A 232,012-nucleotide genomic window follows, 5' to 3' on the forward strand; every position below is an offset into this window, starting at 1 on the left:
TCAGTTCACCACAACTCTGACTTTCTCATGATGATCACTATAAAATCCCAAAAAATTTTTCTACAGCTACAATATTAAACGACCAAACAGAGTGCAGTTGCGCAAGAAACTCATTCATTGGGCAGTCATAAGTTTGGGCAGATTAATGAACTCCTTTGGATGCAAATCTAGAAAAACTTGCCACAGTTTTTCTCTGGACGTGCTGTTTGTCTCTTCCTGTGATCCCAGGCTGACAGATTATCTTTTTTAACAACTCTGCTCCATATCATCTGCTGCAGGAGCTGCAGGACTTAATGAGGTTCACTAGATGTTTACAGTAATGCTGCAGAATGGCTTTGATCTGATGTCTCCCTGGTGACAATTATAGGTTAAAGAAACATCGGCAAAAGCAACATGTTTCAGACCCTAGAGATGTGCTGCAGGAATGTTTAGTTTGATGAAAAATAGCTTCCTGTAATGTTGTACAGTATGTAAACCTGTTTTCATTAACCCCAAAGTCAAATTCTGAACTTGTAAATGTGCATGATGTGGGCTCTTTAGGTATCATATTTCAAATGTTTGAACTGAATTTGCTAATACTGCTTGTCTCTTTCATAGGATTGATTCTGTGACCCTGTTTGCACACCAGTCATCAAAGGCTGCAGCAGCTTTTCTTGAAACTCCCACCTTATTCCTGTTGTCACAGTGCTGCCAGTTGCTTGCTTTATATGGTATTGCTCTAGTAGTCTGCATAGTTGGCATCTACTGGATTGAACTCTTTGTAGGTTTTTGGACTGCAGGAAAAATGAAGTGCATTATTTATTTCTTAGAAGTTTTTGAGCATAACCAAATATACTGAATATTTTAAGAATTGGAAAAAGTACACCCTCCTTCAGTTCAAAGGTTTTATGTATGACATCAAAAAGAGGAAATCATCTTGTCTCTATGAGGCTTTAGAATCAGGCAAAAACAAAGTTAGATGTAATTACAGTAATGACAATCAATATATTTTTGATATACACAGATAATAATAATATAATATAATATAATATAATATAATATAATATAATATAATATAATATAATATAATATAATATAATATAATATAATATAATAATAATAATATCTTGATACTCCATATCGTACAGTGAGTTTTAACAAAGGTTTAAAAATTCAAGATAGTTCCCAATGTTCCCACAGATGTCTCAAAAGTCAGACTATGCAATGTTTAGGGAAAGTGCTAAGAGTCCATGAAACAACATGTCAGACTTTGTCTTTTATACAGTTGAGACCAAAGAGGAGATGTTCTGTCACAACACCGAATACTATATTTGGCAAAAAAAAAATATAGCACATCAGTAAAAAAAATCTCATTCTAGCAGTCAAGCATAGTGGCGGAGGGCTGATGATGTGGATTTGCTTTGCAGCTACAGCACCTGGGCACCTTGCAGTCATTAAGTTTACCATGAACTCCTCTGTTTTCAAAAACTTGGCTAAAGATGGGTCATCCAAGATGACAGTGATGCCAAGAGACCATTAAATCTATTACAGAATGGATGGGGGGAAAGTATCAAGGTGTTGTGATAGTCAAGTCAAAGTTCAGATCTCAACACAATTAAAAAAGAGCTTTAAATAATCTGATCCACACGAATTTCAGTTATTAAGAAATGTTGTAAATAACAGTGTGCTAATAGTCCACCACACTAATACTACTTCTACTGAATCATAAGGGTTTTTTTCACACACATTTTTCATTTTTTCACACACTGTTGGCTTACATTTTTGTTAAATTTATGAAGATGATGTGTTGTTGTTTATCTGAGGTGGTACTCAGCAAATTTAATGCATTGGAAAGGGCTGGATGATTTTGGTCATATAAGCAACACTTTATCATATAGATTCATTATCTATACCGCTTTGTCCATTACGGGTCGTGGGGAAGCTGGAGCCTAACCCAGCATTTAGCAGGTGAGAGGCTGGGTACACCCTGGACAGGTCACCAGTCCACTGCAGGGCCAACACAGACCAAGACAAACAACCATTCACACACAGAATTTAGAGTGACCAATTGACCTAACATGCATGTCTTTGGACAAAGTAACCAGAGAGAATACACGCATGCAAACTTCGTACAGAAAGACCACCCCCTCCAGGTTCGAACTATATATATATATATATATATATATATATATATATATATATATATATATGTATATGTACATGTATATAGATAGATAGATAGATAGATAGATAGATAGATAGATAGATAGATAGATAGATAGATAGATAGATAGATAGATAGATAGATAGATAGATGAACACCAGAAAAGAAGACAAGAATTGGAAATGTTGGCGACAACACTCTGAGGCCTGTCTTCACCCTCAGCATCAACTCATCACCTCCTCCTTGGTGTCAACGAAGGGAGGAAGAGGACTGAGGGGTGAAGTGGGAAGGAGGGAGAAAGGGGGGTGGCTGGCAGGAGATGGATGGGGGGTTGGTGAAGGGATCACCTTGCCAAATCCACTGTGATGGTCTTTTCTCAGTGCACTTAGCGTAGCAGCCGGAGCCAACACGTAGCAGGGTGTAGGTCTGCCTGGGGCGACACTCTGGCCCCGGCCTCCCTGCCATTGTCATCTGTCTGTCTCTCAGCCTGTTCATCCACCAATCTGCCTGGAGGAAACTTACTTCCTCCTTCCACATTCTTCCTCCCTCCATTACCCCCAGGAGGAGCTGGGGAAGTTGTGTTGAAGGGGACTCCCACGAAAAGGTCAAGCGAGTATCAGTGTCACCACTAAATGGATCATCTATCAAGAGTTATAAAACTTGAAGAAAAATCTTGCAAATATCATGCAATGACGCTCACGCTGGAAAGCGGATGTGTCTGTTTTCAGCTGCTGGAATCATGACAGTGATAAGAGAGTGATAAGTTTGCAACACACCTCACTGAGTGGAATGGCACATATGTCATCATCCTGAGACGGGGTCTAGTTGAGCCGTTTCAGTGAGTGCACCTATGTCAGGGTGATGTATGGAGGCAGTAACACAACCTGTGAGAAGGCATGGAAGGGTGGGGGGGAACTGAATTGCCAAACCACCCTTCACATTTTAAGTAGAAGAATAGGGGCCACATGTAAACATTTGAGACCTGTCACTCACTTCTCTGATGGTGATTTATAACTAGGTTGGACATTCTGCCTGCCAGCAGCATGTGAGGAAACACCAGAGATCCACATTCATCTAAACTTTAAGATACAACTTTAATAATAGGTAGATAGGTATCAAAGGTCAGCCACTCTGCTTTTAACATCATGGATTACACCTTCAGAGGTTTGTCTCACAAAACCCTGCCCTTTGGCTGGTTATGCATTTTGTGAAGCTTGCAGAAAGTCTGTCCCCATACACTTAATGGAAATGGTTAGGGAACTCATTTGTGAAGAAAAGCAAGAAAAACACTAAGTCTTGGAGGAATTTCTTCCCCATGGGGATCCCTAAGTGATCTTCATCTCCTCTCAGTCACTCAGAACTGAAACTGGAGAGCATGACTGACACTTTGAGATCTCAAACTCAAGATCTTTTAAGCAATCTATTTCTCAGAGGCAGCGTTTAAATATTCGGTTTACTCAAATTACAACAAAAAGAAAGAAGAAAAGAAACACTTTTTTTGATAATCTGATGAAGAATTGAGCAATCTATTGCTAGATAATCAATATAAAAATAGATGGTATTTACACTACTAACCCCATGGAAGCAAATGCAGTTTAATCTTTATACTGAACGCATAGAAAAAAAAATACATCACATCAAACTTCTGTATGTAATTGTAGTTTTTTGTGTAAAAATCTCTTGCTCCATCACATGCGTTTTTTAAACAGTATTAATGATAAATGAATCAGTGCTACAACCTGCCCAGCAGATGTCCTCATTCATTGGGCTCCTTCTCAACCAGAAACCAAAAACCTCACCATGCACACCAAAACAGTTTGAAGACAGAGGATCCTAAGACACAATAAAATTGGAGATGTATGGGAACTGTTGAGGTAGAAATGTCTGCAGTGATTTATTCATGCATGAATTTCCAGTTCAAACTCAGGCATGCCTGCCTGTGAAGGTTAGATGTGAGATACAGGTGAGGGGATTTAACTGACCATGGCAGCAGTTTTAAAATATGGCAACATAAATGTACATGCTGTCAAATATCATATGGGTAAGCTACTCTGTACCCAGCAGTGAACCCTTACCAGCTTCTGGAAAAATGCCCAAGCTTTCATTCTTGGACTTTTTTTTGCTCACTTTATTCTCACAAATTTCCTAATTTTATCTCTTAAACAAATGTTTGTTTCATTGCCTGGATAACTGATCAGCAAAGCATTTCAGTTTTTCAAAAGCTTTCTAATCCTTTAAGTGTGACACAAACGCTTAACAAAAGCATGATTCTTTGCTGTGCTTAAGCGCAACCTGCTGAGAAGAGGCTTGTACTTGCCATCAGATGTCAAAATAATCAGCTCAAAATGTTGAAGAGCTGGCAATGCCTCAAAGAGCTCACCATCATGTATGACAAAGAGTGTGCAAGCAGGACACAAGGGAAAACAAGGCCAAGACTATTAGTGTAGTGGACCACCACCACCAACAACAACAACAACAAAACACACACACAGGGAATACACTGATACTAACATACTGGGTATTTGTTACTGCATACTGACAGTAAGGCAAATATGAGAAATTAATTGCTTTAAACAAAACACTATCAGACAATCCTGAGCTATTAAACATTACAGTTAGCGCTGAATTTTATGGTCATTACTGGTTCTTCAGTTAATGGAAAAATAAACTGAGACATAATTAGGCAAAAATTTATTTGTATAGCACATTTCATGTACAAGACAATTGAAGGAGCTTTACAAAATATTAAAAGTATAATAACACAATAGAATATAATACAATTAGACATGATGCATCTGAAAATGCTGTTTTTGAATCAATATATTATTATTATTATTTTATGATAAATAACTAATTTTTCTCAATTTTGGAGTTCTCCTTTCATCCCACAAATCAAAACATTTTAACTCCCAAAAAAAATTATATTTTTAAGAATTTTTATTGATACATTTTAGAATTTCCCATGTTTGTGTCCATTTTTTATGTATACATCAAAGAGGGAATCATATAAAAACAAATCAAAATTAAACTTCCAGAATATATCTGGAAATACAACGAAAGATTTGAAGCCCCAATTGCAGGACTCATGAGGTAGGTAGGTAGGCAGGTAGGCAGGTAGACTGGTGCAGGAAGTTTTAATGAAATAACCAAGAAACTCGGGGACCACACAACACGGAAATACCACAATGATCTAACAAACACTGACTTAAACCAAGGGGTATATAACAGGAACACAGCTAACAAAATGCAAATGGAGTGAATTAACAATGAGAGCCATGTGAGCTAATGAACAGGAAAACAAAACAGAATGCAACAAACCAGAGAAGGACCTACCAAAATAAAACAGGAAACCACACAAGACAATGAACACAGGACCATATAAAAATAAACAAAACATACAGTTCATGACAGAATACGCCAATAATTTACAAAAAGAAAAAGGTCTTTCAAGATATGTTGATAGAAAGGGCACAGGAAATGTAACTAACAAGTAGGAAACCTGCCAAGTTGTGTACTTCCAATAATAAAATCATTCTTTTACATTAAAACGTTTTAAACGTTTAATATATAAATATACAGATGAATGAAGATGAAATTTGAACTGATATGTAAAGATTAAAAAAATGCAGTAAACTGAAAGCTTAAATGTGAATTTTGATGTTTTCAAGACCTCCTGGTGGGCGTGGCTCAGCAAGGTAGAGCAGTCATCTTGTAGCCTGAGGGTTGCTGCTTCGATCCTCGGTCAAGTCAAGTTCATGACAAGGTGTCCCTGAGCAAGGCATCGAACCCCTAATTGCTCCTGATGGGTCGTGGTTGTGCCATCAGTGTGTGAATGTGATGTATACTGTAAAGCGCTTTGAGTATCATTCCAGGTACGGTAAAGTGCTATATATAAATATAGACCATTTCCCTTTTTTACTAATCTAATATGAATTATAATCACAAACTACCCTAGACTATTTCAGCTTCTAAATTTTGAGGAAGTTCATCTTTTCTTTGTCTGATATGGAAGCAAAGAACAGTCTGTACAGAATGAAGTGTGACAAGTAAAAACATTAAATAAGCAACTTATTGCTTAAGCGTTAGTCCTATCTTTTTCTCAACGATTTGTGGTCCTCCCTCAGTTTAAAGCTATTTTTTTTTATTTTGTTGTTTTTTGTTTTTGTTTTTGTATTTAAAAAAAAAAAAAAAACATTAAAGGTCCCATATTATACACTTTATTCCCAATCTGAGACCATTCATTAATATCTAAATGAAATATTTCCGCCATGGTATGGACAAATCGACCCTCAGTTTGAGTGCAGCGGCTTCTCTTCACCTCCCTCTTTTTAGCAGCTTCAGAAATGTGCCGTTTATGGTGGGCGGAACCCTGGTGGAGCAGCTCAGCTGTTGGCTCCGCCCATCGCATCGCCCGTCATGAGGTGATTGACAGGTTAATATATTTTCAAGCTATCAGACTAATAAGGCCGAAACGATAAAATAACTGCCAGCTCTTACCTCTCCAGCTGTGTCACGGACAGTTGGTATTGAACCTGGCTTCAGCTTCAAACGGTTGGCGAAGCCTGCTTTCCATGCCCCCATGTTGTGGAAACAGTCCTCTTTGAAATGCTGGCCACAGACATGCAAAACCTTTGGAAGTTTTCCGGGTACATTTCCTCCAAAAATAAAATTAATCCACTCAGTCCTCGTGGGTTCAGTGGATGGAAGTAAAAAAACGTTTTCGTGTTCATTTATGCAGCCACAAACAGAACAGTGCTTCTGTCGCTTAGCCATGTCCGCTAACGAGGGTTGCCGAAGAGGGAAAAACACTGGGCGCTAGGTGATTTTTAGAGGGCGGGCTTTGAGAGCCGGTAGACGGGTCCATCGCTCTGTGGGGAGTGGTTATTGTCCCTTATGACGTCATAACGTACACGCTTTCAAACAAGCTCATTTCAGCGCTTACTTCCCTAGAGGTGGAGCAGGGGGGAGAGAGAGCGCCTGAAAGAGTTTCACACTTACGGGTCTCCTACACATGCGGGGTGACCAGTATGACTGTTCCAAAACCATTAAAAAGTGAATTTTGCATAATATGGGACCTTTAAGTTGCATGACAGTGAGTTGAGAAGTCAGGAAGTAAAGTCCCACAAGCCAAACTCAGAGCGTGCATCGGACAGGAAGGTGATGAGTTTGTAAAACTCTTGATCCAACCCACATGTCGATCTTGGGTGCAGTTTACTGTAAATAACAGTCCAACCTGACATGCAGGTGCTCTTCCCTCAAACCCTGTCAGAGGGTAAGTGACAGAACAACCAAGCTGCAGCCAAAGAAAATTTGATTTTAGGTGAGTGCAAATCAGTTAATGTGAAAAACTATTTTGATCAAATGCCAACTCCACAACCTAAGAACTCTGTGTCCTATTCATATCAGACATATATCTCCTCATTAAAATCAACTTATTAAACGGCCTTTCACTGGAGAATCAATGAGCAGGCTGGGCTCTGCTGCTAAATCTCTGGTTATTTGATATGAGCTTTGGTAACGCCATCTAATGAAGGAGGCACTGTTTTTGAGAGTGGGCTTTATTCTTTCTTGAAGAAATGTTGACAGCTTCCATAGATCTGGCATGAACTTGCCTTTTAAGAAAAACCAATGTACACCTGATCTTTTCACAGCAGAGCCAAGACAGCTTATTTTCTGTTATATGGCAGCATTATACATTAAATCTGGACCTATTCTTCCTGTAATATGTAATATAATATCTCAGGTTGTCTTAGATTGACTTTTTACTAACTTTTTTTTACATGAATAGACTGAGTTTACAGTGAAAAATAAACCAGTGGCACACATACAGCTTGCATCTGCAATCAAAACACATTTATTGCCAATCAGTTGCATGATTCATCTGCACATTTTTTAAATGGGTGCTTGTCTCTGAGGTCTGTCCATGGACTTTTGCAGGTGGCTCTTTTCATTAAATCTAAACGCCTGATGACTGTGCTCATCATTAAAGGCTGTGCAATAATATGGGCCTTAGATGATTGCCCCTGCAGTGGTTAAATACAGTGATTGGACAAGGCCTGCGCCGCTGTGTAATGAAAAAAGTCAACAGTCAGGGGTATTATGTTGTCAGCGTTCATAACATTGCACACCATCAAAAACAGCACAACTCTCTGATTCATCCCCATTATATTTATTAGATAGATGGCCTGGTCTAATTGTAGAAGCAGTCGAACCCTGAATAGTTCAACTGTTTTGCCTCTCAGTAGGAAATCCCCCTTCATTAAATAACTGATACTGAAGAATTAATCAGTGCAACATATTTAAATTAGAATAATGACATGCATTTATGATATATTTACATCTTTGAATCTGACAGTCGGTACAGCATGTCCTTAATGTAACTAGAGCCTCAAGCTGTAAATGTAGTCATTTGCGTGTGACCGATACAAGCTCCCAGTGTTGACATGTACGCAGAAAGCAGTGTGTCTGGCTTATTTACCAGAATGAAAATTAACCACTCGTCACTCCCCCTTAATTATTACGCTCTTTCTACAGTGCAACGGGTCCACTTTTGACACTTCCAAATGGTGACTGCACAGCCTACTGCTTTTAAGCACAGGTATGAGACGAAGAAGGGGGTGGAGGGTTTGGGGGGGAAGGGGGGTGGGGGTTCAGCAATCCAGCTGAAACATCAGAGGAACCCTGACATGCAAAACATCTTCTGTCTGCTCATTTGTGAAGGCTATTTATGTCTAATCATATTCAAATGCCTCTTGAGGAGGTATCTTGAGTAGTTCAGCAGTATGCAGATGGAGGTCAGGGAACTCGCCCTCCAGGACATGTCTTGCGTCGGTTCTCCCCTCCTGGTCTCATTCCCTTGTAGGCCTGTAGACAAGTCACGGCCCATCACCCTGCAGACACTCAGGTACCTGACTGGGATCGTTCACTAGACTGGCAGACTACCTTGATAGTTACTTTTCAGTCCCACTCCTCCCACCGCCATTGTGATTTAACTGCTGGTCACAAGCTCCATTTGCATAATGATAAGAGGTAGTGACACCTCTCTTTGAATCTATCTGGTAGCCTGAAAGCTAAGTGTAATGAAAGGGATAATTACACAATTCATACAGGGAGGGGCACTGACAGTTGCACAAAGCTATCTGACCGTGGGCTGACCCTCCTAATTAAGATGGCATGCCATCAATCTTGATGTCCCTGTCACAAGTCAGTTCTTGGTAGTTAAAAGTAAATAAAAAAGTGTGTCTCCCAACACCTTTTAAAACAGTCCATTAGTTTTTATAGAAGTAAATAGAGCTTTAAAGAAAATTTAATTAGTTTAACCCTAAGAAAAACTGGCCCATGCCACTACAGACATTTATCAAGGAACTGTTCACTACTTGTAGTTACAAGGGTTTAAGAAGTTGCTTTGTGCTGAGAACAGTGGGAGTTAGAAACACAGAGCTCTTTAAATCGCTGCCTAGTTTGCAGTAGAGAGCAGCTGAAAGGGGCATGGTGAGATTTAATTAAAATTACCAGACCTATTGTGCAGTTTCCTTAAGAAAGACCAAGTTTTCTCTCCATGTTAAGTCTTTTACTAGCAGGATGCATCGTGATCCTCATCCCCAGAAATTTCTCAAGGGTGTAAAATGTTTAGGTCTTTAAGAGAAGTTTGGACGTATATAGTCAATATTCTTCTTCTATATTTATATATTTGTTTCACCTTACAGTCATGTTTAAAATAAAAGAAAGAATTTTGTCTTTCAGTTCAAAGATCTTTACATACGGTTCTGCGGATCAAATCCACATGATTAACTGACCATCCACAAGTTGCACGACCTCCACAAGCAGAAGTTTGGGGAGTTTGTTAAGGAGCAATTGTAGCTGCCATGTTTAAACAATAAAGTCCATCATTCTAACATGAGAAAGATTATTTAAGACAGTTGCCAATCGTCTGTGGAGTGAGAGTTCCAGCAAGTTCACCTCAAGGTCAGACCAGGCGATGCTCAGCGAACCTGCAAAATACCCAGAAGCAAGATCTTAGATTCTACAGGCCTCAGTTAGAATGTTAAATGTTAAAGTCTGTGACGGTGCAATTAGAAAAAGAATAAAACAAGCACAATTTGTTTGCAAGGGTTGTCAAGAGGAAGTCTTTTCTCTAAAAAGAGCATGGCAGCACAGCTTACAGCTTAGATGCATAAATGTGAGCCCAACTGTCTGAAAGCTAAAGATTGGCCAATGACAGTTTTTTTAACAGAATAATGACCCTAAGCAAGCCAGCTCATCTACTACAGAATGGCCAATAGAAGTCCAGACCTTAATTTCATGGTGGAACCTCAGATGAGCTGTACATAAATGAAAGCCAACAAACCTAAATATACTGAAGCAATTTGGTTGTGCAAAATGCATCAAAAGTACTTTTTTTTCACATGACCTATCAGTGAAAAAAAAAAACAGAATTAGAAAAATCAGCATACCGGTCTCCAGACACAGTACTATTCTTGATTGAGCTTTTGTGCCTCGGATTATCTCAGACTTGTAAAAACCTATTTTTGCCCATACTGAATCAAAAAGGCCTCTTTGTCAAGTGGGGGCATGTCACTTCTGTAGATGAAGTCGGCCTCTCAGCTGTGCTGTCAGCATCAGTGTTGAGTGGATGCACACGCACGCACACAGACACATGCATGGGCGCACATTCACATCCTAGGTTATGTCATAGTGCAGGAATGTCAATGCAAAACAAAGGAAAACAGATTGGTAGATGAGTTACTTGAGCAACAAAAAAACATTTTTTTTGTTTCAATCACAAAACACAGCATGAGCAACAGTGGCACTGAGAACACAACTCAGTGTTAGCTTAAGATCTGCAGTTAGCTCTGAAACTCGGTCTCCCCAGACAGAATGCATGTCATGTGTTTATAGTTGACACACAAGCTGTTTGGGGTTGATAGACTCCAATACCAGAGTCAACACATGGCACTTGTTCTGTGCTAATGTTTGTCTGAGTTCTTGTCAGGCAAATAAGCATCTCCTTTCTGTTTCTTGGATTGCTACAGACAAGTTCTAAAAATCATCCTCGTGAACCCCAAAAAGATAAAGCTAACACACACAATAAAATAAAAAGCAATAAATGGCTGATATTAAGAGCAACATTAATTAATCATTCATTGTGGTATAACATTCCTAAGGGAGCAATAATCTTGTCACAGTTAAACATCATGTTGATTAAAGCAGTTTAAAAGACCTGCCCCCACCTCCCTTTTTAAGATGGTAGGAGAAGCCTCAGAAGTGAGCCAAGGCCTTGAAGTGCAGCTTGGGATTAGTGGCAAAGACAAAAGGAGCATTTGAAGGAAGGCATGCCTCTCCCTTTTGAAAGGCTATCATTTAGAGTCTTCAGCCATAGATCATCTGCAGCTTACATGGTGAAAACTTGGTTAAATGTTGATCAAGCCCATTATTTGACTCTCGGTTAGGGGCGCGTTTGATGGTTCAGACCAGGGAGGGCTCCAGAGGTCTCTGAGGCTCAGTCTGTCTCCCCGCTCCTGTCTCTCTATTGGTATGTATCACTCATAATAGAGGCAGGAGGCAGGGGGTCTCATTAGGGGCCGGCAGAGGGGGGTTGCTGTTTTGGGAGGGAATAGTCGATGAATTCCTCGGGGCAGATGCACTATCATCACAGAGAATCAAGGCCGAATAAAGCAACATGGGAGCAGGTGATGCTCCTGTTTGCTCATGCAGCAAAATATAACTCCACAAGAAGATGTAAAAGCGCTTCAGGTGGGCTGCGTCTTTTAACAACAGGAGCTTCATCTGATGTGACACAACTTCCTTTGGAGCTGCCTGCATTGACTGACGCATGTTGCACAGATAGCTGTTTTGGGGATCCCCTGAGTACAAAATAGTCTTCCCACTTCCGTCTTACCACCAAAACGTCCATGCTGGAGCTGGTAAGATGGATCCCCTCTGGGGTAGCTACTTCGTCTGTCACCTGTCACCACTTCCTGTCTGTGATGAGCAGGTAATGACAGCATGCAGGTGTTGCAAGCCGGGTGGTATCACTACAAAGCATCAGCACAAAAAACATGCTTTTGTTTTTTCCTTCTTCTTCTAAAACGATCATTAAATAATTTCTCCACTGATCCAGCAGGAATCATGATAGTCTGCGAGAAGTCAAATGCACCGTTATCATGTGCAATACTTAAAGTGGTTCAAGCTAAACTGATTACACTTTGGCCGTTACTCAGATATTTGTTCCACTGCACTGCACCTAGAAATTGATGTTCCATGAACCCTGGATATTGTTCTCATAAGGTCATGCTTTGGAATTTCATGAAGGTGATGAATGGTTGCAGATACACTGAGGAGCTTATGAGTAAGCCCTTCACTGTACAGAGATTATCTGACAGTGTAGTTATGGGGGAAACAACCCCAAAAGTTTTTGTGTGTGTGTGTGTGTAAATATTTTATTTTTTCCTCACATGAGGGCGGCATCAACTAAGTCAAAAAAGTCCCATAAGTTGTTAGAAACATCAGCCTGGTTGAACTTTCTTTCCTGGCTTCTCAGCAGTGTGTAAAACCATGGATTGTTATGACAAAGGTCACGGATAAAGGATGATCTGCCCACAGTTTCCTAATGTGAGAACAAAGACTTTGTCAAAATATATTCCTGCAATAGAGTGAGAGGGGGATAGGTTACACTGTTTTGAGGATAGGTTTTCCAGACAGAGTGATGTGAAGACAGGCCTTGGCTGTGGATTTAGTGGGACTCGTTCTAGTCCGTTAATCCTTGTATCTCTTTGACTCTTTCAGCGGGTTCCTCAGCTGGCTACCTTAGAGCTCTAATGCTGCTTCCCTTCCTCTGTTCACCGCTAATAAACTGCCTCTTTCCACTGCTGCAATGTAGGTAAATCCTAGCTGAAATTTATGAATGAACGAAAATGGTGAAAAATGTGATGATTTCTGAAAATCAAACAGTTATTTGGTAAAAAAAAAAAAAAAAAAAAAAAAAAAAAAAACGGGGGGGGGGGGGGGGGGGATCAGGCAAGTAGTGCAGCAGTATATCCCACATTTTTTATGTGATTAGAACAGCTGAGCAGTTTGCGCCGACACGACTTTTGTTCTGTATAAAATCAACCATATGGCTGCTTGTCCAGAGCAGGGATCCCATGCTGCTATCAGCCCATACGTTAGGCTTTTTATGACTCTGATGGTGGATGATGAAACCGAATCAGGTCATGCCAATTGATAGACATTCTCCTCAGCTATCATTTGCAAATCCTTTTTAAGTGGGGTGTAGAGAGCTGCCCTCCCTAGCCTTACATCCTTACAGGCGTAAAGTTGCTTCCCCAGAAGCTGTCATCATATTGTTCTCTTAATATTTAACTTCCTCAAGAGATTAAGCTGTAATATAAGAAATTATCCCTATAATGCCCACTGACTGCTACAAACAGATGTGAAATTTCAAGGTATACCCAGACTGTACTCAGCCCCCCCTTAGGGTCAAGCTATCAAGTTCTCCACTGAGGTCAGGCACAGTCTCCGTTTTCCGTATCTGCTCCAGATTTGTCAGTAAGCTGGTGTTATATGGACTGTGAAGAATTATCACACATCTTTTTACCTGTAATCCAGAATGTTTTACAAACCAACAAGCTGACATTAAAGCATATTTTAAAGTAAATCTAAACCCATGAGCCATCAGGATGCAACAATGCAAAATCTGTGCAGTACATATTTAAAATCAGGTTTTGGAGTGAAAGATGATTTTTGTAAGTCTTGTGCTGGCTGCCTATTTATCAGTTTTGATCTTGCTTAACAGCTTATGACGGCTTATTTTCTCACTTTGTAACTTATGTAGTGATAATATCACTCCTGCTCACATCCCTCACTGTCTAAACTCTAAATAAGTCTTGAAGAACTAAGATGCAGACCTGATGTACTTCCAGCTCTTTGGAAACAGAGAAAGAGCTTTAGTTTTAGTTTATTACTTGATTTGGACAAGTTAGTTTATTCCTGTCTGCCGTATCAAAGGAAACATCATCCCAGCTCGCTAAATTGGCATTGAATAGCTCTCTGGTGTATGTAGTCCCATGAAGAAAAAGAGGATTTAAAAAAATTTTGAGACCCTGGCTTCTACAATTATGAGCAACCCTCACCTTGAGCAAGATGACCCTTTGAGGATGAAACCCATCATTATGGGTTTAGCCCACTAGGCATGTGTATGTGAGCACTGGGGCCACCCTGATGCTGAGGTATTCTACTGGGCTTCGGTCTTTAGCCCCTGGAGCCAGGGGCCCTTAAGCAGGTAGCACGGAGACATGGTGGCCTGACTGATATTCATGTGGGACAAGTAAATATGCCCTTCAGGCACAACCAGGGCACTGGAGCATTACGTTTCTGAGAAATGGGTGAAATGCATCAAGATTGGGAGATAGTTTGCTGCATGCAGGCCTGTGGTTTTAACTTGATTTCAGCTCTGCATGTTCACAGTAACAGTTCTTCAGAAATACAATGTCAGTATTTATAATGCAGAATTGCATTTTTATCTACAATATTTTATTATATGTTTACTGTGTAACAGTGTGGGGGTCATTCTACAAACTGGAGTGCAGCTTAATCTGTAAAATACAGTATATATTGATAAATTGAGTATATTTTGTATTAGGAATCAATCTGTTGTTGAAAAGCACATTCGCTTCCATAATGTAAATAGAAATAAATGGGATAAAGCATTTTCAGCCATCTTCAGGAAGTGAACACAGGTAAAAAAAAATGTTTTTAAAATGCTGAATAATCTATTCTTACAACTCTTCAGCTACAGAAAAATCGTGAATTGACAGTAATACGAGCTAAAAGGCCACTATTCACTGCATGATGGGGATTTCAATAGGAAAACTTGTTGCTGTGAGAACCTGGTCCTGTATGACAAAAATCCTCTTTGTCTGATCCGTGGCCTTGCTCCACAGATAATGGAGCAAAATGTGGCCCTGAGAGAGATAATTTGTTCCCAGATCTTCGGATCGCAATATTTTCATTTGAGCCCAGGAGGGGATCCGTTGAATTGCCAGTTTCCATTGTGTTTCCAACAAGGGGCAAGAAAGTCTTGTCAATTAATTTTTCTTTTATTCCAGACCAAATAGCGCTTGAGTGAATTCAATTATCAACCAATTAAGAGGTGTTTTCTTTTATTTACAACCTTTGATTCCGTGTGTATCCATATTGTTTGAAAATACGACAGAAATCAGGGTGTTAAATCACTTGAACATTGCAGTCTGAGTGGGTTGTTTCGGAGTTTTTGTCCTCCAACAGCAGGCTCACTGTTGTGTCCCAACAACAAGCTCATTACGCGCAGCTGAACTCTCCTCGTCCAAACTGTTCAGCGGATGCGCTACAACAGTAGTTTCACGCAGACATGCACACGAGCACGTGACCATTTTTGCGTGACAAAACTTTGGGAAAAGGTTGGAAGATAAACTGAATATTGAACAAACAGGTTGGAATTAAGCAGGAACAGTCTGAGTCAAGTCCAACCCAGAACAAAACGCTGAACTTGTGAACCTCGTGGGAGAAAGTAAAAAAAAAAAAAGTCTGATTGCTTGTTAATGGGAACTATTGGAAGTGACAAGCGGAAAATATCTCTGTCTTATACACTTTACTGCTTACAGCCACTTGACTTCAGATTTTCTGACAGGCTGGAACGTTTATTCTGGTTTATTTACATATTTATTTATTTAATATTTTATATATAAATAATTAAATATTGATTTATTTAAAAATGTTTGAGAACAAAATCTTGATTTTTTTTTTTTTTTTTTTTTTTTTTTCTCTTTTGGGGCTCAATAAAGCAGGGTGTCCAAAATTTTAAATATACCAAAAAGAGGGGTCAGAACCATGTGTGTCGTGCACTGAAAACTAAATATATATATATATATATATATATATATATATATATATATATATATAATTATGTATTCAGTCCTCATAAAACACCGATTAAGTCCCATAAATCTACTAACAGCTTACTTTTGCAGTCCATAGAAATGCAAGCGTTTGTTTTTTATTCCAATTCACAAATTACAACCACATTTATATCACAAAGCGCGTATAGCTTTATAGGCTTATATATAGGCTTCTATGAATATATCTTATTTCTCTTCTGATGTTGACCAGGAAAAGACTGAAATGACACAAGCTTCAAGTACGGAGTTAAAATAAATGATTTTTATTCAAACATCCACGTGAGTTTAAATAAAACACAATTCAGTCTGACAAACACGCCACGTCTTTTCTTCTTATGAAAATAATTTCTGTACATAAGATGTCTCCATTTTCAAAGACAAACTCGCTCCAAACTGAGCAACTACAAAATATCAAATAAGTAAAATAACGCACTCGTCAGGTTTGTGAAGATGTGACTCAGTTCCCTACACACATTAAAAATGGAGTTCCTTTCTGATTCATTTACATTTTCTTATCAGGTCGAAATGCATGTTGTGGTAAACAGTTCAGTTCCAGTGGTTACTTGAGATCACCCAAACCAGACCAGGCAGTACTAACATCAGAAATGTGGAGGCCAGTCTACACCTCTGTCCCCTCCCGGGTGTATATGAGGTTATTCACACTAAAATGGTTGGAGAGGCTCTGTACTGATGTGTAATAGTTCATTCTGTTGTTATCGGAGTTCAGAGGAGAGATTAAAGTGGGCGAGTAGGAGCCCAGTCCAGACATGCCCTCTCTGGTCTGTGATAACCCCGAGACGTGTCCGGATCCGTAGTCCCGCTCCGCGCCGCCCCGAGAGCTGTCGGTGGCCCCGCTGCCCGCCAGCAGCGAGTTCACGCTGGACACAAAGCTGCTGAAGCAGGGGCTGTGCTCCCCGGAGGGAGACGGTGACGACTTGGGCTCCGTGGAGGCCGGGGATCCGTGCAGACTGGGCGGAGAGGAGCTCAGCAGGCTGGCGGTGTCAGAGAGCTTGTGCGGGCCGTCCTCAGACTTGACGGGGACAGCGCTGCCGTCGGCTCCGTTTAGGTCTGCTCTCCTCTTTCTCTTCCGCCTGAAGTTCCCGTTGTCGAACATCTTCTCACAGTTGGGGTCCAACGTCCAGTAGTTACCCTTACCTGTAAGGATAACGACACAATTTAGTTAGAGCCTATTTTCAAGTTTTCACATTAATAAATCTATTCAGAAGTTACAATGAATTGAAGGTTGAACTGTTCATTTCCAAACACAGGATCAATAACACAACATATTTAAAGTCTCACAAATACTGTTTACGCACCGGGATCGTCCTCGTCACGTGCCACTTTTTTAAAACAGTCGTTCAGTGACAAGTTGTGGCGAATCGAATTCTGCCACCCAGCTTTGCTCTTCTTGTAAAAAGGAAAGTTATCAGCTACATATTGATAGATCTGACTGAGAGTCAACTTTTTGTCCTGAGCGTTCTGGATGGCCATTGCTATGAGTGCAGAATAGGAATAAGGTGGTCTGACCATCTTGAAGAGCTCCTGCTGGCTAGATATGGACAGCCAGCCCAGGTCTGCTCCACCAAACCCAGTAGGAGGTGGCAAGAACTGTCTCTGGTTCGACCCGTATCCAGACTGAATATAGGACGTGCCGTTGTTCCCGGGAAGATACGGAGAGGAGTTGATTCCCGGCCCGTTTAGCCATAGGTACGGGTTCGTGGACGGGGAGGTGTATTCTCCGAGGCTGTAGCTGGAGGGGTGAGTCGGCGGCCTCTGGGGGTGATGGTGGTGGAGATTCTGTTGGTAAACACCGTAGTTGTCGCAGTACACTGCCATGTCCAGGAGCTCCTGTGCGCTGTGGTGCTGAATAGGACTGGTCTGCTGGTTAGATGGTTGGTGTCCAAAAGCGTTCATAATCCACCAAAGCCAGATTTCCCAAAACCGAACTCGTCTCTGTGTCTCTCCCTCAGGACTGATCTCCCTCTCAGGAGAGGGAGTATTTATGCGCAGCGCCCGCCGCCTCTACAGGTGGCCCATTGATGAAAACCTTTGAGACGGTCACACCCCTCCCTTCTGACTTATTTAGGCTACTCAACCTCTCTATCAATGAGCACCGATACTGACTACAGCACTCAGCTGCGTGTTGTGTGTGTGTTTTTCAAAAACATTCACATAAGAGATATCTGTGATTTCTACAGAATCCTTGTGTAATTGCTCACTGAAGCTCGCGACAGTGAACGCAACCCAAATACATTTCACAGAGATTCTATGAGAAGTGCAAATAAAACAAACCTGATCAGTCATGTATTTTTTTTTATTGATTTATTTCTTATGGAGTTTAATTTTCTTTGATTACCATCAAGTTCGAAACTAAGGTCGCGCGTAAGAGTAGCAAATATTTTTATTTTTTCTTCTAAATCTTCGTGAATGTATCAGATTGACGGTGGCAAATCCAAACAACGCGCGCGTGTGTTTATAAAAACACCTCCTTTCTTAAAAGAAACTCGCTTGGAATAAACACTCCACAAGAACTGCAAGTTTAGTGTCAATACGTTGGCAGGCCCTCGAGGAAAACAGTTTGTATCTGTCCTGTGAATAAAAACTGATGTTATGACGCCATGTTCTTTGACGTTACACACGTGGTTACTACTTAAAATGATGAGGAAAGTAATGTCTATTACATTTAAAATATGTTTATTTAAAACACATAATTAAAATATAGAACATGAACTTTTATCCGGTTATGTTGGAAAAGATTAGCCTAAATAATTTTGGGAGAAAACTGCTCAATCTTAAAAGCACTTGGACTAAATTGAGTACAGATCATGGAACAAAAGTGTTTTATTGGACTTTGATGTTAAGAAATAAGCTTCTCCTGGAATAACACCTTTTTTTTTTAAATTTGTCCAGAGGGACAAAGATCCTGGTCAGAGAGGTCTCGAAAGGTTTGAGTCAGTTTCGATTGAGGAAAAATGCACTCTGTGAGGCTTTCAGGGCCCACTGTAGAATTAAAATACCTCCACATTTGGAATATAAAATATGGCTAGATCTAATAGGTTACCCTACAATTCCAGTTATTTTAAGCTAATTGAATAACAGGTTAAAAAAAAGTGGCCTTGTGTTTTTGGACTCAAGCAAGTAGCTACCACCTGAATTTGATTATTTGGTGTGTTGTCATCCCAGTGGAAATTGGGCTCTGCAGGTTGCTGCCGGACTCCCGCACTAATCGGCAGAACATTCCTTCTCTCCATGACCTTGATGTAATTGTTTGGCTCCGAGGTGTAGTCCCGACCACAGGCTGTCTAGCGGCTGCGGGTAGCGGGCTCCACGGGGGGGAAGAGGTGGCATTTAACCCACAGATGAAAACAGCACAACCTGTTAGGTGTCTTAACACCCAGTACAGCTAATTACTGCTGACTGGACACCTGACTCTATAACAGCTCAAAATAAGACGACATTCAGGTTGAAGTTTCTTTTCTTTTTCTTCTTCTTTATTTTTTTCTTTATTTTATTTTTTTTAGATCATTGGAGTTATTTTCTTTTAGAGATAAGTCAATCATGGAGAGGTCAAAGAGATGAGGCAGACCCACCGAGGGATCATAGCTGAACACCCACAGGTGTCTACAAAGACCCTGGGTGCTGCAGGGGGGAGCCCGTTTTCTACAAATAGCCATGACTTCATTAATGTGGCTTTATGACTTCAGCATCTGCTCTCTGTTTGTTGCATTGGAATAATTATGAGACTAATAGAAGCACTTAAGGCTAATAAAAAAAATCAAAAGAGGCGGAGATAAAGTAATTAGTTTTCACTGTGTAAACAAAATGATCCCATCGTGTAGCCAGAGGCTCGTCCTTCTCAACGTCTCCCCCCAGTGGAGGAATAAAGTAAAGACAGAACGTTCTTTTTAGGGTTAATTAATGTATAGCCTGGGTGCATAAAACAACAGAGGAAATAAAAATATATTTTTTTCAGAAAGCCTGTTCGTCTGCTGCTTTGGCTCTGCAGTAGAAAAGATTAAAGACACTTGGAAGAACTGCGATCTGAAACTTGGCAGTGTGAGCAACAGTCAGGGTGCAGAGCATCCTTCATTTCAACACTCAGTGGTCTTTATTCTTCAAGATAGCAAAGATAAATCCAGTGCAAGAAACATTAGGTTCTCCAGCTGAGCTTTCCATTCTGTCTCAAGCTTTTTAAAGGAATACAAAAGGCTATTCTTTTCCTTTTTAAAGAAGAGCCCTTACAGTCGCTTTAATTAAAAAAATGGATTCAAAAAGAGAATTCAACGTTAAAGCAATATTTAGCTTTTGCAAAGAGCAGGTCTCTGTTGGAATAACATTAAAAGTCAATTAATCAAATTAGCTTCATGGGCTTGTTAGTGCAAAAACATCTTAAGTTGTCTAGCTGTGCAGCCCAACTTCCGAATCGGTTTCTTAATAATTAGAGGCTCCTCTCTGCGTATCTTCCTGACCAATTACTGTTTGGCTCTGACAGCCTGCCTGCAGGAGTTAAGTGGGCCGTCCAGCTGACAGTGGTCTAACCAAGAGAGAAATATAAGCAGGTGGGCCTTCTGCTTCGCTGCTGTTGGTTGCATTAGCTTAATTCTCTCCTCCACTGAACAGACTTACACCTCTACTCCTGACTGCATCCTTGGAGAGATCAGATTTTATGGTCTGTTTAAGCCAAAATCTTATCTGTGCTGGGCTGACAGCTCCAGAGAGATTTGAATAAGTTTAAGTTAAAATAAGTTTTAACTTATAAAATCTTAGGAAAAAAGAATCATGACAAGGGGCTTTTTAAGGAAATTTCCAGCCTAAGATTGAATCATCTTTTAAATTCTTCACGCCTTAGCTGATGCTCAAATTTCAAACAATGATTTGTTAATGGAGACAACTCTAAAAGAGCTGAATTAAGGCAGTTTCATGTCATTTTAGTGAGAGGCGGGATGCAGTGATCGTATCCTCCAGCTGAGGGCAGCATCGTCTTGGGTGTGAACCATATATGAAGAAAAATCCTAACAGTTCTGCCATGCAGCTTTCTGGGAGGCAAAATCTATCAAAAGCCAGAATCTGATCTTTGTATTGATTTTAATCACACAGACAAGTAATACATCAGAGTTTAAAGTAAAAGTGATGGAGAGCATTTTGGCCAAAAAGTTAACTTTCTTAATAAATTTCTTCCCTTAAGCTCCAAATCATTTACTGTTTACTTTTACTGCTTCTAGCTTACTTTATGTATAACATTTCCTGCAAAGACAAATATATTTAGCAATGAAAGTTAAAGATCTTATGGTATGGAAACCATAATATTGGCGGAATATGGATAAATATCCATCTATTGACAATAGGAGTTGTTAGTAGGTGGATATTTATATCAATCTATTAACTCAGCATAGAAGTTCATAAGATCAAAAAGCACAAATTACAAAGATGTAATTAAATGGTTCAAATCAATATTTCTTTTCTGGACCGACATGCCGGTGGCATTTATTAGTTATTTCAATGAGCGGCTCAAACTAGCTGGGAACTCTGCCTTCTCATCAAACCACTTCTCCACCCCCGATCTCTAGGTATGTTTCCTAGCAACACGTCCCTCTCACTGCCTGGGAAAACCCAGTGCTTCATAATAGCCTCAGCTAATATAGATCAACACCACTTGGCTCTCTCTCTCTCTCCTCCCCTATCCGAGATAATAAACCTGTGCACAGAATGTACATTTTGTGCTGAATGCAGCACAAAATAACATCTGCACTAACAGGCTCAGATTTAAAATGCCATCAGCTTCTCTTGTGCTTTATTGTCAGGTGGTGACGGGCCCCTGTGCATTTAAGAGCTTCTTGTCTCATCCGATCTTGGAAAGAGTGATGAAGTGTCCGTCTGGAGTTTGTAAAGTTAAAGGCAGTAGCAAAAAGAGCATTAAAGGATTCAATCAAAGGCCTGTCTCACAGCTGCCAGCAGAGGTGATTTAAGTACGCCCGTACCAGAAAGATACTCAAAGAATGGTTTTCTATCAGAAATAGATACTTTAAAATGGCTTGTTTTTTCAAAGTAACCTTGAGATGTTGAGTTTAGCATCATAGATGACCTCTTGGTGGTATTATTTTTAGTGTTTGGACTTCAATGATTTTAGTCATAAAATATTTTGTCACAAAGAACATCAATTATCTGAAACTGTGAGATGAGGAAGAGCTGCATGTTCTTAAGTGTTTGGCATTTATACTAACAAAAAAGACAAAAAAAAAAATCATGGTATGGTATCAACTACCTTTTGCAGCACTGATTTATAGTCTCAGAAGTGAGACATAAATTCAGCTATTGCTAAACTAATTTTGCCACTACTTCAAGATCATATTTTCATTTCAGTGAAATAAAGCTGCAGCACAGCAAGCTGTTAAAATGGACTCCATGACGATGTTTGAACTATTTCCGCAGATGCTCCCAAAGCAAAATGAAACAAGGGAGGACTTGCTTCCTTCACACAAGTCATGTTTGCTCCGTCACTGAAAACAATTCAACTCAGTTTATTGAAGCACTCAGTGACAACTCTGTTGTAATAGAAACAATCTTGTGGTTCCTACATGACACAATCTGTGACAGCTCACACAGCACTGCAGCATCATATTGACATCTACTGGTGCAGCGCCATGTCAGCAGGCAGCTTTAAATCCAGATGGTTAAAGGCCACATGAATGCAGATGTTTTCCTATTCAGCCTGACATTTAAAATGACAATTAAAGTAAGATTTATTTTGTCATATTTTAGTTTAAATAACACTGTTCATAATATTAGAGAGAGCAGATGGATGTGATAATTACTTTTGTAATTTGGAGGTCTGTACTGTATGGTCATTAAAAAAAAAACAAGAAAAATAAAAATAAAACAGATAAATAATATAATTTATCTGGCACGATATTTTTCTGCTTTGCAGGTGACACCACATTTGTCAAAAGTAAAATATTTCAACTTAATCTTAAAAATAATCATTTAATTCCTCAAAATGGATATATTCTGAATATCTGCCATATTAGACGTTTAGCAGGAACCACCAGCCAAGTACATTACTGACAACTTGTCACTAGACTCCATTTGAAGGGGGGAAAAAAGCAATGAAAACACCACAGACAGTTGCGGTGATTTATGGAAATATTGTCCTCTTTTATTATGCGGAGACATTTAAAGAGAAGCATGCACATTTGCTGCCTTCCAGCAAATGAAACTGTGTCAAGAGGGAAGGCAAAATATATACACATTATTCCTGGCTGAAATGACGAATGAGATGGGTATAGAGTGTGCAGTAAATACATTTTTCCTGGAGAGAGGGAGCTAGCTCATAGCTCTTTCCCAACAAAGCCTCTGGAAATCCTCTCAATTAAGCCATGCTTTTCCCTGCGCTTTGAGGAGGCGGAGAGGGTGAAGCATAATGGCTGAGCACAAATCACAGAGTCTATTGAAATAGCTGCCAGTTAACTATGTAATATTACCACTGTCGAAATGCTTCACCCTTTATCCCTTTTCAATTGCAAGGCCAGATATTGAGAGTGCGCTGGGAATTCCTGATAAGTGAATTTTAATATTGATGAAACTTTTTATTCCCTCCCCACAGGCCGGAGTGAACGGACCCATCACTGCGATCCAATATGCAGATTAGTGACTATTAATAAACACACAAAAGAGTATGGAACTTTTGTTGGACTTAAACTTATTGTTTTGCACATTTTCTCATTCTACTGAAAGAGACTGCACATTTAAAATTGTATTATTTCTCCAAATACTCTGCAGCTCATTAGCATTTTTACAAAGTTATTTAGCTCTGGGTTTAAATTGCTATCTTGGTGCAAAATAAATCTTCTTATGCATGTATCAACACACTTTTTTTCTAAGAGTTCTCTGCTTTTTAAAACTGTCTTCAGTATTATAAAGCTTTTCATTTCACTTTACCAATGTTTTCTCCAGCTGTGAATTCACTTAAGTCCTGGACCTTCCAGATTTAGGTGATACCATTTAGCCATTCTTTGACAGCACAGTTAATCTCCTTTAAAGTGATTATAAAACAAATGACAATGGAACAATTGCACGAGTAAGTTGAGCATAAATACGTTTGACACGCCACACATAAAAACAATGCCAACCTAACTAAAATACAACATGTCATTTCAGTTTCAGCTCACTGTAACATAATAATGACTTACCTGAATGTCACTGCACACAAACAACAGTATAATTAGCCCCTACTATCATGTTTATTAATAGTTCAGTGGTTATCACTACTTACTTTGTCTTATAACTGATAGTCTGTTATAAAGGGTGTGGTTTAGGTCTCTCTTTACACTCCTTCAGCCATACACAAAATAATATGAAGCTATAAATTTCGATAAATTGACATTCAGGTTACCAAGGAGAGAGTTAAACTCTCATTACTTCCAGGAAGAGGCTTTAATGAACACCAACATGTTTGTGTTGTGAGATATGGCAGCAGTGGTAAGGGTCCTTCATTTTGTTGTACATTCTTGTACAATAAAGCCTCTTATGTTTTGTTTTGTTTTTTTTAATATATCTTCATTTCTTTCTGTGTCTCAGTAAGTTTCTGGACCAATTATGGTCTTTTTATACACACATACACACAAAAACTATTTTTCAAAATATTTAATCCATCCATGAAATTAGCTGTATTAAGGATTGTATAAACAAATCTATTACTTTGTGTTACTTACCCATTACGAAAGCACAAAAGATCCTACATTTCAATCAAAGTAACTCATCAACATATTAATGAGATTTTATGGTCTGACAAAATATGCTAACACAGCCTATGAGCTACAGCTGGTCCCCTATGGCTGCTTTTTCTCCAGAAAACACACAAGGGGGAAAAGATGTCACTCTGTGTTCCTAATTAGGACAAGACTGTTTCATATAGCCAAATCTTCTCAAGACAAAAACATCTTCAAACAACAGATGCTAAGGTTTTCATTTCTCCTCAGGCAGACACCCACTCACCAAGTGTCAGCAGAAAAGGAGAGCAGCGGAGTATGAGTCACCTGGGGGGAAACGCTTAAAAAAATGCCCCATGAGCTGGTTTCATGGCAAAGATATCAAGGACTGTGTGCACACTTACCAAACATGCAAAGGTAGTTCAGACAATGAAGGTAAAACAGGATATTTTTTAGCAGCTTTGAGCCATGGGAGCACAAATACTAGTTGTAAATGGGAAAGAAAAAAGTCTAAATTGTGTGTTCTTATTAGGTTCTGACAAAATTTAACAAAACCTATCCCTATCACGATTAAAGATTATTGTATATGCTTGTTAATGAAAAAGTGATTCCATCAGAAAACCACGAAAACTCAACAATACACATATTATTAAGCTAAATATAAACCACAAAAAAGGCTTTTGTTAATTGGTAGAATTTTTAATTTTTAAGAAGATTTCAAGTTTATATAATGTTTTCTTCCCTTATGGACAAATATATTCCAAGGCTATTGTGAGAGTGGTTCAGGGTTGAAAGATATCTTTTCTACACAGGGATTGGTCACCACACAGTCCAGACTTTTTTCCTCTAGGAATCTTTGAGATGTGCTGGAGAGGATTTTACGCAGTGGTCTGATTTTCTCGTTATCAATATAAGATTTTGGAGGAAATGAGTGTAAGTCTGGACGGAAATCAATATTGTGACACTGCATAAGCTTATCAAACTAATGACTGTGAATGTGTACTGCAATCACAGCCAAAGGTGGTCCAACAACATATTAGTTTCTTTTGAAAAAAGATTCTGATGTCGTTCCTATGAGCTGTTGGAACCACTCTCGTACTCTGGGAAGGGGCTGCATGGTTATCACTAGCACCAATGTTGCTTTCATTTCCCATATTTTTTCAACTTCCTCTATCAGCCCTTATATATTTTTTTAAGCATGTGGTATTTCTTCTTAATGATTGCTATAGCTATATCCATCACTCACACTTTCTTCTGTATTTTTTTGACCAGCAACAGTGTCCAGTTGGTAAACCATGATCAGTCTAGATCAGGAAGACCCAAATGATCTTGGCTCTATTATTTTCCACCACCTTCGGAAGCATCTCTCACTTTAATTGTAGGACTTCCACCTCAAACTTGTTACTTATTCAGATGTTATTGCACACTATTTTGGCCTTGTGCTTATGATATTTCATGCCATACGTACCTGTCTCAGAGTCCTCTCTGCATAGTCTGTATCTGAGGTCCTGCTGGTGTGATAAACCACAGCCTCGACTGCTCTTAAGCTCAGTGGCTTCCATCTCCTCATTTGGTACCCAGAAGGATATCTAATAACTGGGGTTGATGGCTCATATTTTGCCTTGCTCATTAAGCTCAGTCATCAGGACTTGCCTTGTTCTTTTTAGGTACTTGGTTATAGCTGACTTCCTTGTGGCCTCTTTATGGTGGCCATTTGCCTGTAGAAGCCAGAGGTATTTGTAGCTTTGCTGAATATTTGCTATGTCACCATCTGGTATGTACACCTCCTCAGCCAAGATCATTTTCCCTCTCTGTGACACCATTCAGCTACACATACCCAGTCCAAATGACATTCCAGCATCACTGCTATAAATCCCACTCAGTCCTGGCATACAAATAAAAAAGGTTGTTGATGATTGCTGATAAAAAAAAAAATGTTACTGATAATTGCCCTACTTTGGAATTGGTATCCAGTATCCCAGCATTCCAGTATTCAAGTGTTTGGTCCATGAGTTATTTGCTTTCCTGTAGCCGGTCTGGGCCACATGTTTGCATGTCTGATCTTAGTGTCTTGGGTGATGGTTTTATCAGTCAGTAACTGATGTTGGCTCCTCATTTCATTTCTGGGCTCCGGTTTTGTAACAAGACATGTGCCCACTGGGGATCCTTTCTAATCTGGGTGGGTACAAACCATTAGCATCAGGTTCATTTGTGCTCTCGGGCATTCATAGCATGCAGTTAGCTTCTTTAGCTATTAGATGTCTCATGAAAACTTTTTGTACTTGAGACTCTGGCTTAGATAAATAATACTCAGTTGGTACTGAGGGCCCCAATGTGTGCCAAGAAAATATCCTCCACACCATTACACCACCACCAGCAGCCTGAACTATTGATAGACAGAAATAATAGTGTTGTTTACACTGAATTCTGACCCTACCATCTGAATGTGGCAACTAAAATAGAGACTCATCAGACCAGTAAACATTTTTCCAATCTGCTATTGTCCAATTTTGGTGAACCTGTAGGAATTGTGTGGGGTGGCAGCCAGTGTGGTCTTCTGCTGCAGCCCATCTGCTTCAGGTTTAGACATGTTTTAGAGATGGTATTCTGCACCCTTGGTGCAACCTTGGTTGCAATAAGAAATGATCTAAGTTACTGTTTCCTTTCCATCGTTTCAAAACAGTCTACCCATTTTTCTCTGACCTTTGACATCAACAAGGAAATTTTGTCCTGAAAGCTACAGTTCACTGGATATATTCTCTCTCTCTCTCTTTTTTTTTAATCAACTCTCTGTAAACCCCAGAGATGGTTGGGCATGAAAATCCCAGTTCCTGGAATACTCAGACCAGTCCATCTGGCATCAACAACCGTGCAACATTCAAAGTCACTTAAATCCCCTTTATTCCCTCATTCTGATGCTCGGTATAAACTTCAGCAAGTTGTCTTAATCACGTCTACATGTTTAAATGCATTAAGCGGCGGCTGGATAGCTGGTAGAGCATCCGTCTCCCATGAGGAAGACCAGATTTCAATTCCCCCAGGGGACGAATATTAACACTTTCCAGTTGGGTCCTTTGGCAAGACCCTTAACGCTACCGCCTAACCACTGTAAGTCGCCTAGGATAAAAGCGTCTGCTAAATGACTGTGATGTAATTAAATAGCTACAATGTGATTGGCTGATAAGCTATTCATATTAACAAGTAATGTAACAAAGCCACAAAAAAGTGGTCAGTGAGTGTATCTTATTTTCCACCTCTTTTTTTCTTTTTAGTTAGTTTAAAGTCTCCTATTGTTTCTTTTGCACCGTGCTGCAATGCTTTTAATGTTTTATGTAAAGCACTTTGAGCTGTCTTGTAGGTGAAATGCGCTACATAAATAAACCTGCCCACCCTTGCCTCTATGTATTTTCTTTTAATCTCAATAACACAACACTCCTACACATCGACAGTAAAGAGGCAGCAGTGATGGATGCCATTCAAGTCAAAAGCTTTGAGAAAACAAGTACAGTTTGTTTTTTGGGAAAAGCCGAAAACCTCACAGTCTAGGCAAAGACAATAAAAATGATCTTTTTTTTTTCTAAAAACACATACATTTTAAGTTTATTCAGAAGTCATGTCAGTAGTGGACTTGGAATTGCAAGTATTACTGAAATCTGAAGTTACAGCAATTGAGGACAAGGTTCAACAATGATAATGCAATAGGAGTTAGTTGTACTGTATGTGCACTCCAAAAGTTTTACTAATGAAAAACATGATAGGTTCTCGATAACAGCTCTGTAAATTCCCTGTCACTTCAAACCTACAAGCCCTTTTTTTGTTTCATATAAATGCCACTTAATCTAATGGTACGTTAATACAAAAAAGTAATGTTCAAATCACATACAAAAAAAAACTGGAATAAAATAAAATCATATATACAAACCTCTGTACATAGTGGAAATATGAATATAACAGACAAGAATAATAATGCTTTAATGAGCTGTTTGCTCTCATATACTTGAGAGTGAGTCAGTACTGGGAAGCTGTTGGTCCAAGCTCATCTGTCATAACACAATCTCATGTCATGAGAAAATCTGGAAGTGGCATGTGTGTCGGTCATTGGCAAATTCAGAGACTATTCATCTGTGCAACATGTTTTGTTGCAGACTGCTTCATCATCAAACAGAAGCCAAAAAGAAGAGAGGCGAGAATTAAAGATGATAAGAGGGGGTGGGCTGCGGTGAGGTATTCATCTTGTCAAGCTGGGACAGGGAGTGAGGGGTGTGTGGGTGAAAACAACCGTTTTTCTAAGGGGGCGCTTACTGTTGATGCTGTTTTTTTGTTGTGTAGTCAGTGTGTCGTTTGGTCCAACTGTCAGTATCTTTTGTTTACTGTACAATTCCTGAATCGATGGAGGCCTGTTTCCTGGTGGTCTTGGGAGGAGGTGGAGGGGGGGTCTTGCTGGGCAGAGGAGGTGGAACGTGCTGGGAAGAAACAAAAAGAAAGGCCTGAAATCTCTTTTTCACATTTCAAGGAAACGATAAAAACCTGCAATCAAAATAAGAGTGGGGTCTGTGTAAGCAGGAAGAAATGGCAGGATAAGAGTAAACAACATTTATAACAGTTGGTTATTGGTTTTAATGAGAAGAAGTGACATTTAACCAGTTCATGCAATCTGAATAAATGTGCAAAAATCCGTCAGCCTGACTTCGACTGATATCAGTTGTGTCTGGAAAGGTTGGGACTTGCAAATCTCTTCAATTCCATATCTAATGGATAAACTAAAAACAGTCAATGTGAAAAATAAATGCTTATTTAGAGTTTGATTCAAGCAACATGTTTCAAACTACCCAAGAATGGTTTTCAGTGTTGTCCTAACTGAGATTTCTCAAAAAAATGAACTGTAAATGATGAAATCCTAAAGTATTTTGCATTTTTACATTTTGAAATCAACTTTCAAATCTTACTGAAGCCTTTCTATCTTTACTTCCAAAAGACTCCAACTTTCTGGGATGCTCTTTTTACACCAAATCTGTTATTGAACTGCACTTAATTTAATCAAATATAATGTATAGATATAAATTTTATTTTCAAAACATTACAGAACATTTTCTTTCTCTTTCTTGTTTGTTTGTCCACCATTCTTAATTAGTTTCTGGCATAAAATCAATTTTCATAAAATATTTTTGTGACTCAACATTTTGATTGCTTTTGTCACATTTTGATGGCACACTGACTTTAACTGTGTGCATCCTGGAGTTGTCACTGCCCTGCAGTGTCCTGTGGCTGAGAAACTGCACTTCACGACTTTTTTTTGTTCCCAGACCGGAGCATCACATGGCTGCTGCATTTTGCTTTACAGCACTGCGTCACACAGCAGTAATTGGATATCTACACAGTGATGGTTTTGAATGTGCATCATGGTCGATTCAGCAAAGAAATGCAAGGGGACTTTTTTGGAGGAAGATGAAGGGTAATTTAGTTCAATAAGAAAACTTCTAATCTTTAAGTTTTTCTCTCCACTTGCATGTCTTTCCTGAAATGCAACAAGACAACAAACAAGAAGTGATGCTCATAAATGACGTCACTTCAGACTCCACAAAAGACTACAAATGAAGAATGGCTGTCACTCAGACTCAGAACATGTGCTCTCACTACATTACTGTCAATCTGTCGCTGCACTGTGCACCCGTGCTGTTTTACTACCTGTCCATGGGCCGTGACAGTGGATAAATAAGATTAGTTAGCGGAGTGGCAAGGCGAGAGGACAGCTTGAGTAGAAGTCAGCGAATGTGGAAAGACGAGCCGTTGATTAACAGCTGGAGAGCTTCTGATGGATGTGAGAGGTAAAGTAATCATCCAATCAATCACGTCTGAGCACCAGGCCGGCTGGCGGGATGAGTATAAATAACAGCAGGGTGAACAGGCAGGTATAGGCCTTGGACTGACTGATGCCTACACTCTTCTGTGACATACATTACAAAACGTGATGGACAAATGCAGAACAAGTCCAAATGAGGATGTGAAACTTGCCTTCACACAGACACAAATAATCGTTAGCACAGGATGTGCGAGAGTGGGGGATTGTGGAGGAGGTTGACCCAAATGTCAAGTGCGTGTAGCGGACGCTTGTTTCATTACAAGTGCCATGCATCATTAAAGAGGTGCTCTCAGCCATAATTAAAACACCTACTCTTTGATGTGGTGGGGGTGGTGGAGGCGTCGAGGGACTCGTCAAGTCTTGATTATCTAGCAGGTTGCCGTAATCAGCTGTGCTGCCTTTCAACGGCAGCGGAGGAGGGGTTTCACCTTTGTCAGAGCAGCCCATCCCGTTGAGCTCCAGACCTGTGCAAGAGGGCGCTCATCAGCTCTCATTCATCATCAAAATGCATCAGTGTTACTGTAACAGCAGGAATCTGAGCCAGAGGATATCACAGGACCAATTTCTGATGACTTCCCTGTAACTGAAACTAACTGCATCCTTAAAGAAAAAGAAAAGAAAAGAATGAAGAGTGTAGGTGCACTCACAGGAGAACAACGTCTTATAGCTGCTCTAGAGGAGTAGCTGACTAACAAAGGATAATAAATGAAAATACAAGAGGATTCTCTTATACTAATGAACCTATGAAGAATTAAAAGGTAAATCTGCAGCCCAAACTGTCTTTATGAAGCTTTACAGTGAGTGTCAAAACAGTTCTATGAAGTAAAAACTTAAGTTCCAACTTCCATAATCTTTTCAGACTGGAAAGAAGAAAAAGAAATCTAAAGAAACTGCTGTTTATAACATTTCCAAAAACTTGCACATGAAAAAAATAAACAGAAAACAGCAGGTTTACACATCCAGAATTGTGCAGATGTGAGCAAAACTGGTCTTTTAAATGCATTTACGTGTTAGTCCGACTCCTGCATTCAAATGCTGAATTAGACTAAAATGGGCCGAGGTTAGCTGCAACAAGCTCCAAACCTGCATATTTTTGTAAAAGCAGTTAATACATCCAAATTCCCAACAAAGCTGCTTTCATTTACATATTTTTCTGCTGCTTTTGTCAGATGTCTGAATGTGCTAGAAATTCTCATTGAAAAGAAGCCAATTAAGACAATGCGTCAACTCATTACCATGCAAAGCATGTCCAACCCGTCGCTCTACTCTAATAAAACCCTGTATTATAACTGCAGTATCATCTGATAAAATCACCACTCAAGTAACTCAAAGACAACTTCTGTGCAGTAAATTAGGCAAAACTTACATGTACAATAATCTCCCACACAGAAAGTTAGAAGCTGCAGAATATTTTGAATGTTTAATCACAAAGTCCACAGAGTGAAAGGAAAGTGGTCCAATTAAATAGCCATGCTGAACTCTAATCATAGCTCGATTTAGCTGTGCATGCAACTGTGCTGACTGGTTCATTTAGCAGTTTAAGAACAAGATATTTCCCTCAGGAGTCTGCAAAGACCACAGCAAAGCCCCTAAGGAGAACTACAGGAGTGTGAATCTGTTTACAATGTGCGCCACTTCTGGCCGTATAAATACAAAACTGATTCTTCACAAGTTTGCTTTAATTTAAAAGGTGTTGAGCCAGTCCACCAAAAAGTGTTTGTTGAACTGAGGTGTGTGAGCTAAGATTTATCTTACTGGAAACAGTGTGCAAGCTAAAGGAGAGTTTGTTCCTTGGTGTAATGGGCGGCGGTGCAAGCGAGGAGGAGGAGGAGTTGATGGAAGAAGTAGAAGGTGCAGGAGAGACGGAGAGACGACGGTCTCCACCCATCTGGTTGAGAACCTGGCTCTTTGGTCTTTGAGGCCGCAGAGGGCTGATCTGTGTCAAAAGAAAAGATTGAGTCATTACAGAGCCTTCAAAGTGAACAACTGAAATTATTCAAGTCAATAAAACGGTACTGAGAGCAAAATTTCCTGTGTGGCCAATGAGTCGAGACTGAAAATTAGTTCCACATCTCCTTTGGGATATTGCTCTGTGCGTATCCACACACATTAAAACAGCTATTTGTATTCCTAAAAGAGAAACCCATTTGGATAAATGTGTGCACTATGTTATTTGTGGTTACGAATAATTGTTTGCATGCAAGACTGTGTTTTCTCCACTTTATTAAGGTTGGAATTTGAATATGAAAAGATGTGTCCTCAGGACTCTGCCACACAATAGGCAACATTGACAAACAACTTTGTAATTGGCAAAACTGAAACAGACAGTCACAAGGGAGACACTGAAAATAACAGTACACTTAAGTCAGGGTAGCAATTCTAATTCATATCAGGGTAAAAAAGAATAATGTCTTGATATTTTACTTTAAGATGAGACTTAGAAAACAAAGCAACTGCTGCATTCAGCCGAGATTCCCTGGTGCTCTATCCTTGACCCTTGAGGACATGGGCATGAGAAGCCCCACCCCTTATGAGCTAGACGGCTCCACCATTGCCAGGGGCCTCCCTTGGATCTGATTTCTGTCCTTATCTTCATGATGTTAACCAGGGAGCCGTCCCACTGGGCACAATTGTACCCCTCTGGTACAATGGACACAGCATTCATGGGGTGGGAGATAAAGACAATAAAAAGAAAGCTGGAGACGCAGATGATATGTAAAAAAGAAGGTAGAAGATCAGAAAGGAAAGAAATTTAAAAAATCTAAATAGTTAAAGAGAGAACAGATATATTACTGTACAAACTGCTGATTTTGGTTTCAAATTTACTTCTTGACAGGAGAGACATTGGTTCTGTCTGTTCTGTGTTAAAAGTAAAATTTGATACTAAGGTTTAATAAAAAGATCACAGAATTACCTGCCAGAATTCTTCATGAATAGTTTCCCATTAACATCTTTCCTATTTTCCATTTACATAAGAATAAGTGTAGCAAATGTCATTACAATTTTGTCTGAATGAGGACATAATAAGGTAAAACGAGAATGAGAATCATTCAAAAGATCAATGACAAATAAGTATAAAAAGGCACTACCGTCTCTGAGAGTATGACAGCTTCAGCTGGCTGCAGAGAGATCTCTGTTGTCTTCATCTCTTTGTCAAAGATCTCCTGGTGCTTACTGTTCCTCTTCTCCTTCTTCTTCTCCTTGCGCTCCCTTTCAGGTTCATCACGGTCCAGTTTGTCCTGAGACTTGGTGTGTAGCTTCTTTGGTAGCAGAGGCTCCAGAGCAAAACTACAGAAAAGATAATATAAAATTATTTTTATACAGCAACATGCAGTATAACTTTATTAATTCTGAACCTCAACTTAAGAATTTATTGACTCATTTATGAGCTATGAAAGGCACAGTTTTCCTAAACAAAATCTACTGACTTTCCACTTTGGTTTTAAATCTGTTATCTCTGATAAGACGACAGAAAAATGCTTTTGTCTTCTCAAATGGCTAAAGCCATATATTTAATGGCATTTTATGTCTCGAAAAACTGAAACGTGTGTTTACCCATCTGAGCCAGGCCTAGAGGGGGACGTGTCTGAGGAGATGGAGGTGACTGAAGCTACTGACAGTGGCCTCTGGGAGGAGGGCATGGTGAAGGAGCGCACCATGGAAGGTGGACGAGACCCCCGCCGTTCATCTGCTGCAGGCTGACACCACAGAGAGGAAGGAGAATGAAACAAACGGGGGGGAAAAAGCAGCATTAAAGTTACTGTTGTGAAGTTATTAGCTTGAAGTTAACAGTAATGAGATAAACCTTCCAACTAGCAATATGTGGTTATAGTTTTTACACTGAGGCAGTAGGTTGAACGGTCCACAATATGTTAGCTGTAAAAAAAAGATAAGATTAAAAAAAAGGAAAAAAAAAAGCTAATTTTGGGGTACTTTAATTTCTACTAGAAAAAAAATCCAACAACTGTAGGTCTAAAATCAAACAAATCATTACATTTTTTCAAGTAAAGCAAGGGTTCCACATCAGATACAGACACCACATCCTAGAAAATGATGTCTTCTCTCATGAAAGAAAGGTTGAGACCCTCTTTCCTTAAATGAGCAAACGATTCTTTACCTCAGGCAAGACTGAGGCAAGTGCTTGGCCAAGCAACAATTAAATTTGTAAAGGAGGAGAGAGATGGGAGGCAGTCCCCAGCAGCACCCCACTGTAGATGAGCTGACTTCAGCTAAAAGAAAAACATAGTGTGATACTAAGTGGAAAGGAAGTTCAAAATCCTGCACTTCTCCACTTATTAAGAATTTAATTTTACCAGCCAGTCTTGGAAATATTACTGTAGTTATCGTAATGATGCTAGCTACACAAGGCTGTAATTCCAAATGCTGTGCAGAGAGCAAATCTAATTGTGGCATTTGGTTTATATTTACACAGATATAAAGTCTTTAAAACTTCCCATAAGATTCAGAATTATTTTCTCTGGCTTATTATTTCCAACAGAACTAACCATGTAAAGTACAAAAGCCAGAACATGTGCAGAGAATAGTTCATAACAAACATTAAGTTTCTCTGTGTGGTAATTGAAATGCAAGGACAAGAAATTCCTTTAGAATAAATAAAATTATCAAAAGATGAAATAATAAAGGAACAGGAACCACAGTATCTTATTATTTCCCAATAACATAAAGCCATTAGTAAAAAAAAAAAAAAGAATTAAAAAAAATGATGGGACAGGAGCCATGCTGCTTTTTAACAACCCCTTATGTTTAGAAACATAGAAGGCCAGCTGATTGAGATTGGAAAGACAATATTTTTCCAAATTTTCATCTCAACAGTTCAGGGCCTCCTTTGTTGTATTTTTGTTTTTATAATGCACCAAAGTTGTCAGTGGGTGACGGTTCTTTTATTAAGAATTCATGTTGTTGTAACACGTGCTGTATGAGGTTTGGGATTGTGTTGCTAAAAAAAGGGAGGCTTCTCTTTAAAATTCCATCATCTGGATGGCAGCAGGAACTATGCTGCTACAGAACAGGTAAATATTGTTCAGTATTTATGATGCCTCCACAGATGTGCAAGTGACCCATACAGCACAGATCAGTCCCTTAACTGTTAAAGCAAATTCAGCCAATCCTTGTGAATTCTGCATATCCTTGCAGTTTTGTCCAATCACTGCAACTTTGATGAATTGTAGCGCTCCTCAGTGTCACCAGATATAGATACAATATCAAATGGTAGATGGCAGCAATATGCCATTCATGCATCTAAACTGCTCAACCCAAAGAAGAAGTGACATCACTGACGAGGACAATGCTGGACACTTTCTCAGTGTTTTGTATAAAAGAGGAGTTAAACTGTTTTATGCTACATGCAATATCGTGGTGGAAGACAAAGGTCACAGATTTACAAACTTTTTTTTTTCTGCAAAACAGTGCAAGAGAATGTCTGAAATTTGAAGAAAAATCTGACATTTTAGGTTACAACAATCACAAAAAAATCCTGCAAAATCCTGGAGAGACTGATGGATAGAAGCATCCGTAACAGATGCTGGCTTTAGAACTGTGGGCAGCTAACTAGCTAGTTGACCTCTTCACAATGCAAATGCTTTTTAAAAGAATTAAAAAGGTTAATTTGTAAGACGACCGGAAAGATTTCAATTTTCCCTCAGATCATCTTAAATAAGCTCAGGCCAAAAGAAGGGAACTTTATCTGAGAAACGTGTTTATTTTAATTTGCATTTAGGGTAAATAGACTGCAAATTGACAACATTTATTTAAGAGTTGTTTCTATACAGAATTTTGTCTAGAATGTAAAAACCTCTAAGGCACTTTTTAAAATGATTTTATATTTATGGCATACTCATATTGAGCTTTGACGTTTTGGCTTAGCAGCCTTCATCAGTGAACTGAACTAATTAATGGTACTTTTCCAGTGAAATTGCATCAATGGGATTCCTCCACCTACGTTGGAATTTTGCAGCAGTGGTTTTCTTCACATCCAATTTGTAAAAAAATTGGCCAACAACAGTCATCAAAAGAACACCAACTAAATACCATTTAAGTACGTCCTACACAAACCATCTTTCTGAGCAGAACTGTGACTCTTTCCAACACTGTGCCCTGCAAAAAAAAGGCTATTGTATATTTTACAGTAGACGACAAAATCCCCACATTCTTTATAATTCTGTACTGAAAAAAGTTCTTTATAAATTGTTAGTCTTTAATAAGATCCACTTTTAAAAGGACAGATTTGGTCAGAGAAAAGAAAAATTCATCCCTTAGAAAGCAATAGACTGTAGAGCCATGAGTGCCTGTCAAAATTAGAACGCTGAGCAACAAGACAGTTTTCACTTTAAAAGAGAGAGAAAGAGAGAGAGAAAATGTTCAAGGACAGGAAAAAGCTCTTACCAGAGTTTTTACCCCATATTGTTTCTCCACCTTCTCCCGCAGTTGTTTGAAGCAAGCCTCCAACCGGTCATGGAATGGCCTCAGCGCCTCTGTGACCTTCTCACCATGGATACGGACACCTTCAGCGAGATGTGGGATCTGTTGGAACAAAATGGCAGCATTAGAAACCGTCAAACAAGCAGCAGAGAGATCAGAGGCTGGCTTCTTCCTCATTCATTAGATAAATGTATCACAGTTCTGCCACAGATATTTAATTTAATGCTCATGACCTTTGGGCCCTTGCACAAGCAGTGAATGTATATCAGTTTGAGTTTATGTACCAAGAGAATGAAGAAGAACATGTGAAAAAGAGCTGTTGCCATGCCACCAAGATCACATCCTCACTACACGAATAATAAACCAAGCTATGAGAAAGTTTTTTCTGGCTACTTCTATAGGCATGAACTAGATGTGATGGATGTTTTCTTCTCCAGCACTGACGCAAATAATGACGCAATGCACCCTTTGAAGTTCACTGCTGCTCGCACAGTAAGATGCTGGTGAGTAACAAAATCTTAACACACAACAGCAGCATCACAGGTAAAAAGAGACCAAGGGGGAGACTGAAAGTGCTGAAAAGGAGTAATTAGGAAACCCCAGCACCACACTCGGTGTTAGCAAGCTTTGTTGACTAAATCTGTAGAGCAAAGGAAGCATTGTCCCTAAAGGATCAAGCAGCATAAGAGTGAAATTCTTTTTCTCTACTGGGCAAAATTGCAGGTTATTTTTTAATTTTTTTGTTTTTTTTAAAGGGGTTGTTTTTATGCTACATGCCATCTTTGACTGTGATAATACAGTGAATGCTAGAGACAAGCAAAGATGTTAGACTAAAGCTCGCCTTTCCCATAAATATTCTCAAATTGTAAGTGAGAAACATAGCTCTAGGTGGAAGGAAAGCTGTCGCTTTGATGAGTAACAATAACTAATTTACATTACTTCAAACTTATATGAACCAGAACATCTCTTAAAGTAGCTTTTATGGCTAACAGATTCAGCTTGGCAAACAGAACAAAGAGTCTGCTCGGACTACAAAGAAGAGTGTGAAGTATCTGGCAGGTGGGCCAGCAAAGGAAAAAAAAAATTGTATGTGTTAACCTGAGATCCCCGGAGGCAGCTCACCTTTCTTCCTTTTCTCTAAGGGCAGACTGCCCCTTCGCAGCAAAGTATAGCAGAAACTGACTTCCCTCAGCTTGAAGATCAATTCGCTTTTGTGATGCAACCTTTTGAAATAATCTCAAACTGTGCATGTTTTATTTACACATGCTTCTACACAAACTGGGCTTATAAACAGAGAGGTCAAACTCAAAACCAAAAATACATCAGATGCTCATCCATGTAATACACTGCACTAATAGCATGCTGCGGTGGTAGAGGCATCAAGATGAGCAGATCTGCTTGAGAAAACATAACTAAACAGGTATCGCTGAAGCTGAAATCCAATGAGCTGTGCTATGCTGCACAAAAAAAAGCTCTGGTGCAAGAAGATAAATGAGATAAGCTAGTTACACACATCCTGCGCGGATTTCCCCTGATATTGAGCACGTTCATCATCATCGCTGCTGGGACCACTCGGAGAGGAAGAAAAGGTGAAGGACAGGAAAGAGAAACAGAGGACAGGGGTTAGGAGTATGAGGAAGGAGGGGAGAGGAGGCAGATGGACAGAGGGTTGTGAAACGAAAAAGCAATAAGAAAAAAAAAAAAAACATTGAGAGTGAAAGCTGAGGCAAGATTCACGTCTCCCAGGATACCCACATCTTTTTATAGACCTTAAGATGATTGAGTGCGACTGAGTGGCGGCATGGCAACAGAATTCTGCTTGGTGGCTGCACACTGATAAGCTCATTGGGTAAGACACATAGGCTCAAGGGTAAAACACACACACACACACACACACACACGTTCATTTGTTTAATTACATGTAACAACTTGTTAAAGAAGCTTAACTCCAACCCAGCAGTCTAAGAGAAGCATCAGTTTAATGATTAGAGATAACAATAAAAGATTATCTGTTGGAAGGCTGAGGTGAAAGTCACATAATTGGACACTGGAGACCTGGTGCTGCATTTGCAAACACTATATATTAGCTAAAAAATTAGTTTTCACTTCAGTTTGACAGATGGCATATGTTATGTCAGAAGTATACAGGTTTAGTTGGTCGTCTAAGCAGGTATCAAGATCTCGTGCCAGTACAATACGAACACCGTGGTTGCAGCGCCTGCGATGGCGACTCATTGTAGAACTAAAGAGCAACTCCAAAATAGCAAGAAGGGACATTCAGTACTTTAAGTGGTAAAACCAGCGGCTCAGTGCCACAACTCTTAACAAATCATGATTTGTGAAAAAAATAAAACTGAGGCCAGCAGTCAACAAGGTCATGCAAGCTGAGACCATCGAAAGCTACCACTCGTACACAATGCAGCTATATGTCAAATAAAAAAAGCAGTTATTCAAAAAAGAAGTCATATATAAAGTTCTTTTTAACCTGAAAATGGTGGACCATAAAAGAGAAAAATATGATTCAAGTCTTGACTTGAACTGGTCAGAAACAAGATTCCAACAGGACATATTTATCCGTTTTCGTTGCTTTTGTGAGTAGGGCAAGTGTTATTGGTCATGATAACCTGGCCTGCCACAGAGCTGTTTACCGGCCTGCATACAATGATTCAATAAACCAATCTTGTGATGTCCCTTCAGTAACATAGAGCTATTGCAACGTGCACAAGTTACGTCTAGATAATAATTTCACATAGATATTGAATTGTGACCAACTGGTGTCAGGGTCCATTCAGGTTAGCCATGAACAAATGATAAACTAATATCTATAAGCTATGTTGCTGTGTTTTGCTATTTAATTATTTCTGTGGCTCCTGGTGGTTTAAAATATTACTCTGGCCTTTAAAGTTTCCATGACATTGCTAGTCAGGTACTGTTTGCTTCTGTATGCTTATTGTTTCCAGTTAAAAAAAAATAAAAAAAAAAATAAAAAAAAGTGTTTCACCGTATACTGAATTCAAATCAGTTTCTATTTAGATTAAGGAATATGCTGTTGTGGAAATAAGAAATACAAAATTCTTTTAAATACCCAATTCTTTTTGAAAAGGTAATTTGATGCATTTTTTTCTTCTTTCATGTATTAGAAACTATGCTACAATATTTTAAGTTGCAGGTCAGAGTTTCACAAATAATCTTGAATAGTCAGGTTAACTAAAATCGATTTGGTGTATGCGCTTTTACTGCACAGTGGGTAAACAGAAAGAGGGTCACAGAGAGACGGGTGACGTGCAGCAAATGGCCCCAGGCTGGGATTTGAAACTGGCTCGGCTGCGAGGCAGCTGGCCTACAAAGTGAGCTAGGCAGAAACAGTGCTGTAAATAATAGTTTTGCTGTCTGTCTGTCTGTCTCAAATACAAAGTTATAAAAAAACGTATGAGTACACATGTGGGTCTAGTATAGTACACTATAATACTTGTAGGATAAATATATTTACTTTTATTTCATCTGAGAACCTGAAGGTGTTTTAATAGAAATATGATCAAGCCAAAGACATAGAGCCAGCACCCAGTAGGAAATCAAGACGTTTAAAAGAGGACGTCTACAGATCTCTATATTTGGTTGAATAATTAAAGTCCACTACATATATGTTAGGGCTGGGCACGTTAACGTGTTATTAATACGTCAATGCATTAATTAACACTGTTAATTTTTTTATCACACATTAATGCAGCTTTTTGTTTATTTATTTATTTATTTTTCCCCCAAGTTGTTGCTCACTGGTTCTGAGCACAGAAAAACCACATGCAGAGCCTTGCAGTCCACGTCTCTTCCTCCATGTCTCGTCCTGCTGCAGCGGTGCGTCTGATGTAATCAAGAGAGAGCTGGTTTATTAAAATGAAATGACGTTTTCTGTCTGGCACTTAAGAAGGAAAAGAACCAGCAATTCTCTTTGTCTGTCAAGACCCACACAAATGGGCAGAATATTGTGATTTTTGGATGGAAAACTGCTCCCAAAGAGAAATGTGGCTTTTTTAAAAATTTATTTATTTATTTATTAAATGCGGTTTTATCCTGGTGGATTTAGGTTTTGAGGTAAGACAGCAAAGGTAAGACATTTTATGACTGTTTTACAAACTTTTTGCCCCTGGTTTGGTAAATCTTGGCCATAGTGAGATGACACTTACAGGTTTGGAATCTGTGAGATGTGTACTTTCAGTAGAGGTGTCGTTAGTCCGTGTTCATGCTGTCAGGTGGACATAATTTTCCATAATATGTGTTTACATATGTTTTTTGGCTTTGTGTACTTGGTCTTTCAAGTCTAGAGGATTTATAGGCAATAAATCTGGATAATGAACCACTAAAGGTGCATGGATGGAAGTTATTGTGTATATTGTGAATATTTATCTCTCCTCACAATCTATAAGCTGTGAGATTCTAATCCTAGCTAAATAAAACTGGTTTAGAGCCGCAAATGTTATGAGACCTTTTGGAAAAAGACAACATATAATTTTTTTATAAATATCTACTAAAGGAAATTTGTCATCATTTTTTTAAGAACCACATTTTATTTCTGTTTTTAGGTAAATAATAATAATGACAAAAACAAAACGTTTGCAAAAATAGGATAGACAGACTTTCTCCTACGGGATGTAGATATTTGTGGAAAATGGTGTACAAAAAAGTCAATAGTTTCCAACCTAATGACAAGAAAAATAGATAAAAAAGTATTACTGGAACTTAAAGTGTCACTATGTTGTGGAAATTCAGTGCAATTATTCTGTGTTTGTTATTACATCTATATTTAAAATATCAGTTAGTTCTTTGGCATTTTTAGCCATGTAATAAGAGCCATTGTGGACGGTCCAGAGAGTCCCTTGTGGCTCTGAGGCCGCAGGTTGCAGACCCCTGATTTAGTGTTTGTAAACCAAAATTTTCTGCATTTTCTTTATATAGCAGTAGGCCTTACTTTAAGGAAAAGAACATTGTGCAATTAACAATGCGATTAATCGCAACATTTCATCTGCTTAATGATTAAAAAATGTAACCGTTGCCCAGCATTAATATTTATAGAAAGATACAGTAATCATATTTTTTTCCTGAATGTGCTGGAAATGTAAAATGCAGTGTCATATTCTCCCTTCAGATTATTCTATGAAGTTGCTGTAGGTGCATGATTTAAGGCTGAGATTGAGTTTGTTTTATAGTAAATGAAAAACTAAAAATCCATTTGAACTAAATAAATAAACTAAAATAGATTTTCCTGAACACACTTATTTATTTCACATTTTCCCCATGACAATATCTGACACCCATTTAATTTTAGAAAATGTTCATCAGCCTTTCCATTCTGTTTTAAAAGAATAATTTAACTTTATTTAAGTGGGGTTGTATGTGGTGTTAATGAGGAGTTAGTGTGGTACCTGCAGTAAATGGTATTCCAGGCACATTAATCGGATTTTGACCAAAAGTCAATAACTGTGTCTAACGTAGATTAACTTTGGTCTAAATCTGTCGGACATCTAAACATGGCCCAAATGTCAATGTTGTTTTTTGGTTTAAAGAAAGGCTTTATTTGAAGGACTGACCTTATTTAGCCATAAAAACAAAGTCCACGGACCTCTGGTGTTTGGTGGGTAGTACTTTAGTACTTGTTGCTTCAGATGTTTGTGCTACCTTCTGTCTTCCAGATCTAGTATTGGTTTGAACATGTGTGAAATGTGGATGGACTGGCACTTCCACACTGGCAAAGGTTTTAAAATTAGTCAGGAATGGAAGTGGGATTTAAAGAGACATGACAGGAAACTGCTTGGATCGGACAGATGATGAACTGAATGGCTACTTAAGAGGCCAATATGAGAGACAAATAAGGACTTTTTACAACTGTGAATAACGGAAAGCTTCTTCTGTGAAACCATGGAGTACAAATATAGAGCTGGAAATTAGCCCAGTTAATTAAAAGTGGCATTAATTATGACAATATCATATGCCCATAAAAGTGTATTTGAAACAAAAAGAAAGTAGCCAGATGGACAGAAAAATCCACTTGCATTGTCTTTTGCAGTATCATGACTGCTTCACCATCAAAGTATCTAGTTTTAAGCTTCATGACTTCATAAACGCATGACTGCAAGGCTGATGTGTTTCCTTCTGTTTATGCAAATTCTCCCATCACAATCTAAAGTGAATGTCCATCCTTCTTGCAGTATTTAGGTGGACACCAGTGAATACAAATGAAGCCCCAGATGCATTTAAAAACACAAGCAACTGACAAGAAAGAAATGTCACTGCCATTTAACATCAGCAGTGTCTGTTCCTAACAGTCTTGTCACTCTGTTCCTGCCTGACTCGTTATGACCTGATCCACAACTTGGTTCTGCGGGGACAGCCACGCTGGATTTAAGCAGGTTTGTGATGACATATTATGACCTTTCATGATAGTCAAATGGTTTTGCAGACGCACACAGACATTGATGACTTGGGTGTACTAAGCACACATACTACTATATACGAGAAGGGGCCAGCAACAGTGAAAGTGAATAAGCAGCTGATGCCTGGATGAATGCATCCCTTTAGGTCAGTGAATTAAATTATTGACCACTAAGAACTTTAAAACTTTTTTTTAGTGAATCATGCACAAGACAAATGTTTAAGGGAGTAATTTGGGCATCTATCCAGAGAATTTAGTTCTTGTAAACACCAGTGAAAGTACAAACTTTCTATTTGCCAGGGTGCTTTTATAATAATATCATGTAAATTATAATATTAACTTCCTGATGTCCTGTCACTCATTTTCTCTGTAATTACTAAATGAGCACAATGGTTTTGTTCTGAACAACAGTGCATATTGGCTCAACGCTCCACATTTAGCTTGCTCACTGGAGTTGGCTTTCCTTCATTTGTCTCATTTAGACAAATTCAAGATGCAAGATAAACAAGCATGCGGGTGCTGGATGGGAAACAGCTGATACTATTTCAAATCTGCTTTCATTTTCTCCTCAAAAGTTTGTTGTGTATGTGTTTGGCGTGGGCTCAGTAAACAGATTTTTCTGCCATCTCTGTAACACACCTGCAAACAACTTAACCAAGTTTTGTCATGTTTGAAAGTGGAAGAGACAAAGCTTGCTGCTATCATTTAAAATCAAGGAAAAGTTCAAGCCAGTTGCCAGGACAAAGCAACTCATTTATCTCATACAGGTATTATGGAGGCAGCGAATTGTTTGTGGAATATAACTTCAAAATGCAATCTCAAGCTGATGCATAGATTTGGCTTTTACATCGGAGCACTTAACAGGAACAAATTAATGAAACAATTAAAACTAACTTCATTTTTACCCAAAGATCAGCAGAAATACCAGTGACTTATCTACTAAGATAAAACTCTAGCTTCAACTTGTCACATATAATGTATTTCTAATGTTTAACTTTTCTTGACTAGCAAAAAATAAAATCCCTACTTTCAAATTGCCTGTAGCTGCCTTGAAAACTTCCATTTCAGTCCCTCATTTTCAGTATTTCCCCACATTCAAATAAATTGAATACAGAACAACAAATATGTCTTATATCTAGTGAGCTGCATCAAAAAATACACAAAGCTAGAAGACTTCAGTGTCAAAAGTGGGTGGGGGATATAAGACTCGGATGCCTCCGTGTGAATCATGGTTCCTTATATAAAAACAAAAGAGAGCACAACTTCTTAGATTATGAGTTCTGACAGATATGTGAAATACAATGCTGACCTATTTTAAAGCAACAGAGACAATAACAGCTATTTAAATCTCTATTAACCTTCCTTGCAGCTAAACCTCTTGAATATGCTCTCCATTCCTTGAAGAGCCAAAAGCCGGGAAACTAGTTTCCTCAGCTTAACAGTAACCAACAGTTTAGAGACTTCAGAGTAATAAAAGAAGAAAAAACTAAGCTTAAAGTAGAGCACTCTAAAATCCCAAAGGGAGGTAGTTTTGTTACAAGACAAGCAGGAATTTATTAATCAAAGATGAACCAAAAATGAGTTTCATAGAAAGCCACTTAACGGCATGTGTGTGTGTATGTGTGCACTGCTTGTCTGCTGCGTGGGCATTTCTTCCAGGCGTCGTGATGGTGCGACGCTTGCAAAACCATCACTGTTGACGTCTTGCCATCTCTCTGCTGCAGAGCATCCCTGCTACTTCAGGTTAACTTCAGCACTCATCCTCGCCATTATCTCCTCCGCACTCTTTAACACACTTTCCCCAGCTCACTTCAGTTACTGTCATTGAATACTCTTGGCGGTGCACTTACAAGTTCTTTAAATGATATTACATTTTCAACTGTAACCTTTCAGGAGTGCTTCCTTTTGTAGTGGATGTACTTTGGTGAATGTTTTAATACAAAGGGGGAAAAAAGAAGCAGCTTTATGCTTTTCTATATAAGAGAGACTCTTGTGAAAAAGGCAGTCTATTATCTTGCATGGCTCTCTTAGTTTGTGGTGCGGAGCTGCCATATTTTTGGTGCTGTTTATGAAGAAAGAAAGAAAGAAAAAAGTCACAAGAGTTTAAGCAATGAGAGCACCAAAGCATTTAACCCGATTAAATGTAAAATGTGTTAAAAGGGTAAGTGGCTTCAGTATTTCATGATCCCCTGCACAATCTCATCCAGGCTCAGCATTTTGCCTTCCTGTAGGTCATGTGCTTTTCTTCTCGATTCACGAGCCATAAAAGAAATCAAGATAAAACTGACAGATTTCTTTTTTTTCTTTTTCTTTTCATAATAAACAATTTGTGACAACCAGGCCATGCCAGGTTATCTTGCATCCTGACATATCTGACGAGACAAAACACGCAAAAAAAAAACGCCCAAGAGATGGGATCTCACCTGCCAGGCGATAAGGTCTTTCAGCTTCTCTATCTTCTCGAGGTCCTCTCGGTGCTCCTGTATGTACTTCTCATTAAAAAAGGCCTGGGGAAGAAGGAAAAGAAATGCTGAGGTAAGCATGCTTGTATAAAAGGAGGAAAAAAAAAAAAAAAAGTATGCTCAAAGGAAAGCTGAAATGTCAAGAAGTTTATGATATAAAGAAAGATGTGATGTGAAGAGAATCGACTAGACAATGGGGGATGTTTTTGAAAGGTTCTTAAACATGAAAAAAAAATCTTAATTTAGACAACTGTCTGTCCACCACCACCTGCATTATTTTACAGAATTGAAAGTGTGACCAGAGGGCAAAAAATCCTGTGGCTGATTTTTCTCATACACCTCTCACAATATAAATCTATTTCAGGTATGAATGAAAGCTGGGAAGCCATATGTGTTTTATTTTCTATGTCATCAAAAATAAGGCAAAAAGAGTTTCCTTTCCCACATGAATCACTATGATGGTGTTTGGATGACATGAGAAATATGATGAAAAACAGGTAAGAAAAAAAAAAAAGAAAAGGCTGGGTTTTTCCAACAGGAAAAAAAAATTTGAATCATCTAAAAAAAAAAAAATAGGATTTAGCATGATCTATGATTCTGAGAAGAAAACAATAAGTGTGTGAATAGTCTCAAAAGAAGTGATACTAAATACTGATCAATATCAAAGCTTTAAGGATTTACAACATAGATAAGATAATGAACAGATAATAAAGTCAAAGCTGGGAGTAAATTTGGTTGGTTTGAACTCTTATCAAGCTCAGAACTTATAACTTCCTGAATTAGCCATAAATCGTAAAAGAAACAAGCAAACAGAGACCACAAGAAAAACACAAAGGTATCTTGTTGCTTTTCCTGATATAAAGAATGTGTCAGACGACTTGATGCTTACAAAAACCTTTTAGACATGAAATAGAAGGTGATTCATTTCCGTTTCCATGGTAGAGATAGACTTTTGATTCCGTTCTGAGGTCTGCTTGTGAGCTATGGAGCTGAAACAGTGGATGGATAACATAGTGTGGCAAAAAGAATGGGGATGGTCTAAATGTAACAGTACCTGCATATTAACACCTTATTAATTTGTTGAAACTTTAAAGGGAGCACAGATTGCACATCTAAGACAGATATGACTACATTTGGTTTTAAACCCTGGAGTGCAGCATTTAATTGTCCACATCCTTGTTTTTAGCATCCAGAGGTTTTCAATCACAAGGGCCTTTTGAAAATAATACACATTTTTATGCTTTAATATAATTCAGAAGGAAGAGTTATTAAATAATAAACACTTTTGGAAAGCTTAGTTTAGGGCTGTAGCAACTGTGTGAATATGGATTATTTAGCAGTATTCTTTTTTTATCCAGCTTATAAAAAAAAAGGATATCAAAAAATAAAAAGCTTATTCTGTAATAATCTTCTGTAAAAGTAAAGAAGTTGTTATAAAGATATGAAGCTGTAGAGAATGAAGAAAAGAAGAGTTTTTTTTTCATGTTGACTACCTTTTCATAATTGGCAAATCCTCCCATGACGGCTGGATCCACGATCCCATTCAGCAGCATAGAGAGGGGATTGATATGAAGGTTGGGGTCACTGAGATGCCTTTGCACCATACTGCTGATCTTCTCATTGGTTAGTTGCATCGTTTCCACAGCATTTTCCAGTGGACTGATCTCCTCCTATGCAGCAAAAAAAAGTGAAGGAGGAATCAGAGATTCTTAATATAAATTTACCTGTTTTGTACATCAATGCCATCTCTGGGATCCATACAATGAAGTGATAACATTTTAGTGGTGATGACAGTGGTAGCAATAGGGAAATATTAATAGGAGATGGGCTCAGGAACCCTACACTGCAAATTAAGAAGCAATGAATCTCTTTTACTGTGCCCCTACATCAGCCTGCAACTGTCGAATGGAAATGGATTGCTAGATGCAGCGTGGGAACATCTATTCCCATGTCAACAAAATATGATTAGCAATTCTAAGAAGAGGTGATTGCAATATTTGGCAATGTTGTTGTTAATTCCACTACTGTGCGAAACAAATTCCAACTCAAATCCCTGTAATTCCACATGGGGACAATCTCATCACTTGGATGGATGAGAATGGGAAAATAAATAAACAAACAAAATCACCTCCTTGTGGTAAGGTTTTAGAAGAAACATGAGTGGCTTGTTGAGCAAATGTCAGATTTATACCCCAACCAAGGAAAGTAAAGATGTGCCAGGGAGACAAATCTCCAATCTGAGCCGTGATGTCTCAGGCCAGCTTGATGAAAAGAATTGTCAGATGGAGGGATTAGGCGAAGGGATTGGTGACTCTCAGCCGAGTCATTAAGCTTTAAATAGAGTTTGACCTTGGGGACCTGACCTCCTCTTGGCTCATCTGGAGGGCAAACTGCTTCTTACAGTATGTTGCAGCCCAACATGAAGGAAGACATGTCGGCTCTGACTCTTTACATAGGTGGATTCCAACTCTGTTAAATGGACTCAAAAATTTGGGGAGATTTGTTTTATACATGACTTCAATGTTAAAGCAAGCCATATGTTGAACTAAATGCTCAAGCAGCCAGTATGTGTGTGATGTGGTGCTATTTGACAACTATGAATCCACAGACAGCAGACTAGTAAAACTTCTTGGGGTGAGAGGTGGCCCTTCCTGAGCCTTTAAGCAGCACAGACATAAAGGTGATTAATCAAAGCAACAAAGAGTAATTGATAGTGGAATACTTATATCTAAACTAATGATTAAGTGAATAATCTTTTCTGAAAGTAAACTAAAGTGTGGATTATAAAGATGCAGTGGGTGTCTTAACACTTCCTAACTTATGTCACTGTACTTATTTCTCCACACTTCAGCCATCTGAACATAAAATTGGGACACAGCATTTTAAATTTAAGTTTAAAGCGGAGTTAAATGAATGAAATTTTAATGCGGCTCTAGTTGGATGTGGGCGAAATAAACCAATTCGAAGTTCTAGAGTAAACACTTGAGTCACAGGCTGCAGCCAGATCTTATCACCAAAGGGTGTTCAATGCAACAATCCAAGTAACTCAACAGAAAATCAACAATGACTGAAGGCCTGAACGGTCCTCTAGTTGTATTTGCACTGTGTAGCTATTTTCAGTGGAAACAGCACTGTTTGGTAAATCAATACAAGCCATCTGGTAAAGAGAGAACAGGCCCCATCGTTCGTTTACAGGAGAGGCACGCCTCCGTCTATGCGACTGTCTATACTGCTTAAGTGGACTAATCATATCGATTGCCTTTGAGTCAGCCTGCAGATCCTTGTCCAGTTGGGAGACCTAGATGGCACAAAGGCCCTTCATACTCACTGTGGAGACTGACTTGACTTCAAACCAGCGCAGGATGCCGGGAAGCTTGTACGCTGTTGTGTATGTGGTCCTTTCAATCCACATGTTCTGTAGACAAATTGACAGACACAAAATTACAGCTAGAAACAGAAGAACATGTCAGGAACAATTTAAGATTAACAGGCAGTTTAAAGCAAGCAACATGAAGCACTGTTTTGCACCCAATTCACCCTTAAGACTGTTGTTGCTTGGATGAGATTAAGGTGATGCAATAGCTGTTCACTGAAAGATAACTAAGGATGAGTGGGAGTATCCTTACCGGATGGATTCTCCTTTAATACATAAGGATGACCTCAAAAAGAACTGGTGCAGATGATAAAGAGATGTTTAACATTTCTTCCTTTCATTACTTTGTATTATTACTATGACTTTAAATCTGCTGTTTAGCTAGGTTTAATTTAAGAAATGATCACAATGACTACAACAAAAACATTCATTAAAGAGTTTGGGGGAAAAAAACACACACGCACCCACACACACACAAACAAAAAAAAAAAAAAAAAAAAAAGAAGGGAAGAATAATTACCGCAAACTCATTGTCAGGGTCCTTCTCTCCCTTCCTCACTGGCCTGGAATACTGGAATTTATGGACTTCATTTACTGTGTAGAAGCTGGGGAGGGAGAATATTCTTGCCTGAGTAAATTAAAACTGTTACTAGCAATCTACAGCTTGATTGATACAGGTTGATTGCTTTGCTTCAGGTCAAACACAGGACAAACCCCCCTCTGGGCTAGCTCTGCTTGGAACTATGGCATTTAAGCATGTTGGTATCCATCTGAGGAAATGAATTAATTTTTGGGGCACACACATCACTGGCAGCCCCTGAATCAGCCAGACATGTCAGACATGCAGATAAGCTGCAGCATATGCAGCAGAAGTACGTGACAGGCAAGGATGAACTTTGCCAATCAGGTTAATGGACTTTTCACAGAAGGAAAAGGAGAGTGTTTCATAGCTATGGTGGGGAATTGCTGTCTGGGTGCAAAAAAAAGGGACATATTTACACTCTAATATATTCTAAAACTATACTATGTGATTAAAGAACATGATGTGACTTTATTAGATATGAATAAAAATGATAAAATATAAGCACAATCAGAGCAATTCTAATGTCTTCTTACATTAAAACCACTAGCAACAAGACTGAAGATTTTGTTGTCTAATTAACAGACCACAGAATAGCTGGGCTCTGGTCGTACTGCCACTGCAGCCTTTTGTGTTACACTGACACTCAGATGTTTCTGTCTGTGCTTACTCACAAAAGGGCAAGGCACTATTTAAACACACAGAGACACTCAAATTAGCTGTAAAAGTGTGGCATCAAACTGAAGAGCCTCTGAGCTTCTGATCTAATAAATAAGATTAATACAGCAGCTTTAAATCAGCTGTGCTATGCCAATTAAGCCTTTTACATGTCCGAGCTGGCAGGCTACAGATGATTGGAGTAGTATAGTTTGGCAGAGAAAGGTCAGACCGGGCTGTGCTCTGCCGTCTGCTATGACCCTTTGGCTCAAATGGCTCAGTCTCATTGCTATGCACCGCTGATCTCTTCACTGAATAAGAGAGTAAAGGAGAAAAACAGAGAGAAGGGGACTGAGAGACAACTGGGAAACCACGGTGAGAGCTAGATAGAGGCAGAACTGGCAGGGAAAGAACTAGGCAGTTGGTGTGGAACAGTTCTCGGTCAGCCTCTAAACATGTCCGTCTAATCTGGGACATTAACAAAGTCGCATATTCCAATCAAACACAGTTCACAAACAAGCCAACAGGCTGTGGGATGGATGAGTGCTGGAGGAGGGTGGATGTGACCAGAGCTGCAGGCTCGTGATAAGATCAGAGCCCAGGTGTATTTGCCTAAAGGTTTTTCCAAGTAAATGCCTTCTTTTAATTATGTCCATTGATGCGTTGGGTGGCATATCAAAGTGAATTTGCACAGCTGAGTGCTGCAGCATCCGGCTGGCCTACAGACAAGTTGGAGTGGAGGGGCCCGCTATTTGCTGTGACCCTGATGCTCTACACAAAGCTAATAATGATGGCAGAGAAACAATGTTGTACTTGGCACACTGACTAATAGCAGATGGCTGGTGAAAGTTAATAACCACTAGAACAACAAGAAGGTCAACCAGGATTTGTTCTACACAGACCCACATTTAAATCAAGATTAAATTCACCACAGTGGTCCTCTGCACACCACACACAAAAATGCTAATGCTTAGCTAATGCCCTTAGCATGTCATCACAAGCTCTATCGACTGTTTGACCGACCGGAAAGTAAATTAGATGTTGGAAGACTGAAAAACAAGCTCTGTGGCTTTGAGCAGCACAAGGAAACTGTGAATAAGTGAATGTGTTTGAAGCACCTTCTTACCTGACTATTTGTTCAGAGACGGGCTTGTTTTTAAACTTAGCAGGGAGGTCTAGGATAGGTTTCACTGTAAAACACTGGATATCTTAAGCACAAAGGTCAAAGAAAATATATGAAATGGCTGTACTCACATCTATGAAATAAAATAATAACTTAACCTCAATTTTCTATAATATCAAATAAAAAGTATGATGTAATTGTTACTGCAATGTACGCAAAATCAACAATTTGGAGTAAAAACTGTTTTAAATATCAACATAACTATTAATAAAGCATTTATATGATGTCTTTTAGAGTGTTGAATGGCAGTTAACTGCACAGCAGTGTGCAAACGTTTTGAGCCACCCCTTTCCTTTATATATTATATATAAGAAATCTGGATAAATATTGTTCAAGACCACTTAAAAAAAAGTAATAATAGTAATCTGACAGTTTGGCAGCAAAACATAAAATGAGGGGTGGATCAAGACTTTTGCTCAGATTTGTATATCAATGCATATAGATGAGGACTAGCTGAATGATAAATCTGTAAAGTGTAGAATATCAATAGGTGCATAGGAGAATAAAAATAAATATGACTCATGGCTGAGGGAGTCAGAAGAAATAAAATACTTAAAATGATAAGTTTAATATGACTTGGTGATATGGTGCTAAGGATACATTGACCAGAGGAGCATTTCGTGTCCTCGCTGGGCGGAGTGGTTGTCTTCATCTTCTCTGCGTTGGGAAACTGTGTGAGAAGTCGTGCTTCTAAATCCTCTCTGCGCACATATTCCATCCCACGATAGATGAACATTTTGTTCTGAAAAAAAAAAATAATGAAAGAATACAATGAGACCTTGAATGTGTCAGGAAGATGGCCTCATAATTTGCACACATTATGTGTCTGTAAGGCAGTTTATGAATATAAACTAGGCACCGTGGGGCAGTGTTGACAATACACATGAACCATCATCTTAGTGAATTCAAAGGCCACCCTTAAATACATCAAGAGGCTAAACAGTATTCAAAGACGTTAGCAACAAAATGCAAAATAAGTAAATGACCAAAAACAATCCACATAAAAGGTGATTTTGATTTGTAAATATGCTTGGCCTGGTTGGGTTAATACACATATTATAGTGTCCAGGTTTAACACTGAAATGATTTAAACCCCTTGGCACTGAACAACAAGGGAATGATCTCTGCTTTATTAAGCTAATGCACTGCAACTTATCACCTCTATTATATAAATAAAGCTGTCTTAAAGAAAAAAAAATCATGGTTCAGGAAATGTTTCCAGGTTCAGTTTGTAGCAGAAACATGACAGTCGATGCTGTTCTCTCATAACTCCTTTTTCACATTTACTTAACTTGATCTCTTCCAGAAATAAAAGTGGAGCATGTGTTGAAATTAGACCATAAACAAAGTTGAAAGTCTACAAGAAGATATCGCTTCCAATTTTACATGCAAGTCTTCATTTCCTCTCAGCTGAAGGATTTCACAGAATTGGAATGAATACATTTAAAGATTTCCTTTGTTGAGGAAAAACCTTAAAGCTTCCACAGCATCAAAATGGATTTTACAGTGATACTATTCTACATTTTCAGTGGAGACTATTTTCGCTGCACCTGTTGTTGGTATGTCAAAAATAAAATCAAAAGATAGTTGGCAAAAAAAAAAAAAAAGAGAGAAAGGAAAGGATACTTCCTATATATTCCTATATATATATATACTATAAGAACAGTTTGCCAAACAAAATATTTTAGGAGGATATTTAAAAAAAATGTATTAAAAAGTGGAAGACAAGCATAAAACTTTTAAAAAGTCCTTAATGAAAAAGGCCTGGAGAAGTACAGCTGGAAAAAGTAGAGGCCACTCCTCAGAGGCTGCATTTATTTTCTTCATCTGTTAGCATAAGTTAGCATGTACAGGTAGACGGTAAAAATGGCAAATGAGCTTGTACTTCAGCAGAGCTTTTCCAGTCAGCTTAACCCCTCAAAGTGCTTTACACTACCTGTCATATTCACCCATTCACACACACTCATACCCTGATAGGCACATTGGGAAGCAACTTGGGGTTAAGTGAGGGAAGCCTGGAATCGATCCACCGACCACCAGGTTGGAAAACAACTGCTCTGAGCAACAACCACACAAGTTGACGTGCCTCAAGTTACGTTTTGATGGTTAAGAGCTTCAGTGTGTTCAATAATGTAAATCAATGTTAATTTTGTCAACTGAAACGGCAACTTTTTTCTTACAAAGATGAGAACTGAATAAAAACTGATACACAAGGACAAATTGACATGTCCACCATTTAAATCAAACAAAACATATTCAGGACTGACGCAATCCATTGAGACCTAACTTAACTGTATGGAAAGTGGAGGAGGAGGAAGAGCTGGGAATCAGACCTAAATCTCTGTGTCTCGTAATAAGAAAACACACACATTTGATCTGACCTGGGAAAACGACAATTAACTCTGATGTACTTTCATGAAACTAATGCAAAAAAAAGTCAACATCTGGAAGAAAGGCAGATATATGGACACATTTCACAAACTAAGATGCTTACTGAGTATCCTATGTGGAGTGACTATAACTGGTAGAATCACAACTAGCATAAAACATTTGCACACCAGCCATCCAGAAATCCCTGCAGAGGTAAGCATGCTTAAGTCAAAATTATACTATGAGTTGTTGATGCTTTTGCAAGGCTGCAATTTGACAGCTTAGTAGTTAAGCAAGGTGGGCTTGGGGCTGGAGGACCAAGGTTGAAGTCTCTGGACTTTACATCGAAAAGAGATGCAGAGTCTAATTTCCCAGTTGTGTCAGTTCACCAAGGTGTAAATAACAACTTCAGAAATTTAGAGAAAAGTTCAAAATAACATTATTCTCCCAATTTTAAGAAAACCAGTCCAAACAGGAAGCCCTATTCTCACGCTTGGCACACTTCTCAACTCCCCATTTAATCAAATTAATTGCTGCTGTGATGTTTGCCTGGGGCCATTTTTATTTTGCTTTGACTGACAAGTTGACAAAAGAACACTAAATCCCACAGCTGTGCTTCTCATCTGCCTGAAAAATCATGGCCCCCGTTTTGACTGGTGGTCAACATATGTTCTTCTAAATCTTTTACATCTGATTGAGGATACCTAATCTTTTGTCAGTTGTGCATATTAAATGCTTTGTTGGAAAAAGAAGGCAGATTTTCATGAAGCTGTTGAGATTATGCGTACAGTCACCTCAGTGTCACAGTTCTCATTTGACCCTTGATCCTGTGCTGGAAGAGAAAATCGTTGTCACTGAGATAGTAATTTATGCTGAAATGGTCTTTTCCATCTTGGCTAGTGAATAAAAAGGTCATCTCACATATTCAGCCGACAAAGCAGGAACAATAAAAGTGTAATACCACTAAGTTAAAATAAAATGCATGAACCAGTAAGTTAAAATAAAAATGCATGACTTCAGGATTCAAGATCTCTGGACAAGTTTGCAGCAACACAGAGGAGTCTGGAACATGTGAAGAGTGACAACAGGAACATGAATCATCAATCTGTGGTGCAATCAGTAACACAGAGCCTGATGAAAAGGTCATCTTAATTTATTACACAAGGAGAATAAATTATATGAGCATGCTCCTAAAAGCATAAGGAGGGAATGTTCCTTCATCTGCCTGATTTGTGCACAGGGGTCTGCCTGAGGGACAATTCGACAGTTCATATACACTCTATGAATGTGCTGTTTCAACATTCACAATTCAGACAAATTTAACACACCAGACCTGCTCTTTAAGTTGTCAGAGACGATTCAACCTGAGAATTAAGCAAACTTCAGGACAGGAACAGAGAGAAGGTGAGAGTTAACCCTTTAAAGTCTGACCTGAGAAAATTCTCGTTTTTTTTTTTAAATAAAGAAATCTTTTTTGTACATTTGCTGTTTTTTACCGTGTGATGTTATAATTATTGTAGTACAGAAAGTATCCACCAGGGGGCAGAAGACAAGTATTAGATTGTGTACAACATGGTTTTGATCAATGTTTTACCATAATGTTGTGCAAAAGGTCTCAGAAACTGTATCTTTTTAAAGGATAGAAATAAAATAGTCACGTAAAGCTTCTTTCTAAGGTTTTGTACCTTTTAAGTTTGAAACGATGACTTAAGATAAATTTTCTGTGCCTGTACTTATTTTGTTTACTAAATAATGAATAAAATAAATATGTAATAGTTCCCTTAGATAGAAAAAGACAAAAAATGCTAGCTGTATATATTTTCTTTACTAATTGGCTATATACTGAAAAGAAAGAGGATAATGGAGATCAATGGCCTAGTTGCGTCTGAAGTTTTAAAACAAATTATGATATCGAGAACATTTTACAATTAACAAATACCCTAGTGTCCAACCATATTAAGTTATAATAAATCATAAGCAGCTGAATTAAGCACTCTTGCATAAAATCAATTTGTAGGGGGGCGGTGGACACAAGATGCCTTTGTAGGAGTATTGATTTTCTCACATAACTGACTTTTCCCCCCGAGGGCACTGCGATTCTGCAACACTAACAGCCGGATGGGGTGTGATCGAAAACCCTCTAAACTATATTTATCTCAATTAGCCACTCTTACTCAAATGCATCTTTATGTACTTACAAGAAAATGTTTTAACATAATTATTAAATGTTTCACCGGGATAATTTAATATTACCCAAGACTATTAAGTGGAACTCCAGGCAGTCTTTGTATTCTTGACATTTACTAAGTAAAAAAAAGGGAAAAAAAAGAAAAAAAAGAGGCCTCCTGCTGGAGAATAATAAGGATATAGTGTATTAGGAAGGAAAAAAGAAAACAAAAACTAAAATAAAATAAAAAAAAGCCAAACATCTACTGGGCTGAGTAATCCTGACCAACACAATGACTTGGACTGGCAATCTGGCAATTCTTGCAAATGCCAGAAGGGCCAAACCACATGGTGGGCCGAAAGGCTAACATAAATGTTAAGGAAAAAACAGGACCAAAGGGTTGACGACCACTAGATGCTGGCACAGAGTATCTTAGGGGCTATAAAGGAAATTATCTGTTTACATACCCTATATGGGGCAATAAAGGACATCAATCCTTTAGGAAAAGATGCAGGAACTGCTATTTTCATCTTTTTACACTTCAATAAGTGAATCTATTAATGATAATGTTGGTGGTCAACAGGAAATGAAGAGGAATTAAGGCATGGCAAGAAAATACATTATTAGATCAAAGTTCCAATAAGACAGAAAAAAAGGGTCAAAGTTGAGAAGAAAAATCTTGAAATCAATTTTTATTCAAAAGTAACTAACAGATACACCAGCACTGTTAAGAAAAATGCTCATTTTGGTTGGTTGTAGTGGTAACTAGGAGTCCATGATTATAAATGAATAGCTCAGAGCAGAGCAGAGTATTCTGGTTATGAGAACGAGTAGTATGACAGTGTTACAGGTGGCATTGTGCATCTTAGCTTTCTAAACTCTGCCCTTCCTCTTTGTTTTGGGAAGAGAAAACAGTTTATCCTGACATGCTGACAGTTTGGTAACCCACAGCTCTTAAGTCACAAAGTTATTAACGTTGAGATAATTCAAATCTTAATCCTTAAATCTGAATTCTAAGTTAAAGAAAAAATCCTCTAGTAGAAGGAGAAAAATCTCTGCAGTACATCCAGTCTCTTGCAATAAAGACCACCAGTGATGATTCTAAAACAGCAGCGCTGTAAATCATACTGCTTTTCCATGTATACTTTTATAAGCCGGGACTGGTGCATTGCTTGCCATTGATTTTAATGTGTGAAAGTGAAGTGGTGGCATTGGGGTGTTGATCCACATATGATGTGCCTCTGGACTGGTAAGGGAGGTAATAACAGAGGTGAACTGGGCATGTCTTGTATGTATGTGTATGTGTGTGCATACACATATCAAGTTGGGATTGCAGTAATGGCTGCTTTAACCAACCGTGCTGTTATCACTCAGCTGATTCAGTGACACTGCAAGACGCCTCTCTTTGGCATGTTGGAACTACAAAGAAGGAATGACAGTGGCTGATAAGGCGCAACTGATATGTGGAAAAGCTAAATAATAATTTGTCAAACACGTCTTTAAATCTCACAAAATTTTAAAAATCTATTAATCATACAATCATTGTAGATGTATACAGAAACACATGAAGACATATATACATGTCTGCAAAACAAAAGCTGCACATGGGTGATATGTCACGTGTGCAGCATTTTTTTAATGAAGATGCAAACAATAACCCAACCAAGATCACAATTATCTCATATAATTCCTACTGGGAAAGGCAGCCTGATATGCTCATGCCCTGGTTATGTCGGTTATCTGGTCAGTCCATTGCAAAAAGAAGAAAGAAAGAAAAAAAAGTCCAAGCTGTCCTGAAAGGCTGTTTAAAGAGGCAGTTAGATTAGGCCAGCATGGCTTGCCCTGTCTGTAATGGAGTTTCTGCCCTGGCAGATAAAAAAAAAGGTTACGAGGTGCAAATGGAGATCGGAAAGAAGCAGAAGACCTCAATAAAAGAGCTGTTGTTCAAAGTAGAGTGAACAGGGGATGATCAGGATTATCACTTTGGGGGTAATTTAGTGTGTTACATGTGTAATAGGGGAATGAATTCCTCAAAGACAAGAAAACAACACCGTCAATGATTGAAGTAAAACTATCTTGGTAGAAATATTATTAGAAAAAAAGGTGAACTTTCCCAGAACTGCTGCTATTTTTCCTCTGAAATACAAAAAAATACACAGCGAGGAAGAGGTCTGATATGCAAACACTGAATATCAAACACTTGTTCTACACTCACTTAATGTGATAAGCTGTGATCAGATTGGCCCAAATCCAGCCAGGACATTTAGTGAGGACATAAATCAGTTCAACTTAAAGGGCCCCCTTCTGTGTACCTAATAAATGCACAAAAAGGGATTTATCAGTTCCATCAATCATTTAAATTAATTAATGTCCATTTTAGAATTCAGAATGTCTCTCTGTCAGTTTGGTGAAACCACTTTTCAAAACATTTGGAGCTCCCAGTTTTATCCAAACAAGTGTAGACCTGTACATTTTGAGAGTACAGCCCACAATTCGGCAGCCAGTAAAGGTAATTTACAATGTGACCAAATCACTTGGTGTTTGGTTTGGCTGTGGAGGTGGTGATGGGACACTGTGTGATGCAGGTCACGCTCTTAGTGTCGAGTGAATGGTGCTTAGCTCAAGTTCAAGTGATGGAATTAAAGCTGTGTGATCAGCTTTGTGACTGGACAAACAAGATTGGGCTGATTCTTGTAGTCTGGGCTGATTTAAGAGGCCATTTTAGATGGATCAACTGAGTAACAGCCAGTCAACAACCAGTGCTGCATAAACTGGACATAAAGATAGAGCAAAAGGCAGATATGATTTGCATTTATGCTTCTTTCCCACAATGGAGGATGATCATATCTCTATACCTCCTCTACAGAGCACTCCTGAAACAGCTGCTTGGGATTTTGTTATAGTTTAGTTCCTGTAAATAGGTGTAAGTCAGATCACGTTGGATGGTGACAAAAAAGTGATTCTTGCAACAACAACAAAATGATGGATGAAGCTGGAAGATGTAAGCTGATGCAAATACTCACACGCAGGAAGGACGGGAACCCCATTCCATAATAGCCCACAGCAAAGTAGTCCGGTTTGGGCCGGATGCCCTTCACTATGTTCTCATAGAACTGGGCCTGTTTCCGCTGTTGGGAGATAAAATGGTAAATTCAAGTAACATTGAAAACATTTATATTCAGTAACGATATCACTTTTTTGGGTAACGAAGTAAAGTAGTGCATTACACTTAAAATATTGGTAACAAAATTACTTTACTGGACTACAAAGGCGTGTTATTCTGCGTTACTCGAGCCGTGTTTGCCTATGTGTAAAGTCCTGGTCTCTTTTAAGTGGTACGCGCATGATGCTGCCTGTGTGTGTGTGTGCTTGCCTCGGCACGTTGCCATAGAGATTGATTTGGGTGACGTAGCTGATTGTGTGCCAACTAAAGAGAAAGAAAAATGAAGCTGGAGAGTCGGAGATACGGGCTTTTGGTCAGTGGCGATATTCGCATTATTTTCAGTTTGATCCAGTTTCAGTCCAAACTTGTGGCGAAAGATCCTACTCGGAAGGAGTCCTTCAGCAGCCGACCCGCCTAAACCAGCGAAGCTTTATTCAACATTTCCTGGAACGCAGCAGCCGGTAAGACAGAAATGAACAAGCTAGTTGCAGGTTCATTGTAGGAGACATGCTCCTACTGTCGACTATTGAAATGGCCAGGTTTAGAAAAATACTAGATAAAATGATGATGAGACAAGTGTGCACATTTCTTCCCACAGACAGGGATGTTGTTCTTGTGGTTTTAAAGCCATTTTGTTTACAGTATACAGTAATCACCATGCAGACAGGCAGGGATGATTCGGCTATGTGTTTAAGAAATGGTAAAGTAAAGTAATAATTAGTGGTGTTACTTTTCAAATCCAGTAACGAGTAAAGTAATTTCATTACAATTTACAGAAGTACCTAGTGACTAATTACTTTTTTAGAGTAAGTACCCCAACACAGTTTATATTTAATGTTTGTGTTAGTTCTACTCAACACCATGCAAGTACTTATGTAAGCACTGAAAAGTGACTGATATTGGCAACGGTTTGAAAAAGTAGGGAGAAACAGTTACTTCTTTTTAGCAAATGATCTTTTATAATTAAATTTTCAATACTAATGTCAATGTCAAATTTATTTGTATGGCACATTTTAAAAAAAGTTGACCAAAATACTTTGCATATTCATGTAAAAACAAAAACAATAAGAGCTAAGCTGAACTAAGAACGACTGGCAGGAAGATCTCAGTAAACATGCAGGATTATAAATTGATTTGTTTGTCCCCACTGAAATATTGTGTGATGAAGGGTTGAAATACTTTTTAATATATTTTTTTCACAACACATATTTCATTGTTTCACTGGCATTAAAATGAAAAAATGTAAGAAGCTATCTGTATTGACTATCAGCAAAGTGATTATTTTTAACATTGGTATCAGCCCAGAATTTCAGTGCATCATTAAAGTTATATATAATATAAAAGAAATACTTTTTTGTACATATTGCAAAATAATATTATACTGTTCAAAATGTTTTTTGTGCAAACTTTTTCCCAAGCTAAAACAGCACAGAGGCCTACCTAATAGCTTGTCTTGGCTAATTCAATGTAACGTGTAGGGCAGGAACTGAGGTTTAAATATATTAATATAAATAAGTTATTACATACAGAAAAAAGAAAAAAAAATAACAAAACAAAACACAGGCCTTTGTAGAAGTGGACACTTGTCCTGTGATGGAAAATGGTCTTAAGCTTGATGATGGTGGAATTGCTGTTCAACAACACAATAATCGTACTTACCAAGGATGCACTAAGCTGCTCAAAGTCGAACATTTCATTCTCGTACTGTTCAGCCAGTTCCTTGCTCAAGATGATTGCCTCCTCCCACATCTATTGAGTATACAGAGTCAAATAATGAATAAATCATAAAGATTAAAGTGCGGATAAAGCTCTCATTTCCTGCCGGTTGAGTAACACAAATTTTCTGCTAGCCTTTCATAGGCGACAGTATTCAACACAAGCTTTTATGAAAATAAATTCATCTTATGTCAATATTTTTTTCACTTTTTGTTGATCTACACCACTACACCCAGATGCCATCCTTTTATTGCTTTTCCCCAGAGAGTCATCCAGCACAGTGGGATGGATTCATAGATAGATGTGTACCACTCAAACATGCTGAAAGGCTTCTAAGAGGCTTCCTGAGTGTCGATTGGACTAAAATGGGCCAGACTAGAGGTGCATCAGGCCCAGACTGCTACTCAGAGCAGCCTGCCATCAGTGAGTATAGCACTGGCAACACCATCTGAGGCTTTCTAGAAACTGTTGTCAGCTGAATCCCTGCTCTCTGGTGTGTTGATGTATTCTTCCAGCCACTGTAACACATTGATATCGCTCTGCTGGATTTGTATGTGCATGTTTAGCCAAGTTTCTTCTAAATAGTTGGATCCCTGGCTATATTTTGCTGAGTGGCAGTTGGCATCCTAACTCTGATGACACATGCAAAGCCGTCAGACATCATCCCTGAGAATCTCTGGCTGTAGTTCTGTAGAACAAGTCCAGATTACAGGAAGAAAAAAAAAATTCTCCTGTGGGGACAAATATATGAAGAATGTCAAAGTATAGCACAGAACCAGGTCTTATGAAATGGAGCATTTTCTCATTCTCAAGAGACAAAAATGGCATTCAAGTATGGCACTAATGTAGTATTAAGGTAGTAGAGAAAAACCAGGAAAAGGGAGAAGAAAGGGTTTATATAAAAGGTTAGGTTACTCAAAGGACAACAAAATGTTGCATGTAATGCTCAAATGTTCTGATACACACCTTCACTTTTCAAAAGAAGAGAATTATTAGAAGTTTAGCAGAGTAATATTACCCTGTTCTATTAAAAAAAAAAGGTTTACATAGGTGTGGGTGCTGATACGCATCTTACCTTGCCCTTGTCAAAGTAGTTAATAATCTCCTGGTAGAGCTGGTCCTTAAGCTGTCCTTGAGTTGTGGGTTGGTAACCATCTCTCTGGGTCAGATGGGCCGCACATTGCTCGTCTGACCACTAACAGAGAACAAATTAGCACTGGGGTCAACGTCGTGCAAAACAATGCAAAGCAAAAGGTGAACGAGAAATCGATCCCTGACTTATAGCCAATGCAAATGGGTGAAATTGATGTGTAATTCTTTTTAAGGCAGTTCCACACTTTGGTAGGGTAAGATGGAGACTTGAGACGTGGTTAGTGATGCACGCATCAATATATATTGAATGGTTCAGGAAGCATCAGTGCAATACATTTCTGTAGCTATTGCTTGAAGGCGTTCTTTTGCAAAAACATTATCTTCATTTTGATTTATTTCCACAAATCATGTTTTGCACTCGAGTGGCTATCAATCAAGGTGATGTTTTATTCTCCCCATTGGAAATCTTAAATGTTTCTACTCTTTGATTGTGTTATGATGTTAAAGGGAAATCAATCAAACTGCTGTTGGGTTATTCCTGTCAAGAAAGGTTTTTATCTGTTTCTGCAAATGAACTCCATACATTCAGTTTCAGCATTTGGCACAAGGATCTCAAAACCCACAAACATCACTCAAGTAGGCATGCCAGCAGGAAACCAAGCTGAAGTGGAGCTAAGGTAGTGGAGAAAGGCAGTCCTTATGCATATGATAATATATGCATGCTTTGATTTCCTAGACAATAACAGCAAAAAGCAATGGAGAAAAAACCCATTAGAATATCTACGTTTACTCCTTTATATGGGCGACTTGTTCTATAAACTAACACGGATAATAATAAGGTTCATGACAGGATGAAGCAGCCTGGTAACAAGATAATCTGATTGGGCAAAGTGTAGAGAAAGTATAATCCTGTGTGTATGTGTGTCAGGATGGATTCATTAAGTTTTTTAGTGTTGTGAATAGTCTGAAGAGTTAAGATCTTTCGCCAGGTTTTGTGTGAGGGCCATTTGAACAGAAAAGCAAAGAAATTAGCAAACAGAAAACAGAATTGCTCCGTACACTGTTGTTGTGGTACAAAAAAAAAAAGATGATGGGAGGCTTTGGCTTAGATTATTGATTCTCTTACAGTTTCAATAGAGTATTTACATGGTAAAGAGGATTTCCACCTTTGTTCATGGAAGGCCAGTGAGCCTGCAATGATGAAACTGAAGTGCTGATTCATTACTGACAACACAGCAAGTGGTGTTAATTCATCAAAGTTATTATACCATTGGTGGTATTTTACTCTAGGACCAATCATTTCAACAGGAAGCAGTTTTACTCTATAAATGCTGGTGAATGCAGAATTTTGTATCCAACGTCAGCAGTTTGGTTAGCTATAACAATAAAACTGATTCAGTTTTGAATTGATTTGTCATTATTATTCACTTTTGTACTTCTCTGGGAGTTTGGAAAGTAGACTGGAAGGGCAAAAGGATTCATGCATTCACTGCTGAAACAAAATTACCCAACTTCCTGGTTGTAACAATAGAGATTTCTTTCTTGAGAGATGACAGATGAGCAGACTTTAAGCAATAAAACAGACTCCTGCATATGTGACTGAGACTAGTCAGTGAGGAAAAGATGATTCAGTCACACTCTCAGCTTTCCGGTCTGAACTTGCACAAAGGCTGAAGCAGCCAGCTATTTATGCAAATACAGATTAGATGTTGAATGATGATACAATTTTGGATAAAAAACATGAGGTAACAACTTCATCTTCGCAGTACACCAAATCCCAGCTGGGAATAAACTGCAGTTTGATGTATAGGAAGGTTTCTAGCTAGGAGATGGAAACTTTTGGGGCTGAGAAGGACTGCATTCACTAAATGTTGAGATTTAAAAGAAATATTTCATGATAACCCATGGAGCTAATTGAAGTTATCCTAAATTTGCATTTTTTTTCTTCCCAAAAAGGCACAAGTTGCCTCGCAGTGATGCTTGTGATTTGCAGTAGAATGCATTTTCTGCACCACTTGCATTGACTATGCAATGTAAGATAAAGATAATGCTCAGCAATTCTTCCCCCTTAGCAGCCACCTCATGCAACGGTGGAATTAAAAGGATGAGGCCCAACCCTTTTAACTCTGTACACATTCAAATCCAGAGACATATATTTGTTTAACGCCTTAGGTTAAATGCAACCTGCCAGACAACAGCTCAGCTATGGCTCTGAGTAAATATTTTACTTCCATGTTTATTTATTATCCAGAGTCTGTGTACCTTGAGCAGTTTTGCATGTAACAGCAGAGTGTAGGCAGCCTCAGTGTAGTTGTCGCACTCTCTGTGGAGGTCGCACAGCTTGTACAGGTACCTGACAAGAAATTACAGGGATTTAGGGGTCATAACTGTGAAGGCTTTTGACATGTCGTCCTACATGTGCTTCACTGTTTTCTGCAAAATGCCTTAAAGGGACTAAATATCTGGATATTTCAAGACGTTTGCTGGAAGGTCTTACCTGATGTACATCTCCTCTCTGTCTATCTCCTTGTAAAAGTTCTGTGGAGTGGACAAAAACAAGGCATTGACACAGATTTAAGAGATGTTTTGTCTGACAACAACGTGCTTCTGTAAATCATGCTTTCTTTGCATAAAATACTTTTAAAGGATAATTATCTGTTTACTTAAAGAATTAGCAAATTACATCCTGGGTTGCAGCAGAAAGACTAAGTACTAATGTGATGTTACGTATGATTAAAATGGAAACCATGGCTCAGATAAATAATAAATATTGACTCATGTGTCTGTAAAAGATAGTAAAAATGACATTATACTGTGCCAAAATTAAATGTCTTTCAATAGATGAGAGGCTGTTTTCATATAGAACCCATGGCTTTTTTGCTTTTTTTTGGATGTGCCTAGTCGTATGACCCATGAAAAACCTTTTAACTATTAATACTATATTTTATTTACATGTGTTTTTTAAGGCAAGGGCTTGCATGTAGTATGTACTGTTATTATTAGGTTTCTGTGTGTATTCAGGAATTGCGAGTTGTCATCTTACGAGGACGTTGACAGTGCAGCTCATGCGGTTTTCTTTGTTTTCATCATGCATGATGGTCCTGTAGTCCAGCAGCCTCTCCAGCAGACGCACCACCAGAGTGACAAAGTTCTCGCCCGTTCTGGCTAAGTACTTGTGCTTCCGACAGTGCTCCAGCAAACTGGCAAGAAAAGCAAATATGAAGGGTGTATTTAAAGCTCTACCAACAGTGTAAAATGTAAAGCTTCTGCCCCAACGGATAGTGGGAAACAGCATCCAAGCATCTGACAAACTGTGATGAGGAGTTGTGTGATCATCAGCGCACTCTGGTTATTTTCAGGAGTGCTATGTTGCAATTAGAATTATCTAACATGCAAAAGGCTCAGGCGTTATCCTGCCCATTAATCAGCACTTACATTTTCTGAAAGAGAACTTTGTACTGCTCGTCTCCACGGCCCCCCTCCACCTCGTGATCCAGCTTGGTGATGATCTCGTTCTCAAACTGCAATTAGACAGAGCAGGCGTAAATAATCGGTGCAGCTAATTTTTCAATTCATTAACGCCATCTCCCTGCATCACGTCATGGCTGAGGGGGGTTTGGGCTTCAACTCTAATTGTCCCTCTCTTGCTGCGAGCTGCTATTTTCTGTTCATTATTAAAGCTTCCCTTTATCTTCTGAAACTTTGTTAGAAGCCAGGACAAGGCAGAGATACCAGAAACATCCCCTTTACTTCTGCTCTGTTGTTGTTGGAGCTGCTGACAGTGATGCATGGACTTGTTCATCTAATATTTGTGTGTAGCAGCTGTATAAAAAAACAGATTTTATTGTGCTGAAACAAAACAATTTTTACTGACTCCTTGATGTACTTGCCTGCTGCCCAAACGCAAAAACAGAACAAGAGAGTGTAGCCTTGTAAGAAAAGATCTACAGGCTGTTATCTGTTAGGGCAAAGATTTACAACTTACAGAAACAAACAAACAAACAAAAAAAGTTCAATAAAAGGAATAATGTTGGACTACAGCCCAAAAGGGGCCAACTCAAAGAGGAAAAGAACAAGAAATTTGCATTCAACTCCCATGAGCAACAGTCTGAGTAACACTTTGACTTAAAGAGCAACAATCCATCCACCCTCACTCCCAAAAAGACTACAGTTGATAAAAGTGGTATAGGAGAGGAATGTTGGTAATACTGATGGCCTTTAAAAGACTACAAAAGCCACAAGAGTGTATTTTATTTCTTTACAGTTTAATAGTAGTAACATTAGCCTTATATATTTTTGGAACCCCTCACAGAACTGAAAACTCCCTGAGCTATCTTACGACAAAACAGCTGCAACTGATTGGATTTCCCCACACAGAAAAATGTCATTTTGCACTGTAAGGAGACATGATATTAAGTTGCACTTACCATGGCTACTGATTACTGTTGCACAAAAACATAACAGTTGCAGAACTGCAAGTAGGCTGTTAAACTTTCCATCAGATAGACTACTGTGTGCTTCTCCTGTTTTTCATTGAACACCTTTATCACTGCTCCTCTACAGTTTGGCCACAATGATTTTATGTATATAGGACGCACCCGCTGGAAGCTGCAGGTGAAGTGGAACTCGCACTGCATCATGTCAAAGAAGATGGGGATGGTGGCCTTTCGCAACTCGATTTCAGGAACTAGAGTCATCTCCAGAATAGGACCCACCATCTCTGGAATGAATTTTATCTTGTGCGGCCCTGAAAGATGAAAAATTGATTAAAAACCATCATAACAAGAACAGTTTTACAAAAGTCTGCTAAGAAGGGACACAGAATGTAAACTCCCCACTGATTCAAAACTACTGGAGATCTGTCTGCTTGTGTCTGTCAAGCCTCTCCTCAGCAGAATTACAGTCAAGCAGAAAATAACTGCTAACAAAAACACCTCAGGTGAAAAAAAAAAACATTAGCCCGTTAAGATGACTCCATCTAATTGGGTGGAAAGCTCCTAATTAAAGGATCAGATGGTGTTGATTACAGTGAGAGAAGAGACACAGGTGCCCAAATCTAACAACCTAATCCCTTTGTTGCAGTGAAATCACTTTCCAAAGAGAGTTGGCTGCGACAATAAGTCCCTTTCATCACATTATAAAGCTTATTAGCACATGATTGTATATATTTAGCTGCTGATCTTTGAAGTGTTGACAGGTAATGACTGTCAAGATTTGGTTTGCACACTGGCATACATAAAAGCCATGTCATTTGTAAATGGAAGAAAACAAATCTTTACTTTTAGAAGTTAACAGTAAAGATACAAAGATGGAGTGAAATTACCTAGGTTGTACCACATATCCCTGATTTCAAATCCAATCTGTCTTCTCATGTCCTGATACCTGAAACAAAAACATGGATAAAAATGTGTCACACAGCTGTAAATAGTAGATGAGCTAAACCTATCAGGCACTTCTGTTGCAGACCACTTAAACCGTTTTACAATATAAACAATGTTCACCCATTTCCCTTCATGCTGGCTCTTATTTTATAGATTAAGTCTGTTTTACACAAACTGACACACTAATAAGAACTCTGGAGGTAATGTAGGACTATTAGTATAGCAGAAATCACTGCACTGATGTTATCTTCAAGTTACTTGAAAGGTGAATTTTTCAAATGCAGTTATTCAATCAGGATTTTATTTGAGCAGAGTGACAGACAGACAGACTTTAGGTAACTTGGAGTTGATGGTTTGTCAAAAAATATCTTTTTAAGCCACAATTTTTTTATGTGTTTTAGCCATCTAATAAAAAGAATAAAAATATATGTGAATGACAGTCACTTTAGTTTGAATTTCGTAGCCCCATAATTTACATTAACTTCTCAAAAATTAACGGTAAATGCATTTGTTGCATTATTTATCATCTATTCTAATTTAAAGTTTAATTTTTCACTAAAAATTGTTGCCACAGTTTATAATTGGTGCAATAAAAATACATGTTTTTTCAAACACGGTGAATAATCGTGATAAATAATCGTGATTACAATATTGATGAAAATAATCGTGATTATTATTTTGGTCATAATCGTGCAGCCCTACTGGTAAAAGTGTCGATGATCTAAAACTCTTTATCTTTATGTATTTCTTTAACTTTTAAATTTTGTTTTTTATTGGTTTGACAAACTGTCAAACTTTTTAATGCTTTCAGTGCATCAAGATTATGATCGCTACAAATTAAAGCTGCAAATGAAATGCCCATTTTAGATAAAGTTGTCTGAACTGATTCACAAAAAAAACAGGACTTAAAGACAGGATATTTTTCATTTGCTATCACAAAGTACAATATTTATTCCCTTGCCATTGGTGCTGTGTTTTTAGTGACCTAAATAGATAACATATCTAACAATATTTATTGTTGTTCTCTTGCAAACAACTTGAGTAAATGGTGGAAACAAAATAAAATGAATAATGCAACAGATTTACTGTGCATGGATCAAGCTAAGTTAAACTTTGCTAGTTTAGTTTTTCAGGATGTCCTCTGGCAAACAAACACATTAAGTTATTTCCACCTATGCAAGTTCCCATCGTACCCACATGCTGGCAGCCAATTACAGTGTGTCTTCTGCTCTAGTAATGTATTTGAAGACAGAAAAAAAGAGAGAAGTTGACATGAGGAACTGTGTTTGATCAAGTAGTCTTTGTTAACAACTTCTGTGCCAAGAGCCGTCATACAAACAAAGATTTTTAGAGGAAACTAGAAAGTCCCCTCTTTGTTTTGTTTGTGAGTTGAGGGCTCATAAGCTGATCAGCTTGGTCATGGTTAGGTCATAAACCAATCTCCATGGCTGCATAGTGCCCGTCTCCCTGCCAGCCACGCTGTCCCAGGTCATAGAAAGGACAACTAGTAAGATGGAAAAAAACAAACAGGAAAAGAATAAGAGTGAATGATGGAGAGACTAACAAGAACAGAAACAAAGTAGTGAAGCAGGGTGCAAGTTGAGGTCAGTCCTGCTACTTTGACAGATTGGACATTTATTAGGAAAAGACAAATAAGTTCAAACCGTAAACAGGTTTGGACAAGAAATACAAAATCATAACTGTCCTTGAAGAGATACTTCTGACCTTTTATTTCCCTTTTGATCCATTGGCATATAACAACTTGACCCTTTGACTGCTGGTTCACTGTGGGAAATAACTGCTCTGAACTTAGATTGTGTGTTTCAGCTTTGGAGTAGACTGTACTAAATACGGCTGCCCAGCTAAGCAAATTGATAAAACAAGAAAGTTGTACAAATGCACTACAACAGCTGTGCTGTGTCACTGCTGCTCTAACATATGTTTATGCATTAATTGAGACAAACTTACAAACAGCACACTGCATCAAATTACAGATTACCAAGGGTTCCTGCACAATTAAGTAAAACAATTCTTATTTTGAAAAATCTAACTCACAGCTGTGCAAAACATTGTTTAACTCATTTCTAGAATGAACTGAACAGCCTATTTCCTACTCTTTCAGAATATATTGTACTATAATTCATCTGTACTGCTGATTTAACTCATTCCCACAGTATTCATTTACTTAAGGGGAGCATCATTACCACAGTATGAGTAACCAAAAGTATGTGAAACATAGAAAGAATCTGCAACACAAAGCTAAAACTCTAAGAGACTTTTTTTTTTTTTTTTTTAAAAATCGAATAAACTAACAAACGACTTTATTTATCCTAGAGTGAAAACTCTTGTGGAATGAATTGTATAAAACCAACAACCACAGAACACAATTAGAAGCAACATCATGCCAGTGGTGACAGATTGGCAAACAGATGGGAACCTAAACAAGACCATAGCTGCCACAAGTCAGCCAAAGAAACACAAGAATTAAAAGTATAATTATTAAAACAAAGCCTTCAGTTCATGAATAAATAAATGACAACACATTTTGCTTTCCGTGTCTAAACACTGTCAGTTATTCCTGTTATAAGATAGAAGACTATGGAAATCTGTTGGTTACTCAGCCCTGGGAAGCAGCAATGACAGTCCCAGGAATGTGCATAATAAATGTCAGCGTCAGTAAAACCAGGTTGGAAAGGTTGGAAACTGAAATTGTGTTTTTTTAGGGCTAAAATAAGATTCCTCAATATTTGTATGTGTCTACAATTTCAACATTTGCTCCATGAATAATGTTGGCTTTTTTAATACACCATTTTATTAAAGCTACAAAGTCATTATATTTTTTTTACATTTGACTCCTCAGTTTCATGCCCTCTCTAATGAGAAAGTATGAAATTTGTCCATTTGGCATGTCCCTCCAGGCCTAGTAGAAATCCCTGTCTAACATCAGAGGATCCTACAGAATGACTTAAAGAAACCAGCGAGTCCTCTATATCCTCCTAGCACACCGATGGCACGACACTTTGGTGTGACATTGTAAAGAAATAAAAAAGAGAAGAATTTTGTGGGTGGCAGTTCTGCTGACCCGTAACTAATGTCAATTCAGACCCTTTTTCACACATCGTGCTACTTCAGAGCATCTGCCGGCTCTTGCAGAATTCTAAAGCCCAACTGACTGTTATGTCAATACTACAGAAAAGCATGCTAACAGATTTTGACAGAAGGGGGAAGAGCATTGAAACAATTCTTAAAAATAAGCTGTGTCACCTCTTTACAGCTTGGCCAGGTCAAAGCACTTTTACAATATCTAACTGTCAAAGGGAACAGGGTTGCAGAGCCCAAAATTTGAACTTGGGTAGAGTAGTGGAAGGATTAGAAAATATAAATAGATGCCTGCCTCTAAATGGCTGTATAGGTGCATGCAATAAAAAAAATAGGAATGCATTATGCATAACAAACTCGACTGTTTTTGCATCTCACCAACATATCAGTAAGCACACCTTCAAACAGTATGCTTATGTGTCAGTGACAGGAAGTAGTTTCTTTGTCCACATATAGGTATGTAGATGACTGTGCATGAGGCATTATGTACTCATCCAAGCTGAGACAGATGCAGGGTGGTGTTCTGTTGCACTCCTGTAGACAGACAGACAGCTATGACTGTCGGCTGTCAGGACCTACAGCGCAAACCTGTCAGCTATGGGCACAAAGCTCTTGGAGAGGTTAACTAAGAATAACACATCGGCTGAAGGACAGTGCTGAGTTGGTCTCAGAAACATGTGCTGAGTAATGCAGCTGGGATGGGGGGGGGGGGGGGGGGGGTAAAGATCATGACTGAGAGGAAAAAGGAGGATGAATGTGAGGGCACTAGGTGATGGAAACAGAGTACATGGAGAACAAAATACGGAGTAGCAGAAACAGCAAAAGAGGAGGGGGGAAAAAAAACATGTACACATGATTGACAAGCAGTGGCTTGTAAAGACTGCTCAGATGAGATCAAAGCCTGACAACAAAGATGTGTGCAATATACACAAGACCTGACAATATGATGCTCTCATTCCTCATCACTCATATGAGCATATCATAACAATGACACAGCTGCATGCTCATTTATCTAGCTGCATCAGTATTTATGTGGCAGAAGCTCCATGGTCTCTAAAATCATCCTTTCTACATGAAAGTCTTTCATTTCAGCCTCTTCATCTCCCTCCTAATCTGTCCTCCTGCTTATGACCTGAAAATCATTCCCAGCAAAAACTTCCGAAGGACATCCTAAGCCTTAAAAACACAACCAGAGGAAGGAGGATCAATGAGAGTGGAGGCTCGCTGGAGGCCGTCTCATTTTGTTAAATGACTCCACTCCTCATCTGTCATCAACTCCTCTGGTCCAGAGGGATTAAGACACAAAAAGAGGAGTTGAATGGAGGATGTGCAAATTGAAAAATTAAACGAGAGGAATGCAGTGAGCTTGTCTTGGACAGATCAGTGAATTGCTATGATACACTATGAGCTCACTTCCCGTTTCCAGTAAAGGAAAAAGGGGCCTGAAATTTACCCACTTCATAACTTATGTGAGGTTTGAGCTGAAAATCATCTAAGTAATCCTAAGTTACAGGGACGTAGTTGAAATGATACCTTTAGCTTTGACAAATCAATAGAATCCTAGTGCTCAAGGAACAGACACTAAACTAGGAGAGAAGAATTAGGAGACAATCCAAAATTAGTGTCCCAAATTTGAAAACCTTTCTATACAGTAGTGGGAGCTGCAATTCACGCCAATGGAAGAAAATAAAAAGAGGATTTTTGCACAGACAGCTACATTAGCATTTATCCTTCAATCTAACCCAGGGAAATAACTGTTTCATCACTGGTCAATCAGGGAGTGTTAGAATGACACTTTGATTACACAGGTGGCAGCAGTGGACAAGAGTTTCACAAACAGTACTCTGGCATGCATGACGCAGGAAAAAAGACAAAGAGCAGAGCTTTGCAAATCTTTGAATTCACCCCTCTGTTCTGTGTTTCTCAGCAAGACACATTGTTTAGTACAGCAGACAGAGATGACAGTCCATGCACCAGCACACAAGAGAAGGAGAGGGAAGAAGGGGAAGGTGAGCTGCAAGCTGAGGGACAGACACAGTAACTGATCATAGCAGCAAGCAGGTGGAACTGTTAATTTTTGTAAAGTTAACGTTTGAAAACATCATATGTATATATATATATATATATATATATATATATATATATATCAAAATAGGAAGACGGGGATACTCTGATCCTTCTTCTATGTTCACAGCAGCAATTGCAGAAGAGGGTGACTCTAACAGCTGCTTTAAAGTTTTCTTATGTTAGGAAAGGTGAAGTGGTGGAGGTTTGAAACATCTTGTCTTTGTATTATGCTCCTGTCTTGCCTGAGGGGTGGTTTTCATTTTATAGGGCGGAGTTAATCATGGCCAGTAACAAAGCACAGACCAACAAGGAGTATTACTGTCAAGCATGACCCACTGTGATCTATACTTAACTGACTAAAGCACCTCCAAATGAGGATAAGAGCCAGTGTCTTCCCAGAAAGCATTTATCTGTGTGAATGCATTATCCGACCCTCTGAGTAATACTAATGCAGATGGATGTCCCTTTGTAGAAACAAGGAGTAGATGAGCGGGAGGTAAATGGTAAAGGTTTAACTTTTATAGATTTTAAAAAAGAACTGCAATGAAGCTGCTCTGCCTCCCCTGCAGAGGGATGCATCAACAAGTACAGCTCCACAGAAGCCACAGGGAGTTTGGTACCCCTGTGAGCTTGTTGGAGCTTATCCTGGGGAGGGAACTTGGATAGTGTAAAATTTTTCAGAGTGCTTTTTACTCACTTGTGGAAGATCTTGGCTCTTTTGTCGCTTGAGAAGTTCTCCAGCTGCAGTGATTCCTGGGTAAGGAAGGCTACAGCCAAGTGAAAGTAGTTGTTCCACAACTAATCCAGATAAAGAGAGAGACAGGCAGAATGTGTGAGTGTGGGGGGTGTTGGTGAGGGGGAATAAGAGATTATTTAACTCAGCGCTCAAAGCCAGTTTTACAACAGTGTTACTCAGTACTAGACAGCGTGGGCAGGGAAAGCTTTACGGTTTCATTAAATCAAAAGCTTTGGATGAGATGGCTCCACTTCTGTGTTGAGAAGCTGCCCCAGTGGATGAAGAGGTTGGTGATTTAGGTCTATGTCCTCCACAACACACTTTTAATCAGACGAAGGCGACAGCAAAAGGAATCCACAGATGCCACTATTTGTTATGGCTGTGCAAACAGTCTATGCAACCACGTGAAATAGGACTCTTCATGAGTGTTAAATATTAGATAACACAATTCCTTATGAGAATATCTCAGCTAGAAGTAAAAAAAATCTATTTATTAGACACGACCATTTAATCTTACACCACTGAGCAGCAGCTTTGAAAGGAAAACCCAACAGCTTTATTCATAAACCATGTAGAGCAGCTTTAAGTGCTTTTAATCATACAAACACATGGCTACATTATTTAATCCATAAAGGCTTTAAAAGCTCGGAGGAGTTTGGCTGTTGACAATTCTTCCATGTGTCAGACATTTAAAAAGCAAGTAATTGTGCTATTCACGGGTGAGCAGGTTAAAATATTCAGCAATGCACATAAAATTGCTGGCAATTACAGAGTAATTTGTATTCTCGCTCCACAATTTTTATGCCGACTGCCTTCAGTGTTCATTTTTTTTCCCCCTACTCAGAGGGGCCAACGACGCTGCATTCGAAATGACCCCAGTGTGAAACTGCTATGAAGTTAAGAAAAATGCCTCAAAAACAACTTCTGAAGAGCTTTTACTAGTGCATTAAATGTTTATCCAGTGTGTACTTTGTTAAAGAACATCATGTTAAGCTTTGAGGAGCTGGCACAGAACTGTTTGAATCAAGGGTTTCATTTGTGCAGAGCTTACCTGTAGCTCAAAGTTGGTTTGATCCAGAAATTTCTTGTTCAGCACTGCTGCATACTGGCTAATAGCCTGAAGAAAAACTCTGAAAACAAACAAGAAAAGTGTTAAGATTGAGCCATTAAACTGATAAAGGAATTTTTCATTAAAACAAGGATATTTACATTGCCTAAGTATTTCTATTAAAAGAATACATTGGCTTTTTAGATGGCAGCTACTTTCCATTAACATCCAACAAACACAACAATGTGAAAAAACAGCAGTGTGATTTTAACTTCTTCACGAGAGCCTCCTGTACAGGTGTGCAAGATCTTTGCACACCATGGAAGCACCAATCCTAACATGTCGCAGACCTAGACCTTAGAAAGAATTTCAGCTACAACAAAAAATGAAACAACAAAATATGTTACCACGGTTATGCCGATGACACACAAATCTACATAACCATCTCACCAGGAGACTACAGTCCGATCCAAACTTTGATTATCTGCACCAATTAAATTATAGATTTTACAGAACTTCCTTCAGTTAAATAAAAAAAAAAAAATTGAAATAATAGTTTTTAGAGCCAAGGAAGAAAGATTCAAAGTCAGTACTCAGCTTCAAACATCTAAGTTCAAAGCCAACAACCAAGCCAGAAATGTGGGAGTAGTCATGGACTCAGACCTGAGCAGTTAGATTAAAGGACTGATGACTCAGCAGGATTTAGAAAAACTAGTCCATGAATTTATCTTTAGTAGACTGGACTACTGTAATGCTGTTCTCACAGGTCTCCCTAAAAATCTGACAGCTGCAGTTAGTCCAGAACGCTGCTGCTTGAGTTGTCACTAAGGACAAGAAAGTAGATCCTAGAACGCCAGTACTCAAGTCTTCACACCGGCTTCCTGTCTGTCAAAGAAATTACTTCAAAATCCTGCTGTTAGTTTAAGACCAAAACGCATTCAGGATCTTCTGGTTTGTTATGGATCAACCAGATCTCTCAGGTCATCAGGGTCAAATCTACTTTCTGTTCCTAGAGTCAGAACTATATGTGGAGAGGCAGCGTTCAGTTTTTATGGTCCTCACATGTGGTACAAACTCCCAGAAAAGCAGTTTTAAATCAGCGTTAAAAACATTTCTATTTACTGCCTATTATCAAAACAACTCTTAAATTTTCCACACTAGAACTTTATTTCTTGCATTTTTTCTGTTTTATTTTAGCTTTTGTAGTAATCCCTTTGGGATAAGTAATTCTCATTAATGTTAATTTCCTTTTTCATTTCTTTTAAGACAAAAAATTTGCATAGCTTGTAGCTGTGAGGATATACCCCATTTATTTTGGGTATGTTATTTCAGACAGGAAGCAGAAACAATAGCCCTCGTGAATAGATAAATTAGATGGATGTATTGCTGAAAATGACATGAGGACTCTGTCACTGTGGAGAAAAATGTAACGTAAATCTAAAAGTAAATATTTCCTTCCTTTGTTGAAATTCATCTTTTTTAAAAAGGTCTTACTTGCTTATGATGGTTCATTGTCAAACAGGTCCAGCTTTCATTTCAGTTCTCTAAAAAAATACCTAAACCTTTATTTATTTTTCGTGTGTTCTTATGTGCAATGAACAGCACCGGTTATTTCATACTTAATGCAAAACTTTGTCTGTGGCAGGGTGGGGTTGTGTATGCGGCGGTGTCCGTGTTTTTAAATGCCAAATTTGATGTAAACATTTTCGTACTTCATCAGCACCTCGATCAACAGTTCATTAAATAAGTCTCATAAAAAGACAAGTGGGGGAGAGAAAAGTGGAGGCAGAGCAGGAGAGTGTGGCAGGAGAGAGCAGTAGTGAAGCTGTGGCCGACTTTCTGCACAGCAGAGCCTAGAGCTCTTCAGAATCAGAATCGGACGTACTTTTTTTAATTCCAGACTGAGAAATCTTACAGCAGCATTATGGAATGACACAAAGAAAAAAAAGAGTAAAATTAAACTTTAAGATGCAAATATAGTATATATAGGACAAACTTAACAGATCTCCAGTTCAAAAATAAAAAAAGATAAGAGATGTAAAAATCCTGGAGGAAACCCTGTGTTGAATGTCAAAACAGAAAAAACTGCTCAACCATCCAACCAGCAGTGTTGGGAAGCAAGAACATGTTACAGTAATGTTATAACTTTTGTCAGTAACTAATACTCTATTGCACTACTCTTTAAATAAAGTAACTTGGTTACTGTTACCCTATAGTGCGTTTGTCTGGGAAATGTGAAAGCAACAGTCCTTTTCTTTCAGGAACTAGTGTCCACAGCCTTGTTTCCTTGGTTACTGCAGTTACTACCCCTATCCACATGCACAACTTCACTTGACAGAGTCAGATTGACGATGCCTGCAAATAACTAAGAAAATATGTACATAAAAATATATATAAGATGTATATAAGCATGGAGGGCTCACCATGCATTTCATACAACACTGTAATTAAGTTAAATGTTTATTAATAAGAGCATGTTTAAGAAAAGTCACTTAAAAAGTTACTTTTAACAGTAAAGCATTACTTTTTGGTGTAAGTAATCAACAAATTAACTAGTTATTCTTTTCAGTTACTAGGACAAATAAACAACAGTCCTGAAAGTCAGCATGTGATTTTATGTTGTGCATATTTCCGCTGTGAATTAACCAATATCAACTCAATGCGTGCAAACATAAAAGAAGTCTATAAACTACACAAGATGAGAAAAAAGTTTCCACTTTCACACATTTGCCCTAGTAAACAATGCACTTCAAGCAGAGCTGCAACTCGGATTCAATCTTTCTCTTTCCCAGATTTGTAAGGTATAGAAAGCCAGAGAAGACCTGAAGAGGATCTAACAGATCTGATGGGTTAATCTACTCTAATACTGGAAAATTAAATGTTAATAACTTAAGTGGCATGAAGCTTTTAGAGGCAAATTAGAAATGCCACTCAGAGTTACAGTCTCATTGTTGACGACTTTTCCTGGAAAAGCCTTTCATACAACAATGTGGACCAGTCTCTACTACGTACTGAACTACGTACTGAAAATACAGATGCAACAGCTAATTGCCTGAATTAACACATGAAAACAAGTCAGAATGTGATGAAAAATGGCAAGGTTACGCAAGGACAACTGTTATGCCACTTGAGTGGATTGCATCAGGGTTTCATGAGCAGGCAATAAGGCAGCATTAAGATGTAGCGCTCATGTAACCAACACTGGCAGGTGAGCAGATATCGGCTGCACTTGCAGCTCCAACAGAGCGCTCTGCCTTTAGTCCTCACCCAGGATAAATACTTATCACAACTGGGGAATCGGCAATTCCACATGCATCATTTGCAAGCTCCTTACTCTGACTTTCAGTTGGATGGCACAAGGGATCTGGGAACTTACTGGAAGGTCAACATTTTAATGTTAGGGAGACAGGGCAGGGGTTTCCTGCTGCCCCAATAAACTGACCTTGAACAGGAATAACACCACTGTTAACACAGCAGTGCTGAGGGACCAGGGTATTTCCAAGCCATACAATATTCATGTCCCACATTTATCTCCATTGCTGACTAAACCCTATCTAGGGCTGATGTGTGATACACACTCGGCATGACCTTAATCATTAGCTGGAAAGGTTAACTGTCACTGAACACCTTTGGATATTCCATTAGAACTCCATTTCTCTGGCTCTCTGGCCTCTGAGTACCCCCCACCATTGCCTAAGCATTCAGACAGCCTATTAACAGCATCCAGTCTGCACTAGCACAGGCACACCCTCAGCAAGCAATTCACTCAATTTTTTGCAGCTGTGAACATGCCAATACAGTTGATACGCTTAATGCTGGACTGATGCTCAAATGCATTTCCTCCCATTCCACCTGTGGGCTAAGAAAGAGGTTAATGTGTGGGGTTAACTACTGAACAATTTATTAAACTCTCTCTCTCTCTCTCTCTCTCTCTCTCTCTCTCTATATATATATATATATATAATGTCAATTGTCAATGCTTTCTCAGGTACATGTGAGGAGTCCTTGAGTAGCAGAGGTGTGTATACATGTATGTTGTGGAACATCAGTGTCCGCGTTTGGCTGCCCGTTGGTTTGGTTGGTTTGAAGCAACCCACCTTTTCATTTTCAGTCATTCTTCTGTGATGGTGGTTTGAAGTTCTGGGATTTTGCTGTGCTGAAACACCCAAAAGCTTCACTTTAAACCTACTTTTTTGACACTAGGTAACTTATTTTGATCCAAATAGTAGTCTTGATTTCATGTTCCTTTAAAATATGTAACACTTCTGATGATAAAGTCAATAAATATTCCCACAGCATGACAAAACCCTCACAGTGTGTAGTGACGGTTGGTGGTGTCTTCATAATCAGTTCGGTTTTTTCCTATTAACAAAACTGACAGATTGCAGTTTCAGAGAGCTACTTTGGTTTCCTCTGCTCCTTATTCTTTGAAGACTATAAATTATATGAAAATGTTCAGGGTGGCAAAGCTGAAACCATCCCTTTTGACTGCTTGACATTATAATTAAGTTTTCCACATAAATAGTGTGGTGTTTATTTATTTTTTTCTGTAAGCCTGCACCAACTGTTGTAAACCTCTATCACTGAGGATTGTCTTAGCGCCACATCCTGGAAGCATCATAATGATAGAGCTGGCATTAAAGAGATCCAACTCTTTTATTACCTCCTTTTCTTTTAGTCTTTGGAAAATTTGACAAATTGTTTTTTTCTTGTTGCTTTCTTGTGTGATTGCATTTTTTAATCTTCCGAATAGCCCCTTTTGTCTTTTTCACAGTAAGAACCCTTAATTAATGTTTAATTCAGGTCATGTTAACTGACAAAAACATGTGAACTAATCAATTTGCTTTAACTTAGTTTAAGGAACTATGTTATATTAACAAAAAGGGTGCCAACAATTGCATCCATTTTTATTAGTTTCCCAATTTATTTAGACAACTCATTAATATATTAAGATGATGTAAATTTCTTTGTATTAATTTCTTACGGCCTTACAAATGCATAAATGCACTGCTTTCAGTTATGGGGACAATAATTCTTACCAAGACTACATCTGGACTATACTAACTCTAATCAATAGTACAGCAAATTTAGAAACAATAATGGCAATACACTAAACATACATCATCCCACTATTGCTGATTATTTCTAATCACCAGTTGCAGTTTCATCAGACATCAGCAATGTTGCACACAGCTCCGACTTCTGGGTCAAACAGTGAGGATAAGAGAGAGATCAATGCTTCTCACAGCTTCTGGGCTAAATATGACTTGACAAGCAAAATGCAGCCGTAATCAACCTTTTTTATTTTCCTGAGCTCACTTTTACAAAGAAACAGCCTCACTGTTCCACTACAAATGCTCTATGATGTGGGTAGTTGAAATTTTAAATTGCTCTCTATGTGACCAGTCTGTGCCATCTGCATGTCAATGTCAGATGCTTCTCACAAACACCTTTTATGAGTGCATCAAACACAAAGATTTAAACTGTGCCTACAAAAAGCTTATTTGAAGTCAACAGTCTGTCTGCACACAGCCATATAATGGGCTTTAACAGACAGGACAGTTCCTCTGTGAGCACATCCTGCCATTAATTAAAGTGAAAAACTTAATGAGGTGGATGAAAATAGAATATACTCTCCCTCAGAGTTGGCTCTGACAAAATCAGTCCAATAGGGCCATTTCAAACAAGTTTTAGGAAATTCAGAAAAACCTTGTGGGTTTAAAAGTATGACATTTTAAATTAGCATTCCTTAAGGAAATATGATACATTAATTCAAGCTCTTCTATGCCTGTATTTAAGTTGGCCCAAGAGTAATTATTTATCAAAAGATAGAATATGGTGGTGTCCAGAATTAACTAAGACTGAATTCATAGAATATTTTTTGCTCAGATGCAGCAATGGCAGTTTGGATATACTTGAATATATAGTCTTCACAAAGACAACTGCAAGCTGGAAAATTTTAGACCACCTTGCAAAATCTTCAAGAACTGGTCATTTTGCCAAAGATGGAAAATAAGATGCTTAGATGAAGAGAATGACAAGCCAGTTCTATATCACTTCTTTATAATTAATTTGATAGTGATAACAAGGAAATTTAAACTGCAGCAGTAAATTTAATTTAAGATATTAAGATATTTCTTGGGGCATCTCCAAAATGTGGGATTCTTAAACATATCCTGCTTTCTTTCTGCTTTTATTGTTTTTCATCTGGTGTTCAGCAGGGAAATCATGGTAGCTCTAATCATCTCTAGAATGCACAAGACTATCATATTTTCTGCTGAGAGAGACAAAAACATAACTTTAACTTTCTAATTAGGCAATGCACACGGAACTTCGTACCTCCTACACATTAGTCATTTTGATACAGCATACGTAAAGATTCATTATGATAATTATGCTCGACCAAGCCATCAGTGTCTGACTGATACCTGGCGTGTGCTTACATTAGATCATAGGCAGAGGATTTGCGTTTTAAACCCCTTTTTATTTATTTTTTATATCAGGTGCCCTCCTGCTAGCATGGTGTACAGACTTAAGTTTTCCGATGATCAGCACCTTGGCTATATGCTAATGACAAGTTATCAGCGGATCATACTTGCTAATTGAGTTCAGAGAGCATCACCGATAATTATCGTAAGCCATTTGCATACTGTTGCTGAATAGCTGACATATCTGCCTGTGCTGAGAGATAATGGAAGGTCAAAAACCTTCAGTATCACATCAGTTAATTAAATTAGATTAAATTTATTTTGGACACTTGGATCTATTAAATCAATGTACCTGTGAACATATTTTAACTCAATTTACACTGCAATATGATAGCTGTAATGCAGCATAGACACAGTGTGGCTGGATGAAATTTATCACAGCTTTACAGATAGGATGTAAGAACTGAGAAGCACACTCCAGGGATGCTAAGGGAAGCTTTAATGACCTAAAAAAAATCACCGGTGTGAGTCAAAGTACTGCAATCATCTCCTAGACCTTCGCATTTACATAGAGGGGAGAGCTCCTCATGTCTTCGCTTCATTTTTACATTTAAACCTTTTAGCAGCATAAAAACCCAGAGACATAATTCAGTGTTGTAAAAATGAAAATTTTGCATCAAATACAAAATAGATTTTCTATAATAAAGTTTAATTTAATTGTTGTTGGTTAAATAGTAGCAAAATTTAATACTGGACGCACTAAGTAAAAGTACACCATGCATTTGCTAAGTACTAAGTACAGAATACAGCTCTGGCTGGCATCATTTGTTTTGTAGGTATTTAATTAGAAATTAAAGCTGTGGACACACTGAAATTCAAAGCCAATGGCGGACGTGTAAATTATAACTGAATGACCCTGAATGATCAATGAGACCTATCTGCTATGCAAGAATTGTGATAAAAACGTTCCAACCTCTTTGACCAGATATCAGTCAATGTGATGTCAGTGCCAGAGTTAGAAGAAGCTACATTCCACTCCTCTATGAACAAATAGATAAATGAATGTTACAATGACAGCACAGATTGCTTTCCATGCTGGGGCAAAGTTTTGTGAAGGTGCATGGGTTTCATGGGTTACTGCTTGCAGATGTCATCAGGTGACATCGCTGTGTCTCCTGATGACCTGGAGCTAGTTAACATACTTTTAAACTGCATTTTATATATATATATGATTAATTTATTTAATTACTTATTCATTTATTTATTCATTCTTAGCTGTTCTTACTGTTTCTTACGGTAATTTAATTTCTGTTTTAACTCCAGTGTTTTCCTCACGGGGATCCTCCATGCCGGGGGTTGTTGCTGCGTTGATTGCCCATGTCTGGTTGGCTGGGGCCCGGCACTGCAGCCTTATGGTCTGCCCTGATCGGGGAGGCTGCTGAGGCGGCGGCTTATGTAGGGTGACTGGCTCCTGGTGTGGATGGGTCCTCATAATAATATTGTTTCCTCACAGCAGCATCAAGCCAGGTATTTATTTATTACTTTTAATATTTTATACCTGCTTTCAGCTTAGAGACAGAAGTTAAAGAGTTTGGGGGGGGGGGATAATTTTTGGGTAATTCAGTTTTGATGTGTAAAGGCTTATTTTGTTTTTAATATGCATGAATTGAATTGTGCTTAATTTTTTTTTAAATCTTGTAAAGCACTTTGTATTGCCTTTGGTATGAAAAGGGCTTTATAAATAAAGTTTGATTTGATTTGACTTACTAATGAGGCCAATTTAAACAAAGTCCAAATACGAACGAGCTGTAAAAGCCACTTTCTGTAACAGATCACAAAGCAATTGAAGCATATTCTAACAGGCTAAATGTTTTATTTTATCCAAGTTTCATAAAGTGAAACTGCTGAAATTCTCAACAACAGCTACCAGTGGTATATTTAGGATTGTTATGTAGCGCTCAGGAATACTAGAAAACTAATCTAATCATGCCATGGGTGCCCTTTTAATCACTTTTGATTGCTGTGTGCATCAATGCTTATTTGAATTTAAAATTAATAGCACATCAGATATGCAGTCATGAAATAGAGCCTCTCAGTTTGACATACTGTTGATCTAAAGACAAGAGTAATTAAGTGACAGGAGGATTCATTGGGTGTTATGCAAAAATGTCAGTTACATTTAGGGCAGACAGACATAAATGAGCTGCAACATATACTCTGGGTCTCCACTTAAGTGTCTGCCTAAAGTTTTAAGTGATTTGTACCTCACAGGAAATGTTCATTTCACTTGTCTGCAAGCAGCAGAACGTACTATAAGTTAGGGTTCCGAGTCAACTGATCTATTTTATATTTCTCATTTGCATTAAATAGAGAAATACATAAAACATAGCACATCAATAGCTGGTACAACGTGCTGCATTTAGTGTACCTTGCAAATATGTGATTGTCAGCATTAGATAGCTAAAATGAGGAAAATAAAATGCCTAACTCAAGCTTGCATTTAGAAAATTAGCTAAAATGCAAGAGTATGTGGTGGTGAAAATAAATAAAACTAGATGGATTTACAGTTGGGGTGGGAAAAATGTTTTTTAGATGCATCACAATGCAGACATGGATGATATGGAGTCGATGTACAATTTCTGCATTAAAAGCTAGATTGTGGACGCATTTCAGCTCTGCTTGCTTTGAAAGTCTGTTTCTATTAGTGATTTGTTAATGCACAAACAAACTGAAGCAGATCAAAGAAGCCATGTCTGGTCCACCTACAAACGTAGGTCTCGGTTTGTTTTAAGTGAACCAGTGCAGGAAGTAGATTACAATGTAAAGGGTCTAGTGGGTTTAATGCAAGGCACTTTGGGTAAATAGAACCAGAACACACAATGAATGAGATTTCTTCTTCCTACAATTAGAAACTATATTACACAATTCCACTCAGAAAGTAGTAGTAAAGTCTTCACACAGGGGGATAAAAGATGATTTAATAATCATTGATAACAATGGTTGCCCTAAAAATGAAACTTTTTTCTGTGTTGTGTGACCTTATGTTTTCTGTTTGGATAAAACACACACTTTGGAAGTGTTGCTATCCACAGTTTTTTCCGCACTGTAGCAGAATAAATAGTAAGCAGTTATGACTTGGCTTGCTCAAATATGCAATGAAAAGTTTTGTACTTATCTCAGTGTGGTCTCTGTGTTAAGTTTCATATGTTGTTGCATTGTGTTGTCACTTGGGGGCAGTCATAGAAATATGGGTGATATGGGCTGTTCTTGGCGCTTAAGTTTTGCTCTGCGATTCCACAGCGTTGATTTTAAGGTTGCTGAGCCTTATTAACCCAAAGAGGCCTGACCCATGAAAAAATGGTAAGAAAAGTCCAATTTTTTTAATATGAGGTCTTTATTTGGCCCTTTAGCAAAATGTAACAAAATGTGGTTTTCTGCTTCTGGGTATCTATTAGGGGACAGAAGACAAGTATCAGATTGTGTTCAACAGGATTTTAAGCAAAGTTTATGCCATAAATTGAAGCAAAATGTCTCAGAAACTGTATGTTACAAATATGTCACGTTGGGTTCTTATGGGTTAAGTTACATGTATGAAAGTGAACTTAAAAAAAAAAGTCCTGTTATGTACTTAAAACTAGAGCAAGACAGCCGGTAAATTGTCAGTTGTCCGCTTGTTTTAAATAGATAAAAAGGACAATTATTACTTCAAAAATTTGACTTTAACCTTTAAAATAGGTTAATTTAGCCAGACTGCTAAACAATATTTTACCAGATTGTTCAAATGCCTTTTTGTTGTTGCAGTAATTAGAGGTTCATGTGCAGCACCCTTTGAGTGGGAAAGCACATTTCATAAATTGTCCTAATTACACTCTATCATCTAAAATAATTTTTATTTAATCTGTGTTAGTGTTGTTATTAAATGTTACTGTTGTTGTTCAAATGTTCCGTGAAGCAGCTGGAAGTAAAAAGAAAGTTGCCAGTGGACATTGTTTTAATTGATGCCTTAGAAATATCTACATCTGAGCTCATGTAATTAAGTGTTCAACTAACCTTTATAAGCAAATTTGTTTCTTATCAATCGAGACCGTACATATGAACCCATCCGTATTGCCAATTAGCTGTTGCTATTAAGTCATGGCTAGTTGGCGCAGGGGAAATGACAGTCGGTGGCTAACCATGCTGATGCCGCTGTCACTGGGGCAATTAGAGCCCATAAATCAGTTTGTAACCTGGAGGAAGTAAGAGCTGATGGGTAGAGAAGGAGTAGGAGGTGATGCCCGTCTCATTAGCGGTGCTATCACAATGTGTGGACATAAAAGAACCGTCTGCTGATGCTGGGGACTGCAATACCTGTGCTAAATGTAGCATGAATGAACTGTCCAGAGACAAGACACAGAAGGGGGGGTCTTAAAACATTCGTAATAGTGTGATTTAAAATGTGCATTAAAGAGTACTGATGATCATTTAGAATTGTAAAATACATTAACAGAGTTCATGCCAAGATTTTCTAATTAAAAGTAAATCAAATTAATGTGGTGAACCTATATAAAAATATGCCTTGGATCTTTAGCTGCCCTTAAATCTCTAGAGCTCTAACATAACTAATTATTCAGAAGTTATGGTGCATTTACTGTCTTTTTCAGTGTCATCACCCACATTAGTCCTTTTACCACCAGCAGAAGGAAGCTTTTTATCCAGGGGAAAATAAATAAATAAATAGGCTCTAATAAAACATACAGTACACAGCCAGATCAGCATTAAATGGCATGACAAAGTTAACAAGCAGCTGGTGAACAAACCTTGAGAGAGTGTTTTTTTTTATGATTTGATGGAGATTAAAACACTGCTAAAATAATAAATATTCAACTTCAGTTAAATAATAAATACTTAAAAAGTTAGTGGGCAATTATCAACTATAGTTATGCAAGTAAGACCAATTTTATTAGGATTTTCCACCAACAAGTGGCTAGAAATATAAATTAAAACCTATATATAAATCAACATCAAAACAACTTTATTCTCCTAGTTCAGAGGTCATAAATCTAGTTTGTCTATATGCCCTTGACAAGCATGATGCATGAACAACTTCCCTTTCTTTTAGGCTGTTAAAGCAAAGCATTAATAGCTCTGTTGTGGGATGAACTAATGCGTCACCTTGGCTTCTCATTGCAAGGAGCAGGAAACCTGATCAAACACATTGCGACGGATGTTGCCAAATGGGGGAGTTTCACTAATTTGTTTTGAAGCCAAGACCAGTAACATTCAGAAAAGCACAAATATAAAGGCTGTGAAATACGTCATGTTTAGACAGGCTTGTTTTTCCATAGAGTCGAAGAACAATTTAACTTGAGCAAGTGACTGACTGCGTAAGCTAGAAAGCCGAATTAATCTCATGGCTGTCATAGTTACAAGCAAGCAGACAAATTGTTCCATTGACAAAGGTTCTACTGAGGCAGAGGAGATGACACATTGGCCTCAAATCAGTGAGTCAAAAATAAAACATTTCATTCATTCCAGCACAACGCAGCATCCAAAAATGAACTGCTGGGAGCTCAGTGATACTTGATGTATCCCTTAAGTTGCTCCAAACAGAACAAGGGTTTTGGGGTTTCTGAAATTAGATTGTTAGTCCAGTAAATACACGAGGAGGCATTGCACCCCTTACTCACTTACAGGACACAAGCGTCCTAACAAAGGAACACAAAAGTCTTCTGCTTTGTGACCCAGGTGTAAGATAATGTTTTTAGGAGGGGGCACTCTGAATTTAAAATGAATATGGCGTGCAGCAATCAAATGGACTAATAAAAGCAGCAGAATGTAAATTGGGTAGCAATGCAATCTCTAGTCAAATGTGCAAGCTGGTGATGATGCTGAAAGTGATGGGCAGGCACTGAAACAGGAGCTGCTACAACAAGCACTGCACCTGCTGTAGATTACCACTTCTAATCTACGCCCGAACACAAACAGCTCTGAGCCTGGTTATTTTTTGTCTGTTTTATGTGTTTTCTGATGGTTCCATCAAATTGGAACTTTGACATTTTAAAGCCTATTTACAGCTTTCATTGGCTGTAACTGCACTTATGAAAGAAAAAAAAAATTATAATAAATTTGTTTTTGGCTAGGAGGAAGCTGCCAAATCTGAAACACTGCCTCAAGGGATGGCTTTTGAATTTTGTGGAGTTCTAAGAGATGAGTTTAACAAGTCTTTGTGTGCTGTTGCTCAGGCTCAGCTTGAAACTAGCAGCTTGAGAATAAATTAAACAGCTGTGACGTGTGAATATTTTGTAGAATTGTTGATGGCCAAATTGCACTAGCTACAATGTAGTCACCAGAGTTTTGAGAGGAACAAGTGCACATTCATCCTTCCATCCATTTTCTGCCTCTCGCTCCGGCTCCATAGACAGCCAAGACACTTAACCTCCCCAGCATGAGCTGCATTTTCTCAAGAGGTGTCTTCCCAGCTGGACATGACCAAAACCTTAACTGGGAAGCATCTAAAAAGACACCTTGACCGATGCCTCGACTGGCTGTCTATGATGAAGAAGAGCTGAAATTTCACTCTCCCAAAAACCCTGAAGTCCAAACTGCATTTCACTGATTTATATATATTTTTTTTAATCTGCTAAAAGTGCAAATGTGACCCTGACCCCATGAAAGTAGACGGCATCCACCCTTACTGGTACTGAAAATTCTGTCCATAAAACAGTTATTAACGGCATCGGTGAAAAAGGGCAGGACAGAGAGAAGTGGGTATAATAAAAAGATTTTATCTCTCAATATACCTCTTAATTCCTCTTTAAACAGCCCACTGTGAGTCAACAATGTTAAAGGAAAAGTGAAATATTACATAGGCAGTGTTCTTTTATCATATTGGTAATTTTCACAGTGATCAAGGATTTTCTTTTTTTTTTTAATTTAAAATTTTACACATTACAAAACTTCACATCACTTACAAAAACAATACAAATGGAAGGAAAGTTTTTATACTTCTCTATCCCCAGCTTTCTCTTACAAATACACAAATCAGAACTCTTTAACTAAACTCCAAAACTGCAAAGCACAATCCATCTCTTTTCTACATTTTCAACTAAAATTAAATCAGGCAAGGCTCACATTAATAAAACAGAAAGCTGCAGCAGCACAACAAGCAAGAAAGTAAAGAGGTGCTGAGACTAAGTTTTAAAAGATCTGCACACAGCACACACACCAGAGCATCTATAATTCATGTGATTGTTTAGGGCTGCCCTGACTTCTCATCTGATTGCTACGCTGCTGAGGCCTTGTGCCGATATTTGCATGGAGAGAAAAACATTTGAGAGAGGAAAAAAAAAGTTAAACACGTCTGACTGCTGTTTCTTAGCAACAACAGAGTAGGGGGATACATGGTTTTTTCGTGTGTTTTTGAGCGTGCATGAGTCTAGCGACATTGTACTTACTTATTCTGCATCATGTTCATTATGATCCAGTCTGAAGGGTAGACGTTCTTCCCAATGAGATCTTTAAACATGATAAATGTTTCCATAAGGAAATCCTGTGTGAGAGGGAGAAAGTTTAAAAATGGAAGCAGTAATTTTCACCACTTCTGAGATAAGAGCAATCTGCAATGAACTGGTGGGAGTTTGTGGTTTTCAGGCAGGAACCACTTTAGATTAGTTTTTAAGGTCAAGGACATGACTCAAAATATTTCCCTCTTGCATGTACCACTCAAAACCAATAATTGAGTATGATCTTAATGAGATTAGAAGGGGAATTTTTCAACAGATATTACAGTAACAAAAACAATATATGTAAATAATATTAACTAAATGCCTAAAGCTGCTCTTGTCTACTTTCTTTGCAGCATCACAGCTTTGGATAACCCGTCTTTCCCACCTTAATTTTAAACCTTATCAGGGCAGCAGAGTCACACTGTTATGTGGAAAAATTAAAGGAGACCCTCTTACAGTACAGACTTCTGTTTCTGTTACTTTTTCCTTTATGATGTTACATGTCTCACATTTCAGTGGGAGAAATTGTTCCATTTTCTGTACAAAGATGCTTGACTTCACTGTGGTTTTTTAAGCATTTGTTTTATTCTCTTAAACTCTTGCCACAGCATTTCAATCAGGTTTAAGTCTGGATATTGACTGGGTCATTAGGACATCTTAATTCTTTTCCTCTTCACCCATTCTGTTGGAGATTTTTTGCTGTGCTTGGGATCATTAGCCACGTTTATATGCACACAAGTATTCTAACTAAAAGTGAAATTGGGTTAAAAATAAATAAATAAATAACTAAAGCCATGTAAACATACCAATAAGATTATGATCCGATCATACTCGTTCTGTTTAAAATTGCATTTTGATCAAGTGGGGTGGGTTATGCCGTGCATTTAAACACATATTCACACCCCGATTGCAGCCAGTTAATTAAGTAAGGAATTGCTTATCCTGCCATTAAAACTGGACAAGCAACCTCAAACATGCCCTGTTCACCATTATGATTGACAAGAACTAAACAGGATCCACACATAAATGAGCCCAACCAAATAATAAGATCAAAAGAGTGGTAATCTCACTGAAAGTTAAGGTTATCCTGCATTTTATAAAGCTATACCTGAAATACAAATAATATGCTTGTAATTCCTTCAAAGCTCCTGAAACCCTAACTGGGACGAAAGCAAATTGAAGGATTTTGTTATTTGTTGGTGTGAAGTAATAGAATGCTAATCTGGCAGCAGATACTAGAGAAAGACCGCTTTGAGGGCAGGATTATTTTGAGCTGAAATCCAAAACCTCTGTGAGGTTTATCCCTCCTCCAATAAGTGTTAGCTACAACAAGTGATGCATTTCCCTCAGGAGTTCCTATCATCAAGAGCATGTTGCTCATACAGAACCCCAAAAGCACAGACTTAAAGAAATTCAATTTCATACTTTATGAGAGAGGACAAACATTTAATCTTTCTTTAGATTTTTAGGAAATACAGAACAAGATGGCATGCACTACAGGTTAGAATTTTAAGGTTTTATATGAGTATGTAGACAAAAACACATCATTCAGAATGGCACACAGTGATAAGATGTACTCACCACCACATCACTCCTTATCTTGCCAAAGGTGCCGATCAGATGAGCATAATGATAATCGTCCATCTGCCTCAGTGTAGCAGTCATGCAAGCCACAAAGCTGCCCTGGAGAAGAGAAAGAAGTGCATTGGATAAACAATCAGGTTCAAATCAAAGACTGAGAACAGAATGACTCTATGCCTCTCATTGTGATGGCGACAGACAAGCTGAGCTGATTGGATCTGGGTACTGGAGCTTGCTCGGCCTTCCAGATTTGACAAGGTAGACACCCTCGCTTGGTGGGTGATCTCATTAACCTCCTGCCCACCAAGCCTCTGCTCTTTGTCTCGGCTGATTATAATGTCTGTGAGGTCCCAAAAGCACAGCCTTTGCTTCACAGTGCCCCATCTTGGCTCTGGTTAGCATCGTGTAAACGTTCAGCCAAAGACAGATAAAAGCAGCCAATGTGTGGCTGGATGGGTAAAAAAAAAAAAAGTTAGCCATTGCCAGTCTGTTGTGTTAATCCTCTGATTTGACTGACAAAGGCTGATGTTTTCTGGAGAGAGGAACTAAACAAGCAAGTCAAAGTGACAGAGATATACAGTAGTGGAAAAGTCCTTCCTGACATTAGTGCCACAGGACGGAGTAGCTACTGTTTCAGGCTGAGAAAACGTGCAAGAAAGTCAGTCATGAATATTTACACATTAGATTTCTGCCTAATAATCAACATAATCAGCTATCAAGAGACTAATAAATGCACAAAAAAACAGCAAAAAAAAAAAAAAAAAAAACAAACAAAAAAACATATGACAAAGACGTTATTTGCTATTAAACTAAAGATGTTGGACTAAATGAAAAATGCATCAGAATTAAGAGTTAGAAAATTGGAAAGTTGGAAATTTTAAGAAAAAAAAACACACTTGTTCCTTTTTAATTATTGGATCAACAAATCTAGGACTACTTTAAAGTTTCTGCCTTTTTATTGGTACAATTTTAGATATTTCAGGATAAATAAGAGCTAAAACATTACTACATTCATCAGAAATTCCCACAGTGTAAGGCAACCCAAATAAACAAATCCGATAAAAACAAAAACAGGTACTTTATTCACTAAATTAAATAATAAAATATTAAATAAAATATGTGAATCTCTGAAAATGTCATTACATTTGCAGTACAGTCATAGTCAAGTCTTTTCAATCAGTTGGACATCAGTCAAGTTGTCCAAAGTGGAACTTTGTATAAAACAGTTGTTAATACCAAAACACTCAATGTCACTGTTGTTGTGGCTGGAATAAGTTAAAAACCCATTTCCAGCAAGTTTGATATCCCACAGCTCTCACACTGATTGCTTACAAGTGGAGGAATTTTAAGGCCATTATTCCCTTCCCCAGAAATAGTCAATGAACAATGATCACCCCAAGGTGATGGTCTGAGAGATCCCAAAGTAACCAAGATTAACTTCTAAGCAAATTAAAGATCTTTTTCACCTTTTCTATTCTCATTAAGTTCAGGAGCCCACCATTCATAGTATAACAAGAAGAAAATCATTGCTTTCCAAAAAAAAAACATTGCTGCCTGTCTTTAGCTTTAAGATTTATGAGCAAAAAGACAAACAAATAAAAGAGAAAAAAGGGGAAACAAATCAGAAAAGAATGCAAAAATTCTTAAAGACACTTAAGTAATCCTGCCAAGCCAGCAGGTAGAAATAACTTCTACATGAATGATCCTAAAGAACATTCTGAGCATGCTCAGTGATGTGATTCTCTTCTGGTGGTGACTTCAAAACCAAAACAACTGTAGCTTGTTTGATCCACAATAGTCATTTATAGCAGTCCAGGTCTATGTGGGTTAAACAGACATCTCCTGGTAGCTGTGAAGGTAGCAGCACTTCTGAATGTACTTGTTAATGTATTTTAGGCCCAAACAAAGCTAGCCAGACGTAGAGAAACAAGCATAAAGCCGCCATTGCTGTTTCAGGTTTCAACTCATTTAAGAAAGCGATAATGGATATTTGCAAAGTAGCATGAGAAATCATCAATTCCCCAAACGCTGACTAAAATGTGCTGTTTGCATGTTGGCAAGAGATTTAAACACATACACACACGGAAAAAGTATACTTTGCAAAATGACTGTGTTGGTGTGAAGAGGGCTCTCAAGAGGACTTTCAGTTTTAATTGAGAAGTATTATATTTTTAAACAGCATTTCAGAAATAAGACATTCCACCTGTGTAACATTGTGGTGGTGGCCTCATCGTGGGCCTGGACCAGATTAACTTGCCTTTATTAAAGAAAGAATGCTTGAAATAAAGTTTTTAACCTTTATTTAAAGCAGCTGAGTGTTTCAGCAAACCTTAGACTTAACTTAACTTTATTAACCCCTTGGGATGACTCCTTCAGGAAATTCAAAATTCCAGCAGCACAGTAGAAAAAGCAGGTAAATAAGCACACAGGTACGAAAGAGCAAAATGAGAAAAAAGAGCAACACACAGATAAATAAGATAAAAATAAAAATAAATAAGGCAAAAGAGTTAGATATGGCTTGGGAGTTTGTTTTACATGTGAGGAGCATAGAAGCTGAACGCTGTCTCTCTATGTTTAGTTCAGACTAAAGGAACAGAAAGTAGACCAAGCTTGGATTTAGTGCGGTGTAGGGAAGGGGGTCCATGGCTTTTCAATATCTGCATGAAGGGGCTCCTCAAGGAAAAAGGGGTTGAGAACCACTGGTCTAAGTGTACTAAAGATAAATGCATGGACAAGTTTTTCTAAATCCTCCTGAGATATCAGTCCTTCAGTTCAGTTTGAAAGAGGAAGTTTTAAGATTTTGAGAACATAATGTGTAAATAAAAAGTAATGAATAAATCTAAAGCCTAATCTGGTCAGGGACTGCTGCAATGATTGCCAATGCAGGCAAAGAATTCAGCTCAGTTGTTACATGGAAAATTCTCTGTAAGCTGTAATTAGACGTGCCTCATGAACAATCCTGAACACACACACCCACACACTCTAAGATAATCCAATAATAATAATAATAATAATAACATTTAACTTTACTAATCCCAGTTGGGAAATTAGCCCCTGCCTGACCTATGTCTAGATTCACTAGAGTACAAGGCAGCCCAGGGAGTAGTTTGGGGTTAAGGGCCCCACAGTGGTTCATCTCCACAGCCAGTTCGAGGACTTAAACCATGTTCATACGTATTTTGTTCGTCACTTACAGGATTATAGTCTTAGTTCTTACTAAAATAAATACATATACTAATAACACTAACAAGGATAATGATGAAGAAACCAAAAGAATCATTAATGCTATAATCCATTATTCATGTTCCCTGCACTTTTTCTTATGCTACATAATGCTGATGACTGCTTCACTCCTCTCTTTGTAAGGCTTCACAGAATCCAGTGTGACTCATATTATATTAATATGGAAATGTTTTTCTGAGGGAGAGAGGGCAGGGCTCTTTCATCTGTGAGGGCATGTAAGCTTCACTTAGTCTCAGTTCTTCAGTATTAAAAACTGAGAACAAATTTAGTCAAAAACCTGATAACGAAGCACCAAAAAGACAAGTATGTAAAGTCAGTAAAGAGAAAAAAAGAAGTGTTTCTCTCACATTTGTCTAACTTCTTATTCTCCTTTCTGAAGAAGAAAGGTTAAAGCTACTTAATCACAAGGCTATAGATAACCTCTTGCACAGAGTTAGTGAGGTTGGCTGGATTTTTCAGCAAGAGCAGCATTATTCAAAGACTTGGCAGTCACTTTATTAATAAAAGGAGCAAGGGCTTCAAAGCAAGCAGCAGTCTTTAGAAGTGATTGGCGCCTGCTGCAGCATCTCCCTTAACCACACAGAGCAGAGAGGCTAGATCAGCTGGAGGGTATCCCACATTTGTTCATTCTCTGCATCTATTCAGCTGTGAGTGAATCCCCAAGATAAAAAGCCTTGAGCAAACTTTACATGTTGTAAGCCTCAGCGTGGGACTAGCCAAAAGGCTTCACGGCAGCATACAGTAGCTTTAGTTCCTGAAGCTTACTCCCAACTTTCTATGAAGACGCCAACAGAACAGCCTTCCATCTGCAGATGTTTTTATTTCTTTTCCTCCTGTAATGTGTTTCTCATGAATGAATCTTGAGCTTCCAGATGCAATAGCTGTGAAAGTTACTAGGAGAAGCAAGCAGCTCCGGATGACAAAATACACAGGTGAGGGAATCTTGCAAACAAACTCCCAGCTTGCTGTAGCTTAATGCATAAAACGCAGAAAGATAATCTCTCTCAGAAAATGGAGCCATATGTATCACTGTGCAGAAATTAAGATGTGAAGGCCAAACAGAAACACATCCCACAGCAGGTGTTATTGCGTAATGTAGAAAACAGAGATGCGGAGGATGTCAGCAAATGGAAAAGGTTCAGGTATGCTACGTCTCTATGGTTCGGCTGCTGGTTGCCAGGTTTAGCAGTGTTATAGCCTTTGCTGTCACCCTACTGTCTGTGCAGGTCTATCAGAGTGACAGCATGTGTTTGGATCGAAACCACAACTGAAAAGCCAGTCAGTCTTCTTATGGCTCTTCTCTCCACTTTTTCTGTGGGATGACACCAATATAGTTACCATGCCAACTCTTTTATTTTTATATGAAGGAGTAAAGGGATAGAAGTTTGGTGAAAAATAAAAGAAAAAAATTAGAGCAAGAAACAACAGAAACGAACAGTTAAGAATCAGAAAATATCTTTTTATTCCATTTAATATAAAAGGTTATTTTAGATATTCTGCATAACATGACTTATTTCTATTCAGAAAGCCCTTCAACAGAGAGTGTGTCACAACACCCATTAAACATACACACACACACACCCACACACACACACACAAAAAGAAAAAATGCTACAAAAAGTATCAAAGGTACCATAGGTGGTACAGAATAAAAAAAAGACAAAAACATGTGGAAAGGCTACAGGCTCAGGATATGGATGGTGTCTGTTTTATTGAATGCTAAAAAGCTTAAATGTGGAAAGAGTTATGACTCGAAATAATAATGGTGAGTATATATGACAGAATAGTAGCTGAAAAATGCCTCCAAATTTAGACATGAAAATAGAAGACCATGTAAATTACAGATGGCCACAACAACCATTTAACATATTGTTTAGCTGAGTGCTGTTTTAAAGACCAAGTTTTGAATTTGCTTTTCATAAGAGAGAATATATATATATATATATATATATATATATGGAAGAAAAGGGAGGAGCACTGAAGTAAACTTATAAAGGGTTTTCTTTGCATGGTGCATCAGGAATTCATTGAAAGGTATTATTAATGCATCAGGAACTGTTTCACTTCCCCACTAAGGCTGAACAGCTAACATGGCTGCATTGTGTATTTTACATTTGCTTCAAGCATTGTTTGAAGATATTCTGGACACTGCATGTCCCGAGCTTCAATATGCGAGTAATTAGCAGGGGCAGCGTAGGGACCAGTTTGACGTATGTGAGGTAACAGGATCAACAACGGTAAAAAAAATTATGGAAAGCTCGGAAAACAAGGCATGGTGTGCTTGGTTAAGGGGCCTTACATACCAATAATGCCACTAATGTTATTTAACTCTGCTGTGATAGCAAAATATCCTAAATGCTGACCTCCTCTATTGTTGCCATGTTTATTGTTTTGTTTACACCCAACTGTCTACACCTTAATATGCCCCCCAGAAGAACTATTGAACTGAGGTAATTATTGCATAAAAAATTAAACATCTGATAGACGTCTATCTCTCTCTGCCCACAGAATTGAAGAAAATCAAGGGTATATTTTATATTAAAACATGCTTTTACAATGTTTATATCTAGAAATTTGATAATTATTATTATTGTTAACAGTGAAGGTAATAATAATAACAACAACAACAATAATAATAATAATAATGGAAGGTTTGATCCATATCCATCTTATGCTTGAGGGCAAATGAAACAGAGGTTTTGTTGAAATGAAAAATCTTTGATTAGAGGGCAAGGCCAGATACATAACACGCTGCTCTCAAGCCTGCATCTCTCTGATAATTCATCTCACTTCAGCACCTGACAGCAGAGAAGAAGATATTGATGTTTACTCTTCCTGTGAAGGATTTCTACATTAGCAGAACATTGTTTTAAGCCTTTAATTAAGCCAGTGGGGAAACAGCACACCGGTCTATAGAGAGCCATGTCCTGATCCTTAACATATCTCTCTAGGAGAAAAAACTGACACTGTAGCAGCGAGAAAGATGGGGAAAGAGGGTCTAATGACCAACAGGGATCCTTATTCTCTCTAATTCCAATCCTGATGTAATATAAATTTGCTGGTTCATTGCAGCGGAAATTGCATGAACACATAGAACACCTCAAATGGGTGCTATGCCATTTAAAAGGAGGATGGAGACACTTGATACATATGATCTGCACTGCCTAAGAAAGAGAGAGGCAACCAGTACAATGGGACTCAGAATTCATTGTTTCTTCAGTTTGTCATCTCACTTAGAGAAATCTTTAAAGATATCAGCAGATTAGCTGATAAAATAATAAATCATAAAGAAACTAGAAGCACTCAGAGTGCAGACCTCCACCAAGCCATAAGGTCACTAACTAAAACACAAAGCCTAACAGCTTACCAAGTTACCAACCCCATGTCAACATATTTATGTGTACTTCAAGCTAATATCTTTAGTTTTTCCATTATCAGGATAGATGCCACATCTTATTTAAAATCCTTGGTCCTAGAAACATACCCTTAGACACGAAGATAAAGCAAGCGGCTACAATAGTTATGGAAGAAATTTGAGTTTTCTCAAATGGCAGCAATCTGGGTTAGCTGTTACCTGTATTTAATATATACCAAGATGTCATCTTGTAAATTTTTTTTAAATGATTCTGGGCCCCATCTCTTGAGCTAGAAGTTGTAATGGTAAAATTACCACTATTTCCCAATAATTAAGAATCATTTAAAAAATTCCTGGATCCAGATGATGATCCAGATCCACGCCATCCATCCATCCATCCATTATCTTGACAGCTTATTCCATTTCGGGTCGTGGGTGAGCTGGAGCCTATCCCAGCATTTTAACAGGTGAGAGGCAGGGTACACCCTGGACAGGTCACCAGTCTGTCGCAGGGCCAACACAGATAGAGACGAACAACCATGCACACACACTCACTCCTAGGGAGAATTTAGAGTGTCCAATTAACCTAACATGCATGTCTTTGGACGGTGGGAGGAAGCCGGAGAACCCGGAGAGAACCCACGCATACACGAGGAGAACATGCAAACTCCACACAGAAAGGCCACCACCCCCCAAGGTTCGAACCTCCCCCCGCCGAGATTCGAACCAGCGACCTTCTTGCTGTGAGGCTGCGGTGCTAACCACCACACCACCGTGCAGCCCAAAAAAAATGTAAGCACTTTTTTCTTATTCACTTTTTTTTTCTTTACATTTTCTGAAAATGTAATTAAAATCGGAAAGACACCTAAAACATAACCTCCACCTTGGCAGAAGTAATGACGTTCTGCTCAGAAGAAATTTGTTTGTAAAATTAATAGCATTAATAGTCCATGACCAGGAAAGAAGGGGTGACTGAAATTGAAATGTATGAAAATCAATAAACTATCTGTGCATCAACAACCTTGAAAGGTGAAAAAAAATCTTGAAATTGGTAGAAAGGCAAATAAAAGCACACACTTCACTGCAGAAGACCTTCAGGGAGATTAATCAGACTTCAATGCAGCCACACCTACACACATGTGCTCTTCACAACACATCCTCACAACAAAAATGGCCAAAGAAAGTTTGAAAATGAACGTCTAATCCCATCTGCTGCATTTTGTGAAAAGCATCTACTGCTGAGTGATGGGAGTTAAAACAGTACCTGTAAGCTTTGATGAGCAAATGTTTGTTTCAGGACAAAATGATCAAGAAATTCATAAAAACACCACCTCCACAGCTATTATGTACATGTGTGCATTGATTATGTTTTGAGGTTCTGTTGCAGATGTTGAAAGCGGGAATATTTCCCCATTAAAGGGGAGAAAGGTTTATATTATGTGCCATAAAGTTCTGAAAATAGACATCATATCAGCTGTAAAATGGTTAAAGATGAGAAGAGGATGGCATCCACAGCAACATAATGATCCTAAACAGAGCTACAAATCCACAAATGTCTACTTCCAGAGGTGGTAGTTGGATCATTATGAAGAAAATATGTGGCTCAAACTCAAAAGATCAGTGAATACAAGAAAGCACAGGAATCTTACAAGACTGAAGGCATTTTGCAGGAAGAATGGAGGGAAATCCCTCCAACAAGAAGTGATACGTGCTCAAGATTTTATTTTTTAGACTTTTTACTAATATTGAAACTGGAACAGACAGTGATAAGAAAGTTATTGTTCATGGAAAAATGTAAGAAATGTGCCATCCTTGACCTCGATGCCGTTTGGAAATCGGGTCATCTTTTGCTCACAGATTTTCACACTAACAGAGATCTTTTGCATGTCACTGTACCTACTCTATTATTATCAATTTATTATTATCAAACCACAACTTCTCTTCTGTCTCTCCATTGGTATAAATCATAATTACATTAATGTAAGAAAACATATCTACAGTTAATCCATTTCAAGTCAACTTACTGTTTTTATACTTTGGAGCCAATTGTTTAAGTATCTGCTTAAAATGTGTTTGTCTTATTTTATGCCCGAAGGCAATATCCATCTGTCTACCTTGTTTTTTCTTTATTTACCACATAGACAAAGAACAGAGGGGCAAGAAAAGCAGGAGCAGTTATCACACTGACTGGTAAAATACAGGCAGCACTAACACATACAATACACAGCACTCGGGCCATGGCTGCATGATTCAGCAAGCCCACCTGGCTGCAAAGTGAGGCCAAAAAGGTGGCAAGGAGGATTGGTTACCCTTTGCAAAAGAGTGGGGGAACCCCTTAGATGCCAGCTGAAACCATTCACATTTTGTTCTGTTTTCTTTATTTTTGAAGTAGTTGCTGTAAACCATTTTATTGTCCATATAAAAACTTTGGAGTACATAGGGATAAATAATGACCACATAAAATGAGGGCAGCTGTGAAACTGTTACATCTTTTTTTCAGAATTCACCCAATACAAAAAAGCTCGGGAAGGCACTGTCACAGTTTAATACATCAAAGCATTACACTTCCTAGAACGCACACACCTTCATTTATACAGGAGACCACTTTGAGTTATTGTAAAGGACACTTTCTTTTACAGGAAAGGTCTCTGTGTCCTGTGCCAAACATGCATCATTCACTGAGGGGGGGGGGGGGGGGGGGGGGGGGGGGGGGAGGGGGTACTGGCCAATGCCTGATCAGTGTGGCAGATTGGGTTGATGTACTGGAGCATGAGGGGGATTGTGCAGGTCAATAGTTTGCTCTTACTGAGGATCAAAAATGGCTTACAATATTCTGGTTGGACACAGCCAAAAATTTGGATCAACCCTTGGTGGTCACAGTGCCCAAAGCAACATGAAAAACTCAGCAATTTCTGACATATTTGGGAGGTGGAGCTTAATTGCAATTCATAGTCAGCTCAAAAGGTGTTACAGCTACCTTGATAGTATATTTCTATCCATTTGTTTCCCCTTTTGTGCAGCATGCATCACATGCATGCTAAGTGCATGCACGTTGAAGTTTACTTCAGAGATTTGTTGAAACCTCTTCATACTCTCTGTACACACTTTGATGAAAAGACCTTAAGACTGCAGCAGATGGGGACACAGTGCCGCTGACGTATCTGCTCGGCACATTTACAGCTTTGCTTCTGAGCCAGAGACTTGCTGGGGCAGTGCTGCTGCACAGCAGACACATCATATCAGCCTGTCAACTCAAACACACAAGCACAGGGACTCTCTCTCTCACTCTCTCTCTCTTGCTCTCTTACACACATTCTCACACACACACACACACACACACACACACACACACACACACACACACACACACACACACAAAACTCTCCCTTTCTCTGTTATGATTGCTGTTGTGTCTAAGCCACAGTAAACTGACAGCTCCCTTCTCCATCAAGCAATTCAACTCCATACAGAAGTGACAATAACTCTTTCTTGTATGCAGTCACATCAGACAACAAACTAGTAATAAACCCCTGCAGCTAAAGATGCATATATATGCAACAAGGGAATTGGTAGTTTAGGAACAAATTACAATGTTTGGCCAAGTTGGAAGTTTGGGAGGAGAATAGAATTCTAAAGTCCCTGCTCACATGCATTTAACAATTAAAAACATCAGGGCAATTTTGATCACAAAGGGAAAAAATACAAAAAAAAAGTTTGAAGTATGGTAAGTAGTAGTAAGTAAGTAGTTTGAAGTATGGTACTGGTGTGAAAATAGTATGAGGTGAGATAGAACAGTGAGAGCAATGATGGCTGGAGGAAGACTGGAATTCTTCTCCAGGAAATTTTTAGCACTTTATTTCTAGAGCTTTGGTGAACTGACAAACAATAGTTTGTGCCATTCCATCAAGAACTGCACTTGTTTGTTTAGCAGGGAAAACATCTGGAAATGTGCTCACTTTAGATTGTAATTATAATCTCTTTAAAATCACTATTTAAGTATAGAAAAAAAAACTGGGAGAGAAGTGAGAATGGTACTTTGTTTGGCAAGGGCATCGTCTATATTGTATATGCTAAGGACAAGAACATCAAACTGGAGTCCCCTGAGGGCTTAGCTCTGTGGCAATGAAATCAATAGGAGTCACTCCAGTGACTTGTCCACTGCCACCGGTTTATCCAACTGAGAAACAGTTTGCTTACACAAGCACTTTGTTGTGCAGATTCCCATAAAATAAAATGGCAAAAGCTATTCCATCTGTACTTACAGTGATCACCCCCCTAAGGGCCTATTCTCATTTAAAAAACATATATGCCACTAACTTGAGTTTAAATCTGGAGCACTTCCAAAGGACTGAGACGTCCCAAAGTCAGATCTTTTAAAAACGGTATTCAGCTTTTTCCGGAGTTAGATCTGTAGGTGAGGCAGGAGTCTTAATTTCACTCCAAAAAAGAAGCAAGGCTCATAAAACTTTTGTGGTGTTTGTGCACTGTTCAGGACCTTGAAGGTGCAGTCAGTCAAGAAGCAGGAGCATTTGTGTTCCACTGTAGAGAAATAAACTGAGAAGGGGAGGTGACAAAGATACAACAACAAAAACGTCCCATTACTATGGAAACACAAGTCCAAATATACACTTATTTAAATCATATAATAACATGGTCATCCAAAAGTATAGAAATGATTTTCAGTAATATTATTATTATTATTATTACATTTTTGTAATTTTTATTATAATTACTTATTTAAATTATCATATAACATGGTCATCCAAAAGTATAAAAATGATTTTCAGTAATCATTATTATTATTATTATTAAATTATTATAATTTTATTATAATTACTGATCCATAGACCTTTTGATATAAAGTATTTTATGAAATATATATGAGGCAGTTAATGCTGTGTGGCCATGGGGGTGGGATTGCATAAGAGCTGGCTTCTTCCCACTCCCTTTGGACAAAGACTTCTTTTTTTCTTTTTACTTTTCCTTTCTTTTGTATCTTCCTTTTATTTTCCTGTTTTTAATTAGTCTTTTGTCCATATAAAACATTCAATCAATCAATGGTGTGTTGTAAAGAAGTTTGCTAAAGAAGCTGTGATGCAGTGAGAAGGTGATAAAAAAGAGAATTTCTAACAGATTCAGATATGAATCAAGTTGAAGAATCGGTTGTAATTCAATCATAGCTCAATTTATTATTCTTTTAAAAAATCTTTTGGCACATTCTTTCATCAGAATTATGTACTTTGCAGAGAGCAGACAAGCATTCAACCACACTACAGGACCAACACTAACCCCTTTAAAATGTTCACATTTTTATGTTTTAATCACCTCGCTGAACCCAATACATATTTTTCTCATCCCTACACAATGTTCTCCATAAATGTGAGCAAAACCAGATTCTTTTTGAGTTGATGTTTAAAGGATAATTCTTAAGAAGATCTGAGGTTTCCAAACCAGCTTTAAAAGACATGAAAATTTAAAAGTTTTTTTTTTTGGTCAGCACTGAATGTAATGAAAATGTTTTCCTACACACATTTTGGGGTTCAGTTACCCATTTCACAGGATTTGTGTAACTGGTTCGATGGTCACTAATGACCCTGAATTTCCAGCAATAATGACATCATCACAGGTCTTGTCTGTGTGCTACATAAAACAAAGATCTCACTTAGCCTGGTAATAAGGAGTGGCCCCACTTGGATGCCTGATTCTTCCATTTTTTAATAAACATTTAACATCCAGAGCAAAAATCTAATGAGGAAAAGTAATAAATAACTTGTATGCAAATTAAAAAAATAATAAAAAATCAGTGTACCATGATTGCAACAAAGCCACAAGCAGATTATTATGATATTGATAGGATTTTATAAAACTTGCCTGAAATCACTGTTGCTAGTTTTTATTGTTGGAAAACTGTGCACCGTTTATCTATTCTGGTCTGCACTGTTAAATATGACATTATGAAGTTGTTCACACATACACACACTTCGCAGCAGCTGCTGTCTGGAGAGCTGCAGCTCATTACCATGATACCTGAGGCTTATAAAGCCAAACTTGGGTTTTCCCTGTTAAAGAAAGAGGTTTAGCTATAGCTCTAAAAACATCCGACCGTGCTTGTGTAGCTTCACTTTTACATGATCAGGGTCTCATAGAATGTGTTATTTTACTCCACTCTCCTTTTGTTCATTAAATATTGTAATGGTGCACGACAAATCCAATTATGTCTATGAAGAAAATACACATTAACATTTAAGAAAAAAAAAACTGGTCTTCTCCTGCATAAACAGTGTTAACTACTGAGTAGGCCATGACAGATGGATAAATGGCTGAGAGGCGATGAGACAAACTATCTCCAGAGAGTGGGGGACAAACAGATGGATTTGCCTTCCCACACAAAAAAAAAGAGCTGTGAGGACTCGGGAAATCGAGCGACAGAAGGTGAATGAACTTGTAATGAAAGTCTCAAGGTTGACAACACATGACAAGTGTCAGTCCATGGAGATGTCAGGCAACACAACACAAAGACACAGGTGTGGATGCAGACTGCCGAGCCTCAAACACATCCGCCGCTGCCTTTCCTGAGAGAAACTTTTGCACCATAAGCTGTGTTGCCATGGGAAAAAAAAACCTTTTTTTCCAAATTAATTTAAAGTTGAATATTTATTTTTTCCTGTTCTTGTTACAGAGGATAAAACTATGATGATCTGAAGTAAATATGAAAATAATGTTTCCATAGAAGTGAGTGATGAGATGAAGGGATAGTGCATGAACCTGCCAGATATAGCCAAAACTAGAGCTCTACTTTCTCAACTGCAACCGTCCCTCCTCCCTTTGCTCTCCCCTCCCTCCCTCCCTCCCGCCCATGCCCCCTCCCACTTTCACTTAATCTCTCTCTTTCTCTCCTGCTCTGTCTGTCCGTCTCACCCACCCTCCACACACAAACAGAGAAGAGAAAGCCAGAGAGCGGAACTGCGGCGGCATGATGGGGATATTCTGCCTGCGTGGGCTCCGTTGCTGAGGTGTCCGGAGTTCAGCCGCGGTGCGTGTGTGTGCCTGCTCGTGTGTGAGTGTGCATGCATGCGTGTGTGTGTGAGTGATTGAAAGCAAGCCCTTACCAACGCCAAGCGAGAGGAGAGCGTTTGGGAGAGGGGGTTTAAAGAAAAAAAATAAATAAATAAAAAAAAAGAGGGGGAGTGTTGACTGTCTGGGGCTTAGCGAAACCTAACGCCACTGGATCAGAGGACACTGATGTGCAACAACTACTCCCAACTCCGCCTGCGTGCACGTTCTCTTAACTTCTGCCATGGCAAAACCTCTTCCAGCTCACCTCTAATCTAGGAACTAAACGGGCATGCATGGGCACAACCGGGGATCAAGGCTATCGCATCCTTTACGTCAGCATTTCACAGTCTGAGGTGAGTTGCTCCTCTTTGCTCTTGTCCTCTCTTCTATTTCATCTCTCAGTCTGCTGCTGCAAAATGGAAAGTCTGTTCAAATAACCTCTGGAGAGGGGAAATCCGAGAAATCTACTTGCTCAGTTGGATACGGCACGAGGAATATTTTCACAGACAATTTTCCCTTTACGTCAGCTGATGAAATATCAAATATGTGTGGCAGATGAAAGGAGGTAAATCTCTGATTGATGTTATGCTTAGCTGCTTCTACTTGGGTGAAGTGGTTAAAAGAGGTTTTAGGCAGCAGTTGTGCAATGATTCAGTCACTTTGGAGAAACTTTAAACTAAAAAATGTTTAAAGCTGCAATAAATTAGGGGAAAGCATGCTGCCATTGCTTGATGACATTTATAAGATCTGGCAGGTCTCTTTTTTTCTGTTTCCAAGATGATTTTGATCCAGATTTAACCTGACTGGATCAGCATGCATGGATAAAGCTTTGCTTGTGTAGAAGGGCTTGCATGATGCTGCATTTCCTCTCAGTTTTGCAGACGAGTGAGCATTAGATAAAACAAAGTGATATTTAACAGCAAAGAAAAATTGCAGAATTATTGCACGAAGCCTTCATCTCATATGTGAAAGCTGCAGTGGTCTGAAGGCAGGTAGCTTGCAGCAGAGGAATAGGTAATGAGAGCTTGGCATCAGTTTGCTGCATCTAATGAAGGACTTTAACTGAAAGATAATGTAGATTAATGGACTAGGTAAAAATCACTGACACCTTATAGATTATTAGTAAGTGAGTGTGTGGATGTTTGTGCATGTGTGCTTCAGCGGTGAAAGGGGGACCCTCACACCTCAATTGTCTGTCATTTGCTACAGAAAAGAAAAAGGAAACACATCCCCCCGAAACCTGTGTCGCCCTGTCTCCTTTTCAACCACATCTCACATCAATGACCAGATACGATCGCCCCTATGCTTTATTTCACTTTCCACAGACACTGAGAAAGGGACAAAAAAAGAGAAAGAATTAGCTACACAGCAAGGATACTGAGATTCCTGTGTTTTTTTTTTTTTTTTGTTTTAGGTAAAAAGGTATTAGGTGTTGATACTCAAGAGCAACACGAAAAGTAAATGCCTTCTTTCACAGCCTAACGTGATGTAAACACACTCATAAAGAATTACAGTGTAGGGATGAAAATAGGAAGTCGCTTAAGAAAAGGAAATGACATGATCCCCTTCATCCGTCGTCGCCTGTCTGACTTCAACCTTCATGCTGCATCGGTGAGAGCTGGGCACGGCGGTCCAGGAGTAATGAGAGTGATGGCCTGACACTTGAAAGCTAATCTTTATTTTTAGAAACCAGCGATATCCGACTACGCTTCAAGGGAAAACTGCCACAGACATGCTTGCACGTGGCACAACCCCTCCAAATGCAGAGAGGCATGGGGAAAATGAAATTGCAGGACAAAGTTACAGCAATGTGAAGAAATGTTGTCCACAAAAAAGGGAGAAGCTGGGCGGGACATATTTCAGAGTTGGCCTATTTAAAAAGTGCAAGGGCTTCCTTATGAGTGGTTTGAAGTGTCTCTCCACCTCCTCTGCTCTTGCTCACTGGGACTAGTCATTCATCCAGAAAACAAATTGCTCTCCAGTGAAAGAATGACTGCTTTTGGAACAAGCCAGATGTTACCTTTCATGTGCTAATAGGATTATTCTTTAAGACTCTGGATCATTTTTTTATTTTATTTTTGCCAAGGAGCATTATAACAATGCCAAGCATTTTACACAAATTATGCACATCCGTTGTTGAAGAGAGGATAGGTATATGTGAGAGTGTGTGTGGCTCACTTTGGATGTAGCCTGCATTCAGCAGAAGGTATTTAACACCTGATCTGACCTGGGTGCCGGTGCCTTTGTGTGCTACTGTATGTTTTTTTGTAAAGCATATGTTTCCAACTGCTTTGTAGTAAAGACCCAGTCAGCTGTGGCTCCAACAGGCCCAGAGGCAGAAGGGCAGACAGTGCCAAGAGTTTTTATGATGAGGGGGAGCTTGCGTCTCTTCATCTCTATGTCTCTTGTTGGTAGAATATGGTAGGTCTATCTATATTAAGGGTTGCAATCAATGATTTTTACATTTAAATGTGAACCACCTGTATGGTCTATAATAATTAAATTCACACATATATCCAGAGTTTAAGGTGATGTTTGGCTCTAAACATCCAGATATTGCATTTTTAATATGAAAAATGATAAAAGAGGAAAATGCCATTTGCTAGATTAATTAGCGTTTGATAAATTATTAAAATTGTTGTTAGATAGGCTTCTAAAGATAGCTTAAACCAGTCTGCTAATGAGCCATTAATTTGAATCAGGTGTGTTGCAGCGAGGAGACATCTTAGACCTGCAGGACAGTGGGCCTTGAGGACCAGGGTTGGGGACCTCTGGCTTAAACAATACCTGCAAAATATCCTGTATCCATGACCGATCACAGAGGGTGGAGGTCAGGGGGTAGAGTCAGTCACCATTAAAGCTGATGAGCTTTATGTGAAGTGGAACCAGGGCTGGGCGATAAATATAAAACTTAGATTAAATCTCAATTTTGATCTCATTGAGAAGAGTTACACATTTGCAGGTGCAGTGTCATGGACACCAACCTGCTCTGAAAACATGAAAACGATGACTTGGTCGCTGGTATAGATAGGCGTGCTCAGAGCCCTGCACTGTGCATATAAGAATAACTCCTTATGACATGCGTGCAGTGTTCGTATCCCGCATGATGCAGGCCCACCTGTCCAAAGGTCATCTCTGAAACTCCAGGCTGGTCTACCTGATTCCATCTACAGGAATTTAGTAGGTCCTTGTGATGTCTACCAGTCAGGTTTGGCAATGACCATTTCCAGTTAATTTATTAAATGAAAACTTAATCATCTACACTGGGGTCATTGCAGGGGAAAATATCTATACACAAACCTTGCTTTCCCTTCACTTTCTGTCATTCTAGAGCTCCCACATCACAACCAGCTAATGAAACACTGATCTTCTTCAATTCGTCAATCAATGATCCAGTAGCATACATCCAAACAGTAAACACAGATCAAGACATTAACCATTTGTGTCCGATCATCACATCAGAATACGGCAAATGCAATACTGCAAGTTTGAGCTACCAGTGAGCAAAAGACTAAACATATGAACACCACAGAGTGAACCCAACGGGAAGCATGAAGCAGGGGTGAAGAGTGGCTGGTAGTAAACTCATGATATTCGTGGTAATCAGTTTGTAAGATTTTACTTTCCAAAAATGGCAGCATCTTCTTTAACTGCAGAGCTGCATACGGTGTATCTACTCAGCCCCCTTTTCTCTGGTTTGGGTGTAGAGCCTCCCGTCTAAATGCACAGATACTCTGAATCAATATGCAAAGAAGCAAAGCTTGTTGAGTAACACTGATGCTACCTGCTTTTGTGGCAACCTTACATTTTTTTTACTAGAAAGCACCACGCCCATTCTCGCTGTAGGCAGAGAGAAGGAAGAGCTTGCGCTATCTCGAAATATGGGGGCAGCCAATTCTACCAAGTAGAGGTTGTAATAGACTTAACTACAGTCTCTAGGGAGAGTTCAGCTGCCTTGAAGTTCACGAGGATGTGTATTGTTGTGCACACACACAAACACAAACACACTGACATCATCAAATTCTATATCATGCTCAAAATTGAGATCCATCAAAATGAAAATAATATCATAGTAATATTTTTTTGCCAGTGCTACGAGACACCGTTAGCTGTCAGCTCTCTGTTCAATCAACAAAAAGAGAAGGATCACATATGAAAAGGGTTGATATTTTTAGCTTACCGAAAATATTTCACTCTCATCCAAAAGAGCTTCTTTAATTCTAACGGACATAGTGAGAGAATTCATTTAAGTAGCCTTTGAAACCACTGATGTTTTAGATTCTGTGACATTCTGTGTGTCATTCTGTGAGAGTCCTGACTTACCTTAAGGTCTCGTTAGAGTGACTATCGTCCATAGTTTCACTTAAGGCTAAGTGTTGTCGGTGTCCCTGGGATAGCTGTGAGGATGCTAACATAGTTGAGGGAGAAGTGATGCTACAGTCCTCCTCCACCTTTAAGTGAAGGCTTCTCTACTGTAACAAAGATGGCCTCTTTCACTCCCCACTTAAACACTTGTCATCTCAGTCCAAGATTTAAATGTTGTGGTCCTCAAAAGTGTGTTTTTCTATTAAGGTTAAGGAAAACAGTTGAGTCCTGCCTGGATGAGTTGGCCCTTCAGTTGCTTTCAGATGAACCAGTGACTTTCTGATGATATGACTGGGATTGAAAAACACAGGTAATTGGTATTTGTTAAAAATCCTCATTGTAACAGTTTGATTCCATTTAAACCATCCCGCAGGACGTCTTTTCAAAGAGCATGTGTTATGTTAGTTTACAAGTTTATTATTTCAATTTAGTGGTCTAGAAAAGTAGCTTCGATGTTTAAAAGGAAAAAAAGAAAATTTCCCACATTTTTCTCACACTGCTAAAGCACTTTCAGATCTACTTATTCTTAGTTTGGAAAAGAGATAAATTTCCCCTCCCTTTTAGTGTGGACTTAAGTGTGGACTAAGAGCATTATAACTTGGTAGATCTTTTAAACACCGTTTTCTAGTTTCAATCTTTTAAATACACTGAATGTATGGGAAAACCACAAAAATGACCCCTTTCTACGTTGAACGTAAATCCTCTCCTAATTTGATCTTCAGCAAAGATTGATACATATATATAAATCAGATTAATCACAGCTTAAGAATTAATCATGGTTAATCGCCATTTGTGACTACTGTATTGTATCAACAGAAAGAAGGAATGCTTAGAAATATTTAGTGTTAATGTTAAATTATCACTATAGTTGTATTGATCAGTTCAATATTTCATGAAAAGACCCTAAAAAAAAAGGTCGCATTTGTGCCCCTATATTCCTGGCCAGTGCCCCTGCATGGACCCCAATGAAAACTTTTCTAGACCCGCCCCTGCGTAGCAGAAGTGTTAGAGAAGGGTCCTACCACCAAAAATAATATGTGCCGATGTGAGCCATGAAAGGCTAGTTTCTTCTCAGCTGAACAATAAACAAACGCAAAAAAAGAGAAATACATACACACACACACACACACACACACACACACACACACACACACACACACACACACACACACATATATATATATATATATATATATATTAGTGCTGGGCAACGATTAAAATTTTTAATCACGACTAATTGCATGACGTGGCGATTAATTGCATTGTTACGCGCAAATTGTCTCTTTCCTTTAAAAGAAGGCCTACGGCTATATAAAGAAATAAAGAAAATGCAGTAAGTTTTGGGTTACAAACATTATATGAGGGGTCTCCAACTTGCTGCTCTGGAGCTGCAAGTGGCTCTCTGGACCTTCCACAATGCCTCTAAATACGTGGCTAAAATATTTTTTAAATCTTTCTTTCTTCTCGTTAGGTTGGAAACCAGGGACTTTTTCTTTTCTTTTACTTTACATCATTTTCCACAAATATCTACATCCCTTAGAGGAAAGTCTGTCTAAAAAAAAAAAAAAAAAAAAAAAAAAAAGAAGAAAGTCTGTCTATCCTCTTTTTATCAAGGTTTTATTTTTTCTTTGTTATAAAAACTAAAGATGGAAATAAAAATGTGGTTCTTCAAAAATAACAAATATCCTATGGTAGCTCTTCATTAAAAATATATATTAAGTGGCTTTTTTGAAAAGGTCTCATATCGCGGCTCTAAACGTGTTTTATTTAGCTGGCTGAGGGAAAAATGGCCCTTTGGACTGAAAACTTTGCAGACCACTGCACTAAACACATAAACAGGTTTAGCAGCAGTTTTCTCTTTAAACAGCAACAGTTAAAATATTTCTTCATATATATTTATAAAATCAAATATTTATGTCAAAGAAGGATGAAATGTTCAGGATTTACTAACTAAAAGGTAAAAAGTCAGCAGGATGAATTTAAAGCTGTGAAGCTGTTTCCTTCTAAACACAGAAGGAACAATATGTGATGAATATCAGCATCAGGTGAACAGAGAGAAAGCAGGATTAGAATCTCACAGCTTTTAGATGGTGAAGAGAGAGAAATATTCACAATATGCACAATAACTTCCATCCATGCACCTTTAGTGCTTCATTATCCAGATTTCTGGCCTATAATTTCTCTAACTTATTATTCTTTTCTTGACTGTTTAGCTTCACCTCTGCACCTGCAGCCTCCGCTACCGGAGTTAAGGGGTTAATATCCTGTTTCCGGGTGTAGCGTCAGATGTGCAACTAAACATGTATGGTATCCACAGAAAGTCCAGAATCTCAGCTAACAGCTCAGCAAAACCATTTCTATGACCACCAAACACAGTTAAGACAACAAACAATTCAAAGACCAGGTACACAAAGTCCGAAAAATACGTAAACACAGACGATGTCTCCCCACGAACACAAACAAACGACTCCTCTCCTGAAAGCTCACATCTCACAGATTCCACAGCTGGAAGTTTCATCTCACTATGACCAAGATTCACCAAACCAGAGGCAGAAGAAGGCCCGATTTATGCTTTATGTAATAGTCAGAAAGCATGTCTTACGTTTGCTGTCTTGCATAAATCAAAACCGCATTAATTTAAATAAATAAATAAAAAGTTTCTTGTTGTCTTTTGGGAGCAGTTTCCCATCCAAAAATCCCCATGTTCTGCCCATCTGCATGGGTTTAGACAAAGAGAAACATCGGTTTTTCAAGTCTCTTCATTTTAACCCGCTCTCTCCTGATTATATGCTGCAGCAGGGAGGGGAGACAGCGACCAGCAAAAAAAAAAAAAAAAAAAAATTAAGGGCATTAATTAATCATTGCATTTACACACAATTAATGCATTAAAGGGCCCATAAGCACAAATCTTTTAAGATATTTCTTTAATGTTGTTTACACAATACTGAGAGACATGAGATACAGGAGAGTTGACCAAATAATACATCTCATGAAATGACAGGGAGGCTTTTTTTTTTTTTTTTTTCCCCCCCTTGTCTCTGTCTCTTTTTATTCATGGACCTTTCTCTGTGGTTTCATCTGCCCCTTTACAACTCTATATCTATTTTACTTGCATTCAGTTCTGCATCATGCAAGCAAAGTGACAACTCTGCAATCTTTCTCCCTGCACCTGTTTATTCTAGTCTTTTCCATCCCGGTGTGTGGTTTTTGTCTGTGTGCCTTTATTTTTTTTTTTACAAGGGATGACTACGTGAAAGCAGCAGGGGAGTTCTCTAGTTACCCATCAGCTTTGAAACCTCAGCATGTCACGAAGGCAAAGACAGGAGACAGACAAAATACACGGAGAATGCAACAAAAAGGGAGAACATGAAAAGGCAAGGACAAAATAAAATAAAAAATAAAAAGGGGGAGCAACAGGAGAGATACAATGTTGTGTGGAAAGACAAAGAGCAGCAAAAAGGAAAGTGATCTGATGCATTCTGATTAGAAGAGGCAGCCTCTGCAGCATATATCCTTTCCTGAGCCCTGCTCTCCATCTACAGTAGCCTGCATGTTCAGTGATGTATGGACCCTCGCTAAGAACCCACCTGGACATGAGCATATCAAACAAAGCCTACTAACTACAGTGAGTAGTGACATAAAAAAGAAACATATACAATTCAGCAGGGATTAAGCAAGTAAGACATAATAAGGCTATAATATCTGCAGGCCACAGTCCAAGGATAAGAAGCAACCCATAAATACAGACTGACTTACAGTACATCACTTTTATTTAATGGTAGTAAATCCTGGTACCATGCACAGTACAGGGGGAGAGAAATTACTAATGATGTGCAGAACACATGTTCCAAGGTCTGCTAGGTTCACTGAGATCCTCTTAGCCTTTAAAAAGTCATGAAGCTGCAGCATTGCATGTGCTGTTTCTCACAATAAGCAATCAACATTTAACACATTTTAAATACTATATTATATAAAATGTGAATGGTAAAAATATATGAGATTTGTTTCTGTATTAATGACAGAAATGAACAAATAATTGCTGCATACTTTGACTGCTCTGGATCCAGAGTGTAACATTGATGGCAACTTTAAGGCAGAAAGACAATACAGTACCTTGAATGGTTTTTATTCATGTAAAATGGTGTACCTTATACCTAAACATGCTGCATGTCTCCCTCCTTGTTGCTCCATCTTATTGCTCTGTCATGATACAGAAGCCCTGAGGGTACAAACCAAACTCCAGCTCCAGACCAGGTGTATTACATTGTTTCACATCACAACATGTTTTTTCTACTTGCTTTAAAGAAAACAGCTTCAATAGGAAGCATCTAACAGCAACTTTATTGTGACCACACAGACGATGAATTGTGCAAACTTTCATTATAAGTTCAGGTTTGTGTATGAGCGCGTGTGTGCTTCTTTTCTTTTAGTGTTGTTTAGAAGCAAAAAAGCTTGAAAATAGGACAAATTATGCAGGGCAGTGTTTTGGAGAGAGCTGTCTCATGGCCAGCAGGTGCTAATGTGGGGGGTTATGATAGGAAAATAGCAGGAGTGATTGTTTTGATGCGAGTTGCTGGGCGCCGGTGTGTTCTGGCCATTAGGGTGGAAGCAACAAACTTGAAAGGTTGAAATGAAGCTGCAGTTTTCCTGGATTCAAACACAACTGTGAAAATGGGTCGAAATGTTACACGGTAAAGCACATTACCTTCTTCACAGTTTATAATTAGAAAATAGCTTATTGTACCCTTTAAATCATCATTTGTGAGTTTTATTTGAGTGCACTACAGATACACAGATAATTGTTTTTAATGTCTTGAAAAATACTGATGGAGTTTTCTGTTTAAAAGCTGACATCTTACAACTAATTATTGTCATTTTGTTGTCATCAAAAGTTAAACAATGTCATAATGACAAAACATTGACTAAAAAAATGACAATAAACTCCTCTAAAACTGAGCCAGGCAGCAGAGCCTTGTTTTCGGTCAATAGAAATATAAACAAAGAGTTCCACATTACTGATTGGAGACATTTGTAAAAATAACATCCAGCTGAAGACAAATTACAGTATAATCCCCATTTATGTGCCACATTATAGGTCATTTTTGTATTTCCTTTCTCTTTCTTCCAAACACATCCTTATAAATACATTACGTATTTATTGTGTATTTTGGAGTCAAGTCTTGCATGAAATGCCTCAAATCTCCATCTTCAGAACTAATGAAAATGGCTGGTCTGGCACTACAATCACACCAATTTTAGCTTCTTTGCACTGGGTACCTGTTAGTTTCAGAGTTGAGTTTAAGATTCTATTGTTTGTTTTTAAGTCTTTTAAAAAGGGTTGTCCCCTTCTTATCTTGCCGAACTTTTAACACCACGCATTCCCTTCAGATTGCTGAGGTCTGCTGACCAGTCACTTCTTGCTGTCCAGAGGTCCAGGCTGAAATTAAGAGGGGACAGAAGTTTTTCTTTTGTTACCCCCAAATTGTGGAACAGCCTCCCCATTCATATTAAGATCTCAATCTTGTTTAAACTCATTTTCACTCTCTTGCTTTTAAACCAGACCGAGCTTTGGCATTTTTTGCTGATTGACAAAAAAAATCTGTATGTACAGCTGGGCTTTTTAAAATATGAAAACAACCACCAAAGCGATCAAATTCCCATTTGTGTTTTTATCTTAAACTGGCTGATGATGACGATGGTACAATCGTCCTGTAGACTGGAAAATTCAGGTGTTACAGCAGCAAGCAGCAAGTGAAAAGTTAAAGTAGAAAAAAAAAAACATTTAAATATAACAATAGAAAAAAAAATCACCTCAGAAATCTAAAGTAAAGAAATTTGTAATAATAGAAAAAGGCTTAATAGGGCACGTCTCCAATGGCAGGGAGTAAATAGACTAATTTAGTCTAATGTAAAAACAAAGTCTACATCATGCACTGACTAGCATAGTCAGGAACAAGTGCACCATAACGTGGTTTATACAGACTGATGTGGTTGAAAGATCATGTGAATGGAAACTAAACTGTTCGTTATGTCAGACTGCTGTTGAACAGTCTGATAGCTGATAGGAAGAAGAACCTTGTGAGGATGTTTGCTTAGAAAGTGAAGAAGTGATGAAATGATATTTTAATGCACAAGTTGTTGCTATTAGTTTCAGAGCCTCCATGTCAAACACAACCTTATCCAAAGCATGTCTTTCTTACCTTAACTGAAAAGAGGAGATGTGCCCATTCTTATAGCCAACAGTGCAGCTATTTCAGAGTTAGCTTCTCTACTTCCTGACTCACACAGAAAACCTTCCCAAACAAACAGGTTCAAATCTAAATGAACTGTATATGTTTTTGTGTGCCTTTATGCATTTATTCTGACCAGTTTCTCTAATCTTGACATCTGCTGGCCAAAAAACAGCAATGCAGCCCAAGTCATTACTGGACCACTTCATGATGATTCTGAGAAAAATCTTTAAAATTGTTCTTTGCAACAGAGAAGCAGCCCATGAGGTCTGATCGGCAATTGCTTGAGAGACAATCCTCTAAAATCCTGCAATATCCAGTATTACGCCGCAGCATTAACTGACAAAAGATTTGCTGCATTTGCCGCTCATCTTGCGCGCTGTATCGGTGTTATCCCTCAATGCTGACTTGTGCAATCAGTCACAACAATGGCAGCATGGGTGCACTCAAGTTTGCAAGCATGGTACACCACAGAGACAAACAGAAAATGAAAAGCTGCACAACAAATGGATGTACCAAAATAATTAATTTTTTTTTATTTTTTACTGTTTAATCAGTTTGATCTTAAGAGGCAGATCAAAGACTTCTCAGAACATAACTAAGCCCCATGTAATTATGAGCAGAAGCTGACAGAGATGAAGGAAGAGAAACAAGAGAAGGTAACAATGGATTACAGTTAAGTCTGGAATTTCATTGACGGTTACTCATTTCTTCAAACAGCATCTAAGCTGTAATACTGTAAAACTGTTGCAAATCTTCTCATCATGCAGCACAAGCTCACGCTTGTTTCTTACTTGCTTATATTTACCTTTTAATCTTTTTTGAGGAAAAAGGGGAAAAGTATTGGAGTTCCAGTTCTATAACTGTACAAGAAAATTTACACAAACATGTGGAAAACCCTAAAGCATTGCCTCAAATACATGAAAGCACATTTTTGTTTAAAATACTACTGTTCAAGTGGAACCAAGATGTCTAGCTCAGAGGCACAATTATGCAGTCTGACAGCAAATGAGTAAACACCTTAAAAGTTGCTCAAAACTGACAGTAAAAAAAAAAAAAGAAATCCCATTTCATACCCAGTGTTTAGCTGCTTAAGTATTGAAATAGAAAAATGAGGATAATGGAAAAGCCCACCAGAAGCACACTGTTAAATGCTTAAATAAGAGATGCTGTTTACATTACTGTTGCTAATTGACATGTATAGTCATGTTTCCAGTGTTTAATAAATTCATTTTCATGATGCATGCTGGATTAATGGATTTTCCCTTTGGTGGAGCAGAAGCGATAAGACAAAAATTAGTCAGGGTAGAAGTTACAGTAAACATAAAACCCCCAGAACGAATCAGAGTTTGAAATTTTCACATTTTAAATTTAAGCTCACAGGCAAATTAGGAGAGGACCATTCATGACACTGATGATTCATATTGAATTAAAAATAAACAAGCAAAAAAAAAAGTAATCTAAAATCACTTTTAAATTCAAGGTGCAATGTATTAAATGACTATGAACTCTGGGACACTTATATTGAAGAGAAATTAACTTGTAGCACTCCAAAGCTCCATATAATTGTTAAATTAACTGTAAAATTCTGTAAAAATTAGCAGAGCTAAATAGGCTCTGGCCAGCAGACGCTTTTATCCTCAGAACTAACACAAACAGGGACCCATTACATCAGAATAACAGTCATCAGAGCTGTTCTACTAATACAAGGTCAGATAAGACTGCGTTGATGGGTTTCTTTTGGTCTGGGTAGAAAAGAGTAGGTCAGTTAACTTGACTAACATGCCCTTACATTTAAAACAGGACCACCGAATAAAGGGGCTAGTCATCTAAGCTTGCGTGCTGAATCATGCTGTTTATAGAAGAGGCCATGGGGTGGCATTAAGCCAGAGGTGAGATACGAGCGCTGCAGTGGTCGCCCGGCTCTGAACCCAATGGGTAATAAATCAGATATGTGGAGCCAAGGACACATCATTTAGCCTACAGTGCTGTTATGTCAAAAAGGATTAAAGTGCAGATATGATACGAACCCACGTTAACAGTATATGCAGCGTGGAGCTTGTGTAGAAAAAGAAAAATCAGAATGTAATCCGTCTCAAAGCTAAATGGAATCGTGATTTTGAGGTTTCATTTGAGCTCAGCTTATAACATAGAAGTTTTCTATGGCTGAATTTGGAAAGGGGGTGTTGCCTTAATTTATCTCTCATTCAAAATGTCACCATCTGTACAAACATGCACAGGACACTAGCAGTGATGGATTAGGAGAGCACAGCCATGCTGATGAACAGATACAAGTCTGAGAATAAATGTGACATGATCAAACAGCTAGAGGAAAAGAAAAAACTTTTTTTAAACTGAAAAGGCTTCATATACTAGACAGCCAGGCCAATAATGCCCTGTAGAGAAAATCATAGGCCAGTACTGAGATTTTACAACGTAAATGATCTATTTACACACATGAAAACAACATGAATAAAAGTTGCATTGCACTGGATATTCTTCTTTCTGTGAGCAATGCAGCATCACTGCAGCTTTCTAATGTGTTTTATGCTTTCCACATTCTACACAAAGAAGCTGCATTCTCACTGTACTCTCTGGTCATTTGCTCACATCAGTAATCACCTGTCTGCTGAGAATAACACATCTGCCTTCACAGCAGAAAGCTGCCATCTCCAACCTGTCTATGTGGACACGCTGTGCTGCTCTCACTTCCTTATGACACAACTGGGAGATGTTTGACTTGTTTCATTACAACAGGGTGCAGGAGAAAAATTAAAACAAGATAAAATGCAAGAAGTAAAAGTTACAGTTTATTGAATTTACAGTTGTTTAGAAAGTGGCAAATATAAAAATTTTTAACACTGATTCAAAACTGCTGAGAGTTTCTGCAGATCTGCAGTTTTCTGGGGGTTTTTTCCACATGTGAGAATCATAAAAGCTGAACGCTGCCTCTCCATGTTTAGTTCTGATTGTAGGAACAGAAAGTAAGACAAAGCAAGGCAAGTTTATTTGTATAACACTGTTCATGTATAAGACAATTCAAAGTGCAGGGTGCAGGAAGCAATAAAACGTGCTTCAAAAACAAACTTTAAAACAAAATTAAAGAAATTAAATAAAAACACAAAAAGAGATAAAATGCAAAAATTAAAAGTTACAGTGTAAGGCATTAAATTTGTTTTGATAAAAGGCAGCAAAAAGAAACGTTTTTAACACTGATTCAAAACTGCTGAGTTTCAGCAGACCTGCAGTTTGCCATCTAGTCTACTAAAGATAAATGCATGGACAAGTTTTCTAAATCTTGCTGAGACACCAGTCCTTTAATCCTAGATTTGTTATTTAAGTGATAATAGGCTGATTTTACAGCTGTTTTAATATAACAGCAAAAAGGTCTGAGTCCATGACTATTCCCAGATTTCTGGCTTGGTTATTGGTTTTGAACTTAGCTGTTTGAAGTTGAGTACTGACTTTTAATCTTTCTTCATTTAATTTTAGAAAGTTTTAGCACATCCAATCTTTAATTTGATCAATGCATTTGATCAGTGTTTGGTTCAGACTATAGTTTCCTGGTGAGATGGTTATGTGTCATCAGCATAGTTATCGTAACATGTGTAGTTGTTTTCATAATTTGAGCGAGAGGCAGCATGTAGATGTTGAACAGCAGTGGCCCCAAGCAGGACCTTGGGGAACTCTGCAGGCTATTTTAGTTCACTTAGATTTATAGTTACCTATAGACACAAAGTAGTTCCTGTCTTTTGCAGCGCCAGAAAGTCCTTCCCTGTTTTCAGCTGGTCTAGCAAGATGTCATGGTCGACCATGTCAAATGCAGCGCTGAGATCCGGTTGTAGGACTGAAATGTTTCCACTATCTGTGCTCTAGCGGATGTCATTAGAGACCTTAACCAGAGCAGTCTCAGTGCTGTGGTCGAAAACCTGACTGGTAGACATTAAAACAGTAATTTTGTGTCAGAAAGTTGTGTAGCTTTTTCTATAATCTTACTCAGAAAAGTGAGTTTGATATTGGCCTGTGGCTGCTTATGAGTGACGAGTCCAAGTTTTTCTTTTAAGGTAGTAGCTAGATGACGGCTGTTTTTAGGATCTGTGGGAAGACACCTGAAAGCAGAGACATGTTTATAATCTGTAAAATATCTGAGGCATCCTGAAACAGTCTTGAAAAACCCTGGTGGCAGGGTTTTAAGACAGCAAGTGGTGGTTTTTAGATGGCAAATTATCTCAACCAGGTTTTTAGGACTTTGGAGAAAAGTGTGTCATGGTGTTTATGTCTCCTCTGAGTGTACAGTTAGGCAAGCAAAAATGTAATTTACAGCAAAACTGAGCTGATTTCTTACACTAAGAATGAGAAAAAGAAGTTTTCCGAATTATGCATAAAGGAGAAGGAAAAATGCCTGAGCTCCTGTTCTTGGAAAACTGTCTATCCCATAACTTAAAACTGCAATATTCACTTATGATACTGCTTTATATCTGCAGACAAGACTTTTACATAAGATGTTAAACAAGATGGTCAAAGACAGGTATCTGTCCTCTAAAGGAGCCAGAGATGCTACAAGCAATGATAAAATAATACAGACCCAGATAGATGATGGTGATGGTGAAAACAGTAAGAAAAATGTTCTATCTATAGCTCCCAGGTAAGCAAACAGACATGTTTAAAATGGCAAGTCACTGACTGTTGACAGAGAGCAGTCATGGCAGATAAGCCGAGAAGGATAATTGTCTTATCTGCTTCAGCATCTATATGAGCATGTGGAGTGTTTGCTTCGTGTAAATCAGCAGGCAGAGAGGGAGTTATATTTTTGTCAGAGCCTCAGAGGCACTCTGCAGAGTCACGACTCCAGTACCATACCTGTGGTATTGGGGGTAAGATCATTTATTTTCTCTGCTTGCATCTCCTTAGGGAGTTCTTATACCGTTTTCGGACAGAAGTTTGTATGTTTTGACATTTTCCCCAATTTTTTCTGTTAATCTAAAAAAATAGAAGAAAAAAAGCTACCATACTTGCAAAAAATGCTAATTTTCAGTGAGCTGCATAAATAAATACAAGATTTTAAGAGGTTAAACAAGACACATTTTGCACTCTGGAAAGCATGGGTGTCCAGCTCCAGCCCTGGAGGGCCACAATCCTGCAGGTTTTAGACGTCTCCCTGCTCCAACACACCTGACTCAAATGAAATGTCTTTCCTCAACAGCTTGTTAAGTTCTCTCCAATCATCAACTGTCCTTTACATCTGCAAATATAATCAGTTTTAAAAGTCCACTTTTTATTTAGCCATTTTTTGGGGAGAGGGGTTATTGATCAGGTGTGCTGCAGCAGGAAACATCCAAAACCTGCTTGAGTTTTGACTTTGGACACCCCTGCTGTAAAGTCTCACATTGAGACTAAAAGAAACTTTGCTTAGCTGCTAGCAGTTTGCTTTCAGTCTCACTGCAAAGGACTGACTACCACATTTCAGTCAAAAATAGTAAAACAAGCATGGCATCAGCACTTTGAGTCTAACCACCCTGCTTCTCGTCATGGAAATGGTGTCAATCACCTCGTTTTACTGGTGTACCTAAATTTAAAAACTCGCACATATGCTCTAATTGTGGAGTAAAAAGGGTGTTTAAGTGTGTGAGAGGATAATTATACCGTATGATTGTAAATGCAATGACTGATAACGACTCCAAACACTCCCATACAAACAGAGAGACAGGCTTTAATCAACCTAGGGGTAGAGGAGACACTGGTAATGAAAGAGGCTTTAACTGGAAACTGGAACTATTTGTCTCATGGAGAGGATTAAATGTATTATGGAAATCTGCTAGCATTATTCTTAGGGCATGTTGACACCAAAAACAAAATGTTTCAGTACATAAACACTGGAAAAGTGGCAAGCAAATAAAAAAGGAACGAAAGAACAGATTTTGCTTCGAGAGATTATGACAGTGTTCATGCACATGGAAACTGGCTTACATGATATAAACTGCACCTTAAATCTTAATAGTTATTATTATGTGTGTTTTATTGATAATTAACACAGATTCTTTCTCTGCCTGTCAGGAAACATGGCGAGCAAGGAGGGGGGCAAATGCATGCTCACCAACTCAGAGTCTGACTCAGAGGCAGTTGCCTTGCCCTCCACCTCACTGGCACTGGAGGTGAAGTATTCCCTGGAAGCTAGTCGACAAGTGAGAAAGAGAAACAAGGCCCTTCAAGTGCGCTTCAAGGACATCTGTGAGGCACAAAACGAGCAAAGGGAGGCAGAGTTGCAGGCGGCGGGGAAAGGGGGCAAGCCGATGTCATACAAAGTGGCGTACCGCAAGTACATGACCGTCCCTGCTCGCAGGTCCATTCCAAACGTCACAAGGAGCACAGGCGTTCAGACATCGCCTGACCTAAGGAAACGGTATCAGACCTTTCCCTTTGAGAGGAAAAAAGGCCACACATTTAAACACGTAGCGGATGTGGAAACTTATAAAGGTCAAAATAACGGTTTTGTCATGGAGGTGAAGCAGTCCAAAGCAGCTGAGCAGGGTTTAGATGAGGAGGAGGAGGAGGGAGCCTGTGGGGGGAGTGGAGTTCTGAGGACCAGGGCTCTGCTCCATACTAATGAGTGCACTGCCACAGTAGAGCAGCACACTGCACCTGATGGCCTGTGCTCTGACGCTCTGCTGCTCACTTGCAGACCAGACACAGACTGCCTTGCAGACACGCCTGGAGGTAGCGGAGCCGAAACAAAAGGGGAGTACCAGCTTTGCAGCGTCAAATCCCAAGCCAGAACTGGATTACAACACAGGGAGGCTGACACTGACCAAGAGTTGATAAGAGGCTCAGCCAAGAGGCAGCTGCTCACTCTGGAGGAGGGCTCGTCCCGAACCCTGCCGGACAGGGCCTCAAAGGTTACGGGTCCCATCGCCTGGAACTCCCTCACACAGGTGGAGTGCCTAGACAGTCCATCTGTGAGGAGCAAGCGGAAGAAAGGCCTCCAGCTCAATGGGCTTTCAAGTGAAACTCTACCACAATCCAGCGGAGGCTGTACAACGCAGGCACAGTGCCATACAGGACAGTTATCTGCCAGACCTATACGGGGTATGGAGGATCCTCTGTCACCCTGCATAGGCGGTGAGACTGTTGGGGCACCATCTGACCAAACACAGGAAGCCTGTAAACAAATAGTGCCTATGAATCCGGACAGGGATGTAAAAGCACAGCTCCAGGCCATGGAAAATCTCATCAGCTCCAGCCAAGAGACCATCAAGGTGCTGCTTGGGGTCATCCAGGAACTGGAAAAGGGAGAGGCTCACAGAGAAGGGTAAGACATCTGACTTCAAACTCTTGAGACAATCTTTTATAAGTCACAAATGTTAAGCCGAGCTTTGACTAAATCACCTACAAAGCGGTGGGAAAAAATGGAATCAAGGTTCACTGCACCAGAACGGTATTGTGGTTTTTACTTGGATGCATCCTGTCACTAATTTCTTTCATAATCACTAAAAAGGCTGAAATAAATATTTAAACTGAAAAATTATGCAAGAAAAATTCTTAAAAGCAACAACAATTGGCCTGCAGCACATTGGGTTTATCTATCATGTCTTAGGCCTTTGAAATAGCTAATGCCTGAGAAAAAGCCATTTATTGTTCAATGAAAGCTAAGTATATACAAAAGTCACGCACATAGCATCAGGATTGTCTATCTACAGGGATGAGGAAAATAAAATGGCCAGTTTGTTGAGCGAACTGCTGGGGCGCAGCACTCAGATCTTTATCAGCTCTGACCAGGGTTGTGTTGAGATACTCCACATAATCTACATATCCAAGAAATGTCCAAATAACATGCACCTATCAAGCTTAAGATCCAGGAGCACACAACAGCAACTGCTTCTGATTTTCTCAAAGCAGCTCTCACTATCAACTTGACTGATGTTGAGGGGTTAAACTCTTACATCATCTCAAAAGGCAATTATCCTCCTCCAATCTTGTGCAAGGCAACCTTAATCTCCTTATCACCAAACTCATAAAAGTGTGCTGCAAGTGAGAAAGTAAGCACACACATAGTGCAGCATTGGGGATCCGTCTTCGGTGTGTTGCAAAGCATATCTGGCTTATCAGTAGGGTTTAGAGTGGCAGGTGGGGAAAGTAGAGGGAGTTGGAGAGGCAGTGAAGGGAAGGAAAGGAAAAGTGTGGAGAGGGTTTGGTAAATGTTTAACTAACGAGTAAGTAATTACTGTTCATATACATAGAGAAACAAACTTTGTTTCTATCCATTAATTATTAACATCTGCATTTAGCTGGATTCAGTGAGCAGCATAAGCCTGCTTTAATCCATTTAAGACCAAGTGACTTTCTTTTTGTCTACACAAGCTAAGCTATCCCTTATTCTGTACATATTTACACTACATTAGCTTCCTATTCATCTTCCATAAATGTCACTGACCCAACATGGAGATTCACCCAAGGCTGTAGGTGAGTGAGTGCAATCACATCACATATAAAAAGCTTATGCTATTTGACATTAATCTTCTATGAAAGAATATTCAGTGCTCAGTACATTCATTATTATGCATGTATTCATCCCTTGCTGTTCAGATACAGATCGAAATCCCATGGGTGATGTGTCGAGGGACACAATGCTTCGGATCAGAAATGATGCATGTGTAATGTGTGGAAGGAGTGGTAGCCTAGCCTAGGTAAGGAGCAGAATCTTCTATTGACAATAAAGATCACAAGTAAATTTAATCTACAGACTGCATAGGCTGCAGCACTGATTCAAGGAATCTTGACAAACTTTTCCTCTTACATGATGTTGAAAAAAAGCCTATGAAGGGGCACAATAAAGAAGAAAGGAAGGGGTACAACTGCAAAGTGTAGGGCAACATTGACCCTTGAATTAAATTAATCCTATTTCAGAAGTTGTACTCTTAGGGGCTGAGTTATGACGAGGGCAAAACTGCTGCGCTATTTAACATTTGCTGCGCAGTTTTGCTCTGGTTATGTTTCTACGATTAGCGCCTGATCTATTAAGACTGCTCCTGTTATCATTTGCGGAGCAAACAGCAGTATTTAAATGAGGATTTAGCGGCGCTGTTGCTTCGTCATGGAGGGATCCGGAGAGCCAGGTGGACGAAAACGTAAAATGAAGTTCGAGCCAACTGAAGTCGAAATATTAGTGGAGGAGGCAAACAAAAATCTAGCTGAGCTAGAGGGGAAGAATTTAAATATCACCAGAAGGGCTGCAATATAGTTTCATATTCAAGTTCAATTTATTTATAAGGCACACTAACAACAACCTTTAGGAACCAAGGTATTGTGCATATAAAAACATGCAAGGAACAAATAAGAAATAATAAAGGTTTAAAAGCTATAAAGAAATAATAATAATAATAATAATAATAATAATAAAAGACAGGCATGATAAAGTCTTTAAACTTATCCAGCAATTCTAATATTGCAACGCTGGATCGTCTCCACAATCCTCTTCTCTGGCATTCTAAATATATTAATATAATAGAAAAAAATGCATTATCTTAGTCGCCTTTCATGGTGTCTGTGCCTCCTCCTTAAAATTATTACTGCAGCCATTGCGCGTATACTGTTGTGCCAATTAGCACCTGCTTTTCAGAAACGCTATTTTTAGAGCAAACATAAACACCGCAAACTATTTGCGGGCTACATGAATCCCACTGCTGCGCAAACCAGATTTATTTGCATAGTCTCCTCCCACTAATGTGCACTTTCTGGCCGGAACGCCCATAATGCATATGCAGTAGCTTCAGAAACGCAAAGTGGAGAGCGGCGCAGTTTTGCCAGGATAACTGACGCAGTTCCATGTTTGCGCCTTTGATAGATAAGCTTGGGCCGATTTTAGCGGAGCAAAGCCGTCTGCACCTGTTTCAGTACACGCAAAGCGTTAATAGATCAGGGCCTTAGTGTTCTAAAACTTATAACATGAATCAGTTTAATTTTGGGTCAGGATGCAGTCAACCTTGTGTGTCAGTCGACATTTATCCAAATTCAAAATGTCTTGGTATAACAATTAAAAACAGCATAGCGAATTGTATAAATTTTTCCTACACTTACGGTACCATTAGATAATATTGTAAATCTTAATACAACTACCTGTTGTGTGAGGTTATAAAAAGAGAGATTTCAAAGCTTTTTAAAATGCTTTAATTTTGTATGCTTTGCCCTGAATTCATGCAAAATGTTTGTGTCAAATGTTCCCTCCCTAGTTTGAGTTGATTAGAAGAACATTGCTGTGGAAGTTTTCTTTCTTGCTGTTTAGATATTTTCAGATGTATTAGTTTTTATAGTCAGTTTTATCAGTTAGCAGTCAGTTAGCAATAATCTCATATACATATATATATATATATATATATATATATATATATATATATATATATATATATATATATATATATATATATATAGTGCACCATGATCAAAGTATGTAGTACAACAAGAGTGCAATGTAGTTCTGCAACACATCACATGTTGCTTCCAACAGCACAATGCTTGAGAATAATGCTGAGACAATAATGCATCAGAAGGTGCTGACAGGCCAGAGCCAATTAATAATACTCATATTGTCTTGTTGCTGGCCTGTCTATTAACACTGGGTATATGAGTGTGTTTTTATACCTCTGGATTACCACCCACTCAGTGACCTTTGGGATAGCTCTTGTGAAAGCGCAAAGGGGGGAGGGGGTATGAATATACTGTTAATGGCACTTTTGGCTTCAGTCTCCTTAGGTAGGCCTGTTGAAACGAGCCTTTCTCCCTTATTTTCACTTTTCAAGTCAGTATGAGAGACCAAGGGACAAAGAGCTTGAGATTATATCAGTTAAAAAAAAAAAAAAAAGACAGAACAAAAGGGGATTTGTAGAAAGGCTGCCACCCAGTTGGCCATGCAAACCATCAATTCTTTACTGACTAGTATTCTTTCAGGAAAGTAAATGTGGTGTTCACAGTGTACTGAACTGTAACTCTTTCACTAAAGCAAAGCTAATTAATTACACTTTGCACATAATTAACCCAAGGCACAACATTTAAGAAAACTTGCTGTGTCACTGCAGTCATCCTCTTATGGGACACTATTACTTGCCTTTCCTTCAGCTTTAAATAACACTATTGACATCATCACCTCTAATACCTGTCAGAGCATGCAGCACAGAAAGCAGTGCAGTAGATAAAGAGGAGTAATTTATGATAGGAGCTTAATTTTTATTGGTGCCGCACCCGATGGGCAATGTGACAAGAGTACTGGTGACAGAGCCGAAAAATGTGTCTGCTGCTGAAAAGATGAAAGACAGGAATTAAATATGAAAGCACATTAACATCAATGATGAGAAAAATCTGGTGGCTCTTACTGCAATGCTCATTTGAGGATGTCTAACTATTGACCGTAAAATTGGAGTTTCCAAAACTAAACTAACAAACAAAAAAGAAATCATACATATACACAACATTACTCCTTTTAAGATATTTTGCTATCATAATTAGGTGAGGACCAGACCAGAACAGCAGTATGGTGATTAGCACTGTCACCTGACTGCAAAATAGTTACTGGTGTAAAACTCGGATGGAGCTTTCCTCTGTGTAGTGGGCACACAGCTATACATGCTGGTGAGGTTTAAGTGGAGATTCTAAATTAAAAGTCCCGAATTATTTACCTTTTTTTAAAGGTTTTAGACAGTCATATGTGTCCTCATAGCCTGTGTATGAGGCCCAAAAATGACAAAATTCTGTCTCCTCTCTCACTTGCTTGTTGCACTTTTTAGAGAATGTGTGCTCTAACTGATGAGTCTGAGATCTTTCTTTTTGTGACCTCACAAAGGGAAATAACCACTATCCCTTGTAGTGGATATTGCCATTTATGTCCTCCCTCCAAATTCTTTTTGGTAATTCATCCGACCCCAATAATTCACACAACAGGCCAGCGTTTTGGAATCAAGTCATAACAGTGGTGTACGCTTCGATAATGCCTCACATTACGCCTGCAGGCCGTTTTTAGCTCTTTGACTACCTCCATAGAGGGTATCAGAGTATTAAAAACATCAACTCATGCTCATTTGTTAATATCACAGCCAAATTAAAATGAAATTAGAAAACTTTCAGGATGATAATAACATTTAGTATCAACTTTGCCAAATATATTGGGAACCAAAAGCTGGATAAATTGTAATTTCTGGGTGGTGTACAAGAGCACAAAGTCAGACCAACAACAGATCTAAACTTTATGTGAAAATGCATCTAATCTAAATCTACTTTAATGATACTAAACAAAAGAAGACAATACTGCCAATAAAAACCAAGAAAATCATTCAGTCTTTTCCTTATTAATTTCACTTTAGGCCATCAATTTCTCCGAAGATACTACTTGAATAATAACAGCTATAAATGAAAAGAAATTTGTTTGAATTTGGATCAATATTTCACAATGAAACTGAGAATGACTCTTCAAAGCAAATGGGCTGCTGTCCAAAGCAAAATTGCCAAATTTGATCTGCTAAGAAGACCTAAGTGATTCTCATTTTAATCAGGTAATAACTTATAACACATCCTTTACAACACTGTCCTGTACAAAATGGATTAATCAATGGAGAGATATTTCTCAAAGGAGTAAAAGAAAAAAAGAACAGTAGATCACAGACAGCACTGCTCGTACAAAAAAAATAGAAACAATAACTCCACAGAGTTAATAACTTATTGATAGTGCTCCAACATTCAGTTGTATAGCTGGTTTGCTATGAGAATTAATCATGTAGAACTTTGCCACAGATGTTCTACAATAAACTGCAAGGTAATATGCTTTTCTTTCATCATATTTCACATCTGAAAATCAATTGACTGATAAATTAGAATTAAATCAGCCATCCATTGCTACTAAACCTGTTTTTTCCTGCTTCATGAAAACATGTTGTAATTGGGTAATGTCACAACCCTGAGAGAAGCTGCCCAGAAACTCCCCAAATGCACTATTTTACCTAATCTGACCTCCAAACAGTTAGCCTCTGCTCAAGGCTGACATTGTGCCCAGGGCTGCTGGGTACAGGCTTCTCAGGAGGGCAGCGTGACTCCCTATCAACCTCATTTACTTTGGTCTTGCTAACGAGGAATGACAAATAAGATGAGAAAGGAAGGTGTGTGGCAGCAGCTTAACAAGTCCTGTAATTACTCATTCACGACTTTTATCTTCCCCACAGACTCTCCTATCGAACTGGACAGGACACAGCCAACTGTGACACATGCCGGAACAGCGCATGCATTATTTACAGGTTAGTGGCCATTCTTCTCAAAGACAAAATGATCCAAATGTGCCCTGTCCTTTCTCCTTGGGGGTGAGTGAACAGGTGGAATAGGGACGACAGGGAGGAAGGAAAAGGGCCACAGGATGCAAGACTAATGCGAACGCTGTTAATTACCCCATGTGACATTTACACACCACGCACCCTGTCCCTAGCTATACATCTTTGTCTGAGTCTCCAATTATCTCTTCACACCACTTCATTCACTGACAGGTGCTGAGCAGGTGTTAAGTTTGTTGGATTTAGAAACAATGTGGAGAGGATGCAGAATAAAGTAGGTGAGCACAGGGCCCAGAAAAGTTAAATTAATTACCACCAAAACATCATGAAATAACATTACTGTGTGCTGTTGCCAAGCTAACTGAAAATTCCAGCTTATACAACATGAGAATTTAGCATTTCTTTACTTTAATCTGTGGTCCTTGTGGGCTCAGTGGACATTTACTTTTTTTTTTTTTACATTTTAAGAATAAAAAGGAGGAGGGCTAGTGAGCATTTCAAAATTTTCTTTCATATCAAGATTATTTAAGGAGAACCTTAAAAAAAAAGTAGTTGTACTTGCTAGAATTTATATCTTACTCATCATGCTGTAACGATCCAATTCCTCCTCTGCACCTGCAACCCAGCTAGTTCAGAAATGTATGCATAATTCCATTCACTGCTGTTATGCAATACCCTGCTCATTAAGATGTGAAGTAGCTGATCCCCCAGTTACAAATGCAGAAGATTACACACAGAGTTATTAGGTAATAACATGATATAACTGACTGAAAGCAAAATGAAGAGAGAAAACAGACTTCTGAACATTTATGTAGTTGACAAAAATTTAGTGAGGACAGGGTGTGACAGACTTCATTTTAGTTCCTTAAGAAAGGTCTTGTGTAGATATCTATAGATATCTAAGTATCTATCTTTGGTTGGAATGCAGTTTAATATTGCTGCTACATGCACTAGAAAGAGCTGTGGTCTGTCTAGAGTGCTACCATCATGAGTTTCCTGTCATTTAATAGCTAAACATCATAAGAGTCCACTGTTTGCAGTAGTTACATTAACATTTTAAATAATTCACATATTATTTTTAATATTATTAGTTCTTGAATTTTCTTACTTTCCATCAAACTATTTTTTTTTTTTGCACAAGTTAAAAATCAACAGAGAAACAGTTGACTTAATGATTTCATTGGTAGATGTTTTTCTAGAAACAAAACTAAGTGATTTCTGAACTAAATTCAGCTAATTTTGGCTGGCTGATGAAAAGCTTGTGTTTCCTACTCAAGTCAGTGGTAGTCAGTTAACCACACAGTGAGATAAGATGTGAACAAACTTTCTCTGTGAGCTCTGATTTTACATGTAAATATAGCTTAAATTCACACATTACTGTTTGTGCTGATTTAGTTTAGATTACACTGCAGTTATCATGGGTTACCATGTCGTTTTAAGTGGACACATTTTAAAAAAGTCATGGTCATTCTGTTAACAGAAAAAGAAAAATATGTAAGAGTAGTTGGTTGTCTAGTTATACCAAAAATACAGTTTTTTCACAACACAGAGTACAGCTATAGGTGCTACAGATAACAGTAAACAGAATGCAGCCACTTACTATACATTGGCATTACGATATATTCATTATTTAAGATATTTGTAGAACGTATGTAATATTCTGATAAATATCAGTTGTATGTTTCATTACGTACTGTAAGACTGACAAAGCCAGCTCAATTCATCAAAATCTATATTTGGATATTTGTTAGGCAAATACTTTACGATGGTAAATATATTTAAGAGTTACCTGGTGATTGTTCTGGAATAAAAAAGCAATTAGCCTTTATCCTTTAATATTAATCCCTTTAATTGTTGTCAAGATAATTCACTAAGAAACATTATGTAAACCTTTGCAAAGATGATGTATCACCTGAGGACCGTGTATGTTGAATAATGTGAACCACATTAAAAGTGTTGTCTGGTTAAATCAAAGTTCATAGTCAAAGGCAATAACCCATGTTTGCTGAACTTCGGCCTCTCTGAAACAAAAGGATATTGACAGTTCTCATCAGGGCTCACTCTGTACTGATAGAACTACAAGACACAACCTTTATGTCCTTATGAGTACACAGTCTGCTTTGGTTTGCTGCTTAAAGCCTGTGGCCAATAGTCAAATGGAGCAGGAGTCAGAAAAAGGATGCTAAAGAAAGGAGCTTTAAATAATGAAAGGGGAAGAGGCTATCAATAAAACTGTTTTTAATGGTCACTGCTGTTCCGCTCAGTCTAAATGTCTCCTCTGAAGAGCCATTTAAGTAGTTTTTTTTTTTTTTTTTTTTTATCCACCATCCTCAATAACTGATAAGCCTCTGGCTAAACTTCAATCGGCTCCTGAAAATCAAGGAGCGCAGCACAGGTTTGTCCCCTCTGATGTGTGAGGTGAAGGAGGCACATCATGTGGGTGAGTGTTTTTAAACTCGTCGCACATCTCCGTGCCCAGCCGTAGGGAGAACAACACAAAACGTGCCTTACTAGCAGCTCAGTGACAGTGTGATGAGGCAAGTTGTGCTGAATTATGGCACACGATGTGAGTTACATAGAGAATTGATTTAGAGGATGGTTTGGGTACAAGATTAAAAGATGAATTTAGTAGATGAAAAGAGACCTACTGCTGAGCTCTTTCATGGTATCATTTAAGTCTATCTATATATATCTTTCTCTTTCTCTCTCTCTTGCTCATATATATAGCTATATATATATATAGATAGATAGATAGATATATATATACACACACACACAAAGTGATCATCTAATGTAAAAAAGTTAAGAAAAACTTGTAAAACAAACAGCCGATGATCTTTTTTTATCAACAGGTGTTTACTTTGGGTGATGCTGCTGTAGGACTTTTTTCACTGCTGCACAAACACACTTCAATGATAAAAGGAAAAACATGTTTTTAGTCAGATCATCAGTTTTATCAGAGTTTCTAAATCAATGTTGGCTGTTTAACTTCACTCGTCACATCTGCTGGTTTATAATAGACATTATCACCATGGAGACAGTTGGTGAGATGATGATAAATGAATTCTGAATTATGATCTAGAACATGGTAGAGATGATTTAGAAAAACATATAGAAGTACATTACATGCTGCATTTACTGACCATTGGACATCTCATGTGAACCCAAGGGAAGGTCAGTTAACACTAAATATCTGTAGCATCGGCTCGTTGATAACAGTAAAAACGGGCAAATTTCAGGCATAGTCGCAAATGGTGATTATTCATGATCAATTCGAAGCTGTGATTAATCTAATCAAGTAACAGTTCTATATATTATAAATAAGGACTGTCAAAGTTAACACAAATTTCTTTTAAGGGTGCTATTATTTTTTTTCACGCACAAATAACACACACACCGTTTGCATAGTGTCAGGAAGTGATGCAGAAATAATGTTGTTCTGAAGCAGAAATAGACAGAGTCTTTTCCGCAAAGAGTTTAGCTGAAAAGCTGTGCACGATTGTTCTCTAGAGAAGTCTAAGGTCATTTTTATCTACTGTCGATGTGAACAACCACAGTGAATCGTGTCTCAAATACCACCTGCTGTGCGAGCATACAGCTGCTCCTCCTTTAAAGACAGTCCGTGATGGATAGCACAGACAGCCCTAATATATTAAGAGATGGAGGAAAAGGAGAGATTTAACTTGTTTGATGTTTATGGTTCAGTGTATTCAACTTTCTAGTTATTTGTGTGTAGGTGTAGAAGTTTCATTACCAGTGAAGATTTGAAATCTGCTAAAGCAACTGCCAATAACACCCATACCCCCCCCCCCCCATTAATTGCCTCAAGGTGTCACAGTCAAAGCCATAGTTAGATTTCTCTCATGACTTAGCATAAGCTTATCAAACACACAATATAGCTGTTTTCAAATAGGCACTACAAAGACCAAAAATCCACATCTGTCTACTCAGACCCACCACAATCAATTGAAATGCTACAGTGTTGGAGGAAGCCCAGAAAAACAGAAACTCAATACAAAAGGATGTTCATTTTTGACAAACCTTGTCGACGTCTGGCAGGGTTTCTGCTTGATAAAGGGCAGAAATTTCCAACTGAGATGTTTGAAATGTGTTAAATTGACCTGAGTTTGTCTTTAAGAGACTCGCTTGACATGGTGAAATGTGTTGATTGGACACACAATCAAATATAGCAGTTGTATTCACAGAGGCAGGGGGATTAAATGGCAATCTAATTACTTAGATCTCCATGAAAACAACCTCTCTGGAGGTGGAGGAACACTGGATAGAAAGCAGAGCCATGATGGAATAGGCAGTATATTTGGGGAAAAATGGCTACCTATGATGTCTATTAGGATTTTTTTTTTTTTTTATTCCTCCACTGCCAGAGTCAACGAATAAAGTCTTAACATTTAGTACACTAATTTAACTGTTGAAGTTAGCCAACAAAACCTGACAAAAAAGCTGTCAAACTAAATGTGAAGTCATATCTGCAGAACTCTGACATGTTTGAGATAACATGGGACTGGAATTGAAGGAGGCACCGTTTTACAGCATTTGACCAACATGGGTCAAATAACGGTTAAGTCCTCAAGAAACAAAGTTTTGCTTTAGAGCCATTTCTGTATTTCATTTAAAATAGCAGTGTGGACTAATACAGACTGATAAGAAAAAACAGATCATTTAAAACAATTCAATTTATATTTATATTTAATGAAAAAAATGTGTTTACAGCCTTGGATTGAGCTGTTTATATGTGTTTGTACGATGGGTTATTCTACATCTAGAAGAAGAGAAGTGCTCAAAAGGAATTTGTAGTTGTAAATGCTGTTTTGTGGGAACCTTAGGAAAAGTGTATCCATATATAAGGAACTGACCTAGTTAAAAATGCACAAGTAATGATAAATATTGTTGGGTCTTCCCCATATGGATATGGAGTCTAAAGAGAGCTAATAGCTTCCTGTCATCTCTTTATTTAACTCCGCTCTTGGAGGTTCCTGCCTTCGATGACCAAAGTGGTAAAACACAGTTGTAAGATTTTCTTAGGTTGCAGTGACTGTACCCTGGTGAGTGCTCCACCTCCTTACTGTGGCTAGAATTGTGTCTCTGTGCCAGGGCCAGACCCCTAACTCCTCTGTTTATGATTAAGCTGATCTTGTGAGTGGAGTTGGCATTTGGGTCCATAAATCATCTTAACGGAGCCCAGTAAGGAGTCGCCTATGCACTATTCAATATAATCAATTTGTCCAAGAGTGTATGGCATCATCCAGTCCATCCTTAGCATAACAACGGCACCAGATCAATATGATGCTGTGGTCTGTGGGCATAGATTCAAACAGAATAAACAAGCTGCTAAGGTCTCTTGTCCTTGTCCTTCTTACTTCATTTTTTAAAACACCTTTAATTCTTTGTTTTTCTCTCAGCAACTTCCTCTATCTTACTTTGTTTCCAAACTCCTTACACCCGGCAGTGTGTGCTGAAATGAACTTGGAGGATTCAACTCTTATTACAATGTGCATGAGACTGAAAACAAAATCAGAAAGAAAGGGATGAAAAGATTATTGAAGTATATTCCATCTTTGAATCTTATTTTTTGAGAGAGAGACAAAGGTGGAGAAAGAGGAGAAGTGAAACCGTGAAAGTATGAAAGAAGTCTGACAGAACACATGAGAGAAGAACACAGAAAAGCACAAGAAGGAAATAAGAAAAAAAGAATGGCACAGAACAGCAAGACAGTTAAAATGCATTACACTAATGTGTCTTGACATATCTGTAATCTCATTTTCCACATTGCAATTATATGGGTTAGTGTGCTGATTACAAAAAATTAATTAATTAAAATAAAATAAATAAGGGGTTGTGAGTAAGGAAGTCCTCAATACTGTTTCCTAATGTTGCTTCCAGAAGTTATTTCCCATCTGTACATTTTCTCTCCATTAGCTTGCATGTCCTGCATTTAATAGTGATTATTAACTTATATCTGATAGCAAATATTCTTTAAATAACACTGTGCAATGCAAATAGATGGGGTAAAATCCAATCTATTGTGTAAAGGGGTTGAAAATCAATTAAGTATTGCTAAAGGCTGCAGACTTGATTATATTATCACATATGGATATTACTGAACAAGACTGTTCTGCCACACAACTCTGCTTGGGGAGAACATCTCTTTTTGTTAAAGTTTAATGATGTTTTCTCAACACGGGTGGTTACCATGACTACGAGAGGGATCCTCTGTAGGACAGACAGTCTTAAGGGACGGTGCGGATAGTCAAGAAAAGAACGTTCACACCTCGGAAAAGATAAGAAAACACAAAAGAAGACAGGGTAAGAATGTGTTACCAAGAGGGGATGAGAGAGCAAAATCAAGACAAAGATGCTTACAGCTGGATGGAAGTTGTGTGGTGATGAGTTGACGAGGTCGTGCAGGGTGCAGGAAAATGAACTTTTTTTCATTTTTGAATGTATACTCTTTTTATAGATCAGGAAAGCGATGAGAAAAGAGTCAGAGCGAGTCAGGGGACAGAGGTTAAAGACTGACAAGGTCCAAAGTACTTTCTTCAGTTTGTTCTGATCCAACAAGCCCGCCCGGGGGAGAGGCAGACAGGGGACAGGAAAATGCCAACAACCTTTCACTTTTCTCTTTCAGCAAAATGTGGAGTGACACAGTGAGGCCCATGACACTTTCATAAAGAGATGCTGATAACTAGGCTGCATGCAGACTAATAAATTTTTCATTACAAAGCCTTTTGAATATGTTTCAAAGATAAGATTATCTTTTTCTCTCTGCTTTTCTGGTTTTATCCCCTAGTGGAGTTATGAAAATTTTCTTCCTATTCAGTGACATTTAATTTTCCTTGCTTTGAAAGCCAAGGGCCACTTTACATCTACTTGATGATTTGCCCAGAGATAGAGAGTTGAGCAAGTTTAGTTTCACAGAAAGTCTTTTAGGCTGTGATCAAATTATTAGCTGTATGGATGATATAAGATGTTTTGAGTATTAAACAAGAGGTTGTTCAAATATGTATGCAGTTGACCTTTGACAGGGTTAAAAATTTTATTCTGATTATTTGCCATTTAGTTTGTGAATCAATAAGTCTTAAAAAGGTGTTACTAAGGGACACAATAACCTCAGATTTAATTGAAAGCAGCAAATTGTGACGTTATTTCAGCAAATGTATCTGAAGATCCAAAAGAACCAAAGAAAATGTTCACAACATTTGCTGTCTTACAAGTACATTCAGGTATGTTTACCCACGGATTTTATTAAAATAAATAACCTTCGGAAACTATTTTACAGGGGCACCCTGCTGCATCAAGATTATTGTCTGATTCAGAGATACACAAACAAGCCTCGATGCCTATTTTCCCTACGTTCTAATATGATAACGACTGTGTGTGTTTGTGTGTGTGCAGTAAACGCAGATTGATTTTTTTGTTCTCCTATGGTTGGATCATTGTGCATATTTGTAAAGCTGTTGATTCTTCCTCAGATACCTAATGAAGACATAACAGACCAAATACTAATCAATAAATAAAGAAGTAGGAAAGACAGCTTTACAATACAATATCAATTCATCTTGTGCTTTATAAAGCCTAAACAAAGGCGTCTAAACCAGCATTAAAATGACTGCAGCTGAATGATGATTTCCAACCTCACATCAAACACACGACATCAAGCCAGCCGAGATGTGTCGACGGTGTGTAAACGTGGCAGATGAGGAATGTAGGCGCATTTCATAAACGTGATGCTTCGTACAGAAATTTAGGGGCATAAATAACGTTTCTGCGTTTGAACTCAGATGACAGAATGAACCTTTATCTTTCTAAAAGCGCTTTCTTGGCGTTTATGTTCGACTGAGCAAAGAAGAAGGGACTGACAAAGGTTGAGCCACAGATTCAAGCTTGTCATGACTCGTGTTCAGTTTTGTTTGAGCCATTAATTCAAGACTGTTGCAAATGTTTTATGACTGGTCACTGCTGTAGAAAAGTAACCAATCTGTAATAAGATCTGTCCAGATCTGCAGGTGAAGAAAGTGAAGCACTTTGGAGCTAAAATGCACTGATAATACCCTTTCAGTTGCTCTGGGGGCGACCCAGGGCTCTATGGCATGTTATTGATGACAAGACAGTTCAAATTTAACCAAAATAGCCTTAGCAGTATTAAGAGGCTCAAAGCAAAGAGCAGAGAAAATCCTGCCTCTGCTCTGGTGTATATATGCATCTATGTGTCTGTGGGTATATTTACACCCCCGTATGTGAATGAAAGAGAAGCCCACACAAAATTACACTGCATTAAAATACTACACTTCTCAAAAATCCCTAAAAATGGTAATGGGATCAGGTTCTTTGTGCCTTGACACAGTGTAAACCGAAGGTTTTTTTTAAGAGATTTAAAAGGCTCAATGAAATGCTCATCTGACTGCTTCATCAGTGACAGCTCACTGTTACTATGCTTTGCCACAAACAGTCATTGATAACAGAAGTTTTTGAAGATGCTATTTAAGCTGCAAAAGATGGTTAATTTTGCAGTCTTTTGTTAGATTTTGTTTTTCTCTTTCGAAGATATGATTCATGTCTCATGAGCATGGACATTGTGTAGTAACTCCCTAAGTCCTGATTACAGTAAAAAATAGATGAGAGATGGAATCAGACTGCTTATGCAAGAAAAGAAAAGTGAGCCAATGAAGCAATATTACAGTCTTCAATGCACCTGCTAGATCCCTACTGAAGAATGTTGAATGAGTTATGTGTCAGATTTAGTGGAATTTGAGTGAAGTGAGGTGATATAGTTGAGGTGACATGATGTTACAGTAGTAGCTGTGCCTTAATATTTATTTCTGTCTTTAATGACCTGCACCACAGTCTGTTTACAATGCATCAAACAGATTGGGGCAAACTTTGACATGCATGCACTTCTACACAGTATTCATTAAACATGCAATCAAATTTGCATGCGCACAAACAAAATAAGAGCTTTTACACCGACATGGGTTTATACCAATGTAATTAACAACCAATGATTTGTTGATAAAAGCTGCTGTGTTCTTGGCCCAATGAAAAGGTCTGAGTCAAATGTAAAGTGCTGAAAGTGTAGTTGAGAACACAGCATTTGCTCGAGTCATCCTCAAACACCCACATGTGTCATCAAACTGTTTTATGAAAATAATAACATATGCATTGTATTTAAAATGAAAGCATGAAGTCTGTAGCTATCTTGCAGCTTTGTCTGTCTGTCAGACTCACTGCCAGCCTGACTCATGTAGTGACTAAAGACAGCTTTAGCAGATTAAGGTCCCTACACTTGCCACAGCTAAGGCTGTAATCGAGTTTAACTTAGCAGAACCTTTTGTTCAAATTTGTACACCTGGCAGATTACAATGACAGCTGATGCGTGCCAAAAGGAAAAAAAATAAGGTCACATACTCGAATGTTTTGTTGGACCACCTTAGCTAAGCCAGCTTTGATAACAGCAAGCATTTACTGTGGCATTGTTTCGCTGTACTTCTGCAATGTCACAAGATTTATTTACATCTAGTGTTGCATTAAAACCACTACACAAAGCCTACTCCAGTACATCTGAAAGATTCTCAGTGGGGTTCAGGTCTGTGTTGGCCAATCCCTGTGTGAAAATGATGTCTCGTGTTCCCTGAACCACTCTTTCACAATCTGAGCCTGATGAATCCTGACATTATTTTCTTGCAATATGCCTATGCCATCAGGAAAGACAAAGTCCATTGATAGAATAACCTAGTCAATTATTATATTCAGGTAGTCAGCTGACCTCATTTTTTGCGTTGCCAAACCTAGACTTGACAAACTGCAGCAACCCCATGTTTCAGAGGCTGTTGGTGCAGATTGGCTGCCACATTTCCTTGAGTCTGCACCAGGGCAGCTGTGGCGACACATACAACTTCCCATCACCAGTGTGTGAATGGGAATGAATAATGGATTGAACCTAAAGCACTTTGGGAGCCTTAAAAAGTGCTATTTAATCTCATGAATGAGGTTTTTACATTGTGGTACTTGTAGATCAGTGAATGCAGTCTGGATGATAATTACACCACCACTCAGCAGTTAAAAGCTGTGTAAAATTCAAAACAATAATAATCATTCTGGAAGTTGCATAAAACTTTGTGCAAAAGCACCAATTTCAATTAGACACCCCTGGATTAAATATGCTCTCTAAAGCAACCTAATTGATAATATGAGTGATTGCATTGTATTGTACCTGAAGAGGATGGTGTTAATACCTGCATGCAGGATGGGAAGTGCAGAGCTGATTGTTTGTCTCTGTTTCATTGCTGCAGTGTGGAACTGGACTTCAAGCTGCAGGAGGACAAGCTACAACCACTGATGAAGAGGCTTTGTCCTACAGACGATGCCCACTTCGCCCCCCTGCCTTACCCCCAGGAGGCCTTCACCTCCACCCCAAAACGAAAGTCCAAAGCTGACTCCAAGAAGCACGCTCGCTGGAAACTTTGGTTCCTGTGAGAACACGGAGCCATCTCCAACTTCTGCTTTCAATGCAAAGGATTTAAGTGTTATCCATATTTTTTTGGTTTATCCATCATCTTCTGTTAAATTGGATCCTCTTTTTTAGACCTGGTAACCGATTTTAATGGAGAACTCGACATGTGGATACTCGCAGATGACAGGATGTGTAATGGGAATGTGGATACCATGGACAATTCTAAATGCCATGATAACCAAAAATGGATTCAGTCTTATTTTTAACTTATTTCTTTAAAGTCGGTGTGAAAAAACACCGGTGAGACGTTTTTTGGAGATCAGCAAGGTGAGGAGAAAAATTTTATTTGCTGCTGTCTCTTTGCATATATTTTTATAGTTGATTTGAGTGGGATCCTGTTCTGAGATGACGCTTCAGTGTCTCACATTTCTATTCACCAGTTGGAACTTTTTTCTCCATAAACAGCATATCACTGTACGGCAAAGCACAATTAACACTGTTCAGGATACAAGTTCTGCAGAATAATCAAAAAGACCTATTTTGAGTATTAACTCACTCATGTAGATCACTCACTAACCATTACAGATTGAGGACTTTCATACTGATCAAAAGAAGAGGTCTAAAGGACAAACTGTCAGAGATGTTTATTGGAGTTTGATGATAAATCTTCTTTCCATTACTAAAATGTCTCCCTGAATCATCTGACTTTGAAGAATGAATAAATAACACTTATTTTCTTAATAACATTTGCAAAATTAAACAATGTACTTTTTTCTATATGAATATACATCTATAAACATTTACTTTAAGGTTAAAAGAAATATACTTATTTGAAGGGGCCTGTGCAGTAAAAAAAAAAAAGTTTATAGGAGGTATGTAATTTTGTTTTTTTGTTTACTTTCATGCATCATTTGTAGTTTGTATTGGTCTCACAATGCATATAGTCATTGAAAAAGAGGGCATCCATGCAGGTAAACTTTTATCAAGGAGTCAAGAAACATATGTGCCATGGAGTATTAGGGTTACATGATAAAGCAAAACAAAGACGAAGGTCTGACCACTGAGAAGGGTTAAAATGTCTGGAATAAAGTTAAATTTGGAAATAAAGTTGGCACATAGTTTAAAGTAGAACTGCTGAGAGTAAATCCACCATTTAAAGATGAAAGAGAATCCGTCGTAATGTTTAAATTACAACACCAAACCCTTAAAATACATATAAACATGTCCATTCAATCGAAATAGTTTAAAATTAAATCTCTTAAAGCAGCACTATTGAGGGCATTAGCCACAACAGTACAATAATCTCTTAAAGAGAAAGAAAGAGGCTACAAAAATGCCCACAAAGTTGCAGAATCAGGTATATTATGGTGAATAGCTTGATTCCCCCACAGTGCATGCATGCTGCCAAAAGCAGTGGTCAAATAAAATGGCCAGGATTAAATAACGCTACAATCATAGTTTGAATTACGGCGCATATAAATTAAATCAATCCAACATTAGTTTCATACACTTATGACACTTCTACAAAATACCTTGTGAAAAAAAACTTAAATTGTTATATTCAGACCATGTCGAAATATCAGGCAAATTATTTTTCTTTTAGTTCAGAAACACAGTGTGCTAATAAGAATTCATATTTAAGAGATTGTGCAGAAAAGTGCATCTGTGCTGAGGGAGAAACCAAAGTTCTACAAGCTAGATAGAGGGAAATGGACATATACAAATGGATAAATGGTTGCACCTGTGTGCAGCACAGAAATAATATGATGCCTCACACGAAGCAGTCAGGCAATTGATCAAGTTAAGATTTTTTTTTCTTCTATTATCCAGGTATGGAGCTCAGGTGGGCAGGCAGGGTCTGATACATATGCATTACCCAAGCCAGGAAACGTACCGTGGCGTATGCATTCTTATAGTAAGCTGAAGCAAGGCAGTATTGCCATAGGCTGTCCTTAAAATGGTTTCAATGGTTGGTTATATGAATAGTAGCATATAGTTGCATCACTTCATTAACTCGCTTCTACATCCCATCTATGTATAAATATTGTTGATAGTCAACAGGACTTTACTCCAAGCATTTTAGCGTTATTCCCCAAAAAGGCTTTCAACTATATTTGCAACAGGCTTTATTCTTGACTTTCTTTTTTATTCTTCCAATGTTATTATATTGGTTCAAACCCTAATACTCCTTTGTACACATGTGAAAGATAACAGAAGAATCAGTGTGATTGTATTGCTGCAGCTATTCTGCGCTAGCCACTAAAACCAAGCCTGAAAAACTGAATGTGCCACCTCTGATCACAACCAGGGCTTCTACAGTGCAGGGGGGGGGGGGGGGGGGTGCCTGTAGCCTTGCATGCTTTTTAAAACCCTTGAATATTGCAGTACATTTTTAAGCTTTTCAAGAAACATTTTTTAGAGACGGACAGGTTTTGTTTTTCATTACCATTACATGCTCCTGCTAGTTGCTAAGCATCTGTTATCACTGTAAAGTAAAAACTCTTGTAGTAACTCCACACAGGGTTCAAAGACTATGTACAGCTAAAACACTACAAGCTTTTACTATATAAAATACATGTTGCATAACATCAAACAGGCTAATACTGTTTTATGAAGGGGACAGCAGCCAATAAGAAAAGAATTTAGTTAACAACTCCTGCAGGAGCATAAAGACAAAGCCACTTTGAAAGCCAAAAACACTGCCCCAAATGACAGGAAACATGCCAAAGTGGTGTGAAGGGAATAAATTAAATAACAACACCTAACGGATTACTAGTCATCACTGGTTTGATCATCACATGCTTCAACATGCTGCACTCTGTGATTACTTGTAATTCTCATTTTCACCTCTGTACATACCAGGTTGGTTTCTTTCAGTAGTTACACTGTAGCATCAAGAGAGAATTAGATGTTTATCTGTACCTTAAAGAAGTGCAATTGATTTATTATGTGCAATACTGTCTTTTATACAGTTTTTTTTAAAGAAATAATAAAGCCATTTAATATTAAAAATACTGAGAAATAAAAACGAAACATCTACAGAGCTCTCAAAATTTGAAGTAGACTGAGTTTTATTTGCAGAAGCAGCCAAGCAGAAAAACACAAATTTAACTATCAGCTTGTAGCATTCTTACAAAAAAAGTAATTATATATATATATATATATATATATATATATATATATATATATATATATATATATATATATATATATATATATATGTATATGTATATATGAGAGATTATGAAAGTAGCAAAATACACATAAAATCATATTTCCTTTTTTTTGATGTACCAAGACTGACAGCATAGTGTGTCAGAAAAATAAAATCAACCTGTCTTTCAACCCTTTTCTAAACCAAAGCCCAAAGAATCTTTGCTGTCGAAGTCAAAGCAATAATTTGGTCGGTAATATAACAAAGTGAAACCAGAACTACAAGCAAGCTAGCGAGGACGCTTTGAGCAAATGCCTCAGAGATGCAGAGACATCCTCGAATCATCCTCCTCACACACGTAGCAAGGCTGTCTCCATAGGGCTTCCTTTGAGTGGACATTTACAGCAAAGTGTGAAGGTGGTACAAACACGACATCTAGTGCAGCTTAACATCTTGTTTTCTTTTAAACATACTCCTTTGAGGTTTGAACGTGTCACACATTGACATGCAAGTCAAAGTGGTTTATATTCAGTTTTAACAATGGCCACACACTTTCCACAAGTTGTAGCAGGCTCAAAACAAAAATAAATAAATAAATAATATTAATAATAATGTACCCAAAAAAAGTGCTAAGTCAAAGTTTCAGCTAAAGTGAGGAGAGGAGAGGTGCAGCGAGTGATAAGTACATGTTTGAGGCATTATGATGCACTGCCATATCTCACTATGCTTCTTTTCTGAAAGAGCTCTGCAGCAGTCTGGCCAGCATGAGGGGAGGAGGAGGAGGAAAACAGACTGAAATATGCATTATTCAAATATAAATATTTAGACAGAAAAAGGTATAAACACATCAAGGCAGAAAGTGATACAAACAGGGAGGGCTTCTGATCTGAACAAGTGTAATTGATATGGCAGTGTTGCAATACACCATTCGGTCAGTGAGTGCATGCAGCAAAGTAAAAGCTCTAACCCCCTATAGCTGGTCAGCCCCTCACTGTCAATCAATAACAGAGTCCTTCCTCTGCAGCTTTTCACTCCATTCCTTTTGTACACTGCAGGGAAATCATCAGGATAACACCAAAGGACTGCATCCAACTACTACTACTACTACTACATGTAGTACATGTAGAACATGTTTCTGGGTTATCTTTAAATTTGTTTAAAAAAATCTCTCATCTGCTATTTTAGGTGGACTCCATAACAAGTTATAAAATGGCCAGCATGGCTCACATAACAATTATAAACATGCAGGTTCATTGCATGAGTTTTGTTGGAACATGAAATGCAGAGCACACAAATTTCTTCCATTTCTAGCTTCCTATTCATGTGCATCTGCAGGGCTCATCCAGGCATAGAGCAAAGAAAATGTAATTCAGGAGCATAAAGGTAGAACTTAGTGAATTTCAGCAGGACCGGCAGACATGTTTCAGCTATTATCCTGATGTAATAGTATCAGGAAAGACTCATTTCAACCTGCATGTGAGGGTAGGCATGAATACAAAGATACAGGCTGCTATCATGTCCAGTGAAGCGGATGTGTGATGAAGCTGTGTCTTAGTCGCTAACAGCTGTAGCACTGCAGTAACAACAAGCACCGAAACCAAAGTCGTTGCTGCGAACATTCTCATCAACATTCTGCGTCCACCACCGCCAGGAGAAAGGAGAGTAGAAAGTTAATGCATAAATCTAAATGTAAGAGGCTGCCACTCAGAGGAACAAGGTCACTGGTTGGCTATGGTGCTGTGTGAGCAGACGCGCTGTGTGCCTGCAGAGCAGGCAGCAGCACCCAGAGGCAGTAACACACCTCTGATGCGAATGCCATGACCCTTCCAGTAGCACTAACTGGGTCACACAGCATGTAAAAGTGATCAGTCTCATTGATCATTAAATTTACATTTGTGGCTCCACTTCAAATGCAGCGTATGTCCCAAGTCTTGTATTATGTAGCGTTTGAGCCATAAGTTTGATGTGACCTATAACCCCCACTAAGTAAAAAAATGTTTCGCACATTGATGCAAAATATTATTCGGATACATAAAATGTCAAATCAGTCAAGTGCAATGAACAGCTAGCTGCAGAGGCAGCAGGTGACAAAAGGTAGAGGTCAGAGTGGACAAAAAAAACCAAGCTGTGTATAGGGCAGCTGCAGCATTTGTATACAAAGTAGATAATTTCAATGAGGGCCACAGGGGGTCATGGTGGAGTAGTTTCATTAACTGGAAAGGACGCCGGTCTTCTTCAGTGCCGTTCAGCAGCGGCTCCTGGCAGCAGGGAGCACCATTTCACCTACACCACAGGGAAACACTGAAATAGATGCACTTTGTATAACACAGCAGAGAGGAGACATGCATGCAGTGCCTTCTTCTCGACAGCCTTTTAGAGGAAATAGTAGGCAAGTTCCATATCTGTGATACATGATCAAAACAAAGCTACTGCAGAGAAACATATCGGTGGGAGAATTGCAGGAGCTGAAAAGGCAGCTGATGTGATTTTTTTATGAAATAGATTTACTGAGTCACAGTAACGTTTCTAAATTCACCCTGCAAGCTTTTTAACCTGACCCAAACAGGACAATACAGTCGGACTCTGACATAACAATGAATAAATTGCAGAATTACAGTGGAAGACAGTGAGTAGGAGTCCAACAATCCCTCCAAGCATCTGACAAGAAGAGGGGGGCGGCAGGGCAGCATCAGCTCAACTCACAGCTTCATTAGCTTTATATTTTTCAGTGTGATGCACAGTAGCATCATGTTACAAAACAGAGGGCTTCCCATCTTTAAAACTAGCTTGGTGCATTGCTGGTAAGTCTTTACACAAACAGTTAGACAGAAAGCTGAATTATCTACTGGATATATGCAACCTAAAAAGTAAAAATGCTTTTAATTGAGAGAAGAGAAAACCAGATGGCAAAAGAGGACACAAAATTAATGCTGCTGATGTACTGTAACACTGCAACACCACACACACACAAGATGATCACTGTAACACAACTCTGTGCTTTACAGAGATACTTGCTGCTTGTGCAGCACAGTTACTTTGTTTAAATAAGTAGTAATTAGAGAAGGTGTGTGTGTGTGTGTGTGTGTGTGTGTGTGTGTGTGTGTGTGTGTGTGTGTGTGTGTGTGTGTATATACCCTTAAAATACAACCACAACCAGCAGTTACATCAGTAACAGTCAAAGCCAAATGACTCTCCATATTCCTGTTCATATTTCTAGTCCAGAGACTTCATCACTTAGCTATATTAAAACAACCTGAAAGGTAGCTCTCTGAAGAGTATTTCATCACCAGTCCTTGTTTATAAATTGCATTTACAATTCAAAGTCAGCATAACACAAGCTGCATGCAGCTCTTGCAAAGACAATGATTAACACGATGAAACAGGCTGAGCCAAACACACAAATGTAAATACTTTTACCTTAAAAAGATCAAAGGGCATTTGCTCATCGTTACGGACTTATGAAAATCTGTCATAGCTGTGATACAAATTTGAGCCAGAAGGCTCAAATATTTACACCATGAATGATAAGCGCATTAACTGCTATCATGCTCCATCTGAGAGTGATTGGAAGAAGGATGCTGATGGCAGGAGCAGGGGGATACAATGATTAGATTACAGCACATCAGATGCATAACTAATAAGTCACTAATAAGTGAGGATGAGACACACAAATAAGAAAACCATAGATTTAAAGAAATGAAGCTGCAAAAGCACAAATACATACACACACTAAGACAGGGTGGAGAAAGATATGAAGAAATCAACATTACTATTCAGTTTTAGGAATGTGAATCTGCCAAAGTAGACCTCATCTTTACTGATAGTTTGGGATTGTAATAGGGGTTGTAGTGGGTTTGTGGGAGTTTATATCATCGTGGATTATAGATTTCTAAAGTTGAGAGTGTGTATATGTTTATGCATGTGTGTGTGTGTGTAAATGAAAAAAAAAAGAAACTGGTATGAGCTATGGTTACACTACTGATGTGAGGGAATCAGACAAACTCACGATGTGAGGAGAGTCACGGCCCATGGAGATAACTGTCCGGTTAACTGTCCTCAGCAGCTTCTCCATGATGATTTGCACATGCCGCTGAGTGGGACCCTGAGGAAAAAAAAAAAAATGAAACAAAGAAACAGATGTATACAGATAACACATAAAGTAGGGAGAAAGACTGTAACACCAGTAAAAGAATAAACAGTCTTGAAAATGGAACCAATCTTTGACATCGAGGCTACTGATAAATTAATAACTGCTGGTATCACGTTTTGTACATCAAATATTCGCTGAGTCACTGGAAGATGTCAGTGCAAACTACTGTCATAATCTATACCAAAAAAAAAAGCCCTGAGATTGGAAATCTGGACAAATGTGTGAATTATGTAATTAAAATGAAAAACAATTTATGAATGCTGCTTAAGATCTTCGTGTGGAATTCCAGTAGTTGCTAAAAATTATTAATGAACTTGCAAAATTTTCCTTTATAATAAATTTAGCTTTCTTCACATGGATGTTGCTAAAGTTAAAATTGTTTATTATCACTCATACTGAGACGGAACATAGCTGAGAGTTCTTTAACAATTTTAGTTTGTTTTTGTTCTTGATAACTGATTTTTCTAAAATTCTAATAATTCCCAAAAAGGAGTGAGATTTTGAAACAATCTCAGAAAAAGGAATACCAATAAAAAAGACAGAAATCATATAAGTAGTGGATTAGTTTGCACAAATATGAAATAATACAGGGATGTATACACGTATGTGCTTTTCCTTTCTTTAACTTAACAGTCTGAACACTTCCATTTTAAATCTTATTCTACCACAGAAGAGATTATAAAAATGTTCTTTCTTTGTCCAGGTGAGCTTCTGCAAATGCTAGGTAAGCTTTGTGTGCCTGTATCAGAGGAGTGATTTCTCCTTTGTCGGCGTCTGTGGAAACCAGCATTGTGCATTGTCCGATGGAGTGTCTGCATTCCAATTCATCAGGACTACATCAAGAATCTGGTAGAAAAAACATCAGGCAATCTGCAGAACAACTTACCCCTGCACAGTATTCAGTCTTCCAGCAATACAATGACCTGGAACATGCAGGCAGTATGTTCAAGAAAGGATAACAGAGGATAATAACATTTTAGCCCAGCTTGAGTTCAGACTTGAATCCTATTAGGAATTTGTGACAGTGAGTGGGTACGTGGTTTCCATATCCTGCTGCCTTTTGGGTGAGCTTTACCAAGGCTTCCCACACATGGGTGTATAATCAGCCTGTGAAAATTATAGAGGTGTGTGTAATGGCAGACTCTCTGTAAAATCTCCTTAAAACAAGCATCCATGTTGTTCTTTTACCCCTCATCTTTTTTTTTTTTTTTTTTTTTTTTCCTGGTAGGATTTTTCTGAATGAAGATTGTTCCGTGTGCACACTCAGTCCAAGGAAACAAATACTTGGAAGCAGAGGAACCATGTGGACATAGGTGGACTGGTGAATATGAGCTCCAGCAGATGTGAAAACAGGGAAGTCCCTTTAAAAATCAGAGCAATGAAAGGAGACCTTCTGACCTAGAAGAGAAATAGGCATTCATAGTGTATGATGTACACTCACCCGCCACTTTATTAGGTACACCCGTTCAATTGCTTAACGCAAATTGTTAATCCGCTAATCACATGGCCGCAACTCATTGCATTTCTGTATGTAGACATGGTCAAGACAACTTGCTGAAGTTCAAACCTAGCTTTAGAATGGGGAAGAACGGGAATATAAGTGGCTTGAACATGGCGTGGTTGTTGGTGCCAGACGGGCTGGTCTGTGTATTTTAAACAACTGACCTTGGATTTTCATGCAAACAATCTGTAGTTTACAGAAAATGGTGTGGAATGGTGTGGCAGTTGTCCAGATGAAAATGTCAGAAGTCAGAGGAGAATGGACAGACTGGCTGGAGATGATAGAAAGCCAACAGTAACTCAAATAACTACTGGTTGCAGTAAAGGCATGCAAAACACCATCTCTAAACAACCTTCAGGCAGATGGACTACAGCAGCCGAAGACCACACTGGATGTCACTCCTATCCACTAAGAACAAGAACTGTGCTAAATTCACACAGGATCACCACAATTAAACAGGAGAAAATTGGAAAAACATCCTCTGGTCTAATGAGTCTCCATTTCAGTTTTCAACATGAAAGCAAGGAGCTAGTGAGGGTATATTAATCAAGTCCAAAGGTTTCTATTTTAACTTTGGTTCAAGGCCTAAGTTTCTGCAAAATTTGACAAACTTCCTCGGAAGTTAAGAGGGTTTCTGCAACTGTTTGACAAGTATTTATTATGTTCTTAAACCTTGTAGTGCTCTGATGCCTTTTGTATAATTTTCACATAAATCTTAGATTTTATAAGTTAGTGAATCTTTCAACTGGTTTTAAATCTCTGGAAATGTTTGATGCAGTCTAAAATGGTCTACTTTAGGAAGGAAGAGATGTGGCAATGGCAGCCTTTGGACTCAGTGGGACCAGTTTTTTTTATCAGTTCGTCTTAGTGAGTTTAGGTCTGTTTCTTTCTGCCTGTGGAGGGAATCATCTTAGCAGTTTGAGTTTTGCAGCATCTCCCAAAACTTTTAATAATTCACACGACTCTGTGTGGCTGAAGTGAGTCAGTGTATATGTCGGCATACTTCCACATATTCACAGAGGAGAAATAGACAAAAATATCCTGCGAGATTTTCTTACCTATCCTGTTCCACTTATTACTGTACCACCTGCGACAGTGTGGCTGGTATTGTTTTCATCTTGTGAGTCTGTGCGTCATGCATCGTGCTGGAGACACATACTACAGCAGGAACTACCATAAGGCTGTTTTGGGTGCTGTGACAGGTGTTTATATGTCTGTGTTAGAGAGTTAGAGTCACAACCGTGTACAACACAGTCACAGAACTCAGTGATGGATGTGGTCCGAGAACTCGGCAGCATTGCAGCCTGTGTGATCCTGTCTCAAAATAGCCCTCAGCTTGTGTGTTGGTAAGCCTGGGACTGCTTTGGTTTTGTTGATGTGGATGACAGATATATGAGAGAGAGAGCAAGACTCTGAAAAGAAGCAGCAATCTAACAGACAGTGAGAAAGGTAGTGTAAAACCCAGAGCAAATGGGAGAGGTGGATAATCCCTGGTAGAGTGGAGTGTAGGAGGTCGGACTATGGTGATCAATGACAAGAGTCTGAGAGGGCCTTGGGGAGGACATCAGGAGTGTGGGTATGGCAGAGGATGAAACACACTCACATAACAGCATAATGTTTGTGTGTGTGTGTGTGTGTGTGGTTTATCATTTGAGCATGCAAGATTCAAGGTTGATGCCTGTTTTTAAAGGACGAGCACTCAAGTATAAAAATGTGCTGCATATCTGTGATTTGTTACTGTAAATGGAATATTTGGAGGATTTGAACTAATCAATGCTTTGATGGCATCACCTTTGTGACCTTTGAACTTGTCATGCACATTTTTTTATTATGTTTGGGCTCTATAATAACTAGTAATAATACTAGTAACAATTATTTCACATTCTGAAATAAGACAAAGGTAACATACCACCAAGCCTGTAACAATAAATGTTAATCATCATTTTAGCCACTTCTGTTGGGCTTACTGCCGCTGATTATCCTGTTCATAGAGAACATGAAGCGTTGAAGATGGCTTCCAGCATTTTAAAACGATTTACTGAGCGAAAAACAACTTAGTCAGTTAGTCAATTAACTCTGCCATAAAACAGTCTCCATTCAGACCTTGTACGTAGGGCCATAAACCAGATTTAGAATGACACACTGATTAGTGACGATTTAGGGAAAAAAAACTGTAGAAATGTGATTTTAAAAAAATCTACTTGTGTTTTTCCCAGAGAAAAAAATAAAAATACATAATGCTGGAGAGTCTTGCTTCTTACCACATCCTTTCTGTAAAGCACCTCTAGGATGTCACTGAGCAGCTGGCAGCAGGCCTTCAGCTCCTCTCGCTTCTCCAGGTGGAACTTCAGCTGCTCCGTCATCAGCGGAAGGAGGATCTCACGGCAATCTGCAGGGACATGACAAATAAACACGTTTACTAAAGCACTAAACACACCGAGTAGATGATGCATCGCACAAAGCAGCACAGCATATGTTCAAGGTGCACTAACTGCTTATAAATGACTTTCTCTAATCTCAGAGGACTAAACTAAAACAATGTCATCAATACGTGCTTTTGTTTTAAAAGAAACAGTTGCTGTATGAAAGCATCACTATTAGAGCAAAGACCTAATAAGAGGTATTAGCATTTCAAGCCAATCACCTCTTAAAATATTAGATCAGGAAAAATAAAATTACTACACAGCATCCAACACTCAAAACCTCAGCAATTAGCTTTGGCATGAAAAATCAAGACGTAATTGGCCAAACAAATTTCTCTCCAGTAGTATCTAGTGTTGCAGAGCCCTGAATCAACGCAAATCTTAAGTTTTCCTTAAGAAGCATGAAATAAGCTGGCTAACTGCTTGGCATTTTGGACACAGGAAACATCAGTGAAATGCCAGAATTCCTTATAGTTTTAAGCTTGTGCCAATCAGTTAATCAAAGTACAGTTTATACTTATAAATGTCTGTTAAACCTTATAGAATATATAAACACCAGTGAATAAATGTAAAAATAAAGGGTTTTTAGTCAATAAAGCTGATTCGGAGTTTAAACTATGACCACAGATAATGTATACACAAAGTAAAACATTACAGAATGCAATGATTGCAAAACTGATATTTGAGTAAAGAAAGAACAAAGACACTGAATCTACGGCTGGAATTAAGGTATTAGTATTTGAAAATTTTATGATTGGATTTGATTCCAGTGACACATTTCTAAGAACCCCCCTCCCTCCATAAAAGCTTTCTTTGTGTAGATATGAAATTTCACAAAACCAAACTGTATAGATGTAGACATTAAGACTGCATATACATCCCTTTTAAACAGTAGATTCGTTTATCTGTTCAAGCCTAATGTAACATTGGAACACATCATATGTAACCACTGTATATAATAGAATTTTTTTATATGAAAAAGCATTTAAAGAAAGTTTACATGAATTTTAATTTGAAATTATAAAAAAAAAAGTATTATTATTAGTGTTTCTTTGATGATCAGATAAAAAGACTATGTAGAGACATCCAGTGAAATGACCACCAAGGTCTGAACTCAGAGCGAAACAAGTTCTTTGTTTGCCTGACAATGTTACTGCTTTTAAAAAGCTAAAAAGCTGGGAAACGAATAATTATAAAGCTTAGGCGATTCTTCGTATTGCTCAAGGCTAAATGATAAACAGCAGGATGAAGCGCATAATGGAGAGACTGAACTATGGGAGATCTCTTCTTAAAAAATACCCAGAGGTAATGAATACAAATCCAGTATTTTCTTTTTTCATTCTTCGAACCCTTAGTAAAGGAAGTGCATGTCAAATAGCATGGTTCCAGGATAGATGATGAAAACACGGCTAAAATAGCTGAAAGCGTTTGATATTTTCATCAAAGGCAAGACGTGAAGTAAAGCCAATGTCTTCATTCAGAAGCTGATTTTAGTATTCAAGTAATTAACATTGACAAAGAAACCATAAGAGTAGTGAATGTTTTACAAAATAACTAGAAAAGTAAGAAATATAGATTTTAGCAAATCTCACCGAGCTACTAGATAAACTTTATCTTATGTGTAGTGCTCCAGAACATTCAAATTAATCTTTGGTGTTAAAAATGCCACAGATCAACAGTAAAGTTGGGAAAATCAAATCTTAGATGCAGCTTTGTGAACATTAAATATTCTTAAAGTGCAGAAGTGAAGCACTCTATAGCCTGTAATCTATAGCATGCACAACATGAAGGCTTTTTGGTCTGAAACACAAGCATGAGCCAAAGTACAGGATTCAATATTGAGGATAATTATTCAAAATAGCAGATGGGACAGCTATAATGCTGCTGCAGAATCTCCTAACTGTGAGTGAATATTTTATCACAGATGACTGGAAGACAACTTTTCCTGTGCTCCAAATGAGCAATAAATGAGCGATTATATTGTTTATTGCATATAACAGGAGGATTTTCATTATACTTATGTTGGGAAATACGTTGGGAAATGTAACTATCCAGTTAACTGGCTGCATCGCTTCCATTTGCTCTGTTAATGAAAGATGATGAAGTAAATTAATTACAGATTATTACAAATGTCTTGATTAAAAAGTGCACGGCAGTCACACGGTTATAGATAACAGAAGTCCTGTTCAGACAACAGATGCATTGAGGTAAATCAATAATTTGTTTAATGACCCTTATGGGCTTTGAGATTACAAGACGAGACACACTAAGCCCATTAATTAATTTATATTTAGAGATCTACTACTAATCCAGTCAACGTTTCTTCGTGGGAGAATTATTTAACCATCAAATGACATTGTAGTCATTTCAACTTGATGCCTGTTAAAAAGTCTGTTAAAAATTCTGCCTGAGGTTGTGACTACAGGACATGTTTCCACAAGTATCCTCTGCAAATTACATACACAACTCAGACAGTATATTTCATGAATTTTCTTTCCAGTGCTACAATTATTTTATTCCAAAGCTTAATTCATTGCTGACTTTTCTTAACTGCCATTCCTAAGAACCTGTCAGAAATAACCTTAGCCCTCCTTAGTGTAGCAACTCTAAACAAACATGCAACTTCAATGCAAGCCTTTCACAGTTTATTGCATAAAGAAAAGCCTGCATTAACCACCTAGGAAAGAAATAAATCCTTTGTGAATGTACTCTTAGCTGCTCTGCAATGGAAAGAGTACATTTTCTTTCTTTACCTGAAAAGAAGTGTCGAGGATGTTAAGAGTTTAGCCTGTCACATGTTCTTTAGCACTGACACAGAGTGACAACCGTGTCTGCACTGAGATGTTCTTTATGCTGCTGAATACAATACCAAGCTATCTGCCTGAAACAGCTTAAGTGGGATGTGTGTTTTTACATGTTTTTTGTGTCTGAAAATCTTCCAGGGGCTGAAAGGAAAAAAATATCCTATTTGTGGGCGTTTAACATTGTTGTGGGTATTTAATATGTCATTTTTTTTCTCAATGCTCATTCTCTTTTGCATCAAGTCAAAACTTCAAATAAGCTCAAGTAGCTAAACACATGTTCGCACTGCAGGTCTAAATGCTCATAAACAAATGTGGGCATGTTTAGGCACATACACACTCACTGTTGCATGTGCACACAGTAGAAACAGCTCAGGTACGTGACGAGCAGAGTGGGTTAAGTTAGGTCATGAGCACTCTCCTCCAACTTCCAGTGCAAAAAGGTTTTAGTTGCAACAGTGACTTTTTCCATTCACAAAGACTCAGCTGACATATTTTTTCTCTTCCACTGAGTCCATTTGTAAGTCACTTATGAATCTGTCCCACTCCCCTTGTTTTCCATCATCAACAGTCTCAAATGTGTGCAAAACAAAAACAGAAATCATCTATCTTTTCTGAAATCATTAGGTTTTCATTTGCAGTCCCATGCCAGATGCATTGCAGACAACACGCTGAATTTTTGTTTTTTGCATGTGTAATTTATAAATGTAGGAGGGACTGTTTCCTTGTTTCCTAATTGTGTTGTTAATTTGAAGAATTAAGGCCATCATGGTCTGAAATATACTAATTTCCTAGATGCATTCACACACATCACTGTGCAGCCAACAGGAAAGAATTTCCCTCAGCGAACACGTGAAGCCTTTCAATCATATCTTTGCAAACAACTGAGAAAGTCCATGGTAGACACCTGTTGTTCCGCGTTCATTTACTCCAAACATTACAGTACATTTCCCTTTGGGATTGGCTAACGAGAGAGCCTTTTTAGGGACCACCTGGTGATCAGTAAGCAACCAAAAAAGGAGCTTCATGAGCACTTTCACTTACCACAGACAATTAGACCAAACTGTCCAGTTACCTCATTTGCACATTGCAGTAGTTATTATCTAAAACAAAGCATATCCTAAATGGAGCTCAGCTTGAGACTAATGTGAGAGAACAAATTTACTTGGCAATTAGCCTTCTCCATCACTGCTTCTGAACAGTCTGTAAACACATATGTACGACAAAGATTAGCAGAGATGATCAACGCTCCAGTGAATGAGGCAGGGTGAGACTCTAGCAACAGAATAAACTGCATCTCCATCACAGCAACAACTCCTCCTGCTGATCAGCTCTCCATTCAAAAGCAGCAGGGGGAGGTTTGCTTGTCCACAATTATAGCAGCGGATCAATAGTAATGACAAGAGGAGCAAGTATTGATCAATGCGCTTCAATAGCCACTCACTAAACTGGCCAAACCACCAATTGAACAATTTTATGTTTATAGAGGAGGAAAGAATCAGGTTAAGTTAAAAAGCAGTGACATTTACACTGTGTTGTACTCAATATCACGTGTAACTGAACAGGACAGACTTCCTATTATGCCCTGGTCTCCACACCTGGTAATAAAAGCAGAGACCAGCCATGCAAGAGAATAACTGCTGACCACTTCCTGTACATTATCTGGCTGCTCAAAGGCATGTGTTGTCCCTGCCAGCCAAATTAAAACAGAAACGTCCAGTAGATTACCACAAAAGAACAACATGTGAATGTTCTTGTCTCAAATTAGGACCTAAGTCAACATAAGCCAGAGGAATTGTGCCTCAAGTAAAATGCTTGGCCTGAACATCAGAGCAGCTGAACTCTGTCTGCAAAGTCACCACTGCCTATCTATCCTGGACTGCTCTGTATGCAATGGTGCTTTAAGGCTGAGATGTACTTAGGAATTTCCCTGATTAAACCCTAAAAGGAAAAATAATTAAAATTTTAAAAGTAATAAGGAGATGGTAGGATTTGAATATCCATATTTCAAGGTAAATTTGATAGCAGGGGCTCTTAACTCCTTTAGAAAACAAGAAGGATTTCCACAATGTGTCACCAATGACCTTTACAGAGGCCTCACATCAGACTGCCTAAGGGAGGCAGGTGGTGTGTGTGATTGCCTATATTACTGAACCATGAGTGAAGCTGCATACACTGGAAAGATGCAGAAATGTTGTGCATGTGTGAGTGTGCAGAGGTGTGTTCTTACCATAATGAGTAAAGAGATCACTGTGGACAATGTCAATCAGACATTCCAGTTTCTGTTTCACCAGGCGACCCACAGGGACCTTAAGGATGAACTCTGTAAACAGCTTGCTGTGAAGACAGAGGGAGGACAATGGGAAGAAACGGTCAAACTGGTCACATACCTTGGGCTGCTTGACTGCACCCAAATATGAGGAGTCATCCAAAACACATACCGTACAGATACTTCTCAGATATTCTGTCTAAAATTGTGCAACCTATCATGTATTGAGAACATACAACTGTATATAACTGCAGCCAACTTGACATCACAACCTTTATGTAATTTACCATTTTAAAAATGTTGAGTTTAACTGCAATCATTTGGGGTTTTCAGGAGCCGGAAAGGCCCATATTTGCACAAAATAGGTTAAAACAAGTTATACTGGTACCAAATATGCTATCAATCGGTTCTGCTGGGCATATTCTACAATACTAAAACTGGAAATCACAATAAAATTCCTGATATAAGCCTTTTATTCAATCCCCCAGACCAGCAGGCTTCTAAGCAAATCAATCGATCCAGTCACTCGCACTAAAACTGATCTTTGAGGATTAGTAAATCCTTATCTATAAAATATTTTCAGAAGGATTAACAGCACACTGGCCAAGAAAAAGTTTTATAATGGCTTGATAATGATTCCTGGGGAATTTTTAGTCCCCTTTTTAAAGGAACTGTATAAAGTACTCACCTGCAGTAGAGAGAGGTCAATGTACTCTCGAAATAAAAGCTTTCCTGACAGGTGAGCTGAAGCTCTACGACTAAAAGCCACCAGAAGAACATATCTTACATTCAACCTCATAGTGGTTTGAGTGAGAGACATACTGTAAATTGTTATACCACGTCACTTCTGCATCAGACATTTGCGTACACTTTCACAAGTGTACAATGACAATGTAGACTGTGGTGCGCTCGTGTAAGAGCATGCGACAGTTGCGTTGATCCAGTCTGTTTAACTGTGAGGCAGAAGTGGTGCAGTGGACAAATCCATTAAATGTTTGAGAAGTTTTAGATGGTGGAATTTAGCTTTTTCAGTGCCTGTCTTGTGACTGATTCTCCAAACGGAGAGCACTCTGACCACCATCTTCTGCAGGTTAAGACAATGAATATTTATAAGTAACACACTTTTTTACTGGTCTAACAGCCCACAAAAACCTAACACGTGGCTACTGAGTGCAAAGAAATGTTGTTTTAGTAGCATTCAGGTGAAAATACTCTTTTGAAAACACTCAATTTTTAATAAGGTTTCTGAACTTGGGGCTATTACATTGGCCACAGCTTACTTTTTTAATTTACTGAAACACAAGTTTACAGACTGTAACATCTCACATGGAGGCTCCTAAACAAACACCAACAACGTAGAGGCAAAAAGTGGCATGACGGATCCACTTTATCAGACTGCAGGAGCCCTGGCAGCTCACTCTCAGTCCAGCTGTGTGAACTGACATCCATGGGCCAATCAAAAATAATTAGTCTAATTATCTCAGGAAGAGCACACAGGACAAACACACTACTTCTGACAGTGTGAAATGATATAATTGGCTTATTTTACTGTTTGGTTTAAAACAGCATTTGAATAGGTCTGGACATATTTTTTGGAGTCAATTGTGGTTAAATTGATTTAATCTATAAAAACCAGGTGATGATGACCATCTTAAATTCTGTCAATGAAAGAATAATTAACAGCTGATCCAGAAGAACTAATTAACAAAAGCTAGAAACTAAATTAAAGATGCTAAAAGTTTCTGAACAAGTTTAAGCTACAAACATTTTGGATGCTGAAAGATAAATCTACATTTGCGTGCACACATCACCAAACTGATTGTTTTCTGCTCCGTGAAGAGGCCGCATTCTTATTATTCAGGAAAGCTGAGGCTGAAGGAGGACAGAGGAGATTCTGGCAGGGGATGAAACACCCCTCGTTCCCGAGGGCTTCAGCCTCGTCGCCTCCAGCACATCCTCTGTGCAAACAGTAAAAACAGCTGATCCCTCTTTTGCTCAGGCAGGAAAGGGAGAAGAATTCGTCATTTACAGCTAGGTTAATGGTTCATTTGGACCATGCTTTTTGGAATTGCACCTTTCTTTTTCCTCATTTTGTTCTCCATTACACTATGTAAACCAGAAACATCAGAACATTTGGGAACTTCTGATCTTGAAAAGCACTATTTCCCCATTAACTAAAAAGCATGGTATGTGTAATTCTTTCACCTACAAACTATTACAAGTCTAATTACAAATGCCCTACAATAGATGAAGCAGAACATCTCTGCTGTTCACTCCCAGCAATGTCAACAACACATGGGTACATATCTTAGCTGAGCAGATGGTAGTGCAGAGCCATGTTTTTGCATTGAGTCATTAAATAATTAAGCAAAATACATAAAAGAAGACACATAGAATTCTAAATTAGAAAAATAAGATTGATGTTGAAGCACTAATAAGATTGAAAGTGTGTAGAAGCACTACTTGTGTAAATGTTTGTTTTTGGTGGTTAAATATTTAATTAAATAAGGTGCAGCTCCACAAGATTTTGCCTCTGGATTATTATCAAAAATTTTTCATATTATTTAATTATAGTCACTAGTTTCCTGAGTAGATTCAATTCACAACAGCTTATTTTAATTTGATTTCGATTAAATCCGATTCGATTCAATATAAATTAATTTACAGCTAATTTTCTTAAATATTAAAGATGTTCTCAGATAAAATACTGAGTACATTTACTTGACAATCAAAATCAGTTTTCTGGGAGTAATCAGATTACTGTAATAATCTAATCTGACACATCTACACAGATTTTTGACATACAAGGAGAATACAGTGTCTCTCCGGATTCACAGCCAGAAATGCTGTGATGGAAAAACCCACTCAGGACAGAAAAAAATTAAACTTTCCTGATGAAACACTTTCATTCAGTGGAGTCGCTCTAAATATTCTTTAAGTTCAGATCTTAGATAACATTTTGATGTAAATAAAACCTACAAAGAATACTGGATCCGTAATACGAGTATTCCATTAAAGACAGTAGATTCAGCTTGATCAGCTGTGTGCGTTGCCATGACGATCGTGACGCTATCGGCATAACACTGAAGCAGGAAAAATACTCAATTTGCTCCTCTCTGGAGCAAGATGCTTCCATCTGCACCTGCCTGAGAGAAATTAGAAAACTCATATTTTTGTCTGATTTTCAGCTGAGGGTTGGTAAGTCATGTGAGAGTAGGGTCAGGGTACCGGAAACGACATAAAAAAAAAATCGATCTACAAGTTTTATTAATTAATATTGTATTTGTTTCCTTTGTACCAAGTAAATAGATAAATCTATTTTTTAAACCCAGCCCTAATTATTTCAAATTAATTTAACAACTAAACCTGGCTGAAAAAGTAAGGAAATTTGTGTTTGGTGAATTATTTCTTTGTTGTAACAACGATTCTTGGCAATAAATCTTATACCCCTGGAAAGTCTGTTTATTTTCATTTTAAATGGTACACACAGAAAAAAAACACAATCTGATCCCAGAAGTGAGGTTAAGGTCAGAACTGCAGGAAGTCAGTCCTGCAGAATCTCATCTTGGTACCTGCAATGAAGCAGCCTCCAATGAGGACAAGCCTAATTTTTCCAGTGAGGGAGATGCTGGCTCACACCCTCATGCTGCCTCCACCAAAAGCTGTTACCCTATTAGTGCATCTATCAGCATAACATTTTCCCCATCTTCTCCACACTTTGATCCTACGATCCCAACTGATCACTGTACCAGGGTCCATACTCACAGGTGCAGCTAATCAGGTACCAATTAGGCACCTGACTGTTTGCACCTGGGGTACCAGCAGCAGTTTAAAACAAGAGTCTATAGCAGAATAAGCTGTTTGACATTGGCAGAGAAGATTTGGCAAGATTTTCAACTCTGCTGCTCATCTCACAAATTAATTTTCCTTACAAAAATGGCACCATTTGAAAGTGAGATAAACGGACTTTGCAGTGGCATAGATTCATTGTTAAATCTTAGCTTTGTTATGGCCAAGAAATAAAGAAATAATCCACCAAATACAAATGTCCTTACATTTTGTGATGAACAAAAGCCTCATCAGTCATCAGATTTATGGTCTTTGCAGTTTTAATCTGCATTTTGCAACAACATCTTAATTATTCCAACTGTAAACAGGAAAATCAAAAACAAAATACAAAATGAGCGTTTGATTAATTTAGGGGAGTACCACTTCTCACACATTAATTTTATTTAATGGCTGTCTTCATTTAAAACAAAAACACAGTTAGAGAAAAACTGAGCTCAGGTTAAGTTTTCTGCTTCCCCCTACATTGTCAGAAAAGCACAGGTCGGTGCACAGGCTTGTAAGACTCCATTAAGAATCTATTATTAAGACAAGCAATATGCAACAGCTGAAGACATTCACAGAAAGCAGCATTAACTAAAATTAGTCCATAAATGAAGCAGTCACTGAGTTTCCAAGGTAACCTGAGCACATTCAGGCAGAAGCCACCACTATACAGATTGTAAATGTTGAGTCACCAAAACAAAAACAAAAGAAGGCCATCCAAAGCAAAGCAGCAGAACCGAAGAAACAACACTATGCATTAGGGAAAAAAATCCCACCAGTTTGATTTAATAGAACTTTGCCGGAACATTATCATTCAGACTGATGCTCAAAAAGTAAAAGGACATTTTTTTTTTATTCTTTTGTTCCTCCACAACAACACATTTAACTCTAACGTCAATATTTTCTACACACTTGCCTTGATGAGCGTCTCTTAGACATAGAGTCTCAGAGCTCCCAGGAAAACAGGCATGAGCATTTCACAGAGCAACAGAAACATTAATGTAAGCTCTAATGTGAGTAAAGGTTCAAAATTACCTCAGTTCTTTGGGATCAAAGACCAACTTGACATCATTAACGATGGTGGGAATGTTCTTCAGAGCAGCACCCTTCACCAAAGAAACAAAAAAAAAATGACAAGATTATTGTCAACTCCGGTTAAATAGCTCTGCCATTCATTAATACATTTTATTAATGAGCAGAAAGTTACAGAAATCCACTTGATTAAATGAAGTAAGCTGAAGAACCAACAAAGAAAATGTGTGTGGATGTTTTGTGGCTTGATCATGCTGATAAAAGGGATGACTGATGAAAATATGGAGCATGTGTGTTGCAGTATGTAACATATTTTGCATCCAATAGATTAAAAAAATAATTAAAATACGTTTTTGTAATATACATAAAATACATTTAAATGTGTTTTGGATGAGCTCCAGTGCCAGTTGAAAATTCAGAAACACCTATTTCTTTGTTGTGAATGAGTAGTTGTGTTCAGATGTTGACTGGTCCTGTATGGTGACAATCACAGAAGGTCCAATCCTATTTCTTAGTGCTACCATAATCCTAAGACCTCCGTTTGAATCAAATTACACAGGGCTAGTGGTTGATCTACTCCCATATGAGATCAGACAAACCCTGAGGAAACCAATTTGCCCTAAAAAATTAAAAACAGGGGTTGTTGGTAAAAATTTGATCCACACCTGAGAATGCTGCTGAATCTGTGTGGTAAAGAAAAAAATGCACTCCAAATACATTTGGTAGGAAGTTGCTAAATGCTAGTTAGTATGTAAAATGTTAATGCCACACGTGTTATTTTAAAACAGCTCCATAAAAATGCTCCATAGGGTCAGATCTGTCATATTATCCAAAAAAGAATCAGGGGAATGTGAATGGGATTGGGGTTTTAGTGTTTATAGGAAACTCTAAAAAGGCTGCACTTTGATTAACAACCTATCAATATCCAGTGGCTTTGTACAATAAAAGGGGGAAAAAAGACAATTCATTCCAGCTACTCAATCTCCAGTATATATTACAATCTATAAATCAAATTCACACTCAACGTTTCACCCCTGTAAGCATTATTCCTGCCTCTATCTTTTAAATGATTGTTTTTTAAATGTTTTCAATGAAGTGGAACCGACAAAGCGATACTTGAATGAGAAACAGCTAAATGAGGTCTACATTTGCCATCAGTTGTGTAATAAATTCATCAAGCGCATGAGCACTGTGACTGATTACAGAGGCTTCATTTAAGAATTTTTAAAAATGACCCAAGTTGACACCTTCCTCCCTGACAGACTGCAGCTAAATGTCAGCCAAGAAGAGCTGGTGAGTTTATATAGCAACTGTGCAAATTTGCCTCAGCATCAGCATTTTTACAGAGGTTGATCAACCATATAGATGCAGCAATCAAGAATTGTGTGTTTGTTTCTGAAAACTTAACATAAATAATTACAGATGTTCAAATAGGACTAGAAAGATAAAAATAAATAAATAAATAAAACCTCTCTTTATACATGACAAGATTTAAAATCCCTGCACACATCAGCAGAGGCTAGACCTACTTTGAACTTACTAGATATTTTAGGGATTTAATATGCACAACCCAACACCTTGCTTTAGTTATGAACTCACTCTTTTCCGTGTGTGTGTGTTTTGTATTTTTATGCATAAGTGTACCCTTTTAAAATAAAGCCATTTGAAGAGAATACGGATAATTTTTGTTCCACTTTTTTCCCACCTGAGTAAAACTAACACCTGTTGAGCAATGATTTTTGGCTATAAGTGCCAAGCCTCAGCTCCTGTTTGTGCCGAACAATAATCAAAAACATCTGTTTGTAAGAGTGTTTATATAAGTTGAAGTGAGTGTGTGTGTTTATCAAAGGTTCGGCACGCCTGGGTACAGGCCTGTCCAGATGTTCATCGGGACTCGATATTGTTATAGCAAGGTATAAAGGGACTGCTCATTAACTTCCACCTGTCACACAGCTTTCACAAGGGGTGGATTTTAGGAAGAGAAAAAAAGAAAGAAAAAAACCAGGATTCCTCGGTTTGATGGCCGTTCCTCAAGATCAGTTTTTAATTTACTGACAGTAAAGCTAATATCTCACCCAATTACACAGCAACTGACTCCTAATTGACTCCTGAGCTTCTCATATGGTTGACTGTGCACATGGATCTACTGTAGGTGCTCCAAGGTGCATGCGCCCTGTGATTATGTTATCTCTAAAAGCATAGGTGTATGTGAGGTGAGAGTATGTGTGGCTTTAAGTAAACAGGGAAGAAAAAGAAAAGGAAAGGTAAACATGTCCTATGTTCATTTCCAAACTGGGGTCATTGAGTTTTGGGTGATGAACAGAAGAAATGCATGAAAAACAGAAAGCTTGAGGGTAAAATGAGCAAATACCTTAAGGAGCAGCTAAAGAGCGGAAGGCCGAAGGAGACCCAAACATCAGGACAGGCAAGGTCAGAGTGAAATATAAGGAGGAAAATAGATATGCACATAGAGGAAGAGACAAACAATACAAATCAACACACAACATACAGAAGGGGAGGACATGATAGAGAGCTTAAATGCTTTACCTGCACAAAAAAATCTTAATTAAATCAACTGTGCTGGTGATGTAATAACACCATGTTCTCCACTTGCAAGAGTTTCATTTTTCTATATTTCTAACCATATATACAATTATCAATTTTTGTTAAATAAACTAAAATTAATATGAACATAAGTCTCAAACCTAATTAAATCAAGCCAATAACTTCAGTTTGTTACATACGCTGTGAGAAGCTTGTTCTCGAGACCACTACCACATGTGTTGTATAAATCTTTTGCACTTTCTCACCACCTCGATCAGCTGTTAATTAAAGCTGTCCTTTCAACCTCGCATCATTGGAAATGCGGAAGTGACAACTTTCCACGCCCACCTCAAATGCCTGACGAATCACACAATACTTTTCAAAGCCCCACAAGTAGAAGGTTCTGCTCAGCTGATGAGTCAAGAACAAGCTGCAAGATGCTCCCAACCGTGTACGCGAGAGCAAAGTGACGCCATTTTGTTCTTATGGGCTTGAGAACAAAAAAAAGTTCCTGCTTTTTGCAGAGTATGTAACAGCCTTTATTCTATCAAAGTTAATAAAATTCACTTAGCTGCCTTTCTGAAGCTTACTGACATGACAGTAGATTACCACAGCTATCCCATCCCAGAATAGGGCTAACTGCCAAGCCAAGCCAAACTGCCATGCATGCGTTAACTAGGAGGAGCTGCAATAAAGCAAGGCATTGTGAAATTAAACGACTCTCATGATCATAACTATCATAACAACTAAATGCTAAGTTAACATGATTTATCATTTTTAATTCTATTTGCAGCTTTAACAATTTTAGAGAGAAAAAGAGGACAAAGACCCAGAAAAACTGCACAAAGAAAAATGGAAAAGGTGAACAAAGAGTACACAGAGGCTATATAAAAAAGAATAAAAAGAGAGAACCCTGATACTAATGTCTAATAAGCTGCTGTCATAGTTATTGTCTAACAAGACCCATTCATCTCCACTCAGATTTCTTCCAAAGCTAATCACGCTAGATTTATTTATTATTCTCACAGCAGTAGTTATTTGTTATTCATGGAGCAACAGACACTTCTTGGCACTGAGTTTGAGCAATAGCAAGCACTGTGAGTTGCGTGATAATCTGCCTACCTTCACCATGCCAGTGTTCTCTGAATTACTGTTCATCATGTCATTAAAGGATGTGAAAAGGTTTCTCAAGGACTCCATGAAGCCGGCCTCTCCTTTGTTCTCATAGAGTCTGGAAGGAGATGAAGTGGAGAGTTAGTCTGGCAGACGATCATTAGGCTGTTTTTTATTTCATCCCCATGTAAACAGCCCCCACCTGCACTCGAATGACAAGAATTTGATGCTTTCCTCTTAAATCATTGAACACAGTGAGGATAAAAGTCTCTGTGTGTGTTACCAATGCAAATATTTCTGGATCAAAACCACAGTCATCACTCTGTCAGCTGGATTAGCATTTAAAACAACATGACAAGACCCAGAAGCACCTGCCTGCTGTAATGTGGGCACATTAATCTGAAAAATGAATGATCAATGCTAATGACTTCTGGAACATCATGCAAGGAACTGAAGGTAAATGTCTGAGGTTCACTGGCCTTTTTTTTTTTTTTTGAGATGTAGAATAACTACATTCTGCTTAGTCTGTTAAGTGGAAAAAATTGTTTAAAGCCTAGAAAACTGATCACACAACAAGTACAGAGAACGCTTCCAATTTTCTAATTGTATGAGAACACAAAGCAGGGCTTCCTCCATAATCCCCCCAAAATGCAAATGTGTTTTATCCCACTGGCAGAGCCCATAAATCTCAACCAATTGGTTATTAACTGGAAATGAGCCATGCTGCACTTTCAGCAATGTAATAAAAAAAACCAGGCTTGCTAGAGAAACTAAAAATTTTGAACACACACTAAACCAGAGGGAGGCAGGTCAAAGGGAGGTGAATTGTTCAGATTGCTGCAACTGCATCAGATTTCACTTCCCTTCTTCCAGAGAGGTGGGTTTTGTGATGCCACAATATCTCACTGGGATGCAGGCATTACACGGTATAGGATAGTCACTGTTGAGGGCTTACAGAAATCAAAGGATTAGAGACATTCGTCTCAGGGCTCCCACAACAACAATTACTTAAAGCTGCTGCTCACCCTCAGCAGCGAGGAGCTCAGTGAGCTCTGGACAGCCTCATGTCACTAGAGGAAACTCTGTGATTAAGGTGCTCCTAACCAATTTCATAGAGCTTTTCCGCAAGCCAAACCCCCTGTCGATGTAGGCCTGGCACCTTAATATCAGGCCTCCAAGAAAGCCTCCAATGAACCAAAAGTTCACCTTAGGAGGAATTTCAGGTTTGAAGAAAATGTCTTGATGTGACAGGATATGTGAGGTAGAGGACAGAGCGTCCTCTAGACATTTGGCAGAAAACCAATCAAACTTTGTACTCTCAATTAGTCTCGGATTGTATCAGCCCATCATTCACCAACAGCTTTGCTCCATGGCTTTTATTATCATCCATTTAATATTCCCAAAGCCAATTTTAAATGCATCCATAAAAAAATGACCACAGGATCGTTCATTTTTACACGTTTTAACTTTATTCCAAATGCAGTGACAAGGAAAGTGGAGGAAACTTGAGCCCATGCTGATGTGTGAGTCTAACATCTGTGCAACGTCAGGTGTGAATTTAAGTAAAGATGACAGTAATGTCACAACATCACAGTGTATTATTATTTATGCAGCAGTACATACTGGTTGAAGAGGACTCTGGAGCGCACAATGAACTTGAAGATGTATTCCAGAGCCTTCATTGCTTTCAGCAGCTGTTCTGTCAGCTTCTCTGCGTTGTCCACATAGTTTTTCAGGACTTTGGTCAGTTTCCTACAATTAATATATGGAAGCTGAGTAATGTGCTAATAAAAAAGAGGAATTTAATTTACTTTAGAAGTCCTTGATCTACTTGTACAATGAGAAATTAACTCACGTGTATGCTAATGTCGCACTGAAATGCTTGCGAATGTAGGTCTCGAGAACAGGGTTAAAGTGCTGGAACTTTCTGTCGGCAATGAGTCCAATTATGAACACCTGTCAAAGAACAAGGAGATGCTCATTAAAATATAAACCACAAGGCACGTAATGAAGAGCACCACGTACTACCTGTCTTACTCAATATGCTGAAATAGATTGGGGAAATTACACAAGATGGCATTTGAGCAAAAAGCTATTTTCTCTCAATTCTCTGGCCCACAGATAATCTCAGACACCCAATAACACAATTCCTCCCTCCTTACTCTGAAGAGAAAACTGCTCATTTGAGATTCACTCCTTGATGTTTGGCGATGGCATGCTGGATAAAATTCAGCACGATGCTTTGTCATGTATTAAATCCTGAATTTGCAACACATGAGTTGACAAAGTTCTGTAATCACTCCAACTTCTTTTTTGCCTTTTGTGAAATCTTTTTCTTTCTCTATCTTGGGAGGAAAATTGGATTTCACTGTCAATAAAAACTCTGTGATGCTACAAATTCATGCGGATCCATGCAGCAGCCATCCCATATCACAAGCAGAGTGTTTCTCTGCAAACCGACTTAGACATCAGCTTACAGTGCAGAAATCGTGACATAATAAGCAATCAAATAATTAAAAGGGAACTGAAACTTAAGCTGAAGCACAGAGGACAGAACAAAAGAAATATTACTATACGAAATGCAACCTGTTGCAAAACATATTTGGTCTGCCAAAGTGAGTTCATCTTTCTTCTAAAATACATGTAAACTAATTATTTTCTAGCCTTGCAGCCGTGGACAAAGCAGGTTTGTTTGCTCTGATATTAAAATGCATCACATATGCTGGGATGTCCATTGAGGTGTATCTGAGTAGATCAACTATCTCATAATTAATATTTGCATCTGAGCTGCAGGTGTGTCTAAGTGTCTACACCCACTCTCAAGACTCTCCAGCATGAATTATATTCTGTTCCCGTGTTTGCAATCTTTGCTTACCAAGGCATCAAACACCAAAGTATCAAAAGTGTCACTGTCAGAGTTTTCCATCATGATGTTGAAGAGAGCATCCAGGGTGTCTTGCAGAAACTAGAAATGACAGATACACAGCAGGTTATTGCAGGTTGACTTTAATATAGGCAATAGGAAAATATGATTATGGAGGGTGTCACTGGGGAATGACAAAAATACAAAAATACCTCTTCACAGTCAAATCAGTTGTGATTTTGTATGAAGCAAAACTGAACTTCCCGAATCAGAATGAGACATATTTCACTGATAGTGTACCAATTTTCTTTTATATTGTTATCTATAATCTACTAACATTCTTCACTTATTTATAAAATCTCTCTGGCTCTCAAGCGCCCCCTGACCTGCAGGTTTTGGATATTTCCCTGTTTCAACAGACCTGACTCAAATTAATGCATCATTGTGTAGAACTTGACAACTACCTTAAACCTGCAGGACAGCGGCCCTTGAGGGTCAGAGTTTGACATCTCTGCCTTAAATGATCACTTTAAAAGAAAACTGAGTGAGTTAAACATTTAATCTTGAAAATAGTTGATCTGAATAATGTTTAACAATAGTGGCAACATGTTGAATACCAACTGCTGCATCAATCAGCCACAAACAGTAACTGCGAATGACAAATAGATGAAGTGTTCCACTATTGGAAGTCCCTCAAAGCATAATACCATTAATGACCCCTAGGTTTTTGACTCCATTCAAAATGTCAACTTTTTGTCATAAAATCGTAAGTCAATAAATATTCTCCTCATATCAATTTCATGGTATCAGCTAAATGTATTCCTACTGATCAGTGTGCTGGTGTTCACTGGTGTCTGTGGCCAGACTTCACAGCTCATGTTGAATTCTGGCAACAAAATTTGAAGTGAGAAGAGAGCAAAGCAGCACTGAAGACGTGTTTGCATAGTGGAAGCTGCTTAATCATAGTTAAATCTGCTTCATTTGGAACACAGGCGCCTGAGGTTTGAGGTTATCTTGGGTGCCTGAATAGACCCATCTCAGTCCATTCTGAAAGAAACTGCAGGATTAAATAGATATTAGACCTCAAAGAAACATCCTTTTGTCCAGTCAGACTTCAGGTATTCAGATGCTCTCTAATAAGGTTTCCAGATATCAGTACTAACAGAGCGAATGTTCAGTCGGCACAATGCAGGACTTACACTGTCAGAAACTGTCATTTTAACTCATCGTGCTACAACTTACATGCTGCACAGTACAAACTCAGGTATTTTCTGTAACAAATCTATAATAAAAGTCTGTCAACAAAAGCATTATTTTCTCATTCTCCAGAGATCTAAAATACAAAGTCAACACTAAGCAGCTAAATCTGTTTGTAAATAACATTTACAAAGCTGAGTTTTTACAGATGAGTGACATCCTCTATATCACAGAAAGTACTGCTGGAAAAGGGAATAGCGTCACTTCTGAGGAGGGAAAAAGAAAAACTGACATTGTCTCAGTTAGAGGCACAGCAGGGTGGGTGGGTGACACATTTAAAAGAGTGGAGCATTTAAATAACTCTCCTATAAAAACCACCTCAGCCATTCCAAGACACCAAACTCCTTCCATTTACTATCAAATGCAATGGGGACTGAAGCCGATCCCAGCTGTCACAGGGGGGTGACACTCTGGACAGGTCAATTACAGACCTCAAAACTACATGATTTTGTCTAGTCAGAAATTAACAAGGCAAACAATGCACACACTAACACCTATGATCAGTTTACAATCAAATAACTAACCTATTGTGCATATTTTAAACTGTGAGAGAAGGCCATGCCGGCGCTGAGTTAACATGCTAATTTGCCTCGGACAATGCTAACCTCCAAGCTGACCAGATGATGTCCTCTCATGTTGCGATGGGTCAGCCCCATTCTGGAAGCACAAGCTGTGCCTATGCATTGTTATACAGATGGTTATAATGTTGTGGCTGATCGGTCTGACTTCCATGGTGCAACCAACCAACAAGTGAACTCGATTATAGTGCTACATGCTCCCCATTACACCCCCCTTAACAGTTGTTAGCAAAGACAGTAGTAATTTCCCTGTCAGCAGTCCCTCTATAAACACTAACTACACACCCTTACTCTCCGAGGAAACACGGTCCATTAACTCAGCCAATTCTAAAAACAAATGTAGATGTGTTGGAAAGAGAGCTATTGCGACCCTGTTGTGCTTGGTCTGTCACTTCAGATGCATCATATTTGCATCGAGCACAATGTGGAGTAAAACAACAAGTCAGTTTCACATACAGTAGGCTGGGCTGAACAATATAACATGGGAAAAGGATTTTTTTCTTCATAATACCAAGACAAAAATATTATCCAACTGAAACCCAACATCCTTGGAGGACGCTGAAGAGACTGAGTGATAATGTGGTGATAATAACTGAATCCCTCATTGCTTAATAAAAACAGATCCAGACACATCTATCTGGCCTAATCAAAGCGATCTAATGTCTTCAACAAGTATGCTGCAATTTCCCAGATGTCCAACAATCCCAAAACTTTCTCTACAGAATAATGTATTCATCTGCCCCATGCTGAGCACTTCCAATCCAAGGCTATGCTTCTGACAGCAGGTCATATCCTTTCCTTCTAGGAGCAATGTCTGACGCTACATGTTACCTTCTAGCTGGAGATATCAAAACAAAAACAAAAGCTAAACAAAGCAAGCTTCTTGATCTCTTTGACAGGCAAAGAAATCTATTGTGAAATCACTGTCAGGAAGCTGCAGTTTTCAAGAAATCTTTGGATTGCTTCTGCAGACATTGTTTATTTTACCAGCTGTCAGGATTCTGGTGCAGTTTATCTGTATCAAAGTAAAGGAATGAGGTGCATCTTTAAGAGTGAGAGTTATTACACTACGTTTATAATCTTTGATTTGAAGGCACCAGATAATAAAGTTTTAGCCTCTGACCTTCACCACTTCGCCACCTTCCACTTTCATCAGCTGACGGAGGTTCTGCTGCAGAAGGCTGGTGTTCGAGCGCCATTTGAGCAGGCCGAGGAGATCAACTGTTTAAAAACAAACAAAAAGAAAAAACAAACAAGGAAAAAAGGTGTTTGAGATCTTACAATATTTCATACTTTAACCAAGAATGTAGTTTGAGGGAATAAAAGGATTAGTCATGACACGATTGATCACTGCCAAGGAGGCTTTTGCCTATTTCATAGATGATCAATTAGGAAACGTTTGTCAATTTTTTAAAGAACTGTTAATAGCAGATGCAAGGAAGCAGTATCCTTCCAACTCAAATGACCACCAGTCATATACTCATCATTCAGCTTAAAACCATAGACCTTAAACCAGCAGTTCATAAACCAATAAGGAATTATCTTTATTTCTTTAAAAGGGACACATGTAAATATGCTACAGAGTGAGCCTAGCAGCTAAAGTACCTCTGACTGTGTCTTGGCAGGTCACAACAAAACACATAACAATCAAATAGAAACAATAAAAGATAAAGTGCAAGCCAGTCATAGTAAATATTATACTAAGCACAAGAGTTAGTGTTTATTTCATAGCAGTGGCTTCTTCTTATATGTACTCAACACTGGTGGTTCTCAACATTTTTTTCCTTTAGGAACCCCTCAGAGTAAAATGAAAAAGTCTCCTGCATGTATGTAGTGCGGAAGGGGAGAATAACCTGAAACTGCACCTTTGGCCATGTCCTTTGACAATTTATTTACTTTTTGTATGTGTTATCCACAAACTATTTCTTTGATATAAAATCAGCTTGGAGGTGCGAGAAAGCATTACCACAGAGGTATTCTACATCCTAGAGGCAAGAAATGTTTGATTACAATATTCCTGATTCCTTTAATAAGCCTGTCAACAACAACAAAATGATATAATTTTTTTTTTAAATTCTGTACTCCAGTTTGAACGTGAGGAACATCATTTCATGGCATGATATTTGACTCAGGATTCTGCATTTGCTTGTTTAATTGCAGAGTGAATTTGTCTGTGAGGTGTGGCATTTTAACACTAGAAGTCCCAGGAATTTTGATGTCTCCCTAAAGTCCCAGAGAAGGGTCGAAAGACCTTTAGTCCAAACTGACGACTCTGCTGGCAAAAATTAGCATCTCTTCATTTGTAAATGCAGCCATTACCTGAGGAATGCACCCATTGCATCCAGCCCCTCCTTGTTACCTTGAAACGTCTGGTAAATTCTGTGGCAGTGGGGGATGGTGGGCTGAGGGGGATAAATAGTAGCTAGCTTCACCTCGAACAAATAGAAGGAAGCAAAATGCAGAGGCGGCTTACAACTCAGCAGGCATTGGACCTGATCCTCAGCGATACAAACCCTTGTGACTCAGATGGAGAAGAGATACAAATTCAGCTGGATTCGGACTCTGACTCTGAGCAGTCTTCAGGTAAGATTTGAAACTATTATTGAACTTTTTGGTATGACAAATTTCTTTCTTTCTGCTTTGTCCTGTACTGTGAGTTGCAACACTGGAATTTCTCCATTTTGGTACAAATAAAGGATTTTTTTAATCTTATTTCCAAAACATCCTATTTTCGTCCTCTGAAATTGTGAAATTGTTTACCTTGCAGATGATGAGACTGCTCCACTGCCAGAAAAGAGGGCTCGGTTGGGAAGTGAGAGGACAGAGATGGCTAAAGATGGCACAGTGTGGCATGAAGAACAGCTGGGGACATGTCTCAATTTCACCCCAATAGAACCATACGGCACAGATGGAGAGCCAACTGCTAAGGCCAGAAGAAGTATCCGGACTCGTCTTCAAAGCTTCTTCTGTTTTATAACACTTGAAATGCTTCGTAGCATTCAAGAATGGACCATTCAGCATGCACGGCAAAAGGAGCAGGCAGATTGGTTCATGAACCTCCCAGAACTAATGGCATTTATTGCAATTATTATCTTGCGGGGGGTGAAGAAAGTTCCATCACTACGTGACAATTGGTCAGCAGAGCTGGGAAACCCACGAATCATTGCTACTATGGCCCGAAACCGCTTCCAAAACATCATGCAACACCTACGCTTTGATAACATGTTCACACGCAGTGAGCGAGTGGAGACAAATAAGTTTGCTGCAATTTCTAATCTGTGGGAATCTTTTGTCAATAACTGCATCAGATCTTATAACCCTGGTCGACACATCACTATTGATCAACAGCTTTTCCCGACAAAGACTCGCTGCAGTTTTCTGCAGTACATTGCAACAAAACCGGACAAATTTGGCATTAAGTTTTGGCTGGCTTGTGACTTGAAATCAAAGTACATTTGCAATATCCTGCCATATCTTGGCAAGGACCCCAGTCGTCCCAGTGGAGAGAGACTCTCTGAGAGTGTAGTGATGAGGCTGATGGAGCCGTTCATGGATAAGGGCAGAACTGTAACAACAGACAATTTTTTTACATCGCTGTCCCTTGCGCAACGACTGCTTAGCCGGAAAACCACCATCCTTGGCACAGTCAACAAGATTCGCCGGGAAATTCCTCAGTCAACTAGACTGAAGGACCACACTAAATTCACCACTCGAGTGTTTTCCACCACTGGTGCAACACTCACAGTATATGCGCCGAAACGGAAAAAGACTGTCTATCTTCTCAGCAGCATGCACAATGTGGTTGAGACTGAGAATACCACCAAAAGGAAGCCAAACACTGTCACACAATACAACACCACAAAGTGTGGTGTGGATGTGATGGACCAGATGGTGCGGGAGTACAGCGTGCGTGCAGGAACACGGAGATGGCCAGTCGCCGTGTTCTACAACATGATCAACATGGCGGCACGGAACGCTCATGTTCTTCATAAGGAATGCACCGGAGTGCAGGAGAGAAGAGTGGACTTCCTGGTTGAGCTCGCGAAAGAGTTGGCCAACTCTCATGTGAGTCAGAAGAAGGCACATAAGGAGCAACTGCTTCAGCAGCAACCTCCCACACCTAGCCCTGGGAAAAGGGCAAAATGTCAGGTCAACCATCGATGCAAGAACAATTGCGCAACTGTAAGATGTGTTGACTGCTACAAATACACATGTGGCAAATGCAGGATGGAGATACCATGGAAGTGCCAAGCATGTTTGGACTTAGCACAGACGGACTGCTGAAAGAGCAGAAAAGCCATTCACACAAGGGCATGCCACTGTAGCCTTGTGTAAATATTTGTGAAATTGTTTCATTACTTGCATTATTTTAACTGTTTTGTTGTTTTTTTTATGACAAAAATAAAAAGCATTGGAAAAAATTCACAGTTGTTCTTTTATATCTTTGTCATGTTGACATTTATGCCCTCTTGACTTAGACACTAATGCTTCTGGACATTTTACTCACAGACCCTGCCTGTACCACCACAATCAAAAAATGTTCATTTTAAATATTCAAAATTGTTCATTGCTTGGGCTTTTTGGACATAAGGTACATGAACATTGGGTTAGAAAGTTTGAAAAATTGGTAAAAAATTCTGAAAAATTTGTATTTTTTCATTTGTATGAAAAGAGGAGAGCTGGACCTTTTAAAGTGATTTTTAAAAAAAATATGAATTCATCATTTTGTCATATCATTCTAAATTGTTTGCTTTTTTATTGAAGGCCCACAATGATTATCTTTTTTTTTTTCTTCTAAAAGCACACAAATGTGTCGAGGAGGTATATATCATATATCATATCAAATATATTTTTAATTATTTGAAATATACTAGAATGCAGGAAAACCTTTCTGAATCTGTTTGAGGTCTACTCCAATCTCATACTCAGGGGACCAAGCAGTGTCTCAAGCCAAGCTTTGGGCAAAAGTTGACAGTCCAGTTTCAAGAGTCTACAGTGTCTCCCCTAAGTATGCGCCCTCCTGGGGTGTGCCAGTAATTGACTCGTCTACAAACAAAAGAAGCTGTTCGCAGCTTAAGACAGGATTTTAGCTAAAATCCTACTGGTCAATCGACCCATCTCTGGGTTGTAAAGGTAGAAAGGTCAATTGACCCCTCTCTGGGACTTCTAGTGTTAAAAGCATCAGTCAGCAGGTTGCACAGTTGTAGATTCATTTTTTCAAGAATGTTTTTTTCCCCTAAAATTTCTACACTCAAACTTGTCCATGCAACACACGTCTGTGGACACCAGTGAAGTTTGATGTTCTCCATCTTCACACAGACTTGTGATAATGCAATACCAATATTTGAGGCATTTTTGGAACCTTTGTCTGGAGCAGCTTCTTCTCACTGTACGCTACACCTTATTTGCAATCGAGACGGTCAGTCAAGCATGGAAACACTATGATGGATGTCTATCATCTGCAAACCTGACAGCCTATCATGGTTCTGTTACACAAGCCTGTCTAAAACTACCAGGTATCGTCCTTCCCAAGAAGATATGGATTTGGAAATTGAGAATTTAGCACCTCAGAGACAAAAATGGAACACAATGAGGATAAATCATCAGGCAGCTTGCACCTATTGGGGCAGTGCTGTAAGAGGCCAAACTGTGTGTAGACAGTAAGGCACAATGTGGGGGAGTGGAGGGGGAGTCTGGATTGCTCTGGAGAAAAACACACAGTGGCTTCGACAAATAACATCTGTTTGAGAATGGATGTCTCTGCAGGAAGGCGCATTTAAAAGATTCGACAAAACTGGTCGATAGACAGTGGGGAATAATTAATTTCTATCAATGCAAAACTAAAATACAGAACAAACCATTGCCATTTAAATGACTGCTTCCAAGACATCTGTCCTTACAAAATCCTTTTTCTTTCAAATACAACCATTAGTTGTTTGTTGTTTATTTCTTAATAAGAACAACCTTCTGTGCAATTATGTTTAAAATTGTAAAACAGTTACAAAGCAGGATGTAAAATCTAAAATTAAATTCCTAACTTTACAAATTTTATCTCTAGCCAAGGTAGGAATAGTATGGTAATAGATTTCACAAGGTGAGGTTCTCTTTCAGCTCTGCGCTTCTCCCTCAGCCTTCGTCTAGCGTAGCACACTGCAAATATCCAGGGAAGAGCCAGCAGCCACTTCACACAAGCTTCCAGCGCTGAGAGACCGCCTGCATAAATCCAGCTTAATTAAAAAGAGTGTTTCATCTCAGCGGTGGGGATCAGCGATGAGGTGTCATGTGTATAAAGCAAGCAGTCTGTAGCAAGGAGCATTCAAGTGCTCCTTTTTGTTCCTTTTGCAAGGGTATCTCTTACAGATAAACTTCTAGGGAGTGACAAGTTAAGCTGTGGTGGAGATGGAGTCGGTCAATAACAAAGCTCAGATACTCAACAGCAAATGGTAGTTAGTTTTACTAACAAAGTCCGTTTCAGACATGCACTCATTTACATTAATCTATCGTCAACTGTGCATGCCAGATTTCCTGAATAAGCTGTTCAGAAAATGAGTTTTCTTTTCCTTAAAAGTTTCTACGGTAGTCTTATTTGGTCAGACCTGGTGACATTCATGTATCGCTGTCAAGCCAATGTAGTTCTGAGCTGAATGCAGGAGCATTAATAGATAAGCACACAGAGGTAGTGGGGCTCAAACTGTGTGTCGTATGATCTGTTTTTCAGAAAATAAAAAAATAAATAACAGTGGCGTCTAGAATTTCTGCAGTTTTCTTAGAATTTCTATCTTCAGCACTGGGATGGAATGAACAGGGACAAATATGACTATTGAGAAAAAGGTGAATGTTAGCTTCTAAACTTGCATGAATAAAACATGCAGGACTTCCTTGTCCCTCTCTGCTGTACTTCAGCTTTCTTCAAAACCCTCTAACTGTGTGCACATTCAAGTCGGGCATAGGTGGTTTTTGCAAATGACATTATAAGCACTGAGGACAAACCTAATTTTATTGTCATAGATTGTTCAATGCATCACCATCAAGGTATGAAGACAGTTTCAGTAAATACAATCCAAAGTTCATTCTTATTCACATTACCCTTTTTGTTTTAATGACAGATGCGTGGCTGCTCTTCTCTAGCCAACACAGTGATGGACACAGAAAACTCAGTTGAGGAGAAAACATTTTTCAAAAGTTGACAATTTAGCCTGTTATTATTCTACCAACAAGATTAAATGCGTAGGGAACCGATATTTTCAAATGCACCCTTCCATTGCAGATACAGGTCGTCAAGGCAACGACATATAGTAAGAAAACCTGGACTTCATGCATTATGCCTTACTTGATTAAGTGTGTAACCCTGTACAAACAATGCACACATACGGTGGCTCTCTTCATCACAATTGAAACGCTAAAATAAGAAAGCCTCCTGTCAGAATGACAAAATGGAGTTGCTTTAACAGACTGATGAAGCCATTAATGTCTTCATCTCTGAAAAGTGCCCAAGAGGCACACCGTCGCCCATCACTGTCACCTGAGGAAAAATAGGAAACAAAGGCAAAGTGTCCAAATGGGAACAAGGAATGGTGCTGAATGATACATACTCTTATGTGCTGCATACTACGTCTATACTACAGCTGAGATAATAGTTTGAGATGAAGGCTCTGCTACTATAGTTTAAATTTCTCATTCATTGCTATGGCCACCTCCTGAGCAGAGTAGGAGGTTACTCACTCAATTGTATTTAAATGAGAAGTTATAACACAAACTGAACTGAACAAGTCTCAATGGAACAGCAACATGGAACAACCCCAATCTTCCATATTTAGTTAAAAAGCACTTTAACCCTCACCAAATACCATTCTGAGGTCCACAGTGACCTCATTACTGGGGCTTTATGAGCCTATGTTGCACAAGTTATTGGTGCAACATGTACGCAAGTAACAATAAAGAATTTGTTTTTCATTCACACATGTCTTCATTAGCCAGAAGACATTCATCACATTCACCTTCTTCACAAGAGGAACCTGCATTATAACGGCTGCTGTCACAGAAAACGACTACTATTGAGGGAGAATAGAGCAATGAAAAAAGTAATGTCTTTTCAAAATATTGGTGCATTAAGGCCAACAGCTGCAGAAGATATAAAAAGTGTACACACCCCTGTTAAAATGTTAAAAATGGCAGGTCTTTGTGGTATTAAAAAATGCAAAAGACCTGGTTTGCAGAGAGCTTATAAAGCATCAAAGAAATTTCATTGTTAAAAGGTATTAGTCAGGAAAAGGATCCAAAAACATTTCACTACATTGTAAATACCATGGAATTCAGTGAAGACTGTCATTAAAAAGTAGAGTGATTATAAGATAACAAAAACATTGCAAAGAACTGGACAAAGCCCTGAAAACTGATAAAAAGCGGCAGTAATTTTTGTCAAGTATTGGTTCTGTACAACATGCAGTCCACTCCAAGCTCTTTTAATTCTTTTGTCTACATTTGTCATTAGGACTGGGTATCGGCAGCCTGTTTTGATTCTATTTCTTAGCATTAGTTGCTAATGTGAGCGGTAATAAACTGCAAAAGACTTAATAGGTGAATGTAATCCACACAGGGTCACGTTACTGGAAAACGAGGACATATAAAAAAATATTGATATTGATACTAGATTTATTTAATTTGAATCGATTAAACTGATAAATTGATTTTATTTTAACCCAGCCCTATTTGTCATCAGTCTTTATAGTCTGATAAGACCTAATGTGAACTTTATAGTCATAATTCTAAAAATGTCTGTGCGGTGCAAAAGAACTATTTGCATCACCAAAAAACACCATAGCTATGGTGCAACATGGTGGTGGCAGTATCATGCTTTGGAGTTGCTTTTTAAGGTAGAAGGAACTGTGAACTGTTCTAAATATCACTTTATTTCTAAAAACCTTTAGGTATTTGCTTGAAAACTGAAGCCTAAGAAGAATTTTACTCCTCAAAATAATGGCCCCAAGCATTTATTTAAATCTACCCAAAAAAAAAAAGACTTTACCAGAAAAAAAAAATAATCAAGTTTTGAAAATGCCCAGCTATGGCCCAGACCTGAATTCTATAGAGAATTTGTGGATTGACCTGAAGAGGATACCCTTGCAATAAATAAGATTTGGAACATGTTTGCAAGGAAGATTGTGTAAATATTGCCAAGTCAAGATGTGCCTAACTGACAGGACTCCTGTCCAGAGAAGGCTGAACACAGTGACTAAATCAAAAGTGGCTTAGTGTCCACACTCATACAATCAGATTTCCCTTCACAGATTTATTTTTTAATTTAACAGTAGAGGTTATAGGTTACATTAAAGTGGGGAAAAGTTTCAAAATATCCATTTTGTTTTTTGTGTTTGTTTTTCTTTTTACAAATCTGGCACTTTAACACTTTTTTATATCCACTGTATGTGTTGTATCCTCAGTTGTTGAGTACTTCAGACTGACATGAACAAACAAACAATAAAGCATTTTTTTGTTGTTTATTGTTGCATTTTTTTACCATAAAAATAAGATATATGAGGAATGTTACTTCATTCCAAAAAGCCCTGTAAAGAACTGGTAAACTTTTTTATTTAGGATCTAATTTTGATGGCCACTCAGTTTTCCAAACCAAAAAACAAAGAAGCATCAAAGGAGTAAGAAATCAAAGCAGACATTCATGGCTGTTCTGTTTAAATTAGACTGTGAAATCAGGAGCAGTTGACCTCTTAGACATAGTGAAACAGCTTTTCATGCAATCCACAGTGAAACAACTACAATGTTATGAACACGCCTAGGAAATGTCAGCTAGTCCAAAAGGGTTTATATTGATGCCTGAAGGGATTTCTAAACATGTAAAAACTGGTTTGAACTCAAGACGCCAAAATCCCTAATCCGTGAGCCAAAGGGCAGAGATGGGGATTTCCTTTGCTTAGTAAGTGTAGATCTTCTCACAGGCAATGGAAATATTAGGAAAAAAAATGTTGCCAGACTGACAGCAGTAAACAGAGCAGAGCCATGGCTTGCTCAGCAGAGATGAAGAGAAATCTACAAACTGAGAATGAATGACATAAGACCAGCTGAGAAAACTAAAGTAGGTCAGAGTGAGGAAAAACCAAGAGGAAAACCCCTATATATATATATATATATATATATATATATATATATATATATATATATATATATATATATATATATATATATATATATATATATATATATCAGAATATCTACTTTAAGTGATGTGGGATAATTCATGGATTATCTTATTGATTGTCAGAGTCAAAGGCTGTGGCCCAAAGCTGGATACTAAATCTGTGGTCTAGCAGGCCTGAAATCTTCTCCTTCAGTCAGAGCTCTCTTTGAGAAATTATAAAAAGAACTGTTTCAAAACAATAGAGTTTTTGTCTGCTGGAATAAACTGGTTTTTGAGCTGCGCAAAATAAAGAAAACACTTTTGTTGTTATTCATTCAGATGCACGCTTATAGGACACTCAAATCAATAAAATATCGATCTTTCCACCTACTTTTATACTTGCACAGATTGGGAATAATGTGCAGCCTGAAACAATAAGAATGTCAAGAGAACACAGAAGTAATCAGGGTGCAGTAATTACTTTCTAACTAGTAAAAATAACTATAATCATAAATACAAAACATACATGAAATTAATATAAAAAGTCGTTTTGTTCTGCTCTATTGGGAAATCATTAGTTAAAGTTCAGAGCTGAAATGTTTTCCAAGCTGAAAGAAATATATCCAAACTGCATGCATCAGTCAGTTTATTCTGACATGGTCAAAACTTGGGCAGTTTGGTCTGTTCTCTACAACCTTTAGTTGCCTTACAGGTGTTTTCCATCAAAGGAATAAATCAAGCTTCAGAAAGGGGGTTGTTTCTTAAATTTATACAAATGTTCATTGAAATATTGTAGCTATTACCATTCTGTGTAAGCTTGGTGGAGCAGACCAGGGTGGAGATCTGGAAGGAGTCCTTGCTGATGGTGCAGGTCCCTAAGTTCTGGGTGCTTTTCCCAGTGGTTGAGTAGCCCTTCTCTTCCAGCTCCAGCTTGGTGGAAGATAGGTTCAAGTAAAGTGATGAGTCCTCCAGCTTCTTTGATTCTGCCTGGTTTCAAAGAATGAAAATTTATCTGTTTATTAGTAGAAGTCCATATCAGACGCTCATGTTGTGGCAAACCTATCTATTCTAACAGGTTCTATAAAACACATTCTACTTGGATCCACTTATTATAGACATCTGTCTTTGTTTTCCAGGGGTTTTGAGAGTAAAACATACAGTTCAACAGCACATTGACTGAGTGGAGCAATACAAAAAGCATAGGAGAAGAATATGGTCATTTTTTTCTCTATCAACTTTTTAATTGACATAAATGGGTACCAGAACACAAAGGCACCATTATTAGAAACATTTTGACTTAGAGTGATTCAGTTTTATAGTTGGGGTTTTGTATATCTGCTTCACAATATTCTAAAGGCAGGAGTGAAAACAGGCTAATACTTTCTAAGAAGGTAAGGCAGTCTTTGCCCTACAACTAGTTTAATGGTCATGTCCCAAGGCGCATGGGCTGCCCCAACAAGCAGGCAACCTGTAAAAGAGAAAACAGTACAGCAAAAGACTTGATTATAAACAAGTTAAAGCACATATTCCATATTTACCTTATACACTATGAGATCGTGCTCGCCATCTCTTAGGGTGGTTCCATCGTACCGCATCAGTTTAACAAAAGACAAGGCGAATATCCTCTCTGACTTATCTTTGGCTGTAGGAGGAGGGGGGAAAAACACTTCAGAAAACTGGCACTGAAGATGTTGATGTTATTACACAAAACTTAATTTTTGTCCAGATTTGCCAACCAAGAGATCAAATCACACGCATGCAATATGTTTGTGAAAAGTGCATCATCAGGAAATCTCCAGGAAAAGCAGATTCTACTGCAGGAAGACCACTCAGCACTGTTGATGTTACTGCAAAGCATAAACAAACTAGTAGGCTGATAAAATAGATCATCTCAGCACTGCAGGATCTGATTCAGCTCCTGAGTGGGCAAAAATGCGTGCTTTATGTGTGAAAACTCATTTTTTTGGCCCCCAAAATCACGCATAAACACATTATTTAGACAAGTTGTGGTATGTATGAAAAATTGTGCAAGAAAAAAAGAAAAGGGAGAAGCAGATGGTGTAATATACAACAAAAATCAAGACATAACACTGAAGCTGCACGATTTGAATTGAAGTATCTTGTATTCACATCCTGCCAGCATGTGAATAAATCACTGCCTGTAGATCTGAGAGCTGCCGATGGGAGTAGTTTGCATAATCCAACAAGAACAGAAAAAAGGTGCATGTCCTTTAAATGCATGTGTAAGACTGGGAAGTGTGTGTGTGTGTGTGTGTGGGGGGGGGGCGCTTCAGAAATAAGGAATGGAGTTATGCTGCTGTATGTCCTATAACCAAATGTTTGGGTAAAGTGGCATATCATCGTGCACGTGATTCACCCAAGTATATCTTGCATTCCGGCTGCGTAAACCCCCTCATTGCTTTGCTGCCTGCAGCCTTGTGTAAATAATTGCTGGGTTGAGAGGAACCAGCAAAGGGAAAACACTCCTTGCATGCCACCCAGAGTTACCAAATGCCTCAGTGTCTTCCAAAGGAGAACAGAGGGCTCAAAACCTTGCATTTTGAGGAGGAAGAAGAGGAGGTGGGGGGGGGGGGGGGGGGGGGGGGGGTCATTTTCAGGACAGAGCAGCTGCTTTAAACTAATCACAGTCACGTTTCTGTGATGGTTTTGCAGACTTTCATTTCTCAGGTGGGCTGTCACTTCAAATCTATGTCAAGTGTGCTTTGCCACTTTTAAAAGCCCAGCTCGCTGGGTAAAAAGGGATGATGACAGATGAAAAAGCAGTGAAAAGATGGTGCTGGTGTTTTACAGCAAAAGGCAGTATTTGCAATAGCAGCCATCTGTCTGATGAGGCCTGACAGTGCTGAAGTAGTTAGAGCTGGCCTAATTCTCAACAAGGAGGGCTAGGATACTGAGCACATGAGCTCAACCAGTGGCCTTGATGAGCAGCTCTGTCATTCTGTGTTTCCCACGAAAAGTTCAGCACTTGCTAGAAGCACAATGGGGAAAGCAGGATGGACATGGGAAGATGACAACAGTAGCAGGCCTGGCAGACTATCTCTATGTAGCTAAATGCAAACATTATATCTGTATCCTTTCTTTAAAGATTAATATCAAGCTGTGAAATAATATGAATCAAGTAACAGGAATTTTTATTTTTAACACCACAAGTAAACCGAGTATGGTAAAGGTTTAATAACCTGTGTTTACCTATTGAGCCATCCTATTATAAAAATCTGCATGATTATTCTGCTGTCAAACACATTCTGGCCCAAAATGGGATAAAACCTTAAGTCTGGCACACAGTGACAGGGAGGATAAACTTATGCAGTACCACTGTACATAAATCCAAAATAATCTGGTCATTACACCTTCTAACATATGCGTCTATTGTTAGTGAGAAGTTAAAGTTTGACAGCATCAGCATGCCCCTGCAGTCCCAGTGCCACTTGAGGTGAGCTTTTCGAGTAACCACTGCAGCCAGATAACAGCAAATCACAGTTTCTTTTTTTTTTTTTTTTTTAACCTCCCAACAGTATTAGGTTCCAGAGAGGTAAGGTGTCAAGCATGACAAGGAGGCTCTCCAAGTGGATTATAAACCAGCACTGAGCTCTGCCACCTGGCAATTTTCTCCACACCACCTGCATGCCGGTGAGGAGCAAACACAGCTGGAGAATTTTGGAGCAAGATGACGACAGAAGCTGCCGGTTTAGAGAAAGGGTTCACTTTCCCCTGATGATATCCTCCAAGTTCTTCGAGTTGTTTTGTTTATCTACACCTGTCATGGGTCCTCTTACGCTCCAAAAAGAAATGTTTTTCTGTTGTACTACTCCTGCTGTTGGAGGGAAGGCCATGTGGCAGACAGATGGGAAGGCAGGTTTGTGCCAGACTTCTCTGCCCTTTACACCATCAAAATTAAAAAAAAGATGTGGGGAAAAAACAAACAAAAAAACAAAAAACAGGACATACAATACTGAGCTGCTCAGTTATACTCCAGCCCCTATAAATAAAGCCCCTGGCATTTTTCACATTACAGCTGTAGTCTCTGACAAGCCACTTCATGATGCTGCTTTGTGCAGGAGCAGGCTAATACATCTCATTAATGTGACAAAGGGTGAGCATCAAAATATTTATCACTCTGCAGCACATCTGCTTGGATTAGATATTTTCCTTTGTATTTGCTGTAGATGGATTAGCAGCCAATTGTACAGTTGGTCATTGGGAAAGCTGATTATTCACAAGCTGACATTTATACTCACAGTCCTGTGATGAGCGGTGGCGGAAAGTGAACCGCAAATGGCTCCGGTTCACGTCTTCAATAGGAATAGCAACCTGAGATAGGGGACAGAACGAGGTTGTGTGACATTCACGCTCATGAAAACACATGCTTTTCATTGCAGAATTATTAAATGGTTGTTACCGTACATGTATGTTTCACAATGTTAGCTTTCTTCTTCTATAATGTACACATCAAAGATTGAAAAAAACAGGATTTTTCATTGTTGACCCCGCTTTTCTTTGTACGTAGATCCAAATCATTAATGAACACCTAAATTTTTGCCAAAAGATACATATTGAACAAGATCATTACTGGCAATCATGCTAAATAACACGGGGTGATCATGCATGATAAAATAGCACAGTATCTGGCAACTGACAGATCTGTGAGGTTTGAAAGTTCCCAGAATCTTCCTTTACTGGGTCAACGTTCATCACTGGTCATAAAAACTTGTGCTGTGAGGACTAATGAGTTTCTTCATCTCAAATCTACTATTGTACTACAGTTATGGTGGAAAATAATCAAAGATTAACAGCAATAACATGAAGGGAGGCAGAGACACACACCTTTATCGTTTCAAACCACCGTGGTTGTTTTACTTGGTAGTAGATGACAGACTTGTACTCATTGATCCCCTCATCTCCAGCTCCAGGAAAGATCACATTCTGGGAAGACAGAAAGAAAAACACATCCAGTAATTAAATGTAACTAGTTATCTGGTTAAGCAGGCTGAGCTTCAAGTTAATTAAATGTAAAAGAAAATGATGATTGATCTGTTACCATTCAGTCAGAACATTAGCACACTCTCACCACATGTGGAAAATTGACTTGCACTTATTTCATAAAGTACACGCCCTCAGGATGAAAACCTTAATCTAGCAGAATGGTCTTTAAAAGTCTGGATTTACTTTATGCATGAGCACCTGGAAGAAATAAATTAGAAATTAATTATTTAAAAAAAGAGCTGCTGGGGCTCCCATGCAACAAGACGTAAAGGGAAGCCGGGCGCAGGAAAAGCAGACCAGCTGGTGTTGGTCGATCCAACCATGTAAATTGGTCTTTCTGCTGAGTCTCCCCTGCATCTCTACAATAGGTCAGGGTGCATAATGTAAAATACTACGCGCCTCACTAAGGGAGCTGGCACGGAGGATGGGGTGACAGCGGGTGGCACGCATGCCTTGTTTTCTATCAATCTGTGCTCGGCCAGGCTTCCGCTTTCCTCCCACTACTCCAGCTGACTCCCTGGCCTGCAAGTGTACCACTGCTGAAATACTCCTACACTAATGGTTTCTGACAACCAGCAATTATGAGGAATAACAGACCCTGTCTCCCCCAGCTGTGTTGAGCAGATACGGGGGGTGGGCAGGTGCTAAATCTAGCAATTCTGCCCCCTTCACAGAGTGGCCAAGATTCCTGACAGCATCAAATTTTAGAGAAGAGGCTGCTGAGGTCTAGATGTGGGTGCGATGAGGTCTCTAGAGGTGTGCTCATATGTCAAGGTGATAAGATGTCACTGGCCAGCCTCTCACATCACAAATCCTTGAAGAATAGAGGTAGTAAGAGGTCTCAGATAGATACCGACACACCCACAGAGAAAAGTCACATAACGTAAAACTTGCAAAGCAAGCATATTTTAAAAACCTGCTTCTATATAAGCAATTAAATTCAGCTGTTTAGCTGACGGGATGATGTTCATAGATACAGACATAATGGTAAGATAAAAATATCAACTAGTCTTTTCAAGTTAATATTAGGATTAGGGGAATTCAAATGCATCTATATCAAAGAATCGGCTGAAACTGCATCAGACATTGAAGTGATAGATGAGAAGCAACAGTGCCTTTTATCTTAGAAGAATTTCTTTTTAGCCTCCTAAAAAACAGGAAGGAAGAAGGAGAATTCAACCAATTAGCACTGATCTCTGGAAGGCTCTGGATACAGCACTGCTATTTAAAATTGCAAAACAGGGGCTCCAGGACTGCAACAGCAAGATGGGCACAACTTTTTATCCATTTGACTGCTGTCACTGACTCCGATCATCATATCCCATGTGTTCTGACAACCTTAAAACAAAGATTTGCATTTAATTGTTAAAGTGAATCAGACAGAAGAGTAAAAAAAAATCCATCTGAGTCAGCTGGACTGCTGATTTTTGTTTGGGATATTGTCAAAGTCACACTCTTGTTCATTTTTGCATTAGTAATAAAATTAAGCTGCTATACCAGCACATGTCTGATGTAGAAAATTAGCCAATCCATGCTTATAATAGAAGCAGATGGTTGTGCCGTGATAAACACAATATAGTGGCTGACAGATGCATTCATGGGCGTAAAAACGTACAATCTGATTCTAAGATTATGAGTATAGAAAACTGATAATCTACTCAAATAATCAACGAACAAAATTTTCTGTTATCTCCTTGTAAGTGTGTATTACATAGAAAAATGCAACTGCACCATTTGACAAAGGAAACACTTGGCCTATTTGTTGACTCTGTTGTAAGATTACGCACCATGGGACAGTCAGACCCAACAATTTAGGTATAATCAGCAATGATTCTTACACTTTCTCTGCCTGCTGGGCTAAATCATTGACAAAACCTCTGAGTTTAAGACTAATTAGTATAATTAATCCAGCCATGGGTAATAGAGCTTACGACTGTAAGCCTATGAACCTGAATTTATAGGAGAATGTAGATTAAGACTGTAGATAAAGAAAATAGGTCTTCTTTTGAAGTACTTCCCTGTGTAAGAGGTTAAAGGGTAAGATTATTGACATCTTAGAATCACATCATTGACTAAGGATGCTATAAACTGTATGAAGCAAATATGGAAAACAGCACAAGACAATTAAATATTAAGAGAAAAAAATCACTAGTCACTGGTCTGAGTATTTCAGAGACTACTGATCTACCAGGTTCACATACAACTATTTTTAGGGTTTACAATGGTCTGAAAAATAGAAAATATCCAGTGAGCGGATGTTGTCTGGACAAAAATGCCTTGTAAATGTACCAAGATATGCAGAATACCATCTCTGAAAGCACAGCATGTCCAACCTTGAAGAGAATGGGCATCAGCAGCAGCAGAACACACCGGGCACCACTCCTGTCAGCTAAGAACAGGAAACTGGGGCTACAATTCACACAGGTTCACTGGAACTGGACAATAGAAGATTGGAAAACATTCTGTGGTCTGATGAGTCAGCTGCAACATTCCAATAGTAGGATCAGAAAAACATGAAAGCATGGATCCATCCAGTTGTATATCAACAATTCAGGATGGTGGCATTATGATGTGGGGGATTTTTTCTTGGCAAATACTGGGCCACCTTGGTGCCAGTTAAGCATTGTTGCTTACCATGTCCACGTATAACCACAGTGCACCATCTTTTGATCCAGCAGGATAACACACCATGTAACAAAGCTAGAACTGCTTCCAACTGGTTTTTTTAACCTAACAATGTAACTAAGGATTTACTCCAACAGCCTCTACAGTCAGCAGATCTTGATCTAATAGAGCACTTTTGGGATGTGGTGCAATGGGATATTCTCATCACGGATGTACAGACAACAAATCTGCAGCAACTGTCTGATGCTATCATGTCAAACTCTCTGAGGAATGTTTCCAACACTTTGTTGAATATATGCCACAGAGAATTAAGGAAAATCTGGAGGCAAAAGGGGTTCCAACACACTACTGGCAAGATGGAACTAAGAAAGTGGACAGTGAATGTATAAGTAACTGCATGCTCAAGAAATAAAGCCATCTTCCACTAATTTCTCCATCTCAAGAAATTTCTGTTGACAAAAACTGATCTGATTTTTTTCTTCAAAACAAAAGTATAGAAAATCTGGCACTCAGCTGTGCTACTCATTACTCATTAAACCTGAATTATCTTTAATTGCAATTTTGTTACAAATATTGCAATTTGGTTTGCTATTGTAACTTTTAAATTCCAGCTTCCAGTTTTCATATCATGTAAAATATATACATATATATATTTTTGATCTTGAACATATCTTTGAAGGAACAAGTAACGATGATGCCTTCTTCCAAAGGCGCTCCCTGGAAGTAGTTAAAAACAACCTTTATATCTTTACATCATTTAACATCTGTACGCCAATAAACAAAATGAAAAAATAAAACATGGGAGAAAAATTATGGTCATTGAGACAGATTCTCAGAATAAATATCTTATTATGAATACATTTCGCCTGAACTTAATAAGTAAGGAACGACAAACACCACAGACACAAACAGCCTGCTCCACTTCTACCCACATCATAGCCAATGGCCCAAAGCCTCTCATGTCCTCCATTAACACACAGTATGGACGACAACCAGAAGACAACAAGTAGTGTCAACAATTAAACATGAGAGAAGGAGGGTCACTGGGACTCAAGATGAAACAAAAGCTTCATTAGGGACATTAGACACTTTTGGTTCGGCACATGATTAAAAGGTAGACAGAACTCCAGAGGGAAAGTCCATTTTGCATTCTCCTGCTTGCAAACTGCCTACCACTGTTGCAATTCATGTTAAATTGTGCATTTCTCATCTGATTTTGGGAAGACATTTGGTGCATTGAAAAGGTATAAAACTGGAAAACTGGATGCCAGATTTCCCTTGAAGAGAGAGGACAGTTACTGCATGATTTAAATTAAAAAAAGATAATTACAAACTGACCCCGAATTATAATTAAATGACCTCTGCAGCTGAGTTGCAAATAATTTACATTTGCTAACAAACAGACAGCTAACTTCATTAGCAAAGCTAATTATCCAAGTAGAAAAGTGCTGATTCTAAATATCTCACTGTTAGGCTAGCAGCATGCTTGAACCTGTAAGTGACTCTGACAGTGATAGAGGTTGATTCTCATAGTGGGAAGGCAAATTTTGGGCTACTCAATCAAACACAAAGCACCAATGCAGTCTGTCATTGCTGACAGGCGGCAGAGGCATACAGTATGGCCTGTGTATCACACTGCTTTATGGGAGTCCAGGTCAGTTAAGCAGCGTGCTGAGCTGTGTGAGATTAAAGAAAGCTGGGTAAATCACACACTGTCTGAGAGACCGATTGGTTATAGCGGCTGTGACCTGAATGCTGAGAAGGAGCTGAGCTCGGGAAAATTACAACAGCCGGAAGTTAACATTCCTCAGCCGTACCTCGAGTTTCTTTCCATCCTCATCATAAACGGACATGGTCACCTCGACGTTTTTGTGTGCAGTCTTGTTCCCCTTGTCAAAATCCCCCTGAACCAGCGTCACATAGATGTCGTTTCGCACATCACCTTTAATAAACAGAAAAAAACAAGTGATGCATCTTCACTTATCCCAGGCTTTATAAAGCATATGTTTTACTCTTCAGTGGAATAAGTAGATTTAACAGCAAATATATTAATGAATTATCATACATTCTTTGCCATAGCGTGAAGTACTATGTCAAAGTCATAATCAAACATTTTTTAAAAAGTTTCATCTAAAAGCAGAATGAGAGGCTTTCTTGTAATACTCAACCTGGCATAATTATTTCTGGGAAGCCCATCTTTCGAGCCACAGCTGTTGATCGGTCCACCAGGTGAGGGAAGTCCTTCCTTATCTGATGGATGTCTCCAGGAAGCAGCTTCAGAGTCACCCACAGACCTGATGATGCGATCAAGACAAGCAGATATGGTGGAGGGGGTGAGAAAACATAATGAGAGGACAGCACAAAGAGAAATGCCCCAGGAAAACGCTAAATACAGATTTCATCTTGTGATTTCTACTGGCAGTCGTCAAAGTGACATGTTATGGCTTTAGGGAAAGATACTAAATGGAAACTACCGGAAGGGATTTAATTTGGAAACCAAAATAACTAAGAACACAGGTGACTTTTTCAAACAAATCTTAGAATGTGGTTTATGAGAGTGTGGAGCAACTATAGCTACAAAATATTTTAAAAGGTTGGAAATCCATTACTTTTGTATCTAAATTTTAAACCAACAAACTAAGAAAAGTAGAAAACAAAAGGGGTTTGTGATGGGGCAGCTGTGACATAAAAATACTGTTTTATGCTGATAAATTAGTAATCTCCTTTTACATCTGTGTTATTTTATATGCAAGAGAAGAGTTTACAGTAAGTATAAAATGCAGTAAGATCCTGGTGTGTGTCCATAGTTAATTCACAGCGATTCATTATAATGAATCGTCCTTTTCAGCCCACAGCTAATTTTATTTTAAAACATATGCTCACATACACCAAACTCCCTCTCTAAGCTTTCTTAGTTTTTAATGAGAATATATAAAATTTGTGTTTTATTATTTAAATTAGTTAGGTATTTTCCAGACTTAAATTACTCGTGAAAACCTTGTGAATTTACAGTTCTAAATAACTGAGAGAGGGACTTAAAAAAGACTTGTGGGGTCATGTTCTTAAACAGTTTCACATCACTTACTGCTGCTTTTTCTCCTACTTGCAAGACCAGTCTCTTGTCTCTTTGCTAGGAGCTTTATAAGCACATTTTAAAGGTGACATCCCTCCCTCTTTATATTCTCTCGGGGACAGCAAAGTAGCAAAGCCCCACTTTTGAACAGGACACACATAAACAGGGCATTCAATCAAAGCTGTGTGCTCCTTTACGGGTCACCAAAAATGAGCAGCCTTTGTTGACCGCTGAGGCTTTACTGACTTACACTTTGCAGACCCTGTATTGTCATAAGTGACACATCATCCCCCTCCCTTCCACCACCAGCCAAGCTGGAAGGTTTTTGATATGCGAGCATGACCGAAAAAGCTGCTATAAGTTCTCCACTGTGTTTCCCAGTGTGGGTTGGAGCAGACCTGACATTTATCCAAGCACATCTTCATTGGGCATGACAACACCACTGAGACTGTAACATTACACCCGCTCCTCCAAGCAGCAACAATCCACGAGATGGCAAAGACTGTTCTTCTAACACAGATGTCAAATTATTGATAAGACTTGGTGCTTGCAGAGAACTCATCAGCTTACTTAGCAGATGGATTACTAGGATGCTGTAGTCATGGAAACATGAGCAACTATTTATGGTACAAGCAGTAATTTGGAGTGTGTGCAAAAAGAATTGTGGACAGTTTTACCTCCTTTTCAGTATGTTTGGGATGATAATAAAGAGTGTAATATTCCCTCTATTACATTAGCACAACTTGGACAACTCATATTTAGCAAAGCACACTTAAATAATAATTGATCACTGATATTAAATTTTGATAACAGGTGATATTCCATTATAAATAAGAGCTGGGTATCACCTATAACTTCATACATCGATTTGATTTACAGCAGCCTGATTTGATTTCGATTTAATCCAATTCGATATTGATTTATTTATAGATATTTATGGAACATATTTTTTTAAACATTAAAGACTTCCTCAGATAACAATTTTTATAGAACACCATTCAGGACCATCAAAGTCATATATCTGGCAGTAATCAGATTACTGTAATAATCTGATATGACACGTCTACATGCACTGCTGAAATACAATATCCAAAAGATTGTTGTGTACATTTAGTGGTCATTGTTTGCCCCCAGGAAAATAAAAAAAAAACACCCGGGACAGAAAAAAAGTTCAACATTTAAGCATCCTGATGAAGATGGCTTCATTTAGTGAAAATACTCTTAGAGTTTATATCTCAGACGTTAATTTGGCTTACAAAGAATATTGAATCCATTTTAAGCTGGGATACAACTCAGAAATTCCTACAAGCTATGACATGCAGTCAAATTAATCAGATAAATAATATCAGACTGTTTAGTTTTTTTTATAAAAAGATGAAGTGTAAACCTGTTCTAGAAGAAATGTGACTTTAAATGACTTCTGTTGTGATTTGGCGCTGCACAAAAAACAAGATTAAAATAAATTAACTTGACCTTGTAGTGGGGGTGGTAGGTACGTACGCGGTGATGTCACTTCCTGTTATTTTCAAAGCATTATATGCTTGTTGGACACAGTGGAGCCCACCGTCTTAACATTAGCTGTTAATGTAAGCAGTAATAAGCTGCTAAATGGTTTACAGGTTAATGTAATCTAATAGTTAATAAAAAATTTTGAATCTGGCATTATCTCAGCAAGAGAAGCTGATTTTAGACGGAAGCAACACAGACAACCTCTATGTTTTATGAACCAATATTGGATTAATTAAATTTGAATCTATACAAATAGATTAATAATTTTTTTTAACCCAGCTCTATTTTAAATAACAGCCAAAGTCGAGGGCTGCTAATGGAGCAGCTGATAAAGTGCAAGCCTGTTGCGGTTTTCCTAGTTATTCAAATAATGCACATATAGCATTACTTACAAAATTAGGAAATGGTTGTCAAAATAAAAAAAAAATTTTAACCGATAATAATTAAACAAATGATTTTTAAAAAAGACTGCAAAAGCATTGAGATTAGACATTTTAACTAGCTAAGTAACTTATTAACTCAATTATCAACAACATTTATGACAGGATTGTGTGACCAGAATTAGCTGAGCTGACTATCATATTTTAGAATCACCCCTGCACTTGTAATTACAGCTAGATAAGAACCATTACCATTAGCAGCATAAACTATTTATACAGAGGAGCCTAACATCCAATAATCAACTGTCTAAAAAAAAGAAATCAGTTTTGAGGGTGGTAAAAGAAACTCTGCCAATACAAAAAAAAAAAAAAAAAAAAAAAGCACATGAACACTGGTGATGCTGAATAGCAAGGGGTTTGGGGGTTATTTGGTCCAGTCTTTTTCCACAGGTGATGTTCACACAAGCATTTCACAGCAGCAAATTTTATACTGGAGAAACACTCACAGCTGGAAATTCAAAAGAGGCACTGTTTCCCCACAGAGGCACCAAGTGATGCAAAGAGTATACTTTGGAAATCGCCATATTTTCTTCATAAGACATGGAACATAGCATGTGAGCCTCTTTGATGAATTATGTGCCATGTTGATATCAATACCAGTATCATAGTATGATCTGAGTGTGCACAATATAACCAGGAGCAAGTGGTAAGCAGCACACAGCTCTGTAGAAAAGAAAAATGTAGCAGCAACTCTTACCAGTGCCACACTCAACTTGCACAGTAGCGGCAAATACTATGGGAACATTTTATACTACATTTGAACATAATCTCACTGCTGATACTCTGGAGATTTTACAAGGGGGATTGAGTGAAAAAGTTTCCACTGAAAATTTGGAGTGAATAACCGGAGACATGTATATTTCAGAACATTTCAGGAGTCCAGTGCATGTGTGAAAATGATTTCAGTCGGGCTCTTTCTTCCACCTTCCTTCTTCTGTTGTTACTCTGGCCCGGTCCAGCAATTATGAGTAAAATTGGAAGAAACATTTTCCTTAAAGACTATTGTTTCAAGAAATGCGTGCTTCTACACAAAACCAATGTATGTGTCATAATATGTGTCAGGCATCTAAGTGGCACTATACCGTTGCCACAGATATACACAAAAAACGGAGAAGACGACATGGGGCATGTGCATAAACTTGTGTCATGTAAACAAACATACAAAGAAAATGGTGGTAAAGAATCAAGCTAAAAAATTAGATATCTGTGTGGATTTTTATTGTAAAAGCAAAACCATGCTCACTGGCTTCATCAGCAAGAACACAACACTGTCATCAGCCATGTTGCAGCTGTAGGCAGAGTTTAAGCTGAATTGTTTATAAAAACATTCAGTTTAACTTGCCACTAACTGGGTTGCATCAGATTTGGTGACATAACTAAAAAGAGGATTTTCTAAGACATTTTTTTTAAGTTTTGTTTTCATTTAATCACACAGGCTTAGCAAACACATTTATATTTCCCTAATTAACTCTGACAGCACAGTGAGGAGTTTCTTCCTTTGCTTTGCTTCTGTGTGAGCTTTGCACTGTACCTTGGCCCTTGTGATTGACCTCTTTGGCAGTGATGACTTTGTTGATGACTGTCTGGAGGAAGTCGTTCTCCCCTGCCACCCTGGGTGAAAAACGTGAGATGTTCAGCTGCTTGTGGCGAATGGCATCATCCAGCGCTAGCCTGCAGTATGCACACAACAGGCAAACACCAGAAAGGCGACAAGATGGTGGAAACGAGGAGGAGGAGAAGGAGGAGAAGGAGGAGCGGGGCAGAAAGGGCCACAAAGTGGTGGTTGTGATGAGGGCAGTGAGATGAAAGAGAGACAGGGACAAAGAGAGACACACCGAAGAGTGATGCGAATACCATGACACACACAAAGCCACTTGTTAGCAGTTAACAGTGAGGCAGGATGGGTAATGAAAGAAACAGAGAAATCATCATTTAGGAAATGAAGCCTAGACACCATCTACAGAGCCACTGAGTTGGTGAGAAGCTTGACCCGTGGTAGGTCTTAAAGGGTGGAAAACTTAATATCTCACATGGCAAAATTTAAGAATACATCCAGTGCCTCACACTTCATGGGAGAAACACCAAGGTTGGAATGCGTTTTAGACCGTGAAGCTTCATGTTTATCAAGTAACAAATTGAACAAAACAACCAACATAAAAAAGGAAAAAAAAAAGGAGCAGATGTTATCTGAGAATCACCAGAGTGTCACCTGTCAGACAAATGTGTAAGAAATGGGATCTGAAGTATAGAGGACTTTTTCAAAAAGCACAAGAACAGAGGAGATGACGGTGCTGGGGTCAGCAGTTAAGTATAATTATGTGCCTACACTGTCTTCAGTACCCCCACTTGATCCAAATACAATCCAAGAAAGAAAAAAAGAATAAAAAAATAATAATTTTTACATCTAAAGGATAAAACAATAGAGGGCAAGTCACACGGCAGTCTTTCTTACAACTGTGTGTTCTTTTATACTGACACGGTTCTGATATGGGCAGCGTTCTCAAGTCTCTGAGCCTTGGAACTTTTTGGCAAAGTGGCCCACGTTCACACCAGTTTAACCAGAAACAAGGTGGGAGGACCTTACTAAGCAGAAGTAAAACATAAACAGCTTAGATATTTTGTCCTGACAGTTGATGGTTAAGTCATCAGGCTTCATTAGAATCTGCAGTTTCCCAAAATAAACTATATATTCAGACAACCGAGAGATTTTCATAATTTTAGGATGTCAACTGTAGCTTATATGAGGCGATATTTGTGTTTTATTCCTGTTTGATCGATTTAAATTAGCCAATCTGAACTTTATATTTATTTTTATATTAAATTGTGGAAGACGGTACTTGGTCCAGCAGCTGGTAAAAGGTCACATAACACCATGTCCAGCTCCACTTCTGTTGTGATATTCCTTCTTCACTTGGTCATTCTTATTGATTACTTAGTCTGGTGTTCTTTTTTTTTCTTTAAAATTTTATTAAAACAACTTTTCAAGTTCCAAACCAACTTTTTTTCAGTGTGAATGCACCAGCTGGTTCAAAATTAGGTTTGGGGTCAGTGTGAAAGCAACGTGTGTGATTATAGGCTGACAGGACAGTAAATTTCTTACATTTGGGATTATTTTAGATGCATTCTACCACTCATGTGATAAATCATTTCAGCACAACAGGAATTATTTTGTACATGTGCATCAAACCTAAACTATATTTAAGTAATGTTTAGGGAAAACAAGCAGCCATGGCAGCAGGATTTTGATCGATTTGGCTCATTTCTGAGAGCTATTTTCATTTATGTTTGGATGCCTGGAATCTATCCAAATAACATCATTGTGGAAAATTCTCTAAATGGCTCTTTCAGTTATTACATCTGCTGGGCCTAAAAATGCAGAAAATAATGAGTTGTGGAAGTGCCATTTCAAAACCCAGCCATTTTTTTTCCTGTATCTAATAATCACATTTGGACGAATTTCCCCGTATAGAATCTATTCTTCTTCTCACACTGGAAGACTTTAATTTCCATGATTTACGCCCAGATAAAACCTTTAAGTGTGGTGATCTGCAAGTTGAAGTGCCAGAATCTGAAGCATTTTCAATTATGTAGAAAATCGCATTAAGCAAAAGGTTACTCTGAGGCTGTGTGCTGTTCTAAAAAACGGTGGCAGTTTAATAAGATTGCCTTAATTTAGTCATGAAGGAATATGGAAGGACTTATGTCTTAAACTGAGCTAATGTCAAAGATTCATATGTACATATTGGAAATGATGGAGGTTAGCAGAAAAGAATAAATGAATGTGATCTATGTTGTGCTGTAGCTCAATGCACTTACGGCTGAAATGGGATAAAATGTTGCTTGTCCTCATCGTCCATTTTGCCCGTTATGATGTCAGTAACATCCATTACTGGGGAGATTAAAGAAGAAAAAAAAAAGAAAACAGAGTGGCTTACAACATTCTTGAGGTCTGCAGAGAGTATCACAGAGGTGTAAACGATAGAAATAATTGTGGTAATAAAATATATTAAAAAAAAATGCCCCAGCTGTTGTCAGATTCTCTTTGATGAGTCCTAATTAAAGCATGGTCCAAGCTATAATAGCAAAAACTTTTTGTAAGGAGCATAATAGTCTCAAAGATTAGAGGAATTCGTTTGAAGTTAAAACACAATGATGAAACATGAGAAAAAATTTCACTATACTTTACAGCAGTAGCAGCCGTGTAAACAGCAAAAAGCTTTGTGCACCAGCAGCTGATAAATGCTGCGGAGAATAATCAAAGCCAACAACACATCACAGTGATGCAGCACTTAGCAGTCTGATAATGTAATACTACATAAACTGTGCTGACATTACTTCACTTCTTATTTTTTTTCTTAAACATTTGCTCCATGACCCTTGAACCTATAAGTTAGGGGTATAAATCTTGACTTACATGCTGTGACTGTGGCTATAATGGAAAATCCCAATACTTGAGCTTTCTTTAATATTTTGTGCTGTGACAACAATGATGTCTAAAGATAGGACATCATAAATCAGGATGTCTTTTACCTTCCCTTCAAGTAACATTGGAAAAAAAAGATGCTGAAATAGAGACATAATTTTCTCTGCTGGATAACTGTGGGCAAAACGCCAATCTAATTAGTTTACTATATGTCTGGAAGCTTGCCAACAGGATATAAATCAAACACTAATTTTTCCCACTAGTTCAGCTGGATATCAGCTGGAGTTTCAGCCAGTTTTTTTTTTTTAATAAACAAGATTTTTGTTTTGTTTTGCCAACAGGTGCTGTTCATGGGCTGCTGCCAGAACCAGTGCAGAAATGATTCAACTTCAGAACCAGCTAGCAGCTGTTTCCACAGCCAGAGAGCCATTTCTATTTAACATATGAATTTCCATAGACAGCCGCAGAGCAAACCAATGTCTTATGATCACCAGCCAAATTTATAAACGGTGTTGTAAACGACAGCTGGTGTGTGTGTGTGTGTGTGAATGCTCTTTACAATGCAGGGGGCAAAAGATCATTTCAAGGGGTGGAAAAATAATAGGTAAAAAAAAAAAAAAAAAAAAAATATAGCTGACCTTTATCAAATAAATTTAGGCTTTTTATCAGGGCTGTCAAAATTAAATTAATAATCAAGAGATAAATCATTGAAATAAGCACCTTAAATTTTGACACATTAACACATAAACAACAAAGCTGTACACATGCCATATAAGAAAAATCTGAATTTGACATTATCGCCGTGAAAGAGGCTGATTTTGGGCTTGTAGGTGTCTTATCACAGCGGTGAACATACAAAAATTACTTCTGATTCTGACAGTTTTCCAGCCTTACATTTAGAGGATGCTGTAAACCCATTTGACACATCACACACACATCACCAAGTCGTCTAGTGGGTGGTGGTCACGAACACCAACATATGTTATCTTGGGGGGTCGTGGTGAAAAAAGTTTGGAGAACCACTGCCATAACAAACTAGATTTATATTTACTGTTTTAAGTAGCATCCATAGCAGGAATCTTAAACTGCTGTCCTGCAGGTTTCAGGTGTTTCCTTGCTTCAACACATCTGACTTAAATGAAGGGGTCATTGTGCAGAAGCTGTTGGATCTGTGAAGATCTTGAAAGTGTCTTAAATATATTTTCCCCAACAGTTTCTAAAAAAAGCAATGTATCCCAATGCAGTTTTTTTTTCAACAGGTTACCACTGACTGTTTAAGATTTACCTGCCACTCCAAAGGGTCTTCTCAGACCGGAGGTGAGCTTCTTGGCGTTGTTGTCTCGAAGCTCCATGCGCCCTACTCTGACAATCTGACAGACAAAGCTGATCTTCTCTCTCTTCAAATCTTCGCTGCCCAAGTCCTGAAGAAAGAAAAAGATTGTGAAACCCAGCTGACACTTTTGCCTAAAAAGCCACAACATGACAACTTATCCATTATATCGGCAAATCCTGGGCAATTACGATCAGATTTGGTGTTTAAAAACCCATTTGCATGTAAATCTCACAACCGCTTTCCTCTAGGCTACAGCACTGCTGCTGTGCTCAACAACAACAGATCAATTAATAAAACTTTTTAAAGTGAAGATGAGTTTGAACTAAGGAAAACATTTCACCACAGCATGCTACAATTTCATCTGCGATTGCTTCCACAGATTCATTTCCTGTGAGCAATACCTGCCAAAACCAGCAAAGTGCGCCCAGTGGGTGCAAGCTAACCCTACCACACTTCAATTAGACAGAGGCAACTGCTTTGGCAAATACATGCAGCAAGCAAGGCTCTTCCTGAAAGAGCTTAACAAACACAGGCTCTCTGCAAACAGGCTCCCACATGTCTCATAACATGGCTGAATAAACAGTGAACTCCAGACGAACACACACAATCAGGCACTTTCACACAAACAAACAGGCTCACCGTGAAAACCGCCCGCAGATTATGAAGCTGGTCTATGTCTTTCACTAGACCCGAGCTTGACCACTTCACCAGGTAATTCTCACTGTAAAGAAGAAAAATCTGTCAGCAGTTTCTCGTTGACCCCAGAGAGTAGAGGCAGTGTTTTATGCTCTTTCTCAGCATTGATGAAAAACATTTATTTGAAAGCAGAGCAGTCAAACAGCTGTTATAACACATTACAAGATTTTTGCCTCCATCCACTGCAATTCTGGACCATAACTTTTCCAGAAAGCCATCTTGATCTATGAGGTTAAAGATCCTTAAAGGTCTGCTCTATGGCAGGGTTGTGCTAAATTTAGCCTGTAACTAATACTTAGAGTTATTTTTGGGGCTTCTTTGCAATACACAATATTTATGTAGGCAGCACTTTCTCTGAAAAGTGAGTGCAACCAGCCAAACCACACTTGTGTCTTAATGATTTTTCTGAATCCAGGTTTTTCCACAACTGTTACTGGGGCCCATGTGTTTATCTTTTCACATTTCCATTTTGAATTTCTTTTTTAAGAAGTAGTCTTTCACTTTGTGGCTGATTTATTTGACGTTTTCTTCAGGGCGGGTGGAGACGTGGCCATGTGAAGTTTGAATTTCAGGTAGTGAAACAAATTTGGGGCATTGCTTTTTACAGAAAAGTGTTTTCTCTTTAATGTCTTGCTTGCAAAACCTGAACCACTACCAGATGATAGATCCAGTGTTTATCCTCTGAAACAAGTTTTCTGTATCACATTTAATTTCTGTCAATGAAGGCCCCTAAACTCACTTAGTGCACACTTATTTTTCTTTTCTGTCTCTTCAGATACAATAAAACGCATGTGCGTGCACCATCATTTAGATGGCATTTAGACGGCATAAGACATTGCCATGACAATTTGTACTAAATAATCATGATATAGTTATATATCGCACACTGAACAACTTGAGATACATTAAGTATATTCCATACATTGCTCCAACCCCTTTACAAATTTGAAGGCTCCAGTACAGATTCTGTCAAAATGTTCACAACATACCATTTTTCTTGTTATATATAAACTGTTGAGGAGCTTCTTTCAGTCTGCATTCAACTCCTTTTTGTTCTACATTAGTGTTTTTAACCGACATCAGCTAAAAGTGCCTAATTTTGATCATCTTATAAACCCACTTGGCTCTTTATGCAAGATTTGCAAAGAATGTGTGTACAAAATTCAAGGTATGCTGCTTCTATCTGATCCATGCTCCTGCTCTACAGTATTTTACAGTGGCATATTTCTGGATTCTGGGCTTAGCACCACCCAAGAAGGCTGACTGGTTTAAAGACAAACCAAAGCACTGGCCTATCCTAGAATGTTAGGATGCATCAGAAAAATTATCTGGTGACATGAGATTATAGCTGCTTGATGATGAGCTGATAATTTGTTCTTACATTCTTTAAAAAAAAGAAGAAAAAAAAAAGAAAATCCTAACCCAACAGGCTACACTTCTTCTGGTCACATTATTTGCAAGGCATGTGCATGTGTGAGAGAGGGAGATGATTAAATATGATCCCTGTGGGTTTACCTGATAAACTTGGATTCCACTGGGTCATAGAGAGACATGAGCACCTCTGCATCCTCACCAATCTTACACACCACATTCTTCAGAGTTACAAACAGGGCAAAGGCTGGCGTGGAAGCAAACTTTGCTTGTCTCGTCAGATCAATATTCTGCTTCTGAGACTGTAAAAGAAACACATAGGTATTACTGTGAATATCAGGTATTCTTTCACTGCTTTCTGCCATGTCCAGCTAGGTCTTGAGTACCAGAAGTTGGAATGCTTATGCTGTTTTTTTTTTTTTTTTGTTTGTTTGTTTGTTTTTTGTTTTCTAATCTAATGTACTCCACATTGAATAAAAAGCTTTTGGATTCACTTGATCTCCAGGGCTGCATCAAAGGTAAAAGTTATTACGCGATTTTCCTGGTTGTCCTTTAAAAGTTTGTTGGGGGCCACATCATTAATATTTATCATATTGACCTGGACACTTTCTTATTGCCCATGCATATTCAATTAAGACCTCTGATTGAGAAGGTCACAAGCGAGGAGACCACATGACTGCAAGGCACTTAACGCCTGGCACTTCCAATGTGCTGCCAAGTAACATAAAGGTGCAGGATGTCACTGAAAGTAGTTCTGGAATCTGGCCAAGTTTCTGACACGTAAGTAGCAACCAAGCAAATCATAACATGTTCTGAAGTTTATGCAAATAGGTTTACTATTCTTGCTTTTGAATTAGTGAAAATGTTGTTATACATAAGCTAAATCCAACTGAGAGTGTTCATCTGTGTAAACAAAAGTGCAACATTTTTTTAAATAGGACTACAGTGTTGCAAAATGCTCCCATTGCTTTGCCTAATTTGGCACAGAGATCATTTACATGAAAACAGTGACGATGCTATTAAGTTTAATCAGATCCATACACACCAACATTAAAGACCCTGTTTCTAGTTATACACTGCAGGCATAACCTAAGCAATGTCAAAGATAATAGCAAATTTTTATTATCAATACAGAGACTCATAAAACCCAATTGTTTTGACTCAACAAAATGTTGTTTACAGTCTGCAGGATTGTAAGCAGACATAGTGCATCAGGGTCAGATATTCAGCTCAGTGTAAGGGTCTGGTTTTGTTTGTATAAATGGCCAAACAGAGACATGAAATGAGTAATGAAAAAATAACCTAAAAAATTGGAGACATGCCAGAAAACAAAAATGGAAAAAGCTAAACCAGTTTGTCATAAAAATAAAGAACACTTATTTTTTAATGGAGTGCTCTAGACAGATGAATAAAAAATAGACTGGATCGCCCAAAATAACAGTAGACATGTTTGGTGCAGACAAAGAGTGCACAACAACTGTGAATTTTGATGGTAAAAATGTTGGGTGCTATGGTTGCCTCAGGGACTGATTCAACTCTGAATTTTGGATCATATTACAGGGCTCCAGACTAACTTTTTTTACGAGGAGCACAGTGGCCCTAAACTTAAATTTTTTGGAATGCAAGCAGAAAATTTAGGGGTGCATACTCAAATCGCCTTCCATAGCAAATATTCACCTTTCTTCTCATTTTCACTGTATTAGTGATGAATACTTGAACAATAAATTCAGAAATTACAATGTTTACAATTGATTTTTTTTGTGCAGCAGTTGACATAACATAAAAAAAAAACATCTTACTGGCTGCACAAATACAAAACAAGCAGACGTAGAACTTGTCAAATCCGATTTGATTTGATTTGATTTTCACTTTGTAGTCAAAGAAGAACAGTGACTTTGTCACCATCATCCCCATAGGGTCTGGTATGACTGGTCCATGTAGTTGCTGACAATAAACAGCTTCAGGGACTGATAATCTTCTCCCACTGTTCCCAACTCCTCATTAAGAAAAGTAACTATTGGCTGCCCTAACTGTCGCCAGAAGTTGACTTGAAAAGAAAAAAAAAAAAAAGGATTCTAGAGGGATCTGAAAACTCGCTAAGTCGGCAACACTGAGGAATAATAAATTCCCCCAGGACCCGCCTCTTTCCACACATAAGCCAATCACAGTGGTCGTTCGTCCCCGCTCACACACACATTGGCTGTCGTCTTCTTCGTTGGTGCTCGTCTTAGTTTGAGTCGGCAAACCAGCAGCTAATTTGCACATTACTGTGAACCACTAGGCCAGGGGTGCCCAAACTTGGTCCTTGAGGCCCTCTGTCCTGCAGATTTTCAAATGTTTCCTGCTTCAACACACCTGACTCAAATCAAATAGATCCAACAGCCTATTAAGTTTTGCACAATGACTCATCAATTTGAGTCAGGTGGTTTTGGAGCAGGGACACATCAAAAACCTGCAAAATTGTGACCCTTGAGGACCAGAGCTGGGGCACCCCTGCACTAGGTGGAGAGAGGAGCAGAAGTTTGTTAAGCGGCAAAATAAATTAAATTATAACTACTACAAGAAAAAGACTGGCAAATGTGTTGGTTGCCATTGCGCGAGTAGATGAAAAATTGCCATTTGGTCGCAGTCTGGAGCCCTGTATTAAAGCGTGCTTAAAGACAAATTGAAGCCATCTGAAGTAGAAACAAGCATATTTGCCTAAGGTAGCAATACCTGCTGTACGGTATTCTTCTGCTTTTGCATATTTTGTACTTAAACAACAGAAAAATATCACATATTACTACTACTATTACTACTAATATATTTCTTGCTGAATAAATAACTGAAAATGTTTTGTTTGTTCTTAAGTTTTTTGTGTTCAAGTAGGTTTGGTCCTACGGGCGCATTAATCCAGCAGGTTTTTCATGTATCCTTGCTCTAACACACATAACTCAAATCAGTGCATGATTGTGCAGAACTTGATAGATTGTTAGATCCATTTAGTTTGATTCAGGTGAGTTGAAGCAGGAATACATGGAAAATCTGCTGAACTGCAGCCCTTGTAGGAATGAATTCAGGTAACCCTATTGTAGGGTTTGGTTAAAAGGGTAAAGTATACACTTGTGAAACTTTGTGAATCTTTAATAAACTAGCTGGACTTAGAGTAGAGTTTGGTTGAATTTGGTTTAAAAAGTGAGACCAGATCCTATCAGTCTTTACCTTCTCCTCTTGAATCCGGTCCTCAATCTGTTTGGAGGCTGCTTCATGTGCTCTGAACAGGCTGACGGTGCTGGTGAGTTCTGGGTCCAGTATGTTTCCATCCTGGTCTCTGACCACCAGATCAAGATCCAAGTACCTTGCATTAAAAAGGGGGAGACAATGAACAAGTGCCAAGACTGGTCAAGGGAAAAGATGCAGAGCAAAAAGGCAAATACTGAAAACATGCATTTTTCTAAAGCAAAACGGTGCAAACCTAGTTCCCTTATCTTCTCCTCATATTATATTCCCTTAGCACCACTGCTATCTTTCAAAGCTCTCTTGTTTTGTTCAAGTCTTTCTGCTCTGGAGGAATTCAGCAGAGACAACAGCATGCTGCCTACATGAACTGAATGCCCATCCACTCATCATTCTCTCCATCTAGCTTACCGAAGCCATTTTTCTATCTGGGCAAAGGTTTAAAGTTTCATCACAGGAGCAGAATGGAGCTGCACAATTTTCATTTTCAACCGATTTTCTGGAATCACTTACAAACCGTGAGAAGTGTCATTTCATGATGGAATGTGGTGCAGTTGGCCGAAGCTAAATCCCTCCAGTTTGTTCTCAATCAATGTGATGACCTGTCATTTTCTATTGACTGACACTGCTAACCCATTCCAGCAAGAGACACGGATATGTGTATAAGGGGATATAATCCGTAGGGAGGAAAGAAACAAGGCTAAAATACTCCAATGTCTGGATGCTCACTTGTTGCCGTAGTCTATCTTGGAGGTGACCTTCTGCTTGAGTTCAGTGAGTTCATCCTGCGGGAGGGTGCCTGAGAGGATCTGCGAGCGCCATTCAATGAGGTCGTAGATCATGTCCCGGACGGAGTTGAACATCTCGCGTTTGTCCCCCTGTCAACCAGAACATTGCCCAGCTGAGACATTAGAGGGAATATAAAATACCAAATGCTATTTTGGCTGAACCAAAGGAAACCTGGGTTGTGTTATAGCTCTGCCAGCAAGTAAGTTTTCACTATGTTTATCACACATATACTATGTTTATCTACATATACAAGTAGCAACATAACGTAAACCTAAATGAGCTTGTGATTGCTTAAATTCCATGAGAGTAAACTTTTAATGACTGTAAATCAATTAACTGATTAGTGAAGCAGTCTCTTGCCTCTGGAGCTGATTATTCAAAGCAGAATGTTTCAGAAGCTTCTCAATTTGCGAGTGGAAATCACTCCAAAACTTCTACATAATAGAACAATCAAATAATCAAGTGTTGAAGTCAGAGGCTTCTTCAGCCCCCGTAGGACCAAATACAAAACATACTAACAGCAAGTCTTTTCTGCACAGTTATCAAAACACACAATAGGTCTACACTCTGGGCCGGTGTTTAGCTCAATTGGTAAGGCAGCTAGCTCATGTAAAATAGGCTATAGCTTTTCAAGAAATTGGCCCAGATTCAAATCTGGCCTGGGGCTCAAAACATGCCTCAAAAAAAAAAAACTATGTTCAAACACACATCAAAGTCTAACATAAAGCATTTATGCACATTATGTTCTCCACATACAGCCCAGTTTCTCGTATTCACTGTACAATTGTAAAATTAATGTGAGCATGTCTTTCCACTGGGACAGAACAGGCCGGCTTACCACATACAAGTCCCTCCATATTGTAGCCCACTCCCGCAGCGTTGTGGTGACCTCCTGAACCAGGGGCAGCTCAGTGGGGATGACCGTCTCCTTTTGCCTACAGTGACAGCGAATAAATATCAAAAACTATATTATTGCCTTGTTTAAATACATCAGCTATAGTGTAAATCGTCTGATACGAAACATTAACTGTCAATAGTCAAAAATAAAAACAGGTAAACTCTTCAGTTAGTTAGAAGTTTATCTATGATTCAGTTTCAATCAATGATTGCCTCCAAAGAGAGGATATCATCATTTTCTGTAAAGGAATATCAAAAGAATGGAAGGGCTTAAAAGTTTAAACTTTATCTCCTATGGTGCAAATGAAATGTGACAGACTGATCACAACAACAAACACATGTCACATTATATCAAGCCCAGACCTCTTGCCTGAAATAACCTCAGAGGGTAAGCACACAACTTATATGTTAGAGATCCAACATTACACCAGGAGAGAAAACTTTTCAAGTGTGTGTGTGTTTTTCCTCTGTTGTTTGTCTCTAACAGCATTACACTTATCAGTGGCCTGATAAATAATAATAGTACTTAAGTAATCTTCATCAAATTGTAGTTTTTAATAAAACTCTTTTAGATACTGACCCGCTGCCTTCAACTGTGGCATCCTTAAGTTGTATATAACAAGCAGGAAATATGCCCTGGAGGGTAAAACATAACATAAATAAATAAATATTATAAAGAACAAATGTCCCAGAAATAGATCTGTGTTCAAATCTTTATTAGCCACTCACCTTTTTTGATTTTCTCCTCAGCCTGTGACCTCTGTACCAGTCTAGTGGAGAACAGATTTACTATTACTTTATTATCATTATTATTATTATTATTGTTAAATACTTGTTTAGTTTTACCTATCAAGTACACGAGCAGGATAAAGAAAAAAAACAGGGGGAAAAGGGCTAAAACTGAAGTACATTTACAAAGCTTTAAAAAAATTTAAGAATAAATAAAATGACAGAAAACTTTTAGAACCCCAGACTTCAGACAGAATTGTGGTTCCAGGGCTGTAATTGGCTGAAATTACAGGATCAGACCATCATCATCATTGCTATCAGCTTTAAACATTATCTTTAAAAAGAAAGAAAAACAAACAAACATATTCATGAAAACAGGAAAGTAGTATTTAACTCTGGCCTGTCAGCTTTCATCATGCATGGCATCAGTAAGCCAGATCTCACCTTCATATGTCTCAAGTATGTGGACTGTGTCTCCGATCTGCAGTGACAGCTCCTCGTCTCCCCGGGCATCGTAGTTATAGATTGCTTAAAAACAATGAGAGAGGAAAATAAGAGAAGGAGCCATTGCAAGAAAAGGAAAAACAAAAAGCAATAAAGCGCCTGGCTCCCTTGTGGCGTTAATTTTGTGCAATTGGAACGCGTATTAGAGGCATCACACATATACAGAATGTCCACCCACGCAGTCTGACGCTTTGATGGTTGGGCCTGACACCAGCCATGCTGTTGTATCAACACATCTCTACCACCTACTGACGAGAAATCAATAATGATGGATAACGCCAAATCAACATTGACAGTGATAAACATATTTGCTTAGAACAGGATGAGACAGACAGAATGATGACACGATCGTGATTTTCCTGGATGCTTCTATATAATCCAATAGAAAAAAAAAACGTTTGATTCTATAGCCAACACTGCAGTAGCAACCTTAGTTTTATTGCTAAATAAATTAATTAAAATAAATAAATAAAAGCATACAAGCTGCATGGTTTTAGGCCTTTCTCAATTATTATATTTTCATTGTGTCCATCCAATAGGGAAATTTTCTTGGCACAAAGCTATGAAATTGCTTTATTAGACAGTACGGCTTGGGAGCCTTTTGTCACATCAAAAGGTCACCAAAGGTCTCCCACATTTGAGACAACATGCTGGGGCAATAAACAGCAGCGTTTTCACAACCAATATACGACTTTTGATGCATCGCTGAAGCATTTTCTTCAACAAGGCCATGTCAAAGGAACGGGGACAAAAAAAGGGAATAAAAATAGCTGAGAAATCATTTTTACTTGGTTTTATTACAATATATTCTGCGGCGTTGGTCTCTCTGTCTGTCTGTTAGCAACATAACTCAAAAAGTTATGGATGGATTTTGATTAAGTTTTCAGAGAATGTCAGAAATGAAATAAAGGACAAGTGATTAGATTTTGGGGGTGATCCGGATCACCGCCTGGATCCAGGAATTTTTTTTTATGGATTCTTTACTATGGGAAGATATGGATAATTTTGCCATTAAAGCTTCTAACTCAAAAATAATGACCACAATCTTTGGTAAAAGAAAATTACAATGGCTTGGAGGAGGTCTGCCCTCCCTCAGTGCTTCTAGCTAACATTTAAATTTTCTTTTTAGATACATGTTCTTACAAAGAACTATTCAATTTCTCTTTGTGATGTTTTACTTTTAATACTGTGCTATTATCTAACCTTCTAGTTTTAAAACTACAATAACACGGTTTATCACAAAAACCATCATACAATCAGACTTAGTTATTGAAGCACCCCACATAAATAACTTTGTCATTCTTAACTGTTAATTACTATAATTGGTTTAACTGGGTAACTATTATAAGCACATAAATGCACCACCAGGTGGAGCCTCTTACTTTTAGATGAGACATGTATATTTAAGAATATCTGACAGTTGAATCCTCTAGCTCTGCCCACATCCAATCTGATTGGTTATAGGTTAGGGGTAATAGGCTGTGGCCTATAATGTAACAACATAAACAGCTTGGACTCTATGACTTAAGTCTAATAGAACCAACTAAGTAACATTATGGCGGTTTTGGATACTATTCATATACCATTTAAGAAAAACATAAAATTCACAGAAAAAACATCCAACAAAAAAATGAGTACCACATGGAAAAAATCTTTTTTTTACACTCAGCAAAGATCCCTTTTTCTTGAAGAACAACAATGAAGGTCATTCCCTGAAGGCATCGATTTACAAGCCAGCACACATAACATCACACATTCATTGTCAGAGGTTCATCACAACGTGTCAAGGTTGTATTACAAAGACAATAAAATCCTGACTGGTGGTGAAACTTGTTTTCTTATTAAGTGACAGGTGAACAACACGTCATTGTCCAACAGCCATGCTCAACATCTGTCAACACACACACACACACACACACACAGAACCTATACACAATATACATCAACGCTGGCAGGGACTGTGGAGAAAGGGGTGTATGGGAGCGTCTACATGCGTGTCCTAATACATGCAGAGCCACTTCAGAGGTTTCCAAAGGTGAATGGCTGCTTAATTAAAAAAAGACCCTTGCTGCAGGCACTGCAGCCTTTCCAGCATGCTAATAGTAACACAAGTGAATCAAACATTTTCTCCCACAACCATCTGCCACCTGAAGAACTGTAATCCAATAAAACGCCCACCGGCCCACAGTGTCTTCTTTTATTTTTTTTTATTTATTTTGTGTATGTTTGTCACAATAAGCTCTTGGGTGCTTTAGTTGGAAAAGTTTCTCTGCTTTTCCTGTTTTTGCTACTGAAGTGAAGTTATTTTATGTGTTCTGCTCCAAGAAAGGAAATTTTTCATTTTTAATGTAACAGATCATTTATGAACATTAAGTCAGCCAACAATGAGACATAATAATCTTTATGAATACTACTAAAACATCAAGCTACTTTACTATCAAATAATTAACCTGTTCAGAATTAACTTGAACATTTAGGTTGTTCAGATTCAAACGCGTCACATCACAGTTACAGAGAATTTCTTATTACGGAGCAGACAAAATACTGCAAAGGGATAAACATGCATAAATAAAAGTAACCATACTGGTAAATCACTTGCAAAAACTTTAAAATGATGAAAACGAAGTAATTTAAAAGAAAATCACATATAAATGGGAATATTGACCCTAGCAAGCAGTAACTGCGTGATGTTGTTCAGGTGGTTCAGCCCGCTTGAATAAGGTGCACTGGGAAGCAAACCAAACCAAAGCAAGATGCCAAATTTTTCTGGAATTCCCCACATGATCAAACTGAGTCCTGCCAGACTATCCTGGTGTTATACTCCCTTAGTTTACGCCCGTAAAATCCTGTCATACCACTTCTGCGAACTTTCACCAGAGTCATCAAACATATTGTAGCATCACAGTAGATAGGTGACACACTCGTGTCATAACAAAGAAGCCCCTCTTTAAGCACACAATTCATCCAAGAACTACTTCAAAGCTATCCTTTATAAAAAGGTTTGTGTAGCATAACAAATGCCTGATGTTTCTTTTTCTTGTTATTTTAAATGAGAAATTAATTTTGGAAGGGTGACAAAAAACCATCTACAAAAATGCCACAAGGAAAACCTCCCTAATCCTGTAAAACAAGAAGCACTGGTCTGTAGCAAAGTAGATCCTCACCAAGCTCATAAACGCTACTCATAAACAGTAACTTATGTCAGACACCATAACCTGAGCTGTCGGTCTCTATCTAAAGTTTAGCAGAGCATAGTGCCTCATCATTTACTAGAAAGGAGGAAATCCTATGTGTCAACTATTTTATTCAACTCTGTGTTGTTTTGTTGTCCGTGGTGCATTTTGTGATCCCCTAGTACAATCCAACCAGCCGGGCGAATTCACTAGAACACGAGCTGTGGGTTGACAAAAGAACAAAGACCCCAGGAAATGTATTCAGTCTGCCACACTCAAATACAAAAAGGTACCAGGGGCAGAAAGCAACAGAGCAATCAAAAAGGAGGTGAGAGAAATCTGTGTTGAGGCCTCAGAGCAGTCTCATCATTGTTCAGCACTGTACCTCCAATTAAACTGTCATTAAGAGTAGCTGAAAAAAGCCTGTTCAGCTATAAGCTGCATCTGTGTGTTTAGAACTGGGTCCAGCTGATGCAGCAGGTTACCTAAATAACAGATGATGAGAGGTAATAACCGGCTCTAAGAGAAGCATTAAATTTTATATTTTATCGGAACATAAACTCCGCCTGTCATTCCTGCCAATGAGAGGGTAATATCAAACAAATAGGAGCCCACAGAACTGGGAACATCCTCACTGGGAAAGACTTTCAAAAATGAATACAAACAACACTCTGGGAAGATGCCGACTAAATGACGACCATCACACACAGCCTTGCCATCTAAAGCAATGATTGTGCAATTTAACACAGGAACCGAAATGATTTTAGTCATGAGGGAACTAAATGACAGCTCTGATTACTCATAAACCTATATTTGCATATCCAAGTAAAATGATGTCAATTAGAGAGCAGTGAGGGAGAGAAAATCCATCAGAGAAAGAAGACGAAGAACATGAGGAAGTGGACCATATTCTCCCTCGAGTGTGGCATGCAAATGATTTTGTGGAAACGGGATAAACAGTAGCATCATTTGGCGGGGACTCATTACCATACATAACCTCTTACATAAGGGTGTGCAAACTCGGAGAACATTATCATCATCTGAAACGAGTGAGGAATCAGATTACAGACCTATAAACTTAGCTAGCACGTCTACGCCCTCTCTACAATTATAAGCAGCCTCATCCAAACACTGGGCTGATTGTAATTCCACACTTTGCGCTCACTAATGACCTGCATTAATCCACGCAGAGTATAACATATCATTACACTCAGATGATAATACAGTATGTTGATGGAGGGGTGGAGACGAGAAGCCCACAGAAACAGCTCACTGAAAAAAAACTTAGCCTTCTGATTTTTTATATAAAGTTCCCATGGGCAGTAAGCCCACGGTCAACCAGGCGATCCCAGACAGCAGGGTACTACAGAAGGAAAAGGCAAGCGTAGAGAACATGGCATCTCTCTCTTGGGAAGAGATGGGCTAATACAATATGGGAGTCAATGTGTAAGTTAACGAAAACTGCAGAAAAACTTTGACATACAACTCTAGTTTTAGCATACATTTCTATCATCCTGTGCCAATGGGGATTAGTAGAGTTGATCATCTTCAAAGTTTCCTTATGTGTCTTTTTGAGTTCAGAAGACTCGAAGATGATGCAAATAATATGCAATACGTGCAAACTACTTTCAGCAAGGAGTTTTCAGAGAACACAATAGCTGCGTTTCCAGCTAACTGTCGAGTAAGTCTTAAGTGAATTTTTGATATGCTGCTTCAAAGACAAAGGTTTAACTCAAACGGGATTCGGGGAGCTTTTATACTCCTAAATTCATGTTAAAGATCCCAGTTTATTTGAGCAGATTTAACATTGTAGCCAAATGGCTGATATAAAGGTAGAGAAAGTCTCTTAGATGTGTACGTACCCACAGCACTCCACTCTTTTGTCACTCCAGGACACCAGATAAGAAGTATTTGTTCAAAATCCAACAAAAATGTAAGTAAGGTATGTACCTACTGATGCACCAGATTATAGATTGTTAACCTTTTCCCCTTTATAACTTATCTAAAAATTACAGAAATGCATCACAGAATAGGACAGAAAACTTTTAACAATTTAAAATAAAGTGATGTATTTGTACTTTTAGAATGATCAGACAATGAAAACAGAGAAATGAATCAACATACTATTACAAAGACATCAACAGATGTGCAAGTGTTAATTTAACAGTCGTACAAATTAGCCGGAACTGAGATGAAAGAAAAAAAACATATGACTTTAACTAACCATTGAAAAAAGATTTTTCATTGTTTTTGCATGCATTTAAAGAAGCTAAACATTACTTGTGGGATTCAAACAAAGACAAAAAAACCAGTTGAACTGTGGCAGCAGAAGCCTTGTCTATTTGTCCCTACTTGAAAACTGCAAACCACTGAGCTGATACTGTAAAGTTTCAATTCTCAATTCTACAGAATACACATTCATTCAAACTGAAACTCATGTGACGTCCACATTGAGAATAACTAGGAAGAAATCAGCCAGTCTCATAGTGCAAAAAATAGAAAAAAATTGTGGATTTTGAAAAAATATGAATATTTTGTGAAACAGAGAAAGGGAATATGAGATTAATACAGTGCTTAACTTGAAAGATGAGGACTTTTAACAAGCACAGAGTGGAGTGAGAACAACCTTTTCCATGCAGCTAGAATGAATAGAAGATGACTATTCTACTCTAGCTGCACTTTGCATCTCAGAGGCAAAACAAAGGAATTGGCAAAGAAAAGCTGCATACAACCAAACACAGAACACTGTATTCTCTACAGATACAAGTCTGACTTTAAATGATTATCAAAGACTGACTAACTGTAAGCTGAGTGAGATGCTGTTGCAGTAATTTACTATCTTTTCCTGATAAGCCTTGTGGATGTTGAGACAGAACAACCAAAGTTAAGTCTGCTACAGATATGTTAGGTATTCTTCGATTATATTAGGATAACTGAAGCAACAATGCTTTGGGGGACAGATGGAGCATGTACATCTTCCACATCTCAATACATGCCCTGCAGGGATTAAGTAACTCCTCTATTTGTCTCTCTCATTGTGACATTAATACACACTAAAACAATGGTTCTAAGGTAGCAAAACAAATCTACATCTTTTTTCTTGCTCTGCAAATCATACAGGGACATACACAGGCACATAAAGGCAACGAGTGGAAGAATTCACCAACGTGAATATTGATGGTGAGGTCAGACTACAGCAAAGACTCCATGATACGATTCCTAGTGAATTTTTCATGTACAATATTAGACTTTAACAAATTTCAACACACCATATAGCTTCACGTAATGTCTCTAAGGGTGCATTCACAATAAGATAGTCCAGGGAACTCTGTTCAATTGCGCAGGGAATGCCAAGAAATGTCACACCTTCCTTTGGTTTGGTATGCTTTAACACTGCACTTTACTCAAGCGGACCGAACTGGCTGGAAAACAGTTTTCACATTAAGGTACCCAGTATGAGCAGCAGCCTAGGCAGAGAGCTATCCGGCATGGTACTCTGTACATGAAACAGCACCAGTGGAAATGTGTTCTAAGGCTACCACACTGGAGGTCTTTCCCTATTTCGATTTTTTGGTAAAATAATCGATCTCCAAGTTTTATGAATTGATATTGGATTAATTGGATTTGTATCAATTCAAATTGATAAATCCTTTTTTTTTTTAAACCCACTTTTACTCATTTATGTTCGATTTACGTACATAAATAGGTATGTCAAGAGTTGTTAAACATCCCTGCTCACATAGTCCCATTCATCCTTTGTGTTGGCATGGTTGTTAAGTAATGCATCCACTAGAGAGCAGTGCAAAGTTCAGCACTAACCTCTGAGCTACACTGCAAAACATTACCACAATTACCTCTAATCACTTTTAGCACGTTACAAATGTGGATATATTTTAGTCTGGAAACATAAAAGAGCAAGTCAGCAACTTGAAATGTGTAAACAGCCGATGTTTCTAGGGTAAAATGTTGTTCAGCTAAGAAGGAAAGAGAATATAGTGCAGCAGACACTTGCTGAAGCGTTCCAGCAAAGTGGTAAACTTCCAGTGAAAACTGAATGGATTAGTCCAAAGAGAAGTTGCCCCAAAGCATCATTCTGGTCAATCTGTCAAGTAAAATTCTGGAAAAATCTGCTGGCTAAAATGCTGTAATCCTGCATGACAATGTGATTCATAAGAAGGTGAAAGAAGACGTGGGATTCTCCAGCTTGGGTTGTTTTGCTCGTACGATGCAGCTTGTTGAGCATGATGGGTTAATTTCACAGCGCAGAGTTACCGATGTTTCACTAATGCATGTAAAACATTTTAAACATTTACAACTAGCACAGTCCTGTTTGAATGATTTTCAAACTGAACTAAAAGATCTTGTAAATCAGCTCCACAAAGATGTCCTGGCCAGATTGAACAGTATCTTCTTGGATCAGAAGTCCTCTTCAGCAGAAACTAGCCCTCCGAGCCAACACTGCAGACCACAGTTTGTTTGGAATACTTTCAGGCTATCTAGTGTTCCCAGATCATTCATATACATCCATCTCCCTTACAACACATTCTCTTGAACTTTAAATATTACATAAATGAATTGTTACTGCTAAATTATTGCTAACTTTGTTTTTTATTTAAAATTACAAAGCAACTACAGACATTGTCTTTGATTTAATTTAGAAGGTGTTTTTTCATTAATTCTTTATGGAAAGCATTTAAACTGGATTAATTGTGTTTATCAGTTGCTCTCTTAATAAGGAGTGATGTGTGATTTACTATAGCCTGGTGAAACTTTACACAATAACAACAGCAATAATGACAATAATCATAATAATCTTTGCATAAGCTGATTTAGTATCGGAAAATATTCAAATTTCAGATATCGGAATCGGATAATAACCCCAAAAAAGTGAATTGGTAAATCTCTACTTCCAACCCTAAGGAGTTGTCTTTAAATACAGTATTTTGTCACAACTACTTAGGGATTTTTAAAGCAACAAGAAAGAAAAAAACAAGAAAAAAAAAATCAGATAATCCTCTTATTTTAGAAGCTGTTTTTTAAAGTTGGTGCCAACGTTGCAAATTTCTCACCTCAAATTGAGTGTGAACACAGTCCATTAGCATAAGATAACTATGGATACACCTTGAGTAGTAGAGACTGTAGATGGACGCAAACACAACACCTTACTAAAAAATATTTGCAGCATTATTGTAGGTTGACAAATAATGAGTTAAAACTCTTACAGTCATCTAGGGATATTTTCTAACATTCTAAAATAAATTAAAGCCATGTTAATAAAAAACAGCAATGAAATTCACTGGAATTTGGCTAAAATATTTTAAATACACAAATATAAAGTCATATATAGAGCTTTGTAATGGATAAACTGAGCAAAGAACACATAATTAGTTTCAATTCTCTCTTTAAAAGGGTGTAATTAGAGCTTTAAGCATCCACATAGATGCCTGATGGCTCTAATTTAGAGGCCAATTTAGACCTTGATCTCAGGATCTGCTTCCATTTTCACTAATACCTATTATACACAACTGCTTTTTAATTCAGTCAGTAATTGAAAAGTGGAGATAACGCTACTGGAATTAACATAGAATACAGCACCAGCTAAGTGACGCAACAGGAAAGGCAGGGGTGTTTCTCTCACTGGTAAAACCTGATTTTTAATCCAGCTACAAAAGCAAGCAGGAAATGCTCCACAAGATATCACTGCATCACAATAGATCAGGCCCTTCCAGTGGGCGGGAGGAAATGCTGATGCTTTTTCTGACAGCCAGGAAGATTAACAATACCTCGTTAAAAGTAGAACAGAACACAGTAAAAATATAACTGTTTACAGAAGGGGAAGTGGGCAGGGTAAAGGCATGAAAAAAAAGTAGTAAGGTGAAAAGAGGAGCAGTTCCTGAAAACTCCTGAGTGCTAGCTTTAGATGCCAAAAGCTGTGATACCTTTTGGCACAACTCGCTGCCATTCAACCAGATCCTACATTAGAGGCTTCGGGGAGCAATCTAACACAGGCGGATAACTCAGCTGACGCTGCCTCTATAGAGCAGACTTATTCCTTTAATTGAAAATCATCTTTGCAATACAACAGGGAGAGAGAGCAGATCCCTGCTCATTACAGAGCACTGAGCAAAGCCGTTCACACAGAATTTCTCAAACAGTGGTCTGGTGTTATACGTGGTGATACATGAGTATTTGCACTGGCTCTGCAAAGCAAACCTCTCCGCACTCTGCACACACGCGTCTCTCGAGCTTTCCAATGAATAAAACCTTATGAAACACTTTTCTCTTTTACTCATTCACTGAACAGGAACATTATTTTAAATAATCTTGATCTTTTAGGGAACACACATGAACTGCATCCGTACATGGTATCAGTATTGTATTTATTCCGTCTCTGCACCAGTCCACAAAATGATGAAGTAACTGGTAAAATCCACACAAATGAACCATTGGCTCAACAAGACGCAGCCAGTTATTTCCTGCCCTGTGTTACATCTCTTGTGAAAGGAAAGCTGATGATTATATAATTTCCTTAAAATATTTAAAGAAGCTCCACAATTGAGTCAGCAAGTTTACTTTGAGACCTCTTTGATGGCACTCTCTTACTAATCTGAGTCACTGGCATGACTTGACAGGTTTGCCTCTCATCAGCTGCTATCTGCTGAGGCTCAAGCAGGAAGGGAAAAGAAAAGACAAAGGTAACTGGAAAGGGCTAGGACCTGTTCTTCTTGAAACTATTTATAAGCAGGAGTCACAAGTCAGAGCAGCAATGCATCAAAATGTTGAAAATTCTTCAAGAAATAGATGAGGGAGATTAGTTATGTTAGGAACAGTTGCCTGCAGTAAACTATAATGCCAAAATCAAAATGTCAAACACTCTTAGAAAGCAAGCTGGAGTGTTGCACAGGAGGAATATTAAAAAGACAACTGAGCAGATAAAGAAACTTTAACTCAGCCTCTGTGTTGCTGAAATGACTGCAATTTCAATACTTATTTCCAGCTGTATTTTACAAATCACGCACATCTCTAAAGCTCTATATGTTAAATTACGAGAATAGATGAAGACAGTTTCAGTTTGATCCTCTAAACCACTAGGCTACCCAGGGTAGCTGGTTTATTCACCTGGAGAAAAAAAAAAGTTAATTTTGCCTTCACATTGTTAGCTGCTGGAATTAACTACCACTCTGCTCTTCTTGTGATTGCAAAGTGTTGTTTGAAAAAGTACAGTGTACTGCCCACTGGAAACGTCACCACTTGGTCTTCTGAAATACACATTAGAAGTGGAGTTTAAATAACAAGTTCGGGTGACCTCCACATTAATGAAAGCTGCACACAAATTATAGCAGGACGAAACAGGCCCTTAAGTTAATTTCTTCAGAGGCAATGTTAAATAAGAAGAGAATTATGATTGGCATTATATGCTTATTTAAGTCTGAATCATAAACAGCTTTACTACTAATTGAATGGGGTAACTAAAGCCAAACATGGGTTTTCTAACACAAGTAGCAATGTGCAGCAAAAGCAAACAGCACGCATGTCATTACTATAAAATAGCTTCTTCCGTTGTCACGTTTTCAGGGCTTATATTTATTTGTTTTCACTGTCGTTGGTGATGTGGTTGTTTGAAAAGCTATAGCTTGTGGTTTCCAAATGACTGAGCAACCACAACATAAGAAACGTCCAGACAGAGGTGCTTGGGCTGTTCTGTTTATCATTAAATAACATCCAATTCATTTAATTAGCTATAAAACACAGCTTTTCAAATACAGACTTAATTTACAAGCTTCTGGCCATTTATGATTATTTGCAAGTATTATTTCATAATCTTGATCAAAGCTCTCAAATCTGGTCTAGACATCCAGATAATTTGATTAGGGATAAAAAAAAATAAAAATAAATAAATAAAATGGGTCCAATTCACCTTTGGTTTGTGTTTTCTATCAGATAGTCTGAGCCTGAGGACGTAAAATGTATTATAAAAAATAAAATTATAAAATAGTTAAATTTGTTTGATGGAAAATTAAGATTTTTTTTAGGCTTTTCCACAGCTCTCCATTAATTAATCAATAAAATGTAATCTCAACTCTTTAACAAAATGGACTTTTAAGCACTTTTCTGCAGACATATGTGAGTAAAAATTTAATTGACCAAGTGGCACTGGCATACACAATAAAATACAGAAATGTACTTAAGTTTTAATGTTAAGGTTGAAAAGGTAAAGGCCAGATGAAACATTCACTATATTGATCTGTTTTCCATTCTAAAAAATGAGTTCGGGGTGTCAGTTACATCAGTGAGACAACTTCATCTAAATCTTTAAAGGTTGGTCACATAGTAAAGCTGCCACTCATTGAAATCTTAAACTGCCTCCTCTGACTTTATCAAGTATTTAGCTGGACCTCCACACACACATATACAAACACACAAAAGGCCATTTCATCAAATGCCAGCCATACTGAAAGGCTGTCTCTTGCAGCACACAGCAGTCTGCAACCACAATCACTGACTGACACCTCAATTACAAGTCTCCAAAACAACCCGTGGGACATTTTCTGCAACTCTACCAACTTTCCAACAGTTTGTCAGCTGCTCCACCAGAGAAAACAAAACGTTGGACTTATTTTATGCAAATATTAAAAATGCATACAGCTCCTTTGCCCTGCCACCTTTAGGAAGATCAGACCATAACCTAGTTCTTCTCTCCTCCTCCTACAAGCCCATCGTTCAGCAACAACCAGTCATTAGAAAGGCTATTAGAACCTGGTCTAATGAAGCTGAAGATGCTCTGAGAGGATGCTTCGAGGCTACAGACTGGAACGTCCTATGTGAACCTCATGGAGATGACATCAACGCCTTGACTGAGTGTGTGACAGATTATATTAACTTCTGTGTGGACAGCACCGTTCCAACAAGAACAGTGAGGTGCTTCCCCAATAACAAACCCTGGATCACCAGTGACCTGAAAAAGCTGCTGAACATCAAAAAGAAAGCTTTTAGGGATGGAGACAGGGAGTTATTGAAGTCCACACAAAAACAACTTAAAACACAAACGAAGAAGTGCAAGGAGGACTACAGGAAGAAGTTGGAAAGTAAGCTTCAGAAAAACAATGTGAGGGATGTGTGGTCAGGAATGAAGAAGATCACTGGCTTCGGGATAAAGGAGGATCAGACCGATGGAGGTCTGGACAGAGCGAATGAACTGAACATGTTCTTCAATAGGTTTAGCTCATCTCCTGCTTCAACCCCAACTAGCCACACACCCTCCATGAGCCCACAGCTTTCCTGTCACACCTCCACTCTGTCACCCTGCAGCTCAGTCAAGGACCTGGACACAACCTCATCTCCCTCCACATCAGGACTTCCTGAAACCTCCTCTGCCTCCACCTCCACTCTGTCTGTCTCCTGTAACCAAGTCATGCAACAACTGGTGAAACTGAACCAGAACAAGGCTGCAGGTCCAGATGGTGTCAGTCCCAGAGTTCTCAAGACCTGCTCAAAACAGCTATGTCCGATTCTCCAGCACCTGTTCAACACCAGCCTGAGTCAGAGAAGAATCCCGGTGCTGTGGAAAACATCCTGCCTTGTTCCAGTACCTAAAAAACCACAACCAGCTGAACCAAAAGACTACAGACCAGTCGCCCTGACATCTCACGTCATGAAAGTCCTGGAGAGACTCTTACTGGCTCACCTCAGCAAGCAGGTGAACACCTTTCAGGACCCATTACAGTTTGCATACCGTAATGGGCTTGGGGTTGAAGATGCCATCATATACCTGCTTCAGAGAGCCCACTCTCATCTGGACCAGTCAGGCAGCACTTTGAGGGTCATGTTCTTTGATTTCTCAAGTGCTTTTAATACGATTCAGCCTGCTCTGCTGTGTGAGAAGCTGCAGAAATTCCAGGTGGATCCCTCCACAACCACCTGGATTTACGACTACCTCACAAACAGAGACTCACAGAGACTTTGTGAGACTGAAAGGTTGTGTGTCTGAGATGGTGGTCAGCAGCACTGGAACACCACAAGGGACTGTACTTTCACCATTTCTATTCACGCTGTACACCTCAGACTTCCAGTACAACTCTGAGTTCTGTCATCTGCAGAAATACTCTGATGACTCAGCAGTTGTTGGGTGTATCAGTGATGGACAAGAAGCAGAGTACAGAGAACTGGTCGGTCAGTTTGTGAAATGGTGCGGTGACAATCATCTCATCTTGAATACCAAGAAAACAAAGGAGATGATTGTTGACTTCAGGAGGAACAAGAACACACATAGAAGTGTTTCCATCATGGGAGAGGAGGTGGAGGTGGTGGAGGAATACAAGTACCTTGGAGTTCAGCTGGACAACAGACTTGAGTGGAAAAGCAACACTGAGTACATTTACAAGAAAGGTCAGAGCAGACTCTACTTCTTAAGGAAGCTGAGATCTTTTAACGTCTGCACCAAAATGTTGCAAATGTTCTACAGGTCTGTTGTTGAAAGTGCAATCAGCTTTGCAGCAATCTGCTGGGGCAGCGGCATCAGAACCAGAGACTTGAAAAGAATTAACAAACTGATCAAGAAAGCCTGGATCTGTGCTTGGAGTAACTCTGGAGCCGCTGGAGTTGATCATCAAAAAAAGAATTCTGTACAAGCTGACGAAGATAATGGAAGATCCTTCACACCCTCTACACAACGCTGTGACGAAACAACAGAGTGTGTTCAGTGGGAGGCTTGTTCAAGTCCGATGCAAGACAGAGAGATACAGAAGATCCTTCCTTCCAGCAGCTATCAGGCTGAAGAACAAAGCCCTTAATTAATTAATGTGATTGTTTAAAAAAAAAAAAAAAAAAAAAAAAAAAAATTACTACTACTACAATATTGAATTTCCCTTTGGGATTAATAAAGTATTTTTCATTCATTCATTCATTCATTCATTTTAAAGGTGACAAATGCAACATTAATATGGACTGCAGCTGATATTAGTGTTGACATTTTTATAACCTGAACAGCCACTGTGATGTTGCTCCCTGGGAATTCTGTTATGCATGAATCTCAACATGGGATTAAAGGACTCAAAATCAATATAGTATAATGACCAGAAACATGCCTCTGAGGAAGTTTACATAAGCTAAATAAATATGCTGAGTTGAGAATTTGCCTCAGCTTATGGGTCTGTAATAACAGTTGGCTTTTCAATGTCATTGGCAATTATATTTAAGGCTAGCATACACCCCAAGTTTCATCTGCCAAGAGCTTCCACATGGGCTTCCTCCTGGGATGCTTAAGGTCCATTTAGCCCATGCTTGACTCACCAAAACAGTCAGGTTATCCTGTTTGAGCTCGCCTACTGGCAACCAGGCACATCCTCAACTCAAGTACAAGCTCAATATTCTTACAGAATAAAACCTGACCTAAAGTGGTCAGCAAGAAGTTAAGAATTCTAAATCCCAGCTCAGTAAGTCTCAAGTTCACTGCCAGCTAATGCCCTACGAGACTTGTTTCCATGAGCAACTGTGCTGCTTATTTTGTCTCTGCTGAACAGTAACATAAGAAAATGTCTGAATGAAGCTCTTGACAACTGTGAAGGTACAACTTGCACATGAAAACAGAAACTGATAACTTCCTATTCAACAGAAACCTGGATTGTCACGAGACACAATAAAATCCAACATACATCATCTCCACAGTTACTACTGTTACTACTAATACTACTAATAGGACAAAGTAAAATGTGGTCTAAAAGGCTTCCTAATATTTGTTTCCCCATCATTTAAATTAGAGCTGCACAATAGGTTGAGAATTTATTGTAATACAACATGCACATTATCAGTATTGGAAAAGACTGTTTGGACTGCATTAATGTCAGGCTCAAGACTTTGTACTGGAGGCCATAGCAAATTCAAATTTTTTTTTATTACAAATAAATAAATAAAACATACCTGCTGGGTTACAAAAGGGTAAAAAGAGCAGTTCAAGGTTGCATAACTCCATGTACACTGAAGTACAAGAAGATCTGGACTCTAACATGAAAAGTGACATTTTCATGCAAATCCTTCCATTATATTATGAGTAATCCAGCTACATGGGGGGGGGGGTGTATATAAATTAAGGTTTATGGGAAACTTGCTGTATAATAGTTGGAGCAAATCTCCCCACTCTTAACATATTTAATATATCCACAGCTACCCTAAACATGATATTTAATATACATTTAATATACATTTAATAAAGTATATTCATTGATTTTTTTTGTGGTTATTAGATGTTAAGCAAAAGCAAAAGTCTTGAAAACATTGACCAAATAATTTCCTGTGTGAAAAGTGGATTTGAGTTTTGCAGGGTAAGAGCAAAACACTTCTATGAAATCCTCACCAGCAGACCACACTGCACATTTATTTTAAAATTACCACGTGTAGTGACTAAAGATACTGTCTGTATATATAATTAGACCATTGAAAAGGTTCTTGCAACTGAATTTTAACTAGCTGAATCTAAATTATGTACAACATATGTCTGCATCAGTGACCTTTGTTTTACACTGACGTGTTCCACTCCATTAACCAGCTGTCAAGCAAGCCAAAGAAGCACAGCAGGACTCCTTTCAGACAAAGCCCAAGCTGCTTGGCACGTCCACGATCAATACTGAGGGTGCTGGAGAACGCCCGCCATGTAGTCGAGTTAGAGGGACAACCCACACACGTCTCGCTGCCTTCATGCCTCGCTCCTTTGTCATACTGACAAAAGGGAACATCAGGTCCTCTGCAATTATAAGGGGCAACACATCTACATGTGTCAGCTTTTACCACAAAGATGCTTTATGAAGTCATACTGTGTTACATGAAGTCTCTGAACAGCCACAAATCTTTTTTTTTTTTTTTTTTCATGTCACTGAGATGACATGTATGTATTCTTACTGAAATATGTGTTAAAATCATTACAGGTTAATACAATTTGGAGTTATAAGATTTTGTTTTTAAAGGCACAAATTAAAATAAGCATGCAGGCTACATTATTTATGATTATATACGTCAGCACCAACTGTTTCCAGTAGTTGCAGTGAAAACAGAAACAGTAGAAACCATGAAAACATCTCCTAAATACCCAATTTCACAGGATGCTGACTCACTTCTGACTCATGGGGCTCAATTTTTTAGCATGTTCCAGAATTATTTGTTCTTTTCATTGACAAAGCTTCCTGCTTTGTTGTTAAACATTCCAGCTTTAGGAAACCACTGCTACAAACCCAGCTTCATCTGCACTGCAATTAGTAAACCCAAAATTAAATTTCCAACTGTGTAAATCTGAAGTTAACTTGCTGTTTTTTTTCCTCCAGCTCAACTCAACCTCCCTGGTGGCAGCGACTCTTGAAACAAGACATAGAAGCACCCCTGCTTTGTCTCAGTATTGAGCCAAGACGGAATACTGTGGAACCACTTAGCTATGCACTGATTAAATAGGCCAGTTGTCATTTGACTTAGCCACCATCTCAAAGCAAGCCATTGGGAGCTGTACTATTAGAACTGCCTCACCAAGCAGCACGGCCCACAGTTAATATATAATTCCCTTTCAGAATGAATAAAAGCAAAGTCATACTGACCTCCAAGGAGAAAAGAAGAGGCTGATCAGCAAAATTTGTAATGAATACTGAGAAAACATAGAGTTATTGATCAATACATTTGAATGTCTTTCTTTCTTTATTTATTTCTTTCTCTGCATGCAATAAAAAAGCTTAGTATATTTATGGTTTACACAAAGTATATGAATCATACCTTAAACTGTGACTTAATAGGCAAGGTTTACAGACATTTATGTTGGTGTAAAAGACAGAAAGAGGAACACTGTTGTTTACAGATCTGCAGGGCAGCTCAATAACTGCAGCTTGGTTGTATTGAATAGGAAGAAAAATCTGAGGGAGAAAAGGTCCCAGGTGGACAACGAATTCAGCTTTCTGTGCGGATATGAAAATAAATAATCCATTGCTACGATTCACAAACTCATAAAATTGGAAATAATGGTGTTAGCTTAGCATTCAGGCTCTAAGTAACTGCTAAAAGGAGTTGCACGCTTCTCACAGGCATCACTTACTTCACAAAAACACATCTTAGCATACTCAATCCTCTCCACAATGCTGGGCACCACTGCAGAAGAGAAGAAGTTATTAGAGTGCTTGGTGCATTCTTCTATTATTTCAGAAAAACAACCAGGCTGAAAACAAACATCACAAACAGATTTAAAGAAAAAAAAAAACTCCTTGTCTTCACTACATTTTCTCCCTTTTAATAAGCGTCTTTAGAACAACAACATCTCCAAATTTGTCAACTTATTTTCACTTCTTAGACAAAGTTCATGCATATACAAAGACAAATCAAGTGGATTTTAATTCTTAATATTCTTTATTACAACGGATTTGATAGCGATAATGTGCAGCAGGGAGTGCTGTTATGACAAAAGCAACACTTTGTCTTTTTCTATTTTTATATGTGGTTACAGACAAGACAAAAATGACAACGGGACATCAAGGATAGTATGACTAAGAGAGAATTATTCTGCCATGTTTCACACCAAATACTCTCAGCCAGAGCCAATAAAAGCAGAATTAAATTCAAGGCGAGCGTTTCAAAACATATGGTTAGAATTTATTTAGTAACTAAGACTGTTTTTTAATTGCAACCATATTTGTTAGCATTCTGCGTTTATGGGTGTGAGGTGGTTAAGCCTTTACAAATAACATACAGTCTGAGTCAAGACAAGACTGTCTCTCTATTTTCTGCTCTAAATGTGTCAGTCATCACTAACCTGTTCCAAACGACAGCCCACTGGGGTTGTCGGCCCTGTTGGCCATCATTTTGCCACACACCAGTTTAAAAATATGAATCACAGCCACGTCACAGGAAAATTTAGAGTTTAGTGTGTGTTCTTGTGTGACCGACTGTCCCTTTAGATAAGCTGCCAGTTTGTGATCTGAACCCCAGGAAGAAGCATTTCCTTTGTGGCCAAACCTAAAACTGTGGGATAGTGAAAAAGTATCTGCTGTCCACATAAATTTGGGTGTTTCATGTTCTGAGCTGCTAATATAATAGATTACTTCAAGTTTAACTTCAAAGAGAAACGCATCAGTGAGTGGAAAAAACATTTCTCAAAAGAGCACAGGCTCAAACTGTGTCAAGATCTCAACAGTTATGTGTGGATCGAGATAAGTCTTATTGCTTCCAGTTCCCTGGTTTGCCTTCTATAACTATAACTCTCTGAAGTCGCGCTCAAAGAACAGCAACATCCTGATGAAACAGAATTAATAAGACAGCACTTGAAATTAGCATCAAAAAGTATTTCCGGTTAATTCACAGCAGAAATCCAAGAAGAAGCTAAACAACTTTCCTCGAGGCCATGCTGAATCACTCAGGATGCCACAAGAATAACTAGGCTCCAAAACTCCTGATCTCAATAATTTATGCTGAGCTGGTTGGCATTTGTCAAGAAAAGAAGAGTGTAATGAAATCAGCTCGAGGTCAAAGCAGATATGCTGTTCAGTGAACATCTCTGACAAAATTATTGGCCTCTTTCATAAAGCCTGGTCCTGACCTCATCCTCCATTTGAAATAAATCATTACAATTTTTTGGGAGCACGAGTACTTCTTTAGTGCTGGTTTAGTATGTCAATTTTGGCTAGATTGGCTGAGAGAAGTCTGAGTCCACAGACAGCTTTCAGAAGACGCCTCCAGAAATAAAGACAGTGTTTAAAGCAGGAAGTCAGGCTGATGCCTCAGGGTAATAGCTGTCCTCACAAACAATGTAGAAAAGCAATAAACTGACTTTCTTCTGGTAAGATTTTAAAGATTACAGAGGCATTATGAGCCAGAGTTTCCAAAATCTAGTCAGGAAGCTCACATACCATTAGACTAAAGAAACTGTGGGGGGAAAAAGGGTCACAACCTCACCCAAATGATGTCTGTAATCTAAGTATCGTTGGAAAGAAAAACAAGTCGGAAAGTTTCACTAAAGATATGTATAGAAGGATAAGCAAAGCATCCTTTAAGTATTGTTAGAATACATAATGTGTGAAAGAATTACATCTAGTTTGAGCCATGTAAGAAAAGACTTCACCAGACACCAAAACAAATACAGAGAAAAGTAGAAGTAGTTCTCACACAGAATGCAAAAAGCTGCTTTTAGCACAAGTCAGGGCTGTTACATGAGATTTTCACTCAATTATTTCTCCCAGAACAATTCATGAAAATGACTTTCACAATATCTTTAGAAACTGTGAAAAGTTTTCTACTGAATGAGAAAAAAAAAAGGAACATTCACACTTTTTGGACATTTAGAAAAACAACATAATGAACACAAGAAGTTGCACACACCACTTCATGCCAGGGATGTTCCCATGCCATGTTTTTCTGTCCGATACCGATTCCGATACCTGGGGTTTAGGTATCTGCCGATACCAAGTACTGATCCGATACCTGTGTTATTTTATTACAAGGTCTATAAATTGTATTTCATTCTTCAGCGTAACGTGACAGTGGCATGGATCTGATAAATTTTTACTATTGCTAGTGCATCCAATGACAACACTTTGAGTTAAATATGAGATGAATCACAAACCACAAGTTCCCTCCACCTTGAAACTATCTTGAAATTGGACTTACAGTGAATGTTTTCCACAAAGAACAGAGGCATATTAGGCATGTCGCTGTTTGGCTAGCGAGATTTTCTAATGAGTATTTGTGCCAAATTACTAACATACCACTAATGCTAAATGTTAGTGCAACTAACTCACCTACAGTTGCTTCTCCGCCAACCAACTCAAAACAATGATCTTGCAAGACTGAGTAACTTCCTGTGTCTGTGTGTGCACGTGTTGGGTGGGAAACAAAGCTTTATGATTCCATTTCAGTGGTATTGGAAGGTTTTTAGACAGAAATACTCGCCGATACCAGTACCCTTACTTTTGGTAGGATCGGCAAGTATTTCCAATGCTGGTATCAGTTTTGGCCCAACTCTACATCACACTGCTGTTATCTATTTCACAATCACTTTCTACTTTTCTAGTTTTGAAACTATGTTCTGCTAAACGGTGAGTTACATTTTTAGCAGCATCAACATTTTTTTTTTTTTTAATGGATTACTTTTTTGCAGATTTTTTTCCACCTCATCAAGGGCTTCACCATCCTTCAAACTGCATCTTGCTATTGCATCTCTATGGCAACAGTTGATACCCTGATCACCTCCTGCCAGCACAGGAATGTCTCCCCCAGATGTGACACGTAAAAACAGAACAAAAGATTATCTTGCTGCAGTTTGGCTAAATCACCATGATGTGAACCTTTTTAAGATGAGCTGAGATGTAACAGATGCTTTAATCTTTCTATATTTTAACAGCCTTAACAGCCATTTGTTCTAAGTTAGCAATGTTCTGTTGCATTTTTTGCTAAGGCTGCCATTGTCATACTATGGTGAGCTGTGCATTTTAATGGTTTTCATTTACAGACAAACTTAAGCTTCAGTAAATTTCTTGAGTTTTTGTTTATCCATCAATAATGCAACATAAGAGAAGGCGCATCTAAATTTCCTTTTCTGGGTACTTTAACCTCAGAAAAAAGAAAAAAAAACAAAGAAAAAAAAAAACACTACTATTCAAAAGTGCACCAAGCCATATTTATGTATCTTTTGTCCTGAGAAATAAACCAAAGCCTCATTTAGTGACTATGATCTCTTATAACAGGCGATGTTCATTATCTAGCTTAGACTCATTGAGTGGAAACTCATAGCACGTGAAGTCACAGAAAAACAAATCAACACTTAATGTCAGAACACAGAATAAAATCAGAAAAGCAGGATATCACTTATATAATCTATTTTAAAATACATGTATATATTTCAGTCTAATGTTATTGTCACTACCGGTATAACACAAAGCCTCTCGTGGAAAAGTGTTCATTTCTTACATTCCACTTCACTTGTTACGAGTTTAAGAGTGACTTGCAGTATGGCTGATTCTTTTTCCGGATACAACAGTTAAAAGGGCGAAGGCATTCATTGTTTATTTTACTGAAGTATAAAAAGAGGAAATTAAACTAATAAAGATTAAAAAAAAAAGAAGAAAAGCACAGTAACATCTTGCATGCAACCAAATTAGTCAGGTGAGTTTTTCTAACCTCAGAATGGGAAAGTCTAGTTTCATATCTGATTCAAGATTCAAGACAACTTTATTGATCCCAAAGGGCAATCCATTTATAGCTCTCCCACATCCACATCATTTATTAACAATTAGTCCTTAGAATAAGTAGCAATGGTCCATGTCAGTATCAGCAGTCCAAACAGACTAAAAGATCATAAGACCAGAATTAGGTGAAAAATAAGATGTACCAAAAAAAACAGTAAACAGTAAAATAGTAATCAATAGAAGAAAATTAAAGTCCAGGTTAAAATAGCACTTGATTAAAAGGCTACTGTCAGAATACAGAAGCCTGTTGGCTAAAGGAAAAAAGACAATCTGTTTTACTTGAGGGAGCGCAGTAGCAGCACAGACTCAACAGCCATAATGTGATGTGGATGTCTGATGATAGTAATGACATCATTTTTTTCAACTGCCTCCCAGAGAAAAGTCAAAGTCAAAGTCAGGGGCAGCAACTTAAGCAGAGAAGCCCAGATTTCCCTCTCCCTGGCTACTTTATCCAGCTCATCCGGGAGATCCCAAGGCAATCACAGGCATGCAGAGAGATGTAGTCCCTTCAGCGTGTCCTGGGTCTTCCTCAGTCTCCTCCCAGTGGAACGTACCTGGAAGACCTCCCCTATCCTAATCAGATACCTGAGCCACTTCATCTGACTCCTGTTGATGACTGAGGTTCTAACCCGAGCTGTAAGGGAAAGTCCAGACACCCTGTGATGGAAGCTCATTTTGGCCACTTGTATCCACAATTTTGTTCTTTCGGTCACTTCCCACAGCTTGTAATGTAGATCGACAAGATAATTAAGTGCTTCACCTTTTGGCTTGGCTCCCTCTTCATCACGACAGACTAATGCAGAGCCTACATCACCATCACTGAGGACGTCGCACCAATCCCACTCCATTCTTCCCACTCTCGTGAACAAAATCCACACCCTTGAACTACTACTTGATCTTCGCTAAATCATGCTAATGTCCTTTTGTCACTATTTTACAGCAATTTCTAAACTAAATTTAATTCAATCTTTAATTTTTAAAAATAAAAATGTCTTGATGATTAATATTAGAAACAATTTGTTGATTTATTTTTAGACTCAGATTAATTGGAACTCATTTCTTGCTTCCAGGTCAAGTTCTTTTCTCAATTAATCTGGTTTTGTCTGTTATTAATATATTTGGGCTTATTTTTCAATATTGCTTATTTGATCAAGGTGTCTCCTTTGCAAAGCATTCTTTATAAATACCATTACTGATATGTAAACAGAACCATTTAAAATTACTTCAGTACTCTACATAAGCAGAATGAAACTTTTCTTACGTGCACTAACAACCCCTGAGGCCATTATGAGAGCAGTAAGACAAAAGTTTTGCTGAAACAGAAATAGATGCATAGTGAGAACAGAGAGAGTAAGAGCTCTCACAGAGTGCTCATTAGTGCTACTTGGTCAACACATGGAGTATTAAAAGTGCAATTGCTGTACACCCCACCAATCCTCTGCAGCCGTCATGTGGCAGCTGCTTCTCTTTCAACTAATGACTCATCTGTTCTTGCATTCAGTGAACCCTGTGAGGATTTTCTCCATGGTTTTTAAGGGAATTCAGCTTGTAATTTATTTCAGAATGGAGAGGAAATCTTTAGAATCAGGGTTGCAAACACACACACACACACACACACCAGCACCTGAAAACGATAGAGCTCATTTAAAAGCTGCAATCTGGGACACCAATCAAAGCTTTAGCATAACCTGCTGAAATCATCCATCAGTCAGCATCAGCAACCCTCACACAGCTACAAAGGCCTCAGTTCTGTTAACAGGCAGAGCCAAAATGAGCTCGGTGTGCTCATGTTGGGGGGGTGATGACACAAGCATTAAAAAATAACACTCCACTGCAATGAAACCTGGAAAACACTGGGCTTCAAAAGCTAAAGGAACTGCACTGGGATGTTCCATGGATCCCCAGAAAAATCTATATTTGTTTCATTAATATTCAGGCATAAGTGAAATTGTTTTACTGGGTTTATTTTAGTCTAATATTTAACACCACCCTTCAAGAAAATTCAATAAGTTATGCAGCGCTTCTCATATAGTGCAAGTTTACATTTTTCCCCCGATCTCTTTTGCCTTCATCAAAGTGGTTTATGAAGTAGTTCCTTTATAAACAATCCTGCACACTTGTCAAATGACAGTAGAAAAAAAAAAATCAAGACCCTTCTGAGCAGAAGCATGAGTATGAAATGTATTTTAAAGTGAACAACAAGTCCTGGAAATAAAACAGCTGAAGCAAAGCGCCTTCATTGTTCCAAACGTGAGGCAAAGACATGAACATAACCAGAGGTATGAAGTTAGTTAATGTACTATGATTCAGTAATACTACTTTATGCTTCCACTTCAATAGTTTTTCAGAGGATAATGAAGTTTCTACTCCATTACATTCATTTGACAGCTTTGTTTCCTATTTACAAGCGTTTTTGTTCCCTTATATATATCTCACCAAAAATAAAAACTTAAAAGAAAAGTCCAAAAACCTAGGACTTATTTGTGCGTTGGAGGTTTGATATTTCTTTTCCCTCTTTGATTTATTATTTCATGGCCTGTCGGATTTATCCGTTGTCCCAATAAAAGTTTTATATTCCTCCAAATCAATGGAAACTGCTGCTCGAAGGGACTTTTTGTGCTTCTCACAAAGTAAAATTCCCTCATGTGAACTGCTGATGTGTAAATAAAATTGATAGTATCATAAAGTGCTATATAAGTCTAACCAGCCTCAATGGTAATAAAATCAAATAAAAAAATAGTTATTAATCCCAGACAGAAATTGCAATAATAACATGCTGCTTTCCCAATATTTCTGTGAAGAAATGCTTTTAAAATGCTTTAGCTAGAATTAGCACACAAAGTAAGGAAATTTGTGTTTTGTTGATTATTTTTCCTGTCATAATTGGTGCTGCAACGCCTTTACAACAAGGTATAACATAGAAGGAATGCATTTGTGGAATGAGGAACACAGCTAAATGTGTGGGTAGTGTCCCAGAAGAATGTGCCAAAACCCCCTGCAATATTCTCCTCTAGGTGTTCAGTCTTGTTTTGAGATCCAGGTCCTGCCAGGTGTGTTTTCCAGTCACAGATGTTTGGCATCTATTTGACAGACATAAAATTAAGATTCTGGAGCCAGTAGTGATTCCATAACTTCAGAATCTGGGACCAAACTCCATCCTCCAGGATAACAACACTCCCTCAAATTATCATCACAGACCACACATTCCACAGAAACAGTCTTTACAAGTTTTACCTTGTTGTAAAGGTGACGGATCAGACTTTCCAACGATGTATAAAACAATATCAATTGCTATCACTAAAGGGGAGAAACGAGCGACCTAACACAAACGTCCTTACTTTTGCGTTGTTTACATGTAGGTGCTTAACATTGTTGTTTTCGTATTTTAACTTCAGTAAATGATCATACTACTTCACCCCACTCATCCTTAAGTACTCTAAATAAATGTTGTCAAAGTCACGGCTTTTCTAAAGAAACCTGCCGAATAAATAATGGCCTTTTTAGTGGAACACTTCACTTTAACTTGAACACAAGAACCACACATTCTCTGTGATGTTTGGTTGCTTCCTTAGAGAAAGTGGAATCCTGGTTTCGGGCCAGGTTTCAAAGCGCTGACAGTAAATGACCAACGATAAAACACTATGCGGAAAACAAGAGGAGGAAAAAGCAGGCAGGTAGGCTACTAGTCATTTGTAGCCTTTAACTAGTTATTTTTTAGCGGAGGCCCCACAACACAGGAAACTGCGCTGCAAACTAGGCGCGCCTCTAACAATTCCCAATCCACACTCAGCCCTCTTCCTTACAAAAGACAGCCACACAATCCATGTTTAACATTCCATGCAAACTAGCGGGCAAATCCCCAACTCACACGATTTGCATTCCTCCACTTAAGGCAAATTTGCCTTGTAAATACCGTAAACCTCCTTATGAAAGAGCCATTCAACCGGTTGCTTTCTAATCACAATTCTTCCCTAACTTGTGCAATCTGATAGCAGAGAGCTAGGACGAGCTAGCGATGGAGTGTGCAAGTTTTCGTTACGTACCAACTCCATACTTTTCCTTCTTTGTAGGCACCCAGCGAGACATTGTCACTGCCGAGGCTTCCCCGAGGTGTCCTTTCGCCTGTTGGAAGAGTTCCAGATGTGACTTCTTTTTAATAATGAAGACTTTTTTTCAGTTTTCTCTGAGGTTTGAGGAGCTGCTCCGAGCAGCCATTTTCCACCAGTGACAGGACGCTCCGCAAGGGGGAGGAAGGGAACACAACTTTTTCACCCTGTAGGCGTTCATGCTGTAGGCGTCCTGCTAAACTTGCACACCAGCCTAAACTATTACATGAATAAGGGCTTGAGTGGATGATTGTTAAACTCTAAGGAGCCACTAGTCTGTCAACATAATTTTATGTAGTAGTTGGGCTGTGATTCATCACATCACAGCTGCTAAGACACTATTTTTTCCGAAAGTTTATTAAAACAGTTAGTTTACTGAAAAATTAAAGTGAATATTTATGTTTTTCGGTCGCATGAGTATTGAATATTCAACAGATATTAAAAAAAGAAGATAAACTAAACTTTAGAATAAAGTTAAACTAAAACTATTCAAAATAACCCACATAAACAAAAGAAATTAATCTATTAAAGGAATAAATTAAAGGGGAGAAAAAGATTTTTCATTAGATTGTTCATTCTTTAGTGGCTCAACCACAAAATCCACGCGGTGCACGTGTATTTCCTTCCTTCGTAAGATGAAGCCATCAAGAGTAGGGATGGGCGATACCAATATCTTTTCTGTCGATAGCATACAATTACTTTATGTTACTTTTTCATCTATACTGATATCTAAATCGATACTTCCTGCCTCTTAAAGTAAAATCACGATTGAAGAGTGTGCATTAATATCTTTATTGCAAAGGCAATACTGAATACAAATAAAACTGAAGAACATCAATACTTGAAAGAAATGCTTCTAAGATAATAATTATACTGAGTCAATTAAACAAAATAAGACAGAATAAATGATAAAATAAATCTACTTCGGATTAATAAAATATTATTTGTATTTATTAAATGGAAAATAAATATATATATGTAAAACTAATATGATGAATATAATAAACATAATGTGCAAAAAACTTGCATTAGGTGAGTAATAACCCCTGAGGGCTCTCCGAAGGGATTAATAAAGTATTTCTATTCTATTCTATTCTAAAATATCAAACACCTCATCATCAGTAACAGTAGCAGGATGATTATGACATCATGACATCTGATAGGCTACCATAATCATGTGACAGGAGGAATATACTGTTCCTGGGCTTTATTTTATTGTCCAAAACTCTCAGACGCTAAAACAAATGGAACGTTTTGTATCAGCGGTGGTATCTCGATACTCAAAAAAAATATTGAATCCAATATTTTGACTGGCTGATGCTGAAGTATCAACTCCACATTACCGACACACCCATTCCTATCACAAAGCCTGAGCTGGTTATTCTAAACTGCAAGATCTAGTTGTTCCTCAAAACTACAGGTGCTAAAGGAAAGGCATGAGAGGGATGCACGTGGTGCACATATTTGTATCCTGTCATTTTTATCCATCTTGTTTGCACAGCTGATCATCTCTTTGATTGTGTCTCATCTTTTAGAAAAGTAAGTGGTCTGTGGATTAATACGGAAATATCAATACCTCCAATACCAAACATTTATTTACTTAAATTGATTGTCCTATTAAAGTAAATATGCAGTTTATCATTAACAGGAAGACAGTAGAAAGTTGCCATGCAACCAGAATTTCATCTAAATAATACCTAGTTCATATGTGATGTGTGTGGAAACACAGTGACCTCATGTAGCAACACTTTGAAACTCATTACACATCTGAGAAACAATCATAACAAAGAGTAAGATTACGTTTTTTAACAAAATCTCTGTATCGGATCAGTATTGTCACTATCAGCCTGAATTTTACTTGGTGCTGGAAATTAAATCTGTTGTTTTGTTTTGTACGTCACTAGTTTCTCAGCTCATGACCCCATGGCTGCTGTTATGTCTGGCACCTCCCTGTCTTGTTGGAGTTTTGCCAGCAGAGGGGGCTGCCTCTTTCAAGCCTGTGTTTATTTCCTAGTTACTGAGTTTTTATTGGTTTTTCCTTCTTGTTTTAAGTATCTTAAATAAATTAGATTATTTTTTTTAAAGTTGCTTCACAAGCACAGCAGAATAGAAGGTACAATGTGCTATCAGACTGATTCCGTATGTGGCTTCTTTGGTTAATAAGGCTTGT

At 38.4% G+C, this 232,012-nt stretch overlaps 3 protein-coding genes across 4 annotated transcripts; 1 reads left to right on the forward strand and 2 right to left on the reverse strand.

Annotated features, from left to right (window-relative positions):
* Positions 1-16,355: 16,355 nt before the first annotated feature.
* Positions 16,356-18,063, reverse strand: foxi1 (forkhead box i1). The gene is made up of 2 exons (XM_041974295.1): positions 17,391-18,063; positions 16,356-17,229 (listed from the first exon to the last, which is right to left on the reverse strand). Exons 1-2 carry the CDS (start codon positions 17,986-17,988, stop codon positions 16,694-16,696), a joined length of 1,134 nt encoding a protein of 377 aa, XP_041830229.1. The 5' UTR covers positions 17,989-18,063; the 3' UTR covers positions 16,356-16,693.
* Positions 18,064-29,100: 11,037 nt separating this feature from the next.
* Positions 29,101-229,965, reverse strand: dock1 (dedicator of cytokinesis 1). Of its 2 annotated transcripts, none has more exons than XM_041973613.1 (52): positions 229,780-229,965; positions 204,304-204,387; positions 203,860-203,900; positions 203,711-203,766; positions 203,072-203,168; positions 202,174-202,322; positions 201,430-201,565; positions 198,373-198,530; positions 196,801-196,882; positions 196,114-196,249; positions 194,222-194,294; positions 191,937-192,016; positions 187,552-187,677; positions 187,201-187,325; positions 182,600-182,698; positions 182,014-182,086; positions 179,293-179,396; positions 178,558-178,741; positions 168,746-168,843; positions 165,800-165,889; positions 164,780-164,880; positions 164,548-164,676; positions 162,934-163,042; positions 159,271-159,341; positions 154,366-154,472; positions 149,173-149,300; positions 145,267-145,362; positions 90,092-90,193; positions 88,460-88,554; positions 74,599-74,677; positions 73,509-73,609; positions 67,588-67,646; positions 66,863-67,011; positions 65,700-65,785; positions 65,308-65,464; positions 64,762-64,802; positions 64,527-64,617; positions 62,248-62,367; positions 61,116-61,205; positions 59,317-59,421; positions 52,357-52,498; positions 51,700-51,781; positions 49,857-49,941; positions 49,292-49,378; positions 47,457-47,633; positions 45,925-46,008; positions 37,042-37,179; positions 34,195-34,337; positions 33,729-33,927; positions 32,395-32,575; positions 30,952-31,103; positions 29,101-29,242 (listed from the first exon to the last, which is right to left on the reverse strand). In XM_041973613.1, the coding sequence occupies exons 1-52, from the start codon at positions 229,820-229,822 to the stop codon at positions 29,147-29,149; spliced, it is 5,616 nt and encodes a 1,871-aa protein (XP_041829547.1). In that variant the 5' UTR covers positions 229,823-229,965; the 3' UTR covers positions 29,101-29,146. The 2 variants fall into 2 exon arrangements, with proteins under 2 accessions (XP_041829547.1, XP_041829546.1); XM_041973612.1 differs by having other exon boundaries at positions 191,937-192,076.
* LOC121632285 (inhibitory synaptic factor 2A) lies at positions 103,639-138,852 on the forward strand. Its single transcript, XM_041973614.1, has 4 exons — positions 103,639-104,098; positions 120,395-121,646; positions 127,537-127,608; positions 137,946-138,852. The coding sequence occupies exons 2-4, from the start codon at positions 120,400-120,402 to the stop codon at positions 138,127-138,129; spliced, it is 1,503 nt and encodes a 500-aa protein (XP_041829548.1). The 5' UTR covers positions 103,639-104,098; positions 120,395-120,399; the 3' UTR covers positions 138,130-138,852.
* Positions 229,966-232,012: the final 2,047 nt, after the last annotated feature.

The sequence above is a fragment of the Melanotaenia boesemani genome, chromosome 21, assembly GCF_017639745.1.
Source record: "Melanotaenia boesemani isolate fMelBoe1 chromosome 21, fMelBoe1.pri, whole genome shotgun sequence".
Taxonomy (NCBI): Eukaryota; Metazoa; Chordata; class Actinopteri; order Atheriniformes; family Melanotaeniidae; genus Melanotaenia; species Melanotaenia boesemani.

Excerpts from the sequence above, each read along its gene's own strand:
- foxi1 (XM_041974295.1), bottom strand. The coding sequence starts at position 17,988 with ATGAACGCTTTTGGACACCAACCATCTAACCAGCAGACCAGTCCTATT. Across the intron at positions 17,230-17,390 it reads ACGTGACGAGGACGATCCCG|GTAAGGGTAACTACTGGACG; the intron begins GTGCGTAAACAG and ends TTATCCTTACAG.
- LOC121632285 (XM_041973614.1), top strand. The coding sequence starts at position 120,400 with ATGGCGAGCAAGGAGGGGGGCAAATGCATGCTCACCAACTCAGAGTCT. Across the intron at positions 121,647-127,536 it reads GGAGAGGCTCACAGAGAAGG|ACTCTCCTATCGAACTGGAC; the intron begins GTAAGACATCTG and ends TCTTCCCCACAG. Across the intron at positions 127,609-137,945 it reads AGCGCATGCATTATTTACAG|TGTGGAACTGGACTTCAAGC; the intron begins GTTAGTGGCCAT and ends TCATTGCTGCAG.
- dock1 (XM_041973612.1), bottom strand. The coding sequence starts at position 229,822 with ATGTCTCGCTGGGTGCCTACAAAGAAGGAAAAGTATGGAGTTG. Across the intron at positions 178,742-179,292 it reads ACGATCTCATAGTGTATAAG|GCAGAATCAAAGAAGCTGGA; the intron begins GTAAATATGGAA and ends CTTTGAAACCAG. Across the intron at positions 64,618-64,761 it reads AGAGAGGAGATGTACATCAG|GTACCTGTACAAGCTGTGCG; the intron begins GTAAGACCTTCC and ends ATTTCTTGTCAG.